The sequence below is a fragment of the Pantherophis guttatus genome, chromosome 11 (assembly GCF_059756535.1).
Source record: "Pantherophis guttatus breed Tessera chromosome 11, ASM5975653v1, whole genome shotgun sequence".
Classification (NCBI taxonomy): Eukaryota; Metazoa; Chordata; class Lepidosauria; order Squamata; family Colubridae; genus Pantherophis; species Pantherophis guttatus.
In genome coordinates this window covers 12,683,274-12,971,631 of record NC_142073.1, presented here as the reverse complement: position 1 = coordinate 12,971,631, position 288,358 = coordinate 12,683,274, and the positions used below count along the sequence as shown (strand labels likewise).

Sequence of the window (288,358 nt, the reverse complement as noted above, 5' to 3'; positions counted from 1 at the left end):
ATAATAATACAGTATAGTTAAAACAATGTCCTGAGATAGAACTGAGAGAATATATATTCACAATAATTTAAAATGTGTCAACCTGGGATGGGGTCAGTCATATAAAACTAGAATGAAGTAACCTAATTCTCCGCTAGCCCCAATCATCATCTGCTTTTAACAACCCCAAAATCCCTCGCTGTGGAGTCTGGGCAGCTGAATGGAGCTGAGTGTTTACTTGCTGGATGCCCTTCCTGTCGCCAATGTGGAGTTTTGTTCAGCAGATATATTCTCATTGTGCCAAGAAAGAAAAATATCTGCCTCTACTTAGGATCGAACTCACAGCCTCCTGATTGTGAGGCGAGAGTGCCACCTCTAGGCCACCGCACCACTCTCCACTAGCCCCAATAAACTAAAAATAATAAAATAAACTCCTTAAAACTCTTTTAAAAACCCAAAAAATTTCCACAGAGATAAAGGGAACTGCATGTGTTTTTAATGGTCTAACACATTTTATTTTTTAATGTTTTTGATTATTTCAATGGTTATTTGGGGGTGAGGGTGTTATTTATTTATTATTCGAATTTCTATACCGCCCTTCTCCTTTCGGACTCAGGGCGGTGAACAGCCAAAATAAAAAACATTTATACATAAGTACGATTAAAAATAAATTTAAAATAATTAAATTTGGCCCATAGTTTAAAATTTATCAATTTAAAATCCATATCAAAATTTAAAACCAACCATAAAATCATAAAATCAAGAGAGACCGGCTAACTGAAAGAGATGAGTTTTTAGGGCCCGACGAAAGGTCCGGAGGTCGGAGATCACTCGTATCTCTGGGGGTAGATTGTTCCAAAGGGTAGGTGCCACCACAGAGAAGGCTCTCCTCCTGGGGGTCGCCAGCCGGCATTGTCTAGCTGACGGCACCCTGAGGAGGCCCTCTCTGTGGGAGCGAACTGGCCGGTGGGAGGCTATTGGTGGCAGAAGGCGGTCCTGTAAGTACCCCGGCCCTAAGCCATGGAGCGCTTTAAAGGTGATCACCAACACCTTGAAGCGCACCCAGAAGTCCACCGGAAGCCAATGCAGCTCGCGCAGGAGAGGAGTCACATGGGAGCGCCCAGTCGCTCCCATAATCCCCCGCGCGGCCGCATTCTGCACCAGTTGGAGCCTCCGGGTGTACCCCAAGGGGAGCCCCATGTAGAGAGCGTTACAATAGTCCAGACGAGAGGTGACGAGTGCTTGAGTGACTGTGCGTAGGGAGTCCCGATCCAGAAAGGGGCACAACTGGTGTATCAGGCAAACCTGATAAAAAGCCCCCCTGGCCACGGCCGTCATATGCCCTTCTAAAGACAGCCGTGCGTCCAGGAGGATGCCCAAGTTGCGGGCCCTTTCCGTGGGGGCCAATGATTCACCCCCAATAACCAGCGATGGCGTCAGCTGGCTATACCGGGACGCTGGCAGCCACAGCCACTCGGTCTTGGAAGGGTTGAGTCGAAGCCTGTTATATTGTGCTTTGTATTTTTAACCTGGCCAATTAATAAAAATAAGTGGATCAGATTGGGATAAATTATAGGGTTGACACAGAAACCTGGCTTGCATTTTCTTTTAGTTTATGCCTCTTACTCCATTTTTGTAACACATGACCTTATTATTGTTCTGTATTTTGAATTCTGCAGTTCTTTTCACTAACTGCGCAATGTGTAAATCATAGGAATGCAAATGATAGACTGCATCAGAAGTTTTCATTTCCTAATAACATTGGCTGGTTAGAAGGATAACAAGAATGTTAACTGCTAATTAGGTTACAGAGTGGATATAATAACAACAAAGAAGATGTTGAAGTGTGCATGGATTCTACACAGTCCTTTGATACCTATTACTTAAATTAGCTATGGTCACTCGTATCCCAAATTAGCTAATAAATCACAGCTTATTTGCAGCCTGCAAAGCATATACAATTACAAAACACTTTTGGTTTTACAGCATATATATACTAGAGCTGAGCAGTAAAACAAAGCCAGCCAGACAGCCACTGTCTGTGAGGGCAGTGTACAGTAAATTCCTGCTTCATTTGGCTTTATAACTTCCCACATTTTATCCATGCTGAAAAAAACTTCCTCCATGGGAGCAGACATTGTGTCCACAAAATATAGGATTTTCTGCACACAAAGCTAGGCTTCTGTCAGTGATTATGGCTTCTCCCCACCCATAAATTCATTTTACAGAAGAAGGCAACCAAATATGACTTTGCCTTTGACAACTGAAGAACCCTTCACAGAAAATCAAGACAAAGCTTTATAGCTTCTGCTGACTGAAGCAGTCACTTTGTTCAACCTTACAGTACCAGTAGTCCAGTCTGGATCATATAGTCCATTGGAAGCACCCAAACAACTCTCCAAGAAGTATAGTATGTAGCATCTTAACAGATAAACACACTTAACAGATTAACAGAGTTGGAAGGGATCTTATAGGTCATCTAGTCCAACCCCCCGCTCAAGCAGGAGACCCTACACCATTTCTGACAAATGGCAGTCCAATCGTTTCTTGAAAGTCTCAAGTGATGAAGCTCCCACAACTTCCGAAGGCAACTTCTGTTCCATGGGTTGATTATTCTCACTGTCAGAAAGTTCCTCCTCATTTCTAGGTTGGATCTCTCCTTGGTCAGTTTTCATCCGTTATTCCTTGTCTGGCCTTCAGGTGCTTTGGAAAACAGCTTGACCCCCTCCTGTCTGTGGCAGCCCCTCAAGTATTGGAAGACTGCTATCATGGTCCTTCTCTTCACTAGACTAGCCATGCCCAGTTCCTGCAACCATTCTTCATATGTTTTAGTCTCCAGTCCCCTAATCATCCTGGTTGCTCTCCTCTGTACTTTTTCTAGAGTCTCAACATCTTTTTTCATAGTGTGGTGACCAAAACTGGATGCAGTACTCTAGGTGTGGTCTTACTAGGGCTTTATAGAGTGGCATTAGTACCTCACTTGATCTAGATTGTATCCCTCTGTTAATGCAATTTAGGATTGCGTTGGCTTTTTTAGCTGCCACTGGCTCATATTTAGCTGATTGTCCACTAAGACTCCAAGATCCCTCTCACAGTCACTGCTATTAAGCCTGGTTTCCCCCAGTTTATATGTGTGCTTTTGGTTTTTCTTACCTAAGTGTAAGACTTTACTTTTCTCTACATTGAATTTCATTTTGTTAGATAGGTAACCCAATGGTGGGTTGCCCCCGGTTCGGACTGGTTCACAAGAACCAGTAGTAAAACCAGTGGGAGGCTCCACCCACTGACCCGGACATCATCAGGAAGCTTCTGCGCAGAAGCGTGGGCATACACGTCTGAGCGAAGCGAGCTCGCGTGCAGCCCCATTGCGAACCTGTAGTAAAGGTAAGTAGAACCCACTCCTGGATAGGGCCCAGTGTTCAAGTCTGTCAAGATCCATCTGGATCTTGAGCCTATCTTCTAGGGTGTTGGCTATTCCTGCCAACTTAGTATCATCTGTAAATTTGGTGAGTTCCCCATCTATTCCCTCATCTAAGTCATTTATGAAGATATTGAAGAGTACTGGGCATAAAATGGAACCTTGTGGCACCCTAATCTCTGCCCCTAAAGACATGAAGGTAGGTGCTAGATGGCATAATTGTTTCTTGGTTAAAGGATTTTTTTTTCCCCTTGTGTGCCAAAATCAGGGTTAATATTATACAGACAAAATGAAGGTTATGTTTAGTTAAAACATCTGTATGCAGGAAAGTAAAAATATTGTATATAAAGGGCAGAAATGCTAGGACACTTGGCTACTGCTGGCGCTGCATTTGTGCAGGGTGGACTGAAAATATTGTGTGTCCAAGGAACAGGTGGAGAAGGAATCTGCAGCTGAAGACTCAGCAGGAACACACGGGGCCTAAGGGAAGGATCTGCTGAGCAGACGGGCTGGTGAAAAAGACTTTTTGCAGCATTTGGAGGACAGATCAGACATCAGTGAGGATAGGTTGACAAAAATGCTGTAATCCAAGAAGCTCCGGAAATAATTATTTCCCCCTCTTTCTCTTCATCTCCACGGGCTAAAAAACAATCTCAGAAGGGTAAGTGTGAGCTAGGGAAGGAGAGGGTGACACTGTTAAGAAGGACTCTTTTGGGGATTGTCTGTATAAAACGATCTGCATGTAGAATGTGAAATTAAATCCATTCTATTTATTGGAAATATACACAATTTATTAACCTAAAAGCACTGAAACAATAAACGTTACTGTTCTGCCCTTCACTCAAAAGAAAGGAAAAGAATATTTTGTTTGTTTGTTTTCCAACTCTTCGTATCCTGAGTGTGGTACAATGGTTCAGTTGTTCAAACAGGACCACGTAAGGTCTCCTAAATTGTAACTACTCTTGGTAAATGGCTAGTCTAGTGAAGAGAAGGACCGGGGAGACATAATAGCAGTGTTCCAATATTTGAGGGGCTGCTACAGAGAGGAGGGGGTTTTCCAAAGCACCTGAAGGCCAGACAAGGAATAATGGATGGAAACTGACTGAGGAAAGATTCAACCTAGAAATAAGGAGAAATTTTCTGACAGTGAGAACGATCAACCAATAGTGTCTCCTGCTTGGGCCTACAAGGTCCCTTCCAACTCTGTTCATCTATTAAATCTATTAAATTTCACTGAAGCCTCTTGGAAGATTTGTGAATGACGCTTTGTCCTTCACTGCGAGAGATCTTGAACCTCTGCTTCTAAATTTGATACCGAAGTCTCCGAAGTGAACAAACCCATCACTACCACCACCATCTCCTGCAACCTCTGACAGGAAGCTAGCCTATGCTAAGTATGTTCTGACTTGTCTGACACAAGAAACCATTTAAAAGCATTGGTACACAATGCAGATTTGCTTCAGGGCTTCTCTGAATTAGAAATGCTATCATCCATAGAAGTAGGCAATTTATTTTAGAAAAGTGCCAGGGTATCTATCGGGCTATGATGTTATTACCGGTGGTTGCCGATACTTCTGGGACCAGCGCTCTCTCTCTCTCTCCATTGCTGTGATCCCTTTTTAGAGGAAATTCATCGCAATGGCAGGAGAGGACTAGCTTATGCAAGAACCCTGAATGAAACCGTAATTCTATTTACCAGATATTACTTACCCTCCGAGAACAATTGACTGTGATCATTGAAAGGGCCCATAGGGATTACTAGGAGACATTTCCTAGGACGCTTTTATTGCATTTTCCTTAGGCATCTTTATTGAGCCAAGGAAAGTGACAATAAAACTGGATTATGTTTTTATTTTCTATTTCCGTATAGAGTTATAAAGTTAAATATTAATAGTTCTTCCTCACAGGCCTTAAAATATCTAATTATCACTAAGCAACATTAATCAGATTGGAATAGGATTATCTGATTTTGCTTTCTTTTTATGGTTAACATTTAAAAGCAAAAATCCACGCACCTATCATCACAGAACTAGTATGTTCTGCGATTCTTAGTTATGTATACTTGTGATTCCAATGGTGTTCATCCCTAACTTTTGTTGTCTGGCATATTTAGACAGCTCTTACAGCTCCCTTGACCCTACAGGATGCTTTGGGAACCAATTAAAAGCATTTCTGTTGCTGAAAAGTGAACTGTACCATTTTAATTTCCTTCATCCCCCCCAATGTATTGTCACTCCGGGGCACTATGGGAGATTTAAATAGGGACTCCTTTTCCTCCCTACAAAATGGATATGCCACCCCAATCATAATAGACACTGTCAGATGTAAATGCCTTATTCCCTAATGTGTAAATAATGTATATATGGGATATCAGGGGTTAACTTATTCTTTGTTTCTTAATGTATTCATAATTCACCACTCCTACTCTTGGCTCCACCCTTTGTATATATAAGGAGCCACCTTCGCCATTTTCCTTGCTTCTATCTGTGAATATTCAGTGAATATAGAATGCCTACTATAATTAAAGAGAAATATATTTGAATCTCTAACTCTAAATATTATTATTGAGTCTGATCCTAAAAATATTGCAACAATCTGGTAGCAGAGGATGGTTAATTGACTCAATAAATAACTAAAAATGTCTAAGAAAGATAGGCCCAACACCAGGGCCTACAGCAAAGAAATAGAAACTGAACAAGAAATAATCAACGAATCCACAAACGCGATTTCGAGAGAATCCGAAGAATACACCACTGAAGAAGAAGAACTAATAAATGAAAATGATGGCCAGGAAGAAATCGAAATAGAAAATAACGAACTCAGGTCAGAGATACTAAAGATTTTAAAAAGCCAGAAGAATGATGAAAGCCTCATCGCGAACCTCCAAGAAATGCTGAAGAACAGCGGAGCAGCGAGAGAGAAAAACATCGCTAAAGAGAAACCCAAAGACCAAAAAACTGTGAGTGATGTGACTACAGAGAAAGTCGGTATGAAAAAGAAAAGATGTGATCCCGCGCGAAATTTTGAATGGCAGCCATCTTGGTTTCAACAAGCCTCCAAAGTGAGCGAAGCAGAGCCAATCAAAATGCTCAGTTCAAAATTTCTGGCGCCAAAAACGTTATCAGACAACGAAAGTGAAAAGGAGGATTCAAACTCTTCGGAAGAGCCAGAATCAGAAAATGAAAACGACTTAACGAAATCACAAGTAAAGTCAGCAATGAAGACGCTTTTTGCCGCATTCGGGCCAAAATTAAAAATTTCCAAAGCGCCAACGAAGAAGCAAGCGAACAAGCCGATGCTTCAAGACCTGCACGCTCCCATCCTGACTTCGAGAACGACGACGCCCGAGCCCAGAGAGCCATGTCGATTCCGCCCTACACCGCAGACCGAAGCAAGTGCCAACGCACCCAAAAGAAAGAAAAGAACAGCCGCCGCCATCAGAACTCCTAAGACCGAGCCAGAGACCGACTCGTCTGAAGAGGAACGGAGCGAGCGAGCTGCAATGGAGAGAACCTTCCACGACGACGTCAAAGAAGAAATGAACAACGCGCATGTGCGAAACTACGTAGACGGTCCGGAAAGACTTGAACTGGCCAGAGAACCGCGCAGACTCGTTGCGAGCATTCCCATGCCGTTTTGCAATTTTCTACACTTGCGAGACCACGGACTGCCTCAGGTTGTAAGTAATGGACAAAATAATGTGGGTAACTTACCCAGTGACTTCCCAAAACTTAGAGTTGATGGCATTAATTTACAAGAATGGTATCAACAGCTCCAGGTTGTCTTTATGAAAGAAAATTTACTATTCTTTATCACTAGTCCCCCAAGAAGACCTTGGACTTTAAAAATAGATTGTTTACACCATAAGGCATTTTTCTTAATAATATCTAGCGTGTCTCCTGCAATGTATCATAGCATCAAACCAAACCTAACTGTTTCAGAAATAATTCAATGCATGTTTAATTTGTTTCACAGTGATAGTGTAGCTACCACCACAAGAATGTCTAAGGACTTCTTTTCTTCCAGAGTAAAACCAGGGGTTTCCATAAGTGAGCATTTAATATCTTTAAACAAAATAAGAGCTGAGTTGCATTTGAGGGGGGAAGTGATTTCAGATCAAACAATGAAAAGTGTTATTATCAACTCACTTGATTCATCATGGGATAGTTTTATGTCACACTTAGACACCATCAATCTAGGATATTTGTCAATAGAAAGTCTATCTAACAAATTGATAGCAGAAGACAATTCAAGAAAAAATCGTTATAGCAATCACACAGAACACAAACCTTTTAGGAAGGTAGCTTTCCAAGAAAAATATAATGAAACCTTTAAATGCCACAATTGTGGGTCCAGAGAACACAATAGAAGAGATTGCCCCAAAATCTCAAAAGAAAGACATAGGTCAGAATATAGGAATAAATACAATTATAGACAGTCTTCCACAGACAGACATAAATATAGAAGCCCACCAAATTACAGAGAAAATAGAGGGGGCAGAGAAAATTCAAAAGAGAGAAAATCTGGTTCACTGAATGGACTAAATAAACAAGATAGCACCAAAACGCAACCAAATGAGAACAATAATTGGCTTATTGATTCTGGAGCAACTAATCACACCACTAATAACAAAAATATATTGTCTTCATTTACAGAAGATAAGTTTGTAATAAAAGTAGCTAACCAAGAAAAAGTTCAAGTACTAGGCAGAGGGAATGTGACCTTGCCTGGTCTAGGAAAAATAGAGGGGGTATTGTTAATACCAGAAATACCTCATAACATACTAAGTGTCATAAAATTAAGCAGAGATTCTGACATCAATATAGTTTTCTCAAAGGGAAAAGCAACTTTAGAGAAGAATAAAACTAATGTAGGCACTGTGATGATTAAAGGAGGCCTACCCTATCTGATAACAAAAGAAAGATGGTTACATAACATTGATTCAAATATGGAAGATTGCATTGAGGCAGATGATGAAAATATTAGTAACAGTGACAATGATGAATGTAAAATATCTCATGATCACACAGATACACACAATGAGAAGAAACCAAAAATAGGTAAACCAATACATGACGAGTGTGCTCATATCTTACATAGGAAGTTAGGACATGCAAGTTTTCCTGTAGTACAAAAAATGATTGAACACGCAGAAGGTGTCAAAATAAAAAATTGTGAAAATTATTTGGAATGCTCAGTATGTAAATCTACTAAATTAAAAACTAGTCCCAGGCCAAAAAAATCCACCAGATCAACTAACAAAATTTTTGACTTAGTACACATGGACTTAGTTGGTCCATTAACTCCATCAATCACTTATAGAAAACGTTACTTCCTAACAATAGTAGACGATTATAGTCGCTATGGTTTTGTTTACACATTAAAACACAAGGATGAAACCTTTCAAAAATTTAAGGAATTTTATAAACGCATAGAAACACAACATAATATCAGAATAAAACAAATTATGACAGATAGGGGATGTGAATTCATGTCTAAGGAATTCTCCCAATGGTTAAAGGATAGAGGAATGTTACATTACACATCTAGTCCATTTTCTGCGTTCCAAAATGGGATTGCAGAGAGAAAGAATTCCACATTACAAACCATGATTAGATGCACATTAGAGGATGCTGGTTTAGGCAAACAATTTTGGTCAGAAGCCCTACATTATTCAAATTACACTCAAAATAGAACCTGGTCCAGTATTGTGAATAAGACACCATATGAGGTGATGTATAATAGGAAACCAAAATTAGCACACATGCACATATTTGGGGTCACTGCAGACGTACACATACCCAAACAATTGAGGAGAAAGGGAGAAAACGTATCCAGAAGATTAAGATTTATGGGATATGAAACTGGCACCAAAGGGTACAGATTCATTGATAATAATAATAAATTTATAGTTTCCAGAACAGCTGTGTTCCATGAACAGGCCAACTGGTCTAAATTACATCTTAATGAAATATTTCCGAATAAGTGCAAGGATACCAAATCTCGTGAGGAAGGGACGATAGAAAATCAAAATATTAACAGAAGCAAAAACAAAACCAAAACATGGACAAATAGTAAACACAAAATAAAGACAGACACATTAACAAAAAAGGAAGCAAGATATTTGCATGACTACCATAGCAAACCAGAAAGAACTATTAGGAACAACAGAAATCAAATACCAAATAAATACAAAGATTACATAATGCATATGGATGGTGAACAAATAACACCTAATACATATGAGGAAGTATTAAAACTACCTCGTGAAGAAAAAGAAAAATGGGAACTAGCTATGAAAAAAGAGATGGAGAGCTTACAAGGATTAAATGTATTCACACCTGCGATTGCACCCAAAGATAAAACAATTATTGGTACCAGGTGGATTTATAAAATTAAGAATCTAGAAGGAGGCAATACCTTATACAAAGCTAGATTGGTTGCACAAGGTTATGCACAAAAATATCCGGAGGACTATACTGACACATACTCCCCCACAGTAAGAACAGAGAGTGTTAAAACAGCTCTAGTAGTAGCATCCACACTCAATCTTGATGTATTCCAATATGACATACAGACTGCGTACCTACACGCAAAACTAGATAAGGAGATATACGTAAGAGCACCTCACAGTCAATACACTAATAAAAATGAAATTTGGCTATTGAACAAGAGCTTATACGGATTAAAGCAATCTGGCAAAAGATGGTACGATTGCTTGGTAAAAGTACTTAAAACCATGGATTTCAACGCTACCACTGCTGATAACTGTTTCTTTGTCAAAAAGAGTGATGATCACGTTGAGTTTGTATTAATTTACGTAGATGATATTTTATATATAGGAAAACACAGAGAGAGAAGAGAAATCTTTGTAAACAAGTTAAATGAACATTTCTCGTTGAAATCTCTAGGTAAAATAAACAAATACCTTGGTGTACAAATTAACAAAACTAGAAAGGGTTTCAAACTTACTCAGAAAGATAAGATTATTGAACTTCTAAACAAATGTAATTTAAACAATGCCAAACCCTGTGACACTCCTATGCAAACTGATTTCCTTAGAAATACTGATGAATCTTCCCCTGAATTCAAGGATAATACATTCTATAGATCAGTAATAGGTTCACTTCTTTATATATCTAATTGGACCAGACCAGATATTGCATTACCACTCAATTTATTATCAAGGCACGTTAGTAAACCAACAATGTATCACTGGGAAGCTGTCAAAAGAATTTTAAGATATCTGAAAAGTACATTGGACTTTTGTCTAGTATTAGAACCTAGTGATAACAAAGAACCAAGACTTACATGTTACGCAGATGCGGATTGGGCTGGAGATACATCATGCAGAAAAAGTACCTCTGGTTATATTTTTCTGTTAAATGACTGTCCAGTTTACTGGTACACTGGTAAACAAGAATTGGTAGCCACTTCAACCACAGAAGCGGAGTATGTTTGTTTATCCAAAGCTGCAAATAACCTTGTATGGTTTAATGATTTAATTTCAGATGTTTGGAAAAAACCTGCTTTGCCTTTTGTTATGCATGAAGACAATAAAGCGGCCATTGAAATATCTAGATCCGATGCCATTGGACAAAGATCCAGGCATATAGATATAAAATTTAAGCATGTGAGACAATTGTCCCAAGATGGATTTATCAAAGCAGTACATTGCGATACCTCTGAACAATTGGCTGACATATTGACGAAGCCTTTACCTTCTAAACAGCACAAATACTTAACTTCCAGATTGTATGTATTATATTGTCCTGAATCTGAATGTAATTGGTGTTGTATAGCGAACCGGCATTTAGAGGGGGATTTGTCAGATGTAAATGCCTTATTCCCTAATGTGTAAATAATGTATATATGGGATATCAGGGGTTAACTTATTCTTTGTTTCTTAATGTATTCATAATTCACCACTCCTACTCTTGGCTCCACCCTTTGTATATATAAGGAGCCACCTTCGCCATTTTCCTTGCTTCTATCTGTGAATATTCAGTGAATATAGAATGCCTACTATAATTAAAGAGAAATATATTTGAATCTCTAACTCTAAATATTATTATTGAGTCTGATCCTAAAAATATTGCAACAGACACAGTACAACATAAAACTTGAAAACATAGCATTCCCAGATAAAACCATTCATTTGAGTCAACTTTGGCCTTGCTCTTCATTTTTTTTTTTTAAAGGAAACTTTGAGATTGCTATAATATTGTATATTCGCCTAAATACAAAGAGGAGAAAATGCACTTAGCTCTCGCAGTCTACATTCCGGTTGGCCCCAAGAGAAGCATTACCAGTTGTCTTGAATGAGGGTACAGATCCCAACAGGATCCAGATTCTAAATAGTGATAGCCTTCAACTTCACATGGATCTGCCTCAGTAGTGGGTTTCACTTACCTCCGCTACAGTAGAGACCTTCAAATTTCTAGGTTCTACTATATCGCAAGATCTAAAATGGACAGCTAACATCAAAAACGTCATCAAAAAAGCACAACAAAGAATGTTCTTTCTGCGCTAACTCAGAAAGCTCAAACTGCCCAAGGAGCTGCTGATCCAGTTCTACAGAGGAATTATGGAGTCTGTCATCTGCACCTCTATAACTGTCTGGTTTGGCTCTGCAAGCCAACAAGACAGACACAGACTTCAGAGGATAATTAGAACTGCAGAAAAAACAGTTACTACCAACCCTGCCTTCCATTGAGGACCTATATACTGCACGAGTCAAAAAAAGGGCTGTGAAAATATTTACAGAGTCCTCGCATCCTGGACATAAACTGTTTCAACTCCTACCCTCAAAACGACGCTATAGAGCACTGCACACCAGAACAACTAGACACAAGAGCAGTTTTTTCCCGAATGCCATCACTCTGCTAAACAAATAATTCCCTCAACACTGTCAAACTATTTACTAAGTCTGCACTACTATTAATCTTCTCATCGTTCCCACCACCCATCTCCTTCCACTTATGACTATATGACTGTAATTTTGTTGCTTGTATCCTTACGATTTGATATTGTTTCGTGATTGCTTATTTGTACCCTATGACTATCATTAAGTGTTGTACCTTATGATTCTTGACAAATGTATCTTTTCTTTTATGTACACTGTGAGCATATGCACCAAAGACAAATTCCTTGTGTGTCCAATCACACTTGGCCAATAAAGAATTGAATTGAATTGAATTGAATTGAATTGAACTGAACTGAACTGAACTGAACTGTATTGCATTGCATTGCATTGCATTGCATTGCATTGCATTGAATTGTACTGTACTCTACTCTACTCTACTCTACTCTACTCTACTCTACTCTACTCTACTCTACTCTACTCTACTCTACTCTACTCTATTCTTGACCAACCATTTATTTAACGACTACTACAGAAATTGAAAATATTCTATTCTATTCTATTGGTTTGGAACTCTAAGCGCGCGCATGCACAAGCAAAGTGATGACATCCGGGCGGGTGGGTGGAGCTTCCCGCTGCCACCGCTATCAGTTCGCCCGAACTGGGGCAAACCAATAGAAACCCACCACTGATCTGCATTCTGCCGCATTAAACTATGGACTATCGGGCACAACAGATGTTGAAATAGCAGAATGGCTATTCACTTTCACCTGCTTCCCTTGTCCAAAAGACTTCCTTTGAATCCTCTATGTAACATATACAATATGGCACCAATAGAAGAGAATATTTGTAGCTCAGGATTAAACTGTGGGCTCCTTGATGCTCTCTAGGTTTGGTGGTTTCCTTGCAGATGTTTTGTTATCCAACTAGGTAACCAATCAAGGAACTACCAACTCAGACAAACAATCCAACGGTAAACAATCTAACCAAGAAGAAAACAATATTCCAGCCAGCACTGATAGGGCAAGGCACTTATATATAAACAAGATAGCAAGCCCTGTTCCCTTCTAGCACTAATCATGTTGCCTATTTGGTTAACAAGAACACAAGTTTAGAGAGCACCAAGGACCCCACCCAGAGGTGGGTTTCAGCAGGTTCTGACCAATTCTGGAGAACCGGTAGCAGAAATTTTGAGTAGTTCGGAGAACCGGTAAATACCAACTCTGACTGGCCTCCCGAGTCCCAGCTGCTCAGGAGGAAATGGGGATTTTGCAGTATCCTTCCCCTGCCACGCCCACCATGCCACGCCCACCAAGCCATGCCACGCCCACCAAGCCACACCCACAGAACCGGTAGTAAAAAAATTTGAAACCCACCACTGACCCCACTTGTACCTTATGGGCTGTAGTGATTCCCCTCAACGATTTTGTCACTTCTTCCCTCTTTCTGATCATTAATATTTTTCTTTCCCATCTCCAACCTGTGTGATTTAGGTTCTCACCTGCCTTACTTACATGCTAAGCTCGCTCCAGATGATGCCGGCTCTTTTTTTATCCGCAATAGACTCTAGTCTTTTCTATAATCAAATTCTTTGCCAAACAAAGCTTGCCTTTATTATCTTTCACGCAAGCACCAACCCCAAGAATACTCTGACAAAAGCTGTACTCCTAATTTAGTATTTCTCTCTCCATGCATTCTTTCCACAATATAAAAAGTACTACCTGCTATTCAATACAGAGCAGAAGGACTATACCGACTGCTGCAGTTATGTTGAAATAAATCCATGCAGATCTTCCACCTCAAGTGTGCAACCTGAAAAGAAGTGGGAACAGGGCTAAATGTGTGCTCTTGCACCTCTTCCTCTGGAGTCAGTCAACACCTAAAGAGACTGCCTGACTTCCTGAATTCTTGCAAATCATAATTTGCCTAATTAGCAAGTGTCTCATGGCAACATCCGCCACTTCACCTGAAGGTAGCGTGTTAGTCAAACAGATGCAAGGTAGGGCTTTTCTGCATGCAGAAATCTGACATAGAACAAACGAGAAAAGCAAAGAGCAGCGCAGGAAGAGAGAGACACTGCTGTCATCACCAGCTCCAATATCGGCTTGGCTGTTTAATGGGAGGACTTGCAGCTGACTACAGAGTCATCAGTAAATTATTTAAATTAAACACACATGCAGAAGGATCCCTCAGCCCTAGAGATAAATGAGCATGAAAACATTTAATGCAATCTAATTTGCTACCTATAACGTATGCTGCGCGACTGGAATCAATAATTTAAAAATCTAATTGCAATGTTATATTATGGGGAGGTGCAGGGGTGAAATCCAGCAGGTTCTGACAGGTTCTGGAGAACTGGTAGCGGAAATTTTGAGTAGTTTGGAGAAAAAAAAATTGAATTTCACCACTGGGGAGGTGTTTCCCCACGTGTGTGTACAGAACACCAGGCTTGAATTTTCCAAGCAAATTACTCACTAGAAGCAAATGTGATGTGCATCTATATACCAGGGCATCAGACAGTTCTTCCCTAGGCTGCTGCTAGGGAAGAACTACCTCCATTTCTTCCCCAGCTATTTGCCAAAGCTATGGCAAATCTAGAGAGCATACTAAAAAGCAGAGACATCACCCTGCCAACAAAAGTGTGCAGTCAAGGCTATGGTTTTCCCAGTTGCAATGTATGGCTGTGAAAGTTGGGCCATAAGGCTAAAGAATTGAGGCCTTTGAACTATGGTACTGGAGAAGATTCCTGTGAGTCCCTTGGACTGCAAGGTGATCAAACCAGTCAGTCCTAGAGGATATTGACTCTGTTTGCTGTTTAGAAGGCCAGATCCTGAAGATGAAACTCAAATAGTGCCGCGTGACTTGTCCCAGCTTCTGCCAATCTAGCAGTTCAAAAGCACGTAAAAAATGCAAGTAGAAAAATAGGGACCACCTTTGGTGGGAAGGGAACAGCGTTCCGTGCACCTTTGGCATTGAGTCATGCCAGCCACATGACTACGGAGACGTCTTCGGACAGTGCTGGCTCTTTGGCTTTGAAACAGAGATGAGCACCGCCCCCTAGAGTCAGGAACGACTAGCACATATGTGCGAGGGGAATCTTTACCTTTATACAAGATTATTTCCATTGTTGTGGTTAACATCCATCCTCTCCTGTGCCTCATGGGGGTTTTTTATGTTGTTTTTTTTAATAATGACTGTTTTTATATATTTGTAGTTTGAATTGTTATATGCTGCCCAGAGTAACTTTGTGATATAGGCAGTCATATTAGACAGACAGACTGACTTCCCTTTCAAAACATTCAAAATTGCATGTGTGAGCCAGTGCTGGTTTATGGCCACAGATTAGACACCCTATAATCGGGAAGAATCAGGTGACCTAAGGGATCAATAAATTCACACCAGAGGGTGTCAAACATTTGATTATAGCCTGACTCTTCACCATGAACAAAGAAATGGGCTGCTCTTTTTAAAAGTCTGCTGTCAAAAAAACCAGGGAAAGGTTAAACATTCTGTTTCATTTCTGTTACAGGGCAGAAATTTGCGTTCCCTTTAGCTCAGCTCCTTTCTTGATTTTGCTTTCAAAGACCATATCTTTGCTCCATGAAAGTTTCACACACTTAACTACAATTGACTTCGTCTTTACCAAGGATCCCAGTGCAGATACTTTCCAAAACTATAAATATATTCCGAACGAATACGGCTGAATTAAGTCTCCATCTATCATTTTTAATTACAATTTTATTACAGCGGTACACGAGCTGCCAAAATTGGCATATGCATATTCATTGTCTCTAGGTGCCAAGGATATATTACATCTGTGCTGTAGGCCCTGTGTTGGCTGCCAGTGGATTTCCAGGTTTCATTTAAAATACTGGTTTTAACACATAAGCTCCTATATGGCTTGGCACTGAGATATTTCCAGAATCTCTTTCCCCAACCAGAATTCATCATCTCATACATATGTCCCAAGGAATCTTGCAGGTGGTCCTTGATTTCCATGAGGTTGGGTGCCTTGATACCATAGCCCCTGAATTTGGGGATAGGCTTCCAATAGAAATTAGACTTGTCCCAATGTTGATTATAGTCAAGGCTATGGTGTTCCCAGTTGCAATGTATGGCTGTGAAAGTTGGATCATAAGGAAGGCTGAGCGTCAAAGAATTGAGGCCTTTGAACTATGGTGCTGGAGAAGACTCCTGCGAGTCCCTTGGACTTCAAGGTGATCCAACCGGTCAGTCCTAGAGGAGACTGACTGCTCTTTAGAAGGCCAGATCCTGAAGAGGAAACTCAAATACTTTGGCCACCTAATGAGAAGGAAGGACTCCGTGGAGAAGAGCCTAATGCTGGGAAGGATTGAGGGCAAAAGAAGAAAGGGATGGCAGAGAACAAGGTGGCTGGATGGAGTCACTGAAGCAGTCGGCATGAGCTTAAAAGGACTCCAGGGGACGGTAGAGGACAGGAAGGCCTGGAGGAACATTGTCCATGGGGTCGCGATGGATCGGACACGACTTCGCAACTAACAACAACGTTGATTGCCTTCTGGAAGTTGGCGAATTAGAGATATTTTGAAGAGCTTTTTTTTTAATTTAATGGGATGATACTACCACATTGTTAGATTGTGATATGTCATTCTGATTATTTCAGAATGGATACAGCTTTTAGTTACTTAATGTTTACCATTGATGTTGCATATGGCTGAGGGTATTTTGATTATGCTGTTGTAAAAATTCAATAAATGAATAAGTTTCTGCTTCAGTTATTGTGACATTTTCCTTTCTATAGCCACTCTGTCAGAAACATTAGAGGCCATTATCTGAAGTGTGAGAGGTTCAAAGATAAAGAACTAGAAAAATCAGGAAAACACTTAGAATCCAATAGGATTGAGATACTAGGAGGGAGGGAAGGTGGAAGGAAGGAAGGAAGGAAGGAAGGAAGGAAGGAAGGAAGGAAGGAAGGAAGGAAGGTAGGTTGTTTTTCTGGAAAATAGATAGTGAACTGCCAGCTCATCTGTGACCTTAAATGAATGGTGTAATTTCCAGGCTGCATCACTAATTATCAATTAACCCATGTATTTTTATGCAAATATCTGCCCCGTTTAGTCCTTGTTTTAGATATGTGTCCTGTTTGTTTAATTGATGAGGGAGGGATAATGCAGCTAATTATTAGAAAGTATTTGAAAGAACAGCAGGCAGGTCTATAATTTTGAGCATGGCCACCTACCAAGTTGAATGCTCTTTTTATTACCAAAGCCATTTTCTTTTTTATTTTCCCTACAAAGGGACAGTGAGGCTGAAGCTGGATTTTTGTTTTTTGTTTTTTTCTTTCCTTCAGGGAATGAGTTCTCCGGTGATCTTTTTTAGAAATCAAAAGAAAATTGCTGCAACAGATCTCTTTTCTGCTCTTCAAGCAGAGTTTTGAATTCCCAACACAATTGGTCACCTTGCCGTTAGATTAACAGCTTTCGTGAGAGAGGAAAGCAAGATAGATAGAGTGTGCCAAGCCAAGACGTGTAAGAAAGGCACACCATTGTGTAACGTTCTCTCAAATACTGGCAAGAGCAAAGGATCCAAGGCTGGGACCAGACCAGTTCAGTTACCAAGGCAACAAGGGGCATCACTGATGGAGAATTGGCTGGCTCACCTGCTCTGAATCCATTCAGGAACTGCACGCCAGCAGTAGCCAAGGCTCATGAGAAAGAGGAGCTGACCAAAGACAGGTTCCATTAGGACAGGGGTGGGCAAATGTGGCCCTTTTACAACCTGTGGACTTCAACTCCCAGAATTCCTGAGACAGACCACGTGGAGACTCCTGGGAGGGGAGGGGTGGCATGGGCAGGGCCAGCCAAAAATTAGCTGGCCAGTACGTGCATGCATGCTGGAGCTGAACTAGGACAATGGCTCACGTGCCCGAAGATATGGCTCTGCCATAGGTGTGCCATAGGTTCGCCATCGCAGTCTTAGGTTATTTTCAGAACCTTCTTTGCTATTCAAGGAAGAAATGGTTCTAATGGGCACCATTTTAGCCTCCCTGAAAGTAATGGACCTCAGAGATACCCAGAATAGGAACTCATTAAAAAAGGTTCAAATCATTTCTCAAAGTCATATCCCTATATCAACATGAGCAATAATAAAGAATGGAATGGATTTTTTTTATTGGCCAAGTGTGATCGGACACACAAGGAATTTGTCTCTGATGCATTTTGAAAAGTTGAGAGCTACGACTCAGTTTTCTGACATTCTGAAGAACCGCAAAATATATAACTGAAAGGGTTACAGCTAAAAATCAGGAGTGGGAGTCCCATTTCCATCTTAAGTTCATCCAAAGATCAGAACTACAGGTATTGCTTGAAATCACATTACCAATATTTACGGTAATCATTTTGATTGAATTTCAGGGATGGGATCCCAGGCTGCTTGGAAAGACCTGTTCTATCTCCTATCCATGATGAAGGTGGTGATTGTGATAATATTTTACACCATCTTTCCATTCTGAAGGCGTCCAGAAGGATGTACAAAGAAATCAATAAATGCTATCTTCTATAGAGGTAGTTTGATAAAAGCAATCAAGAAATAGACATAAATTGTGGTTTTCATATCAGAACTGCAGCAAATAAGGTAGTAGGACTATAGAGACAGGATAGGATAATAGAATAGAATAGAATAGAATTTTTTATTGGCCAAGTGTGATTGGACACACAAGGAATTTGTCTTTGGTACACATGCTCTCAGTGTACAAAAAAGAAAAGATACGTTCATCAAGAATCATAAGGTACAATACTTAATGATAGTCATAGGGTACAAATAAGCAATCAGGGACAAAATCAATCTATAAATAAACTATAAATAAATATAAAATATAAATAAACTATATTTCTTCATTAACAATCCCTAAATGGATGCATACAACTTCAAAATGTCATCTTTTAAGAATAAGCATTGAGAGGCCAACTTACCTTTACGTTTTAAAATATTTTTCATTGAAAACATTACACTATCAATATTGTTTTTGTTTGTTTTTGTTTTTATTAAATTTATATACCGCCCTACTCCCGAAGGACTCAGGGCAGTGAACAGGCACAAAATAAAATACATAGATACAAAAGTTAGAAACATAATTAAAACCAGATTAAATAATTTAGCCCGAGACAATTAAAAATCCCAATAATTTAAAACAGATTAAAATTTCGATTTAAAAGAATTTTAAAACAGGGGAGAAAATTAGGCCAGGCTGGCTTGCTGGAATAGGAGGGTCTTAAGAGCACGGCGGAAAGTGCGCAGATCCGGGATCTGTGCACATGCAGTTCTACTTCAATATTGAAGTAGAACTGCATTTCACTTAAGCCGTTATTGGGGAAATGAACATCAGGTGCATTAAAACGCAAACTAAGTTAATTACTTCTTTATCCTTATCCTTGTCAAAGGCTACAAAGGTCTTCAGTCTTTTTTTTTTTCTCAACACAACTGCTGCTCCAAATGAAAGCATTACAATTTTGAACTTGTATTTTAAATAGCTTCAGGAGTCTAGTACGTTAAGGGATATTTGGGATTAATCATCCTCCTTGACCTTTTCATTTTCCATTTTCTGGACAGGCTGTTGTGATTATTAATTACACAGAGAAAAGTTATTTATCAGCTCAGCAGTCGACACTTCTGTTCATATTTTGGCCACGTTCACTAACTTTTATAGTCCCTAGCATTCCATACACCCAGTTAAATTTTGCTTTCTCCATACCGTCCATCGTGTCATTGAGCAATTGGGTTGGATTTGGAATTCTGAGAGCCCACAAAATTTTACAACATAGAATATTAGAGTTGGAAGGAACCTTGGAAGTCTTCTAGTCCAATCCCCTGCTCAAGCAGGAGACCCTATACCCATGATGGCAAACCTATGGCACACGTGCCAAGGTGGCATGCAGAGCCCTCTCTGTGGGCACGCACGCAGTCACCAGCTGGTCTTCTGGTTTCTGGAGTGCACATGCGCACCGGCCTGCTGATCTTCACATATGCTGGAGCCCCAGAAACCCAATGTCAAGTTTCCGAAAAATGCCCTAATTAATTCATGAGCCATGATCCAAACTTCGAAGGAAATATAGTCATTTATTAGGAGCAACATTCCGGCAATACTCGGATGCAGTTAGGACTCATCCTACGTAGATTTATGTTCCCCTATGACCCTGTCTCTCCCCTCCTCTCTGGCCATGTCATAAATCACATTCTCCAATTAACCACTTTGGCTGGCTGTGAAACCTAACACCCTCCTTCTGATTGTGGTCAGGAAGAATGTATGGAATGCACTTCAGTTCTCCCTCCCTCCTGCTCATGGCAACTTGAAAGCTTTGCAAGTTGACACCCAAAGATCAGCTGGCTGGTGCACATGCGTGTGCAAGCCACCTGATCCTCTGGTTTACAGCACTCCAGCATGTGTGAAGGCTAGCTAGCCAGCGTGCATGCATGCACCAGAAACCCAAAGACCAGATGGCTGGCGCATGCATGCATGTCAGCCAGCTGGTCTTCACGTTTCTGGGACTGCGGCACACACACCTTCCGATTTGGGCACTTGGTGCTGAAAAGGTTCGCCATCCCCATTTCAGACAAAAAAAATTCCAGTCTGCTTCCCTGAAGACTCCACAGTATGTCTACAAAAGGTAAATTTTGTGAATGGGTTTCTCAGTGTGGGACTGATCTCTCAAAATGCAAGAAATCAAATTCTGGTTTCAATATCCATGGAGATCTTGTCTAGATGGACAGAGATATCCAACCCATAGAAGAGTTTATTTTTTAAAACAAATTCTCTGTCTGCACAAAGTTTGGAGACACAAAGCCTTGTCAGAAACTATATATATATATATATATATACACATACAATTGTCTGCAAGTGGCCCTTCTCATAGACTTGAGATGGATTCTATCTACCCAATGTAGTCATCTTGTGAACAAGTAATTAATTGTTCTAATCCTGACAGCAAGAACAATTAATCAGTGGAACAACTTGCCTCCAGAAGTTGTGGATGCTCCAAGACTGGAAGTTTTTAAGAAGATGTTGGATAACTATTTGTCTGAAGTGATGTACAGTTTCCTGCCTAAGCAGAGAGTTGGACTAGAAGACCTCCAAGGTCCCTTCCAACTCTGTTATTCTATTCTATTCTTATATCAGAAAATAACTTCTATTTAAGCTAACAAACTCTGTGATGCTGAAATCTTATTCCCAACCATGTCATACTTCTGATACATCTGAAGGTTATCAAGGTTGGAAAAGCTGGATTCCAAAATATGCAGGATTTCTTCTAACGTTATTATCATTTTGAATTTGAAGAGCCTTGGTAGTACAAGGGTTTAAGGCACCCTGTTATTAAGCTGCTTAAGACCAGATGCCTGCAATTACTGCAGGGTTCGAATCTCGCCAAGGCTCAAGGTTGACTCAGCCTTCCATCCTTTCTAAGGTAGGTGAAATGAGGACCCAGTTTGTGGGGGCAATAAGCTGACTTTGTATAAATATACAAAAGGATGAAGGCTATTGCTGAGCACATTGTAAGCCGCCCTGAGTCTTCGGAGAAGGGCGGCATATAAATCAAATTAAAAAAAAATTGATAGGTAGGGAAAAGCAAAACAGGTGCAACAGATAACACATGAATCCTGATCTTCCACCACCAACACACTATTGCTATACTTCCTACTCTACTGCTTCAAACTGCAATCCACTGTCTAAAGAAAACCACATAGTGGGAACAGAAATGTCAATGAACCAGGGACAAAAATAAACTCTTGGGCAATTCAAGAGATGTTCCTACTCGCTCTTCATAGACAGACATAAAGAGATGTCTTTCAGTGCTTTTCACAAACTGTACTTTGTTCTCCCCCACATGTTCCATGTTTTTTTTCTGTCCTTAGAAAAGGTACACATATGCACCAGCAGGCTATCTTGACGTTGTTATGGAAACCATATGTCTTCCTAGCCATATGTTTGTTCTTAAATTTGTTCAAAACGCTACCTGTCCAGGTTGGGTTCATCTGCTGTTTTGAGCAAACCATCTAAAATTAAACTCTCTTTATGATGGGTCAAGATGACAATAGAACTGAGTCCTGGGTTGCAACATTCAAAAAGTGCTAAAAGCCCATACCCCCTCCACCTTAGCCAAAATGACATAGAAGAGGCACAGTTTCATTGAAACTGGCAAAGGTCAAATTCCTGAGGAGTTGGTTCAGCTGAGGCAGAAGTGTTTGTTCCCTTTTGTAAATGGTCCACAAGAAGCTCGGTGGTCGGGCTCATGTGTTCTACACAAATGCTTCCAGATTGTATCTCTGCTTTAATATAGAACAGACTACTCTCCATTGTGACTTAAAGGAGAGTGTGATCCAACAGCTCTTTTATACTTGGGTTTTCAAACTGCCGTTGACAAATTCAACAACCATGGAGTAAAAGGACAAGGGCTCACATGAACTTACCTGAAAAGTAAGAATGAGTGATTTTTGGAATTGTGCAGAGGTACACAACTGGGTCCTCTCAAAGACTGGATATTTTTTGTATTACTTTATAAGCAATCCAAGGGACGTGGTGGCTCAGTGGCTAAGACACTGAGCTTGTCGATCGAAAGGTCGGCAGTTCAGCGGTTCGAATCCATAGTGCCGCATAACAGGGTGAGCTCCCGTGACTTGTCCCAGCTTCTGCCAACCTAGCAGTTCGAAAGCACTTTAAAAATGCAAGTAGAAAAATAGGGACCACCTTTGGTGGGAAAGTAACAGCATTCCATGCGCCTTTGGCGTTTAATCATGCTGGCCACATGACCACGGAGACGTCTTTGGACAGCGCTGGTTCTTCAGCTTTGAAACAGAGATGAGCACCACCCCCTAGAGTCAAGAACAACTAGCACATATGTGCAAGAGGAACCTTTACTTTTATCTTTATATAAGCAATCTGAATTCATAGATGAGCATGTTTGTAGACGACAGCAAACTTTCAGGGAACTGAAAGTAAAAGAGCAGTGACAATCTCTCTAAACTGGATGAATGACATTAACGTAACGTTCACTACAAAGAAGTGCAAAGGGACGCATTAAAAAATCCAGACTTCATACATAACTTGATGGGAACTGAGCTGGCAATGATTCATCAGCTTGAGAGTCCTTCTGGATTCATGGTTCCTGCTCAAAGTGCAGTGGTTGCTATGGCTTTTATCTGCCCATTGATAAAAGGCAGGAAAGCCTCACAATGACTCATGCCTTAGTCAAGTCCCACTTCGATGACTGGAAAGTAGAGTTGCCTTTGAAGAGCATTTGGAAGCTGTAGCTGATCCAGAACCTGTCCACAGAGCCTCCAGGAACCAAGCTTGACTCAAGGGAATCTTTCCCCTTTTTTTAGAAAGTTGCATTTGTTTTTCCAAAATGCAAAGGTCCTCTCATCAGGGCCTGCGGGCATGTCAAAATGAAGAGTTTGAGGCTGTTTAGCCGTCCTATAGATATAGGTTTTTTTTTTTATGGCAAATTCTGGAAAAAAAGGACTTGGAGGAACACAGAAATAATTTTTTTTAAAAAAGACAAATGTCTTTGCTTACAAGGTGCAAAAGGGATGAGGAGTTAAAATCGCAATGACCTCTTGTAATCCTGTTCTCTTACAACGAGAAGAGAGGGAGTAAGGAAGGCCAAGTCATCATTTATCAATAACTTTATACCCGACAGAAAAGCGTGGGAAGAAAGCCTCCCAAGCACTTAAGACATGACAGTTTAAGTAAGTGTGCTGGGTGACACCTCCATCATAAAACTGTTTTTTAAAAAGACATTTGGCAAGAGGATTCTTTCTCTTCCAAAGTCGTATGTATGATCAGTTCATCTCTCTCTCTCTTCCCTCCCCCCACTCCCCAATAAACTATTGATTACCATTTCATTTATCAATAGTTTGCTTTGGTGTGGTAGAAGAAAAATCCTTCTGGATTCAGTTCCAAGTGGGGAAAAAGACACTAGATTCATGGAAGTTGCTTGGAAAAGAGGTTTGTTGATGAACAGGATCACCTGACTTGAGATCCTGAGCAGGATCACATGGCTTCCTGAGTCCTGAGGTCCTGAGCAGAAAAGAGCAGAGACGGTTTTATGCCCTCTCTGGGCCCCAGCCTAGAGTTTCCCGTTCCTGTGTAAGAAATGCATCCTGATTGGTTGTCAGATTCTTAGCTAACTTTGTAGGCTGTCTCCCAGGCTTGGTTGGAGCTTGCTGGCTGATGTAATCTTCCCAGGTGCCATGTGGTGAGTTCTGTTCCTAGATGGGTAAAGGGCTAATCCAGGGGTGAAATCCAGCAGGTTCTGACAGGTTCTGGAGAACCGGTAGCGGAAATTTTGAGCAGTTCGGAGAACCGGTAGCGGAAATTTTGAGCAGTTCGGAGAACCGGTAGCGGATATTTTGAGTAGTTCAGAGAACTGGCAAATACTACCTCTGGCTGGCCCCAGAATGGGGTGGGAATGGAGTTTTTGCAATATCCTTCCCCCAGAAGTGTGGAGGGAATGGGGATTTTGCAGTATCCTTCCTCTGGAGTGGGGTGGAAATGGAGATTCTGCAGTATCCTTCCCCTGCCACGCCCACCAAGCCACGCCCACCACACCACATCACACCCACCACACGCCAAGCCTACAGAACTGGTAGTAAAAGAATTTGGATTTCACCACTGAGCTAATCCTATCTTTGTTATGTAGAATGGACTGTCTCAGGCCTTAATGTGGGGGGGGCTGAGTTCCTGCCTCCCATTTTGGGGAAATATTCTGCCTTTTTAATATTTACTAAAATATTTCATTTTTCTAGCAGAGGGGTGGGTGCTAACCTCCTATAGGTAGTTAACAGACACTCTAAAATCCAAAGTGGTTCATCAAAAATGAAAACCAAGAACAAAGTAAAATCCATCAATAGCAAAACAACCAATACCAACCATAACGATTAAAAAGTAACATCTCTGAACTAAAGGCATACACAGTTTCAGGCTAGTTGTCTTGTATTATCTGAGCTACTGCATGTTTTTCTGCCACCAAAGATATGTTGCATTGTGGGCCACCTAGAACATTTACAGTTCCTTGGACTGTTTGGGATACAGTTCTAAACTCCACCCCAACAAAAGATTTGCTGCAATTCTGTAAATGTCAACAATAATACATTGTTCTCTCTTAAAATTTATTTTAAAGTTAAGAGTATGTGAAGTGCTAGTACCACTTTATACTGCACTGGTAATGCCACACGTGGAATATTGCATCCAGTTTTGGTCACCACGTTACAAAAAGGATGTTGAAACTCTAGAAAGAGTGCAGAGAAGAGAAACAAAGAAGATTAGGGACTGGAGGCTAAACCATACAATGAATGGTTGCTGGAACTAAGCATGTCTACCGTGTTTCCCCGGAAATAAGACCCTGTCTTATATTTTTTTGAACCCTGAAATAAGCGCTTGTCCTTATTGCCATGCGCTCAAAAGCCTGATTGGGCTTATTATCAGGGGATGTCTTATTTGGGGGAAAACAGGGTAGTCCAATGAAGAGAAGGACTAGAGCGTGACATGACAGCAGTCTTGAGGGACTGTCACAAGAAGAGGAGGTCAACTTATTCTTCAAAGCACCTGAGGGCAAGACAAGAAGTAATAGATGGAAACTAACTAAGGAGAGAAGCAATCTAGAACTAAGGATAAATTTCCTAACAATGAGAACAATTGACCAATGGAACAGCTTGCCTCCAGGGGTACTCCAACACTGAAGGTTTTTAAGAAGAGATTGGACAACCATTTGTCAAAAATGTTATAGAATCTCCTGCTTAAGCAGGGGATTGGACTAGAAGACTTTCAATGTCCCTTCCAACTCTGTTATTCTGTATTTGAATGTTGGAAGAATTTATTTTAATTATAGAAGAACTATAAAGCAAATTTGGGTCTGATTACTAAGGAATTTCAAGGCTGTAGACTAGATTAGACATCGAACTGCAGCCTGAAAGCAAACTGAGTCCATATTTTTATCACACCGTGTCCCACCTCTACATGGACAAGTCTGAAACCACCCCAACATCTTTACCTTTTATCTGTGTTAAGACTGCCACTTTGTCTTAAACTTCACTAAATGTTGAGATTACATGTACGCACACGCACTCCCTGTTCAAAGTTATCTTCATCTGTTGAGATCAGTGCTTTCCATTTTGAAAATAGCATGATGGAGCTCAGTCTAAGCCTCTATCAAGATATGAATCTCTCTCATATTTTTAAATCTCTATATATGTACATCTAGTTCTTTTGCTTAATCAAGCATCTTTCCCATTAGTGTATTCCACATGCATTGGGACTACAGCCAACATGATTAACATATACTGGTTAGGAATTTTAAAAGTTCACCTGTCCACGGAGCACCTATTGTAGGTCACCACATTCAAAAATACATTATTTTATCAAGGCACTAGAAATTATTCCAAAGAAAAGCAACTGAATACATCTTGAACCTACATCTTTTTGTCTTCTTTGCCCAGACTTTAGTTTTCAATGACTTCTAAAAAGCTTTTTGTGCACCAAATGCAGCCTACTGTTCTCTCCTAAAGAAACTCCTTCTGTTTGCCCCCTCCACATGCACACAAAATTAATCTTTCTAAAGTTGTTCTCCATTCAGGTATATGTTTTAGAAGCCTTCTTTGGATTGGAAGGACTCTGAACAAATGTACACTTTGGAAGGTTTTGTGTCTTGTCCCACATCCACTAATTCCCACAATGCTCTTTGTGCATTTGACAATTATAGCTTTGTGTCGCCAAGGGTGGCTGTGATTTAGAGAAAATGATCTGATTTAATAAAGGTGAATTACAAGATAAAAGCTCTTTAGGTAACCAAGGCATAACTCAAGAACGGCTCTTTTCTTTGAATGTGCAATCCTTTCTTCTCCAGAACACGCTGTCATTTTATCTTACTGCCTGTAAAATGTGCTCCCGTATCGCACAGAATATCATTTCTCTCTTCCATACTCTCATAGATTTTTTTTTTTTAGAAAGGGAACAAAATTTTTATAACCTCACAAATTACTACAAATGCATGGGTGGGGGAAAGAAGTAGGAAATATGGTATGCTAGTATGCGGAGGAGTCCGTTGCGGCAAGATACTGAGTCTTTTCGAACTGATCAGCATCTAGAGCCGTGAGGGTGAACCTATGGCACATGTGCCACAGGTGGCATGCAAAGCCCTCTCTGAGGGCACACCAGCTGTCAGCCCTGATAATTGCAAAGAATATAAATTCTTCCATTCCCCCTGTTAAGGATATTGTTGTTGTGTTACCAACCACCAGAGTGTAGAGCACAGAGAAAGGTTGCTGAGAGCAATGAATAAGAGATGTGCAAACTCTAAAAAAAATCTCATAGTCTTTAAATCAATCCAAGTCTTTGCCAGTTAAATCAGTCCGAAGTTACAGATATCTTCTTACCACACAAACAGTAGTTGGTTAGAATAACAAACTCACTCTGGTTCACAAACCACGATGGTAGCAGATCCATCCAACAATGATAGCACAATGATAGCAACTCCTCACACAATGGTAGCATATCATCAACTGAATACGTTACAGTACCTTTCTTAAATACGTTCACAACTAATTACAGCATGACTCAGCATTACAATGAATCAGCAGTAAAACTTTAAAGTCACACAATACATATTCATATTAAAGTCACAGAACACATATATTGCCTGGACAACTTGTTAGGCTCAAACCATATCCTAACACCACCACCACCACCCCAGTCAGAACTGAAGAAGCTTCTTGGATGAGAAGTGAAACATTTTCGTAGGAAAGAAAAAACAAAAGTCCAGTTGCCTTTTGAAAAGCACCTTTGGGATATTCAAATGACTACCATATTTTTCAGAGTATAAGAATGCACCAGAGTATAAGATGCAGCTTAGTTTTTGGGGAGGAAAATGGGGGGGGGAATCTTCCTACCAGGTATTCATCCGGCTAGCATCCTTAGTCTGGTCAGCTTCAGCATATTAGTTTGCTGGTTTTTTTATCCCATTTGGAGATAAAAAACAGCTTCTAAGGCACAGCTGAGAGGAAGCAGCAATGAGAAAAGCAGGCAAAGCATGGGATGGAGAGACCGTTTCACTCTGCTAGCACCTAGTTAGGGCTGAAAAAAAGCTTCTAAAGAACAGGTGAGAGTCGGAGCAAAGCATGGAGATCGCTTCACTGACTAGCGCCTCCTTAAAGCACAGCGGAGAGTCGAAGGAGCAGGCAAAACTGGGAAGATCGCTTAACTCGCTAGCACCTCGTTAGCGCCTCGTTAGGGCTGAAAGAAAGCTTCGAAAAAGCTACATTCGGAGTATAAGACGCACTCAAATTTTCAGCCTCTTTTGTGGGGGGGGAAGATAGTTTGATCAACGTTCAAACGTTGATCAACGGGCCTGGTAGCTCAGCAGACTAAAAGCATTGTGATTAACACCAGCTGTCTGCAATTACTGTAAGTTCGAATCTCACCAGGTTCAAGGTTGACTCAGCCTTCCATCCTTTCTAAGGTAGATTAAATGAGGACCCAGTTTGTGGGGGCAATAAGCTGACTTTGTATAAATATACAAAAGTATGAAGGCTAGTGCTTAACGCATTGTAAGCCGCCCTGAGTCTCCGGAGAAGGGCGGCATATAAATCAAATTAAAAAAAAAAAAAAAACCCTTCATCTGATTTGATCATCCTGTGATTTAGTTCAGTGTCAGGGTCATATTTAGACAAAGTCTGCCTATAAGAGCAATATCCATTGTCCAAAATTGGGACACGTTTCTCCCCAAACCACAGACGCCTCTTACAAAACTATGCGCCCATTTACCAGTGTTTTTTACACCAATGCTCACCTTTTTCTGAGCATAGAGAACAGCATTCTATTCTAGCCATGAAACCAGTGGGCCTGAACTTAAAACAAAGTCCCAAAATAATGCCAGTAAAATTCCTGTGATTTAAACAATTGTTAATATACCAAAATAGCAATTGTATAAAACAGTCTGGAAACAAATCCCAAAGTGCTAAAAAAAAAAAAAAATAATGCATCATGTTTGTCCAATCTGCCTGGCATTTTCATGAAGACAGCTAAGATTTATGCAAGGTGAAATTATCTACGAAAGAGCAAGTTAAATAGGAACCTTGCTGGCTCTGCTTCTCTTATTTTAAATGGACAAAGACATTTCCTGGTTTATGATGTAAGATCTTTCATGGACCTTTCCAAAATAGATAAATATGTGCCAATTACTGGACATGTTCCCGAACTGACTCTATTTCCTACCAAAGTCTGAAAAGAGCAATAGGTAATAAGCATGGCATTTCAGAGCCCGCTTAAAATTATGAGTTGGCTTAAGACGTTGGCTTTGATTGCTCTGAACTGTGCTTGAGTGAAGTGATAACTCAAATAGGGATGGTGCGATGGTAATGGAAAGCAGGCAGTACAGTCTTAGATGGCGTGACAGGCTTTTTTGTTGGAGGAAGTGGCTGAGAAATGTCTTAATTCTTTTAGGTAAAGGTAAAGGTTCCCCTCACACATATGTGTTAATCGTTCACGACTCTAGGGGGAGGTGCTCATCTCCGTTTCTAAGCCAAAGAACCAGCGCTGTCCGAAGACGTCTCCGTGGTCATGTAGCCAGCATGACTAAACACCAAAGGTGCACGGAACGCTGTTACCTTCCCACCAAAGGTGGTCCCTATTTTTCTGCTTGCATTTTTTTACATGCTTTCGAACTGCTAGCTGGAACAAATAATGGGAGCTCACCCCGTTATGCGGCACTAGGGATTCGAACCGCTGAACTGCCAACCTTCCGATCGACAAGCTCAGCGACATAGGCTAATGCTACAGTTTCCATCTGTCTCCCAACGTAGAGTGATCGAAAACTGTGCTTCCAATTTTCAACAATTCTAGCTGGGAAGAGAGGTGGCCACAAAATAGGAGAATGGGTATCACTTAAAAGCCTTGAGGTACCCTCTGTGAGTTAGTGGAATCTGCTATTCTAGATAAGAAATCTATAGATAAAGAAGAAGGTGGAAGTTTTTGTTTCTATCTCCAATCTGCACTTCTTATTTCGTAGTAGTTCAGGGGTGTCAAACTCACAGCGCCACGGGGGTGTCACGTGACATATTGGGACTTTTTTCCCCTTTGCTAAACCAGGTGTGGGCGTGGCCAGCATGTGACGCATCCGGCCCATAGGCCAGGAGTTTAACAGCCCTGTAGTAGCTGAATGGGACTTGCGTTGGGATGCACTTTCCAGAATTCCAAATTAGAAGAGACTGGAGCAGTGGTGAAATCTAACATTTGTTACTACCGGTTCTGTGGGCGGGGCTTGGTGGGGGGATAATGTGACTAGGTGGGCGTGGCCTTTTTTTTTTTTTTTTTTACTTTTAAAAGCATTTTTTCGGCTGAAGAGGTTGTAGAAAAAATGCTTTTAAAAGTAAAAAAAAAGCCTCTGATAATTGTGCGGCTCAGCTGGGCATGGGGGGGAGGGGCAGGGATTTTTGCTACCGGTTCTCCGAACCACCCACCTCCATCGCTACCGGATCAGGCGATCTGGTCTGAACCGAAAACATTTCACCCCTGGACTGGAGGCCATGCTGTCCAAAATTACTCCATCCAACACTGACAAAGTTATCTGGTTTGGGTAATGAAACATCTGCAATTAAACAATCAAGTTCAGAGAGCACCAAGCATCTCCTCGTTTCAACCCTGAACAATAAATATTATCTTGAACATATGATTGCTGCATATTTTTATGGAGCAAATCAGATTATGAAAGACTGGCTTATTAAAGCTACCTACATCTGAAATGGTTGGCTTTAAACACATGGAGTCAAGAGGATAATTTCATGACCGTAATGTCTGAGAATAAAAGCAATGGTGCAGTGTTTCCCAAACTTGACCCTTTGAAGATGTATGGACTTCAACTCCCAGAATTCCTCAACCAGGCATACTGGTTGGGGAATTCTGGGAATTGAAGTCCATGCATCTTAAAATAGCCAAGTTTGGGAAATACTGGTCTAAGGCATCCATTATATAAAATACTGATTTTTCTTTCCCTAGAGGGTCATCTAATATGGCTTCCTCTGCAATACTAGAGTTTTTCAAAAAGAGAACAATTCAAAAAGAAAAGGGGGAAAAAAACCCTAAACTTAAAGTTGACTGCATTTAACCAAAACCCCTTCGCTCCACACCATTTATCAACGAAAGCATTCTTTCTCTGCTACACAGCATGTAACCAATGCCACTTTTCTGGTGTTTAAAGTTTCAAGGCGTGAGGGCTGCCAAAAAAAATGACCACATTGCCCAGTTCTTTCCTCCATGTCATTAGCAGATTTTCCAAGTGGGGAAAAAAAAAAACCCACACACCCTTGAACACAGGGTGGGATTGAAATAATAATGGCCGTCAAAAGCTAAAAAATAAAAAGGCCCAGAAGGATTTGCTTAGAGACATTGCAGATGAAAACACCAACATGTTCTGCCAAAAAAAACCCTCCACAAGTAATCTTTAGAAAAGAAAAAGGTTTTGAAACACTCCAACTTGCTCTGCAGGGATGCAAGGACAGAGGTGGGTTTCAGCAGGTTCTGACCAGTTCTGGAGAACCGGTAGCGGAAATTTTGAGTAGTTCGGAGAACTGGTAATAAAAATTCTGACTGGCCCCGCTCCCATCTGTTCTCTGCCTCCCAAGTCCCAGCTGATTGGGAGGAAATGGGGAGTTTGTAGTAACCTTCCCCTGCCACGCCCACCAAGCCACGCCCACCAAGCCACACCCACAGAACCGGTAGTAAAAAAGTTTGAAACCCATCATTGTGCAAGAAGTTCTCATATCTAGCAGGAGAAAAGCAATATCCATGTGCCTCCCATAATCAGGAGAGTTCGGAGTAGGTCCGTGGGGAGACTTAAGAGCTCTCCTTTTTTTAAAAAAATATATAGTCAATATAGTAGTCCTTTGTTTGAAAGAATGCTCCAGTATTTTACATTATTGAACCAAAACCACAGTGAGCTAAACTGCAGCTCAGCCTTATGGTGAAGAAAGGAAGCGTGGGTGGGGAGGTGGCCGAACTCTAATCTATTTATTTATTTTTATTTATTTATTTGTCAGACATGTATAAGATAACAGATATAAGTATAAATATGATTATGAATACAGGAAATGGGTACGAATAAATGGGGACAGTAGGACAGGGATGGTAGGCACATTAGTGCACTTATGCACGCCCTTTACAGACCTCTTAGGAATGGAGCAGGGGTGGGTTCTTCTTACCTTTACTACCAGTTTGCAACTGGATTGCGCACACACGCTTGCTTCCCTCGCGCTCGCCTTGCTTCTGCGCATGCGCAGATCGCTGATGATGACATCCGGGGCGGTGGGCAGGACCTCCCACCAGTTTTACTACCGGTTCTTGCAAACCAGTCCAAACCGGGGGCAACCTGGTTTGGAGCCTGGATAGCTCAGCAGACTAATGCATTGTAATTTAACTCCAGCTGTCTGCAATTAGTAAGTTCGAATCTTGCCAGGCTCAAGGTTGACTCAGCCTTCCATCCTTTCTAAGGTAGGTAAATTGAGGACCCAGTTTGTGGGGGCAATAAGCTGACTTTGTATAAATATACAAAAGAATGAAGGCTATTGCTTAACGCATTGTAAACCGCCCTGAGTCTCCGGAGAAGGGCGGCATATAAATCAAATTTAAAAAAATAAAAATAAATTTTTTTTAAAAAAACCCACCACTGGAATGGGGTGAGGTCAACAGCAGACAGTCTAAGGTTAAAGTTATGGTGGGTTGATGATGTAAGTACAGAGTCAGGTAGTGCATTCCAGGCATTGACCACTCTGTTGCTGAAGTCGTATTTCCTGCAATCGAGTTGGGAGCGGCTTACCTTGAGTTTGTATCAATTGTTTGCCTCTGTATTATTGAGGTTGAAGCTGAAGTCGTCATTGACAGGTAGGACGTTGTAGCAGACAATTTTATGAGCTACGCTTAGGTCAGACCGAAGGCAGCATAGTTCTAAGTTTTCTAAGCCCAAAATTTCAAGCCTGGTGGCATAAGGTATCCTGTTGTGAGCAGAGGAGTGGAGTATCTACGGCTTCTCACTCCTCAAAGAAAAAAAACATGTCACCTTCTTTTCCGCATCCCACATGAATTACCGGGTAGAAAGAAATGACTCGCTCCTTTAAAAAAAAGAGGGTGGGAAAAATGTGAAATAATCACCTCCTTTGTCCCAGGCCTTCTGCACTGTTCGTATTAACCCACTCAGAGGGAGGAAAGGAGATCTGTTTTTAGACTGACATTGATGAGGATTGCTTACCAAAAAAAGGTCTCCGTGACTTTTTTAAGACTTTCCTTCATGCACAGAAGTAAATTGGGCTTCTAGGCATATTCAAAAAAAAAAAATCCTAGTAGAAAATAAAGGTGAGCAGATGTTTGATGTGAGCAGACCATACTTTGGAAGAAAATAAGATTTGCAATGACTGTGATAGGGTCATACATATAGGCAGGTCAAGATTTTCTATTTATTTAAGCCAGGAGTCTGCAATATTATTTCAGAGTAGTAGTCTGGCTGCCTAAGATTGCTAGTTTGTTCAGTTCACACTTGTGCGCTATATAGGGTGCACCATAGGGAGTGAAGTAGCTCTGCATGCAAAGCAGCTAATGGCGTTATACATGAGAGTCAGAATAAGAGAGTTGGAAGGGATATTGGAGGTCTTCGAGTCTAACCCCTTGCTCAAGCAGGAAATCCTATACCATTTCAGAGAAATAGTTCTCCAACTTCTTCTTAAATACCTCCAGTGTTGAGACTTCTGGAGGCAAGTTGTTCCACTGATTGTTTTCACTGTCAGGAAATTTCTTCTTATCTCTAGGTTGCTTCTCTCCTTGATTAGTTTCAGTGGTGGGATTCAGCCAGTTCGCACCACTTCGGGAGAACCAGTTGTTAACTTTCTGAGCAATTTGTTTAACTGGTTGTTGGAAGAAATCATTAGTGCAGAGAACCGTAAACTCACAGAGAAGTGAGATACGTAGAACAATCCTTGTTGTCATAAGGCTGCATCTTATCATAATTCTACTTATGCTTTCAGGCAGGCTCCTCTGATCCTTTAATACAGGAACACACAATAACCTTTCATTCAGGATGATATTGTGAAACCTAAAGCAGCATCATAAAAGTAGTTTTCAAAATCTCCTTAAGATACAATGGATATTTTTCTAATATGGACTCTCTCTCTCTCTCTCTCTCTCTCTCTCTCTCTCTCGCTCTCTCTCTCCCTCTCTCTCTCTCTCTCTCTCTCTCTCTCTCTCTCCTTTCTAGTTACACCATTGTGTTTCAGACTACTAGCGTTTCTTATCATCTATTTTCACTTCTACTGGAATAATAGAAACCCTTTGGGGTCATCTGTTGATTACTGGGAGACTTCTTCATATTCCTAATTTTGCCAAGATGACCCATCATCTAAGAACAGTGGTACTGTGTTTCCCCGAAAATAAGACCCTGTCTTATATTTTTTTGAACCCCGAAATAAGTGCTTGGCCTTATTTTCGGGGAAGTCTTATTATTTTGGGGCACATGGAGGAAACCAGAGGAAATGGCGGGGACCGGCTGCCCATGTGTTTATTTTTGGGGAAAGGGGCTTATTTTAGCACATGTGCTCAAGAGCCTGATTGGGCTTATTATCAGGGGATGTCTTATTTTGGGGGAAACAGGGTACTTAAGTGTTCACCCTAGATCAACACTACATAAACAAACTGATTGTTTATTCTACAATGGCAGGGTCCTGAAAGGCACAGATGCACCCGCATTCTTACATGCAGAATACATCATTCAGACATTTTCATTGTCCCTAAAAAAAATATTCATTCATTTATGAATCTGATCCTCAACACAGCATCCTATGCTCTCCAGGGCATGGTGGCTCATGGGATTAGGTCATTGGGCTGACAACCAGCAGGCTTGCATTTGAGACCCGGTTACTGCTGCAGATGGAGTGAGCTCCCGCCATTGGCTCCAGCTTCTGCCTACCCAGCACTTCAAAAGCAGATGAAGACGAGTAGATAAATGGGTTCAGTGGGCAACTTAATGGGGACATGACAGCTGCATCAATTGAATCTTCACAATAAAGGAGAATATATGTAGCTCAGGGTTGAAGTGAAGGGTCCTTGGTGCTCTCTGAACTTGGTTGTTTTCTTGCAGATGTTTCATTACTCAAACTAGATAACATCACCAGTGTATTTACCCAATCAATATTATGTTTCCAAGACCCTTGGTCCCGATCCTGAATCCCTGGACTACTACTACTACATTCATAGTCAGGAGTTGTTCTGCCCCAGCTTCAGATTCCCAGAGAATGTGACACACACCAAGCTTTGCAAACACTGTTTAATTCCAAACAAACCCCTTTCAAGAATGCAGGCTTCCCGTGCAAAGGGTCCTTATCAAAGTTATTAAGAACAAAGTCCGACAAAGGTTGGCAACCAGCCCAGAAAACCAGATATGAGAAGTTGCTCGCTCTCCAAGATGTTCTGTAGTAATGAGACATTGTTTCTAGCAAGAAAGCACTAGCTGCGTGCGACTTAAATAGGCTAAGGAAGTGGCCAATTATCCTCAAGCCCTACTCTCGAGTAGACCTCTTCCTCCTGAGTAGCCACTCCTGCCTTTTGGCAGCCCTGCGTGCCCGAGCATTGAGGAAAGGCTCCTCCACTTCACTCTCTCCACTGGAAGGAGCCTCTGGAGGTTCTGAAGGCCCTGGCTGAGTCTCTGCCTCTGGCATCACATCCTCTTCAGCCTTCTCGCTGTCCGACACAAGTGCTGGCTGTGCAGGCTGCTGGCGTGACACCACACCAACCTCCTCTTCATTGGGATCAGCCACGATCCATGCAGGCCGCTGGCGGGCCACAACAGGAGTGCTAAACCGCTTCTGGGTTAGAAGGATTGAATGGTGACATCACCGTTGCCCAGTTGGGGGTTCCTGTTTTATAGTCAAGCTGGACATTACAAGTGCATTTGTTCTGATCCATTTGACAGAGACACTCAAGTGATAGAATTGAAAATCATTTACACACATACACATGCCATGAGATAAATAGACAAATCAATATCAGGGAGGATCCTGCTGTCCCCCTTCTCATCCCAATTTAAATCTATATCAGTTTAGTCCTTCTCTGCATCTGACAAAGCGAGCTGTAGTTCATGAAATGTTATATCTTTTAATAACATTTGTTAGTGCACCCAGACTCCTCCTGATTTTGGGCTGTCATAGACTAACACAATGTCCTCCTCCAATGTCAACACCCATGCAACACTCTTTTTAGACTGAAAGTACACGATGACTCATAAGCAGTTGTTAAAAATGCATATATGTACGCCTTTTCATTTGGTGTCAAACAGGAATATAGTTATCGTGCTCGAATGTGCCCTGTCATAAATTAATCCATTGTAGTATAAATAAAATGATTACTCATCTGTGAAAACTTAAGGTGATGATGCTGTAGCATTTTATGGAGGTAAAAATTTTGAGATGGAGACATATGGGGAATTTGAAGAGCAGGTGCTGAATGCATCACAACAAGGCAACCATGAATACTTATTTACAATGTATATGCTATGCTCAGCCAGTCCAGTCACAAATCATAATTGTCTTCCAGTTTAGTGGGATTTTTGTGTAACCAGGAACATGACTGCAAATAAATACAACTCTAGAAACTGGTGATTGTTTTGCAAAGCAGAAAGCTTCCTTTTTCAACATAGCTTGTCCTTGATTTATAACCATAACAGAGCCTGCCCATCCCAGTCTTAAGTTGTGACAGTCGTAAATAGAATCACCCACATGACAAACCGAATTTTTCAACTTCTGTAGTAGTCGTTAAATAAATGCTGTGGTCAAGAATAGAGTAGAGTAGAGTAGAGTAGAGTAGAATAGAGTACAGTACAGTACAGTACAGTACAGTACAGTACAGTACAGTTGTATTGTATTGTATTGTATTGTATTGTATTGTATTGTATTGTATTGTATTGTACTGTACAGTACAATACAATACAATACAATACAATACAATACAATACAATACAATACAATACAATACAATACAATACAATACAATACAATACAATTCTTTACTGGCCAAGTGTGATTGGACACACAAGGAATTTGTCTTGGTGCATATGCTCTCGGAGTACATAAAAGAAAAGATACATTCATCAAGAATCATAAGCTACAACATTTAATGATAGTTTTAGGGAAACAGTCAATATAAATCTTAAGGATACCAGCAACAACATTATAGTCATACAGTCATAAGTGGGAGGAGATGGGTGATAGGAACGATGAGAAGATTAATAGTAATGCATTCTTAATAACTAGTTTGACAGTGTTGAGGGAATTATTTGTTTAGCAGAGTGATGGCGTTTGGGGAAAAACTGTTCTTGTGTCTAGTTGTTCTGTTGCGTAGTGCTCTATAGCATCGTTTTGAGGGTAGGAGTTGAAACAGTTTATGTCCAGGATGCGAGGGGTCTGTAAATATTTTCACAGCCCTCTTTTTGACTCATGCAGTATACAGGTCCTCAATGGAAGGCAGGTTGGTAGTAATTGTTTTTTCTGTAGTTCTAATTATCCTCTGAAGTCTCTAAAGCGGCTCTTTTCAGAGCAAAATCCTTCATTTCAGTTTATAATACAAAATAATATGTTCTGAAGTTTGACACCTGCTTTGCAGGTCACTGTGAATGTTAGTGATGATTGCTCCTATCGGCTTTCTTCTTTTTTTTTCCTTTTTAATATTCTAAGTTAAATTTAATGGTTTTTAAAAGCTACCATTACATTCTTTTGTTTTCTGCTAAGTATTCATTTTTAAAATGCAGTGAGCGCTCACCCCCTTTTTTTAAATAATGTCAGGTTTAGAAACAAAGGAAACGCAGCTGAACAGATAGATCATTTACATGCAAGATATTTAAATATATATCTGTCTAAATCTACAAGTGTTTTATATTCTTTGAAGGGTAGGGCTTTGTCAAGACCCCAAGTGCTGAAGTTCATTCACTGCAAAGAAGAAAATATCGCTTTTAGAGCTTGGGAGTATTAAACTGCTATTCAAGGTTATTTAATCTCAGGCAGCCTACCTGTTTTCCAACTGTTTTTTATCACTTAGGAAGGAGAGATATTACCTACTTTAATGTAACTTGGCCAATTTCACCCAACCACATTTAAGTAAACAACACATTTTAATTCAGAAACTGTGATCAGGGGAGAGGTTGGCTGATTCAGAGACTGGGGATCCATTTAATTAGTTCTAAAGTAACAAAAAAAAAGTAAAAAAAAGTAAAGTAAAAAAAAGGGACACGGTAGTTCAGTGGCTAAGATACTGAGCTCGTCGATCGAAAGGTCGGCAGTTCAGTGGTTCGAATCCTTAGTGCGGCATAATGGGGTGAGCTCCCGTTACTTGTCCCAGCTTCTGCCAACCTAGCAGTTCGAAAGCATGTAAAAAATGCAAGTAGAAAAATAGAGACCACCTTTGGTGGGAAGGTAACAGCATTCCGTGCGCCTTTGGCATTGAGTCATGCCGGCCACATGACCACGGAGATGTCTTCAGACAGCACTGGCTCTTCAGCTTTGAAACAGAGATGAGCACCGCCCCCTAGAGTTGGGAACGACTAGCACATATGTGAGAGGGGAACCCTCAAAACGACACTATAGAGCACTACACACCAAAACACCTAGACACAAGAAGAGTTTTTTCCCGAACACCATCACTCTGCTAAACAAAAAACTCCCTCAACACTTCAAACTATTCACTAAGTCTGCATTACTATTACTATTAGTCTTCTCACCATTCCTATCACCCATCTCCTCCCACTTATGACTGTATGACTGTAACGTTGTTGCTTGGATCCTTACGATTTATACTGATATTGTTTCCTAGTATGATTTAATTGCTTATTTGTACCCTATGACTATCAATAAGTGTTGTACCTTATGATTCTTGATGAATGTATCTTGTCTTTTTATGTACACTGAAAGCATCTGCACCAAAGACAAATTCCTTGTGTGTCCAATCACACTTGGCCAATAAAGAATTCTATATTCTATTCTATTCTATTCTATTCTATTCTATTCTATTCTATTCTATTCTATTCTATTCTATTCTATTCTATTCTATTCTATTGAAAGCTTTGAACCTTGGAGACTTAGTCAGGAAAGGACTATGACTAGAGTGTTTTGGTTCTGTCTTAAACATATTCCTTTTGATGACATTGTTTACATTATACCCCACAGTGAGCGGGCCCATAACATTTCTGGAATATGTATATTTTGTTGCTCTCATTGGAGCTGAAGAAGTCAAGCATTCAACCACCAAGACCGCCTTCCAATTCTTAAAATTTGTTCCTTTTTATAGAAAGTCATCAGACGAAATCTTTCTCTCTCTGCTTTCATAGGTGTAGCAAAGGAGTGGCTGCATTAGAGGATGACCATTCAATATAAATTTATGTTCTTCTGTTGTATTAAAAATAAGGACATGAAAGCCTCCTTATTAGGAAAGGAACAAAAAAAAAACACCACCCTATTTGGCACTGGCATACATCTGCAAGTAAAAATTGACATTTGCCAATCTAATGTTCCTTTTTTCCAGTATGGCATGAGCAGTTACTTCTGAGAACATTGTGTTGTAATTGTGTTTAAATACTGACAGTTTTAATAGTGACCAGCATGTAACCATTCTACCCATTATATCATTAGGGTTGGCATGGAGCCATTTAGACTTCAACAGCCATTTTGCCATGCAGGTTTTTTTTTGTTTCTGGATGGGCAGACAGTAAACTGTAAACACATTTCAGCAATGCTGTCTTAACACAATTACAGCCTTGATTGACTGCACAGGATGAGGAAAACAGTGTTATTTGTTGAAAGCAGAAAAGAAATAACCCTGAATCTTAGGCGGTGACAGATACAAGCCAAAACAAGTAAAAAAAAAAAAAATGAACTATCCATGGGGAATTGAAAATTAATGGTAAGGAGCTTTCTGTTCACATTCTCCCTCTCTTTTTTAAGGAGAAATTACAACAGTTTAGTGCCCACACATCCTCCAATAGAGGCTGATTTCCATTCAGTGTGAATTCCAAGAGAACAGAAACAGCTTGCCCACCAATTTGACATCTATCGTGAAGTGAGAAGGTTTATGACTACAGCGATTCAAGTACAAGGAAATTGGTTCCTCATCATCAATGTTCATGTTTCAGAGATTTTGAACATTGTAATGCTGTACCTCTTTTACATACCTCACTACTGTATAGCCATAGGGTTTTGTGTCTATCTCTAACAGAGGCATAATAAAGGGACCGTCCCTACGCATGGTCACTCAAGCACTCGTCACTTCCCGCCTGGACTACTGCAATGCTCTCTACATGGGGCTCACCTTGGGGTGCACCCGGAGGCTGCAGTTAGTCCAGAATGCGGCCGCGCGGGGGATTATGGGAGCGATGGGGCAGTCACATATGACACCTCTCCTGCACGAGCTGCACTGGCTTTCTGTGGTCTTCCGGGTGCACTTCAAGATGTTGGTGACCACCTTTAAAGCGCTCCAAGGCTTAGGGCCGGGGTATCTGCGAGACCGCCTTCTGCCAATAGCCTCCCATCGACTGGTTCACTCGCACAGAGAGGGCCTCCTCAGGGTGCCGTCGGCCAGACAGTGCTGGCTGGCGACCCCCAGGGGAAGAGTCTTCTCTGTGGCGGCACCTGCCCTCTGGAATGACCTACCCCCTGAGATACGCACAATATCAGACCTCCGGATTTTTCGTCGGGACCTGAAAACACACTTATTCCATCTAGCCGGGCTGGCTTGATCCCATCCTCTCAGTTTTAATTGAATTCGGTTTTAATTGGGTTGTTTTAAATTTTGGGCCGAAATTATTTAATTGTTTTTTAAACTGTTTTTAAATTTTATATGCTATGTTTTATCTCGGCTGTACACCGCCCTGAGTCCCGCAGGAGAAGGGCGGTATAGAAATAAAATAAAAATAAAAATAAAAATAAAAATAAAAATAAAAATAAAAATAAAAATAAAAATAAAAATAAAAATAAAATAATAAAATAAAATAAAATAAAATAAAATAAAATAAAATAAAATAAAATAAAATAAAATAATAATAAAATAAAATAATAAAATAAAATAAAATAAAATAAAATAAAATAATAAAATAAAATAAAATAAAATAAAATAAAATAAAATAAAATAAAATAAAATAAAATAAAATAAATAAATAACCCCAATCTTCAATTACAACAGAGGGACGAGGCTGTAGTACCAGTGATGGTGAATCTTTACCACACCGACTTTTGATTCATCATGAAATTTCCTGTGATTTGCTCTCCACTATGAATCAAAAACCCTGGCTGCAGGAAAAAAATCCAGGCTGAAACTTACAAGAAAGTATATTGAATAACAAATTTATGGAATGATACAGTTGGCCAAGTCCATTCTTCACCCTGCTTGTTATCTAATGACTGACTCCCATTGATAGTGGGCAGCAAGCTATTTCTCAATGACATAAAGAGTTGCGCGGAGCTTGCTTGTTTTATATCATGTTCTCCCTTCCTGCTTTTCTTTCAAAGCGGAGCTGGCTTGCTTCTAAAGTGTGCATTCATTTTAAGACAAATGGAAATGGAACTGCGTGGTACCCATTTGGTTCCATTTTCATTCATCTTGCAACAAACAGGCATGAATAGGAGGCTCTTTGGGATTCCATTCATGCTGTCCATTATCTAAAGGAGAGGGATGGGGAAGAAGGCTGTGTTTTAAACAGGTGAATCAGATTGCCTTCCCATTCAACCACAGGGCTCCTTTGATCTGAACCATGGATTTCAAAAGCCACCTTCCCCAATTGTGTTGATACTATATTGTGGCTTATTTGGGGGCAGAAACCTGCATTTGGCAAGTATAAGAGCTGGTAGAGAGCTAAATTGTGACTTAGATGTTTGACCATGAAATGCGGATCAGATCAGTGAGTTCCAGAACACGCAAATATCTAATCATCAAATATACCAAATTCCATTCATCTATTGCCAGGTAGAGAATTTAAGAGTCATTACTGGAATTCTCCTCTTCTACATTGGTGCTGGACACCAGGATGACTCAGTGACGTCCCCTGAATCAAAAATGAAAATATTTCACAAAAGAATACTAGAAGTTGGGGAAGGGGTGTTTCATTATTTTAAATATATATTAGAAAGATTTGTTAATGACGTCTAGAGCAAGGTTTGAGCTGTTGGATTCTATGACCAAACACGTGCACTTCTACCACTTGCCGTATCAATGGAGGACAAGTATATGCAATACCCCAGCCATCAAAATCATTGCTCATTTTTTGTTGGACTGCCAAGTATGTATGTCTGTATGTCATTCATCATTCTCTATTGCAAGGGTGTCAAATTCAATTTCATTGAGAGCTGGGTCAGGGTCCTCAGGGGGCCGGAGTGGGTGTGGCCAGGGTGGGTGTGGCCATCTCAACATTTCTTATGTTGGGGGTGCCTGTGGTGGTGTTCTGCCCCAGCTACAGACCCCAAAGAATGCAGCACACACAAAGTCCGTTCAAACCTTAGTTTACTAAATAAACCCGTTTTTTACAACAACGGCTGTTAATTAACTGCATTAACAGCTGCCAAGAATTCAAAGAACAATACTGAAAGCTTACTGTGGTTGACAGAATGCCCAGAAGCAATTTGCAGGAAGCTGATAAGATAAGCAAGACAAGACATGAAGGTATGCGAACAAAGTTGTTCCCTGCAAATTGCTTCAGTCGGCGTTCTTCCTTAATCAGTTAATCAGTTACTGTTACCCTGAGGTTAAGGGAACACATTGATCTGATGGGCGACTCCTTGCATTACCACCAGTGGTGGGATTCAGCCAGTTCGCACCACTTTGGGAGAACCAGTTGTTAACTTTCTGAGCAGTTTGGTGAACTGGTTGTTGGAAGAAATCATTAGGGCAGAGAACTGGTTGTTAAATTACTTGAATCCCACCACTGATTACCACCATGTATTTATTTTATCACTGTATTTCCTTTTATCTATTTTACCCTGGAATCAGATGGCGTATTTTATTTTTATTTTATTTTATTGGTAAGGTCGTAAGACTAATCAGTTAATAAAACTATTCCATTCATTTCTCTTATAGAATTTTGAAGAAGAATTTTTAAGAGCTTTCTTTGGGCAAAAATGAAAAGCTAGTCATCATTTATTACCCCATCATCCTTCAAGAGCGTATACAATATTAGATTTTTTTTTAGCTTCTAATGTGTCATGAGCCTTTTTACAGTTGTTCAGTGATGCTGATAAACACATAACTTTTTAAATAGGGCAATTTGCTGCAATCACAGCAAAGCAGGCCATATTTCTGTGCGTAAGAATATACAAAAGTGATAAGTAGAATAACAAAGCTATCTTTATTTTGTTTTAATATTTTACCCTTTTATCTCCATATTAGGCTACTGTTATTATATGTAATTAAGAGTAGCTACTCTTCCCCCAGGATTGCATTTATTTATTCACTTTATGCCATTTTCTTCCTACTCTGGAATGTACTTGAAGCAGCTAACAGCATTTAAAAGAGAAAAACAGAATAAAGTTTTAAAAATACACATTATCATTAACACAAAACTAATACTAGAACTCAGTTAACAATAAAAAGCCTGATGAAAGAAATTTGCTTTTATGGATTTTCTGAACCTCAAAAGAATGAAAGCCAATTCAACCCAAAGGATATGTATTTTATAACCAGGAAGAAAACTTTCTCTTCTGAATCAAAAAGACTCTCTGACAAGAATCCTGACAACAAATTTTCAAAAAACTGCTCTGTGCACATCTTAACCACCAGAAAAGCTCTCTGGATTAGCTTACATTGAGCCAATCTGTTTCCCATTTAATACAGAAATAATTCTGCTTAATCAAAGCCCATCAGCTGGTTGAAGACAGAGCAAAACTCCCCAAAAAAATAACCTTTTTTTTTCTTTTAACAACCCTTTAATCCCTTTCATCAGGGTGAAGTCGGGGCGACTCAAAAGAGCTCGAGAGTTTTCTGGCCGGATGCCCTTCCTGATGTCTACATGGAGTTCACAGCAGACAATTACTCATTGTGCCCAGAGAAAGAAATATCTGCCGCTACCTAGGATTGAACTCAAAGCCTCCTGATTATGAGGCAAAAACCTCCACCTCTAGGCCAGAGGTGGTATTCAGCAGGTTCTGACCAGTTCTGGAGAACCGGTAGCGGACATTTTGAGTAGTTCAGAGAACCGGTAAATATCACCTCTGATTGGCCCCGCCCCCATCTATCCTCTGCCTCCCGAGTCCCAGCTGATCGGGAGGAAATAGGGATGCTGCAGTAACCTTCCCCCGGAGTGCAGTGGGAATGGAGATTTTACAGTATCCTTTCCCTGGAGTGGGGTGGGAATGGAGATTTTACAGTATCCTTTCCCTTCCACGCCCACCAAGCCACGCCCATAGTACCGGTAGTAAAAAGATTTGAATCCCACCACTGCTCTAGGCCACCATGCAGCCTCCCCCCCACAAAAAAATCTAACAAATAAATACTAAAAAGCAGTGGTGAAATCCAAATTATTTGGATTTACTACCAGTTCTGTGGGATTGGCTTGGTGGGCCTGGCTTGGTGGGCGTGGCAGGGGAAGGATACTGGAAAATCCCCATTCCCTCCCCACTCCTGGGGGAAGGATAATGCAAAATCTCCATTCCCACTCCGCTCTGGGGCCAGCCAGAGGTGGCATTTGCCGGTTCTCCGAACTACTCAAAATTTCTGCTACCGGTTCTCCAGAACCTGTCAGAACCTGCTGAATTTCACTCCTACTAAAAAGTATACTTAATCCTATTGCACCAGGCTTTTTGTTCTTAATTTCGGGTTAATGTTAACCACATTGTGTGCCTGTCAGAGTAGAAAGGCAATATATAAATCCAAGAAATATACAAATCACAGACAAAGCACACTTCACTTAGCAGCTTGCGTTTCTCTGTTCCAGAAATTGGGCTTATTTAAGTCTCGTCAGCATTCCATGGATTTTTTTTTTATTTTGTTTTCTAGAGCTCATTGACATTGACCCTGCCCCAAATTGAAATGCCAAGCAGCAAGAGAACTATAAAACCCCATGAGATTTCTCCTGCATTTAACTGAGGCTATTGGTATTCAGCTTCAATGCTTTAAATGTAACAAACACAATGGGCTGTGGCAGCTAAACCAAACTCGTAGGCCAAGCATCCATCATGTCTCTTTTATATTTCTTTGAGCATTCACCTTTTTTTTTTTTTTTTTTTTTTTTTTGCCCAGTAGATTTCCTAGCCAACTTCCACTAGCCACTAGCTGAAAATCACATTTCAAAGGTCATGGTTTTTATTTTTTTAGACCCTGTCTTATATTTTTTTTTGAACCCTGAAATAAGCACTTGGACTTATTTTCGGGGAGGTCTTATTATTTTGGGGCGCATGGAGCAAGACGGGGCTCCTCTTGCCATGCTACCTGATTTCCAGCTCTGCATTTAAATATTTTCAGGGAGGGCTTATTATTTGGAGTGCATGGAGGAAGATGGGGCTCCTCTTGCTGTGTTACCTGATTTCCAGCTCTGCATTTAAATATTTTTGGGGAGGGCTTATTTTCAGGGGGGAAGCTTATTTTTAGAGCATGCACTCAAAAGCCCGATTGGGTTTATTATCAGGGGATGTCTTATTTTCAGGAAACAGAGTAGATCAAGATCTCTTTCAGAACTGCGTCACCAAATGATCCTTGGCAAAGCTGTCCAATGGTTCTGCTTTGCAAGGATTGTTCCTTATTTGGAAGGTCCATGCATTGTTTCCTTTCAAGTTAATAAGGACATTAATTTGTTATTTATCTTTTTTTTCCTTTTTCTTTTTTTACAATTTAGGCACCACAAACCTAAAGAAGCAATTAACAATACCATCTCCCTCAGGTGACAGATTATTCAGTTCTGTTTTGTAGAAACAAAATGCTACATCACAAAATTATTTTGCTTTTTTATATACATTGTATAAGATAACACAGAGACTATATATTGCTCCTACAGAAGTAAGGAGACCACTGAAATCAGTGAAACCATTAGCCGTGGTGACGAACTTCGGTCTCATTAACTGCAGTGGAATTGACTATGCAATATAGTAGTAAGCAAACATTTGTTAAAGTGTTACTGTCTTTGGTATGGAAAACCTGCATAGAGTAGAACAATATTTCTCATCTTCCATCGAAAACCTTAAGATGGCCTCAACAACACCTTATGGTGAAAACCCAAATTTATTCTACCGGGGACAATAAATTGTTTCTCTTACTCCAGTGAAACTAGTCTTCAGTGCGCTGTCTAAAATTGTTCCCAGCATCAACAGCCAAACTCGAGTGAGAGCTAGTGACTGGGCTCGAGTCACTCAATAAATGTCCAGGCTCAAGAAATCCTAAATTGCCATCTTTCCAGTCCTGATCCATCACTTTGACCATGATTTTACACAACTAACCTAAGCAAAACACAAGCTCACACATTTCTTTAAAAAAGCAGCCTTGTATTTTAATTAAAGAAATTCAATCCATCCCAGAATAATTTAATTGCTTGCCACTTAGTCTACTTTTTTTAAACAGCCTGGCCTATGATAAGCAAAATACTTCTGCACAACCACTGACTTAAAACTATGCATCCTTTTTTCTTGGTTTCCTGGCAAATCTGCCCCAAGATTAATCCTCTGCAGCCCAGTTGGCATAAATAGCTTCATCCTGCATTTTCTACAAAGGTATCCTGAAGCAAAAGGGAACAAGGCCCACTTTTGAGCCTGAGGTTTTAAATTAAAAGAGCTAAGAATCCATTTCTGTCCAAGTGCCAGAATGACCCTTGGGCTATGCAACCAAACAAACTCACTAATCCTTGTGGCCATTCTTTCCTTCTAGTAATTCATTTATGTAGCTGGAAGTTGGTCTTGTTTATCCTTCTGGAAGAAAGATTTGTGGAATTACACTCATTTCGGGGCATCCACAGCCCAATAAATCTGCTTTTTTCACTGCCAAGCTGGATCCCTCCCTGCTTCATTTGGTGTCAATAAGACAGACAATAATATAGTATTTAAGCTTGCCTGAAACAAAAACTGACAACATGCTGTACAGCAATTGCCTAGCCTGATCTCTTTTTCTAACAACTTGTGCAGGCTTCCACACTTCAATTTAGAGGCACTATAAAACCTGTCAGAGTTGATAAGGAGTGCCACAAAGCTGCAGTATCAGCAAGTCATATCATCAATTGGAGTGCCAGCAAATCTACTGTGGAACACCTTAACTGTCAAAATATGAGTTGATTTTTTCCCTGTTTTGGCTGATTTATTGTCAAGTATTTTCCAGTTATGCGTATCTATGTGTGTTTAAGACTTCTGAAGAAAACAGGAAGCATCTGCCTGCTCCTATTCATTTTCGTTTTGTCTTCTGCTTTCTTCTGGCATAATGAGAAGATATCGATGGACAACAGAGAACAAGCATCTGTCTCCTCGAATTGAAGGCAGAAAAATGACTAGGCCCCCCTCTTCCTGGAGTCTCCGTTGTAGACAATGCTACTGGGTTTAGACATTCAAAGCAAGCTCAAAGTCCTTACTTCAATTTAAGGTCAAATAATTCATAACTCCCCTATGAAACTCCTAGACTCCATAGAAACTCCTATGACTTTCTTATGATTTATTTACTGATATTTACCTTTCTCTCTGAGTGTCCATAATGCTTAACCTAAAGAGCCCTGGTGGCGCACTGGTTAAAGTACATTATTGCAGGCAAACTCTGCCCACAGCCTGGAGTTCGATCCTAACAGGGCTCAAAATTGATTCAGCCTTCCATCCTTCAGAGGTTGGTAAAATGAGGACCCAGATCGTTGGGGGCAATATACAAATAAGGCTTCTACCTTGTAAACCACCCAGAGAATGCTATAAATCACTACGGGGTCGTATATAAGCCTAAATGCTATTGCTATTTTTTTCTTTGCAAAAATCCTGTAAAGTCTGAGAGACCATGACTGGCCCAAAGTCATCCACTGATCTCAGGAGTTGAGTGAAGACTCGAATTTAGTGGTGGGAATAGCAGGCAGTATACCAATCATTGGACAATACAATCCTTGGCACCATCCTGAATGCAAATTACTATAATCCACCTCAAAATCGGAGTCATATGTTAAGATCCAGAAGATCCAGATCTTCTTGACTGAAGACTGTTCGAATTACAGTGGGTAGGGAAAGCTTAATCCTTAATCCAGCTGTAGTTATGACAAAAAATTGCTCTCAGACATACAAATAAGACACAAGCATTATTGAAGCAAGACGAGTCATTGAATTGACGAAATACTTGAATAAGAATAATAGATATATCTGAATCACATTCATATTGATTCTTGAACTTGAAGGGCTTTTTAAAATCTTATGAAAGTCTCCCCTGCCTTTAGGGATACCTGCAAAGATAAACACTTCACTTCTTTTCTCATTGACTTCTGATCCAATGAAGTTTAACCCTAGTTCTTCGTAATAATTCACGCAACCAAATAAAGGAGATCCAGTAGTTGAGTACAGCAGTTGGTTGGCTGTTTTTATTAGGTTTTTGTTTCTTGGATTCAATCTGCTTTTGCAAATTTCAGCCAAAAACCAGTTTAAGGATAGACTGAAAACACAGTCAATTACTGTATCCATAATTTCTCTGTACCTCAAAGGTACTAGTGCTTCATTACGATATAATATTCTACCTCTTACAGTGTAACTAACAGTATTCATTTCCATCCATTCCCCCAAACTGTCTTAAACTAGCCATATTTGGCAACCATATTTCCTCCAACTGGTCTTAATTTAATCTTTTTGCAAAAAGAATTGCTGAGGGGATTAAACATTCTTGTTACTAGCCATACTCTTAATTCCTGGCCTTGGAGAGTTTCCATCACACAGAGGGACAATTGACTTAGCAAAGCCCTGCAAGAGTTCTCATTAAAAAAAAATAGCATAATTGATTTGTAATTATCATCAGGGATGCAAAACTACTGCTAACCTAATTGTAAAATATATTGTTCCTTTCAAGTCTTAATGTATTGCCTCAAGTGATCTCCATTTAAGCACCAACAGACTACAGTAAATAGAATGACAGCAGGAAGTCTGAGAAATAAGAATTCTCCTGACTTCTCTGTGCAATAAAAGATGTTTTCTTTTTGACTATTGTTCAGTCCATTAGTGTAAAGCCAGGGATGTTTTTCTCACAGTGTGATGCAGACCAGGTGTCGGGGCTTCAAAGCAAGACCATATTTTGCAATAAAACCCAACTTTCTGTAAATTTTCCACCATCTGTTCATCTGGGCAAGGAAGAAAATTGCCGTCTAATCTTCAGTCTTCTCAGCGTCTCTCATCCCAAAGTTTAAGAACAGATCATCCCAAGCCAACCATATACACAGCTCCTGCAGATATAGATTGCCTACTGTCTAGACCTATGAGAATTTTCAATGCTATTTTATTTTCTTTTTAAAAAGGGGAGGCCTGCGTAAATTGAAATTGTACTTTGCAATATGTGTCAGTATTAAAAGGAAGACTCCGGTCGAGCTTCTTTCCTGGTGACACACATCTATGTAGCTTTTTTTCTGGGTAACAATAGATAAATGCTTTGGCTTTGACTTTTATCTGTTTTTTTTGGTGGGGAGTGGTTATTTCCCAGTTTAGCCTACAAATGTAGGATTTACAAAATACAGGCTTGGAAGGGATCTTGGAGGTCTTCTAGTCCAGCCCTCTGCTCAAGCAGGAGATCCTATACTATTTCAGACAAATGGCTGTCCAATCTCTTCTTAAAAACCTCCAGTGATGGGGCACTCACAACTTCTGAAGGCAAATTGTTTCACTGGTTAATTGTTCTCACTGTTAGGAAGTTTCTCTTTAGTTCTAAGTTGATTAGTTTCCATCCATTGTTTCTTGTCTTGCCTTCTGTTCAGTGGTGGGTTTCAAAAATTTTTACTACCGGTTCTGTGGGTGAGCTTGGTGGGTGTGGCATGGTGTGGTGGGCGTGGCAGGGGAAGGATATTATAAAATCTCCATTCCCACCATTCCCACCCCAGTCCAGGGGAAGGATACTGTAAAATCTCCTCTCCCTCCCCAATCTAGGGGAAGGTTACTGCAAAATCCCCATTTTCTCCGGATCAGTTGGGACTTGGGAGGCAGAGAATAGATGGGGGCAGGGCCAGTCAGAATCTTTACTACCAGTTCTCTGAACTACTCAAATTTTCCGCTACCGGTTCTCCAAAACTGGTCAGAACCTGCTGAAACCCACCTCTGCTTCTGTTGCTTTAGAAAATATTTCTGCCCCTTCTTCTTTGTGGCAGCCCCTCCAATACTGGAACACTGCTATCATATTTCACCTAGTCTTTCTTTTCACTAGATTAGACATCCCCAATTCCTGCAACCATTCTTTGTACATTTTAGCCTCTAACTCCTTAATCATCTTTGTCGGTCTTCTCTGTACTCTTTCCAGAGTCTCAACATCTTTTTTTATATTGTGGTGGCCAAAACTGGATGCAATAGTCCAAGTGTGGCCATACTAGTGGTGGGTTGCCCCCAGTTCAGACCGGTTCGCAAGAACTGGTAGTAAAACTGGCGGGAGGCCCCACCCTCCGCCCCAGATATCATGATCGTCGATCTGCACATGTGCAGAAGCTTTTGTGAATGTGCATGCACAGAAGCAAGGCGCGTGCGTGAGCCAATCAAGCACAAGCGCGCAATCCCATTGTGAACCGGTAGTAAAGGAAGTAGAACCCACCCCTGGGCCATACTAAGGTTTTATAAAGCGGTACTAATACTTCACATGACTCTATAGGAGATAACTGTTCTTTTGCAGCCACCTTTCGGATTAATCTCTAATTTAATTTAATTTCGTAATTTAATTTAATTTAAACTCTGGACGACAAGGGCACTGTTATTTTTAGAGATTCAGTTGAGTCACACTTATCATTTTAGAAGGCACGCTGCTTTAATAGCTGCGTTTTTATTCATGAGATTCACCTCCTGAACTTTTCTTCGTGAGTTCGGCACATCATATACAATATTCCATGTTCCAAGTTTAATTCTCTCACGCAAGATAGCTTGAGTCAGTCACCTGCTGAACTTCCTACCTGAAGGTGGGCCTTGAATTTGGACTTGTTATCTCTTAACTTCATCCAGCGGTCTGTCTGCTCAGCTGATGAGAGGATCACCTTGATATTGTTAATGAATGAGCGTATTTATTATGGCTAGAACATTTAATTAATTGCTTCTATTGAACCAATCAATGAAATGCTGTGGCAATGAACATCAGAAAAGAACAACACAAGCACAAAGCAAGAATGCAACCTCTCCCCTTTATGTCTAGCAGACTAATTTGCCATCAAACTGTATCTCTGGTCTTTTTCACCAAGATGTTGTTTTCTGAAGAGGGGGTGGGAAAAAATACGCTATACAGTAATGAATATTTATTGTTCAGAGTTGTTGCCTGTGTTGTTTAAAGTAACAATGTAATGAAATGTGAAAGGACAGCCAAGTGCCTCTCATTTTAACTTTGGGACTCTATCCTACTTCACTGTCATTGTGCATCCTATACGATGATCCTCGGGACAAATGCATTCAAGATGATTGCATCATAAAGGCTTCCTCCCCCACCCCAAAGACCGGCGATCGTAAGTTATTCTTTAGTTTAAAATTTCAGTACTGCTGTTATTTTCTAAACTGTATTTGAAAGGAAACACCTTACTCAATGTAATGCTTCCAGAGTTCATCTTACATCCTCTCAGTCTCTGGGATGGAAGTCAAATAGAAGAATAGAATAGAATAGAATAGAATAGAATAGAATAGAATAGAATAGAATAGAATAGAATAGAATAGGGTAGGGTAGGGTAGGGTAGGGTAGGGTAGGGTAGGGTAGGGTAGGGTAGGGTAGGGTAGAATAGAATAGAATAGAATAGAATAGAATAGAATAGAATAGAATAGAATAGAATAGAATAGGAGTAGGGTAGGGTAGGGTAGAGTAGAGTAGAGTAGAGTAGAGTAGGGTAGGGTAGGGTAGGGTAGGGTAGGGTAGGGTAGGGTAGGGTAGGGTAGAATAGAATAGAATAGAATAGAATAGAATAGAATAGAATAGAATAGAATAGAATAGAATAGAATAGAGTAGAGTAGGGTAGGGTAGGGTAGGGTAGGGTAGGGTAGGGTAGGGTAGGGTAGGGTAGGGTAGGGTAGGGTAGGGTAGGGTAGAATAGAATAGAATAGAATAGAATAGAATAGAATAGAATAGAATAGAATAGAATAGAATAGGAGTAGGGTAGGGTAGGGTAGGGTAGAGTAGAGTAGAGTAGAGTAGAGTAGAGTAGAGTAGGGTAGGGTAGGGTAGGGTAGGGTAGGGTAGGGTAGGGTAGAATAGAATAGAATAGAATAGAATAGAATAGAATAGAATAGAATAGAATAGAATAGAATAGAATAGAATAGAATAGAATAGAATAGAATAGAATAGAATAGAATTTTTATTGGCCAAGTGTGATTGGACACACAAGGACGCTTGAATCAAAGCCACACCACTGGGCCGCCTGCCTCCTCATTCTGCAGAGCCGAAATGCCCACCCATGAAAACATCAGAGTGTCTTCAAATTACAAAGAAAATTAAAATACCCAGGCCGCTTAAAGCGGAAAAACAAAAATGAATGATTTACAGGATAAACGAGTCATGTTGAAGGTAAACAAGAAGACCTCACACCACAAACCACTGAAGTATCATTAAGGTGTGTACATTATACCTACACATCAATTGTGTGGGGCCCTCCCCTTACCCAACCACTTCCTGACCAAAACAGCTGTAATTATGCTTCCCAAAGAAAATGCTGGGCTACACAATCCAAGCAAATGTCGAACTGTACAAACTGTATTTAAAGGAAAGCCTTTATCCAGTTACATAACGACTGATGAGAGCCAACTCGGAACTTCCCTCCGTTTTTGTGTGTGGCGTTTTTTTCCCCCCCAACAGGAAGATCTGGCTAATAAATAGATTGTATACACAAACTAGTTTATAGAGTGTTAGAGGGACGTGGTGGCTCAGTGGCTAAGATGCTGAGCTTGTCGATCGAAGGTCGGCAGTTCTGCGGTTCGAATCCCGAGTGCCGCGTAACAGGGTGAGCTCCCATTACTTGTCCCAGCTTCTGCCAACCTAGCAGAAACCTAGTTTGAAACCATATAAAAAATGCAAGTAGAAACATAGGGACCACCTTTGGTGGGAAGGTAACAGCATTCCGTGCGCCTTTGGCGTTTAGTCATGCCGGCCACATGACCACGGAGACGTCTTTGGACAGCACTGGCTCTTCGGCTTTGAAACGGAGATGAGCACCACCCCCTAGAGTCAGGAACGACTAGCACATATATGCGAGGGGAACCTTTACCTTTACCTATACACAAACTGAGTAACTATTATGCAAATTTCAAATGAACATACGTCCTGGGCACCCATCCTGACTTCAAACAGATTTCTTCAACAAGACGCACCAGGTTGCTACAGCTCGGTGCTCCTTAATCTTTAATGAATGGCCACCCGCGGGGTCTATAATATTACCCTAGGATACATTTCCAAGCCACCAATGTGAAAATTAGAATATAAAAAGAGTAGTTTGGACAGGCACAATATGTGTGTGAGGGAGGAAGGGATGCATGTTGACACCGCACAGAAATTCACCTTCCTCCTGTTATCTAATTCTTTCAGATATGTTGGACCACACTTCCCAGTGTTGCTGGCTGAAAATTATGGAAGAATATTTGAAGGGCCTCCAGTTGGGATGCCATACAAAATCAATAGTCAGAAACTCCTCCTTAAGGGCCAGTTGCCAACTGTCTTTTTTTGTTTGAGCACAAGTGATATATTTTCTCTTCAGATATTTTTTCCCCCTAAGAATCTCCTCTCTGAGGGGCCAATAGCATTGTGGGAAATATAGGCTATGCCTGAGGCCAATGCTTTGCTGCATGCCAGTTTCCTGTGCATTATTTTTGTGATTAAAATAATTTTTACTATTCTTCCTCTAGGTATCAGGTGGGCAGGGCCATAATCTCCAAGACTATGTCCATTATGTCCACGGCACAATTCTTTGCCTACATTTAAGCTACAAAGCTCCCAAATATTAAAATATTTCTTCTTATGGAAGCTATCCAGCCTGTAATCATTTACGGTGTAAATCCCGTAAATCCCGTTTTCAACAACACCTGGATTGGGATATATAGAGCCGACTGAACCAGAGGTAGTATTGACTTACCTTCGCTACCGGTTCGCAAATGTGAGCGCACTCGCACATGACACCTCTGCGCATGCTCAGAACCTTCTGCACATGCACAGAGCATCAAAAACGGGACGTGATGACATCCGGGTGGGTGGGCGGAGCCTCTCGCAGCCGCTGCTATCGATTTACCCGAACCGGATAGAACCGACTGAATAGCACCACTGTACTGAACTCATTGGCCCGTCCATCTTTGAAGAGCTCCTGTTAACAAGGAGAAGGGAAATATATAAACCATACATAGAATTAAATATTATAATCCCCCCTATAAAAAAAAAAATCCTGTCCTGCCCTATGCATAATGATTCCTATTTGAGTCGACTCTAAAGAAGAGGGATGGATATTGATAGAAGATTCCCACCAGCCTCAAAGTCAATATATTCCACAAGAGTGTGCAGCTAAGAGTCTACCGAGACAAAAAAACAAAAATCAGTAGGGATAACCTGGGTAGAGAGAGATGGTTTTTAAAAGCAAAAATCTTTATTTCCCTTTTTTTATGTTAGCAGTAGGGATAAAGAAAAAGGGTAATAAAGACTTTTTTAAAAAAAAAAAATCCTCTCTTCTTACTCAGGCTTTCCCTGCTGAATTTTTTTTTTTTATTTTCAGTTGATGGAATGTCAAACTTCATGTTCCTACACAGATGATCACATCGCTACTTGCAAAGATGCTATTCTGCAGCACAAGAATCACAGACTACAAATAGAACCTCAAGCCTGCACCAGAGAGAGAGAGAGAGAGCACACAAGACCAACGCAACAAATTGTGTTGCAAAGCTCTTCTCCCAGACCAACTAGGGAGGCTTCAGAACCTAAAGTCATCATCTGCCATTCATGAATATTTTATTATGTATAGATCTCTGACAATATTTTATTGCGGCTCTATTCCAAGTAACATAGTGTGCAGTTAATGGGAAGGAAGGAAGGAAGGAAGGAAGGAAGGAAGGAAGGAAGGAAGGAAGGAAGGAAGGAAGGAAGGAGTTGCCACAAAGAAGGAGTCCTGAGGGCAGGACAAGAAGCAACGGATGGAAACTAATCAAGGAGAGAAGCAACCTAGAACCAAGGAGAAATTTCCTGAAAGTTAGAACAATTAATCAGTAGAACTTGCTTCCAGAAGTCGAAAGTGCTCCAACATTAGAAGTTTTTAAGAGATTGGACAACCATTTGTCTGAAATGATATAGGATTTCCTGTCTGAGCAGAGGGTTGGGGTAGAAGACCTCCAAGGCAGGGGTTAAATTCAGCAGGTTCTGACAGGTTCTGGAGAACCAGTAGTGGTAATTTTGAGTAGTTCGGAGAACCGGCAAATACCACCTCTGCCTGGCCCTAGACTGGGGTGGGAATGGGGATTTTGCAGTATCCTTCCCCTGGAGTGGGGTGGGAATGGAGATTTTGCAGTATCCTTCCCCTGCCATGCCGACCAAGTCACGTCCAACAAGCCACACCATTGCCCAACAAGTCATACCCACAGAACCAGTAGTAAAAGAAAATTGGATTCCACCACTTCTCCAAGGTCCCTTCTAACTCTATTATACTGTATTCTGGAAAGAAGGAAGGAGGATAGCAGGACACGTCACCACCTCTCTAACAGACTCGGTTATCTGCATGCTAAATTCTGCAAAGCATTGTGGCAGAGATCTAAGGCAGCAGAATAAGTACCAAGATAATTTTTATACTTATTGGACTCATTTGTACAAAGTAGAAGACACCAAATTTCCTACAGAAAGTAACATGGAACAATAAGAGTTGAAATTAATGCTGGGCAGTTTTATTATCTTCCATTTCTTTGCTAAAAAAGAATTCTCATTCAATTCAGTGAAAGAGAATTTGTTTCAAGATTTCTTTCAAAAGAGAATAGAACATCGGTATAATCCCCATGAATTGAGTGTAGTGTTTTTTAGCATTTATTTAATGATGAGGAAGTGTCAAAGAGTGAGAAAGAATGTCATTTCTTTCCTGACAGATCCATTTCTTCAGAATTCTGGAGCCTTTTTGGCTTCTCACCTCTCAGTTAATCCCAAGAGAAAACCCACAAGGAAGAAATTTCTCTCGTGGGGCCTTTTAGCAATACTGCCACAACTAGAATAGAATTATGCCCTTGAGAAATTACCGAACTCCCAGGAAACTAGAGAAATTCTCATTGCCCTGGGAGAGATTCAAAGAAGTTATCCAACCAAATTTTGAAAGACCATTTGTGTTAAAGTTGAAGTCTTTGTGTCTTAGTTTCTCCATGCTCAACTGAACATTCTCAATGAGAAGAGTCCTCCACTCCTCTGCTCGCAACAGAATACCGTATGCCACCAGTCATGAAATTTTGGGCTTAGACAATTTAGAACTACCCCGCCTTCGGTCTGACGTAAGCATAGTACATAAAATTATCTGCTACAACGTTCTACCAGCCAATAAATACTTCAACTTCAACCACAATAATACACGAGCACACAATAGATACAAACTTAAGGTAAACTGCTCCAAACTCAATATGACTTCAGCAACAGAGTGGTCAATGCCTGGAATGCACTACCTGACTCTGTGGTTTCTTCCCCAAACTCCCCAAACTTTAACCTTAGACTGTCTACTGTTGACCTCACCCCATTCCTAAGAGGTCTGTTCATATTCATTTCATGTATTCATAATCATGTTTATATTTTATCTGTAATCTTATATACAAGTATCCTTGACAAAAATAATAAATAAATAATCTGCCCTAGAAAATTTTTCCTCATGTTCGATCAGCCACAGCAACCTTCTCTTAGCCCACCCAAAACTCTACTTTACTTTACTTTAGGTGGAGGGGGGGGGAATCAAGGAGAAGAGGTGGAAGTTGTTAGCTGCTTTCATACCTTTTTTGAGGTTAAGTAGACCTTCTGTCCACGGCTCTTTCAGCATTAAGATTGCTTGGAAAAGAGATCAGTGGTCCATGTGTACAAGCATCCACATCCTCTATGTCATTATCAATAAGGAAACAGCTACTTACAATATGTAGCACTGATAGCAATTCCACTTTCTCCTGACAACCTTCTGAAGAATGCTGTTTGCCAACTGGATTAAATTATTTAACTGGATTAAATAAGAAGGAAGTAGAGATCCCCAGGTGGAGCCAACAGAAAGGAAAGAAATACTGTATCCAAGGACTATAATTCACAATCCCATAATTTATTCACAGGTAACCTTCCACTTACAACGTTTCAAATTGTAAGAGCTCTAGAGGTGCAATGGTTAGATTGCAGTATTGCAGGCTATCTCTGCCCACAGCCTAGAGTTCGATCCTGACCAGTTCAAGGTGTCAGCTTTGGAAGCCATATTAAGCCGGAAGCTTCCATGCTGCCACCTTCTCATGTGTGGGAATGTCATTTATCAAATCCTTTGTTCAATAAGGGAACCTTACAGTGGGCCATCCATCACTCAAATGTCTTCCAATAACACCTTCTCCAGGCAATCTATCTAATGGTCAAATAGCTTTGACTGTTAGACGTTTCTCCAGTTAATTTAGCCCAAAATCTGCTTTCCTGCAATTTCAACTCATTTGGTTTTCCTTTTTTCTCTCCAATGGAGGAAACCCCAAGGAAATCATGGAAGCTTAGGAGATAATTCCTAGTCTGCTGGTAGAGGCAATTTCCCCAGGACTCCTAAGAGAGATCAGAGGCATTGCAAGCTGCCATAGTTCTTGCTCTCAAGATACAAAATCTGCAGTTCTACTTGGAAGTAATGCCAAGGAACTCAATGGGGCTTTCCTCCCCACCCCACCCCCCAAAAAAATAAGCACGAAGAGAGTTAGCCTGCAGGCCTTCCATTTGCCTGTACTTGTTGTGGTCCGCCAGCAGCCTGTGGAGCTGGCAGCGGAGTCAGACAGTGAGGAGGCTGGGGAGGACAATGGGCTAGTCCTGGAGTCAGGGGAAGGCCCAGATGAGGGCTCTGCATCGGAGGCAGAGATGGGGCCAGGGCCATCTGGGAGTGATGCGCAGACTCCGGAGCCTCCAGAGGCAGACAGCAGAGGGGCAGAGGAACAGGAGGAGCCTGCTCCTAGTGCACACGTGCTAAGAACTGCCAGAAGGCAAGAGCAGCTGAAGCAAAAAGGACAACTCAGGAGTAAGGCCAGAAGATGATTGGCCCCTCCCAGAAGGCTTAAAAGAGCAGCAACGAGCCAGGGTTCTTTGTAGAAAAGCAACGTTAATTCCACTGCTTCTTGTCAGGGTTTCTTGAACTTTGTGGGGTTTTTGCCAAGAAAAGCCTTTGGCAGGTAGCTAAAGATATCAAAGGTTGGTGATAAGGCCGAGGGATTGGTTATGAAGAATTTGTTTTGGACTAAGTTGAGAATGAATTAATTCTCAGCTGTTTTAATAAAATAAGTTTGGTAACTGAATTGTGTTTGGTGATCACTACTTGGGCCTCGGTCACAACAGTACTTTCACCCAGCCACTAAATTGTTAGTATTTTAAATAGCTTTTTTCCAAGACATTAAAAAACAACAAGGCGGCCGCCAATCTGTATGCCATATCCTTGTCTGAGCAACCTTAAACTCAACGTGTTCTTAATAAAAAAAAACAAGATAGAAATGTAATTGTTTTGCCAGTTACAACTCACTCAGGCACCATAGTTTGAGGTATTTTTTTAATATCCTGCAGAACACATGCAGCGAGGTAAGAAATCAGGTGAGAGAAATACATCCGTAAAGTGATTTTTCTTTATGATAGTTATTAATTGGAAGCTCACAGTGGATGCTCTGGTTATCTTACGTATTATCAGCAGTCTCCTTCCTGCATTTCTTTATCTACCCTCTATTTATTTCTTTTCTGCTGTCAGAAAATGGCCACATTGCCGGACTCTATAACTTAGTGCTGTCCATCCATAAAGGGAATGGAGTTGCAATCAAAAGCATCATTTACCCACACAGCCTTAATCTCATCGGCACTCTGAATCCTCCCTCCTTACCATTATCACTTCATTTATGCATTAACAGGGTGATAGATCCTTTCAAATGCTAGCATCGTTCTGCTGCAGCTGAAAAGGACAAAAAAAAAAAACCCAACATCAAAATACTTCCATATCGGAGGCCAAGAAAACAACATGTTTTATACCACTGCTTTCCAGGATCTTCTTTCATCTTCCTCATCTTGGTGGCTTACCAATTAAATACCACCCATATTCAACCTTACTTAGCTTCAGCCAGGTGCTGCCTTTAGTTGCGAATGCATCACTTTAGCACACTATTCACTAAGGTAGTTTTCCCCGATCTAGTATTGTATTGTGAGAGACTTCAATAGCCCACATTCATTTACAGGTAGCCCTCGACCTGAGACCACAGTTGAGCCCAGAATTTTATGTTGCTAAGTGAGAAATTTGTTAGGTGAGTTTTGTCCCCATTTTACGACTTTTCTTGCCGCATTTGTTAAGCGAATCACTGCAGTCGTTAACTTAGTAACACGGTTGTTAAGTGAATTTATTTATTTATTAATTAAATTTATATGCCACCCCTCTCTGGAGACTCAGGGGATCTGGCTTCCCCATTGACTTTGCTTGTCAGAAAGTCACAAAAATGGATCACATGACCCTGGAAAACTGCAACCGTCATATATGAACCTGTTGTCCAGGTTCATCCAAATGTAAACCACATGACCATGGGGATGATGCAGCGGTCATAAGTGTGAAAAGTGGTCAAAAGTCATTTTTTTTCAGTGCCATTTGTAACTTTGAATGGTCACTAAATGAACTATCGTAAGTCGAGGAATAGCTGTATTGATAGATGATGATGATAGATAGATAGATAGATAGATAGATAGATAGATAGATAGATAGATAGATAGAAGATAGATAGATGATAGATAGATAGATAGATAGATAGATAGATAGATAGATAGATAGATAGATAGAAGATAATTCAAAGCTGACTTTGGGGTGGAAAAAACAAGCATCGGGAGGAAGAGTTAAGCACACAAACATATTCAATAGCCGCTTTCCAACCTCAAAGCTGTTTGAGATTAAAAGGGGTTGTGGAGAGGGGAGGGAGAGGCTGCAGGACTAATATTTCACTCATCTGCATGTGGCATTTCTCTTGGCGCTTGGAATAAAGGCAAGGCCAGAAGATGGAATTTCAAAGCAGAGATAAGGCCTTCATGTTTAGCATCTGCAGTCAAAGGCACCATGTCAGAAAGAAGAGGAGTGGATCTGAGATCCCACAATATTTACAGATCGTATCTACAGGAATTTGCAAAAGACCTGTCCCCCCACAAAAAAAACCCTATTCAGTATTCATTTTTTGGTTGATGTTCCTCTTTTGCTGGAGATTTTCTCTCCATCCAAGCAAACTGTACTTGAGTCTCTCTTTCAGCTTCTGGGCCTCTCGAGAGCAAGTTTTGTGCACCACCCATCCTGACAGAAAACACACATGATTTTGCTTCACAGGACCTCGCATGCAAGTATCGCATTTCAATAAAAACAGACAATGCATTCTTGCTTCAAGACAGATTGCAACTGCCAGGAAGAGGGGAGGAAAGAAATTCAGCAATGCTTTCTTTTTTCCATAATTTTCAGCTTGTGTGTATTTTTTTTTTTAAACAACCAATCCTAGGCTGATCGCCTTTTTCACGGCACAAAATGGATGGTGTCGGCCATAAGCCTTTAAAACTCTTGATGTCTTCCAGTCGATTAGTTTTTATGGCTGAATTTATGCTATATTGCAAAAAGATCTGCTAAATAGCCTGAAACGGCAGATTGGACAAACCATCCAAAAATGCTCTGAAAGGGACATTTAAACAAAAAACAAAAAAAAAACCCCAACAACAACACAATACTGACCAGCTTACAGGTAACTACATCATTTTGCCATCAGCATCTCTATTTTTTAAAAAAATCTTCTTTTTAAATGCTGGTAAAACATCTTAAGAGCAACAGATGCCAAATCACCCATTGTGGTACATGTTTAAAGAACTATTGATTCTAATGGAGAGCAAAGATATCTGAGTGATAATGATGCACTCCAGTCTCGCCCATCAATCAAAGAAACGCCTCCTTTTAGATGCTACGCAATGAGTATTTCAACAAAGTTGACTTCACTGGCTCCAAATGAGCAATAGATGAAGGAGCAAAATGGCCTCTGCCTAAATGCTTTTCACATGTCAACAGCAGCTAGGAGAAAAGTCATTTATCTTTTTCCCCCCCCCCCCCCGTTGTCTCCTTTTCCCTTATAAATCAAACTGTAAAAGGCAACTTGTATTCACACATGATATAAAAGTACAAAAGTTGATTTTCAAAGGAAAATGGGAGAGGAACGTATTTACTTATTCAGTGGATGACCAGCAAGGTAAAATAACAAAAAGAGAATAAAAGACAACAATTACAATCAGGATCTATACGGAAAAATGGGTGTAATTTATATACTGACACTTATAAAATAAATCAAATATGATATATTCTGAACCCCTATTACAATAATTTACCTAACACTAATAAATCTAATAAAGTTATACATCAAAATATATATTAAAAAGAATCGGATTGCGGATTTTTTATTCGGTTGGTCATTGCTGACTATAGAGGACACTGCTCATCTCCATTTCAAGGACATTAAACCAGCGTTGTCCAAAGCCATTTCTGTGATCATATGGCCAGCATAATGTCACAGAGCACTGTTAACTTCCCACTGAAGTAGTACCTATTTATCTACTTGCAATTACATGCTTTCAAGCTAGCTTGGCAAGAGCTAGGGCGAGGATGGAAGCTCATCCCTTCGCATGGCACTTGGGTCTCAATCCTGGGCTGCTGACTTTCCAGCCAACAAGCCCAGTGTCTTAACTGCTGACCCACCATGCTGCTCCCACTAAAATATACTGCTCAAAAAAATAAAGGGAACACAAGCAGAAGACATCCGAGATCTGAATGAATGAAATAGCCTTATTAAATACTTTGTTCTTTACATACAGTAGTTTATACACTGCTCAAACAACTAAAGGGAACACAAAACTACTGTATGTAACGAACAAAGTATTTAATAAGGCTATTTCATTCATTCAGATCTCGGATGTCTTCTGCTTGTGTACCCTTTATTTTTTTGAGCAGTCTATATATCCTCTGAAAATTATTGAAAATAACTAAGCAAGGTGCTGATTAAAAAAATGAGAGGTCTTTAGTTCTTTAACCTGTTTTGTCTTATTATCATTGCAGTAGCATAAAATTTGGCCATTGCATGAGTGGTGGCTGGATTTGAGTCCTGGAGAAGATGGTTTACATAGAAGTTATCTGGTTTCCCTAGAAATCTATGTAATAGAGGGAGGATCTACATTGATCTGGTGCAGAGGTGGGTTTCAGCAGGTTCTGACCAGTTCTGGAGAACCGGTAGCAGAAATTTTGAGTAGTTCAGAGAACCGGTATTAAAAATTCTGACTGGTTCCACCCCCATCTATTCTCTGCCTCCCGAGCCCCAGCTGATCAGGAGGAAATGGGGATTTTGTAGTAACCTTCCCCTGGAGTGGGGTGGGAATGGAGATTTTGCAGTATCCTTCCCCTGGAGTGGGGTGGGAATGGGATTTTGCAGTATCCTTCCCCTGGAGTGGGGTGGGAATGGGGATTTTGCAGTATCCTTCCCCTGGAGTGGGGAGGGAATGGAGATTTTACAGTATCCTTCCCCTGGAGTGGGGTGGGAATGGGGATTTTGCAGTATCCTTCCCCTGGAGTGGGGAGGGAATGGATTTTGTAGTATTTTTCCCCTGCCATGCCGACCAAGCCACACCCACCATGCCATGCCACCAAGCCACACCCACAGAACCGGTAGTAAAAAAATTTGAAACCCACCAATGATCTGGTGTCCCTGTAGAACTTGCAGTGTAATAAGACATATGAAATGTTTCAAGATCCAATTTAGGTCAGTCACCAGGACCAGAAGTTTAGTCTTCCGAGCTTTCGGTCTCGTGCTGAGGAGGGGCTCCAGCACCAGTCTGAAAACTCAGAAGACCAGACCTGTGGTCACGGTGACCGACCTGGATTGGATCCTGCAACATTATCTTGGGACACGAATATTTGCCTTCATTTGTGTAAGATGTCTTCAACGTCTCCATTTCCATTAGCTCAACTATTGGGATTTTATCATACGTGCCCTGCAAGAGTGCTGTGGGAAGGAGAACGGGAGAGGAGAAAATAGAAAAAGTAAAAAAAAAGGAACCCAAGGCAATCAGATATAAAGTATTATTACTTAAAGAAAAAGCAGGGAGCATAATGAATCCCCTTCTGTTATTCTGGGTTTCAAATATAGAAAAGATTAGGATGTCTCTCACATCGCTCATATAAAACTGAGAACAGGAGAATATGACTTCCTGAAGTAATTGTAAAAGTGAAACAAGATGTAATCTAGAGATGAAACACGGGAACTTAAAGTCTGGTACAAAGTGGCTGCAACTTTGATCGTTCTGTATTTTCCGGAAAAGACAGATTCAGATCTATCAGTTGCCGAGTTAGCAGGAGTATCTCTCAGTATGTGGCAGGTATATTCATTTATTTGCAGCTTAGAAGTATAGCTGTAATTTCTCAAAAGGTATCTCCCCTAGCCTGAAATTTGCTTTTCTTAGACTGTCCTTCTGAAATGATAATTTTGCTTGATCCTCCACTAAGGTTGTAGACAGCATTCTAGTTCAATTATTAGACTATGATTCTCCAGGGAATACAGGAGTAAAATTTCTAGAAATCCACTCAATTTCTATTGAACAACTATAATACCAAAGGTCAGGGGTGGGTTCTAAATTTTTTTACTACCGGTTCTGTGGGCGTGGCTTATTTTGTGGGTGTGGCTTGATGGTCATGTGACAATTCTTTAGGATTTAGCAGAGGTACTGGTCTATCAGGCTTTTAACTGCTTGCAGAGCTGTACCAGTCTACCCATTTGTTTTTGGAGGCACCGGTCTACTCATTTGTTTTTGGAGATACCGGTCTACTCATTTGTTTTTGGAGCACACTGGTTTAACACCACACTGCCTTTTAACACTGATCAGCTGTAGGGCAGCCCTTTGAAGCCCCGCAGCAAGAGTTTACACAGTTTTTTTCCTTCTAGCCGATCAGCTGGGACTCGGGAGGCAGCAATAGATTGAGGGCGGGGCCAAATAAAAGATAAGAATAACACGGGGGCGGGGGCGGGGGGCGGAGGGTGGGAGGGCCCAGTTCCTGATCAACAAAGGTTGATTCAGCCTTCCATCCTTTCGAGGTAGGTAAAATGAGGACCCAGATTGTGGGGGCAATAAGCTGACTTTGTATAAAAAAGAACACCGCTTGGGGGGGGGGGCAAAAAGCCCTACTAAGCAGGTATATACAAAAGTATGAAGGCTATTGCTTAAAGCATTGTAAGCCACCCTGAGTCTCCGGAGAAAGGGCGGCATATAAATTGAACCAATAAATAAATAAATAAAATTCGCTTAACAAATGCCTCGCTTAGCAACAGAAATTTCGGGCTCAATTATGGTCATAAATCAAGGACTACCTATATTAGAGATCAGTCATTAGAGATACCTGTTTGGAGATGTGTTAAATCTGGACTTTCTACGCGAGACTGGGGATGAAGTTAGAAAGTCCTAAAGGAACCTTCAACTCTGTGATTCTGACATTCTTAAATGCCTAAATGGCCAGACAGAAAGATTTATTCTTTTTCAGTCACAAGAATTTGCATTTTCAGTCACATTCCCAGTTGGGAAACCACTGGCGATGATCTGCAAAGGACAATGAAATATTGTAATCCAGAGTGCAGATTAACTAAAAAGGTCTCAGTGGAGTAAATGGGGTGGGGGTGGGGAGAAAATGAAGCAGACAAAGCTGCACAGTTGCAGCAACCAGACAAAATTGCATATTCATTCATCTTTCTTAAGATGCACATTTTGACCATGTCATAAACTATTTTCAGCAACTTCATGCGGGGAATGTTCCAATTCACTTCCAATTCAGCCTAGACAGGGTCAAGAAAATAGACTTTTAACAAGTAGCAAATTAAAATGTCAAGACTGATCATACCCGTGTCTTGTTTGCATGAGGGTTGTTATTTTTGGTTTGTAAAAGGTCTAAGAAGTTTTGCTTTCCAGGAATTAAGCAGTAGCCGTTATCGCATAAAGAAACTGCCCCAGTAGCACTCGGTGGCTTTCTGACATCTCAATTTAAATTGCAATCTTCCTCAGCCAGGCCACCGAGCTTCCCAATTCGGAAGCCTTTCAGAATCAATTTCAATAAAAAATGCGCGGCTCAGAGCTGCAGACAAAGCAGAGGCCTGGGTTTCTTCCTAACAGATATTTATTTCTTTGGGCTGACTGATGAGAAGGGAAGGGGGGGCAGGAAGGGGACACACACACACAGAGAGAGAGAGAGAGAGAGAGATGACCTTCAAATTCTGCTTTTGGTACAAGAGGCAGCAACCTCTTCAATCACTTCTCACTTAACCAAGAAAATGTTGAGTCTCCATAGCCTCTGCTGCTTCTCAGCTTCTTAGAACAGCCATTTCTGCTTTTGGGGTGTGTGTGTGTGTGTGTGTGTGTGTGTGTGTGTGTGTGTGTGTGTGTAAGAGGGAACAAACCACATGGAGTGAGCAGGCATTTCAATTTTTGGTACTAGCTGAGAAGGAGGGATAAAACATCCCCCCCTCCCTTAATTGGAGAGTAAAGTCCTCACTTTACCACCAGAATTGCACCCAGATTTACGGCCATCAATTATTGCAGTCTTAAATCGAGGCATCACATGACCAGATGCAAATTTTTTTTTTTTGCCTGGGTCATTAAACAAATGCCATGGTCATTTGTTTAATAAGCAAATACCGAAGTCATTAAGTGAACGCCACGGATTCCCCTCAGCGGTAATCTTCAATCCTTGGAGCTTCAAGACAGAGAAAGAAATTTATAGATTAAATAAGAATGGGAATAGAATAGTTGCAAACTTATAGTAATAGGGAGATAGAATAAGTTAGGAGTTTAATTTTGTCCAGTGAAACAGTTTTGTGTGGGAAAATCAACGGCAGTTTTGTGTCTGTGTTCTGTACCGTATTCAGAACCTTTCAATAGGTTCTTGTGATTTCTCGGAAGCTTTATTCTCCAACAACAACAATAAGTTTCTGTTCCTCTACTTCAGGGGTGTCCAACTAGCAGCCTGCCGGCTGGATGCGTCACACACAGGCCACGCCCACCTCAGTTCCACGAAGGGGGAAAACATCACGATACGTCACGTGACGGCAATGTGACGCCGTGAGTTTGACACCTGTGCTCTACTTGATTTCTCAGAAATCAGAATCTGTTCTAGAAATAAGGAGAAATTTCCTGACAGAACCATTAATCAGCTTGCCACCGGAAGTTATGGGTGCTCCATCCCTGGAAGTTTTCAAGAAGAAAGTGGACAACCATTTGTCTGAAACGATATAAGGTCTTTCTGCTTGAGAAGGGGGTTGAACTAGAAGGCCTCTAATGTCCTTTCCAACTCTGCTATTCTGCTATTTTCTTATTCTTGTCTTGTTTGTTAGAAGAGGAAGAAGATGTAACTCCTTGAGCTGTTGGTTTCCTGTGGCACATCCTTCCATTTTCTTTACATTTTCCTGACTGTCCCTAACTGGAAAGGCCCAGAGGAGGATTCACATTTTAACACCTTTGGTGACTGAATGGAGGCCAAGGAGGCTACAAATTGCAGTATTCAATCTAAATCATATGTAACCTCATTATATTAATTCAGAACAAGAACGTCACATTCAGAGGTGGTATTAAGCTGGTTCGTACCAGTTCAGGCGAACTGGTAGCGGTGACTGCGGGTGGGCCTGCCCACCTGCCCCAGCGTAATGCCGTCCTATTTAGCCACGTTTTTCAGGCCGGGTGCATGCATGGAAGGCGTGCGTGCAAGCAAAGTTGGGTGCATGCGCGGAAGGAGGCCGTGGCGAAAGCATATTTGCGTGGCGAACTGGTGGTAAGAATATGTGAAGCACACCGCTGGTCCCATTGATCCTTCAGAAGAAAACTTGGAAACAAATTTTCCTCCATTAAATTGAATGAGACCTCTAGAAACAACACGGGAAGTGTTTCCTTCCCAACTTCATGTTTAAAATTTTTTTATTTCAGTCTTTCCAAATCTGGTCCACTTTGAAATCCAGTTCTTCTTCATTTCCTAGCCAACATGATCAACATATTCTCACCCTTATATATTTGCTGGAGGGCACAAGTCTACATAAGGTATGTTATAATATGTTTGTCAAGTTTCCGAAAGATGCCCTAATTAATTCATGAGCCATGATCCAAACTTCAAAGGAAATATAGTCATTTATTAGGAGCAACATTCCGGCAATACTCGGATGCAGTTAGGACTGCTCCTACGTAGATTTGCGTTCCCCTATGACCCTGTCTCTCCCCTCCTCTCTGGCCATGTCATAAATCACATTCTCCAATTAACCACTTTGGCTGGCTGTGAAACCTAACACCCTCCTTCTGATTGCGGTCAGGAAGAATGTATGGAATGCACTTCAGTTCTCCCTCCCTCCTGCTCATGGCAACTTGAAAGCTTTGCAAGTTGTCAATGTTATTTATAGCATCAAGCAAACTCAGAATTAATTCTGCGAATTAAAGCAGAAGGTTTATTCATGTCTTGTTCAATTTGCCTTCCAGTATTAATTGTGAGGCTGGGAACTTTCAAAGTTCCCTATTCCTCCTCATTATCAATTTTGGAACTGGACAAGAAGTAGGCAGTTATAATAACCTGGGACGTAAATTTACGTGGCACATAAATTTAATATATCACTATCGTCAACAACAATAATAACAACCCATAATGTAGCCTCATTGTGCAGTTTCTTACCATTCCATATCGTCCAATTCTATTGCAAAGTAATTTTTTTTATACAGTCATGCTTTCAATTATTTATTTATTTTTTCAAAACAGTAATGAAAGACAATCGTATGACACCTTTTAAGACTCAGCTGGTTTTGGATTGTGACGGCGACCAGTAAAGTGAAAATTACAATGCACTTCAATAATAAACAGATTGTGATCATCACCAATGCCAATAAGCATCTTCAATAAAGACCTGTACAGCAATGGAAAAATGTACCATGAGATACAGCGGGGGGGAGGCTGGTTATGAGGAATTGGTCTTTGAAAAGCTTCTGAAAGAATGAGATTCTAATAACCTGCATTTGGGTGGGTAAAATGACCATTAAATAGGGCTTATTTTGTAACATGCAATCCATTGGGTATTCTCCTTTGCACAAAGAAATAGGTGTTATCATTTTACAGGAAGAAAAGAGTGTACACTGGAAAATTAAAGGAAGGAAATAGCTAGATCATGTAGTGTTGGGCTTTATTATGAAATTGAAATGATTCTTGTCATCTCACTTCCTCGGAGACTCAACATGTAAAGAAGTAATACATTCCAGTGAATCTAAACTCAGTTGTTAATCATAATTGGACCACATTAAAACCATTTATTCCAAGCCAACCCCAATTATTGCATAAACCTCTACTCAATCACTCGCACAGCAAAGAGTCAGCAGCCAATTCATATAAAACAAAATATTACATTATTTCTTTTGGGCTAGTCTGTTGATCCTCCTGCCAGGGAAAGGGGCCACACGCCCAAAAGACAACCTATATTTCATTTATGATAACTTGAAATAAATTAAATACAGTGGATATGGCACCCTCTCTTCCTTTAATAATTTTCTCTGCTTTGGAAGAGGTTCCAAGAGCTATACTAAGGATTCACAGGTAGCCCTTTCCCCTCTAAAGGGACACAGTGGCTCAGTGACTAAGATGCTAAGCTTGTTGATTGAAAGGTCGGCAGTTCAGCAGTTCAAATCCCTAGTGCCGCATAACGGGGTGAGCTCCCATTATTTGTCCCAGCTTCTGTTGCTTGTAGCTTTCAATTTATATTGTTTTATTTGTTTCCTAGTATGATTTGGTAGCTTATTAGTAACCCTGACTATCACTAAGTGTTGTATCTTTTTATTCTTGATGAATATATCAAGGCCTGGGGGCCATTGATCTCGCTCTTGCGATCCGGCGAGATCCGGCCATGAATGCTGTGAATGAGTTTTAATGTTTTTAATGTTTTTAATTCTTAAATGTTTTTTATAATGATTTTAAATGCATTGTGAGCCACCCTGAGTCTTCGGAGAGGGGCGGCATACAAATTGAATTAATAAATAAATAATAAATAAATAAATATATTTTATTGTCCTTATGTACACTGAGAGCATATACACCAAAGACAAATTCCTTGTGTGTCCAATCACACTTGGCCAATAAAGAATTCTATTCTATTCAGAAAGGATTTTCTTAAGCCAATTTGGAGTCCAACTGACATGGAAGGAGGAGGGGAGTGGCTTAAATGTTGAGAGCAAATATGCCTGGTGGCTCAGCAGACTGATAGCATTGTGATTAACACCAGCTGTCTGCAATTACTGTAAGTTCGAATCTCACCAGGCTCAAGGTTGACTCAGCCTTCCATCCTTTCTAAGGTAGGTAAATTGAGGACCCAGTTTGTCGGGGCAATAAGCTGACTTTGTATAAATATACAAAAGGATGAAGGCTATTGCTTAATGCATCGTAAGCTGCCCTGAGTCTCTGGAGAAGGGCGGCATATAAATCAAATTAAAAAAAAAAAAACCACCAGCACTTATGTTATTACTATTATTATTTCTTCTACTTATGAATTAATTTCATTGTTCAAGTTTTGCTTCAGAGTCAACCAATTTGAAAAGCTGTCAAAACTCAAAATCTAATAATACATTAACAAACCAATAGGAAGGTAGCACGATTCTTGTAAAGAAAGGAGAAAGTCTAGGGCCATTGTAAAAATTCCAGTTTAAAACAATTAGTAATAATGATTACAACTTAGTTACTGAATACATTCCCAACCACACAGCCAGGAGCACAAATTTAAAGCCAAATTCAACTGGGTGTAACACTACGAAGTAATTCAAAAAAATAAGCTTTTATCTAGATGTCAGGTATCTCCACATTGCACTGTAGGATGCTGATGGATTTCTAGTTATAGATTTTAAAAAGAAAAAAAAAGTACACCTGGTCAAAATTCAAAGGAACCGCTTAATAATGATCAAAGCGTACTTAAAACTGTAATAAATTCTTTTAAATGTCTAAAATCTGCGGGGTTGCTTAACAGTGTACCAAACATAAAAAAGACCCATACAAAAATACGTCCTGTGGGTCTTTTCTAAAGCTAGCTATGGGGACCATTAAAATATTGCATTAACTATTTCTCCAGGCAAAAGAATTAAGGCTGAAAGATGGTTGACAAATGTTATTCTCTTCCTGGGAAGCCACAGGAATACTCAAGAATCCAAAATAAGTTCTGACACAAGAGTTCTCCATTTTGGTATTGCAAACCAGGAGAGTTTATGAGGATTTAAAGTGCTCTCTGACGCCATATTTATACAGAAAATATTTCAGGTAATCCTTGACTTACAATCACAATTGAGCCCAAAATTTCTGTTGCTAAGCAAGACAGTTGATAACTGAGTGTTGTCCTATTTTACAACCTTTTTTGCCATTGTTGTGAATAGAATAGAATAGAATAGAATAGAATAGAATAGAATAGAATAGAATAGAATAGAATAGAATAGAATAGAATAGAATAGAATAGAATTCTTTTATTGATCAAGTGTGATTGGACACACAAGAAATTTGTCTTGGTGCATATGCTCTCAGTGTACATAACAGAAAAGATGCATTCGTCAAGAATCATCAAGAATAGAATAGCATAGAATTCTTTTATTGGCCAAGTGTGATTGGACACACAAGGAATTTGTCTTGGTGCATACGTTCTCAGTGTACATAAAAAGAAAAGATACATTCGTCAAGAATCATAAGGTACAACACTTAATGATAGTCATAGGGAACAAATAAGCAATCAAATCATATGAGGAAACAGTCAGTATAAATCTTAAGGATACCAGCAACAAGGTTACAGTCATACAGTCATAAGTGGAAGGAGATGGGTGATAGGAACGATGAGAAGATTAATAGTAGTGCAGACTTAGTGAATAGTTTGACAGTCTTGAGGGAATTATTTGTTTAGCAGAGTGATGGCGTTCGGGGAAAAACTGTTCTTGTGTCTAGTTGTTCTGGTGTGCAGAACAACTAGACAACAACAATCATTTTGAGGTTAGGAGTTGAAACAATTTATGTCCAGGATGCGAGGAGTCTGTAAATATTTTCACAGCCCTCTTTTTGACTCCTGCAGTATACAGGTCCTCAATGGAAGGCAGGTTGGCAGCCATTGTTTTTTTCTGCAGTTCTAATTAGCCTCTGAAGTCTGTGTCTGTCTTGTTGGGTTGTAGAGCCAAACCAGAATCACTGCAGCTGTTAAGTTAGTAACCCAGTTGTTAAATGAATCTGGTTTCCCCATTGACTTTGCTTGTCAGAAGGTCACAAAAGATAATCACATGACCCTAGGACACTGAACCGTCATAACTATGAGTCAGTTGCCAAGCATCTGAATTTTGATCATGTGACCATGGAGATTACGCAATGGTTGTAGGAGTGAAAAATAGTTGAAAGTCACTTTTTTTCAGTGCTCTTGTAACTTTAAACAGTCACTAAATGAGCTGTTGTAAGTTGAGGACTATTTGTATGCTATGAATGATGCATCAAAAAAAAAAAAGGAGTGGAGTTTCAGGCTTATGGCCACAGCTTCCATCTTGATATTTTTACGACTGCTATTTTCTTTCAGATACTCCTTCTTTTTGAATTAAGCACAGCATCTAGTATATTCTGTCCAAAAAGGTAGATGATGATCAATTAGAGAAGAAGAAGGAGACAAAAAGGAGGTGGCTGCATAAGCAAAGGAGCATAATATACTATTTCTTCAGGTTAATAATACACTTTGCGATATTGATCTTCCAGGAAACTCAGTTATAAAACTGTCACACTTTTTGTGCCAGAAAAACAAAAAAGAAAAACAGAAGCCTGCTAGGTCATTTTACTAAAAAAATGTGAAGACAAGCCCTTGGTCTCTTGGATTCCACCTGATTCAAATGCTGAAGAATAGAATAGAATAACAGAATTGGAAGGGACCTTGGAGGTCTTCCAGTGTTGGAACTCAATTTATTTTATTTATTTATTTATTTATTTTATTTTGAATTTGTATACCGCCCTTCTCCCTGAGGACTCAGGGCGGTGAACAGCCAAGTAAAAACATCAAATACAAATATTAAAATACAATTAAATATATATATATATATATAAATTTGGCTCCATTAATTAAAAACGATAAACAAAACAATTAAAAACATTTAAAAAATTAGGCCAGCCCGGCTTGCTGGAAAAGGAAGGTTTTAAGGGCACGGCGGAAGGCAGTGAGGTCTTGGATTCTCCTTATCTCTGGGGGCAACTGATTCCAGAGGGTAGGTGCCCCCACAGAGAAGGCCCTCCCCCTGGGGGTCACCAGCCTGCACTGTTTGGCTGATGGCACCCCGAGGAGGCCCTCTCTGTGGGAGCGCACAGGTCGATGGGAGGTCGTCGGTGGCAGCAGGTGATCTCGAAGATAGCTAGGCCCTATGCCATGGAGCGCTTTAAAGGTAATAACCAACACCTTGAAGCGCACCCGGAAGACCACCGGGAGCCAGTGCAGCTCACGCAGGAGCGGTGTTACATGGGAGCGCCATGCTGCTCCCGTCACTACCCGCACTGCTGCATTCTGGACGCAGTGAAGGACCCCGTGGAATTCATTTTCCCGTAAGACTTTTTCAGAACAGAAAACGTGAGCAGTGAGAAGGGCTTCCGAAGGATGATAGAAAAATATCTGAGACGTTGAGTCTTCAACGATGCAATAAGCTCAAAGACACTGACATGTTTTTCTTTTAAAATTATCAAGAATCTGGGAATAAGAGAGAATTCTGAATCTCTCCTTTTTCAAGGAAAAGAAACCTTTAAGAAAAATGGCACGGCACGGAGTTGGTAGGCATCACTCATGTCTAACATTTTGAATGAATGAATCCCGGTTCCAAACAGAAGAGCTAATCAGTCAAGACTCACTAACCTTGTGAAATAATCCCGTTACCAAAGCAGGCCGCCACCATTTCCACCCTAGTTTAATGAGATTTCACATCTCCTTCTCCTCCTCATTTATATATAGTGTATGTGCCCACCGAGGTAAAATGAGGTATAGCACATAATCTATGTTCATTATGAACTGGATCCCATATTCCCTGTACAATCAAGATTTCTATTGATTTCCAAAAGAAGATGTACCACAGGATCAGGCCTCTAGCCGACAGGCATTAATCAAATCAGGATCTTTTCCACAAGTTCTATTAATCAACTCCTGAACCATCACCTGCATGACCTGTCTCCCAAGGAATGCTACAGAGCACAACTTATTAAGGGGGAAAAGCTAAACGTTACACTATTAATTTTCTTTTTGTTGGCAGGATATGACCTTCGCTGGGTGCATCTTTCATTCCCTTCCCTCTCCCCAAAGGACAGACCAATAAGCATTTCAACCCCGTTGTCCTTTCCAATTGAGATCTCAGACACTTGGAATCTAAATAACGACGGTCTGCAAATATATTGCAGAGGTCTGCGCTTGAGTGAAGGAGAGGAAGTCTCTTGAACCAACAAATCAGTCAACAGCAACAAGAAAGCTTGAGTGGTTTTTCTCTCCCTCTATTACTTAGGCAATTCTATTCAGCTCAGTCAGTCCCAAAGTTATTATCACATTTTAGACTTCTTTTCCCGTATAGATGAAGAGACTTTCTTTAACTTAACTAAAAATAGAAGAAAGATATTCAAATGTAGGGGACAAAGTTTATACCAAAAGGAGTTGAAGAATAATGAGAGCTGGAAAAATAATTCACTTCTGCTCAGGGGTGAAATTCAGCAGGTTCTGACTAGGGCTGGGTTTCAAAACCCGTCACTACTGGGGGCGTGCGTGCTCACACGTGCATGCGCAGAAGCGTCCGAGTGGGTGGGCGGAGCCTCCCGCTGCTGCTACTGGTTCGCCTGATCCAGAGCGAACTGGTAGCAACCCATCACTGTTTCTGACAGGTTCTGCAGAACCGTAGTGGAAATTTTGAGTAGTTCAGAGAACCGGCAAATACCACTTCTGGCTGGCCCCAGAGTGGGGTGGGAATGGAGATTTTGCAATATCCTTCCCCTGGAGTGGGGCGGGAATGGAGATTTTGCAGTATCCTTCTCCTGCCATGCCCACCAAGCCACACCCACCAAGCCACACCATGCCACCAAGCCACGCCCACAGAACCAGTAGTAAAAAAAAATTGAATTCCACCACTGCTCCTTCTTCTATCAAGTTGTGTTTCTCCCAGCAGTCCTCTAACGCCGGGGTCTCCAACCTTGGCAATATTAAGACTTGTGGACTTCAATTCCCAGAATTCCTCAGCCAGCTGGCTGAGGAATTCTGGGAGTTGAAGTCCACAAGTCTTAAAGTTGCCAAGGTTGGAGACCCCTGCTCCAGAAGATGACAGCCTATAGAAGAGTTTGACACACTAAAAACTCATTATGGTTGATTGCCAGAGAAACTGAATTTGATAAAGTATTCCAGGAGCTTCTAAATCACCAGAGATAAAGAGCAAAGCAAGGTTGGAAATAGCACTGAAGAAGAGTTGGTTTTAAAGAAACCCGTCCTTCAGAATGTGACATTTCTGAAAAATAACCGTCAGAGCTTCCACCTCCGTTGTTCAGAATTGTTCTGGAAAGTTCATTTCTGAGGAATCAATACAATAGCAATTCTCAAAAATTACATGGGTTGTAAGGGAACAATTAAACAACTCGTCTTATTCTCAGCAGGAAACTGGAAACTCAGCAAACACCGAATTAACATTTTTAATATTGTGAAGGGGAATTAATAAGCATGAATCTCAAAGGAGAAATGTCAGGGATTAGAACTGTTAGCAACAAGTATCTTGCTGTGACTTGGAAGGGAGAAGAAACATCCCCCAGCCAAAATAGGTAGAATCAGATTTGGAGGGGAAAGGAAAAAAAAGAAATCCTGTTTTCGAAAAACACCAGCCAAATTTTAGGCCTCTCCAACTGCCACCCATTCCATTACGTTACTTCAACTGAATCCCAGAAAGTTGTGACCAGTTTTGTAACTTTAAGAACTCATGTTTGACTTTAGAATAGAATAGAATAGAATAGAATAGAATAGAATAGAATAGAATAGAATAGAATAGAATAGAATAGAATAGAATAGAATAACAGAGTTGGAAGGGACCTTGGAGGTCTTCTAGTCCAACCTCCTGCCTAGGTAGGAAATCCTACACCACTTCAGACAAATGGTTATCCAACATCTTCTTAAAAACTTCCAGTGTTGAAGCATTCACAACTTCTGGAGGCAAGTTGTTCCACTGATTAATTGTTCTAACTGTCAGGAAATTTCTCTTTAGTTCTAGGTTGCTTCCCTCCTTGATTAGTTTCCACCCATTGCTTCTTGTCCTGCCCTCAGGTGCTTTGGAGAATAGCTTGACTCCCTCTTCTTTGTGCAACCCCTGAGATATTGGAACACTGCTATCATGTCTCCCCTAGTCCTTCTTTTCATTAAACTAGAGATACCCAGGTACTGCAACCGTTCTTCATATGTTTTAGCCTCCAGTCCCCTAATCATCTTTGTTGCTCTTCTCTGCACTCTTTCTTGAGTCTCAATATCTTTTTTTGCATTGTGGAGACCAAAACTGGATGCAATATTCCAAGTGTGGCCTTACCAAGGCATTATAAAGTGGTATTAATACCTCACATGATCTTGATGCTATCCCTCTGTTTATGCAGCCTAGAACTGTGTTGGCTTTTTTGGCAGCTGCTGCACATGGCTGGCTCATATTTAAATGGTTGTCCACTTATCCTCCTTCTCCCTCCCCCATCCCCATTAACTCTCCTTCTGTGTTAGACGTTTTAAGATTGCAATCCTAAAAATAAGAATTATTTTACAACAGATAATTGTAACCAAGGACGTAGGATTGGAGGGGGGGGGCTGAAATCCTAGAGGGCATTAAAAGACCAGGACACATACTTCCTATCTTCATTCATATTCACCTATGCCTACATGCCCAAGCACTCCTCTACTGCAATAGGTCAAGCTGGGAATTCTGGGAGTTGTAATAAAAGTATCTGGGAGTCATGAGGTCATAAAGGGATTTGAAATCAATCAAAGAATCCTGCTCTGTACTCCACCAGCCTGATTATTATATCCAAATTTGGGATTTGCTTCCAAATAAGATGGATTCTAGGGGACGCGATGGCTCAGTGGCTAAGACGCTGAGCTTATCGATTGAAAGGTCAGCACTTCAGCGGTTCGAATCCCTAGTGCCATGTAACAGGATGAGCTCCCGTTACTTGTCCCAGCTTCTGCCAACCTAGCAGTTCAAAAGCAGGTAAAAAATGCAAGTAGGAAAATAGGGACCACCTTTGGTGGGAAGGTAACAGCGTTCTGTGCACCTGTGGCGTTGAGTCATGCCAGCCACATGACCACGGAGATGTTTTCGGACAGCGCTGGCTCTTCGGCTTTGAAACAGAGATGAGCACTGCCCCCTAGAGTTGGGAACGACTAGCACATATGTGCGAGGGGAACCTTTACCTTAAGGTGGATTCTGCAACCTACTTTACAGAGGATAATAAGAAAAGCTATCCAAGGGATCATCATTTTATATTTGAACATGATTTTCTCTTCTGGTTGAATAGGTAAGCTCACAAGGTGGAAAGCTGGAGGTCTCAGGTTCTTCTTACAGTCTTCCCACTTTGCTGCTGCTTTTACTTTTGGATAGCAGTGTGGTGGCTCTTGTTGCTTCCATCTTTCTTTCAGGGCTTTGCATATCCTCTTCCCCCCCCCCCCCCAACTGCAGTCTGTGAGATGAATAGGGGGCTCACAACTCTGGCTCTTTTCAGCATTAAAGAGTAATTAATGAAAACCTGATGCCACAGGAACTACAACAATTCTGCTGTATGGTTATACTGTATAATAACAAGTCTCATAAGCCTGTCAGATTTTGATTTTGATTTTTTTTTTTGCCTTCCTTCTTTGATCAAAGAGAATCAAGGCAAGGCAATATTGAGTTTCTTCCTCACCCCTTCTTGTCTTTGCTGGGTTAAGAAGATCATGTTTTCATAATGGTGGTTGTATTCCTTCTTCAAAGTCATCTCCGTACTTAGAATTACAGAGACATTACAGAAACATTATAGCTACAGGAAGCTATAACGCTTTTACCTTGTTCTGTAGACTAAAAAGATGAGAGATCTCGGCTCGATGCAATAAAACAGACATTAAACCTGAAGCAAGATTCCTAGCTAAAGATTTTTTACTTAGCTTTTTTTTTATTTATCCAGAGAGAGCAGTTTCCCCAAACAGAACTTCTCTGGAATCTCTTGTTATTCCTGGGCCTCTTGATTCCTGAGATTCTAATCCATTAATTCTTAGTCCTTTTCCCAATGCCGGCATCTAATTTCTTGATTCTTCTCCAGTTTTGCCCATTGAATTTTCCCTCTTAATTTTAAGAAGGACTCAAACTTTCTATCTCCAAGGTGGAACTGAACTCTCTCTCTCTGTCTCCTCTATGTGGCAAACAGTCCTTGTAGAGATATTGATTCCATGTCTCTGTACCTATCTGGCAGGTAGATTGGCCGGTTGTGAATGTCCTCTGTTGCAGACTTGCATAACCTTCTGCTGGCCAGGATCCAATCTCTGGAGAGAATATTGAGGGTTTTAGTGGCCAGGCCAGACAATATAGAAGAAGCAAAATTTGAGAGAATGAAGGGCTCTATTTTTTTCCCTTTATTCAGTGGTGGAATCCTGCCGGTTTAGTGATCGCGTGCTTCACGTGAGTGCATGTGCTCCGTGTGCACACGTGCCTGATGTGCGGTGCGCACGTGTGCTCAGTTTTACAAACCTTCCACATTACTGCTGGGGAGTGTTGTGACCCAGGCCCAAGTAGTTAGTATTAAATACAAACAGTTCAAAAACAAACAGACTTTATTAGAACAGCTGAGAATTAACTCATTCTCAGCGTAGTCCAAACTAAATGAAAGCAAATTCTTCAAAACACCTTTCCTCAGTTTATCACCGACCTTGGGATAATTAGGCAAACTGCCAAAGGCTTCTCTTGGCAACAGTTCAGAAGCAGAAGACGCCAACAAGAAATAAATGCAGCAAGACAAGAAACAAATCTCTCAACGGTTGTTTTCCGGCAAAGAGGCCAAGAGCCGTTGCTGGTCTTTTAAGCCTTATGGGAGGGGCCAATCATCTCTTGGCCCTACTCCCGAGTCGTCCTCTCTGCTTTAGCTGCTCCTGCCTTCTGGCAGCTCTTCTCATACGTGCACTAGGAACAGGCTCCTCCTGTTCCTCTGCCTCTCTACTGTCAACCTCTGGAGGCTCCGAAGTCCGCACCTCACTCCCCGATGGCCCTGGCCCCATCTCTGCCTCCGACGCAGAGCCCTCATCTGGACCTTCCCCAGCCTCCAGGACTGGCCCATGTTCTTCCTCAGCCTCATCGCTGTCCGACTCCGCTGCCAGCTCCGCAGGCTGCTGGCGGACCACAACACGGAGTAACACAGCTGAGGCGCGGCAATCCGCTCTGCTGCGCGAATCAGCTAAGAAAATATAGGTCAATAAAGCGCAGGGGTGGATGGGTGGGCAGGCCCACCTGATCATCAAAGCGAACCAGTTCGCCTGAACCGGTCCAAACTGGTAGAATCCCAGCCCTGTCTTTATTTAAAGTGACATCAAGCCTACTCTAACTCTTACTCTATCATTTCCACATTTTTCCTGATTCAACATGCTTTACTTCTGTGTGTATATTGTGTTGCCAGGCATCCTGCAAAAGAAGAGCTTCTTTTTATCCTCGTGTCTAGCACATAACAACTATATTATTGCTAGCACATGTTCTTGAAAACCAAACATTTATTGGGAAAAAAAAACATTGCAATTGAAAAGCCAGTTTTTCCAATTCTGGAAAAAGTAACTTCATATGCTGTATAAAAAGAAAAGAGCCATGGTGGCTCTGTGGTTAGTATGCAGTATTGCAGGCTAACCTTGCTCACATTGCCAGGAGTTCGATTCCTTCAATCCTGACCGGCTCAAGGTTGACTCAGCCTTCCATCCCACCAAGGTCGGTAAAAGGAGGACCAAATTGTTGGGAGCAATATGTTGACTCTGTAAACTGCTTAGAGCTGTAAAGCACTGTGAATCAGTATATAAGTCTAAGTGCTATTGCTATTTAATATAGGCATAGCTAAAAAGGTAAAGGTTCCCCTCACACCAATGTGCTAGTCGTTCCCGACTCTAGGGGGCAGTGCTCATCTCCGTTTCAAAGCCGAAGAGCCAGCGCTGTCCGAAGACGTCTCCATGGTCATGTGGCCGGCATGACTCAATGCCAAAGGCCCACAAAATGCTGTTCCCTTCCCAACAAAGGTGGTCCCTATTTTTCTACTTGCATTTTTTTACTTGCTTTCGAACTGCTAGGTTGGCAGAAGCTGCAACAAGTAACGGGAGCTCACCCCGTTACGCGGCACCAGGGATTCGAACCACTGAACTGCCGACCTTTCGATCGACAAGCTCAGTGTCTTAGCCACTGAGCCACCGCATCCCTTAATATAGGCATAAGTACTTTCTAATGATTAATTGACATTCTAATGAGCTTAAAATGCATTGGTATGTCTGAAGCTGGGAGTTACATGGTCCTCTGCCTTGATCAGAGAGTTGGACTAGAAGAGCTCTGAGGTTTCTTCCAGCCAGTGGTGGATTTCAAACATTTTTACTACCGGGGCTGTGGGTGTGGCTTGGTGAGCATGGCATGGCTTGGTGGGCATGGCTTGGTGGGCGTGGCAGGAGAAGGTTACTGCAAAATCTCCATTCCCACCTCACTCTGGGGTCAGCCAGAGGTGGCATTTGCCAGTTCTCCAAACTACTCAAAATTTCCGCTACCAGTTCTCCAGAACCCGTCAGAACCTGCTGGATTTCACCCCTGGTTTTCAGTCATGATTTCTGAGCTTGCATCTAAAAAACATAGATGATGATAAAGATTATCTCAAGCTCTCCACTATCACCATCCTTGGTCCAACAGAAGATGCTATTTATTGTCCCAAGATATCCATACTGCTAAGATCCTTGCTGATGCTGTCTTCCATTTTAATTTTCCAACAAACTTCTAAGGGAAATAAAACAACCTGCCTTGATGAAAGAAATCAACTCTGACATTAAAACAACTATGGCATTCATTGCGTTCACTTCATTTTTATGGCAACTAGATAGACATAGTTGCAAAGTAGGCCTGACATTCAATTAAGGCCTGTCTGCTCAAAATTATATCCTTCTTTTTTTCCATCTTTGATAGGTTTATGTTCTCATCAGTAGGCAGTGCTACAAATATTGTTACAAGCCACCCAGAGTTGCTTAGAAGAGATGGGCAGCCGTACAAATCGAATCAACCGGAATGTCATAGGTGGATAAAAAAGCCAAATCCAGTCTTAAGACATCTGGCTGTGTGCAAATAATCATAATAATAATCAGATGTTTGCTACATAGATTTATGCAACAAGCTTGAAGTGTATTAAAACAACCTGAATAATCTTGAAATGGCACTAGGGAATTGAATCTTTAAAAGTCTTAGAGGGGGAAAAAAATTCCTAAAATTAATTAATTCCTTAATTAAAGCTTAATCAAAATCCCACAAAGGTAAGCTTTGAGGGGCCAATTTAAAGAAAGCAGACTTATGACAAAACGCGATGTTTTTCATTGCTTTCAAGAAATGTTAATTACAACCGAAGTGAGGTGAGGAATATAGCTAGCAAGGTTGTTCCTTTTAAGGAAGATGACGGCAGTATCCTAACAAACCATGCACTTCTATTAGTGTTAAGAATTATATCTGTATATTAGATTGTTGTTGTTAGTTGCGAAGTCATGTCCAACCCATCGCGACCTCATGGACAACGTTCCTCCAGGCCTTCCTGTCCTCTACCATCCTCTGGAGTCCATTTAAGCTCACGCCTACTGCTTCAGGGACTCCATCCAGCCACCTCATTCTCTGTCGTCCCCTTCTTCTTTTGCCCTCAATCGTTCCCAGCATTGGGCTCTTCTCCAGTGAGTCCTTCCTTCTCATTAGGTGGCCAAAGTCTTTCAGTTTCCTCTTCAGGATCTGGCCTTCTAAAGAGCAGTCAGGGTTGATCTCCCTAGGACCGACCAGTTTGATCGCCTTGCAGTCCAAGGGACTTGCAGGAGTCTTCTCCAGCACCAGAGTTCAAAGGCCTCAATTCTTTGGCGCTCAGCCTTCCTTATGGTCCAACTTTCACAACCATACATTGCAAATCCATAGTCTTGACTATACGCACTTTTGTTGGCAGGGTGATGTCTCTGCTTTTTAGTAAGCTATCTAGATTTGCCTAAATTTAAATTTAAATTTAAATTTAGATTTGTCTAAATTTAATACATTATTATTGTTTCTCTTGCCTTATATACTCTTTGGAGTAGTTATGGACTTACTCTAGAATGTAGTGTATATAAGTACACGCATCAATTTTCCTAGCAGGTTTTATGTTACTGGTTATTTCTTTTAAGCAATTATCATCCCTTTGAAATGTGTTCCTCCAAATGGCTTACATGTTAATAGCAACAGTTCAGATGCCAGCTAAGTTTATTTCTCTGTACTTCTTGGTTGGCCTTCATTGCTATAAAAAAACCCCTACTGCATATGTATTCCTATAAAACAACTACTGTAAAGTCATAAAGGGCAATGACCTATCATTATCCTGTATGCCACTGTTAACAAAGACTGTGCATCTTTAGCTGCAATTGTCACAGCCTGAATGAGCTCCAGGCAACAGCTATTTTCTCCACGACCAATTCTTCAGTACCTCAGTCCTTATCTAACCTTCTTTACATAACATGAGGAACCAATCCATTCCCTGCAGATAAAAAGTAGACGTAAGATATTAAATGAGGAGAGGAGAGGAGAGGAGAGGAGAGGAGAGGAGAGGAGAGGAGAGGAGAGGAGAGGAGAGGAGAGAAGAGAAGAGAAGAGAAGAGAAGAGAAGAGAAGAGAAGAGAAGAGAAGAGAAGAGAAGAGAAGAGAAGAGAAGAGAAGAGAAGAGAAGAGGTTGTTCTCAGCCTTGGTTGACCAGAGAATTCTGGGAATTGAACTCCACACATCTTAAAGTTCCCAAGGTTGAGAACTTTAGTCCTCTTCAGCTTCTCCAACCAAATGGTTCAAAATCAGTTAGACTTCCACTCCCATGTCCAATAGCTGGTTGGTTCCGAATTACAGGAAGTCATCCAACACATCTGGGAGTGACCGTGTTGAGGAGGGCTACCCTAATTTTAGTCCTCCTTCTGCTCCATGTCAATTACTGTGTTTGCCATGATCCACTGCAATCAATATTAGGATAATTTAAATATTTCCTCAGTCTAGCAACATCTACTTTTCTTCGACATAAATCACAGGTCCAGGATCAGGCCAGTCAAAGGAGCAATAAAAGACAAAAATGGACCGCATCAACTCAAGGTCACCTGTGTTCCCGGAAGCTATATCTGTGTCCCACAGCTGCATTGAATTGTCCCTCCTTTTTTCCCCAGATCCGACCTTCCAGATACGAAATTTCTCTGTGGGTAAAGCACACTGCAGCGAAAATCACCAAAGCCTGATGCATAAACCTACCTTGCTAAAAAACACAGCAATGTATGCTGTTCCACAGAGCAAGAAATGATTGCATAGATTTGCTACACTCTCCAGGTGATAAGCAAGTTTCTTCCAAACTGGCACATTGCAAAAACAAAACCGCCGATTTGTTTTTTTGTTTTTTTTTACACAACAAGAACTATTCTCTCTGTTAGATGTTAGAATGGAGAACCCCAAGCGTGCATGTCAGCGTGAGCGGAGGATCAAATCTGTCAAATAATCAGGTCATTGGTATTCTTGGAGTAATATATTGCCCACCATTGCTGGGTACTTTTCTACTGAATTCCAGCAGGGAACAAAGCAACAGTGAATAGTTGGATGAATGAACTCCACCAGAAAACAGAGCTCTGGATGTAAAGACAATAAGGGACGGAGCCATAGGAACATCTATATATGTGTATTTTCCAGCATGGCTGAATGATATTATTTGTTTGTTTGTTTTACTGGGAAATTTACTCTCCGGAGGCAGGAAACAGCCTGTTTCCCTACTTCTCGTGGGGCCAGAAGGCCCGAAAATCAGCTGAGCTCGCGTGCCAACCACAGGTGGCATGCATGCCATAGGTTCACCATCATGGCCCTACATCATTTCTGACAGAGGGCAGTCCAGTCTTTTCTTGAAAGCTTCCAGTGATGGAGCTCCCACAACTTCTGAAGGCAAGATGTTCCATTGGTTGATTGCTCCCACTGTCAGAAAAAATTCTCCTTATTTCTAGGTTGAATCTCTCCTTGATCAGTTTCTATCCATTATTCCTTGTCTGGCCTTCAGGACAAGTAGTGTCCAATGCTAATTCAAACAGATCCTGACTGATTGTCATAATAAGGTCAACCAAAGCTAAGAAAACTCCCCAATGGCTTAGCTTATTGTGTGTTCCCAGTCAATGGAAACTTCTCCAGCAAATCCACAGTACTAAATTTAAGGAAACCATCATAGCTTGGTAGAAATAAGCCTGCTTAGCACACAAACGTCCAATAGTTGGTACTCGGCATCCAAATGGCTCCTTCAGATAAGAAGAGAGGTCTCAAAACTTTAATCGTTGATAGCTAACCAGGTAAATTAGGTATTATAATCCTATGATGATTTTCAGAGAAAAAAGATTGGGTGTATCTACAGATGTCAAGTGATGTCAACTGAATATTTTGTGTTTTCTCCATTGCCCAAATGTTGCTTCAGTCCTGCACAACAATATCCAACTTAGTATTCAATTGAGCATTCAATTAAATGGCAACAATTATGGGGACGGAATTACAAATTAACAACGTCCACTGCATATAAAGAAAATCAATATAAAATGTTTTACAGATGGCATATGCCACCTGAAAAACTGGCAAAATGTTTAAAGATAAATCAGTTAAATGCTGGAAATGTGATCATCAGATACCAGGATCGTATTATCATATGTGGTGGACATGTCCAGAAGCAAAAAAAACTATTGGATTAAAGTTAAAACATGGTTGGAAGAAATGATACAACAACATATAGATTTAAAACCTGAACTGTTCCTATTGGGAATCCTACCAGAGAAACTTAGTAAAGAAAATACATATTTGATTATTCACATAATAACTGCAGCGAGGATAGTTATTTGCACAAAGATGGAAAGCAGAGAAAATCCCTACAGAGGGTGAAGTAATTAAGAAAATATTGGATTGTGCAGAAATGAATAGATTGACTTTGACAATCAAAGAAAGAGAGGAATCTGAATGTTTTAAGATATGGAGACAATTTTACCATTGGTTAGAGAAGAAATATATATAGGGTAATGTTGTAATGAAACATGGGAAGAGGAGAGAGAAGATAACTGTATTAATAGCAAAGTAAGAAATGTGGGAGAAATGTTATAATAAATGAAATGATGATATTATGAAATGATTAACACTGGAGAACAAAAAGAAGTCACAAAAGATGTACTCAGATGAAGCACTGAACGATTGATTGATTATGTATTGTATGTTTGTTTGTTTATAAAATAAAATAAAAATTCAAACACAACAATATCCAACTTAATTACTAGAACAAGTCAGTGTGTGTGTGTGTGTGTGTGTGTGTGTATGTATGTATGTATGTATGTATGTATGTATGTATGTATGTATGTATATATATATATATATATATATATATATATATATATGTAGGTCTTTGGTTATTCGGGTTTTCTCCCGCGTAAAATTGGAGGTTTCTTGGCCAAGAAACCTCTAATTTTACGCGGGAGAAAACCCGAATAACCAAAGACCTACATACAAACACCCGCGAAAACCTCAGAAAACATATATATATATATATATATATATATATATATATATATATATATATATATATATATAGTCTTCTTAAGTTTTCGCGGGTGTGCATATGCAAAACCCACATGAAAAACATGAAAAACTTTAAAAGTTTTTCTTAGAGCAACGTTTCGACAGGCTCACAACCCTGTCATCTTCAGGCTCTGTTTCATGTAGAAGCTATGGGTTCATGTAGAAGCTATGACTTTAAAAACTTTTAAAGTCACTGGTAGGATTTTAGCTGAGGTTTTAAAGGACCTTGCAGAGTGCTCTGTAAGGAATTTTAGAAGATTTTAAGCTGGGATTTTAACCAGGATTTTAAATATTTTAACCAACTTATTTATAATGACGCGGGAAAACACCCGAGATTATAATTTTTTGCATATATATATATATATATATATATATATATATATATATATATATATATATATATATATGTTTTCTGACCAACCAACCGAAGACCTACATATATATATATATATATATATATATATATATATATATATATATATATATATATATATATATATATATATATATATATATATATATATATATATATTCTACACCACACCCTTCTACCTAATTTATCAGAAAGTACATTGTAAAACCTCCACCCCCTGTTCCACCAGGTTCACTGCAGTTGAATTCTTAACTTATCTTTGCTATTGCTGCTTTTCTTTTTTTCCCCCCAACGTTAATATAAATCATACATTCAATCAGCCAGGAACCAAATGACCAGCAGTCATATTTGATCTCACTTAAAAGCAGCCTCAGCATATAAAAACTCTCCAGGTATCAGAGGATGATCAAATAAGCACACTCCAGAAAGCTGTAATTAAAACGAGGAACATGATCCAACTCAGAAAGCCTTACAGCTATCAAAGTGGGGAGGGGGGTAGGAGTACACACGAGTGAAGAAATCAGAAAAGAATTTTTTTTCCCAGCTGCAGACCGGCGAAAAGGCCTTTTGGGTCCTCAACCTCCCTGTAATCTGAAATCGTAACCAAAAGGGTGGTTGAAAAATAAGCAATTCCCATTTGAATGCAGGCGTTGAATGAACACGGAAAATGCAGGCAGCCCACCAAACAGAATGGACAGGTTGTGCAACTTAGTAATCGCATAACAGTTGGTTTTGGGATCACTTCAATCACTCTAGAGCAGGGTTCTCCAACCTTGGCAACTTTAAGCTTGGAGGACTTCAACTCCTCCAAGCTTTGCTGGCTGGGGAATTCTGGGAGTTGAAGTCCTCCAGGTTTAAAGTTGCCAAGGTTGGAGAACCCTGCTTTAGGTGGCTGGGGCGAGGGGGAACCTTCTTCTCCTTAGATCAGGGGTCTACAACTCGCGGCTCTGGAGCCGCATGTGGCTCTTTCATCCCTCTGTTGCGGCTCTCCGTCACTCAAAATATGCATCACAACCTCCAATGTGCGACATTCGCTGGCACGTGAATTATTGAGCTTTTTGACCCATCTTTTTTTTTCAGAGTTCAAATTGTTTTTGTTGCATGCATGCAAAAATAAAAATTTGTTTTCTCTGTAGCAGTTCATTGATTTCATAAATGCAACATGCTAGTATAAAGGTTAAAAAAAATGATATATGCAGTGTTATTTTCATTTTAGATGTCAAAGGGGTTTTGTGGCTCCCGGTGTTTTTTTTTTCTGTGGTAAATGGGTCCAAATGGCTCTTTGAGTGTTTTAGGTTGCCGACCCCTGCCGTAGATGTTGTGAGCCTCTATAGTCTTTTTTTATGTTCTACATACACACCGGTTTTCTTTCTAAACCTTCAGAAAAGGCAAGATTGTTTTCCTTCACCAATCAACGCGTTCCGCGCCATTTGCACGGTAGCCAAGATGCCCAAGAAACACTGAGAATCAAGCATTCCATTACGATAAATCCTACTCAAAGGGCATAAAACAATTTATCTGTCATTTTAGATCACACGCTACAGGCATACTTTTTTTTTTGTTGTTTTTCCTGACTGAAAATCTCTGTATGTATACACTACCTAAATCAAAACACACCAAAGTAGATTCAGAAACATTTTGTCGGAGGGGGGGAGATATATCTGTCGGCAAGCATTTTGGTGACAGGGTAGGGGTGGGGTGAAAATCAGATTGTTAAACTGTATTTTGTTCCCATTTATAAAACACTACAGTTTGACACTGTCATATGTTTGGAAATTTGAAGGCTGATAAATTGAAGAAAAGATTCCCAAGACTTTTTTGGCTTTTCAATATTTTCCCAGCTAGTGTGGCAACAATAAAATGTGAAGTCTAGAACTCTACTGCCCTCTGCTGGTTATTTTCCTGCTTTAGCACTTCTGCAAATTATTTTTCTTAATTCCCATGACTGGCTTTTCTCATCCCAGCACGTGAGATGGGAGAGGGAGGGGGGGGAAGAAGCATCCAAATGAAAATCAAAATGAAAGCTTATTTACAAAAATATACCAACATGCTCTTAGCCGCTGGCCTTTAAGTAGTGAGAAATATTCAGAGGTAGATCTGAATGCCACTTTGCAGAATGGGAACCTTGCAACGATGAAAAATTCAAAACCATATGCATTATTTCATGGCGCAAGTTGGCTTGGAAATGGAATCGACTTCCATTTGATTTCAATCCTAATATTATTTGTAACTTATCAATTAAATTTTACAGCATACCTTCTATCTTAATACCCTGTTTCCCCGAAAATAACCAGAAAATAAGTCCTAATGCGTCTTTTGGAGCAAAAATTAATATAAGACCCGGTCTTATTTTGGGGGAAACACAGTATAAGAGTTTCTGTTTAAATCTTGTGCAAAGACCCAGATCCCTTAAGAAGTTCATCATGCTGTCAAAGATAGAAAGAAATACAGAGTCATTTTTTGGTCTCTGGTTGTTTCTTTGCAGAGGTTTCGTTACCCAGCTAGGTAACATCATCAATGCTAGAAGGGAGAATAGGATTTGCTCTTGTTGGCTTGCCCTGTCAGTGTTGGTGGGAGTGGCCTTGGTGGTTCCTTAGTGTTGTGGCCAATCAGCGGCCTGTGCAACTAGTAGCTGATTCAGACAGTGAGGAGGCTGGTGTGGTGCTGCACTCGAGCTGCACTGGGCAGCTGGCACTCGAGTCAGACAATGAGGAGGCTGGAGAAGATGTGGTGCCAGAGGCGGGGATTAATAACTGCAGTGATTCACTTAACAACCATTAAGTGATTCACTTAACAAAAAACAAGTCGTAAAATCGGGTGTGATTCACAGTTCACCATCATCTTGCGTAGCAGTGGAAATCGTGGTGCCAATTGTGGTCGCAAGCTACACATAGGTTCAGTGGTGAAATCTGAACCGGTTTGCCACCGGTTCGCTGCCGTGCATGGGTGGTGTGTGCCAAGCACGTGCTGCATGCATGCACATGTGTGGTGCACACCAAATGTGTGCTACACGCACATGCACAGTGCATACACAGTGCATGCCAAATGCACACTACATGCGCGTGCATGCCCAATACGTGCCCAACAGTGGAAAAAGGAGACTTGGGAAGGTAAGTAGAACAGTGCGGGGAGGATCAGCTGTGCCGCATGATTCAGATTCACTAGAAAGCAGAATTTCCTGCTTTCTAGCGATTTTAAATCGTGCGGCACAGCTGATCGTCGGAAATACCGGTACGGAGGAACCAGTAGCTTTTTTTTACTACCGATTCACCCAAACCGGTAGTTTTTATCACTACCGGTTTGCCCAAACCGGTGCGAACCAGTAGCATTTCACCACTGCATAGGTTGTGTTCACTCATGATTGATATATTTATTCCCCATCTTCTTCTAGGACAGTGGTGGCGAACCTTTTACTTACCGAGTGCCGAACAGGAACGTGCTTCATGCGCTACGTGCACTCGCATGCCACCCACGGTAACGTGTGCTCCTTATGCGCTGCGTGCACAACCGCACCATCTGTGTACACACACAGCTTTCTCATGCACAGGAGAGCTCCAAAGACCAGCTGGGTCCCCTGAATTGCGTGCATGCGCACCAGAGGCCTGAACACCAGCTGGGGCACGCACGCATGCGCAGTTTCAGGTGAGCTTAGCGACGGCTTGTGTGCCTGGAAAAATGGCTCTGCGTGCCACTTCCGGCACGCATGCCATAGGTTTGCCAACACGGTTCTAGGATCTCAGGGCCACCTCCATTGAACTCTCTCCTTTAATTTTCCCCATCACAACCCAGGTGAAGTAGGTTGGGCTGAGAGTGATTGTCCAGCAGAAATATATATAACTCAACAGAAACATTCAGGATAAGTTCTCAGAACATGCTAGGCTAAAGTAGGATTCGTTGGTCCATCTCCCATTGTGCCGTGCGAATAAAACCTCGGCGAGCAACATTAATTCATTCATCCCGATTTCTACATTCTATTTTCTTTTTTTTTTTTTTCCCTCCCCCAAACTTCCAGTTTGAAAGTAAATGTGGCAGGCTTTTTCTCCCACACATATTAGCACAATAGGGACAGCACTGTCAAACCGCAGGAACCGTTTTTAAAAGGTGACACTTCAAATTAATGCCTGCAAATGTGCAGAGCGCTTTGAGAAAAAATTAGCAACCTAGCCATCATCCAAAAAGTGGCTGCAGTTGAAGGAGGTGCCACAACACTCTTAAAATAAAAGTGTTGGGCTTATTTGTGGGTTGTTGTTTTTTTATTATTATTAACTATTTATTAATCATTCAAAGCACAGCCTCCGCTTACCCTCTTAGCAAGATGCCACCAGATTAAACCTGACCTCTGCTGACTGTATGGACAATGCAGGCACTAATTCAGCCTGATGCAATAGTGATAATCAATAGCTCTTCCAAGTAAGTTTCCCCGAGCCCATCCATCTATCTTACCCATTGTCTTCCTCTTCTTCTGCTTCCTTCAATCTTGTCACGCGTAGCCATTTTTTTTTTTTTGCTAGTCCATCAGCTGTTTACATCATATGCCCACAGTGTATGGGTTGCAGGCTGTGGATCATCTCAAGGGAGCAATTAATCTTTATTTGATCCAGAATGGATTGAGTGGCTCTTTTCCAGTTCACGGCACTCTAAGTAACTGTCTCCAAATCCATGATTCAAAAGGCATCTATCTTCTTTTTCCTCACTGTCCAGGTTTTTATACTTGAAGATTACCACTGGGGGGGAAAAAACAACAACATTGTTTTAACTGCTCTGAACTTTCCTGGCGTATAAATATCCTTATCCTTCACAATCTTGCCTAGTTTTATCATTGCTTTCCATCCTAAAAAGTAATGGCTTCTTCCTCAGCGTATTTTTGTGCCGCTCTACAGGTAGTCCTCGACTTACGACCGTGATCGAGCCCAACATTTCTGTCGTTAAGTGAAACCTTTGTTAAGTGAATTTGTCCCATTTTACGGCCTTTCTTGATACAGTTGTTAAGTGAACCACTGCAGTTGTTAAGTTAATAATAGTTGTTAAATGAACCTTGATTTCTCCCTTGCTTATAAGATCACCTGATCCCAGGACACTGCAACTGTCATAACTATGAGTCAATTGCCAAGTGTCTGCCTGTTGGGGATGCTGCTATGGTGTGAAAAGAGCCTTGGTAGTACAGTGGTCTAAAGCACCCTGTTATTAAGACCAGCTGCCTGCAATTACTGCAGGTTCGAATCTCTCCAGGCTCAAGGTTGACTCAGCCTTCCATCCTTTCTAAGGTAGGTAAATTGAGGACCCAGTTGTGGGGGCAATAAAATGACTTTGTATAAATATACAAAAGGATGAAGGCTATTGCTGAGCACATTGTAAGCCGCCCTGAGTCTCCGGAGAAGGGCGGCATATAAATCAATTTTTTTTAAAAAATGGTCATAAGTCACTTTTTCCAGTGCCGTTGTAACTTAAGTGAACTGTTGTAAGTCAAGGATCACCTGTACTATCTAGAGTAGTTACTTCACAACTGCACTCCAAAATGTCCATGTTTAATTCAGATCTATCATAAGGTTTTTATATGCATGTGATTTTTCCATACACCAATTTTTTCCTCTTTCAACTGCATTTGGGAAAGCCGGAAAATTAATTCAAGCAGCTTCACTGCAACATAACATAAACTTTCAAAGCACTTTTTACGCGAATAACATCTCTCTGTGTGCATAGGCAACAATGATTAATGTCAACACATATCTAAGAACTGGGTTTGTTAATTAACTGCCACCGCACAGCCACTAGGCAGAGTACAAAACATGGTGCTTCGAACAGTTATTGTCTCCTCCTTTTAGAAATCCAGCGTTTCCTGACAGTTTTATAAGTCCTACAGATTGTTTTGTTTTAATCACTATCTCTGCACATTTCTCTGTTATTCAGGGGCTCGTCTCATAAATGTAGAACGAAAAAGGGTTGTGAAAGAAAGGATGCTCACAAGGATGCTTAGGAAGAGACATGAGATGACGGGCGCTAAACAACAATGTATCTATTTATATATTCATTTAATGTTATTACTTGATGCAACTTGCAATAGTTTCGTTATTGGCACATATATATTTCACAACCTGTAAGTTACCTGGAGTCTGCAAGAATTGAGGCCGCGGATAAATTACGTAAACAAATATAGCCTGTTTAATTTGGCCTTACTGTGTCCTGTGAACTGAAGTTAGTAAAAGGTGCAATGCAGGGATGCTATTCATGCAGATTCTGACAGGTTTTGGAGAACCGGTAGCGGAAATTTTGAGTAGTTCAGAGAACCGGCAAATACCACCTCTGGTAGGTTCCTCGGGGTAGGAATGGGGATCTTGCAGTATCCTTCCCCTGGAGTGGGGTGGGAATGGAGATTTTGCAATATCCTTCCCCCAGGCGTGAGGAGGGAATGGGGATTTTGCAGTATCCTTCCCCTGGAGAGGGATCAGAATGGAGATTTTGCAATATCCTTCCCCCAGGAGTGGGGTGGGAATGGAGATTTTGCAACATACTTCCCCCCAGGAGTGGGATGGGAATGGAGATTTTGCAATATCCCTCCCCCAGGAGTGGGGAGGGAATGGAGATTTTGCAGTATCCTTCCCCTGGAGTGGGGAGAGAATGGGGATTTTGCAGTATCCTTCCCCTGCCACACCCACCAAGCCACGCCCACAGAACCAGTAATTCAAACAACTGAATTCCACCACTGGTGCAATGTAAATGTGTGAATGAGATTAACATAGGTGGTTCAGCAAATTATGAGTATAGAAATATACACGCCCTTCGTGCTATTCCCTTCTGAGTTAAGTCACATTATGCAAAGCGTGGTAAAAAGACGGACAAGGAGCAGGGAAAAAGAAACTAAAGTGTAACAAAAAGAAACACGGCTAAAAATGGTTCTAGCTCAGTGGTGAAATGTAAAATTTGTTACTACCTGTTCTGTGGGCGTGGCTTGGTTGGGGAGGGGTAATGTGACTGGGTGGGCGTGGCCAACTTTTTTTTTTTTAACTTTAAAAAGCATTTTTTCTACAACCTCTTCAGCCGAAGAGGTTGTTAAAAAAAATGCTTTTAAAAGCCTCTGACGATCCCAGCTGAGTTGCCTGATCGTCAGAGGCTTTTTTTTTTTTTACTTTTAAAAGCATTATTTCGTCCAGGGAGCCGCAGCAGAGGGATGAAAGAGCCACATGCGGCTCCAAAGCTGCAGGTTGCTGACTCCTGCTCTATACCATTCTGGACAAATGGCTGTCCAATATTTTCTTGGAAACCTCTAGTTTCCTTAAAAGTCAAACAACATATCATACAGCTTTTACCTTAAGGAAGAGCCTCAATCTTACCAAGAGTGCTACACAATTCTTAGCCCTAATGACAACAACAATGTACGCTCACGTTCAATCATAAAGCCAAATTTTAATCATAAAAGTATTGTTAAACTTCCCTCTAAGGTAGAGGTCTTCAAACTTGGCAGCTTTAAGACGTGTGGACTTCATAGCTGGCTGGAGAATTCTGGGAGTTGAAGTCCACACGTCTTAAAGCTGCCAAGTTTGAGGACCTCTGCTCTAAGGAATCTGAGGGAACACAAATTCAATAGTTTCTGAGGAATTCTGTAAGGATATGAGGGAAAATCTGGAACCTATATTCATATTTTCTTTAAAAAACTAAAAACCTTTGGGAAAAAATCATGAGCTCAATACAACAGCCAGCAATAATAGATTCCTTCAGCCAAGGCTCCGCTGACAATTACAGAAAAATAGAGTATACAAAATTCAGTTCTCCTTCAGATCTGTGTCCTAATCTGTAATGAGAGGGGAGGAAAAAACACCTTGGTGCAAAGAAATGCACACTCACAAAAGCCCCTGTGGACACTCCTTTTCCTGCCTGCCTTAGAAAGCAGCAGCGTTAATTTATTCCTAAACTTTATGGTCCAGTTCTTCCTTTGAGGAATGAACGGATCAATCTTTATTGATTGGAACATTGTGCATTTAAAAATTCTGTTTAAAACACATCATTCAAATATGATCTGATGTAATGACTTGCCTCTCAACACAGGATAAGTGATGATATATTTTATTTTTTATTAAAAAAAATGTTTTAAAATGATTTTTAGCAGTAGGCCAAGATCGGTGAGAACAGCAGTGTGATGTCACAGCCTCCAATGTCCCAAGTTAAGATCTCAGATGACCAATCTTGATCTTCTTTCAGGACAGAGAATCTCCCAATAGGTGGCAGATTGTACCGGTTGGGTGATGTAAGGACTAAGATAAAGACATTTTTTTTTTCTTGCATGGTTTCCTAATAACTTCTTGCAGCCTGCAGAGCTGGCAGCGGAGTCAGACAGTGAGGAGGCTGGGGAGGACAATGGCCAGTCCTGGAGTCAGGGGAAGGCCCGGACGAGGGCTCTGCATCGGAGGCAGAGATGGGGCCAAGGCCATCTGGGAGTGATGCGCAGACACCAGAGCCTCCAGAGGCAGACAGCAGAAAGGCAGAGGAACAGGAGGAGCCTGTTCCTAGTGCGCATGCGCAGAGCTGTCAGAAGGCACAAACAGTTAAAACAAAAGGGACGACTCGGGAGTAAGGCTTGGAGATGATTGGCCCTTCCCATAAGGCTTAAAAGAGCAGCAACGAGCCGTTGGGTTCTTTGTAGAAAAGCAACGTTGATTCCAATGCTTCTTATCAGCATCTCTTGAACTTTGTGGGGTTTTTGCCAAGAAAAGCCTTTGGCAAGTTGCCAAAGACATCAAAGGTTGGTGATAAGGCCGAAGAATTTGTTTTGGACTAAAGCTGAGAATGAATGAATTCTCAGCTGTTTTAATAAAATAAGTTTGTTCAGGACTGAATTGTGTTTGGTAATCATTATGTGGGCCTCGATCGCAACAAGTTCTCATTCTGTTTCCCAAAAACAGAATTTTCAGGCAATGAAAGATGTTGTGGACTTCTGCACTAAGAAGTGCAGAGAAGAATCTCCTGGTTTTCAGTGTAGAGGTTCATCACCGATGAGCTGAAGGAACGCAAGTATGAAGCATTACTTCAACCTTCTCCATTGAAAACAAGATGAAACTGCTGAAGACATTATTGAAGTTCTGAGATTCATCCTCTTGAAAGAGTTTCTTAGATGGTTCACAGAGAGGAAAGATGTGGAGCCCTGATGCTTGACTACCTGGAGAGTATCTCAGACAAATGATTATCCAATCTTTTCTTGAAATCCTCCAATGATGGAGACTCAGAACTCGAGCTGTTCACTGCTTAATAACTCTCAATGTCAAGAAGATTAGGTTGGATCTTCTTCTGATAAGCTTCCACCCATTGCTTCTTGTCCTACCTTCAGATGCTATGAGCATGTTTCTCCAGGAATGTTTCTCTATGGAGAAAGAAGTGGTGGACAAATGTCTATGGAGATTCTCAGTCATCCAGGTCATGATTGTCCCAAAGACTTTTCAAGAGGAAACTGAACTTCCTTTGTTTTTTGCTTGCTCATACAAGAAGCTTCTTCAGTTCTGACTGAATGGTGGAGAATGGAAAGATTTATATTTTTTGCAGTCATCTGGTCAACACCGCCCATCTCCTGTTTACCACACAGCCCTTTCAACAGTTCCAAGAAGGTTCCACCCCTATTTGCACCGTTCAGATGACCCCAAGGCCACAGGTAAACCTCCAAGTGGCCTCAACGACTCTCAGAGGGAGTGCTAACAACCAGATGACTGCAAGGAATATAAATCCTTCCATTCTTTACCATTCAATCAGAACTGAAGAAGCTTCTTGGAAGAGAAGCGAAATGTCTTCATGGAAAACAAAGAAAATCCAGTTGCCTCTTGAAAAAGCACCTTTGGGACAAGTGGGGGACAACTTTCTCCAATATTCAGTGCAAGAAACATTGATCCTGACGGTTACTATAGCAATGGAGGAAGCAATAAGACAAATTCTACAACAAACAGCTCCGGATGCTGCTGCCCTTAATATTTGCATTCATTGTTTTAGTTTAATAGTTTAGATTAATAATTAGATTAGAAAAGTTTCCATGCATTTGTCTCCTTGATAATGTAATTATTTTACCACTAATCTATCTTATATTGTACATTATGTTTCCCCTCCATTTAATTTATAGTCTTAATATTAAGAACATGTATATTTAGATCTTAGTATTTTAAAATTATATTATAAAATTATATTGTGGAGTAACACTAGCTTTTAGATATGTTTATAGGTTTCCCTGAAATAGTGGTAATTCTTACTAATGTCATTTTATGCTCTTCTATGACCAAAATAAAGATTAAAAAAAAGAGAGAGATCAGCCAAGTGTTACCATCCTCTGCAGTTCATAAAGTAGCAAAATTACACCACGTTTCATGACTGATTGGTTCTACTTTGCTCGCTTCCTTAATAAGATGCCAAGTTATGCTAAATCTCTTAGCATTCTACCTTTTTCAATTATCATGGGGAAAACAGTTAAGGCAGAGAAAAGATCGCCTTCATTCTTCATAATAATTACACAGGGCATTGTAGAAACTGCTTGACGGGATTTAAAAGATGGTATGTGTTTAAACAGCTACCTGGATAAAGGTATTGAACCAGATCCAAGCATACTCTATAAGGGCTAACAAAACAAACCCACCCAACATCGGTTACAGAAAAGCTAATATTATGCTGTTTTTATTAAGTAGCAGGCCTGAAAACAAATACTTTTAAGATTTTTACTTGTTCCCCCATCCTGTTTCTGCTGTGCAAATGGATTTTCACTTTGATCAGTGTATTCCAATTTTTAACAGCAATATGTACCAGAGACATCACCCTGCCAACAAAAGTGTGTATAGTCAAGGCGATGGTTTTCCCAGTTGCAACGGATGGCTGTGAGAGTTGGACCATAAGGAAGGCTGAGAAGGCCAAAGAATTGAGGCCTTTGAATTCTGGTGCTGGAAAAGACTCCTGCAAGTCCCTTGGACTGCAAGGCGATCAAACAGGTCAGTCCTAGAGGAGATCAACCCCGACTGCTCTTTAGAAGCCCAGATCCTGAAGAGGAAACTCAAAGACTCTGGCCACCTAATGAGAAGGAAGGACTCACTGGAGAAGAGCCTAATGCTGGGAAAGATTGAGGGCAAAAGAAGAAAGGAACGACAGAGAATGAGGTGGCTGGGTGGAGTCACTAAAGCAGTAAGGATGAGCTTAAATGGGATCTGGGAGATGGTAGAGGACAGGAAGGCCTGGAGGAACGTTGTCCATGGGGTCGTGATGGGTCGGACACGACTTCGCAACTAACAACAACAAATGTACTAGTTGTGGATAACTAAGGTTCATCATGATACCTAACAGCATTATCCAAAGATCAGGGGCCTTTTCTTTGCCATATATTACATACATCATAATTTAAGGCTTAATTTAAATTAAGCTTGTGTTTAAGTCCTCTTCGATTCTCTTAACTCTTATCTAGCACCAATTTATTGCTGACTATTAGTTGACTACATTCTTGTGTACGGGGCATGAGCAATAAATCAGTTTAATTGGAACTTGTTATGTGGTCCTGATTCAATAGCTGAACAATCCACAGCCTGATATTGTCCAGATGTTTATAGAGTTTTAATTTGCAATCTTTTGTCATTAACCATTGCAGATAGTGCTGATAGCAGCTCAAATGCAAAAAATGTTTGAATGGCATCTGTCACCTACCCTCCCAATAGCCTCAGGGGCTCTACATTAATACAAACAATGCTTTTGGAAGCTTGTAGTATATTTTCAGTCAGCAGATGGGGCTAAAATAGGTAATGGTGAGTTTTCTACAGCATTAAGAGTGTTGCAAGTTGGATACTGTACAGTAATGGGAAGAAAATGCAGTCTCCAAAGCAAGTGATTGCAAGCTTTCAAAGGATGCATTGCAAGACGAGCTATCTTTTAATTTTGCATGAATCTTTTATGAACAAGAAACATTCATATACATACAGTTTGTATGTTCAGCTCATAATATTCAAGTGTTGCATGATTATTTATTTTTAGACAAGAGTTAGCACAAAGGATCTCTTTTTTCCACAAACTTTTCCCATTAAATTGCACTTACTTTAGCCCAAAACAATAACAAAAAAAACCTAAATTGCTAACTATAGTCCTCCATCCACACCAGGGGTCGGCAACCTTAAACACTCAAAGAGTCGAAAAGCTCAATAAATCACGTGCCGGCAGATGTCGCACATTGGCGGTTGTGGTGCATATTTTGAGCGACAGGGAGCTGCAGCAGAGGGATGAAAGAGCCACATGTGGCTCCAGAGCCACCCCTTCAAATATAGTAAACCCTATGTTTCCTGAAGGAAAGAAGACAAGCAAATCACTACAAATATGCCTCTTATGATTGTGGTTGAGGGCTCTGTATATTTAATGAGATCTGGAGAGACTAAAATGATACTGAAGGTCCAAAGATGCCACAGGTATCTTGGAACCCACCAGAATTCTTACTGTGGGATCCTTAGTGCTCTCTGAGCTTCATTGTTTCCTTGCAAACAATACCTTACCCAACAGGGTAACATCATCAGTTGTAACAGCATTAATGATGTTTAACTCGTTGGGTAATGAAACATCTGCAAGAAAACAACCAAGCTCAGAGATCACCAAGGACTCAACTCTGAGATACAAATATGCTCTTTATTAGAGATCCTTGCTCCCTATTCAGCTTTAATCTTTTAATCAGGGGTGAAATCCAGCAAGTTCTAACAGGTTCTGGAGAACCAGTAGCGGAAATTTTGAGCAGTTCGGAGAACTGGCAAATGCCACCTCTGGCTGGCCCCAGAGTGGGGTGGGAATGGAGATTTTTGCAATATCCTTCCCCTGGAGTGGGGTGGGAATGGAGATTTTGCATCCTTCCCCTGCCATGCTCACCAAGCCACGCCCAGCAAGCCACACCACGCCCACCACAGAACCGGTAGTAAAAAAATTTGGATTTCACCACTGCTTTTAATCTATGGGTTGGTGACTCATTTTCATTAATCAGACTGCAGCTCCAAGGTCTGACACTCGAGAGACACATGTGATGCATTGCCAAAAATTGGAGACCTAATTTCCTACCATTTTGAGAACAGTTCTCTGTTTTGGGAAACACTTCTCATATGTAGGATGAACTTCGAAAGAGGCTTAAGATGGCACCTTCTGCCATAGCAATTGCTTTATGTTGGCAAAAACTAGCGATTTCAGTCCACCCTTAAAATACCTTTGGTACTGAACATAGAACATAAAATAACAGGGTTGAAGAGACCTTGGAACATCTTCTAGTCCAACCTCCTGCTGAAACAGAAGACCTTATATCAGGAGGTCAGATGCTTCACGTGCCGCCATGCCCACCCCAGCTCTGTGAAGGGGGAAAATGTCATGAAACACGATGACAACGTGATGCCAAAAGTTTGACACTCATGCCCTATATGATTTCAGACAAATGGTTGTCCAGTCTCTTCTTAAAAGCACCCACAACTTCTTAAAGGCAAGTCGTTCTACTGGTTAATTATTCTCACTGTCAGGAAATTTCACCTTAGTTCTAGGTTACTTCTCTTCTTGATTAGTTTCCATCCATCCATCCTTCTTGCCCTGCCTTCTGGTGTTTTGGAAAACAGGTTGACTCGGTCTTGTTTGTGGTAGCCCTTCAAATATTGGAACACTGTTATTATGTCTCCCCTAATCCCAAGCCTTGCTTAGACTTTCATCTTTACCTCACAGATGGAGGAGAAAGAGGCTAAGATAAAATTAAATCAGTTTGCCTCAAGCAACCTCACAAGAATTAGGGGCAAGAAGATTATGTCCTAATTTACAATTCAACCACTCAGTCATACGGAAAGCTTTAAGATATAGAATTGGTGTAATTTCATTTCCTCAGGCCTTGCAACTTTACAAAACCTGTTGTTGAAATACATCCTCAGTTTCAAGATATTTATAATTTCTGCAGATTTCAGCCAATTTACTCCTAACTAAACCACTTTCTAAACTAATTAAGCAGATTCTGATTCCGTGGAAATAAAATTAATCCACTCAAGCAAACAGACCTGTTCAGCCATTTTCTTCCAAGAGCCACAATTTGGATATTTAAAAATAAATATATACAGTCAAAGCCTGCTGACACTTTGGATGTCAGCAATCAAAAATGTATTTCTTTCAAATGAAGGAACAATGGTACATCTGCAGTTAGAGAGAAAAAGCAAACAACAGGAAAGGATTTCCAGAAAATTGCTTTCCATCTGTGCTTTGAAGACACAACTTTTTAAAAAAAGATGACACCTTTAAGGTCTACAACATAAAAACTTCATTATTTTGAATTAGCATCTTGGGACTTTCCATGTGTTTCTTTTAAATCTTCATCATAGCCTTCCAAAGCCAAATCTGTGTTGAATATATCCGGTTACATAAACAATCAAAAATTCATAACCATCTATAAATTACAATCATACTAAATGATTAAAGTCTTTGACAGAACAGAGCTTTGAACAATACATGATGCTGTGTAGATTCATCCAAAGCGGTTTAAAGCTGTGACAGCAATTCCTAAAGTCTTAATAGACCATTAAAACGGCAGTGATTGAAAAGCAGCTGAAGGCTCTGCAGCTGTTAACTGAACTAAAAACAAGTAGATTGAGCTAAGAATTGCAAGATCTAGAACTGCGCTCCCCAACCTTAGCAACTTTAAAGATGTGTAGACTTCAACTCCCAGAATTCTCCAGCCAGCATGGAATTCTGGGAGTTGAAATCTACACATCTTCAAGTTGCCACGGTTGAGAAATATTGACGTAGAATAAATCAAACCACTCCCACATGCTAAAATGACTTCTCTGCTCCTCTTTCTAGAACTTTCCCATTGGTACCAATTGTTTTGAAATTGCTGCCAATTTGGCCCTCTCACCGTGTGATTTTATTTCCCCATATTTCCATTACTAAATTTATTATGTCAGCAGTGTTCCAATATCTTAGGGGATGCCATAAAGAAGAGGGGTTCAGTCTATTCTCCAAAGCATCTGAAGGCAGAACAAGAAACAATGGATGGAAACTAAACAAGGAGAAAACCAACCTAGAACACTAAGGAGAAATTTCCCGGTAGTTCGAACAATTAATCTCTGGAACAAGTTGCTTCCAGTAGTTGTCAGTGTTCCATCATCATCATCATCATCATCATCATCATCATCATCATCATCATCATTATTATTATTATTATTATTATTATTATTATTATCATCCTCCTCCTCCTCCTCCCCCTCCCCCTTATTTCTTCTTCTTCTGTCATATCCGTCATCCGACGTTGGCGATCATGTTGGTGATCCTATTTTTATCAACAGCCGCACAAAAAAAGTGCTGCTGAGTTTTGTCCAAACTAGTCCCTTAGATTTTGAAGCCATAATATTCTTCTTCTGCCTGGACCTTGTCTGCCTTCAATCTTTCCCTGGAGGATTAAGGAGGACTCTGGGCAGAGTCACCTTGAGGTAAAGTTCAACAAAACTGAAGCCAGGCCTCTCTCCCCGATGCTCTAGTTGAGATTTTAAGGTCCTAGAAACTGCACATTATTTCAGTCAAAATCCTTCAGCTTGCTCCAAAGAAAGGAAATGATTTAATTTTTTCATTATCGTGCACCAAATATGGATTGCAAAGAGCCAGTTTCCGTTTGTCATTTAAAGATAAGCTCTGCCCCGCTTGCTATGGTTGTTCTTAACAATGTTTCATTCTTACTTGATGAAAGCAATGTTATTATTACAGTCTACCACGATTCTTTATTTTTTTTAATTATTAAACATTTTTTAAAAAACAAACAGAAAGCTTCAACACTTTTTCTGTTTCAACAGTTTCGCACCTGACAAAAATTTCATAGTTATACATTTTTCCCTCCCTTATTTCTACTATATCATTTATACATATACTTCTAAACTTTGTTTATTTACATATATACATAACAATAACCGTGTACCCACTTTCATTTCTACAATTTTTGTTTCCTCATATTAACAATTATACTTCAACTCCTATTTCTGCCATTATTTAATTTTTCCCACCACGCTTCTTTTTTTTTTTTTAATTGAGTATTTGGTGTTGGTCTTACAATTCATAGAAGACAATATGGATGAATACATAGCAGTACATTCATCTCACATTTTTTTCTAACAGCCCAAATGTCAGCTTTTCTGAGGAGACACAAAGTCCAACAAACCAATTTCAGGAATAAAATAGCCACTTACAGCAGGTTCAAAGTCCAGTCTGGGGTCAAAACAGTTGAGGCAGTTCAAAAATCCAGAAGAAAGTAAGTAAGTAAGTAAATACATACATACAAACAAAGGCCAACATTCAGACAGCACAAGAAGAACCTAAATTAACAGGTGAAACTTGCTGGCTTGAAGCAGTTAGCTTCCACTCAAACTCAGCTGGCGCTATTTAGTCAATCAAGTAAAATATTCCACTCAAAAGAAATCCTTAACTCCTGAGTTATCACTCTAACATAGCTCAGTCTTGAAGGCTTTTACACTATATTGCAGCAAATGCACTTCATGCCAATTCTTTTTTTTTTTTTCTTCTTAAATGCAAGGCTCAAAAAGCATATTTTTTTTTAAAAAAAGGCACACTTTTTCTGGAACAGAGTCTGAGGCGGAGTCCATCTTGGAAGGATTGTGCCTGCCATGTATTTCCGGTCATTTGTAGCCAGCCTGAAGCTTTGTACACAACAGACTTCCTTCCCAGAGATTGAAGAATTCCTCTGAGTTTCTAACTGAAATGCTTTACAGAGGAAACAAGACATTCCTTTTGTTTCTGAAGCTGGGGTATCTGAAGAGTGAGATTTTTTTAAGAAAAAAAAATGGTGGCCATTATGGTGTGATTAAAGCTTTGTCCGTTTTTGTGTGTGTGCACCTTATGTTCACCACCTATAGAAAATTGGCAGAAATAGAATGGCAGAGTCATGACTGCCATCTTAACTTTTTTTTACTGCAGTCTGCTGACAGTAGTTCTTGATGTAGATGCAGGCAAGGCCATTATAGTGATTTGCTTTCAAAACTAAGGGATTAAGCATTTGCTTAGATCAACCTTCACAGCTTTAAGATGAGGGGATATCAACTCCTAGAATTTCCGAGCCGTAGCTGTTGAATCCCAGTGGTGGGATTCAAATTTTTTTACTACCGGTTCTGTGGGCGTGGCTTGGTGGGTTTGGCTTGGTGGGCATGGCAGGGGAAGGATACTGTAAAATCTCCATTCCCACCCCACTCCAGGGGAAGGATACTATAAAAGTTCCATTCCCTCCCCACTCCAGGGGAAGGTTACTGCAAAATCGCCATTTCCTCCCAATCAGCTGGGATTCAGGAGGCAGAGAATAGATGGATAGATGGATAGTCAGAGGTGGTATTTACCGGTTCTCTGAACTACTCAAAATTTCCGCTACCAGTTCTCCAGAACTGGTCAAAACCTGCTGAATACCCTATGGAACATTCTCCCTCCAGAGATTAAGATGGCCCCAGTTCCACTGCACTTTTGTAAAGCCCTAAAAACTTGACTTTGTGCTTGTCCGTGAAGGGCCCTGTTTCCTACCTGTATGAGCAACATTGGTTTTCTGGATTGCTGTGTATTTTAATTTTTATTGTTTGCAATCCAGAGTCATTCTCTGTATAGATTGATTGATTAAAGAAAGAAAGAAAATACGCATTATGATTTTTCTGTCATTCTCTGTGACTAAAGACTTCCCCCCTGAGGACTTGTGGTTGGTTCAAAAATAGCTATGAGTTTCTGTGACCACATGAAGCCTTCTATGTTCAAGATTTATTTCTCACTTAGCTGAATTCTCTTTGAAACCACAATAAGGTAAAGGTAAAGGTTCCCCCACACATGCATGCTAGTCATTTTAGGCTCTAGGGCGCGGTGCTCATTTCCGTTTCAAAGCCAAAGAGCCAGCGCTGTCTGAAGACATCTCTGTGGTCATGTGGCCGGCATGACTCAACGCCAAAGGCGCATGAAACATTGTTACCTTCCCACCAAAGGGTGGGTATTTTTCTACTTGCATTTTTTACGTGCTTTCAAACTGCTAGGTTGGCAGAAGCTGGGACAAGTAACAGGAGCTCACCCCGTTACGTGGCACTAGGGATTCGAACCGCTGAACTGCCAACCTTCTGATCGACAAGCTCAGCATCTTAGCCACTGAGCCACCGTGTCCCTGCAACCACAATAGAACTGGCCATTTCTTTGAAATTTATAGTCCTAGACTCCTCTGTACATCTTGGAGCACTGTCACATCTCTGCTCCTGGAGTTCGGTTGTCCTTCAACAAGAAACGTGATGCAATGTCTTTGTAGATTCCCATCACAAAACTTCCTGGATTCTCTTGACTGTAATGAAACTAACACACACTACATGATGCAAGAATAAAAATAAAAGTTCTGATTTTCTGTTCGCCTGGAACAGGGAACGAGAGGATTTTTGCTACTCCATAATCTGGTGAAGTGGCATGAGGAATAAATGATGTTCTCATATCCCTCTTATCAGCATTTCCATGTCAGCAGGAGTGAAGATATTCGTGGATCATCATCAAACTGCTTTTGAGGAACAAGGAAGAGTAAAGGATGGTAGTGTAGAGTACATCTAGATATGCTTAAACACTGTTCCATTTTTAGGCATTTGTATGCATATATGGGGATGCGGTGACTCAGTGGCTAAGACCCTGAGCTTGTTGATCAGAAAGATTGGCAGTTCGGCGGTTCGAATCCCTAGCGCCTCTTAACGGAGTGAGCTCCCATTACTTGCCCCAGCTTCTACCAACCTAGCCGATCAAAGCATGTAAAAATGCAAGTAGAAAAATAGGGACCACCTTGGTGGGAAGGTAACAGCATTCTGTGTGCCTTCATCATTTAGTCATGCTGGTCACATGACCACGGAGACGTCTTCGGACAGTGCTGGCTCTTCGGCTTTGAAACAGAGATGAGCACCGCCCCCTAGAGTCGGGAGCAACTAGCACGTATGTGCGAGGGGAACCTTTACCTTCATGCATAGATGAATGAATGGATCACCCTAAGTCAGAAATGGGCCACCAATGACCCACTTGTCTTGAATTCCAGTTTCCATCAGTTCAAGATAATATCTCCAATGACCAGGAAATTGGAGTCCAGTATCTGGAAGGTCACTAGTCTCCCCCCCCCCACATTCGATCCTTCCAAACAAAAACCAAACACATTTAATTTTTCATGTTAATTTTATGACATGATTTCTATTAACTGAACATATAACTGTTCTGCATCTTTGCAAAAGATGGCCCATGCACAGTGCACAGAGGCACAGTGGCCCCCTGTGTGCTGCTGTGCTATTTCTCCTAACTTGCCTCGCTGTTAGGGCTCATAAAAATTAGACTTCAGCAACTTCTTAATGGAATTTAGAGCATAAACCTCCAAAATATACCAAAACCTGGCAGTAAGCAGTTTGCAAAGCAGAAGAGCGTTTATATAGGATGATTGGTGTGTCAATTTTACTGCCAGTAAAAATCCATCTGAGTCAATTTAAGTTTCATTCGAGCTTCAGAAATCGCGCAGAAAGGAAAGTTTATCAAGATGCAAACAATAAATTGCATTCCAGCACAAGAATGGAAATCAACCACAGGTATCGTTCTAAGCTAATGAAGTCCTCATGATGTTCTCCAGGGACTTCTGATTTGCAGGTCGCCAAGGATGCCACGAATGCTCCTTCAAATCTCAAAACCTCCATCAATGTAGAGCAGGGGTGTCAAACTCAATTTCATTGACGGCTGCATCAGGGTTGTGTTTCACTTTGGAGAGCTGGGAGTGGGGGTGTAGGCCAGGGGTGTGGCCATGGTGGGGTTGATATAGGACTTGTGTCGGGGGCACCTGTGGTGGCCAAGTGCTAAGGCAAGACTTCCCTGAGGCCCTCCCTCACTCTCATTAAAAGGTAAAGGTAAAGGTTCCCCTCGCACATATGTGCTAGTCATTCCCAACTCTAGTGGGCGGTGCTCACCTCCGTTTCAAAGCCAAAGAGCCAGCGCTGTCCAAAAATGTCTCTGTGGTCATGTGGATGGCATGACTAAATGCCAAAGGCGCACGGAACGCTGTTACCTTCCCACCAAAGGTGGTCCCTATTTTTCTACTTGCATTTTTTACCTGCTTTCGAACTGCTAGGTTGGCAGAAGCTGGGACAAGTAACAGGAGCTCACCCTGTTACGCAACACTAGGGATTCAAACCGCTGAACTGCCAACCTTCTGATCGACAAGCTCAGCGTCACTCTCATTATAATCTCCTAATTTACTTACTTCCTTCCTTTCTTCCTTCCCCTCTTTTTCATTCCCTCTTCATTCTCCTTTCTTTTTCCTTCCTTTTTCTTCTTTTTCTTTCCTCTTTCCCTTTCTCCTTTCCTATCCCTTCTTGCATGCTCAAATGCAAAAGGGGAAACACTTCTCCTTTTGTTTTGTTTTTAGTTTGTTTTGATAGCCCACTGCCAGCGAAAACAGAGCCCACGGGGCCGCCTGCACACACATCCCCAAGCTCCATTTTCACTGGCAGAGAGCTGCAGGAGGTCATTGTGGCTGAAAATGGGATGCAGGGGGTCACATGTGCCCCCCCCCGAGCTTAGTTTTCATTAGCAGAGGCACCGTGGGCCAGTCCTTTGCTGTTTCCAGGCTGGCCCTGCAGGGCAGATCTAAGCACCATGCGGACTGGATCTGGCCCCTGGACCTTGAGTTTGACACCCCTAATGTAGAGGAATTACAGGGATGATGGCAATGTGTTTCCTGCATCTCTTTTGTATTGCCATCAATGGAATTGGAATGCAATCAACGGAAAGCTAACGTCAGGGCAAAAAGATGCAATGTAGATTCGAGCAAGAGTGTGAGTCAGATTGCTTTACTTCTCTAACACCCACTACAGGGACTTAAATCGAGTTGAATTCCTATTTTCTTGGAAAATTGTCAACTGTAGGAAAATGATTTAAGCATTTGACCCCAAGCGTTCGTTAGAAGAGCTACAGTGGCAAGGTCGCTTGCTTGCCCACAGAACACACTTCACGATACAGTAAACTCATTCACTGTCATTTTCTTTTGTGTAGCAATTCTCATTACAGGAAACTGAAGTCAGGCTTACTCGAGGATAAAATTCACCATGAAAAAGGGAAACTGGAAGTGACTCATGGAAGTGCACAGTGGACATTCATGTTCCTGGCAAGCACGACTATATTTGCATTTTTTTTCTCTCTCTTTCTCCTCTGCCTTACCTTTTGCAAAGCATTGTTCTTTTTTCTTGCTTTTTTTCCTTTCTGTCTCTGTCACAAAAATCAAACAAACAAACCCAGCTTGCGTTTCAATACCAGGACACTGCTGTGGCAGAGATCCCTGAAGACGGAGAGGCAAGGAGCTGACTAAGAAGTTGGAGAAAGCAAATCCTGGAAGCAGCAGGTTATTGCCTCCAATTTGTTGAGCATTCTGGGATAGAGTTTTTGAAGACAAAAAAAACACTCTTTGGAGACTAAGGGACTCCAAGCTAAAAACTCAAAATAATGTCCAAAATAAAATGCCCAATGAAAGAAGTAAACTATTTAAGTAGCAAATCTCTATGGAGATTCACAGTCATCCAGGTCAAAAGGCAGCTTTGTTTTCCCTTGAAGACATTTTGCTTCTCATCCAAGAAACTTTTTTAGGTAGGGTAGGGTAGGGTAGGGTAGGGTAGGGTAGGGTAGAATAGAATAGAATAGAATAGAATAGAATAGAATAGAATAGAATAGAATAGAATAGAATAGAATAGAATAGAATAGAATAGAATAGAATAGAATAGAATAGAATAACAGAGTTGGAAGGGACCTTGGAGGTCTTCTAGTCCAACCTCCTGCTTAGGCAGGAAACCCTACACCACTTCAGACAAATGGTTATCCAATCTCTTCGTAAAAACCTCCAGTGTTGGAGCATTCACAATTTCTGGGGGCAAGTTGTTCCACTGATTAATTGTTCTCACTGTCAGGAAATTTCTCCTTAGTTCTAAGTTGCTTCTCTCCTTGATTAGTTTCCATCCGTTGCTTCTTGTCCTGCCTTCAGGTGCTTTGGAGAATAGTTTGACTCTCTCTTCTTTGTGGTAGCCCCTGAGATATTGGAACACTGCTGTCATGTCTCCCCTAGTCCTTCTTTTCATTAAATTAGACATACCCAGTTCCCAGAAGCACCTTTGGGATAAGTAGGTAGCAGCAGTTTGAAGCTTGCTCTCCTGCTCTCCCACCAACAGTCTTGATAATCTTCTAGCTTCAACTGAGGGTTGTTAGGCAGCTGTTTCCTTAGATAGCCTCTGACTTTACAGCTTGATCATTCAGCTTTCTTCTCTGCTTGGACAATAAGTTCCATCAAAGCCAAGCAGCATAAAAGGGAAAAGATTTGTTTGTACAAACAAAAGATAAATCAGCAGATGCCTTCTTTCTAGATTCCTCTTTGTTGACCTCAAGCATCTTCTCCTTCAGCCAACTAGCCTTTATCCTCAGCAAGCACTGAGTCTGCAAATTCAGTATTTCTTGCTGATGTGGCTTACTCTCAAAGAGTCTGGAGTTTTCCCTTCACCACAATTGCCAGAAAACATAAAACCTACATTTTAAAAAGGGTAACCACAAACATAGTATATCAGTAATAAAAGTTAAAAAAAATGTTACAGGGGTATTTTTAGTATTTATTTTAAATATTTAATCCCATGCTTCTATAAAATGCACTCAAAGAAAATTAAGAAAACCAATTTAAATACATTTTTAAAATATAATTGTGAGAATCAAGAATTTACAAGATACAATATATGCTTTTAAACCATAGTGGCTTCTATAACCTTGAAATTAATCACAGTGGATTTTTGCTCCTGGTAAGGTCACATCATCATCCATCAGGACCCCAGGAATGCATCTTCTCAATAGTAGCACCTGCCCCTTGGATTAAGGCTCCAGATTAAAAACATAAGACCAGAGGTCTTCAAACTTGGCAGCTTTAAGACTTGTGGACTTCAACTCCCAGAATTCTCCAGCCAGCTATGCTGGGAGTTGAAGTCCACAAGTCTTAAAGCTGCCAAGTTTGAAGACCTCTGCATAAGACTAATGCAAAGAACCAGTTTAGTATGTTTAATTTGTGAGAAACAGAAACTAAGGAATTATGGGAAAAGATAAGGGACTTGGTGCAAAGTCTTAAAGAAGTCCATAAGATTTCTCAGCCAAGAAAACACAAAAATACACACACACACACACACACACACACACACACACACACACACACACAAAGTTGAATTCCACTCTTTCTAAATTTTCACAATCCCCATTCTCAGCCTCTGGCTTGAGTTGTGTTTTTGTTAACAAAAGGCAAAGAGTCCTGCCATCCTGTTCTCTACCTCTTACTTGTTGGGAAGGTGATTAAGGGAATGACCCCAAGCGTTATCTCCTTCCTCCACTCTTCTCTTTGTAACATTAATAATATCAGAACAATAACAGGATGTACAGACTCAACAGAGGGGAAGGGCTGATCTCCCAGCTGTAGACCCATTGGCAACACAAGGAAGCTGATCACTCCCTGACTTGCTTCATGCAGTCAAATAACTGATTTTACTTTATCCAATACACTCCCCCCATGACTTGATCTAGAGGGTGCTTAGAGAAGATCGCAATCACCAGAATCTTTTCGAATTGCGATTAAAGAGGAAGCCAGGTAAGAAACACAAGATTTGAGATTATTTTTAGATTTTTTTAAAATCCCGTAATTGACAGCTGTGTTGCTTGTTTGCCAATGTTAGGTGACCCAGAGTCTCTCCTTAAGGATATTTTGTAGGCCTGTTGTCCACCAACTTTCTGGATATTTTACTTGGGATCAAGTTACCTTATCAGTGCCACCTTAACTGTCACTGGAGATTTTCCAATTGAAAAACAGTAGGAAGATAATAGAAGATTTTGTGGTTTAAGATAAGAAATTTGAGGGCTAGTTGTTACGTGAAAACCCAAACTGTTGCATTCAAAAAATTCAAATAAAAATTTAGGAAAACCTCTTAGGTTTTCTCAGGTTTTCATGTTTTCATGAAAACGGATGCTTTGTTTTCTAGAAATAAACCAACTTCACACAGGGTGAATATTAGGAGTGGATTTTAATTTTTTTTATTGTTGTTGTTATCTCCAAAATATGTGGCATAGGGAGGGTAGTAATAACACTTGCCTTACACAGTATCATTTATATTCCTTCCCTTACTTTTCTCCACTCAATATTCCCATTTATGGAGGGGAAAGTGTAGAAAATTAGAAAAAAAATCTCTCAACAGCCATTTTAGGATGGTGATTCACCTGTGGAAGGCCATGCTGACTCTTTGTGTTACAAAAACCTTACAAAGCCTTATATTTTTAAAATAGTTAGCCATTCTCTTAGGATACTTTGATCGGGATTCCTTCACTAAACTGGAAATTTAATTCAGTTCTAAGCCAGCTCTAGAATTCTGTTATTTTTAATTCATGTGATTCTGTGAGCTGAGCTGGGTATTTTAGTCAATGAGCAAAAAGTGCATTTATTGGTTCTATAAGATTATGGATTTGGATTATATTCTTAAAAACCACCAAAGAATTGTCATGATGTCTTTGCCATCTGCCAATGTCTAAGCATTTCTGAATGGGAGAATAATTTGTACTCAGCAATTCATGAAAGCTATTCCTTGTTCTTATGAGAAGAATAATCCATTTTCCATGTTTGAACTCTACGTATGAGATTTGCAAGAACTATTCTTCAGTTTATGTGTCGTACACATTTCTTTACTGCAACTGATCTTGCTTAACAAAAAAAAAAAATCAGAAGTTTGATAACGTATTTTCTGCCTAACACATTTTATTAAAAGACATAACCTTTTCTGAGTTAAACGTCTATGGAGATTCTCAGTCATCCAGGTCATGGTTTTCCCAGAGGTGGTTTTTTTTCCCCAAAACCAACTGAACTTCAAAGAAAGTCCAGTTGCCTTTTGAAAAAGCACCTTTGGGACTTTTGTGAATTGCCACTCATCTCAGAAAGCTTTCTGGTAAGTGAAAAATAATCGTCAAAAAGTTGTACCTTCCAAATCAACTGTTCCTCATTTTCAGACTTTTTCCCTCTTTCTTTTCTCCTTCCACTCCAATCTTTTCATGAGGTAAAAAAAAGAAACACTACAATCTGATTTAGACAACACTAAACCGTAATGTGCTTTATTTGTCTTTGGTTACATGCCATGTCTAGATACGGTATTAACATTTGGGAGTAAATCATGATGAATGAATATATGTATTTGTGAAGTATCGCATATTCAGGAAGGAAAGTTTGATGAAATGGGTGAAGCCATTCCAAATGTTGCCTGACCATGATAGTCTATTATGAGAAGAGAAGGAAGATGAAAAGAAAAGGAAAAATGACTTCATGTTGTACCCTGTTTCCCCGAAAATAAGACCCAACCGGAAAATAAGGCCTTGCATGTTTTTTCAGGATGCTCGTAATATAAGCCCTACCCAAAAATAAGCCCCAGTTAAGATCGTCAGCAGACGGAGGCATTTAGTACTATATTTCCCCCCAAATAAGACCTAATGGGAAAATAAGTCATAATGCATCTTTTGGCGCAAAAATTAATATAAACCCAGTCTTATTTTGGGGAAAACACAGTAGACTTCATATTGTAGCACCGTATTGCCAATCCTTCTTATTTTGTTTTATTTATTTGCTGTATGTTTCATTTGGTTTGCCTCAGCTCGGTTGCCTTTGTTCAGTAGACAAAACACAAATTACTTAATGACATTTTAGTCTAGTCTGTTATGCAAATCCATCTTGAATTATCAGTTTACGGTTCATGGAAATGATGATAAATACTTTTTGAGGACTCTAAAATAACTGCCAAGACCTTGGTTGTTATCATGCGTCATTTTTAATGAACTGTGGACAAAATACACAGGTTTGTGAAAAAAATAGCTTGACTCCACCTGCTCAGATATAGGGCTAAACCCAGGAAGTGTGAGACTGATGCATACCATCATCCATTGAAGCTAACTTTAGCCTGGTTACTTTCTCTCTCACAGGCTAACCTGAGATTATTGTTGTTTGGGGAAGAAGAAAATATAAATCTAAAACAGGCATCAATATTGAAAGGCCCTCTTCAATGAAACGATTAAAGGTCCAGGAGCTTTATTTTCCTCCACATCTGGTTAAGCTGCAGCAGATAAAATAAAAGTCGGACTCAGGGGAAATTCACCTAAACAATTAACAGCTTTGGAGGGATTTGCCAAACTGGATAACCTGTTCTCATATCCTGCTTTTGTTGAAGCAAGTTATTGTAATGGAAAACAGGATATACATATATATATATGGATTTGTATAGTCCTTTCACCTTTAGAAGCCCTCTGTGATTGATTGCCTTTGCCGAATTGTAAGAACATCAGATATTGGTTTGAAAAGAGGGGGGGAGCTCTTCTCTAGCTTCACACCCCCAAATGAAAAAAAAAAGGGCATAAATTGCTTAAGTTAATAAATGCAATGCCCTTGCTAGCTTTCTTCTCTGAGAACAAAGGGAAGGATGTTGGCTTGTAGCTGTAGATTCTTCTCAAAGCAGTTCTCTCTGGAGCAGATCCCTGGACACTGAGGTGAGAAAGGTTTTAGGAAAATTAAAGTTGCCAAGTTGTTTGTTTATTCTTTTTCCCCCCACACACAAATATCATAACTGAATGAAAAACCAATCTGTAGGAGGCAACGCCCCTTCCTTTTTGAGCCCCAACACTATCAGAAGGCACAGGAGAAAGCACCCTGGCTAAGCTTAAGCAGGATCTAAGCAGACCTGAAATGAATCTGTGAGGGACTGAGAAAAAAATCGTCCCATCACAACCATTATACAGATTGACTACATTATCCGCTCCAGAAGATTATAGAAGAGCTAGAATGAACTTGCAAGGCCAGCTGTTTGGTTTAGCAGCATGGGTCAGAAATCAACAATTGGGCTTGGAGCAGTGGTGGGATTCAAATAATTTAACAACCGGTTCTCTGCCCTAATGACTGGATGGGTGGGTGTGGCCATGGGGGACGTGGCCAGGGGATGTGACAGGCAGCACTCGGCCTCCTGCACCACCCTGGGAGCAAAAATGGGTCGTGTGGGGGTGTACCCCCCTGCCCCCATTTTGGGCCTAGTAGGCCTCTCTGCAGCCTCCTGAGAGCCAAAATGGGCCTCAGGGGGACTCCAGGAAGGGGCGTGGCCAGCCAGTAATTTAATAACCAGTTTACCCGAACCGGCCTGAACCGGTTGAATCCCACCACTGGCTTGGAGTTTTGATCATAACTGGTTACAATCATTAAGTGCAGCAGTTGTAACTTTGAGGATGGGATGTAACTACATTTTTTGGAGTCCATTCTAATTGTGAATAGTCGTTAAGCAAGGACTCCCCATACAAGTAAGAGTAGAATGCACACCCCTTATTTTAAAGGAAAATAGCTTGCCACCAATGGGGTTTGCTTGCAAAGGTGCACAGAAAAATAGATCCATTACCAGAATGGCTGTCAAGAAAATGCATATAATTTTCCACACACTCTTCTACGCCTCTTCTTTTTTTGGCTAAGTTCACAGGATTGTATAAATGAGCTGTAAAGGACCTACACAGGCAGGAGAATGAAAAATGAAGTGTGTATAAAATGGGCAGATTCTAGTACAGAGAGAGAGGGAGAGAATGATACACTAGTCAGAAAGTGATTGAATATTCTGCATTCCATGAAGACAAAATGTTGTGCTCCACATTATAAATGGAGCCTGTGGCAGAAATCCTCCAAAGCCACACCCTTCAAGCAATTTTTGTTTCCTTTCCCCTTTTTATGGAAAGGCAAAAGACGGTCCCTTCAAACTATGGCCAGAATTCATCAGGATTTTATTTCAGTTCTGGTTTAGGGTAGCTGGAGAGATGCCACATATGCCTAAAAGAAGGGAAATGCATTTTCCAGTTTCCCAGCAATGACTCCCAGCCCTCCTGTGCCTCAGCTTTTCACAATTTAGTGTGAGCCCTTTGGGCAGGCTTTTTTTTTTTCCTCCCTCCAATAGTACATTTTTTGCAAAGGTTTTGTGAATTGCAGACTTCAGCACAAAATTCTGAAAAGTGCAGGTTTTGGGCAGCACGTGCCTTCCTGTTTGCCTATGCTAGGGAAAATATCCTGTTTGGGCACCCTCCGAGCTCCTCCCAACGGCATTACGGAGGCCAGTCTCAATTGTCATGAGAAACAGGATCACAAGAATGTAGATCAAGCTAAATAGGAAACAGGTTAAATTCAATTTAAAAGAAAAAAAAGGAAGAACTGCAATGTCTACGAAGCCAAAAGAAACCAAACCAACTTTCTTAGTCCAGACACGTTCAAACTGTTTATGGAGATTCTCAATCATCCAGGTCATGGTTGTCCCAAAGGTGCTTTTTCAAAAACCCAACTGGATTTCCTTTTTTCCTTGAAAAGAAGCTTCTTGGATGAGAAGCTAAACGTTGCCAAGGGGGAAAAAAAAAACCAAGGAAGTCCAATTGCCTTTTGGAAAAGCACCTTTGAAATATGCCTCCACAGGCTTACAGTAGTGGCCAAAATTATGGAAACCTTTTGGGAAAAGTGTATTTTTGAGGTTTGATGGCTAATAATACCATTTTTTTTTCTTTTTTGGAGTTTCAAGATAATCCTATTCCACTGCTGGAATGGCCTGGGAATAGCCCAGACCTTAACCCAATTGAAAATCTATGGAGCCGACTAAAGACACTTGTTAGTCAGAAGCAACCCAGCAATAAAACCCAGTTAATAGAAGCCATCATTCCATCTTGGTTTCACATTATTACAGCTGAAGAACTAAAAGACTTGGTTCACTCCATGGGAAGATGTTGTAAGGCCGTGATTCATCCTAAAGGTTACCCAACTAAGTATTAACTGACACGGTGATCATTTTTGTATATCTCATTTTTTTCTACGTGTTTCACTTTTCTTCTTTATGCTGTAACTGTTCTTCTAATAGCAAATCCTTCATAAAACTTATTGCATTACATTCTTGATTAAATTATCTTTCCATTAATATATAATTTTATGGTACTACTCCCCCCAAAAAGGAGTGTTATTAGCTAGTTTTAGAAAATACACTTTTCTCAAAAGGTTTGCACAATTTTGGCCACTACTGTAGTATCGATACAACCACCAAGTTGGGTTTTGATTTCTCACACCTATTAAATAGGCCTCCTGACCGCTGAATGTATGCTTACAAATTAGACAAGAGTGAACGGACTGAAATTGTACCATGGCTCAGAAGTTTTGCATTCTCATACCACCCCGAACTGGCATTAATCCATCACGGGAGGGTGATTGAGTAACAACAGCGATGGTTTCATAATACAGGGAAAGATAAATGAATTAAGCCGGTTGGATTCTCATAGCACACCAAGCCACAAAAATGTAACCAAGGCTAAAACTAACTGAGTTAGCAAACACAACAAAGGTAGAAACTAGAATTTCCACAGGACTCCAGCTAATTAACAGTTTCTCCATAGCTGTGCATGTTTTTAGAGCTCTGGCCTCAACCGTTATCATTTATTCTTCTATGTAAGGGAGTAGGTAGGATGTGTTGCTATGATGGATTTTCTACGTATTTTTAAAACCTTGCCATTTTGAACCTTACAAGGGAATTCCCATCTTACAAAAGGGGGTGAAGGAAGGAAGTTTTATTACTTTGAAAAGCTGGGCATCCAATTAATGGTCACCATTTCTCAGATTCCTTTTCTATCAAACTTTCAGAAGGCAGGGAAGAACAAGGAAGGGAAAAACAAGAGAAAGACAGAAAGAGGAAGGAAGGAAGGAAGGAAGGAAGGAAGGAAGGAAGGAAGGAAGGAAGGAAGAAAGAAAGAAAGAAAGAAAGAAAGAAAGAAAGAAAGAAAGAAAGAAAGAAAGAAAGAAAGAAAGAAAATGTTAAACTTTTAAAAGCTTTAAGGTAGAAAGTATTTAAGAGAACCATGTGCTAACAACAAAAGATTTAGCATATTAGCATTAAATAATGCAATAACAAAAAATTCAAATATTCCTATTGTGCCTATTATATCTAATCATTACAGATTCCTGCTTTTAATGGAGATTCCAACTCCATTAAATTGGAGAGTAGGAAAGAAGCCAAATTATTCCCCAGCAGAAGATATCCTAACCAATAAGCCTAAAATTTATATCAGAGATGGGCAAATTGAGAGCCAGGGATTCCTGTGGCCTCTGAGTCTTTCTCTTTATTTACTTAGCAAAGTGCACTTAATGCACTTAAAAATGCACTTTAAATGCACTTAAAAGCACTTTTTAGTGCACTTAAAAGCATTCAGTAATGCATTCAGTGATGCAGGAATGCATTCAGCATTCAGTAACGCACTTAAAAGCATTCAGTATCTGACTGGAGAGTAATTGTATATTTTAAATGTTCATTCAATTGAAATGTAAACAAAATGGATTCTAATTACATTTGGGTTCTTAAGGCGTTTTGGAATATACGATCCTTTACTCAAGTCTGATTGTCAGCTCAGGGAGAAAAAAATGGGCATTGATTTAATTTCTTATAGATTTTATTACACGATTTTCAGTTTTTTTCATAGAAACATCATAAACAATGCAATCTATTCCATTATTGTTTATTAATCAACTTTTCCAAAATAGAATTCTAAAGACTTTCCTTTGTGTTTTTAAATGTACTTGGGTTGGGTGGGGGAAACCTTCTGGGAACTATTTCTATCTCTGCCCAGTTCAGTTTCTTGGAATTGTAGGAAACCTGAAGCTCTGGTAGAAATTCAGGTCTTTGCCCAGATCTCATGACTGCATCATTTCTCTCCTGCAGTAGGAAGAAGGGGGTGTCTAAAGATTTCCCTTGATATCCTTAGGAGTCACTTGCTCTAGTCAAGCTTTTGCCATCTGGAGGAAGTCAGCCATGTGGTCATTCTCTTCTCCTTCCTTTAATCTCTAAGCAACACATGTCACGGAAATCTTGAATGCTATGAAGCTTTCTTTAAACTGCAACTCACATCAGCAGCCCTGGAATTCAGAATCCAGGTCCCACCCCATTTCCTCTGAAGGAATCTTGGCACATCTGGGAAGCAGTTGGAGCGCAAATGCATGACTGATGCTTCTATTTTCTTCAGAACATCGTAGAACTGCTGACCACATTGAACAAACTTCTTTAGCCATGTTGTCATCTAAACAAGAACACCATTGAAAGGGTGACAAAACCAGAGACTCTTCATTAAAGTCCAGAAGCATGGCTTATTTTATTTCAAGTGTGGACCCACTTGTTCTCCAAGTCCAGACTCACAGCGAGGGTATGATTAAGCAATCATCAGTCTATTCAGGAAAACAAGGTAGAGTTCAAGAAGGAGGAGAAACAGAATAAATGTTGCACTGGGGATTCTTCTGTTCCACTTAACTTTTCATCCATTATGACCATTTGGAGATAGAACAGTGGGAAGAACTAAACTATTCTTCTTCACAATTCAAGAACAGCAGTTCAACCACAGTTCTTCAGTGTAATTATTTAGTTTTATATAATTGCATTACATACAATTATATAAAGCTAGTAGCTCAGGATGTCAGCCAAGGAGCACGTCTAGCAAACTGTTGACAGCAGGTTTTTGGCAGGGGTGTCAAACTCAAGGCTTGGGGGCCAAATCTGGCCCGTGTGGTGTTTAGATGTGGCCCACAGGGCCGCCCTGGAGATAACAAAGGTACCTCTGCCATTCGTGGCAGCTCCATTTGTGCTGGCAGAGGTTACAGAAGGCCATTGCAGCCGAAAATGAAGCTTGGGAGCCCATTTTCACTGGCAGAGCACTGGGCCACCAAAGGTGCCTCCAACATGAGTGATGTTGAGCTGGCCCTGGCTCCCTGAGGTCAGACACAACTCTGATGCAGCCTTCAATGAAAGCAAGTTTGACACCCTTGATCTACGGCAATGTTAACCTTAGCAAGTTTAAGATGTGTGGACTTCAACTCCAAAGAATTCCCCAGCAAACCTGTTGGTTCAGGAATTCTTGGAGTTGAAGTACAAACATCTTAAACGGGATAAGGTTGAGAAACAACAATCGAAGGACTACACAAATGAGTGGAAAGTTATTTTTGAAGGTATCTATTCCAAGATACACTTTACAGATTTACAGAGTTGGAAGGGACCTTGTAGGTCATCTGGTCCAACCCCCTGCCCAAGCAGGAGACCCTACACCATTTCTGACAAATGGCAGTCCAGTCTCTTCTTGAAAGCCTCCACAGATGAAGCTCCCACAACTTCTGAAGGCAACTTCTGTTCCACTGGTTGATTGTTCTCACGGTCAGGAAATTCCTCCTTATTTCGAGGTTGAACCTCTCCTTGTTCAGTTTCCATCCATTATTCCTTGTCTGGCCTTTGGGTGCCTTGGAGAATAGCTTGACCCCCTCCTCTCTGTGGCAGCCCCTCAAATATTGGATGTATGTGATGGGGCCAGGGCAATGGACTGGATCCATCCCTTGTTAATATAGGTCAAAGGAAGGAGAAATCACTATTTCCTGAGATAGTAAATCTGATATTTGCAATATTAGAACAGTCTTTCCCAATATGATGTTCTCCAGATGTGTAGGACTTCAAGGACAAGAATTCCCAATCTCCATAGTCAGCCATATTGACTGGAAAGTATAGAATTTGAAGACCAATGTTATTTGGAGGACAATAGCATCAGCAGTGACAGTCACAGACTTTGAAATTTTGGGTGTGACATGGAGATTAGAGCTCTGCTTTTTTTTTATTTGTGTGCAATGTATACAACACATGTTAAAAATAGGCAGGACTTTGATCACCTGGTGGTGGCATCTTTTGGAGTCAGTGGAAGTCGTTGAAGGCATCAAGCTGGGGAAAGCTGTGTTAGAAGATATTCTCAAAGATCAATCAACGTTTATTTCCCAGCAACTTCTATCCATCATTCCTAGTGCTGCTTTTTGTTTTAATTATTTTTCTATAACAATTGCAAACTTTATTTTCTAGCTGAAATGCAATTTGTGGTATACAGAGACTCTTTTGGCCAAAGTAACCTCAGAGTTGGTCGAGATGCAAAATCATTTGATCTCAGGAACAAGCTAACAAGTTGCCCACAATTATTACAAACCATAAAAACTGCATATTTTGTGCATATTCACTCCTCCAGAGCAATTATCTAGGCCAAGAGCTCCGATTCAGAAAGCCATCTATTATTTAGCTAAATGTTTTAAAAGATGTTTTCTTTTAAATACTTAAAATTATCAGCCAGTATGTATGATTTGGCAAGAAATTGACATTCATATTTACTAACACAGTTCCCTTGAGAGAGAAGAGTAATAGAGATGTTAAGTGTCTTTTTAAAATGTATTAACTTTTCCTTGGGAATTGTGATTCTGCAAATTAGCAGAAATCTTGGGTGGAATTGCTGTCCAGGTATAATTCCCAAGATTCTTTGGAGACAGGGCCATGAAGAAAAAGCCTCCATCTTTGAGAATGAATACATGACCACTTTTTTAAAAAAAATCTTGGAAAATTAATTCAAACAGAGATAGTACTGTAGATCAAGTTGGGTATAAACCAGGGGTGAAGAGCAGTTCCACTGGTTAATTGTTCTCACTGTCAGGAAGTTTCTTCTTAGTTTTAGGTTGCTTCTCTGTTTCTTCAGTTTCCATCCATTGCTTCTTGTTTTGCCTTCTGGTGCTTTGGAAAATACATTGCCCCCCCCCTTTCTTTCTGGCAGCCCCTTAAAAGCCTGTTGCCTATCACACTCTTGGGCAAAGCATGTGAGCCATTTCCTCCTTTCAGTGGTCCATGAAAGTACATCTATATTATGTAGATAATAAAGTTGAAAAAAGGTGAACAACATTTTTACAGAACTATAGATATGTTGATGCTGGGTGTGACAAGGAATGGCTGGGAGGGGAGGGGCCAGGAGAGGCACCCCTTGAAGTGAGTGACATTGAGTTGGCCATGCCTACCCAGTCACATGACCACCAAGCCACATCCACCAAGCCACGCCCACAGAAAATTTTTAGATTTCATCACTGGTATAAACAGTTTCTATCCCGTGGTTTGGGTGGGGACCATTCCATCGTTACTGTTGCTGTTTATATCATTTGTCTGCTTTCCCAAAGGATTGAGGTAGCCCATATCCTAAATGTCAGTTTAGCTTGCAGGAAAAATAATGCAGTCGTCAATTTTGGACCTGCTGATTTGCGACTCAGAAAATGCCAGGGATGAAATCCTTCCAGTTGTTCACCTTAAGCAAAGGAACATTAATAGCCTTCTGGGTGGAGTTGCATATGCAGTTCTAAAACAGGGATGTCAAACTCACAGCCAGCAGGCCAGATGCGTCACACACTGGCCACGCCCACCCCCCGGTTTAGCGAAGGGGGGAAGTTGCGATACGTCACGTGACAACAACATGTCGTCGTGAGTTTGATACCCCTGCTCTAAAAGGTAGTCTGCTTCCTTGTTATTTTTTTTTTTTAATCACACACCACTGCTAGGTGAAACTGATACCTCATTGTTTCTAAACCAGCTTCTTTTCTAGCAGTATCTGGTTAAAAGAAAAAACATAGCTCCTGAATGAACACATGGAAATCTCAAAAATATTAATATTAATTATTATGAAATATGAATTATATATAAATATTAATTATATAAATAGTATTAATTATATATAACTATTAATTATATAAAAATATTAATTATTATGAAATATCTTCTCTGGTAATATTGTATTGCAAACTAGGACATACAAAACCTTTGCTAGACCAATTCTTGAATACAGCTCATCTGTCTGGAACCCGCACTGCATATCGGACATTAATACAATTGAGCAAGTCCAGAGATATTTCACGAGAAGTGTCCTCCACTCCTCTGCTCACAACAAAATCCCTTATGCCATCAGGCTTGAAATTTTGGGCTTAGACAATTTAGAACTACGCCGCCTTCGGTCTGACCTAAGCATAGTACACAAAATTATCTGCTACAATGTCCTACCTGTCAACGACTACTTCAGCTTCAACCACAATAATACACGAGCACACAATAGATACAAACTCAAGGTAAACTGCTCTAAACTTCATTGCAGAAAATACGACTTCAGCAACAGAGTGGTCAATGCCTGGAATGCACTACCTGACTTTGTGGTTTCATCCCCAAACCCCCAAAACTTTAACCTTAGACTGTCTACTGTTGACCTCACCCCATTCCTAAGAGGTCCGTAAAGGGGGCGTGCATAAGTGCACAAACGTGCCTACCGTCCCTGTCCTACTGTCCCCATTTATTTGTATCCATTTCCTATATTCATAATCATGTTTAAAATTATATCTGTTATCTTATACATGCTTGATAAATAAATAAATAAATAAATAAATAAATAAATAAATAAATAAATATTAGAATTGGGGGATCTCAAAAAGAGAGACATTATTTAGAGAAAAGGCTAACCCTCCAGTTTTGAACTGAGAGACAACTTTATCTGGTGACACAAAGTCTACTCAAAAACTAGCCAGAGGAAGTGAGAATTGGGTGTTGGGGAACATGAAAATAGAGAGAAAGTTCAAATCATTTACAAAGAAAACAGAAGCACACTCTGATCTGGATTACATTTTTATGCCATATATATTGATGATGAAGGCTTGCCAGAAACAAAACTGGGAATTTGAACCAATAAATTAAGAATCTTACGAAGTCAGCATAGATCACGGTTCTCTGGCTTATCAAACAAGCTTCTCCTCAGAACTGAAGAAGCTTCTTGGATGAGAAGAGAAACGTCCTCAAGGAAAATAAAGTGCCAGTTGCCTTTTGAAAAAAAAAAAACACTTTTGAGACAACCATGACCTGGATGACTGAGAATCTCCATAGACATGTGGAATAAAGGATTAGGTTTAGTTTGGTTTTCAAAAAGAGCATTCGGTTTCAGGGATCTGCGTGTCTAAAAACGACAGCAAAAATTCACTATTAACTTTTAATTCACTAATTAAACCTTGAATTTCATTTTTTTTTAACCTGCTATTAGAAAACAGCTGGTGAGTAACAGCCCTAAGTGCCTGAAAACATTCTTATATGAAAACACCAACTAAATGTCTAATGAATCATCTGCCTTATACTATAGGGCAGTGATGGCTAACCTTTTTGCCATCGCGTGCCAAAAGCGGGGGGAAAGCGGGAGGTGGTCGCACACATGTGTGCCCATGCCCATAATTCTATGGACCCGGCCCCCTTGCATGCGCACGCGGCCCCCCCCATGCTCCCCCCACTTTTGGCACGCGAATGCATGGTGGGCCCAGTAGGGCCGTTTTTTGCTCTCCCCAGGCTCCAGAGCCTCTCTAGGCCTCCAGAGGGCCTCCAGGGGGTGGGGAAGGCCGTTTTCACCCTCCCCAGGCTCTTAGAGAGGCTCTGGAGCCTGGGGAGAACAAAAAACGGGCCTTCCCCACCCCCCCAGGCCCTCTGGAGGCAGGAAACAGCCTGTTTCCCTACTTCCGATGGGCCCAGAAGGCCCGAAAATCAGCTGAGTTCGTGTGCCCACCAATATGGCTCCACGTGCCAACTGTGGCATGCATGCCATAGGTTCGCCATCATGGCTATAGGGTTTTCTTTTCAGCAGGTAGAGTGTCTAACCTTCTCTGCTAAGTAAGATTGGACCTGGTTAACATTGGGATGACAGACCATCAAAGAATTCCAAGACTACAGGCTATACTGGGAAGTTCAAAAAAACAAACAAACCCCAGCCTTTAACAAATCTTTTGTGTTAATGTTGTGCCCATGTAGTTCACCAGATGGTTTTTGACTTCTTCAAACGCAGGAGTTTCCAAGATCGTTGAACGACGAAGATGGCGAGCTGCTCTTACTTCCTCCTCCTCCTCGTTTTCTTGATCCCGACGTCTTCTGGTGTGCATGGAGATCATTCCTCAAAGTCAAACACAAACGATAACTTGCATAAGCGAATGAAAAGAGAATGGATCTGGAATAAAATGCATATTCCTGAAGAGCAGAATGGGACTTTGCCTCATCATGTTGGAAAGGTATGCATAGATTTGGTCATGGTCAATTAGTAGTCATCCACCCAAGAGGTACCACAAGCAAATTCCTTGCATGGAGAAGGACTTTCGCTTTCCACTTGCCCAGCAAAGCCCATTAGGCAGAGATGCAATAGTACCTATCTACCTTTTGCATAATTGAATGCTGGCTTCCATTTCCTGATGTTCTGAGATGCAGGCAGCAAATCTTTGGGAGCATGGTTATCATGAAATCTGATGTCCCACGAGACATCTGGAAGGCCCATTTCAATCATCACCATTGTCAGGGAAAAGCAGATTTTTAGTGTGGGGTGTCCATGTTCTTCTTTGCAATTGGAACGCCATGACCCCTTTATTCAGGGGTGGGATTCAAAAATTTTAGCAACCAGTTCTCTGCCTGGTGGTTGGGTAGGCGTGGCCATGGTGGGCGTGGCCTACTCGGCCTCCTGCATCATGGCAGAGGGGGTGTTTTCGCCCTCCCCAAGCTCCGGAGGCTTTCCTCAAGCCTCCAGGAGAGCGAAAATGGCCTCTCTTGGGCTCTGGAGGCCCTCCAGAGGCCGGAAATGAGCCCATTTCCAGACTTCTGGAACTTGCCTGTTTTTTGCCCTCTCAAAGCTTCCATGCAGGCCCTGGCATCCAAAACGGTCCATGTGGAGACTCCTGGGTGGGCGGGGCAGGGCAGGGCGGGGCCAGCTAGTCCTTGCAACTACCGGTTCGGTGAACCAGCTGGAAAATTAGCATCCGAACCGGCTGAATCCCACCCCTGCCTTTATTGAAAAGAACTAAGTGGTGGATAATGGGGTAGGAGAAAAACTCCTCTTTCAAAAGATCCTGTGAAACTCCTGCCAATCCAATTAGATGACACTGGGATACATGGTTGAATTATCTGGTGGGCAAGGAGTCTTAATAATTTTAAGTATGCTTTCTTTCTGCTAGAAACTTCTCTAAGCAAGCATTCTTGTTCAAGCCATGAACACTCCTCTTTTTTTATATACTTTTTCCAGTTTTGTAACATGTGACATTTTCGCCTCATGAATGGCCTCTTAGTAAATTCTGAATGCACTCAGTTCTGAGAACCCATCAAAAAAAAAAAATGCTGAGACATTAGATATAAGAGCCTTTCTTGGACATTAGATACAAAAGCCTTTCTTGGAAGATTTGATAACAAAAGTACCCTCCAAAAAAGGCACTTGGAAGAAGAGGAAAGGAATTCACAGCAGCCTACACAGCTGACTTAACTTAGCTGATAGCACTTATTCCAAGAGCCCATCTAGGCAATACTTTTGACCTCAAAAGATCTCGCCTCTTTGTCACGGCAATCTGATTTATCCCACAAAAAGCAGAAAGAAAGAAAAACATGCACGCGGCCATTAAAAACCAGCTAAACAAAACCTTTTGCTAGCTAGGATGATTTGCAGGGCACGGAGTAAGTCTCAAAAGCTCCATTCTAAAGTAGATATTTCTGCATGACTCAAGTCTCATAGGGACCTCGAGGGGAGATGCATTTTCAAGATAAATCTAATAAGATGATGTTATTAATTTTGGATCAAGATTTGAATATACTATTTATATTGTATTCAACCAATTTTATATTAACCTTTTTGTACAAAACTTTATAAGCTTTATAGAACTATATAGGAGTAGTAACAGTAATGTTATGTACAAGGGTGGGCTTCAAAAATTTTAGCAAGGGATTCTCTGCCCGGTTGCTGGGTGGGCGTGGCCATGATGGGCGTGGCCTAGTCGGTCTCCTGCACCATGGCGCAGGGGGCGTTATTGCCCTCCCCAGGCTCTGGAGGCTTTTTCAAGCCTCCGGGAGGGTGAAAACGACTTCCCTGTGCTCCAGAGGCCCTCTGGAGGCCTTATCAAACTTCCGATAGGCCTGGTTTTTGCCCTCCCCAGACTCTGGAGGTTTTTTCGAGCCTCCGGGAGGGTGAAAACAACCTCCCCATGCTCCAGAGACCCTCTGGAGGCCTTACCAAACTTCCGATAGGCCTGGTTTTTGCCCTCCCCGAGCCTCCATGCGTGTCCTGCATTTACCTGCATCCAAAACGGGTCACTTGGGGACTCCTGGGAGGGGCGGGGTGGGATGGGCAGGGCCAGCCAGGAGTGGGATTTGGGGCTTCTCCGAACTGCATAGAATCTTAGCTAGAGGTTCTCCTGAACACCAGTGAATCCCCAACAGCCCACCTTTGGTTATGCATTATTTGCTGATTATATAGTTACAACTAAGCACAATACAGATGTAGAAGAAATTAGTATATTTTATTTCCGTTCATCATACCTTTAAACTAAAAGATCCATAATTTATAATAATAATCCCCAAACATTTAAATGAATTTACCTTTTTGCATGAAAAAGAAGCATTTTGGTGCTTTTTAAAGCTTTGTAAAAATTTCTTTTTGAATTCAAACTGTGGTTTTGAACTTTACGAACCTTTGTGAATCACCAATGTTTCTGCAGAAATATGACCTAAAATATGATGTGTTCTTCACACAAGTCCAAAAGCAAGATAAAGGGAATCCAATGACACCAATGATTCCAAAACATTAAATTTGTTCATTGACTTATTGAGGAAAAATTATCCGCATTTGGGCCTACAGCTAAGAATTTTCTGGAAAACAGAGAAAAGTTAGGTAGAACATAGATGCCAGAAATGGCAGAGGAATAGCTCTAGAAACTCAAAATCAAAAAAGTATACATAAAACTGAGATGCTGTAACCTGAGGTGGAACCAGGGGTGAAATTCAGCAGGTTCTGACAGGTTCTGAAGAACCGGGAGTGGAGATTTTGAGAAGTTTGGAGAACTGGCAAATACCACTTCTGGCTGGCCCTAGAGTGGGGTGAAAATGGAGATTTTGCAATATCCTTCCCCCAGGAGTGGGGTGGGAATGGAGATTTTGCAGTATCCTTCCCCTGCCACACCCACCAAGCCACACCATGCCCACCAAGCCACGCCCACAGAACCGGTAGTAAAAAAAATTTGAATTCCACCACTGGGTGGAACTATAAAATTTTCAGACCGTGAGATGGGCGTCAAATAAATTTAATAAAAATAATGAAATGTTAAAGAATAACAATGGTGATCCTGATTTTTTTTTATCCTCTCACATCTTTTAGAAGTGATTTTCTCACATACCTATGTGTTCTAGATCACCTCAACGATCAAGAATCCCAATGCCAAATATGTCCTTGAAGGGGAAGGTGCTGGGACGTTGTTCAGAGTTAATGAATTTACTGGAGATGTCTCTGTGACGGAAACGCTGGACCGAGAGAAGAAAGCTGAATATGAACTCACAGCTCTGATTTACAATCGTCTTACCAATCAACAATTGGAGGACCCCTCCAAATTCCGCATCATTGTTCATGACATTAATGACAACGCCCCAGTATTTGTTCAAAAGGTGTTTAATGGTTCGGTGGTAGAAATGTCGCCACTAGGTAAGCTTTTTACTCCTCATTTTGGAGCCAGATTGTCTAAAACAGGGGTCTGCAACCTTAAGCACTCAAAGAACCATTTGGACCCGTTTCCCACAGAAAAGAAAACATCGGGAGCCACAAAAGCTGGGTGGGTGTGGCCAACCCGATGTCACTCACTTCCACAAGTCACATGACACCCCCCCCTAGCCACGCCTATCCAGCCGGTCATTAGGGCAGAGAACAAGTTGTTAAAAAACACCGGGAACCACAAAACCCTTTTGACATATCTCTCTCTCTCCTCCCTCCCTCTCTGTATCTCTCTATGTCTCTCTCTCGCTCTTCCCCTCTCTCTGTATCTCTCTGTCTCTGCCCTGGCCACTTCTCCATCCCCCACCGTCACCCTTACCTTCTCAGGCCAGGCTAGGAGTGACTGGGAGGGAAGGGTGAGGGGTGGGGCCAGCCAGTGATGGGACAGGGAGCCACATCAGAGGCCCCAAAGAGCCGCATGTGGCTCCGGAGCCGCAGGTCGCTGACCCCTGGTCTAAAATGTCATATCACGTCGCTGAATTAATCCTTCAGTTAGAAAACAATCTGAAACCCTTGCTTTGCTTCTTAATGCTCAATACAGATACAAGTGAAAGCTTTTTGTTTGGATTTGTTTCTGGACCACGGCAAAATACATGGGAAAATCCCATTGTGTCAGCTTTGGAAGCCATATTAATGGCTTCAATCAATGGACACATTGCCAATGAAAACTAAATGAGCGTTAGGGTTAGGAACAAGGTTAGTTAAGGTTAGGTTGTCTTACAGGAAATTCAGAGAGCAAAATGGAGATTGCCATATTAAAAGTCTCTAATATATTCATGCCATGATCTAGAATAGGGGGAGAAGAGCTGAGGGAAATGTCTCTCATCATTGTATTTCTATTTTCACGGCTAATTTCCTCAGCCCTCTGTTGACACAAGATGTTTCAAACCATTCAAATATACTTGTTATTTTTCATTCTCTCTCTCTCTCGCTCTCTTTCTCCTTTTAGGAACATCTGTCACCAAAGTGACAGCTGTGGATGCTGATGACCCAACCCTTCATGGTCATGCAGATGTTTTCTACGAAGTTACTGATGGCAAAAACTACTTCAGAATAGACAACTCAGGTACAGGATCTACCGTATAAATAAAAATTTGTACAAGAACAAGCAAACGTAACTGTCTATTTTCTGCCTGATCAAAGAACAAAATGACATCTATTCTCTTTTCCATGTAGAAGAGATTGCTTAGTAAGCCTGTGATTATTTTAAATTATTAATTAACTCACTTAATTCACTCAATTATTAATAGCAGGCTGAGGTACACTTCAGATCTGACTGAGGAGGTATATTCCTTGTCATATCTGAAGTGACTAGCCATACTTGCTGTCAGGGTTCTGACGGATGCCCTAATTAAATCATGAGCCTCGAGCCAAGCTCCAAAAAAATCCAGTTATTTATTAGGAGCTTCATGTCGGCACTTCCCAAGTGAAGCCAGCTCTGACTCTACATAATTTATGCCCCAATTATGACATACCCCAGGATGTGTCATCAATCACATTCACCACCGGAGCAATTTCGTGGGTTGTACAGGTCACTCCCCTCCGGCTGCTGTAGGTAACCCTGGGATACAGCCTTGAGAGAAGCATGAAATGTGCATCTGTCTTTGGCTGATGTGCCATTTCACTGGTTTAAATTGGCTGTACACCGCCCTGAGTCCTTCGGGAGAAGGGCGGTATAGAAATAAAATTATTATTATTATTATTATTATTATTATTATTATTATTATTATTATTATTATTATTATTATTATTATTAGAGAGATGAGAGAGAGAAGGAGAGATGAGAGAGAAAGAGAGATGAGAGAGAGCGATATGACAGATGAGAGAGAGATGACAGATGAGAGAGGGATGAGAGATGAGAGAGAGGGATGAGAGAGAGATGAGATAGAGATAGATGAGAGAGCGATATGAGAGATGAAAGATGAAAGATGAGAGAGAGAGATGAGAGAGAGAAGGAGAGATGAGAGAGAGAGATGAGAGAGATGAGAGAGAGATGGCAGATGAGAGAGGGATGAGAGATGAGAGAGAGGGATGAGAGAGAGATGAGATAGAGATAGATGAGAGAGCGATATGAGAGATGAAAGATGAAAGATGAGAGAGAGAGATGAGAGAGAGAAGGAGAGATGAGAGAGAGAGATGAGAGAGAGCGATATGAGAGATGAGAGAGAGATGGCAGATGAGAGAGGGATGAGAGATGAGAGATGGGTGAGAGGGATGAGAGAGATGAGAGAGAGATGAGATAGAGATAGATGAGAAAGCGATATGAGAGACGAGAGATGAAAGATGAGGGAGAAGGAGAGAGAGATGAGATAGAGAGAGAGCGAGATGAGAGTGAGAAATATGAGAGATGAAAGAGAGATGAGAGATGAGAGAGATGAGAGATGAGAGAGAGAGATGAGAGAGAGAGAGAGATGAGAGATGAGAGAGAGATGAGAGATGAGAGATGAGAGAGAGAGAGATGAGAGAGGGATGAGAGATGAGAGAGAGATGAGAGAGAGAGAGAGAGATAAGAGAGAGAGAGAGAGAGAGACTGTATATTTCTATCCAGTTTCATCCAAGTCCAACTTTCACATTTATAGAACATCACAGGAACAACCATTGCCTGAAGAATTTCAATCTTTGTGCTTTGTTATTTTAATCACCAGCACTCAAAATTAAACCCTGTTGGGGGGAAAAACCAGTGGAAGTGACAATATAAACTAACGTTTGTGTTTTCTTTTTATGTTAAAGGAACCATTTACACAGCTGTGCCTGACTTGGATAGAGAACAAAAGGCTACTTATACCATCCGGGTGAAAGCGAGGGACGGCATGGGTCTACATGCTGAAGAATTTGGCATTGCTACTGTCATCATTAAATTAATTGACATCAATGACAATTTCCCAACATTTAAGCAAAGTGAGTTTTGCAAAGTCAAAGGGCTGAATCTAAACACACTCTATCTTTATTTCTGCAGGCTCCAATTAACATATCATATAAAAATGCAATGCTTTGTTATTGCTGAGGGACTTAACTTTTGGCATGTTTTCTTTGCGATAGTATCGTCAGACACTGTAAAAGTGTGGATTGGAAAAATGCAAGTCCCTCTCATTACATTTATCTCTTCTTCATCATTGAAAACTTTATCTGAAATACCTGGGGGTTTTGGGGAACATCTTTTTCAGAAAATTTCACTTTCGAAGTCCCTGAAAATGTCAGTTTGACCGGTGAAGTCGGTAGATTAAAAGTAGAGGACATCGATGAACCACAAAACAGGGATACCAAGTATAGCTTTCGCCAAGGGAATTACCAAGACACCTTTAAAATTATACCAAATCGCTACACAAATGAAGGAGTAATTCAACCAACAAAGGTATTGTTTTTGAACCTCAATTGATTTTGCGTCTTGGGCTATTTATACGTTGCCAGTTAGAACTAGGTCTACCTGAAATAGTAAAGTGAAGAAAGCATATTATGGAATACATGATATGTGGAATGCATGTTATAGGGAAGGGGGAAAAGTAACATTCAAACATTATTACTATTATTATTAATGCTGTTTAGCTGTTACAGCATTAGTACAGGGGTGAAATGCTCCCGGTTCAGACCGGATCGCCCGATCCGGTAGCGATGGAGGCAAGTGGTTCAGAAAACCGGAGCAAAAATCCCTGGCCCTCCCCCATGCCCAGCTGAGCCGCGCGATCATCAGAGGCTTTTTTTTTTTAAATGCCTCTGACGATCCAAGCTGAGTTGCCTGATCAGCAGAGGCTTTTTAAAAAAGGCATTTATGCCTCTGATGATCCAAGCTGAGTTGCCTGATCGGCAGAGGCATTTAAAAGAAAAAAAGTCTCTGACGATCAGGCAACTCAACTGGGATCGTCAGAGTCTTTTGAAAGCATTTTTTTATAACCTCTTCGCCGAAGTGGTTGTAGAAAAAATGGTTTTAAAAGTTTTAAAAAAAATTGGCCACGTCCACTCAGTCACATTATCCCCCACCACCAAGCCACGCCCACAGAACAGGTAGTAACAAATTTTAGATTTCACTACTGCATTAGTAAATATGCAAGTGGGATGGGTGGCTATATCAATTTAATAAATAAATGAGACTAAAAATAATCTCGATATATTACTAAAACTCTTGTTGTCATGACCTTTAACTGGGTGAAACGGTGCATTACAGGACAATAATTTTTGAACCAAAATATCTTAAATGGGCTAACTTACAGAATGCATCCAAACTTCCTGAGGGAATGAAACTTGGAGAGGTTGTGGCTGCATCAGTGGTACTGCCGGCTGCTGCACTGCTGCTGCAGTCACATGATTCACATTTTCAATGTTCTATGACAATTTTCCAGATAATCTCACAACTTTTTATGCTGTCCTTCATCCAGCAGGCCCTTTCCTGCCTGCAGGGCACAGCAAGGCAAGGGTAAGGGATAGGAAGGGAGGGAGGGAAGGAGGAAGGAAAGGAAGGAAGGAAGGAAGGAAGGAAGGAAGGAAGGAAGGAAGGAAGGAAGGAAGGAAGGAAGGAAGGAAGGAAGGATTTGCAATCCTGGCTCCCTGCCAGATTCTAACAAAAAACTCAATGGGGAAGGCCGCAGGAAATTAGAAGTCATTCCTGCTCCCACTGCTTTTTTTAATCTGCCCTTGGTGATTCTGTTTCTCCAAATGAAATATCTATGAAATCATTAGTTAACTAGGGCACAAGTCGTCTAGTATCAATTAAAACCCACTCGAAGCAGAGAGCTCTTTAGTACAAAGTAGATAATTGCAAGATAATCTCTTGCAAGGGAGTTCCAAATAATATAGACCACTACACCAAGGTAGAAGTGTTCAGTTACAGTAGTGGCCAAAATTGTGGAAAGCTTTTGGGAAAAGTGTATTTTTGATGTTTGATGGCTAATAACATCACTTTTTTTGGAGTTTCAAGATAATCCTATTCCACTGCTGGAAAGGCCTGGGAATAGCCCAGACCTTAACCCAATTGAAAATCTATGGAGCCGACTAAAGACACTTGTTAGTCAGAAGTGACCCAGCAATAAAATCCAGTTAATAGAAGCAGCCATTCAATCTTGGTTTCACATTATAACAGCTGCAGAACTAAAAGACTTGGTTCACTCCATAGGAAGACGTTGTAAGGCCGTAATTCATGCTAAAGGTTACCCAACTAAGTATTAACTGACGTGATCATTTTTGTATATCTCATTTTTTTCTACGTGTTTCACTTTTCTCCTTTATATTGTAACTGCTATTCTAATAGAAAATCCTTCGTAAAAGTTATTGCATGACATTCTTGATTAAATTATCTTTCCATTAATATATACTTTTATGGTACTACTCCAAAAAAGAAGTGGTGTGATTAGCTAGTTTTAGAAAATACACTTTTCCCAAAAGGTTTCCACCATTTTGGCCACTACTGTATATTTGTATATTTTCAATCCAAATTTCAGTTAAAAATGAATTTAATTTAACTTTTGATCCGATGTCACATGCTTTGAGGAGCGTAACTCAAAAGTCTCATCTCAAAAAAGTTGTCCCCCACCCCAATAAAAAAAGCAATACTAGGAAATCAGTTTCTATTGCCTTTGTGAACTGAACATGTCTCCTTCTTCATTTAGCCCTTGGACTTTGAAAAGATACCTGAATACAGGTTTGTGGTTGAAGCCACGGATGCCAATATCAACTATGCCTATGCTACACGGAAGGGTCTGGAGAACCTTGCAAGAGTAATTATCAAAGTTATCGATGTTGATGAACCCCCAGTTTTCAGCCGGTCTTCCTATACATTCACCGTCCAAGAAGAAGGTGCAACGAAGATATCCATTGGATGTGTTTCTGCAAGTGATCCTGATAAAGCCAGACGGAAAATAAGGTAATGGAAAGTTAACTGACCGTATCCTAAAAGTATCTTCTGAATATATATATTAAAAATATAAGCATAGAGATTCATTGCCCTAATGTGGCATTAAAGTGCATTTAACATGCTTCTGTTTTTATTTAATGCAAAAACCAGCTCCTGTAACCTTGCCAATTGTCAAGGTTAGAAGGAAGTTTGGAGAAGAAAATGTATTGTTTTCTCCCTTCCTGCTTTATTCCTAAGGAGGCCCACTACCCTGATGACTCAATTTGCACTTAGAAAAGAATTCTATTCCATTGCCTCCAAACCAAAGTTACAAAGAGGCGGCTTTGTGTGGGAGAACAGCAGGGAGAGGCAGGAGGCAGAGTTAAGTGCATCATCAGCTTAAAGTCATTATGATCCCACAAACCTTCTAAGTCCAACCCTTCTTGAATTTCGTTGACCATTACCTGGTGCAAATTTACTAAAATAGAATAGAATTCTTTATTGGCCAAGTGTGATTGGACACACAAGGAATTTGTCTTGGTGCATATGCTCTCAGGGTCCATAAAAGAAAAGATACATTTGTGAAGAATCATAAAGTACAACACTTAATGACAGTCATAGGATACAAATAAGTACTGAACTTTAGTTGACTAAATTCTAATATATGGGCTTGAGCAATAAATCTTATAAATTGCAACTTAAGGTAGGGTCCTGATCCTTTGTGCCTGACTTAATGTCAACTAAAGTTCAATACCAAATTAGTGCCAGATAAGAGTCAACAGAATTTTAGAAGGGTTGGATTCAGACTATTTGTGGGATCGTAATAACTCTAAGCTGATGGTGCATTTAACTCCACCCTCCATCTCTCCCTGCTCTTCTCCTACACTTTGGTAGATCCGCCATTGATACATCTAACCATCAGGAACCAAAACCAACAACTCCTGATTGTCATCCAATTAAATTGGGTGATATGGAGAGGGACATACATTAGAACACCTCAAGTGGCTAGTCTGATTGTTGCTTCTTGTATCGGGATTTTATTCTTCTCAGCCACCCGGAGTCCCTGGGAATGAGTTGGGTGGCCATGTATTAAACTTAATTTTATACATACATACATATGTATGTATGTATACGCAGCAGCGCGTGTAGTGACGGGAGCAGCATGGCGCTCCCATGTAACACCGCTCCTGCGTGAGCTGCACTGGCTCCCGGTGGTCTTCCGGGTGCGCTTCAAGGTGTTGGTTATCACCTTTAAAGCGCTCCATGGCATAGGGCCTAGCTATCTTAGAGACCGCCTGCTGCCACCGACGACCTCCCATCAACCCGTGCGCTCCCACAGAGAGGGCCTCCTCGGGGTGCCATCAGCCAAACAGTGCAGGCTGGTGATCCCCAGGGGGAGGGCCTTCTCTGTGGGGGCACCCACCCTCTGGAATCAGCTGCCCCCAGAGATAAGGAGAATCCAAGACCTCAGTGCCTTCCGCCATGTCCTTAAAACCTTCTTTTTCCAGCAAGCTGGGCTGGCCTAATTTTTTAAGTGTTTTTAATTGTTTTGTTTATCGTTTTTAATTAATGGGGCCAAATTTATATATATCTTTTAATTGTATTTTAATATTTGTATTTGATGTTTTTACTTGGCTGTTCACCGCCCTGAGTCCTCAGGGAGAAGGCGGTATACAAATTCAAAATAAAATAAAAATAAAAATAAAATATGTATATATATGTGTGTGTGTGTGTTGTACGTGTGTACGTTTGTGTGTGTGTGTGTGTGTGTGTGTGTGTGTGTGTGTGTGTGTGTGTAGTGTTTTTCTATCGAAGAATTTGTCTACCCAGTGGTGGGATTCAAGTAATTTAACAACCGGTTCTCTGCCCTAAGGATTTATTTCAACAACCAGTTTGCCAAACAACCCCATTTTTATGAGGCTCAGTAATACTAAGTTGACTTTTTCTTCTACCCACTATAGTTACCATATCTTAAGATCCACTTCTTTTGAAATAAGTACCAGTGGGTGCATTTTCGCCACAAAGCGTCTGGACAGGGAAGAAAACAGTTGGCATAATATAACTGTCGCAGCCAATGAGCTGGATCAAAATAGTAAGTATTTCCCTGTATCACCTACATGTTGATTAGTGGTGCGGTGGCCTAGAGGTGGAACTCTCACCTCACTGTGAGGTGACTGTGAGTTTGATCCTAGGTAGAGGTGGGTATTTCTCTCTCTGGGCGCAATGAGAATATATCTGTCAAACAAACCTCCGCATTGGTGACAGGAAGGGCATCTGGCCATTAAACACTCTGCTAGCTCCCTTCAGTTGCCCAGACTCCACCCCACAAGGGATTATGGGGTTAAAAGATGATGATGATCCACATGTTGATTAGTGCATCACTCCTACTGTTTTTCAGGTCCTTTCAGTTACAAATGGAGTAAATAAATATCAATAAACAATAGGATTGTTCAGCACTTTGGATTTGAAAAAGCAAATGTGCTTTTGGCAGCATTGTAGTGCTCATTAAGCAGCTATTCCTTAAAGCAGACACACCTTTTCCTGGTACATCTGGTACAAAGCAGATATCCAACCATCTGGAACAAGATCCCATTGAAGGAACTACAAACAGATGTTACATGACCACATGATCTTTAAAAACATTTTCCGCCTTTGAATCTGAAGCGCTGCAGAGCCCTAATAAATAGCTACCAACTCTAAACCTTGCAGCTAATTGCCTGTAATTTGCAATAAACAGGAAAGCCCAACACTCGTTGAACCACTTCTGAAGTAACTTTTAAATCAACTATAAGCCTATAAATATAAATAAGCTTTTAAATCAGCTATAACAGGGGGGTCATACTCGATTTCATTGAGGGCCGCATCAGGGTTGTGTTTGATCTCAGGGGACTGGGGAGGGGTGTGGCCAGGGTGGGCGTGGCCAGTTCGACATCACTCGTGTCAGGGGTGCCTGTGGTGGCCTGAGCACTCTACCAGTGAAAATGGACTGCCAAGCCCCTTTTTAGCTGCAACGGCCTCCTGCAACCCTCTCCAGCAAAAGCGGCCTCCTGAGCTCCGTTTTCAGTTGCAACGGCCTCCTGCAACCCTCTCCAGCGAAAATGGCCTCCTGAGCTCCTTTTTCAGTTGCAACGGCCTCCTGCAACCCTCCGCCAGCAAAAATGGCCTCCTGAGCTCCTTTTTCAGCTTCAACGGCCTCCTGCAACCCTCCACCAGCAAAAACAGCCTCCTGAGCTCTGTTTTCGGTTGCAACGTCCGCCTGCAACCCTCCGCCAGCGAAAACAGAGCTTGTGAGGACCGTACGCAGCCCTTCCGAGCTCCGTTTTCACTGGCAGATGCACCACAGGCCGGTCCTTCACTGTTTCCAGGGCGACACTGTGGGCCAGATCTAAGTACCCCGTGGGCCTGATTCGGCCCCCGGGCCTTGAGTTTGACACCCCTGAGCTATAACATAGTCTTAAGCAAGCTCAGTAGAAAGGTTTGCTTCATGACAATTGAATAATGGGGAACACCAATAGGAGGTTTAAGAACTCATTTTAAATTGAATCAGATGGTTTTGCTTGATATTATCAATAATGATCTGCAGTAACTCTCCAGGGGTTTGAACCAAGAGTCATTCCTAGCCCCATCTGGAAATATTAGGTAGAGAATTTGGAATCTGGGGATCTTCCCACAAGTTTCCCTCCTTCACTGTACTTTTCATAATAATATGGTCTGGATGTGTTTACTCTAATTGGTTTCAGGATGATAACCAGTTAATATTTTTTTTTCCTTTTTCAGAAAAGAGAATCCCCAGATTAGAAACCCACGTACCAGTTTATATTAAAATTAAGGATATAAATGACAATGCCCCAGAATTCGCTTTTCCATATGATCCACGTGTGTGTGAAAATGCTGCACCTGGACAGGTAAAGTTTCTTGCCTTGCCAGCTTCATTTCCTGGCACAGTGAGATATAAGTGTAAAAGAGTTAAGCCCGTAGAGAAGATTCCCTCAAGTCTAGCTTGTCTTCTGGTGTCTGTATATCCATGTAGGTGTTCTTGGCAATGATATGGAAGAAGTTTGTCACTGCCTTCTTCTAGGATACTTCTTCCAGTTCCTAGTGTGACCTACAGTTCTGGGATTTTCTGCTGGTCTCCCATTTAAGTCATAACCCTACTCACTTTTCTAACATCAGCCAATGCTGATGGCGGTGTCATGCGTATGGTGTAGTGTCTCCTTAACCCAGGTAGTCCTCGAGTTACGACCACAATTGAGCCCAACATTTATGTGGCTAAGTGAAACATTTGTTAGGTGAGTTTGCCCCATTTCATGACCTTTCTTGCCCCTGTTGTTAAGTGAATCATTGCTGCTGTTAAGTTACTAACAGGGTTGTTAAGTGAATCTGGTTTCCCCGTTGACTTTGCTTGTCAGAAGGTCGTGAAACGGGATCACATGACCCCAGGACCTGGCAACCGTCATAAATGTGAGCCAGTTGCCAAGCAACTGAATTTTGATCAAATGGCCCTAGGGATGCTTCAATGGGCGTAAAGTGTGAAAAACGGTCATAAGTCCCTTTTTTCAGTGCCGTTGTAACTTTGAACGGTCCCTAAAGGAACTGTTGTAAGTTGAGGACTAAATAGTCAGTCTGTGCAAAGGCTTCATGAAATGCTAGCTAGGTATCATTGAGTTTCCTGGTGTAAAAATACTTCATTACAGCTGAATTCATCAACCCTAATGGGTTTATTTTATTTCGCTTTCATTTAAACGTATTGCCTGAATTCAGTCAGTGGTGATTTGTAAATACAATATATCGCACCATAAATCATGCAAACCGTGTGATTTGTGGTGTGATGTATTGGGTGGCTTCAGCCAATTACGGTTTATTAAACAAATCATGGTAAATGTATTATGCATATTTAGTTTACAGGCTAGATTTCCCCTTTGATGTTCTACTGCTATATTTCTCTTCATGGAACACGTCACAGGACTCATTTTCTGCCATCAGCGCCAATGGTGGGTTCCTCCCAGTTCAGCCCGGTTCAGCCGAGCCGGTAGTGGTGACGATATGACGTCACCAAACCGGTTCTCTTTGTCTGGGAGCTGGGCCCTCCCGCCCGCCCCCGCGTTATTCCTACCTTTTATTTCTATATTTTAAACCCAGCTGATAGGTGCGGCAGAGTGGATTGCCGCACGTCATCTGGGCATATTCCTAATGCGCTTGCGCGGAGCGCAAGTTTGGCACGCATGCGAGCGAAATGACAACATCTTGGGGTTCTCCAGATACTTGGGGGGAGGCAAACTGCCTACCCCTGCCTTAATGCATTAGAAATGCAAAATCTTCCTTCTACTTTGAGGCTGTTGAACTTCTGTAGAGGGGTTGGAATAAAATATGGAGATTACCAGGATGATAGGGCTAAAATCAGGGGTGCTATTCAGTGAAGCGTGTGCATGAAGAGAACCGGTAGTAAAGCCGGTTAAAACCCACCACTGATCAGCGCACAGGTAGCTTGCAAGACATGTTACTCAGAGCAGAATTGTTCAAAGGGGTTATTTGCGGTTTTTGCTAACAAAATCAAACCATGCCCTTTGATTGAGGGCAGTGCATTTGTTCTATAATCCCCAAGGATTTGTTGAAAATAATCAGACAATATCACATTTTTCTACTCATAAAGGTGATCACAAGAATTTCGGCTGTGGACAAGGATGAAACGCCACCAGATGTGAAATTCAAGTATTTCCTGACTTCTGAAGATAGCAACTTTACCCTCATTGACAATCGTGGTGCGTGTCTGTGGAATATGTGCAATAAAAATAGGAACTATGGCTTTTTAAGATTGTTTGCTGCTTAGCAGAAATAAACAATGAAACAGATCTGGGGAACTCCAAAGTTCCACTAACATAGCTTACTGTCTTTAAAAAAAAAGGGTAGAACAAACATTTTAGCCAGTGGTGGAATTCAAAATTCAGTTCTGGGGGCATGGCTTGGTGGGTGTGGTATGGCTTGGTGGGCGTGGCTTGGTGGGCATGGCAGGGGAAGGATACTGCAAAATCTCCATTCCCTCCCCACTCCAGGGGAAGGATACTGCAAAATCTCCATTCCCATTCCATTCCGGGGGGAAGGATACTGCAAAATCCCCATTCCCACCCTACTCCAGGGGGAAGGATATTGCAAAATCTCCATTCCCACCCCACTCTGGGGCCAGCCAGAGGTGGTATTTGCTGGTTCTCCGAACTACTCAAAATTTCCGCTACTGGTTCTCCAGAACCTGTCAGAACCTGCTGAATAGCACCCCGATTTTAGCCCTATCATCCTGGTAATCTCCATATTTTATTCCAACCCCTCTACAGAAGTTCAACCCCCTCAAAGTGGAAGGAAGATTTTGCATTTCTAATGCATTAAGGCATTAGAAATGCAAAATCTTCCTTCCACTTTGAGGGGGTTGAACTTCTGTAGAGGGGTTGGAATAAAATAGCAGTTTGCTTCCCCCCAAGTATCTAGAGAACTCCCGTTACTTGTCCCAGCTTCTGCCAACCTAGCAGTTCAAAAGCACGTAAAAAATGCAAGTAGAAAAATAGGGACCACCTTTGGTGGGAAGGTAACAGCATTCCGTGCGCCTTTGGCATTTAGTCATGCCGGCCAAATGACCACGGAGACATCTTCAGACAGCGCTGGCTCTTCAGCTTTGAAACAGAGATGAGGACCGTCCCCCTAGAGTCTGGAATGACTAGCACATAGGTGCGAGGGGAACCTTTACCTTTACCTTACCTAGAATGGGAATGCTGTCTCCTTCTACCCATCAGTTGGGTTCCATAAACTGGAGGCCGCTATTACGTGTGGTAGCTGGAAACCCTTTTGAAACCATCACTTTTTGATCATTCAACTGCACGCTATTGCATTTTCCAGATAACACAGCAAACATCACCGTCAAGTTTGGACAGTTCAACCGAGAGCTACTCAAAACTCATTTCTTGCCTATCATCATCTCCGACAATGGGGCACCATCACAGACCAGCACGAACACTCTTACCATCCGGATTTGCCAGTGCGACAAGGAAGGGGAATTCACTCTTTGCGAAGAGCAAGCGAAGCAAGTGGGAGTCGGCATCCAAGTGTTGGTGACCATCTTAGTCTGTATTTTCACCATCATTGGTAAATCGATCTTGGCTTCTCCCTTTCTGCTTTGAACAGGGCAGGGGGTGGAAGGGAACTTAATACAAGTAGCAACCCATGTGATGGTGGTTTTTAAAAAGATAGGATGGGATGGGATGGGATGGGATGGGATGGGATGGGATGGGATGGGATGGGATGGGATGGGATGATGGGATGGGATGGGATGGGATGGGATGGGATGGGATGGGATGGGATGGGATGGGACAGGACAGAATAACAGAGTTGGAAGGGACTTTGGAGGTCTTCTAATCTAGGCAGGAAACCTTATACCACTTCAGACAAATGGTTGTCCAATCTCTTCAAAACCTCCAGTGTTGGAGCATTTACAACTTCTGGAGGCAAGTTGTTCCACTGATTAATTGTTCTCACTGTTAGGAATTTTCTCCTTAGTTCTAAGTTGCTTCTCTCCTTGATGAGTTTCCACCCATTGCTTCTTGTCCTGCCTTCAGGTGCGAATAGCTTGACTCCCTCTTCTTTGTGGCAGCCCCAGAGATATCAGAACACTGCTATCATGTCTCCCCTGGTCCTTCTTTTCATTAAAGGAGACATACCCAATTCCAGCATCCATTCTTGATGTCTTTTAGCCTCCAGTCCCCTAATCATCTTTGTTTTCCTCCTCTCAGAATCAATTGGGCCTTGCAGAATTCATAAAATAACCGTCACAGAACAAAACAAAAAAACCAGCAAGAGGGTTTTTTTAAAAAAATAATAATAAAATTAAATTTTCCTGTTACCAGAGGCAATGCAGCTAATATAAACTGAGCAAATATATAATGCTTTAACATGGATTTGGAAAGTTAACCAAGATGACACTGAAGGCCTGTTGTACTTAGTAATGCTGTTCTTCAGACGACTTGGTGATTTCTTAGATTTTTCCTCCCCTTCGAAAAAAAAAGTGGGGGGGAGGACTTCTGCTTTTCCCCTTATTGTCAGGTTACCTAAGGATTCCTTTAGAATTTCTCCAGCTTTCTGAGTCTTTGAAGGGGGTAGAAGAACCTGGTGGTTCTGCCTCTACTTCTTCCTGCTCTTTGAAACTTCCTTGACAGTCCTCACTTCCCAAGCTGAAAGGGGTTGGAGTTTGACTGAAGCCTGTGAACCTGGGGGAGGGCCCTGCAGATCACAAGAAAGAGACCGTGCCATGATAGATCATCTGTGCACAGAAACTCCTTGGCAAGAACGTTGCGTTACATTCACACGAACATCCCCATTCCCTCCTCTTCGGGAAGAAATGTCAGAATAAATTCTCTTTCATCAGAGTGAAAGGAGCACCAGTGGAAAAATTGCAGGAGTGTTAAAAGCTTTTTTTTTTAATAGAACAAAACTCCTGTAATGGTATGTGAGAATGACCTTGAGGGACAAGGGAAGAGATGCTGTCTAGGAAACGATCAGACAAGAGAGGTGGGGGAGTCCCCAGTGGCTTAACTCTTGGGGGGGAGACTAGAAAAGACCAGTCCTAATGGATCAACTGGTTAAAAGTGGCAGAGATTTGTACCTTCAGATTTGCAAGCTTGACATCAGCCCTCCCAAATAAACCAGACGGGAACCATGAGCTAATTCTACTTTCTTGTAAGGCTACATTAACAGAATCTTGCAGAAGGCAGAAACTTCCCACGACCACTTTTTACTGCTTGATTCATTAAGGTGGGTCCAGGGGTGGGATTGAAAAATTTCAGCAACAGGTTCTCTGCCCGGTTGCTGGGTGGGCGTGGCCATGGGGGCATGGCCTACTCGGCCTCCTGCACCACGGCGGTGGTGGGGGAGTCTTCGCCCTCCCCAGGCTCTGGAGGCTTTTCTCAAGCCTCCAGGAGGGCAAAAACGGCCTCACCTGGGCTCCGGAGACCCTCCGGAGGCTGGAAACAAGCCCGTTTTCGGACTTCTGGTACTTCCAGTAGGCCCATTTTTCACCCTCCCAGAGCCTCCGTGCACGCCCTGCACTTACCTAGCATCCAAAACGGGCCACATGGAGACTCCTGGGAGAGGCGGGATGGGTGGGGTCAGCCAGTCCTTGGAACAACCGGTTCGGCGAACCACATTAAAATTAACATCCGGTTCACCCGAACTGGTCTGAACTGGCTGATTCCCACCCCTGGGCAGCTCCTTCCTAAATTTCTTCCTCTCTTTGTTAAGCCACTGGGGGCTCCTCCACCCCTCTTTTGTCTGATCATTTCTGGGCAGCATCTCTTCCCCTCAGTCCTCAAGGTCATTCTCACACACCATTAAAACGCCATAGAGAGGTTGAACCAGAGGCAACACACTTAAGTCACCTTAAAATGGCTCATGTGCTATCTTGGACCAGTGCCTGTGGTTTTCAAGATGTTGTTGAGGGCTAGCAGGGTTGGGGGCCATTCAAATCTCAAAGGGGATACCATGAGACAGGTCAGGTGTAGTGACAGAGAAGATGGAACAACTTGCCTCCAGAAGTTGTGAACTCTCTAACACTGGAAGTTTTGAAGAAGAGATTGGACAACCTTTGTCTGAAATGGCATAGGGTTTCCTGCCTGAGCAGAAGTCCTCCAAGGTCCCTTCCAACTATTCTATTCTATTCTATTCTATTCTATTCTATTCTATTCTATTCTAGTCTAGTCTAGTCTAGTCTAGTCTAGTCTAGTCTAGTCTAGTCTAGTCTAGTCTAGTCTACTCCATTCCTATTCCTATTCCTATTCCTATTCCTATTCCTATTCCTATTCCATTCCAATTCCTATTCTATTCTATTCTATTCTATTCTATTCTATTCTATTCTATTCTATTCTATTCTATTCTATTCTATTCTATTCCATTCCATTCCAATTCCAATTCCAATTCTACTCTACTCTACTCTACTCTACTCTATTCCTATTCCTATTCCTATTCCTATTCCTATTCCTATTCCTATTCCTATTCTATAGATATGCCTCCCTATCAAATGAAAACGATAAACAGTTGTAATCAAACCCAACTATTTCATTCAAAAGTAGGCAACACCCTTGAACTCAGCTAGGTGGAAGGTATTTAATTCTCATCAAAGTGAAAAGGTCTGGTAAAGAATCAAGGAATCAAAGTCACAGTCAACATCATATGAATATGTTTTGTTGGCTACTCATCGCTTTCCCCCATATATTTTTTTACAGCATTAACGATGCTGCTGATAGTCTGGAGGAGGCGGCACAAGAAAGATCTCGGTGTTCTCAAGAAGAACGTCGAAGAGATCCATGAGCAGCTGGTGGCCTACGACGAAGAAGGCGGCGGTGAAATGGACACCACCAGTTATGATGTCTCGGTCCTGAATTCAGCCCGCCAGAGAGGGATACTATGCCCCAGAATGCCTTTGGAGGATTCACCTTGCAAATATTCCCGCGAACAAAAGATCCCCGAGAATGGACTTTCAGGCATTGGAGAAATGGGCATCATGATTGAGATGAAAAAAGATGAAGCTGATAATGATGGGGATATCTTGCCCTATGACACCCTCCACATATTTGGCTATGAAGGGGGCGAGTCTATTGCGGAATCTCTAAGCTCCCTGGGTTCAGGGTCCTCAGACTTGGATATTGATTATGATTTCCTCAATGATTGGGGTCCCAGATTCAAGATGCTGGCAGACCTTTATGGTCTGGAACCTAGTGTAGATCTGATCTACTGAGCGTAGTCAGAGGCAGATCATCCCAAGCAGTGGTGAAATCCAATTTTTTTTTACAAACCGGTTCTGTGGGCATGGCTTGGTGGGCATGGTGTGGCTTGGTGGGCGTGGCAGGGGAAGGATACTGCAGAATCTCCATTCCCACCCCACTCCAGGAGAAGGATATTGCAAAATCCCCATTCCCTCCCCACTTGTGGGGGAAGGATATTGCAAAATCCCCATTCCCTCCCCACTCCTGGGGGAAGGATATTGCAAAATCCCCATTTGCACCCCACTCTGGGACCAGCCATAGGTGGCCTTTGCCGGTTCTACAAACTCATTTCATTTCATTTATTTCATTTATTGAACTTCTATACCGCCCTTCTCCCAAAGGACTCAGGGCGGTGTACAGCCATATTAAAACACATATAAACCACAACATTTAAGAACAACTTAAAAACAAATATATAAAATTTGGCCCACAAAATTTAAAAACTAACAAACACCCAATTTAAAAATCCCTATTAGGCCAGCCCGGCTTGTTGGAATAAAAGAGTCTTCAGGACGCGGCGAAAGGTACGCAGGTCGGGAATCATATGGACCTCTAGGGGCAGATCATTCCAGAGAGCTGGTGCCCCCACAGAGAAGGCTCTCACCCTGGGTGTCGCCAGTCGACATTGTCTGGCCGACGGCACCCTGAGGAGCCCCCCCCCCCCCCCGTGGGAGCATATTGGCCGGTGGGAGGCTATCGGTGGCAGAAGGCGATCTCATATATACCCTAGTCCTAAGCCATGGAGCGCTTTAAAGGTGGTAACCAACACCTTGAATCGCACCCGGAAGACCACCGGGAGCCAGTGCAGCTCGCGCAGGAGAGGTGTTACATGGATATGCCATGTCGCCCCCAAAATCACCCGCGCGGCCGCATTCTGGACCAGTTGGAGCCTCCGGGTGCTCCTCAAGGGGAGCCCCATGTAGAGAGCATTACAGTACTCCAAATTTTCGCTACTGGTTCTCCGAACTGCTCAAAATTTCCACTACCGGTTCTCCAGAACCTGTCAAAACCTGCTGGATTTCACCCTGATCCCAACCCAGTCCATAAACAGTAAAACTGAAAGACTGTTCGATTCTTTGTGCATTCCTCATACAAAAGAAAATCAGATTTTCTTTTTTACACATTTTCAGAGCAGACTGGGATAACCTAAGGGAAACAAGCTTTAAACAAAATCAGGTCTGTAGATATATATATATATATTTCCTAAATATTTCCTAAATGGGAATGCCATTGTACTGAGGGATTAGAAATGTTTCTCCTTATATAGAAATCCAATGTTTAAATGCTTTTAAAGCACTGTGGTTCTTTTGCCTGTTAAAAGAAAGCTTAGATTCAATTCAAAACCTTTATTGTCATTGTACATCATGTATACAACGAAATTGGTTTAGCCTCTACTGGTGCAGTCCATACGAAAATACAAGACAACATGAATAATATAAAGAATAATCCTTATACAGAGGGATGCGGTGGCTCAGTGGCTAAGAGGCTGAGCTTGTCAATCGAAAGGTCGGCGGTTCGAATCCCTAGTGCCATGTAACGGGGTGAGCTCCCGTTACTTGTCCCAGCTTCTGCTAACCTAGCAGTTCGAAAGCACATAAAAAATGCAAGCAGAAAAATAGGGACCACCTTTGGTGGGAAGGTAACAGCGTTCTGTGCGCCTTTGGCGTTGAGTCATGCCGGCCACATGACCACGGAGACATCTTCGGACAGCGCTGGCTCTTCAGCTTTGAAACAGAGATGAGTACCGACCCCTAGAATCGGGAATGACTAGCACATATGTGCGAGGGGAACCTTTACCTTTACCTTAATCCTTATACAAGTAGTTAGGAAAAAACTAGTCATACGTTTCTATATGTAATTCATATTCTGTGCAACATGTATATTACTCTGGTGTATGATCTTATATCATGGTATATACATATTACACACTTCACTGGCACCAGTGAAATTCGATATGAATCATCAGTTGAAAGACGATGTCTCGTTTGTCCTGATTGTTGCAGCTATTCTAATTAAATGTGTTTTTAGTTACAAGCTTTTATTGAATGAATTATCTCAATGTCCCTGTGACACTTTTACATATTTGTTACTGGTGGTAGTGAACAACTAGTGAAGGACTGGCATCTGAACTCATGTCAAAGATTCAGGTCCCATATCAAAACCTCTACTAAAGCTACCAGAAGATCAGAAAACCATGGTCTATAATGGACCACGAGCATTTGAAATCAGAGCAGGCGTGGATAGAAAAACAAGGAAAGCAAAAATCCCTCACTAACATGGATGCCGTCCAAACCTATCCACTGTTTTAGATGTGGGGCAGTGGTGGGATTCAATTTTTTTTTACTACCGGTTCTGTGGGTGTGGCTTGGTGGGCATGGTGTGGCTTGGTGAGCGTGGCTTGGTGGGCGTGGCAGGGGAAGGATACTGTAAAATCTCCATTCCCACCCATGCAAGGGGAAGGATACTGAAAAATCTCCATTCCCACTCCACGGGGAAGGATACTGCAAAATCCCCATTCCCACCCCACTCCTGGGCGAAGGAAATTGCAAAATCTCCATTCCCATGGGGAAGGATATTGCAAAATCCCCATTCCCACCCCACTCCTGGGGGAAGGATATTGCAAAATCTCCATTCCCACCCCACTCTGGAGCCAGCCAGAGGTAGTATTTGCTGGTTCTCCAAACTTCTCAAAATTTCCACTACCGGTTCTCCAGAACCTCTCAGAACCTGCTGATTTTCACCCCCGATGTGGGGTCATCGATGCTCTCTGAGCTTGATGGTTTTCTTGCAAATGTTTCATTACCAAACTAAATAACATCGCCAGTGCTAGAAGGGAGCAGGTTCTGGGTAATGAAACATCTGCGAGAAAACCATCAACTTGAGAGAACACCAAAAACTCCAGAGTTAACCCTGAGCTACAAATAGTCTCTTCCGTTGTTTTCGATCTCACATATTCACTTTAACCCCATTACATGGTTTTTATCCAGGCACCCATTTTTACTCATTTAAAAAAAAAAAAAGCTACATTTTCAAACGCATCTAAAGCATTTCAGCTGCTGCCGGAAACTACCCAAAGTGAACAGCCTCATTAACGGTGAAACTACCTTAAGTTATTTTCTTCTTCCAAATTACTTTTTCTTTACAGGGACTGTAAAATGGGGTATTTTCTCATGACGGTGTTGGCACTTGCAAATGTAAATAGCAGGTACATTTCAGATCTGATGGTTCCAAAGGGAGAATACACCTTTCCCTAATAATGGGCTTTTTTTTTTAACTTTCGAGTCTGCTGAATAAGCCCCATGGCTTCACTTGTAAATGTTGCTAATTCATCATGGGACACCATAGGAGTTCTTCCAGGGGTGAAATGCTACCAGTTCGTACCGGTTTGGGCGAACACCAGTAGCGATAAAAACCAACGGGCTATTGGTTCGTCCGAACCAGTATTTCCGACAATCAGCTGTGCCGCACGGTTTATATTCGCTAGAAAGCAAGAAATCCTGCTTTGTAGTGAAGCTAAATCATGCAGCACAGCTGTTTCCCCCCCTCTTACTGTTCTACTTACCTTCCCAAGCCTCCTTTTTCCACGCGAAGTGCGTGTTTGGCGTGCACTGCACAAGCGTTCGCAGCGTGCTTTTGGTGTGCATTGTGCATGTGCACGCAGCATGCTTTTGGCATGCAACACGCATGCACACCATGCATTTGGCGCACACCGCACATGCGCAGGCGGCGAAGTGGTAGCAATCCGCAGAGGATTTCACCACTGGGTTGTTCCTTCTACTTCAGATATCTGAGAATTGCAATTCTACGAGTATTGGAAACTCCTAAGCTAATTACTAGGAGTAAAAAGCCCCAAGGCATGTACTGAGGTTCATGTCAAAGCAGGAAGAAATTTCTGATTCTGCTCAGAATATCTATCAGAAAGCGCCAGTGTCAGCACTTCAAGCTGCATTTACTCTAGTGCTGACATAAGAAGGAGAAGCGGAGGCGTCTGGAAAGGGACGTTTGACTTTTCACCTACTTATTTTCCCTGGAGATAATATCCCCTAGGAGATGGGATGGGAGGGGGGAAATTCCTTTGAGCTGGAGCAGTAGATTAGGGGTAGAGTGACTTGGAAGATGGCCAATGAGTGCAGAGGAGTGGGGAAAGGAAAGGGAGGGTTTTGGGTCAGGAAGTCAGTGTTGGCTACGATGGAGTCGGAGTTAGAATGTCGTGCTTAATAAATGGGAGTTTTTCATCAAAGACTTTGTTTGAAATGCAATTTATTTGAGACGACCTCAAAACCTGACAGCCAGGTTTGTAAGTAGTCAATGGGGGGGAAAAAAACAGAAAAATGTCCTAGAAGAAGGCACATCCACATTGCAGCAACTAAACAGTCCCAAATCAAGGTTGACTTGAGAGAATCTTGTGTTTTCTTACGCAATAATTGTTGACATCTGGCATCTTAGATAAGGTAGATCAGATAAGCAGCAGCAGATTAAGCTTCACTTGGAACACCTTCTAAAATAATCATTAGGTGGCTTGACCTAGTTTCGGAGAATGCTGAAAGTCATCTCCCCTCTAAAAATGCAAGACAAAATTTAAACACAGAGAGAGAGGGAGGGAGGGAGGGAGGGAGGGAGGAAGAGGGGAAGGGGGAGAGAGGGAGAGGAAGGGAGAGAGGGAGAGGGAAGGGAGAGGAAGAGGGGGGAAGGAAGAGAGAGGGCGTTGGAGAGAGGGGGGAAGGTAGAAATAGTCCCTCATGTAATCCAATCCCAAGCCAAGAAAGGCTTTCAAGAAAACAACGAGCATCTTGAATGGCGCTCAAGAACACAATGGCAGCCAATGCAGCTCATGGAGAAATGGTGTCACAAGCGCTGAATAACCAACACCATTTACTAGTCATGCTGTCACATTCTGCATGAGTTGAAGCTTCTGAACATTCTTCACGGGCAGCCCCACGCGGAGCGCATTGCAGTAGTCCAGACAGGAAATCACAAGGGCACGAGTGATAGTGAGAAAGCAAACTATTGAGTCAAACAAGCCATGATTTAGAATGGAATGGAATGGAATGGAATGGAGTGGAGTGGAGTGGAGTGGAGTGGAGTGGAGTGGAGTGGAGTGGAGTGGAGTGGAGTGGAGTGGAGTGGAGTGGAGTGGAGTAGAGTAGAGTAGAGTAGAGTAGAGTAGAGTAGAATAGAATAGAATAGAATAGAATAGAATAGAATAGAATAGAATAGAATAGAATAGAATAGAATAGAATAGAATACAGAGTTGGAAGGGACCTTGGAGGTCTTCTAGTCCAAACTCCTGCTTAGGCAGGAAACCCTACACCACTTCAGACAAATGGTTATCCAACGTCTTCTTAAAAACTTCCAGTGTTGGAGCATTCACAACTTCTGGAGGCAAGTTGTTCCATTGATTAATTGTTCTCACTGTCAGGAAATTTCTCCTTAGTTCTAAGTTGCTTCTCTCCTTGATTAGTTTCCACCCATTGCTTCTTGTCCTGCCTTCAGATGCTTTGGAGAATAGCTTGACTCCCTCTTCTTTGTGGCAGCCTTTCAAATATTGGAACACTGCTATCATGTCTCCCCTAGTCCTTCTTTTCATCAAACTAGACATTCCCAACTCCTGCAACCGTTCTTCATATGTTTAGTCCCCTAATTATCTTTGTTTCTTTACCTTCAAGACGGGATTGATGATATTTATGGTCATTGACCATAATAGCGCTTAGAACGCTTAATGTTTCCATTTAAAAATATTTTGATATCGCTACCTACCTACCTTTAAACATGACCGCCTTGTTTTGCAAGACATTGTCCTTTTTTTGGTCAGATATCCTCTTGTCTAGAGTCCCGTGCTAAAAAGCAGCTTATAAAAAAAAAAAACACCTTTTGAGCATCACTTGTTCTACTTAATCCTCCCCTGCTCCATTACTTGAACATAAATCATAAAGTTCAACATCATCAATTCCCTGCGTAATCCATCAAAAATGGCCTTTTTATGTGAGCCTTCAGAGCTGTCAGCATTTTTGCAAGGATAATGAAACTGAACACCAGATGGGGCTCAGCTCCAGAAACGACGTGAGGAAAGGAACTGCCTTCAACGCCTGCCTGCTTCTTCCTTTTCCGTAACTGGAATAGACAGCATTCTATTGTTCACCCAATCCAGATGTGTTGGGTTCCACGTTTCAGACTTTTGCAGCCTCTGTAGATTTTAGACAGCTGCAGCTGCAAACCGGCATTCTCTGAGAGCCTCGGCTTCCTGATACAGTAAAAAGCACACAATGAGTCCCAAAAACCCTCTTTTTATTTCAACGGCTGTGAATTCTGCTCATTCAGAGCCTGTTCATTCTGTTCATCTGTTCATTCACAGTTGAGTCCCAAATAGTTTGTAAAGAGTCCAACAGAAGTCTGCCACAGTCCTTCGGGATAAGGCTGATAAGCACCCACCTTTATCTCCCTTGGCACACTGCCAAGACCTAATTGGCAATTAACTTTGCAAGGCCACACGGAGCACAGAGTCAACACGGAGCTGCAGCCTTGAAACTGGCCAGCACGAACAACAGTTGCTTCCTGCAAAGGCCCAGGTGCCTTTGCTCCTCCTTTATTTTATTTTATTTTATTTTATTTATTAAATTTCTATACCGCCCTTCTCCCGAAGGACTCAGGGCGGTGAACAGCCACAAGATAAAACACATAAATACAAAAATTTAAAATAGATTAAAACGAATTAAATAATTTGGCTGAATTTAAAATACCCCATACTTTAAAACAAATTAAAATTTATATTTAAAAGGGGAGAAGATTTAGGCCAGGCCAGCTTGATGAAATAAAAAAGTCTTAAGCGCGTGACGGAAGGTGCGCAGATCCGGGATCCTCCGTATCTCCGGGGGGAGCTCGTTCCAGATCGTAGGTGCCCCCACAGAGAAGGCTCTCCCCCTAGGGGCCACCAGTTGACATTGTTTGCCTTTTTATGTCTTATGCTTTATGTTTGCATTTATGTCTTATGGGAGGGGCCAATCATCTCCAAGCCCTACTCCTGAGTTGACCTTTTTGTTTTGTTTTGTTTTAACTGTTCTTGCCTTCTGGCAGCTCTGCACATGCGCGCACTGGGAACAGGCTCCCCCTGTTCCTCTGCCTCGCTTATGTCCGACTCTGGTGGCTCTGGTGTCCGCACATAACTCCCAGATGGCCCTGGCCCCATCTCTGCCTCCAGCACAGAGCCCGGACAACAACAAGTGGCATCCAGCTAGCCATGCCCACCCAGTTGGCCACACCCACCCAGTCAGCCGTGCCCACACACACACACACACACACACACACACCGAGGTCAACCACAACCCTGATGAACCACGGCCCCCAATGAAATTGAGTTTGACACCCCTGAATTAAGTGAGTGACTTAAGATGGACCACAGAAAGAATAAGAGAATTTTTTTTCTGCATTCCTGCATCTGGGTGGGGAAAAGCTGGAGGAAGGCAGCAGATTTGCCCCCTGAGAGATATTAGTGCAAATTACAAATTGAACTAGAATAATTCTTCCTCGTGTGATAGTTTTTCTACTTTCAGGAATTTTTTTAAAAAATGAAATTGTTTGAAAACAGCACTAAACCTACTGTATAGAATATGTAGACGTAGACTTAACCTTGGGAGCTTTATGGAACATAATTGTTTGTTATAAACCCCCATTTTACATCCCTTATTGTTTCTGAAACGATTTATTTATTTATTTATTTATTTATTTATTTATTTATTTATTTATTTATTTGTTTGTTTGTTTGTTTGTTTAAATTTCTATCCCGCCCTTCTCCAAATAGGACTCAGGGCGGTGCACAGCCTAAGTAAAAACAAAGCATACAAAATTTAAAAAACAGTATTAAAATAATTAAATATTCTGGCCGTAAATTAAAACAACCCAATTTAAAATCAATTTAAAATTTAGCTCAAGCCAGCCCATTGCATGTTCTGGTCTATAAACAAGTGTAGCTTGCTGGAGGAAAGGATAAAAATCAAAAGAGTTACAGTTAGAAGAAAAAAAGGGAATGCAAGATGGAAAGATTCATCACCACCCTCAATGGAGGAATAGTTGGTGAAGATGATGGAACTTGCTGAGAATGACTAAATTGCTGAGAATGGCTAAATCTTTGAATTGCAAACAGACAATTATCTACATTTCTTGTTGTCAGAAGCTCCTTCCAGACTTTGTGTGTGAAAGAAGGAAAAAAATGAACTTGGGGATTTAGGATGAAAGTGAAAAGTAAGAGCCGAGGTGGCGCAGTGGTTAGAGTGCAGTACTGCAGCTACTTCAGCTGACTGCTAGTTCAGCAGATCAGCGGATCAAATCTCACCGGCTCAAGGTTGACTCAGCCTTCCATCCTTCCGAGGTGGGTAAAATGAGGACCCAGATTGTTGGGGACAATATGCTATTTAGTATACTGTCTTTGGTGTAAGCCGCTCGGAGTGGGCGACATAGAAATATGAATAATAAAATAAATTAAATAATAAAATCCAGGCCCTAGTGGGAGACTAACAGGCTCCTGCTTTAAAATATGCTTAGAATGTCAGGTTAATAAGAGCTTAGGATGATCTCCAGCAAGATAAACCCAAGTTTATTTCAATTCAAGGAGCGGATGACACAGCTGATGGTTTACATGTAAGAAGATGTGGTCCATCTTGTCCGTTCATCACACATGGGCTTGGAACTGTCGAAGCACTGGATGAAAACAAGCAAATTTGGAGATGTGTCTACCAACAGCAAGATAAGCACATGCTAGATGGCTTTATCCCATTAAGTATTACACAGCGCTGCAATCAATCAGTTGCTCTTTGTGGAAAAGATGGACAGCTTATGGCTCTTGAGCGAATCCCCAAAGTGCTTCGTATGAGATCAATTCAAACATCTGCCAAGGATGATCTGTGCCTTCCCAGCAGAAACCTTGCAAGAAGTGGAAAGGAGATGAGAGAGAGAGAGAGAGAGACGGAGAGAAAAGACATAGCAAGAAAGGAGATAGAAGTTAGAATCATAAGGACTTGGGAAGTTTCAAATGGTTTGTCTATTTTTGAAAACCTCCAGTGATGGAGCACCCACAGCTCCAGAAGGCAAGCTATATCATTGACGGTTCTCCATGTCAGAAACTTTTCCTTACTTCTAGGTTGGAGGTCTCTTTTAACAAGCTTCCACTCATTACTTCTTGTCCTGCCCTCAGGGGCTTTGGAGAAGAAACAATTCTCTCTTCTCTGTGTCATCTCAAGTACTGAAAGACTTCATGTCCCCACCACAATCCTTCTCCAATCTTTGGGGACAATCCTCGTCTACAATCCTTCTCTACAATAGACAAAGTCCTGCCTCGTGATCTATTATCCGCTGTGGAATCAGGTTCTTTCCCCACTCCTATTTTAAGGTATCACAAGACTCTATAATTCTCCTTGCAGCAACTGACACAGTTTATTAATACCTGATTTTCGCGTTTCCGCTATCGTAACTTTTTAACTCTTTAAAACTCTTTTTTTTTCCCCAACCAGGTTCATCTGTCACTAAGCAGGTAACGTATAGGATTCCCTAAAGCTGTAGTTTACAGACTAACAATGGTTGAGACCACCATTTCGCAGATCCTGGTTTGAGGGACCCTGCAGGCAAATAAATAAATAAATATTGAAACGAAGCTTAATGGATTTAATGAATAATTAATGGATGGATTTCATGAATAATCCATTGAGGTTTTGCTTGCTATGTCTCCTCCTGAACTGGAAAAGAGAACAAAAGGGCTCCTTCAATAAGGGAGAGCCATGGCTGGGTTCATACAATGCATTTAACCCAGTGAATTGAAAACGCGGCCTGATGGGATTAGCACCAAATGGGCCCTGTTTGGTTAGGAGTAACCAGGGTTAACCACTGGTGTATTAGATATGAATATTATATGAATATTATTATTATTAAGAGCCTTGGTGGCGCAGCAGACTAAAGCGCTGTTAAGTAACACCAGCTGCCTGCAATTACTGCAAGTTCAAATCTCACCAGGCTCAAGGTTGACTCAGCCTTCCATCCTTTCGAGGTAGGTAAAATGAGGACCCGGTTTGTGTGGGCAATAAGCTGACTTTGTATAAAAAAGAACACTGCTTGGGGGGGGCGAAAGCCCTACTAAGCAGGTATATACAAAAGTATGAAGGCTATTGCTTAACCTTAACGCACTGTATGCTGTCCTGAGTCTCCGGAAAAGGGCGGCATATAAATCGAACCAATCAATCAATATGATGATGATGATGATGATGGCCAGGACTATGATTCTGAGCAAGGTCTACAGGGGAACGAGCTCCCCCCAGAGATACGGAGGATCCCGGATCTGCGTACCTTCCGTCGCGCGCTCAAGACTTTCTTATTTCATCAAGCTGGCCTGACCTAAGTTTTTCCCCTTTTTAAATTGCAATTTTAAATTTAGTTTTAAATTATTGGGGTTTTAAATTTGTTCCGCCAAATTATTTAATTCGTTTTATTCTATTTTAAATGTTGTATTTATATGTTTTATTCTATGGCTGTTCACCGCCCTGAGTCCTTCGGGAGTAGGGCGGTATACAAATTCAATAAAATAAATAAAATAAATACAGTACACGGACATCGGTGTCCAATCCACAGGGCAGCTGGGCATTTCCCATCAGATCCCGATTGGATCTTCATCTTCTTTTTTTTTTTTTTAATTTGATTTATATGCCGCCCTTCTCCGAAGACTCAGGGCGGCTTACAATGTGCTCAGCAATAGCCTTCATCCTTTTGTATATTTATACAAAGTCAGCTTATTGCCCCCACAAACTGGGTCCTCATTTCACCTACCTTAGAAAGGATGGAAGGCTGAGTCAACCTTGAGCCTGGCGAGATTTGAACTTGCAGTAATTGCAGGCAGCTGGTCTTAATAAGCTTAATAACAGGGTGCCTTAAACCCCTGTACTACCAAGGCTCTTTCTTTCCCCCACCCCTCCCTTCCAGGAGTAACAGTCAGTACCCAAATTGAGCCGGACCTAAAATAGTGCAAACAAAAACAACCCTTCCCATCCTGCATTCCATCTCCATCCCCTTAACCCCCCCCCAAAAAAAGCGGTCCAACTTGAGTTGCCAACCCAACCCAACCCATCTCTTTCCAAAGCTTCGGATGCGCCCTAGTCTCGCTCGGGGGAAAAAGGGGAAGCGATGGGGGCGCTTTTCCTTTTGTTCCTCCAGCCTCGGCAAAAAGGGTTGGGGAGAAGGGGTGGGTGGGAGGTGTGCAGCGCGGGGCTGGGTTTGCTTGGGACGCAACCGAGCCCCCCTCCCCTCCCGTTGCCTGCCTTCCCCCCTCCCCACCCCTCCCCATGGCTCTCCGCGTCTCCCGCCGCTGCATCACGGCTGGCCGTCCCAGGAGCATCTTTTCCGGGCGTCCGCTCTCTCTGCTTGGGAGCCACCGCCGCTGCCGCCGCCCTGGAGAAGTCGTCGAGGAGCCTTATGCGCCATCGTCGCCCTGTTCTCCGCTGCTCCGGTTCGCGACCCAGGAGGAGGAGGAGGAAGAGGAGGAAGAGGAGGAAGAGGAGGAGGCGCTGGGCGAGCCCGCATGGAGAGGCAGGACTCTTGCTGGATGCGCTCCGAGAAGGGGAAGGGGAGGAGGAGAGAGGAGGAGGAGGTGGGCGAGGGAAGGGCTCACCGGGTGGCTGCTTCGCTCCCCCCCTCCCCTCCTTTCTTTCCCACCCCCCCTTCTCCCCTCCCCGGCTGCTGCTCCCTGATTGGGGCGCTGGAGGGCGACTCCTGGGTAGGAGACAACGGGTTTTGGGGGGGGGTTTAGGATGTAGCCCCGCCTGGGGAGGGACAGGGGCTTCCCACCCTCCCCGATCGCTTCGCTCCTGCTGGTGGAGTTAAATCAAGGGCTTGGCTTCCCCAAGGGGGCTTTTTCCCTTTGGGGACTTCCTTCCCCAAGTCAAGTCTTTTAAAGAGAAGCAAAAGCAGATTTTGTCCCACCTGAGCTGGGAGGGGGGAAAGAGTGGGGAGGGGGCTCGGAAAGCTTTAAGCTCTGCTCCCCCTGCCACAAAAGCGGAGAAGTCCTTAGGGCGGGGTGAGCCATTGTCTGGGCTGGGAAGTGGGGAGGAGGGGCTCAACTGCACGAGGGGATCCGGAGAATGGATGGGTGGGTGGGCGCGCGGTAGGTCGGGAGCGCGCCTTCTCTCCCCCCCCCCTTCCACCTTCCTCCCCCCCTTCCTCTCCCCGCGTGTGCTGTGTAGCCTGCAGCGGTTCCGGTTAATTGGCTTGCGGTCCTCTCCGTGGAAACATCTGGGGGCGGGTGGGGGAGGGGCAGGGAAGAGGAAGGAGGGAGGGGAAGAAAAAAAAAAACCCCACTCCGGGCAAAAGTCTGCTGGACTCAACATGCCTCCGGCGGTCCTGCGGGAAAAGCCGTCTCGTCGCCCCGAGAAAGTCCGCAGCAGGGGGGAAAACTTCGGGATCATGGAGAAGAGCCCATCGCACGTATGTATGCAGAGGTGGATGGAGGCGGATGGGGATGGGGCGGCGTTTGGGGGTGGAGGGGGGGGTAGAGAGGTTGCCTTTCCACTCTCTCCTGTCTTCTCCATCCTTGGAAGGATGGAGACAATGCAGCCAAGGACCAAGCCGGATTTCACTCCCTTCGGTTTTCACTTTCTAGGATGGGGAGAAAGTAAAGGGCTGAAGTTGAAGAGGCAAGGAACCGGGGAGTGGTGCGATCGGGCGGCCATTCTCTGAACAATGGAGCCAGGTGCCTTCCAGTCTCATTTTCCGCCCATGCCTCTCCGTCCCAACAATGGGAGGTGGGGTGGGAAGCTTAATTCCTGAAGCTTGTGCATCAAGAAAATCTAGGTGCCTGTATGGGCTTCTGGTCTACAGAAGAAAAAAAAAAAATCAGCCTCTTTTTAAGAACCTGGAAGGCTTGAAGTTTCTGTTGCTGTCCCTTTCTGAAGGCATGGAGTTTCTGGAAGAGGGAAGCTCTAGTTTAGTTTGAGGTCTGACCATCAGCAAAAGAAAGGCTGGGGTTAATATTAATATATATTAATTATATTATATATATTAATTATATTATATATATTATTTTTATTTTATATCAAATTTATTTACATCCTTTCTAAGGTAGGTAAATTGAGGACCCAGTTGTGGGGGCAATAAGCTGACTTTGTATAAATATACAAAAGGATGAAGGCTATTGCTTAGCACATTGTAAACCGCCCTGAGTCTCCGGAGAAGGGCGGCATATAAATCAAATTAAATATATATATATATATACCGCCCTTCTCCCTGAGGACTCAGGGCAGTGTACAGCCAAATAAAAACATAAGCTACAAACATTAAAATACTACTAAAAAGATATATATAAATTTAGCCCCGTAATTAAAAAACAATGACAAACCAGTTAAAAATATTTAAAAGTGTTAAGCCAGCCCGGCTTGCTGAAAAAAGAAAGTTTTAAGGGCACGGCGAAAGGCACTGAGGTCAAATTTTAAATTTGATTTATATGCCGCCCTTCTCTGGAGACTCAGGGCGGCTTACAATGCGTTAAGCAATAGCCTTCATACTTTTGTATATTTTATACAAAGTCAGCTTATTGCCCCCATAATTTGGGTCCTCATATTTGCATGTGAATCCCCTCTCTGGTGTTTGGATTCCAGCAGAACAGAAACCAGAAGGCAAAACAGAATGAACTAACTTTGGCCTAAAATGAATAGGGTGGGTGGGTGAGAAAGGTTTTTGTTTGGGAGTGCTGACTTCCTGGCCAAATCCAAGACAAGCCCATCAAGATTCAGAATGCCAAACCTTGGGATCAAATTAGTGCTAGTGTAATCACTTTTTGAAGCTGGCTGGTGCTTAGTCTGCAATTTCTACCTTTTGGTAGAAATGGCTAAACTGAACGAAAAGATTTCAAAGAAAAGAGTTGGAGGACAGCCAAACCCAGGCTCAGTTTCTCATATTCCTAATCTCCATTTGGTTTCCTGGTCAGTTTGGAAATTTGGAGAGGGGAGAGTTGAACGGGTTTTTTGCCCACTTCTTCCAATGGTTGTGCGTTGCACTCTTCCCTGAATGCTTTGTTTCAAAATATGCACTGGTGTGGCACTTTTCATTAATATTATTCTACTTTAAAAAGGGGGGGGTTGAATATGAGCGCATGTCTTAATTCTTTTTTTGCCTGTGGATTTTGGTGTGTGCAAATTGGATAAATTCATGCAAACGTGTTGTTTTTTTTCTGAACTGCAAAAGATTTTTTTACCTTGAGGCCAAACCAGCGATCCATCTCAACTCAAGTGTTCCTAATCTGATTGCTGGGCATTGTCCAGAGTTTCAAATCAGAGTCTTTTTTTTATTAGTCATATCTGGGCCTACCTGAACCTTTCTGTCTGCAAAGCAAGATGGGGTGCTTCTCTTTCAAGGTTTCTAGAGATCAGAAACCTTGTATGTTTCTTACTGACCAAGGAATCTTTCCGGGATGGGGGAGGAGGAGGGAAGGAATCCTTTTGTTGAAATAGCTGGATTTGATGTCACTTGGCTGGAGATGTTTATAATGAATTTCCAAAATTTGGCTAGTAAATTCAGCGGGGGTACTTTCACAATGTTATGTATCACTAGTTAATATCTGCTACATCAGTGATGGCTAACCTTTTCCGGAACGAATGCCCAAAGTGCCCGCGTGCGCCCACAAATGCAAGCACATGCGCCCCAATCGCCAAAATGTAATGCACACGCAGCCCCGCGCATGCACCCCGCATCCCGCCCATGCACACGCGCCCCCCAGCACACGTGCAGCCCCTTGTGCATGCACATGTGGTTCCCCCACATGCACCCTGCCCCAGGGGTGACAGGTTCTGACAGGTTCTGGAGAACCGGTAGCGGAAATTTTGAGTAGTTCAGAGAACTGGCAAATACCACCTTTGGCTGGCCCCAGGGTGGAGTGAGAATGGAGATTTTGCAATTCTTCCCCCAGGAGTGGGGAGGGAATGTGGATTTTGCAGTATCCTTACCCTGCCACACCCACCAAGCCACACCACGCCCACCAAGCCACGCCCACAGAACTGGTAGTAAAACAATTTGGATTTTACCACTGCCCCCCCCGTGCCTGCACCCTGTCCCTACGCATGCACACCCAGCCCCCCCAGCACACGTAATCCCCCACATGCACCCTGCCCCCCCCGTGCATACGCGCACAGTCCCCATGCATGCACGGCAGAGACCTGAAGACCAGCTGGCCGGCGGGAGGCATGTATGCATATGCAACAGAACTGAACTGGGGCAACGGCTCACGTGCCATCAGAGAGGGCACTGTATGCCATCTCTGGCACATGTGCCATCGGTTCGCAATCACGGTGCTACACAAACGAAGGCGAAGTATTAAACTCTCTTCTCTTTCTCTTTTTCTCCTTAGTTCTTTTCTTCCACTTTTCTCTGCTTCTGGGAAGTAATGTCCAAATTAGAACCAGTGGCAGTTATTTCAGTCTCTAAGTAACATGCCAAGGTTGAAGAGTTTATGTGGTGGAATATAGTAGGCCAGACTATAATAGGAGGACTCGAGAGGACAGTTCAGTACAGATAATTTGTGTGAGTGAACGAGGGTGAAGGCAGCTCCTCCCTAACAGTTCTGAGTATGTGCTTGATGTAGATCAGGCGTGTCCAATGTGCAGGCCGCAAGCCACGTGTGGCCCTGGACAGCTAGCAATGCGGCCTCCCACAAGATTCTAAACTTTTAACATTGTTATACAATTTATGTATCTTAACTATATTATAGATTTTCATACGCCATCCAAGACAATTCCTCTTCACTCAATGTAGGCCCAGACAAGCCAAAAGGTTGGATACCCATGATGTAGATAGTAGACTGCTTTAGTTTGGCAAGATTCTGTCTATCGGAGTGAAACAATGTGAAATCCGCTTGGAAGAATCACCCTATTCGAAAGTAATTTTCTTGAGCTGAGAATAAATCTTCCTTGTGCAGGTTTTGTTAGAAGGGCAAAAATTCAACCGCTCTGTAGTGCCTCTTTCTGTCACACAATTAGAGTGCCAGGGTCACTTTGTTTACAAGATGATCCTGTGACCACTGATAGCAGCTGAAGCCAAAAGTGGCAGAGGTTGCAGAAATATTAAGGTTACCTCCATTCAAAGCTTGATCACAACATGGCAGAACCCACTGCAGATGAGATAAGGCAGATATGATTCTTTCCTCTCAATCTGATTTACCCAGTCCCATGTGGATACAGCCATGGATCTGTTCTCTTTGAAGTTAGCCAGATCTCATTTCTATAGTTATTTGATTTATTTATTTATAACCTGCTTTATTACGATTACAAATAACTCGCCTTTCTCCTATTTTCCCCCACAACAACCCTATGACTTGAGCTGGGCTGAGAGAGATCATCCAGCTGGCTTTCATACCTAAGGCAGGATTCGAATTCACAGTCTCTTGTTTTCTAGCCTGGTGCCTTTTAATATTTTCTAGCCTGGTGCCTTTTAATATTTTAAAAATATTAAAAAGCCAAAGGTTTAAAAATGGGCAGTTTGATGGAAGGGCACCATGTTGATTGAAAGTTCTACTTCTTCTTCTTCTTCTTGTATCATGTCCGTCATCGGACGTTGGCGATCATGTTGGCAATCCTATTTTTGTCAACAGCCGCATGAAAAGGTGCTGCTGAGTTTTGTCCAAACCAATCCCTTAAGTTTTGAAGCCATGATCATCTTCTTCTGCCTGGACCTCGTTTGCCTTCAATCTTTTCTCTGGAGAATTAAGTTGAAGGATGCTGTATTTTTCCGGGTGTCGCATCACCTGTCCAAAATATTCTAACTTTCGCTTTCGAATAGCTTTGATGATTTCCCTTGGCTTTCCCAGGTGGCTTATCACCTCCTCATTTGTGATTTTTGTTAACCCAGCTTATACGTAATAGCCGTCTGTAAATCCACATTTCAAATGCTTTTAGTTTCTTCAAGTGGATTTTTTTTTGTCAAGAGACCAACTCTACCCCATATAAAGAGCCTTGGTGGTGCAGTGGACTAAACTGCTGCTGTTAGAGTAGTACTTAGCTGTCAGCTGCCTGCAATTACTGCGAGTTCAATTCTCACCAGGCTCAAGGTTGACTCAGGCTTCCATCCTTTCGAGGTAGGTAAAATGAGGAGCCGGTGTGGGGGCAATAAGCTGACTTTGTATAAAATAGAACACCGCTCGGGGGGGCCAAAAAGCCCTACTAAGCAGGTATATACAAAAGTATGAAGGCTATTGCTTAATGCATTGTAAGCCGCCTTGAGTCTCCGGAGAAGGGAGGCATATATAAATCAATCAATCAATCAAACAAACAAACAAACAAACCAACAAACAAACAAACAAACAAATATCTAGAGAGCCTGGATAGCTCAGCAGACTAATGCATTGTAATTTAACTCCAGCTGTCTGCAATTAGTAAGTTTGAATCTTGCCAGGCTCAAGGTTGACTCAGCCTTGCATCCTTTCTAAGGTAGGTAAATTGAGGACCCAGTTTGTGGGCGCAATAAGCTGACTTTGTATAAAATATACAAAAGTATGAAGGCTATTGCTTAACGCACTGTAAGCTACCCTGAGTCTCCGGAGAAGGGCAGCATATAAATCAAATTATAAATAAATAAATAAATACATACATACATACATACATACATACATACATACATACATACATACATACATACTCCGTAGAGCAGGATAGAAAAGATGTAACATCTGACAAGCCTGATTTACAGTCTTAGTCTTATGTCGTGATTGCAGAAGACCTTTTTCATTTTTTTTTTCATTTCTACTTACTATCTAATATTTGCAAATGCATCTCCCATCTTGGTGCTCCAAGTCCTGAGCAGCCTATTCTTTCACATGTTTTCTTGACCTCCTGTACTAGCCAGTCCCTTTCATCCGATGCCCTACTTTTTCAGTTGTTTCCTGCTACAGGAACTAACTAGCAAGGTTCTCTAGGGACATTCCTATGACAACTTTCAAAGCCTTAGACATAAAAAGGTGGAATGCAGAAACTGGCCCTTTCTTCCAAATGTACAAATAAGACTTTAGTCACCCAATATACTAAACTGCTGGTTTGAGTGTCTCTTACACTGACATTTCAATTATGCAAGTTGGAAATGAACCGTTAACGCATGGATAGTCTTTTATCTGTGCGAATCAAGAAATTAAAACATGATTTCCCCATTCAAGATACGTCTCATGGAATGACTCGGGAAGACATAAGTAATAATTTTTGATTATTTGTCGGAAAAGAAATTGCATCTAGGTTTTGTGTCCAAAGAAAAAATATCTTGTTTGGTGAAATTCTCACAAATGGGACAGATGCTTTACTTACAAAGTTAGCAAAGGAAGTTTCGCCTATCTTTCATTGTCCATTGTTAAGTGCTGGGAATTTTACTTCTTTATTAGATTTAAAGGCCACCTAACTCCAAAATAATTCTGGACGGCTGAAACTGGAAAAAAAAAATACTAAACCAGAAGAATATAAATGTTGAAAGACACACATTCAAGACACTTTACAGTATGCCCCAAAGAGTGAGAAAAGAGCCATATTTTTTAAAGACTTCTAGAACATATTAGGGTGGAAGCTACATGGATTTCTGGGGGAATGCTATTCCAGAATGCCAATATCACAACAGAGAAGGTCCTGTTTGAAGGTTCCAAGGTCCTGTTAGATGGCATTGTTTGATAGACATTGGGAGAGAAATGGCCCTCAAATAATCAGGCTCCAGACCATGAATCTAGTAGATGGTGGTAAAGGTAAAGGTAAAAGTTCCCCTTGCACATATGTGCTAGTTGTTCCTGACTCTAGGGGGCGGTGCTCATCTCCATTTCAAAGCCGATGAGCCAGCACTATCCGAAGACGTCTCCGTGGTCATGTGGCCGGCATGACTAAACGCCAAAGGCGCATGGAATGCTGTTATCTTCCCACCAAAGGTGGTCCCTATTTTTCTACTTATGTTTTTTACATGCTTTCGAACTGCTAAGTTGGCAAAAGCTGGGACAAGTAACGGGAGCTCACCCCATTACGCAGCACTAGGGATTCAAACCTCTGAACTGCCGACCTTTCGATCAACTAACTCAGCATCTTAGCCATTGAGCCACTGCATCAGTAAAGACGTATAAAATTGCACAGTCATATTGATATCGATAGATTATCGAAAATCGATAAATTTTCGACTAGAAGCCTTCTGGACACAGTTCAAAGTATTGGTTATCTATTATGAAACTCTTCATGGCTTTGTGTCTAAAGGACTGTCTGTCTTCCTTTAGAGCAAACTTCTATAGTTCAGAATAACAGAATTGGAAGGGACTTCGGAGGTCTTCTAAATCTACTCCAACCCCATGCTCAAGCAGGAAACTATTGACTTCCAGACAAATGGTTGTCCAATTTCTTCCTAAAAACCTCCAGTTTTGGAGAATCCACAACTTCTGGAGGAGAGTCGTTCCACTGATTAATTGTTTTAACTGTCAGGAAATTTCTCCTTAGTTCTAGGTTGCTTCCCTCCTTGATTAGTTTCCACCCATTGCTTCTTGTCCTGCCCTCAGACGCTTTGGAGAATAGCTTGACTCCCTCTTCTTTGTGGCAACCCCTGAGATATTGGAACACTGCTATCGTGTCTCCCCTAATCCTTCTTTTCATTAAACTAGACATACCCAGTTCCTGCAACCGTTCTTCATATGTTTTAGTCTCCAGTCCCCTAATCATCTTTGTTGCTCTTCTCTGCACTCTTTCTTGAGTCTCAATATCTTTTTTTGCATTGTGGCAACCAAAACTCAGTTGATCAGAATTGGCCTAGTCTCTTCTATTCAGCAGCCTCATCTGACAGTACCCAGGAAGCATGGCCTTCTCTGTTACAGCACCTGCTCTCTGGAACACCTTAAGATTTGCCTGGTCCCCACCTTAACCATGTTTGAAAGAGACCTGAACATTTGGCTTTTCCCACAGGCCTTGGGGTTAAAATAGGTCCTACATATTGTACCATTTTAGAATAGATGTTTTTTTTCTCCTCCAGACAGTTGGGGTGTTTCATCCGTATTTTCATAATGCCTTGACTGTATGCCAGCCAGAGTGACGGTGGAGTTGGACAGCAACATCAATTTAACAAATATATAAATAAAGGCCTCTCTCTTCAGCCGCTTCTCTGGCAACTCATGCTTCGACACTAAATCTCCAGGGAAATTCCTCCCAGAGGCTGTTCCACCTTTTCATCATTCTGCAGGAAGAAACAGCATCTTAACCCTTGCTTGGCTCTATGCGAGACGTTTGCTTCTAAAAGCTTCCAGCAGAAATTGGCACCTGAGGGAATAAGCAAACCCATATCCCATTATGTAATGCTTAGGCAGATCTGAAAGAAGCCAATTGAAGCCATCTCTTCAGTGGCAGATATTTCTCTCAGGAGAAATAGGATCTTTTGAGAAAGCAGACCAAGTTTTCTGTTCTTCACAGGAAATATCTTTACCACTTTTTTTTTTTTTTTTTTGCAGTTGTAGCCTAAAGGAACTAGGAATATTTTGTGGTTTTATATCAAATTGGGGAGGAAAACAAGAACACAAAAAATCTGCCTCTGCCTTCCAGCCCCAGCACGTGGCTCGTCAGGGCTCCGCTCCATTGAGCCCACCACTTGTCAGCTGAGCGACAGCTGGATCTCGGCCTCCCGTAGGCCCGCCAATCAGTGGGCTGGCCAACCAGAAATGGCACTATTGCTGCTTCCTCTGTGTCTGCTGCCTCCGCTGGGGAACACTGGAGCCTTCGCCAGCGTTCCCCGGCTATCGCCGCTTCCCACCGCCGCCTATCACCACCACTTGCCGCCATTGTTCACCACCGCTGCCTATCGCTGATTGGATCAACCTCCTGGAATGCCGCCGATCGGCTATTCCAGGCAGTGGGAATCGCCACTGCCTATCTCCGCTACCACCTGTTGCCACCGCCACTGTTCGCCAGTGAGTGGTGGCAGTGGCAACAGCAGTGGTTGGCAGCTATCCCCACCGCCTGGAACAGCTGATCAGTGATATTCTGGGAGGCTAATTCAACCGTCGATAGGTGAATGGCGAGCGGCAAGTGGCGGCGATGGCGAATGGCGGTGGCAGCAATAGGCAATATTCGCTCCATAAGACGCACAGATATTTCCATCCACTTTTTGGGGGGCAGGAAAGTGTGTCTTATAGTGCAAAAAAATACGGTAGTTATTGGATGGCACCAATGACATCATCCAGGATGTGGTGCTCCATTCTCCGTGCAAAAGTGAAGTTCTGGGCTTGTGCTCAAAATCTTTTTCCCTGTACATTTTGTTTTAATTTAGTTCTCTCTGAAGTTGTAATTCACGTTTGGCCTACCCCCAAAACATGATCAGCCGAAAGTGACCTGGTTTTGCCTTCTCTGCAGCTAAACTCGCCTGCTAAAAATATAGTGGATTGTTATTTGCAAAACGAAAACAAAAATGATGTTGGTTATTGTAATCTTACAGGGTTTTTTTCCCCTGAAAATATATCTGCGAGCCGACAAGATACCATTTACAATTTAGGCACCAGACACTATGTCATCTCACACTTTCCTTCCCCCTCCAACAAAATTAAAAATGGCCTGGAGTTTTGCAAAATTGATTTGCAACAATCTTGTGGCATCTCACCGGGGAAGGCTGAGCTCTTGCAAGGTGTTTGATTCTCACTTTAATTCAGTGAGACATTCTCCAGATTTAGTGCTGGTCTGTCTGTCTTTCTTTCTTTCTTTCTTTCTTTCTTTCTTTCTTTCTTTCTTTCTTTCTTTCTTTCTTTCTTTCTTTCTTTCTTCCTTCCTTCCTTCCTTCCTTCCTTCCTTCCTTCCTTCCTTCCTTTCTCTTTCTTTCCTCTTTGTTTTCTTTTTTCTCTTTCTCTTTCTTTCTTCTTTCTCTTTCTTCTTTCCTTCCTTCCTTCCTTTTCTTTCTCTTCTGCCTTTTTACACTAAGAATTGTGTTTGGATCAATGTTCCCTGTCACCTTTGCAAATAGAACGCAAGATTGGATCCTCCAAATCTTTCTTGTGTACTGTTGCAGTGGATTACACTTCTCCAGTTTCGTGGTAGTTTTATGGATCACATCTAGGGAAGCCATTTGTGACGAGATCTTTTCTGAAGGCATTATTTTCTATTCTGCCTTTGTTGCATTAAAAAAAACTCTGCACTATGTTTGTGGACAGAAAATTTAAGGTAATGCAAATCCCATTCTGCCTTTGTAATTGCACATGTCTTCTTTGTAAGAAAGACTATGATTGATACCTGTATGTAGAAAGGGTGATTGGAGAAAAGTGCTAACGAATCAAAGAGCTGGGGTAGATAAGTTGTAGAAAAGGAAGCAAGAGGATGTTTGTATTGTATACAGCAATAGCAATAGCACTTAGACTTATATACCACTTCAAAGTGCTTTACAGCCCTCTCTAAGCGGTTTACAGAGTCAGCATATTGCCCCCAAACAATCAGGTTCCTCATTGTACCGACCTCGGAAAGATGGAAGGCTGAGTCAACCTTGAGCTGGTGAGAATCGAACTGCTGACAGTCGGCAGAATTAGCCTGCAATACTGCATTCTAACCACTACGCCATCATGTTTCGCGATAAGATTTCTGAAATGTAATTCAGATATAAAAAGAGGTTGAGATTCCAGAAAGAGTGCAGAAAAAAGATCAACTAAGATGATCAGGAAGAACAGTTATAGGAATTGGGTATGTCTCGTTTAATAAATTTCCCAGTTGCAATGTATGGCTGTGAAAGTTGGACCATAAGAAAGGCTGACCACCAAAGAATTGAGACCTTTGAACTCTGGTGCTGGAGAAGACTCCTGCGAGTCCCTTGGACTGCAAGGCAATCAAACCGGTCAGTCCTAGAGGAGATCAACGCTGACTGCTCTTCAAAAGGCCAGATCCTGAAGATGAAACTCAAAAGACTTTGGCCACCTAATGAGAAGGAAGGACTCACTGGAGAAGAGCCTAATGCTGGGAACGATTGAGGGAATAAGAAGAAGGGGATGACAAAGAATGAGGTGGCTGGATGGAGTCACTGAAGCAGTCGGCATCAGTTTAAATGGACTCCAGTGGATGGTAGAGGACAGGAAGGCCTGGAGGAACGTTGTCCATGAGGTCGTGATGGGTCGGACACTTCGCAACTAACAACAACAACAACATTTAATAAAAAGGACATGGGTAGCAGTGTTCCAATATCTAAGGGGCTGCCACAGAGAAGAAGGGAGGGGGTCAACTTATTCTTGAAAGCATCTGAAGGCAGAGCAAAGAAGCGATGGATGGAAATTAGTCAAGGAGAAAAACCAGCCTAGAACTAAGGAGTCGTTTCCTGACTGCGAGATGTAGTATAATGCTCTTTCAGGATTAGCTAGGTGTTTATTTGTCTCCTAGTCAACCTGTATTCCATGCAAGCCTCCAGATTGAGTAGGTGGGAAGTGAATTGAGACCGAAGCGCACTGCTGTTCCTAAAACAGCATCAGCCCCCCTCCCAAGCATTAGCTTTCATACCTCTCCAACAATGCTTTTGCAGCCCACTTCCAAACTGTTTCTCTCTCTCTCTCTCCCTCTCCCTCTCCCTCCCTTGATTAAAAACCCTTACAGGATGGGAGATTAGGGTTTGAGGGACATAGAAAGGAGAGGCATGGAAACCCCCTGGCACCTGAATCGTCTCAGAAATGTTTAAATGTCCTTTTGCACCTGTGTTATGAGGGTCAGTTCGGTGCAGTAGCTAAGACATCAAGATAGGAGTGTTTTTTCAAGCTTAGCAATTTGTAGATATGTGGGACTGATCCAAGGTCACCCTTCTGGCTTCATGCCTAAGGCAGGACTAGATTTCACCGTCTCCCAGATTCTTTTTTTCAATCTTAGGCGACTTTCAGATAGGTGAACTTCAACTCTCAGAATTACCCAGCCAGAATCCTGGAGTTGAACTTCACACGTGAACTGTTCATCCTTGCTGGCAGGGGAATTCTGGGAGTTGATGTCCACCTCTCTGTCAAAGTTCAAGAAATATTGACCTAGAAACTGGGAGACCATGAGTTCTACTCCTGCCTTAGATACAAAGTCACTAGGATGACCTTGATGAGTTCAGTGGTGAAATCCAAATTTTTTTACTACCAGTTCTGTGGGTGTGGCTTGGTGGGCATGGCAAGGGAAGGATACTGCAAAATCTCCATTCCAACCTCACTCCAGGGGAAGGATACTACAAAATCCTCATTCCCTCCCCACTCCTGGGGGAAGGATATTGTAAAATCTCCATTCCCATCCCACTCTGGGGCCAGCCAGAGGTGGTATTTTGCCGGTTCTCTGAACTACTTAAAATTTCCGCTACCGGTTCTCTAGAACCTATCAGAACCTGCTGAATTTCACCCCTGGATCAGTCCCTCTCTCTCGCTCTCTAAGCCCTAGGAAGCAGTCAATGGCAAAACGTTTCCAAAATCCTACCAAGAAAACTACAGGGATTTTTCTAGGCAATCACAAGGAGTCGGCAATGACTCAAAAAAAATAATAAAAGGAAAGAAGTAGCTAATTACTTAGCAGGGAGAGGGTTTCGTGCTAGTAAAGGAAATGTCCCCGTTACTGAAATTAAACTTTTAGTTGGGCAGCTAATGATTTAGATTCTCCAAGAACATTATCCCCTGCATGCTAAAAGCACAAAAAATTATTTCATTGCGGGTCTTACGCAAATCTGTGCTGCCAGGCATGTACATGCTTATGGCTTTCTGAGAGGCATGTGCCGTCAGAGTGGGTGATACAGAGAAATGTAAGGGAGAGCGTAGTAAGCATTTTCTGCTGGAGCAGCAGCATAAGAAAAATGATAAATCATGAACAATTATGCTGATTAGCATGGGCCTTTGGCTATCAAAAGAATGACACCAAAACATCAAATTAAACATGTTTTGAGATGGTTAATCTAAGAAACCCCTCTTTTGCAAATCAGGATACAGGTTGGACTTTCCTTTTTCTTCCTGCCTGACTTTGTAGAAGAATAGATAAAGGTAAAGGGTTCCCTCGCACATATGTGCTAGTCGTTCCCGACTCTAGGGGGCAGTGCTCATCTTCTTTTCAAAGCCGAAGAGCCAGCGCTGTCCGAAGACGTCTCCATGGTCATGTGGCCGGCATGATTCAACGCCGAAGGCGCACGGAACGCTGTTACCTTCCCACCAAAGTGGGAAGAATAGCCTTCCATTAATTCAAGTTGAAAGCAGTGGTGGGTTTCAAAAATTTTTACTACCGGTTCTGTGGGTGTGGCTTAGTGGGCGTGGCGTGGCTTGGTGGGCATGGCAGGGGAATGATACTGTAAAATCTCCATTCCACCCCACTCCAGGGGAAGGTTACTGCAACATCCCCATTTCCTCCCAATCAGCTGGGACTTGGGGGTCAGAGAATAGATGGGGCGGGGCGAGTCAGAACTTTTACTACCGGTTCTCCAAACTATTCAAAATTTCCACTACCAGTTCTCCAGAACTGGTCAGAACCTGCTGAAACCCACCACTGTTTGAAAGGGTTATTTTCACAATATTTGATGGATGAAGGGATGGACAGATGGATGGACAGATGGCTAGCTTTCTTCTTTAAATCCCGTTGTGTTTAACACAACTCCGATACAGTTGTGTAGTCCCAAAGCTTATATTTAATGCTACAAAGTAATAGCATTGTTTTTCATTTTTTTCAAAAGGAGTTATTTGTAATGTGTTTAAAGTTTAATGTATACTTCCTTTAAAAAAAATAAAAGAACTGTGGTTTGTTATAGAGGATAAGACTTAGCCTCAACATTCAACATTGAGTCAACATTCAAAGTTTAGGAGGAGGCACTCCATCTAAATAAAAGAGAGCAGGATTATGCTGAATTATGCTCAAAGCCACTGCATCAGTCTGTTTGTATTATCGTGCAGTGCATATGTATACATTTCCTTGGATTCAAGCGATGCCATGATAACAGATAATAGAGGCAACGCATGTGTCCTCTCTTTGCTGCCTTTATAGCAAAATAAACTGTAAGCTCCTGTCAGACCTCCCAAGCTGAGGCTGCTGAAGGCTCTTTAAGCGTGCTGCCTTCCGAACCACAAGAACCATTAGCAAGACCGGGCAAGCGTCTCTTGGAGACCACCAGAGCTGGGAGCAAAGTAGATTGCTGGCATATTTTCAACCTGGGCCTTAAGGGAATTAGCTAGGCAGTACACAAAGCAAAGATTTGTGTATATTCTGGCCCTAATCTTATATCAAAGCCCAGGAATCTGTAGAGATGTGAGAAGATCTTTCCACTTGCAAGTTAGAGTAATGTTTCCCAACCTTGGCGACTTGTAAGTGTGGGCTTCAACTCCCAGAATTCCCCAGCCAGCATAAGCATTGTGTTCTATCCCGGCTGCCAAACATGGCAAACCCTTTATAGTTAAATAAATGTTCCCTTTATTAGGAGCGCCAGCAGCCCTGGCAAAAAGTGTCTCTCACACACAGCAGGCTAACCAGTCTGTCTGGCAGGGAGATGAATAGTTGTCTGCCACACCTATTCATTTTATTTATTTTATTTTTATTTATTTTTATATGCCGCCCTTCTCCGGAGACTCAGGGCGGCTTACAATGCGTTAAGCAATAGCCTTCATACTTTTGTATATTTTATACAAAGTCAGCTTATTACCCCCACAAAACGGGTCCTCATTTTACCCACCTTAGAAAGGATGGAAGGCTGAGTCGACCTTGAGCCTGGTGAGAATTGAACTCGCAGTAATTGCAGGCAGCTGGATGTTAAATGCTGCCTTAGTAGGAGGCATTAGCCTCCTACGCCACTCAGGCTCCTTCATCTCCACCCTCTGCCTTTTATCCCCTGAGCTAGGGTGGGGCTTTGCTAGCAGTGGTGGCTCTTCCGTCCCAAGGATCGGCCCATAGATTTCCCCTGCTCTCCTCTCCCCTGCCTTCTGTGCATCTACGTGTCAGGCACAGGACCCAGCTGTTCCTCCTCTTCCTCATCAGCCACCTCCAGACCTGAGGGCTGTTGACTCTCCATCTGAGGGCTGACGGACGGCCCTCTCTCTCTCTCTCTCTCTCTCTCTCTCTCTCTCTTTCTCTCTCAGCTCCATTCTCTCTCTCAGGTTGCCTTGATGATGGCTCTGACTCCCACACCTCCTCCTCCTCCTCTGGTTCGGCTGCTGGAGGGGCCGGCGGCCAACAGGCCACAACACATAGCTGCTTGGCTGGGGAATTCTGGGAGTTGAAGTCTACTCACCTTAAAGTCGCCAAAGTTGAGGAACATTAGTTTAGGAGATCATCAGGAAAAAGGGGGTCAGCCTCAAAACTAGCACACCTTTGTTTCAGGCATATATTTTGCCACCAACATCTCACTACATGTGGAAGGTACTAGGTTGGGGAAGGCTGATGCAGCAGGAGTTTGAAATACTTTGAATGTCTCAAAGATGCTTTTCCAAAAGACAAGTGGACATTCTTGGGGTTTTTTTTCCCTTGAAAATGTTTCACTTCTCATCCAAAAAGCGTCTTCAGTTCAAGGGGAAAAAAATTAAGAAAGTCCAGTTCCCTTTTGGAAAAGCGTTTTTGGGACAACCATAACCTGGATGATTGAGAATCTCCCTAGACATTCAAGCTTGAATGGTTTACTCTTACCACGAACAATACAATGAATGTCACAGGATGATTTGGCCATCATAAAGTCCCTTCATAGCATTCCTTCTTGGCCATTCTTAACAGACGTCCATACAGCAGTGAAAGAGAATAGGGGAGAGATCGGGGGAAAGAAATAGACATCATTTAAATGAACATAATTTCAATGTTGACTTCCAGACTTGATTAGCTCCCATCCACTGAGAAAGGAAGAATAAACCCGTTTATTTATTGCTCTTGGATACCATAAAAAAAACCCCAAGCATTAAGTTTGCAAGAAATCTGGGTTCTTCCTAATGCACATGTTGCTCTGCTTGCTGTTGACTTATTTTTTTTTTAATCTCTCTTTCCCTCCTCTTCTTTTTTTTTTCTTTTTTTTAGATGAGAAGAATTTCCTGCCTTGCAGAAAAGAAAGACTTCAATGTGGGGATAGCTTCTGCTTGATGAATTGACCGCTTTTGCTACTACAGGAAGGACTGTGGCAAAGATAAAGTCTCCATCCCAGTGACATGTTCAGGTGAATTTGATCCACTTGGGTGCATCAAGCGTGGTGGTTCACACAGAGCCATTCAGCTGAGATTTCTGCTACTTATCACAGGATGGAGTTGCGTTGGGCTATCAGGTGGCTAGGCTTAAAATGATGTCAACCTTTAGTGAGCTGTTCCTTGAATATTTTGTTGAGAAGAACATTAAGAAGAAGCAGAGCCGACTTCCAGAACATTGAAGAGGGTTCATATTCTATTCCAGGGGTCTCCAACCTTGGCAACTTTAAGACTTTTTTTTTTTAATTTGATTTATATGCCGCCCTTCTCCGGAGACTCAGGGCGGCTTACAATGCATTAAGCAATAGCCTTCATACTTTTGTATATTTATACAAAGTCAACTTATTGCCCCCACAAACTGGGTCCTCATTTCACCTACCTTAGAAAGGATGGAAGGCTGAGTCAACCTTGAGCCTGGTAAGAGTCGAACCTGCAGTAATTGCAGACAGCTATGTTAATAACAAGGTGCCTTAGACCACTGTACTACCAAGACTTGTGAACTTCAACTCCCAGAATTTTCTCAGCCAGCAAAGCTGGAAGTTGAAGTCTACAAGTCTTAAAGCTTTGCTGGCTGAGGAATTCTGGAAGTTGAAGTCCACAAGTCTTAAAGTTGCCAAGGTTGAAGACTCCTGTTCTATTCCATATCAAAAGCCCTCTGCATAAGGAAAACTGGGCACCTTAGGAAGGTTAGATGAGGTTAGGTTAACCTTATCTTTCTCAAAACATGCTAGCTGTCTGTGAGCAGAGATGTTCAGATTAAAAACACCCATCAGATCTCATCAGTAGCAAAACATCCGAATGAAGCTACATCTGGTGGGTTTTCAAACCATTAAGAGTATTTTAAAAATGCATAAAGAACAGTGTCTTTGCAAGAAGGCAAGTCAAGGAGGTTAAACAGTTGGGAGTGCTTTTGCAAATGAGGCATATTAAGTGTATACTCAAGGTTACTTAATGCAAATTAATTACCTTTTAATGGTATTTAATTATTCCGCCTTACTTGCAGTTAAGGGTAGCAGAATTTTAAACGAGGGCTTCTTGGTCAAGGGAAATGATATGTTAGCAACGGTGAAGTTACAAATGCAGTGTGTCGTGTCTTCTGTACTTTGTAATGTAGAAAACAGAATTGTGACCTTGGGTAAGAGCATTTTTTCCTCTATAAAGCACATAGACATGAAACAATGTGGGAGACAGAGTAGCAACACGGTCCATTCGAATGTCGGTCACAAAAGATTTGATTTGTTGAGTGTTGGGATAGATTTCCTTGAGAAGAAACCACAACTTCGACAACCTTCATTGTAGGTTGCTGGTTGATAGTGTTGATCTAAAGAAAGTAATCCAGTGGTGGGTTCCTCCCGGTGCGGCCAAGCCGGTAGCGGTGATGATATGACATCACCGAACCGGTTCTCCCTCCCCACCCCCCCATGTTATTCTTACCTTTTATTTGGTCCCACCCCCAATCTATTGCTGCCTCCTGAGTCCCAGCTGATGACTAGAGGGAAAAAAACTGTTTAAACTCTTGCCGCGGGGCTTCAAAGGGCCATCCTACAGCTGATCAGTGTTAAAAGCAAACAAATGAGTCAGGTCGTAAGTGCGAGGACTGGTCGTAAGTGCAAGGACCTTCCAGAAATGACTCTGACCAGCTAGCCACGCCCACCTAGTCACATGACCTCCAAGCCACACCCACAAAATAAGCCACGCCCACAGAACCGGTAGTAAACGTTTAGGAAAAGTATCTTAGGTAAAAGATGGGATCCTTCTTCTGTACAGGTTTTTTGTGGGTTTTTTTTTTTTTTTTTTTTTTTGACAGTCTGTGTGTCATGGTCAAGGTATAGATTCAGTTTTTCCTTGTTGTTATTTTTTAAAAAAATGCATTTATCCATTTATATCCTTTCTTCTCAAACTGAACAATAAAGTATGAATGGAATTCATCACTTCATCCACTTTCAGCTAGAGGAGAAATACGGTGGATCGCAGCATTCCGCAAATGAGAAAGACCGTTTAGGTCAAAAGTAGCCCATAGCACACTTCAGGAAATCCAAATTAAAGCATCTTCAACTAGTCTCTGTTCAGCCTTTACTTGAGCATGGCAGCTGCAGTAGTAAAAGGAAGATAATTGGTTACAATGTCACTCTGCAGTTACCATTGAGAAACCTGAACTAGAGAAAGGCACATAATTGGCTATACTGTCAATCTGCTGTTACTATTAAAATTCTTCCAGACTCTGCCTGCTGAGAATTTATTCTGCATCTTGCATTATGGGACTGCAGAGACACAGTCTCCACTTTTTTTCTATATGACAAGCTGTCTAGCATTTGAATGATGATGAGGAATAGAATAGAATAACAGAGTTGGAAGGGACCTTAGAGGTCTTCTAGTCCAACCACTGCCCAGGCAGGAAATCCTACACCACTTCAGACAAATGGTTATCCAACATCTTCTTAAAAACTTTCAGTGTTGGAGCATTCACAGTTTCTGGAGGCAAGTCGTTCCACTTATTAATTGTTCTAACTTTCAGGAAATTTCTCCTTAGTTCTAAGTTGCTTCTCTCCTTGATGAGTTTCCACCCATTGCTTCTTGTCCTGCCTTCAGATGCTTTGGAGAATAGCTTCACTCCCTCTTATTTGTGGCAGCCTCTGAGATATTGGAAGACTGCTATCATGTCTCCCCCAGTCCTTCTCTTCATTAAACTAGACATACAGAGTTCCTGCAACTGTTCTTCATATGTTTTAGCCTCCAGTCCCCTCATCATCTTTGTTGATCTTCTCTGCACTCTTTCTAGAGCCTCCACATCTTTTTTACATCGTGGCGACCAAAACTGGATGCAATAGTCCAAGTGTGGCCTTACCATGGCATGATAAAGTGGTATTAACACTTCACGTGATCTTGATTCTATCCCTCTGTTTATGCAGCCCAGAACTGTGTTGGATGATGTTGTTATCCATTTAGCCGTGTCTGACTCTTGGCATTTCTATGGTCCAAATCTTTCCACATCTTCCGATCTTGAGCTACTTCTTTGAGTTTTTCTATGCTCTGGCTGGTCTCAGCTTTGATGGCGTCCAACCACCATATTCTTTGGTGGCCTGGTTTCCTTTTAGCGCTAACTCTTCCAAAGATAATTGCTTTCTCCAGTGAATTCCCCCGCATGACACAGTCAAAGTAAACAAGACACAGTTTCATAATTTTGCCTTCTAGTGACATAGCAATAGCACTTAGACTTATATACTGCTTCCTAGTGTTTTATAGCCCACTCTAAGTGGTTTACAGAGTCAGCATATTGCCCCCAATAATCTGAGTCCCCATTTGACCGACCTTGGAAGGATGGAAGGCTGAATCCACCTTGAGCTGATCAGGATCGAACTCCTGGGAGTGAGCAGTGAGTTAGCCTGCAATACTGCATTCTAACCACTGTGCTACCACGGTTCATCTTTGATGTTAACCACTCCAGTGCTTGCTTGTTGGTTACCTTTGCTGTCCAAAGAATAAGCAGGAGCACCACAACTCAAAACACATCAATTTTCTTCCCGTCTTGCTTTTTTGTAAGGTCCAACAAACCCCTCTTCCTTTTCTGTTCAAGGCTTTCTCTTCAATATCCAGTTGCTCCTAAAAGGTTTCCCCAGCACTTAATTCCTTGTCCTTTGATTGTTTTCATTGCTTTTCCCTTGAACTGGGTTGAGTTTCTCTCAATAGTTGCTGAAATTTAGTCCCCAAGATTAGTCAAGGTGAATTGATTAATTTAGTATTTGGAAGCGCTCCTTCTGTTGATGCAGCTTGAAATTGCATTTTCTGTCTGTCTGTCTGTCTGTCTGTCTGTCTGTCTGTCTGTCTATCTATCTATCTATCTATCTATCTATCTATCTATCTATCTATCTATCTATCTCTTCTATCTATCTATCTCGGCAGTCATTTCTCATTGCTGACTCTACAATTCCAGGATCCTTTCCATGTCTGGTAATTACCGAGCGAGGCATTTCTCATCCTCTACTCGGATCTTCTGATTTCTTTTTCTTAAGTGGAGAATTTGGAAAAATACTCAGCATTACACATGCACGCACACAAGTATGTATAAATAATGTGATAGCGCAGAGTTTACAAGCAGAGCTTTATCCAAATAGTGTGGTTGCCAAGGGATTTTGTCATCCCTGCTAGAAGCACTGCATAATGAGAAGTGACTTCCAGCCAAACATTCAATAATGAGAAGCAGCTCCAGGCCAGATAACATGCATTTATAAATGTTAACTTATAAAGAGAGAGGAAGGAAAAGACAAAAGTATTCAACCATTGCAATGCTAAGCAGACTCTCAGAAACTATAATGCACAATAGCAAAGAGAAATACAATTCTAGGAAAACATTTCAGGATCTGCGAGTGCTTTTCCTGGTCCATATTTACTAAAGGCTATTGTGTGATAAGGATGGATTATTTGGGTGAAAATGCCTGTTTTTGGGGAAATTGGGATGTGGTGGCTCAGTGGCTAAGACGCTGAGCTTGTCGATCGAAAGGTCAGCAGTTCAGAGGTTTGAATCCCTAGTGCCGCGTAATGGGGTGAGCTCCCGTTCCTTGTCCCAGCTTCTGCCAACCTAGCAGTTCTAAAGCAAGTAAAAAATGCAAGTAGAAAAATAGGGACCACCTTTGGTGGGAAGGTAACAGCGTTCCGTGCGCCTTTGGCATTTAGTCATGCCGGCCACATGACCACAGAGACATCTTTGGACAGCATTGGTTCTTTGGCTTTGAAACGGAGATGAGCACCGCCCCCTAGAGCCGGGAATGACTAGCACGCATGTTCGGGCAAACCTTTACCTATTGTGTGATAAGGATGGATTATTTGGGTGGAAAGGCCTGTTTTTTCAGAAGTTGCCAAGCTTGTTTGCTGTGTGTTTCCAATATGGGTGCACAATCATCTTTGCTCCTTGCACACTCCTTCTCAGCAATGTATCTTCCTTGTTGATGATCTTGAGGGCCTTGGTCTACTTGGAAGTCTCATGCGGTTTCAAATGGTCTTGCAAAGAAAGTGTTGGGTTACGGCAGTGACCCTAAACAGAAACTCCACTATCTAAAAGCGATTTGTTTCAGAAGATCAGCTAATAACAGAGGTCTTCTAACTTGGCAGCTTTAAGACTTGTGGACTTCAACTGGCTGGCTGGAGAATTCTGGGAGTTGAAGTCCACAAGTGGAATTCTGGGAGTCCTTCAACTCTCAGAATTCCACAAGAATTCTGGGAGTTGAAGTCCACAAGTCTTAAAGCTGCCAAGTTTGAAGACCTCTGGCTAATAAAGACCACCAACCAGGAAAGTCTACCGTGCTTTGACTTCATCTAATGAAATCCTAAGTCTGGTGTGATTGACTAGTGTCGGATGCTGAACCTTAGCCCGAACGTGATTTAGGCTGCCAATCTTATCTTCATCTTCTGTAGTGCAATTGGCATTTTCAAGGCTTAAACCAATTTCAATTGCCTGCGCTATAAAAGAGGCTTCTCAACCTTTTATCCTGAACCCATTCCTTTTAAGACAGAACATTTTATACTCGGATAATGCCAGACCTGATAAGGCAGGAGTCCATGTCTTTTCAGAAAGTCTGACAGCAGGTCAATAGGCACTCTGGTAAAGGAGATTTCTACATTCACAGCATGGTTATTGCACAGGCTCAGGTCATCCCGTGTTATCCTTCAGAATGCTTTTAAATACACTGGATCAATTTACGTGTTGTAAAAAAAAATAAAAATAAACCTTGGACAATGGACCTGCTTGCAAACAAAGCTGGCTGAAATCACCGGTTATTTAAATTTTCTAAAGATGCTAACAGGTATTCCTTGACTTATAACCATTCATTTAGTGACTGTTCAAAGTCACTTCTGACTTCGTTTTCACATAACCATTGTCACATCCCCATGGTCCAGGGGTGAAATCCAGCAGGTTCTGACAGGTTCTGGAGAACCGGTAGCAGAAATTTTGAGTAGTTCAGAGAACCAGCAAGATTTTGCAATATCCTTCCCCTGGAGTGGGGAGGGAATGGAGATGTTGCAATATCCTTCCCCTGCCACGCCCACCAAGCCATACCATGCCCACCAAGCCACGCCCACAGAACCAGTAGTAAAAAAAACCTTGAATTTCACCACTGCCATGGTCCCTTGATCAAAATTTGGATGCTTGGCAACTGGCATGTATTTATGACTGTTGTAGTGTCCCGGGGTCATGGGATCCTCTTTTGCGACCTTCTGACAAGCAAAGTCAATAGGGGGGAGCCCGATTCACTTAACAACCATGTTACTAACTTTTAACAACTGCAGTGACTCACTTAACAACGGTGGCAAGGAAGAGCGCAAAATGGGACAAAACACATTTAACTTGCTCAGCGGTGGAAATTTTGGACTCCATTGTGGTCATTAAGTCAAGGACTACCTATATTTTCATTACTAGAAGTAAGAAACAGTGACGTACAAGGGCATTGTGCTCTGCAGAATGTCAGCTTCCTAATTATGGGGGGATTTTTAATACTTTTTAAAAGTGTGGTGGGCAGGCATCCTATCAGGTAGTAAGAGAGAACTGCAAGGGATATACGCGGTGCTCCCTGACATCATTTTCAAGACTCTAGAAATAATGTTCTCAGTACAGCCAGTTTGGGTTGTAAGGGCTTATAGCAATAGCACTTAGACTTATATACCGCTTCATAGTGTTTTTACAGCTCTCTCTAAGCGGTTTTCAGAGTCAGCCTATGGCCCCCAATAATCTGGGTCCTCATTTTACCCACCTCGGAAGGATGGAAGGCTGAGTCAACCTTGGGCCTGAACTGCCAAATTGCAGGCACCCGGCAGGCAGCAGAAGTAGCCTGCAGTACTGCATTCTAACCACTGCGCCACCGTGGCTAAATGTTATTCTAAGGGTAAAATGCTGGTAAAAGCAGGATTTATTCAGTGTTAGAGCTGTGTTAATCATGCTGTCCCTGGTTAGCTTTACTGATGTGGTTCCCTGTATGTGTGCCTGTTTGACTTAAAAGGTTTCAATATATTTGGAAGAATTATAGTGGGTGAAGTCAGAAACAAAGCCCCTGGCTCATTTCAATAAAGGCACCTGGGTGTCAAGCAGTTCCTCATCCAGTATTACATAAAAGTAAGTGTCAGACTTCGATGCTATCTCAAAATAAATAAATTTCCAAACTGCCAATCTTTGGAGCTGGCAGTAAGAGGAAGAGACATAATCTGGATTTGGAGCATGTAGGTAGGTAGATAGGATGGCTTGAGTTATAAAGTTTATAGCTTTTCTTGCATTTGCGCCCTTGAATTTCAGGCTCTGAGCCTTCTAGTTCAGCTACCAGTCAAGATGAAATATAATAGCTGTTCCTTTGAGTACCATTTGGTTCAGTGTCCTGTGCAGACTCAGAAAATGGACTAATTCAGTAACCATTATTCATGTTGATCTCAATGGGTGGTCTCTTCCTGCTGGTGGTCTCCATTTGGGGAGAGGAAAAGCCAAGTTAAGCTTAGTCTATGAGCCTTAATGTATATGGAAGCAGAAAACTAGCTGAAAGGCTTTGAACAAATGGGCAATTTATTAGTGGGATTTTAAATCTATAGAGTAGGCATACAACATGTGTAATAACGTTAAAAATAGAGGAAGCCATCAACATCCAATCAATGACAAAGCCAATGTTTTGACTGTGATAACATCAGATGAGAGTTATGGTACGTTTTGGATATGGCAGCCAGAAGGAAGAGTGAAATAAGTTGGTTAAATGCAGTAGGTACGGAATTAAGTCAGTTCAGCACCTCGGACAGTACATTTACCTATAACCTGCAAATCTATGGAGATTCTCAGTCATCCAGGTCTAGGGAGCCTGGATAGCTCAACAGACAGAGCTCTGTAATTTAACACCAGCTGTCTGCAATTAAAGTAAGATCGAATCTCGCCAGGCTCAAGGTTGACTCAGCCTTCCATCCTTTCTAAGGTAGGTGAAATGAGGACCCAGTTTGTGGGGGCAATAAAATGACTTTGTATAAATATACAAAAGTATGAAGGCTATTGCTTAACGCATTGTAAGCCGCCCTGAGTCTCCGGAGAAGGGCGGCATATAAATCAAATTAAAAATTAAAAAAAAAATTAAATCCAGGTCATGGTTGTCCCAAAGGTGCTTTTTCAGGAGGCAACTGGACTTTTCTTGTTGTTGTTGTTTTGAAGACGTTTCGCTTCTCATCCAGGAAGCTTCTTCAGCTCTGACTGGATGGTGGGGAATGGAAGGATTTATACTCTTTGGAGACAGCTGGTCATTTGCAAGAAGGCTCCACACCTATTTGCACTACTCAGGTGACCCTGAGGACACAGATAAACCTCCAAGTGGCCTTAATGACTCTCTAAAGAGAATGCAAATGACCAGCTGTAGTTGAGGCACTTGGAGGTTGAAGCATCTGGATGACTGAGAATCTCCATAGACTTTTAGCCATGCACCCTTCGAATGGTGTGGGAATATGAACAGATTTCCAGAGAAAAATTGTTGACTAAAGGAACACTTGCACTACTCAAGTGACCCTGAGGACACAGATAAACCTCCAAGTGTCTCAACGACTCTCTAAAAGGATGCAAAAGACCAGCTGCCTGCAAGGACTATAAATCCTTCCATTCCCCACCATCCACTCAGAAAAGCTGAAGCAGCTTCTTCTTTGATAAGAAGCAAAACATCTTCAAAGAAAAAGCAAGAAAAGCCCAGTTGTCTCCTGAAAAAGCACTGTTGAAACTATAACCTTGGTAGTACAGTGGTCTAAAGCACCCTGTTATTAAGACCAGCTGCCTGCAATTACTGCAGGTTCGAATCTCGCCAGGCTCAAGGTTGACTCAGCCTTCCATCCTTTCTAAGGTAGGTGAAATGAGGACCCAGATTGTGGGGGCAATAAGCTGACTTTGTATAAATATACAAAAGTATGAAGGCTATTGCTTAGCGCATTGTAAGCCGCCCTGAGTCTCCGGAGAAGGGCGGCATATAAATCAAATTTAAAAAAAAAAAAAAACCTGCAAGTTGAACCATTCAACATTTCAGCAGGCCAACTTTGGCTGTGCTCACAAACTCAGCTTAGTATCTATTTGGATGGGAGATTACCAGATCTGTAAGATAAAGGGAGAAATTAAAAAAAAAAAATCCCAGAGGAAGGTCATGCTAAACCACTTCAGTGATATTGCCAGAAAAGTTTAGTGCACCAATTCATGAAATTAACTAGGAGCCTCCATTTTCTTGTGATCTCCATTTTTTCCCCTCTGTTAATATCTATCTCTCTTTCACACACATCTCTTTATCCCTCATATTTGTAATTATGGGGAGATTTACCTATCACTATTACCTATTTCACTTCACAGTCTTTAACTATTCTAAGGTCTTCATTCATGAATGAATGAAATGAAGACTTCCACATGTAGCTTCTAGGAACTGAGTCCCAGCACATCTGGAAGAAGCCAACTTGAGAAGAAAGTTCTAGCATAGATTCTCTGCAATTTTCTTATTTATAAAGAGGCTGGTGGCATAGGAGCTCATTTAAGAAAATTTAATTATCTTAATTTACAGGCCATATCATGCCTCATTTTCTTGTGCTGGCGTTGTATCTCCAAATTTGGGAAATTATACTGTGACAAATCTGATTTTCGAAGAATTCTAAATGTTCTATCCTATAATTTGGCATAAAATGTCTGTTTTTCTCTGGAAGAAATTATCCCTCCTCTCCCTGGTTATTTCAAGAAGAACCCTAACAGCAGTATTTCCTGGAATAGTCTCCTTTGAACCGCTGCTAATGAGAGTAGAACCTTTTTTTTTTTCCCTTCCATTTCTGCTGGCCATCTGCACCTTGACCACGCTTATCTTTTCATTAAGCAGTTGATTGAAAAGCTGAGGATGAAAATTGTATTTCAACCAGGAACAGATTGATATGAAGGAAATGTGAAGGCAGACCTCAGAAGGATCCTGGCACCAGCAGCAGAGGGAGTTGGGGGTCATTAGAACTGTCAGGTTGCATTGGGTCCAGGAAGTATTATAAGCATGTCTGTAAAGCTGGGCCACCGTGTGATAATTTGCTTGTGCTTGTTTATTTAACTGATGCCCTGCCAGTTCATCCAAGGATGGCACTTGAGATAGCCTGCAGTAAGGTTTACTTTAATTCTTTATCATTCAGTTATAATATGCATAACTCTCCAAGCAGTTAACTGGCTTGTTTGCTTGCTTGCCTGATTTGTTTATTATTTCATTTCATTTATATACCTGTCCATCTCAATCAATGACTCTGGCTGCCTTCCAATGCCAAATTTCTTTATTGTTGCAATTTTACTTTCTCTCCAAACCCATTCAGTATCTTGGCCAACGATTAAGTAACATGGAGCCCCTAAGCACCCGGCACGCTGCCTTCCCCACCTGACTGTTCTTTTTTAAAGATACTTTCAATTTCAAAATTAAATAAAACATTGAAAGACTCCAGCATCATGTTTATTTTGTCCCATTGCCTTTGATTGTCCGAAAAGTCTCGCTGGCAAGGAGATAGTTTGTCTTTATGAACTTAGATGTTGAATGTGTCTGGCTGTACTTACCATAGGCATTTCTTTTTGAACAGGTGTGTATGTGTGTCTTTGGTTGTGTGTTGTGCGCAAGTGCATGCCTTCAACTTATTGACTCCTGGCAATTGCGTGGACTAGTCCCCGAAGTTTTCTTGATAGAACTTTCATAGCAGTTTGACATTGCTTCCTTCCTAGGGCTGAGAGAAAGTGACTGGCCCAACTGTCTTTGTACCTAAGGTGGGACTAGAACTCGCAGTCTCTCAGTTTCTAGCTCGGTGCCTTAACTACTACACCAAACTGGCCTTCCGTGAGACAATTAAAGCTCCTATAATAGCCATGTTGCGAATATGCCAACTAAATGCTTTCAATGTTTGAAATAAGTTTCTTATCTCTTCCCTAACCACTAGACCAGGTGTCTGCAACTTGCGGCTCCGGAGCCGCATGTGGTTCTTTGGGCCCTCTGCTGTGGCTCCCTGTTGGATGATCCCACCACTGGCTGGCCCCACCCCTCGCCCTCCCCTCCCAGTCACTCCTCACCTGGCCTGAGAAGGTAAGGGCGACGGCAGGGGATGGAGAAGTGGCCGGGGCAGAGACAGAGAGATACAGAGAGAGGGGGAGAGAGAGGGAGGGGGAGGGAGAGAGAGAGAGAGAGAGATGTCAAAAGGGTTTTGTGGTTCCCGTTGTTTTTTAACAACAGGTTCTCTGCCCTAATGACCAGCTGGGTAGGCGTGGCTAGGGGGGGGTCATGTGACTGGTGAAAGTGAGTGACGTCGAGTTGGCCACACCCACCCAGGTTTTCTGGCTCCCGGTGTTTTCTTTTCTGTGGGAAACGGGTCCAAATGGCTCTTTGAGTGTTTAAGGTTGCAGACCCCTGCACTAGACTCTTTATTTGCCCATTTCCTTCTGCCTGCCAAACATTCCATTTTACTAGTGTGGTGCTAAGAGACAGCTTGAGTCGAAAACCTATTTTTGTCTCTCTCTCTAATGCACTCTCGGTGCAGCATTTTTTTTCAAATATAACTTTCTTCTTCTCTTATGCTATACTGTTTTCTTTAAAATCTAGCCCAAAGTAGATTTTCAAAAATGTAGCTTTAGCCACAATAGAATAGAATAGAATTCTTTCTTGGCCAAGTGTGATTGGACACACGAGGAATTTGTCTTAGGTGTACATGCTCTCAGTGTACATAAGGAGGATAAAATACATTCATCAAGAATAAAAAGATACAACAATACAAGATTATTGCAAGAATGCAATACTGAACTCCTGCAAACTCCACTTCCCTTTCGTTCCTCTTTTATTCCCTCTAGGAGGGGCCATTCATCGTCCACCTGTGGCCTTACTCCCAAGTTGACCCTTGTTCTTTAGCTGTTCCCTTCATCTGGCAACTCTGCACATATGCACCCTGGGAACAGGCTCCAGCTGTTCATCTGCCTCACTGATGTCTGACTCTGAAGGCAGCTGATAGCTGGCATACGGCCCTGGCCCCCTCTCTGCCTCCGACGCAGAGCCCTCATCAGAGTCTTCCCCAGACTCCAGGACTGGCCCATGTTCCTCCTCAACCTCCTCACTCTCCGAATCTGCTGCCAGATTCGCTGGCGGGCCACAACACAATAAAGTAGAATAATCTTTTCAAAGGTTATAATCGATTAATAAATGCTTCCCATTCCCTCCCCCCCTAAGACCAGTTCCTGCCTTGCCATGCAGGTTGCTTGGCCAGTCTACCAGTAAGAAAGAGGCATGGTTTTATTTAAAGCTGATGAATCAAACAAATGTATTTCTTGCCCGATTAGGGTTGGCTTGGTAACATCACCTGTAATAAGAGCCAGCTGTATGTATTTTTATATATATATTTGAAAGAAGTAGAGCAGGTTGTTAAAAAATTTGGCCGGCTTATATTGGGCTCATTTATTTTTAGAACGAATTAAAGATGTTAAAGGGAAAAACAGCAGCCACCGTGAGCTGGGATAATGTTTCAGCCTCACAAATAGTATCCACTTCCAAGACAATGATGGGGAAAAAAATCAACTTTGACTGAATTCACACTCTGTACAAAGATGTGCTGTGGTTGTCGTGGCAGCATGGCTTCACATGTACGAACTCACACACTTGTCGTTTGTTCAGATGACCAAGGTGCAGAATTTAGCACAATGTGAAGAATCCATGCAGTGGTTGTGTTTAGCTGAAAGGTTAATCTATAACATGGTATAAAGTGCTGTGTTTATTTTCACGGCTGGTGTGAGTATAGCTATTGTGATTTCTGAACCAGTTTGTGGATTAGAGATTGGTGCAAATGCACCAACCAATCTCTGCACAGCTAATCAGCCTTGATTCAACCAAGCCAATCTGGTCTGCAAACTCAATCTGACCATAAAATTTGGATCCAGGCCACTATTCTTACTAGGACATCCTCATCAAACATTCTATATTATTTTTTGGATCCTGTAGAAATATACCCAGATCATTAGCGAAGGCCCTCCATTTATAAACTTCTTTCTTAATATTTATACCCCTTATTTTGTCATCTTGTCTGATACCTCTATTCAAAACTTCCAAAACCGAAATAAACAGCAGAGGGGACAAAAGGCATCCTTGTCTTGTGCCCTTTTGAATTTCACACGAGTTAATTAAATCACCATTTATAACCATTTTTGCATCCTTTGACGTGTAAGTCACTTTAATTCCTGGGGTAAAATTCACTCCAAAGTCCATTTCTTCCAGCACCTTAAACATAAAGCCCCAATTCAGGTTGTCAAAGGCCTTCTCTGCATCTAAAAAATGGTAGTAAACCAGTTCAGATTTTAGCACTGCTTACAACCGGTTTTCACACTCACAACCGTTGCAGCATCCCTATGGTCATGTGATCAAAACTCAAGACACGTGGCAACTGGCATGTGCTTATGATGGATGCAGTGTCCCGGGGTTTTGTGAATGCCTTCTGACAAGCAAAGTCAACGGGGAAGCCAGATTCGCTGAACAACAGCAATAAGAAAGGTTGTAAAATGGAGCGAAACTCACTTAACAACCGTCTTGCTTACCAGTTGAAATTTTGGGGCTAGATTGTGGTCGTAAGTCGAGTACACAATCCGCTTCCTGGGACGGCTGAGAATCCTGAAGCCTTCGTCCCAGTTAACGCGATAGCCGGTGACATGCATGTCAATGCTTGCTTCCCACCCAAGCAATTTCATTCACTCCAGTGGGATTTTATCATGTTGATCAAACAGGTTGGTGGTGTGAAGAATAGGAAGGCTGTATGTGTTTACCTGCTAATTTGAAACGGCACATTTACAAGTGGCTGTGACATCCACGCCGTGCCCTAAAGGCACAAATATCTGAAACAATTTATTTCTCACCCTCTTTTTTCCTGGCACATAACTCTTCGCTTCTGACATTCTGAGTGTGCAGGTCAGTAGTGATCCAATCTGATTCCTTCGGATTCTTTAATAAGATTGTCAGCGCACAACGGCGGAGGCTGTTATCAGGTAGCTGCAGCAAAAAAATAAAAATAAAAGGCAATGTCAGCTGTTGGGAAAAAGAACAGGCAGGCCAGCATTTTGCGTTGAAGGAGAAGCGTTCGCAAATCCTAGCAGATTTGGCCTCTGTTAGCCCATTTAATATGCCTGAATGTACCAAACCAATCTTGGTTATTCTTGGCCCAATACTAGAGGATTTTAAGAAGAAATTGGACAATTGTTTTGTCTGAAATGGTCTAGGCTTTTTTTCTGAAGCTCTGTTTGGAGGCTTTTTTTCTGAAGCTCTATTTGGAGGCTTTTTTTCTGAAGCTTCATTTCTGGTGCTTTTTTCAGCCTCTGAAACCTCCGTTTGAGAAGCTGGGCGGGGCTACATTCAGAGCAGAAGAAGCATCCAGATTTTCACCCTCTTTTTTGGGAGAAAAAGGTGCGTCTTATACTCTGAAAAATATGGCATATTGTCGTGGGCTGAAATTTAGCATAATGTGTGAATCCACCATTGTGGCTTGCAAAATTGCTGATGCCCAAAGCCAGCCATTGTGATGTATAAACTGAAGTATTTGGGTTAATGTGATGCGCGAACCTGTCAATTGTCTCTTAGCCTAAATCAAGGAAGTAGCTGAATCCTCTTCCTGCAGATGAGTGGGAAGTTCATGCTTAACAATTAGGCAACTAAAAAAAAAACTAAAGAGAACTCAACCCAAGTCCTGATGGGAACCAGGGATTTCATCATAAAGTCCAGATGTTATTGGACTTTAACTCCTGCCAATTCCCACCAATATAACCCCGTGATCAAGGATGGAGAGAGTTGCAACAATCCAGCAATACTGTAGTCCTGATGGTTGTGTTGATTGAAGCTGATGGCGTGTTGTCCATTCATGTCAAGCACAGGAAATCAAGGGTCTGCGCAGTTCAAATGAATATACAGGTTTATTGCATGCTAAAGCTCTTTACAAGAATCCGAATTACTAAAATTGGCGGTAAAGAGTCAAAGGAATTCAAGGTGGGCTGGATTTAAGATCTCTTGTGGGCATGAAGGTACTCGAGACTGATGACACATTTGACGCCTCCCTCAGGCTGAGCCTGCTCATCTCCTACAATTCACCTATAAACCCCAAAGATTTATCTGGCAATATACATTTAATAAATAAATAAATAATAAATAATGTTATTGTCATTGCACGTGTATACACAGTATACCTACACAACGAAATTCACTTAACACCCAAAGACCAGGTCCAACACACATAATAATACCCAAACACACTCCCACCCACCACAATTCTCCACCCCTAAACCACCCAAACATTCACACAACAGACCAAGTAATACTGTCCAACAGCTCACTGATGGTGGCCCTTTAGTTCATTGTTGAGTGCAATTATAGCTCTGGGATAAAAATGATTCAGAAAACATGTGGTTCGAGTTTTAATTGTTCTGTATCTTCTGCCAGAAGGCAACAGTCCAAAAAGATTGTAAGCAGGATGGGAAGAGTCTCTGAGAATGTTATGCAACTTTCTCAAACAGCGAGATTCGAAGATGTCGTCCAGGGCTGGTAGCTGGAGTCCGATGATATTCTGGGCAGTTTTAATGGTTCTCTGTAGAGCTTTTTTGTCCACTACAGAGCTACTCCCATACCATGCAAGAATGCCGTATGTCAGGACAGTCTCAATGGTGCTGCGATAGTAGGACAGAAGTAGATGCTGAGATAGATTTATCTTCCTGAGCATTCTCAGGAAGTGCAGCCTCTTCTGTGCCTTCTTCACAAGCATGTTAGCATTCATAGTCCATGAGAGGTCCTCCGAGATATAAGTGCCCAGAAATTTAAAACTACCCACCCTCTCCACCTCCTCACCATTTATGTACAGTGGTAGATATGCATCTCTCTTCCTCCTGAAGTCAATTATAACTTCTTTAGTTTTTGTGGTGTTAAGGGTGAGACGGGCTGTTTTGTAAGATCTCTTCAACCGGGTCCGTTTCTGTCTCATTGCTACATAGAAATCCAGCTGAACCGTAGCAACTTCATCAGCGAGATTACTCATTACACAGAAACCAGCCGAGGCACTATTATGCTGGATTCGTCAGTGCTTGTGGCTGGGGTAGTCATTGGAGTGGTCCTCTTTCTATCCTGCGTGGCCATCCTGATTGGCAGCCTGCGAAAAAATCAGTGCTTTCGACATCTCCAGCTGTGGAGCGATGCCAGCTACAGTAAGAGCGTCTTCTATATTTTCTTCTCTTTTTTTCTTTCTTTCTAACGGTACCCTCAAAATTAGGAATTGGATAAAGGTAGTCCTTGACTTGCCGCCAATTTGTTTAGTGATTGTTTAAAGTTACAATGGTGCTGAAAAAAGTGACTTATGACCGGTTTTCACCCTTAATGACCGTTGCAGCATCTCCATGGTCACATGATCCAAATCCGGATGCTTGGCAACGGACTCGTATTTGTGACGGTTGCCATGAGCTTGGGTTTGTGACCTTCTGACAAGCAAAGTCAATGGGCAAGACAGATTCCCTTAACGACCATGTTACCAACTTAACAGCTGCAGTGACTGACTGACTTAACAACCAACGTGGCAAGGAAGATCATAAAATGGGACAAAACTCCCTGAACAACTGTCTTGCTTAACAATGAAAATTTGGGGGAGGGGGGGTCAATTGTAGTTGTAAGTCAAGGATTATCTCGTACATAGTTGATAGTCGACTATCTAATACATCTTGTATTAGAGATGTAAATATTTCCGACCTTCCTTTCCGTAGCCCTCACTTTATTTTATTTATTTATTTTATTCAATTTATATCCCGCCCTTCTCCAAGTGGATTCAGGGCGGTGCACAGCCAGACTAAAACACATATCAATACAAAATTTAAAATTATTAAAAGAATTAAATAACTGTGGCCCAAAAATTTAAAACATTGAAACTAAAACCCCTTTGACAATTTAAAAAGCTAAAAACTAAAAAGGGGAGGGGTTTTCACACCAGCCCTGCTTGATAGAAAAGAAAAGTTTTTAGGGCATCATCAACTTCATCCTAACAGTTGCATTCCTGTTGTGGCCCGTCATTGGCCTGTGCAGCTGGTAGCTGATTCTGACAGCGAGGAGGCTGGTGTGGTGTTGCACCTGTGCAGCTGGCACTCGAGTCAGACAATGAGGATGCTGGAGAAGATGTGGTGCCAGAGGCGGGGATTCAGCCAGGGCCTTCAGAACCTCCAGAAGCTCCTATAAGTGAAGAGGAAGAAGAGGAGGAGCCTCTTCTCAATGCACGAGCGCGCAGAGCTGTTAAAAGGCAGGAGTGGCTCCTCAGGAGGAGGTCTCCTTGAGAGTAAGGCTTGGGGCTAATTGGCCACTCCCTTAGCCTATTTAAGGAAGGAGGACGACTGAAGCAATTTGCAGGGAACAACTTTGTTCACTCTCCTTCACGTCCTGATCTTAGTTCTCTTATCAGTTTCCTGCAAATTGCTTCTGGGCTTTCTGCCAACCATAGTAAGATTACGATTATTTATTCTTTGGATTCTTGTAGGCTGTTAAGAAAGTTAATTAACAGCCTTTGTTTGAAAAAGACTGATTTAATTTAGTAAACTAAGGTTTGTACAGACTTTGTGTGTGCTGCGTTCTTTGGGGTCCATAGCTGGGGCAGAACAATTCCTGGCTACGTCCTAACTATTTGTCATTTAGAATTTCCAAGGTTCTTTGTCTGAACGACCCTTGTTTAATCCACCTTTTGGAACTGTGCCAATATTATTTTTCTTTTCCCTAGCTCCAGACTGTTTTTCCTACGGTGGCTCCGTCGGAGAGCTAAGATCCAGCTGCGCTGAAGAATTCCCACCAACATTTTACTATAGCTCTTACATGGAGGCACTTTCCCAGGCCAACATCATACACCCAGACTCACCACCACGGTAAATTTCTTTTTAATTGTTTTAATTATTATTTCAAAAACAGTTTTAAAAACGTCAAGCTTTCCCCTGCCTAGTCACAATCAGACTCTAGGGCAGTGATGGCAAACCTTTTTGGCACCAAGTGCCCAAACCAGAACATATGTGTATGTGCATGCATATGCAGGGGTGGGTTCTAATTATTTTTACTACCGGTTCTGTGGGCGTGGCTTATTTTGTGGGTGTGGCTTGGAGGTCATGTGACTAGGTGGGCGTGGCTAGTTGGTCAGAGTCATTTCTGGAAGGTCCTCGTACTTACGACCAGTCCTCGCACTTACGACCCGACTCATTTGTTTTCTTTTAACACTGATCAGCTGTAGGGCGGCCCTTTGAAGCCCCGCAGCAAGAGTTTAAACAGTTTTTTTTCCCTCTAGTCATCAGCTGGGACTCAGGAGGCAGCAATAGATTGGGGGTGGGACCAAATAAAAGGTAGGAATAACGTGGGGGGGTGGGAGGGCGGGGGAGAGAACCAGTTCGGTGACATCATATCGTCACCTCTACTGGCTCAGCCGAACCGGACTGAACCAGGAGGAACCCACCACTGTGCATATGCATGCGGCGGAGCACTAGAACCCCGAAGACCAGCTGGACGGCATGTGCATGCCTGATTTTTAGCCGTTTTTCAGGCCATTTTCAGGCCGTTTTTAAGCTGTTTTTTTGGGCCTGGTTTTGGGCTGTTTTCAGGCCGTTTTCCAGCACCCACGAAAATCAGCTGGCCGTGCACACTGGAAACCAGAAAAGCAGCTGACAATGGCACACATGCCGACAGAGAGGGCTCTGCGTGCCATCTCTGGCACCAGTGCCATAGGTTCACCATCACAGTTCTGGGGGGGGGGGTTCATCTCTGTTTCTTTGTTGAGGGAGCTAGCATTGTCTGAAGACAGTTGCGTGGTCATATGGCCAGCATGGATATACGCCGAGGCACATGAAACAGTCTTACCTTCCCATTAAAGCGGTATCTGTTTAATCCACTTACATTTGCATGCTTTCGAACAGCTAAGTTCCTATTCATTGCTGATGATCAATTTAACTCTAACTCTGACTCTTAAATTCATGTCGTAACATTTGTTTTAACAATTACTCAGAGTTTGACAATGGCTATTAACTCCATTTGCAAATCCCATCTTAACTTGGTTATTTAATTAAGCCATCTTCTGGGTTCCCACAGTACACTGAATTATCCATTAGCCAAACCATAGATTCACACAACTATGCTGCTTGAAAAGAAAGATCAAACCTAATCCATACTTGTAAACTGTACAAAAGCAGTTATTAGATATTTGACTGAAACTGTAAAATGGAATTATCAGGCATCATTGCAAACAATCAACTGAAGCTTCTTGATTCAAAGAATGACATAGGAACAGCCGTATGCTAAAACCATTGGCCAATATATCTCAAGCGCCTTTTGATCTCTGAACTCTTTTTGCTGCTATTGTTGTGTGCCTTCTCTGAACAGTTTCACCAAAAATTATAAGAAGTGTCCAAGAACCAGCAGCTTGATTTCCTATCAATTTCCAGATGTAACACATACATACTAAAATGATGAATAAAAAGTGTAGACACATATTGTAAGTTGCCAAGAGCTACTACCATGATATAGATCAGGGATCACCAACCTTTCGGACCTCAGGGACCACTAAATTCATAATTTTAAATCCCGTGGACCACTAATATGAATTTTTAAAAAAGATAAATAACATTTAATGCAATATAAAAAATGCAAATAATTTATCTGTGGACCACCAAAATTTTCTCATGGACCACCAGTAGTCCATGGACCACTGATATAGATGACTATACTAATCAAATAAATAAACACCGCATACTTCATCTACTACTTTGATGACTTTTTGTGATCCTTCCACATTTCTGAGCTTCTAAGACACAAAAGACCATCAGCTGGTCAGAGATGGAGAGTGTAAGACTTAACTTATCACAGCAGAGAAAAACAATTTGCAAACCCTGTTTCCAAAACAAGAAATGGATGGATATTTGGTTTCTCATTTATAAAAGAGGGATCTTTTGCAGCACAAGCATAAGAACAACTCCCTAAGTGATTGCAACAAGTTTCCACAAGTAGGATTTGATTGTGCAAAAGCACAACATTGGGAATGGAGCTGAGATGTTGGGTGAGATTGTCTGTCTGTCTATATCTATCCATCCATGTATCATCTGTATGTATATATGTATGTATGTATGTATGTATGTATGTATGTGTCTGTCTGTCTGTCTATCTATCTATCTATCTATCTATCTATCTATCTATCTATCTATCTATCTATCTATTTATCTATCTATCTATCTATCTATCTATCTATCATCTATCTATCTATCTATCTATCTATCTATCTATCTATATCTATCTATCTATATCTATCTATATCTATCTATCTATCTATCTATCTCTATCTATCTCTATCTATCTATCTATATCTATCTATCTATCTATCTATCTATCTATCTATCTATCTATCTATCTATCTATCTATCTATCTATCTCTATCTATCTATCTATCTATCTATCTATCTATCTATCTATCTTCTCTTCTTGGATTCTTAAGACTTGGCTTCATTAGATCCAGCCCTGCCTGCAGCTTGAAGGCTGCCAGAAGGAGCTTGGTCAATCTTCCTTTCTCTTCATATTCCCTGGTGTAGAGGTGAAGGCCTTGTCTCTTCTCAAGTAATTTTCATTTAAGCAGGACTTCATTCCAGTCATTTGCAGAGTCTTACTACACTCCGTTCTCAAGGGGTGAAAACATACAGATTTTCTCCCACTGACTTAATTACAGGAAGCAAATTCAACTCCTGGCAAGAGGCCCAATAAATCAGGGCTTTTTACAACCTTTCCATTCTCTTCCTGCAGCCTAAGTGGGAAGCTGCCCATCTGCTTAACTGATAAGAGTATCTAGAAAGTACAGCTTTTGTTTCCACCAGCTGTCATTTTTTGTCCTCCAGGCAAGGTTGCCAACTGCCAGCTCCAGTAATCTTCCAGGTTTCAGCCTCTCTCACCCTCTTCTCCCAGACCTCCTCCTTCTTTCCTTCCCCCGTTCATTGTAGGGCAGTGATGAGTCCTTGGCTTTGCACTCACCTTTTCCAGTTGCTAAGCATTCCGTGTTGTGTTACTGAAAGTTTAGCACCTCCCTTTCATTGCAGTGTTTTCCCTCCTCTGTAACAGATCCAATGCCGATGTATTGAATACTTTGATATATTGCAGTTCTCTAGCGCTTCAGCCTGGACTTCTTCAAACCAGCGGTAAATAGAATAGAATAGAATAGAATAGAATAGAATAGAATAGAATAGAATAGAATAGAATAGAATAGAATAGAATAGAATAGAATAGAATAGAATAGAATAACAGAGTTGGAAGGGACCTTGGAGGTCTTCTAGTCCAACCCCCTGGTTAGGCAGGAAACCCTACACCACTTCAGACAAATGGTTATCCAACATCTTCTTAAAAACTTCCAGTGTTGGAGCATTCACAACTTCTGGAGGCAAGTTGTTCCACTGATTAATTGTTCTAACTGTCAGGAAATTTCTCCTTATTTCTAAGTTGCTTCTCTCCTTGATTAGTTTCCACCCATTGCTTCTTGTCCTACCCACAGGTGCTTTGGAGAATAGCTTGACCCCCTCTTCTTTGTGGCAGCCCCTGAGATATCGGAACACTGCTATCATGTCTCCCCTAGTCCTTCTTTTCAGTAAACTTGACATAGCCAGTTCCTGCAGCCATTTTTTACACCGTGGCAACCAAAACTGAATGCAGTATTCCAAGTGTGACCTTATCAAGTCTTGGAGATCTTTGAGATAAAACCTGCTATCTGTGGTGGGAAATTGAATCAACCGGTTCTCTTCAAATCCCCCTGCATTTACTTTGATATCTTACATGCTGTAGGGGACACAATGGTTCAGTGATTAAAGACGCTGAGCTTGTCAGTTGAAAAGCTGACAGCTTGGGTTTGAGACCTGGGCGCCATGTAGAACAGAATAACAAGGTTGGAAGGGGCCTTGGAGGTCTTCTAGTCCAACCCCCTTCTTAGGCAGGAAGTCCTATACCATTTCAGGCACGTGGTTGTCCAATCTCTTCTTTAAAACTTCCAGTGTTGGAGCATTCATAACTTCTGGAGGCAAGTGGTTCCACTGATTAATTGTTCTAACTGTCAGGAAATTTCTCCTTAGTTCTAAGTTGCTTCTCTCCTTGATTAGTTTCCATCCGTTGCTTCTTGCGCGTGCCTTCAGGGGCTTTGGAGAATAGCTCGACTTCCTCTTCTTTGTGGCAACCCCTGAGATATTGGAACGCTAATGGATATTGGAACAGGCAATGGAGTGAGCTCCCATTACTTGCCCCAGCTCCTATCCAACTAGCAGTTCCAAAGCATGAAAATGAGAGTAGATAAAGAAGTACCACTTTGGTGGGAAGGTAACGGTATTCTGTGTGCCTTTGGTGTATAACCATGCTGGCCACATGACTACAGAAATATTTTTGGAACAATGCTGGCTCCCTTAGCTAAGAAACAGAGATGACCATCTCCCGTTAGAGTCAGATATAACTGGACAGGGGAAACCTGTACCTTTACCTTTATCCTAATCAGTGGTAGGACGCTGCCAACTGGTTCAGTGAGTGCGTGCTTCATGTGCACACACACTTTGTGTGTGTGCGTTCTTAAAGCACTTGAGTGGATAGGAGCATGGAGCATTTAGAAGCTCACCTTCCAAGTCAGCAACGGTAAATAGAACACCGAGGGGGGGGGGGAAATCAGCTGTGCCACGTGATTGAGATGAGCTAGAAAGCAGGAAATAAAGGACAGGATAGGGCGTGAGCAGGTGGGCGGGGCTAGCTGATTGTCGGAGCTACTGGTTCACCGGTCCAAACCACCTCTGATCCTAATTCCTACAGGCTGAGCTGATGTCAATGCAGAAGTAAATCCCACTGAGATCCAAGAGACTTACTCCAAGGCAGGGGTGAAATGTAAAATTTGTTACTACCGGTTCTGTGAGCGTAGCTTGGTGTGTGTGGGGGTTAATGTGACTGGGTGGGCTTGGCCAACTTTTTTTTTTTTTTAACTTTTCAAAGCATTTTTTCTAATGCTTTGAAAAGCCTCTGAGGATCCCAGCTGAGCCGTGCGATCATCAGAGATTTTTTTTTTACTTTTAAAAGCATTTTTTCGTCGGAAGAGGTTGTAGAAAAAATGCTTTTAAAAGTAAAAAAAAAAAAAGCCTCTGATGATCGTGCGGCTCAGCTGGGCATGGGGTGGGGGGGGGGCACAGGGATTTTTGTTACCAGTTGTCCGAACCACCTGCAGCCATCGCTACCGGATCGGGCAATCCAGTCCGAACTGGGAGCATTTCACCCCTGCTCCAAGGTCATGGGTTACAAAACCATATGACTGAATGAGTTACATTATGACCCCTTTACGGCTTGCAGAAGTCTGAAGGAGGCTCCCTATGATAGATGCCAGATTGTTGTTTTTTTCCTCTGGGTAACCATGTAAGGATAGCAAATGTTCTCATTTGTTTTGCTCTGTCATAGCCCCAGGTTAAGGAGTGTGAAAAACATAAATTTTATAGAATACAGTCGAGAATCGGTATAAAGAATCACTGAGGACAAACTCAATGTTATTCTACTGTTTTGCTCCTTTCCAGAGAGTTAAAAGGTGGCCAACCATCATAAAATACAAAAATTCCACTTGTTAGGCACATTTAACAAATATAAAGCCATGTTTTTCAACATTGGCCATTTTAAGATGTGTGGACTTCAACTCCCAGAATCCCTCAGCCAGCCAGGTGTAATGGGAGTTCTAAGAGAATGATTTTTTTTAAGACAGACTTCTGTTGCATCTGAGATTTTTGATGCCATTGCAAGGTTGTTGGGTTTTTTCGCTCCACTGAACTATGACCAGTACTTGAAAAGAAACTGTATGTAATGGGGAGATGGAAAGCGTATGTAGATTTTTAAATGATGGTTTGTCTATCAAACCATAATCAACCATCAATCAAATACCAACCAGGGGTCTTGCCCTGAGCCATACATGTTGTTGTGATCTAGGCTCAATTAGGCATTACCAGACACAATTAGTCTTAAACAAACCTATTTTATTATAACATCTGGGAATTACGTTCATTCCCAGCTTAGTCCAAATTAATTCCAAAACAAGTCCTTCAGAAAAAGTCCTTCGGCTTATCACAAACTTTTATCTTCTTTGGAACCCTGCCAAAGGCCTTTCTTGGCAAAGCCCCACAAAGTTCAGAAACAAGAGACGCCGACTGCAAACAGATTTAGCAATGTTGCTTTCCTACAAAGAGCCCAAGAGCCTTTGTTGCTCTTTTAAGCCTTATGGGAGGGGCCAATCATCTCCTGGCCTTATTCCCGAATCATCCCTTTTGTTTTAGCTGCTCTTGCATTCTGGCAGCTCTGGGCATGTGTGCACTAGAAACAGGCTCCTACTGTTCCTCTGCCTCTCTGCTGTCCGACTCTGGAGGCTCCGGAATCCGCACATCACTCCCAGATGGCCCTGGCCCCATCTCTGCCTCGGATGCAGAGCCCTTGTCTGGGCCTTCCCCAGACTCCAGGACTGGCCCATGGGTCTCCCCAGCCTCCTCACTGTCCGACTCTGCTGCTAGCTCCGCAGGCTGCTGGTGGACCACAACACATGTCCAATAAAGTTTGTATCAGGTGAAAGGGGCTTTCAGGAATTCTGGGATTCTGGGATTCCCAAACTGGAGGGCACCAGTTTGGGAAAAGATCATAGGAGTCAAACGAGGCAACCATTACAGCTGAACACAACATCAACACCTGGGACCAAATCTTCTGAGAATCGATTAACTCGCACTGCTGACCAATGAAGCAAAGCCAAGTCCCATTTCTTTTGGTGGGTGGCTGTTCTTCATTTTAAATTTTGAAGGGCAGAAAAACTATTTATATACAATTCTAATTAGGACATTAATTTATGAAAGATGCCTTCGGGATGTTAATAATTTAATTGCTTTGATGTACGAGCTACAGAAATCTCATTTGCGATTAAATGTGATTATCTCTCTAAATGTATCCCTAATCGGTTCTCATACGAGTCTACAGATTTCATTTGGGATTATTTTGCTTTCTTTCTCTTCCTGCTTCCCTTAATCAGGATCCTGCCAAAGCATTCAGATGGAACCACTCTAGTCTATTTTTCTTGAAAGGGTACATCAAAAGTAATATCCATAAATATCCCTCTCTTAATGGGTTTCCTGGGGACCCAAATTCACTGGAAACATGTCAGATCTATTTTAGAGTTAGTATTTTAGAAAGAGCAGATACAGAGGTTTTTTTTAAAAAAAAATAGGCAGGCAGACTCTATTTGGCTGCTCTGTGTAATGACTCAGGCTTGTTTGTTTATCTGTGTATTTATTTAATAAACATATAGATCATCCATTTCCTCTGGATGGCTCACAATTAAATAATTAAAATGAAATAAAAATAGAAGAATAGAATATTAAAACATTTATAAATTATCTAAATAAAGAAGGAAAAACTATTGTAAATGGAATAAAAACAGAGTTAAAAACAAAAAAAAATAGCTAAGAAGACTCACAATCACAAAACAGCAATGCTATTTATTTATTACGGATAAAGGAGAATATTTGTAACTCTGGGTTGAAATGAAGGGTCCTTGGTGCTCTCTGAGCTTGCTTGTTTTCTTCCGAATGTTTTATTACCAAAATAGGTCACATCGCGTCAGTGCTCAATCTATTTATTTATTATTTCAGTTAATATAATTAATGGTCGATGGGGGTTTGGATTTAATTAGCAGCCCTCTGTCCTTTACGGTAAGCATGGCAATTTCCTTTTAAAACTTCTTGTTCCTTGAAAAAGAATCATCCAGTTCAGTGGTGGGATTCAAAAAAATTTTTTACTACCGGTTCTGTGGGCGTGGCTTGGTGGGCGTGGCAGGGGAAGGATACTGTAAAATCTCCATTCCCTCCCCACTCCAGGGGAAGGATACTACAAAATCCCCATTTCCTCCCAATCAGCTGGAACTGGGGAGGCAGAGAATAGACAGGTGGGGCCCGTCAGAGGTGGTATTTACCGGTTCTCCAAACTATTCAAAATTTCCGCTACCGGTTCTCCGAACTACTCAAAATTTCCGCTACCGGTTCTCCAGAATTGGTTAGAACCTGCTGAACACCACCTCTGATCCAGTTCAGGAAAGAGTAAAACATATTTAACTTTGTGCTTCATCTGCTACATTCAATTCTATTATCTCTGACTTCCCTTCCGAATGGAGATCTGTATGTTATTGTTTTGAATGGATGGATTGGCCTGAAATTATGCAGGAACTACACAGTGGCTGTTATTTTCTTTCAGGTACGATGAGTGTGTTGGGCCCGGAGCAGCGCAAATCTACCTTCCAACAGAAGATCCTCCACCTTATTCTCTGATAGACCCTTGTCAGCATAATGATGTGTCTATAAACAATCCCTTGGAAGAAAGGGGATCTACCAGTACAACAATGGGACGGGATTCTGAGGGCTTGGTTAGGATACAGGACCTGCATCAACCTTCCACGGCCTTGTCGTCATCCTTCCCAACCGAAACCGCTCCTCCGTACGAGGCTGTTATGCGTGAACAGAACGTTCCTCTCCCACAAGCCTCACTCGCCCTGCTGAAAGGTTCAGCAGATTATCATCGGACACTTTTTGACAGAGTAGCTTAAACGAATTACGCCGCGGGCACATCAGAAACGAAGCCTTCGAGGCGAAGACGTGTGGAAAGATGAGCTGATCGCTCACCCATCGGTGGACGCGCATCAAAACTTTTTCTCTTTTTCTACTTTGAACAGGGCTAGGCTGGGCTGCTTTTTGGAGACACGGGTTTTCTTTTCTTTCTTTAGTGGTAGAACGTCTCTGGAAAGCTGGCTTATCGATGTCTTTTGCACTGTTTCCTCTCCCATTTTGAAAATGGTAAAACACCAAAAGCAATGCTAAGGAAGGTGGACATCTCCATTTTTAAAATGTCTCCTGCTCACCCAGGGGCGTATGGAACTGTCAGTTCTTGTTGGATCTTCCCTGGTTCGGGAGGAAAAGTTGCCCGAAATCAACTTTGGTGAGATGGGCAACTCGATAAATTCGATTAATAAATAAAAGGCATATTTCTTAAAAAGTACAACCAATATTTTAAGCACTGCTTATAAGCCGGTAGAGATACATAACAAGAGGAAGGGATTCTTTGTAAGGAAAATGTGGGTTGGGTTTTACAAAACCGCACTAGGCTAAAATATGGGCTGGCTATGTTTGCACCTCAGTGTGGTCTGGGAAAATAGCCATCCTGAAGCCAACCGGTCTGCCTATCAACACGACCTACCTCGCAGGAGAGTTGGGAAGCTAATAAAATAGGGAGAACGCCATCCATGTTGCTCTGAGGTCTACGGAGTATGTTCATAATGACGATGATTCAATGTTTGTACCAAAATATGATTCTCCCAACTAATAATTGACTACAGATTTCTTGAAGCATCTCAGATCATTCATTTGTTTACGGGAATCTGATTTTTTTTCTGAGCTGTAGCTCTGAATTCTAGAAAGTAGTTTACTGGTCTCCTTCCATGGTTTTTGCAAGCGGGGAGCAAAAGAATTATTTTGCTGAGACTCTTAAGGATTTTAAATCTCTGCTTAGGTTCTTGATGGCTTGCTGCTATATTCTTGTTGTACTGCGGCTGTTGTTTCTGTCCTACAAAACATCTAACATCGTTAGAGAATTTTAACCTGAAGTATTGTATCTTTTTTTTACAAAATCATATTCTTGCTCTTTGGAAAAAGTGGAGGTTCTCCACTTTCTCACAGCTGTTGTTCCTTTGATCTCTCCCACTCAGACTAAATTCAGTTCCTTAAGGCAGGGCTGTCCAGCAAAGTCCACTTGCCTTGGAAAATGCTGGCCGTAGACAGGGGTGGGCTTCAAAAATTTTAGCAAGGGGTTCTCTGCCCGGTTGCTGGGTGGGCGTGGCCATGGTGGGTGTGGCCTAGTTGACCTCTTGCATCACGGCAGGGGGGGTTGCCCTCCCCGGGTTCCGGAGGCTTTCCTTGAGCCTCCGGGAGGGTGAAAACCGCTTCTCCAAGCTTTGGAGGAAACGGGCCCGTTTCCAGCCTTCTCGAACTTCCAGTAGGCCGGTTTTTCGCCCTCCCTGAGCCTCCACATGTAACCTGCACTTACTTGCATCCAAAACAAGCAGCATGGGGACTCCTGGGAGGGGCAGGGAGGGATGAGCGGGGCCATCCAGGAGTGGGATTTGGGGGTTCTCCGAACTGCACAGAATCTTAGCTGGAGGTTCTCCCGAACCCCTGCAAACGCCCAGCAGCCCACCCTTGGCCGTAGCTCCAGAAATCTCCAAACTTTCTGTCCAAAATTTGTATTTCCATGGGTGCATTTTAATTTGATACAAGGGAGAAATGTGGCACATGGGGGGAGGGGGAATGACCATGAACTTGAGATCAAGTGAACTTTCATTTTGGTCCTTCCTCATTTATTTTTGGAAGTGTAATCTCAAAAGGAAGTGGGCCTCTGACAAAGGACATTCACTTCTAGCTAGAACGCCCATGCCTAACATCTCTATGATTTCCCCCTTGTGACCAGCTGAATTTTGATCACATGAGCATGGGAAATGCTGAAGTGGTCGTAAGTGTGGAAAAATGGTCATAAACTACTTTTTTCAGTGCCGTTGTAACTTTGAACAGTCACTAAACAAACTTTTGTAAATCAAGGACAACCTGTGTTGTATTTAACTTGTAGAAAGTCTACAACAGCTTCTTATCGAGCACAAATCACAAATCTTTGATCCATCCAGGATCAAATATCCTTGCTTGGTTCTGAATAATAAAACTTTTCCTTAAGATTTTGATTTGGACCTTTCCCAACAATTGCATCTCTTCCCCAGAACCATACCAGAAGTCTTAATGTTGCCAAGTTGAGAAACAACCATGGTGCTTCATTATCCATGGATGTCCCATTCTTCCTCTGCAGATAAACCTCGACTTACGACCACAATTGAGAGCAGAATTCATGTTGCTAAGCAAGATGGTTGGAAATGAGTCGTGCCTGATTTTATGACTTTATTTCCCAATGAGTGGCTAAGCAAATCACGGCAGTTATTAAGCAAATCACAAGGCCATTAAAAGCAAATCCGGTTTGCCCCTGTCGACTTTGCTTGTCAGAAGCTGGCTGGAAAGGTCGCACATGGCAATCATATGATCCTGGAACGTGACAGCCATCATAAATACATGCCAGTTGCCAAGCAATTGAATTTTGATGATGTGATCGATGCACCATTTGTAAGAGTGAGGACCGGTCATAAGTTTCCTTGTAACTTTGAACAGTCGGTAAATGAATGGTTATAAGTTGAGGACTATCTGTACATTGTAGCGAGAATAGAATATGGCTTGTTTTGCTCTGTTTGTTTGTCTTTTAGCAATCTTTAGAAATGTAGCAGCAAAAAAGGTGGCATTTGCCTCTGGATATAGAAGACTAAGTATTGTAAAGCATGGGATTCCATTAACAATTAAATGCGAAAACAAAAAGACCCATCTGTGATGATTGCTTTACGTAGCATAATAGAAAGAGAATTGTATTTCTCCCTGCTGCTAATTAAACGATGGATATTTGTATAATGATTCCAAAGAGAAGAGCAATAAAAAAAATACATGGAAAGCTTTTACAACATGCATTAAGCCAGCCTTTTTGGAGTTAGAAATATTCTAACAATTTAAATTTACCTGGGATAATTCTTTCGCCAAATCTTAAAATACTTGCGTGATTCAAAAGCTTGCTCTATATTTATTAGATATGAATAGGTGGTCCAAAATATTCCAAAATGCAAACCTTGGTTTGTATCCAAGTTACATGATCTAAGACAGGGGTATCAAACTCAAGGCCCAGGGCTAGATTTGGCCTTCGGGGTGTTTAGATCTGGCCCGTAGCGCCACTCTGGAAACATTGACGAACTAGCCCGCAGTGCTTCTGCCAGTGAAAACAGAGCTCGCGAGGGCTGCAGACAGCATTCCCAACTCAGGGCTAGGTGACGATGTTGTGGCAAGTGGGCGGAGCCTCCCACCGCCATTACTACCAGTTTGCAAGAACCGGACCGAACCGGTAGTAACCCACCACTGTCCCAACTCCATTTTCATCAGCAGAGGGTTGCAGGAGGCCGTCACAGCCGAAAATGGAGCTCGGGAGCCCATTTTCGTTGGCCAAGCGCTCAGGCCACCACAGGCGCCTCCGACACAGTGATGTCGAGCTGGCCATGCCCATCCCGGCCCTCCAGATCAAACACAACCCTGACGCAGCCCTCAGTGAAATCGAGTTTGACACCCCTGATCTAAGATTATAAACAGCCTCCTGACCCAAAGACATACTTCGGGGAAACTGAATCTGCAGGATGTTTCAATCTCATTAATTTGAAGTAATTGTTTATCTGTAATGTTTTGATTTTTTTGAAAACCTTTCCACACCTTATCAAGGTGCCAGCAGGTCAGGGAAAAATTCAGCAGCACTTTTTGATGTTGTGGGTCACAACCAAGTTATGGGAAGTGGTATCTTCAGAGGTCTCATGAGAATAACTGTTTTTACTTACAAAGTTCACAACATCTATGAGTTTAGGAAGAATATGCCGGATCCACCAAGGGCTCAACTACTCTCAACATTCTACGTTCCAGAATGGCCGATAGTGATAACCTCCCCAGATATTGGGCCCGGGGTTGCGTTTAAACTGGTTGACTTGACCATAATGACGCTATAATGATTATAAAGATTGAAAGAAAATGCTTGCTTTACCTGAACACCCTTCCAATGGTCCTGTGCCAGATGTGGCCTTCAGGGCAAGCAGTCCCAGGTTTAATCTACTGCACCTGACATAAAACAAAATATTCATTAAATGATATCTCAGGTTTATGTTTACAAATAACTTCAAAGTGGCAACATATTCAACACACTTTCCTCCTCCTATTTGCCCCACAACAAACACCCCTGTGAGGTGGTTGCAGTGGTGGGTTTCAACCGGTGTTACCACCGGTTCGCTTCATGCACGCGCTTCACACATGCCAAACTAGCGCTCCACGAAAGCGCAGTGTATTATGGAACAGCTGAGATGCGACTATCCGCTCTGCCGCACCTTTCAGCTGGGCTAAAAATAACCAAATATAAGGTATGTATTATGCAGGGGCGGGCAGGAGGGCCAACCTAACCGTCAAAAGAGAACTGGTTTGCTTTCAGCTCACCATCGTCATTAACAGCTCGCCCGAACCGGGCTGAACCAGTAGAAACCCACCATTGGTGGGTTGGGCTGAGAGAATGAGTGACTGGCCCAAAGTCACCCACCTGGCTTCCATGGCTAAGACGGGACTTGAACTCAACAGTCTATAAAATACAGGTAGTTCTCAACTTATGACCACAACTGAGCCCAAAATTTATGTGGCTAAGTGAGAAATTCGTTAAGGGAGTTTTGCCCTATCTTGCGACTTCTTGCCATGTTTGTTAAATGAATCATTGCAGTTGTTAACCTAGTAAGATGGTTAAGTGAATCTGGTTTCCCCATTGACTTTGCTTGTCCGAAGGTCGCCCAAGGGGATCACATGACCCCAGGACGGCTGCATAACCGTCATAAATGTGAATTGGTTGTCAAGCATCCGAATATAAATCATATGACCATGGGGATACTGCAACGGTTATAAATGTGAAAAATGGTCCGAAGTCAGTTTTCAGCGCCTTTAACTTCGGTCACTAAATGAACCGTTGTAAATCAAGGACTACCTGTAATAACAACCATCACCCATGGTGGCACTTCTAGAACAAACTGAGTGGTCAATGCCTGGAATGCTCTACCTGACTCCTTGTTACATCCTCAAATCCCCACAGTTTCAACTTCAAACTCTTTACTGTGGACCTACTCCCTTCTTAAGAGGTCCATAAAGGGGGCGTGCATAAGCACACTAGCATGCCTACCGTCCCTGTCTTACTGTCCCCATTTATTTACTTCCTTTGTTTATAGAATAGAATAAGGAGTAGAGTAGAGTAGAGTAGAGTAGAGTAGAGTAGAGTAGAGTAGAGTAGAATAGAATAGAATAGAATAGAATAGAATAGAATAGAATAGAATAGAATAGAATAGAATAGAATAGAATAGAATAGAATAGAATAGAATTCTTTATTGGCCAAGTGTGATCGGACACCCAAGGAATTTGTCTTTGGTGTGTAGGAAGTTAGCACCCACCCCTTTCCTAGAAGAATGAAATATTTTAGGAAATATTAAAAAGGCAAAATATTATGTTTCCCTGGATGAGAAATGGAGAAGCATGTTTTAAAGACAAAGCAGCTCCCACCTTCCTGCCCTCACCCTTTTGTTAATGGGCCAGAGGCAGAAACTCAATCTTTGTCAACGGACCATCTTCTGCAACATAATGGGACCCATTTAGCAACAGAAACTCACCACATGGCACTTGGGAAGATTACATCAGCCAGCAAGGCTAGCTAAAACCCCCACCCCCTGGGAGTCTGACAACCAATCAGGATACTCTTTCTGGACCCCAGGAAGTTCAAAGCCAGAGAGGGCATAAAACCCGGGGACTCGCTGTATCTCGCCCCTTTTCTGTTCAGGAACTCAAGCCAGGTGAGCCTGTCCATCATTAAACCATCTTTCCAAGCAGTCTCCATGTTTCAAGTGTCTTTTTCCCCCACTTGGAGCTGAACCCAAAAGGATATTTCTTCCTACAGGTGCCTATTCTCTCCGTGTACATAAGGAGAATAAAACACATTCTTCAAGAATAAAAAGATACAACACTTAAATGATAGTCAAGGTTATTAACAAGCTATCAAATCGTACTAGGAAACAAGTAAAAACAATATAAATTGAAAGATACGAGCACATGGTTATAGTCATAAGTGGGAATAAGTTTATGTTCATACCTAGTTATCTGTCCATGTTTGACAAACATACATATATAACTAACTAACTAGTTAGTTAGGCTCAAGGTTGACTCAGCCTTCCATCCTTTCTAAGGTGGGTAAATTGAGGACCCAGTTTGGGGGGGGGGGGCAATAAGGTGACTTTGTAAAAAAATATACAAAAAAGTATGAAGGCTCTTGCTTAACGCATTGTAAGCCACCCTGAGTCTCCGGAGAAGGGCGGCATATAAATCTAATTAAAAAAAAAAAAAAAACTAACTGAACCCCGGAGAGAGCCAGCCAATCCCCTCCAGCCTGCCTTTGAACGGCGGATAACCCAAAGCAAAGAACTCAAGTCCCCTTCTCCCTTCGGTTTCACTTTCGCTTTGCAGCCCCGCCCACTTCCCCGCCTCCTGGCCAGCCCGAAATGAAAAACTACGACCGCTCTGTCTTGAGCGACAGCAGGGGCGGCCACTGGCACGGCGGGCAAAGCCACGGCTGAGCCAATGGCAGCCTCAAAGAGCCTCCCTCTCTCTCCGCCCAGCGAGCCCAAACGAAGCCACAGGTGGGAAGAATCCTCCGCTTCCGCGTTCTGCGGAGGAAAGCGCGGCTGGCCGTCGGGCTTTCCGCCGCCGAAATTTTGTCCCTGTAGACAGCGGCAAGAGGGCAGCCAAGTCCCCGGAGGGGCTTCGGGCACCAGGATGAGGAGCTGCCCGTCTCTGGCCGCCCCGCGCGAAGTTTTGCAAGACTACCTGGCTTTCTACCGCGCCACCTGGGCGGAAGGCAAACTAAGCCTTTGCAACGAAGCGCCGCTGAAGAGCCGCGCCGGGTTCCAGGCGGGCAAGTTGGACGTGGGCGCGATCGCCCAGAGCTGCTGGACTAGGATGCGGGGCCGGCGGGAGGCCGGCGCCGTCTTCCTCCGCAAACTGAGCCAGGCCTTCGGCTACCTGGAGCTGCTGTGCGTCAACCTTTGCCTCTCGCCTTGGAGGAAGGAGATCAAGTCGCTGAAGGTAACAAGTTACAGTAAAAGAGAGTTAGGAGGGACCTTGGAGGTCATCTAGCCCAACCCAAGGTAGCCTGGGGGTGGGGGGAAGGAAGGATGCAAGGCAGGAAAGGAAAGGAAAGGAAAGAAGGGAAAGGTGGAAAGGAGAGGAGAGGAGGCGAAGGTCCCCAGTGGGTTTGGCCACTTCTTGTCTTTGATAGAGAGGGGGGATCTGTGGGGGAAGGCTTTGCTCCAGGAACCCGAGGTAGAGGTTAAAAACAAAAATCCTCCGATTTTACACCCTGACCTAATCTCCTATGCCTGGCATGGTCTCCAACCTTGGCAACTTTGTGGACTTCCAACTCCCAGAATTCCTCAGCCAGCTTTGCTTAGCCAGCTTTGGAAGTTCATACTTTTGCCCTCACTTCTACATTTGGCTATCAATTCTGCCTTTCGGTTTATAGCATCCAAAGGTGGTCAACTTCAACTTCCAATTTAATTTACCCAATAGCAACACCATCTGGTGCCCTCCAAATTTGTTAGATTGGAATACTGGTATAGAATAGAATAGAATTCTTTATTGGCCAAGGGTGATTGGACACACAAGGAATTTGTCTTTGGTGCATACGCTCTCGGTGTACATAAAAGAAAAGATACATTTGTCAAGAATCATAAGGTACTTAATGATAGTCATAGGGAACAAATGAGCAATCGAATCATACTAGGAAACAATCAATATAAATTGTAAGGATACAAGTAACAAAGTTACATTCATGCAGTCATAAGCGGGAGGAGATGGGTGATAGGAATGGTGAGAAGACTAATAGTAATAGTAATGCAGCCTAATGTGAATAGTTTGAGAGTGTTGAGGGAATTATTTGTTTAGCAGAGTGATGGCATTCAGGAAAAAATGTCTAGTTGTTCTGGTGTGCAGTGCTCTATAGCATCGTTTTGAGGGTAGGAGTTGAACCAATTTATGTGCAGGATGTGAGGAGTCTGTAAATATTTTCACATCCCTCTTTTTGACTCTTGCTGTATACAGGTCCTCAATGGAAGGCAGGTTGGTAGCCATTCTTTTTTCTGCAGTTCTAATTATCCTCTGAAATCTCTGTCTTGTTGGGTTGCAGAGCCAAACCAAACAGTTATAGAGGTGCAGATGACAAACTCAATAATTCCTCTGTAGAACTGGATCAGTAATCTCATATAAATGCCCAGAAAGCCAGAATATTGCCTTGGTTCCACTAAACCTATTGAGATACTGTGCCATATCTTTTAGAGATGCTAGGATGCTCATCCTTTTGCCAGATTCCTGTCCAATGATCGATATCCCAAAGGCCAGATTTAGCTAACCACATCTCAGGTAAAGAGATAACAGAGGAGCATACAATGCAGTTTCAGCAGGAAGGAAGATTTCTAAAGGTAGCCTGATCCTTTGGGGTCAGTCAGGACGAGTCCTTATCCTGTTGCTTGACGTCTGAATTCTTCTGTTGATCGTATCCACAAGGAAGATCTTCAACCCATAATTTCACAGAATAGTAATAATTTCTCCATGCTGATGTCTCCTAATGTTATTTTTCTCGTTCTCTTTAGACTTTTACAGGCAACTTTGTCTACCATGTAAAGTCCATCCTTCCAGAAAGTGTAGTACAACAACTGCTGTCTGAAATGGGCTACGTTGCCACCTCTGCTACCGAATATTCCCTGGTCAGAAAACTAAGCGAGGAAGAAGCGGAGAACACTGCATTTGAAATGTTCCTTGCAAGAATTGAATGCGAAAACCTTCTTGAAGTTGCAGGGGACATGAAAGACGGTGACCTCGCTGACATCCTACAGAAGAGGGCCCAGAAACCTTGTCTTCCTTGTGTTGGCTTAGCTAAAAAGCAGGAACACTCACAAACAAAAGAGGATGTGGCCATTGGAGAAAGCAACGGGGCACCAAATCCTGCATTGGCCTACTTGAGTCATAGCCAGAGTGCCTTCAAAGAGCAGGACAAGATTGAGCATGGCAACAGCTTTGGTCTCCAATCCATTACAACGGAGACTCGGCCAGCAGCTTCCAAACAGACACCTGAGCAGGACAGGAACCAAAACCAAACGGAGGAAACCTCGACACATTCCTGCATCAGAAGCACGGACAGTGAGGACTTTCTGATTAAATACAGCGACATTGTCATTGGACAACAGCCTCTCCACTTCTCTACCTCTTCATCGAGAGCAACCAATGAGGAGGCCTGGCTTACTGAAACAAGGCTGGGCCTACCAACCCGTGGGGAAGAAACCCTCCCTCATCTGCCTTCTGAGGAAAGTGGCCCTCAGGCCCTAGCTATCCTCAACGATTCTACGGTGGTAAGCAAAACTCCTTATGATTACCAGACTCGGCAAACGATGAAGGAATCCAAAATCTGTGATGCCATGAAACGTCTGGGCATTCCTGGGTCGGATACAATTGACGAACCCAAAGAACTGAAAGGTAGCATGGCACGGCAGTCACCTAACTCCTCCAGTGACTTGGCCTTGATGGTAGATGAGCCGAAGAACAAGGAAGACTACGTAGAGAAGTTGATGTATCCTGTGGAAGAAACGGCACAACCAGAGTCTGCAAGGAGCCACCGAGTCCCTGAAGAACGTTATCATCCCGAGATGAAATCTGCCAACCTCTCCTGTGGAGACAATGACAACATAGACCTCTATTCATCAGATCACTTCAGTCATATCGCCGGGTGCAGCTATCCCACGCCAGGTCCGAGTTATAGCAGACATCTAGATGTCCCAATTTTGACCTGTCCCATTCCCACCGAGGATCAATACTGTGGTGACATTCCAGCAGGTATTCGGCATAGGCGAGAAAGATACCCCCTTCATTCCTCTTTGGCGGACTTCGATACTCGTGGGGTGCATGGAAACGAACCTAGCCTAGACGGTTATGTTGTTATTAAGAAAGATAATTAAAAAATAGGTCCCTCAAAGCTCTGGGACCAGCAAGTCAGGATTTACTGAGTTGTGACGAGATTGGTGATACAGTCTCTTAAGAGCATTGGGGTGTTTACATGTTTCTCATCCACTGGTAAAATCTTGCAAGAGAGGATCATGGGATATTTCATAGGACTTCAAATATGCTCAGCTAAGACCTCATGAGAGGTTTAGCACCATCTTACTGTGAGATCATTGAAAGAACATTATACTTTTAAGGGAAAAATCACCACTCCTTCAATTTCCAAGGAAGGAATTTTCATCCACTTATGTAGCTCCAACGTCTCCTCTGAATTTCCCTCTCTGTGCTCATGGCTTAAGGGTTGGCAGGCCTGCTAGAGAAGGGTACTGTTAGGGTTCCAAGTAACACCCCCAACGAAATCAAACTCTTGAGGCTTGAGTTTCCTCAAAGCTAATTTTTATTAGAGATGTCATATTGGCACAACTGGGAAAACCCGAATCTGAGAGCTTATGGGTTTTTCTCGCCCAAAAGAAAGTTCAGGTCCTTGCTCTTCACCCACATGTCCATCACACGAACCAATCAGGTACCCTCCAGAACAGAAGATACCTCATTCTTCTCAACACAGCTGCAGGGCACAACAGCCTTGACTTTCTAGAAAGAATGTTATTTTGACTACATATTATCTTCACTCCATACAATCCTCCCTCCCATTTTCCCACAGTAGAATTTGTGGGAGGCCTGAAGTCTCAAAAGGTGAAAAGATGGCTTCCAGGTCCGACAGGTACACACATTTGGGGGAGAACACTGGTGCTGCCCGTTTCTTCCTCTTTTATGCAGTTCCCAAGTGCCTGAAAACTGTGCAGGATAAAGAACTAGGACTAAGAAACTGTACAAATCAGGAATGCTTTGGTGAAGCTTCTCTTGAGCGTTTTCTGTTCTTCCCAACCAGTTCGGATTTAATGGAAGAAATGTTAATCGTGAACTTTAAAACACAAATTACAGGTAGTCCTCATTTAGCAACGAGAATTGGAGCCAGCAACTTGGTTGTTAAGCAGTCATCCAAAGAAACCACCAATCTTTATGATCTTACTTCAGTTTTCCTTTGCTTTTACAGGCCTGTGAAGTTCATGTTTTCACCTCTGTGAATGGTCGCTGCCTTAGACAGTCGCTAAACAAGAACTACCTCTAAGAAAATGTTATTGAATTATCTGGATCCTGATGTCAGGTCATAGTAGGCTGTTTCATACATACACAAATCATGTTAAATGTTAAATACGATTGCTGTTAATGTAGGAAATATATCCGGAAACATGGAATATCAAATGGTTTGGATTGCTCCAAATTTGCTCAATTGGTTCAATTGTTATATCTTTCTGTTAAGATTCTATGCAATATTAGCAGGTTGATCAGACAAGATGAAAGATAATGTAAGCTGCTTCTATACTGAAATACGACCAAAAATAATTGGATAGAAAACAATTCAAGAATGTTATGACTTTTTTTTTAAAGAAAAAGCATATTGGACTCCACAGGAAATTAGAGGAGGGAAGCATTTAAATTCTAGTATGGTCTAGCAACAGGGATGCGGTGGCTCAGTGGGTAAGACGCTGAGCTTGTCGATCGAAAGGTCGGCAGTTCAGCGGTTCGAATCCCTAGTGCCGCATAATGGGGTGAGCTCCCGTTACTTGTCCCAGCTTCTGCCAACCTAGCAGTTCAAAAGCACGTTAAAAAAATGCAAATAGAAAAATAGGGACCACCTTTGGCGGGAAGGTAACAGCGTTCCGTGCGCCTTTGGCATTGAGTCATGTCCACATGACCATGGAGACATCTTCGGACAGTGCTGGCTCTTCGGCTTTGAAACGGAGCTGAACATTTCCCCCTAGAGTCAGGAACAACTAGCACATATGTGCAAGGGGAACCTTTACCTTTACGGTGTAGCAAAAGAAAAAAAAAGATAAAAATGAGGGGAAGAATAATTTCTTCTGAATCGCCCGTGGAAAAGCCATTTGGATCCCAAATATGTTGGGCGGTGCTAAATTTCTTCTATCTCCTTTTGGTTTTCTTCTCTCGTTTGTTTGGGTTCTTCAGGGCTTGTGGATAAACATTTTGTCCCGTCCACGGTCAGACAACTAGAAGAAGTCTGTCCAAAAATGTCTTGTAATAATGAACCAGCAGCCAACATGCTATGCATACCAAAGTACCAATATAATCAATAGCCGGTCAAGCAAGTTTCATTGAAAATACTTTCAACGTTTAGCGAAGGAAAGCATGTGAAAACCTTCAATCATTTCTCACCAGATACGGGTAGTCCTCAACTTACAACTACAATTTACGTTGCTAAGTGAAACGGGCTGTTGAGTGAGCTTTGCCCCAATTTACGACTTCTCTTGCCATTGCCGTTAAGTGAATCACCGGTCCTTAAGTCAGTCGCACAGTTGTTAAGCGAAATCTGGCTTCCCTATTGACTTTGCTTGTCAGAAGGTCGCAAAAGTTTTATCACTTGACCCTGGGACGCTGCGGCCGTCATAAATATGAACCAGTTGCCAAGCACCGGAATTTTGATCAGGGGGTGCTGCAACAGTCATTAAGTGTGAAAAATGGTCATGTTGCTTTTTCCAGTGCCATTGTAACTTCAAACAGACTGTTATAAATTAAGGATTACCTGTATTTTGATTCCCTTTCTTGGTTATTTCTAATCATGTTACTCCATTTTGTGCTTCTTTGCCAGTACGGCTGAGGAATTTGTTGGACTTGAGTTTTCCTCCGCTTCAGCTGATAAGACCAATATTCAGGGAACATGAGCCTTGGGCTCTTTCAGTTGAAGAGGTGCCGGTTTCTTATCTCTGCAAGTTTATAAAATGCACAATTCTGAAACTGAACAATTAGCCATTCACTCATTGCCACAAGCAACTGAAATTCAAGGCTCAGAACATGGGATGCTTATAAGTAATGCTTTAAAAAGCCAAGATAGAATTCCTGTGAAATATTATTTTATTTCTTCTTGAAAATTACTCCTCCTGGAATTAAACAAAAAAAAAATATTCTTGATGTCTTCATTTTATAACATTATCCTACCGTCGCATTCCAAATGGTAAGCTATCCTTTCTTGGGGCTGCTTAAATAAAGCGAGCCAGTTTGGTGTAATGGTGTAAGGCAGGGGTGAAATCCAGCAGGTTCTGGTGAACCGGTAGTGGAAATTTTGAGTTCAGAGAACCGGTAGAGGAAATTTTGAGTAGTTCAGAGAACTGGCAAATACCACCTCTGGCTGACCCCCAAGTGGAATGGGAATGGAGATTTTACAATATCCTTCCCCCAGGAGTGGGGTGGGAATGAAGATTTTGCAATATCCTTCCCCTGCCACGCCCAAGCCACACCATGCCTACCAAGCTACGCCCACAGAACTGGTAGTAAAAGAATTTGGATTTCATCACTGCTACAACCTTGGCAACTTTAAGGCTGGCGGACATCAATTCCCAGAATTGTGGGAGTTGACATCCGCCAGCCTTAAAGTTGCCAAGGTTGGAGACCCCCAGTTTAAGGCACCAGGCTAGAAACCTGAGAGCGGGAGTTCTAGTCCAGTCTCCGGCATGTCTTGGGCCAGCCACTCTATCTTAGCCCTAGAAAGGAAGCAATGGCAAATAATTTCTGAAAAACTTTGCCAGGAAAACTGCAGGGACTAATCCAGCACTCAACGTTGACTTGAGGGCATGTACAAAGATGTACAGACACACAACACCCTGTAGGAATAGCATAGTTTTCTGTTTCGGTGTTCGGACTGAACATAACAATATCAAAATCTTTCTGGAGGCTTGTGTGAAGAGTCCATTGCCAAGTGCATTTTTTTTTCTATCCAGGCCTGAAAAAGAACTCTACAAAATCATTTGTGAATCTTAAAAAGTTGTTTCAAAATCGCTTGCGCTTTCATAACCCGACTGCGGCCAATTATGGAGACTGAAAAGATTTTATGATCACCGCATTTAATATTAGGTGGGAAAACAGATAAAATTGCAGCGTTCCCATTTGTATCTCAACATAGATCATATCACTTGACAATAACTTAATATATTAAATATTTTTAATATGTGCTTATATTTTTCTTTACATCTTTCTGCGGCTCAATTAAGAGAATAACTGAATCAGAGTTAGTTTTCTACCAATAACAGTAAAATTTAAATAAAAGACGTAACCAACACTTCCATCTTAGAATTCTGTATCTCAGGGAGAATAAGCTAAATTAACAGGTTGGCAATTGTTCTCTTTATTTGGACTAAGAATGTGAGACAATAACACATTTTGGACACATTTTTAATGAAGGAGGAAAGGAATGATAAATATGGAATCACATTTGCTGTTCTGGCAAAGCGTAACCAAGAGTTTCTAAATCATGCCGAATAGAAAATTCTACACTCATTTAATATACCATATGCCTGTGCTCCATCATTTATCTATATCCACTCACATAAAGTCACTGGTCCAACATAACTGTTCCTTGAACCCAACTCTTAATATCAAATACAAAACTCTATAAAAGAAATAATTCCAAAAGAACTGACTTGCAGGGAAAAGTAAAATAGTTAAAAGTAAAAGACTGAGGGTTGGACCATATTCACTCTCATCCTGCCCAGATGCAAGAGTGAAATCCAGCTGGTTCTGACAGGTTCTGAAGAACCGGTAGCGGAAATGTTGAGCAGTTCAGAGAACCGGTAGCGGAAATGTTGAGTTCGGAGAACCGGTAGCGGAAATTTTGAGTAGTTCGGAGAACCGGCAAATACCACCTCTGGCTGGCCCCAGAGTGGGATGGGAATGGAGATTTTACAATATCCTTCCCCCAGGAGTGGGGAGGGAATGGGGATTTTGCAGTATCCTTCCCCTGGAGTGGGGTGGGAATGGAGATTTTTCAGTATCCTTCCCCTGCCACACTCACCAAGCCACACCCACAGAACCAGCAATAAAAAAACTTGGATTTCACCACTGCCCAGATGTGGCCATGGAGGGAATTTAGGCACTGGGGTCATTCTTAATAGTTTTTGTGTTCACCTGGCTTGAACTGCCCAAAAGTTCAATGTGAAGACCCCCGGGATTTATCTGCCCCTGAAAGACAGGAAGAATGAGAGGCAAAAGGATCTGCATCTGGGTTGGGTTGGGTTGTCTTACCTGGTGCTCAAGAGTGGGTCGGGGACATCCAAAGTGGGCCCCTGGAATGAATTCTGACAACCACTCAGTCCATCTCCGTTTGCTACTTTACCTGTTTCATATAATTTATACAATTTATGTATTCGTGGATAGAAAATAACTCGACTATTCCATATTGCAGTGATCCCCAAGCCCCGGGGATCGGGGCCATGTCACGGACAGGTATCATGCTGCAGCTCATTGAGAATAGGGCTGTGCAAATAAGAGGATGAGCACACAAAGCTCCCTTGGCGCATGTGCGGGATTAGGTTGTGCACACAAAACTATTCCTCACCCACCCACCCCCAACACTGACGCCGCCAGCCAACACCCAAGACTACCAGTCCGCGAAGCTGGAAAGGCTGGGGGCCACAGCCATATTGTATACACTTTTTAGTATACTTAAAATATTAACACAAATGCAATAAGCACGTACTAGTAATAAGCCCGGCCGGTTATTTTCTTTGTCCCCTTCCATTAAAATTCTTTTTTGGGAAAAATAAAACAAGATTTAAATGCGATTGCATTTGAGCTGCACGTTTGCTAGCTCCAAACAGCAGCATCTGTTGGCAGCAGGAGGAATTAAGTCATAGCTATGCATTTCATTCATATTTCTCCATCATTTGTGAGTCTCTCGGGTCTCACCAGCAGCGTAAGTGCAAGCTGAAAAAAGTAGATGGGCTGCTGCGAAAGAGAAGAATTAGCCACAACTTATATGTATGTATTTACTCTTCAAGGGTACAGTCCAAAAACAGAGAAAAGGCTGAGGGTGGGAGGCAGGGAAGAGTGCCGAATCCATTCTGGCTCTGGGTGGGTCATCCTGCATGGACATGGTGGACCTTCTCAGCCCTTGGACCATTCTGCAAAGCTTCTCCGAATGCCTTCAAGTTTACAAGCCCACCACTTCAAGCTGCTTGCAGGAACCAAGCCTACAGCTCTCTCTTTGTACTTAGGCTACACCACCTGTGTACTTGTTCTTTTGGGCAACAAAGTCTTGTCCATAGTAAGACAGCTAATTCTACAGACGCCGTTGGGTGTTGTCCAGCATCAAGATTTGGTCCTGATTCTCTTCGTATTTCTCCATCATTTCCTGCAGGTCATCGTCAGCCTGAATCACCTTAAAAAGACTCAAAATGGTCAAATGCTGAAGCACATCTCTGGAAAAAAAATCTACAGAATCCAAGTCTGAAATTGAGACTGTGTGTTAAACAAGCCAACATTCATGAACTTGTGCTAAATTGTCCTTGGCTTACAAAACCCTGGCTTGTTTGGCATAAGTATTCCTGGCATTCTTTGTTTCGATGGCATGCAAATGTATTCCTTTCCTTCAAGCAACAGGCCACCTGCATTAACAGACAACTCATTCACACTGTGGTTGAGTCCATCAGGAGTGATGGCTTAAAAACGTTGCTTGGTTTTAGCATGACATGTAAACGCAACCAGTTATAGTTTATATCATAAGTTGTTAAAAATCCATCATACGTGATCTCCTCAATTAATAGTATTTTTGTAGTATTGTTCTATGAGCATAAATAATTGCATAAATATGTGTGCACGTCCATTTTACCCTTCTGTCTAACCGTATTTCCTACAAGGAACCAAGTTGCCCAAAATTAAGCTGATGTCTGTCACAATGCTATTAAAACGTCTTCCCCTCTTGTGGAAAGTTTATAATAAGTCGAAGAAGCCTTTGAAGATACCCTGTTTCCCTGAAAATAAGACATCCCCTGATAATAAGCCCAATCGGGCTTTTGAGCACATGAGCTAAAATAAGCATCCCCCTGAAAATAAGCCCTCCCCAAAAATATTTAAACGCAGAGCTGGAAATCAGGTAAGATGGCAAGAGGAGCCCCATCTTGCTCCATGCGCCCCAAAGTAATAAGACCTCCCTGAAAATAAGGCCAAGCGTTTATTTGGGGGTTCAAAAAAATGTAAGACAGGGTCTTATTTTCGGGGAAACACAGTAGTTAATATTGAGACATGACAGGAGAGCAAGACAATTTTTTTTACAAACATAATAAAAAGTTATGCATTAATTCAGATACCTTTTTCCTGTTTTGGCCAAACTACTGTGTTTCCCCGAAAATAAGACCCTGTCTTATATTTTTTGAACCCTGAAATAAGCGCTTGGCCTTATTGCCATGCGCTCAAAAGCCTGATTGGGCTTATTATCAGGGGATGTCATATTTTGGGGGAAACAGGTATCTTTCAATACTTACAAGCACCGGAGAAGGGACTTTGAACAATGTTTGTTTAATGAGCCAGTCTTCATAAAGCTGATGAATAGCTTCTAAATATTCCTGTCCAGAGGAGGAGGAAAAAGAAGGATGATCAGGTGGTTTTTTTTTTTTAACAGATACAAAAATACTTTGGTTAATTATGATTTGTGTTCTGTAGAAGCAAAAGGTAGGATAGTTGCAATTAGAGCCAAGCATATGATGTAAGTTGCACAGGACCACCAGATTTGGGAAGGGAGCTGGCTAGTGAATCTGGATCTCGTTTATCTAGAACAGTTGTTTTCCCGTCTCAGTTAACTGAACATTCAACACTTCCCCAGTCAAAGATACAACTGGGATCTTTTAATTGAGCAGGGAATTCAAATCAACAGCCTGAAGTTGTGTTTCTCAACCTCAGCATCTTTGAAGATGTCTGGATTTCAATTCCCAGAATTCCCTAGCCAGCATGGAAAGGGCACTTCCTGTTCTGTCACGTGCTCTCCATAGGCAGGGAACATCACCCCCAAACCACAGGGACAACTTTAGCACAGAAATCTACTTTCTGCTAATCACAGAATGCAACATTTTCAGCAATATTACAGATTAACAGAGTTGGAAAGGACCTTGTAGGTCATCTAGTCCAACCCCTCGCCCAAACAGGAGACCCTACACCATTTCTGACAGGTGGCAGTCCAGTCTCTTCTTGAAAGCCTCCAGGGATGAAGCTCCCACAACTTCCGAAGGCAACTTCTGTTCCATTGGTAGATTGTTCTCACTTTCAGAAAATTTCTTATTTCTAGGTTGAATCTCTCCTTGGTCAGTTTCCATCCATTATTCCTTGACTGGCCTTCAGGTGCCTTGGAAAATAGCTTGACCCCTTCCTCTCTGTGGCAGCTCCTTAAATATTGGAACACTGCTATCCTGTCTCCCCTGGTCCTCCTCTTCACTAGACTACCCATGCCCAGTTCCTGTAACCGTTCATCCCCTAATCATCCTGGTTGCTCTTCTCTGCACTCTTTCTAGAGTCTCAACATATTTTTTATAGTGTGGTGACGATAACTGGATGCAGTATTCTAGGTGTGGTCTTACTAAGGCTTTATAGAGTGGTGTTTGTACCTCACTTGATCTTGAATATCCAAAAGAGACCAACCATGACCTCAAAATGATGGTTACATGGATCAGGGTATCATTGCACAAATGCCACACTTCCACCATGATGTCTGGTGGAAGAACTAAAGTTGCGTCATCTCTGTGATGACATCGTCCATACGTTGACATTTGACCCCCTGCCCCAGTGGATGTTTATGACCGTCTTGTTAGGAGACTGAAGACTTTTGATCCTTCTTCCAACCAACCAAGTTGTAACGCTCCAAAAAATTGAAAGATCTTCTCCTTACCATGGGAATCACCTTCTCCTCTTCCCTGCACCTCTGCTTGAGTCTCTGGTAACACATGCCAGGAGAGGTCTGTAGATAAACTGCATCAAACCATTATAGTTTTAAACTGTTAAAGGATGCAAGGGCTATTTCAATCATTTCAGATGTGTTTTAACTCAGAAGCAGGGTTGATTCGGCCCTGAAAGAATTCCAAAATGGTTACGGCAATTGTAACCACAGCTACCCATTTGAAACCCAGCATTTCCCATTCAAAATGCTTGGCGTACTAAAATAAATCGAATATTCTTGAAGGGCCATCCAGTTTTTGAAAGCTCAGACCTCACTGGCAACAGCCAGATTTTTTTTAACTATGGTTATAAAACCATGGATTTTAGTAACAAATCAATGAATTGGGGTTTTAAGTCTATGATGTAACGTGTATTAAATATTTTACTTGTTAAACTGTTTTATTTAATGCCGAATTTAGATTATATTTGTAGCTTGCATTGGGGCTTTTTGGCCGTAAATAAAATTGAATACAAAGCTCAGAGGAAAATTATAACTATAGGAATCTGTTTGCTTCTCAGGAAAAAAAAAATCCCCAAATGATAAATATTTCAAGTTTTAAAAGTACAATACATTCATGTAAATCACCTATTAAGTATGCAATGCAGAAACTACTGAAGCCTTTTAATGCCAACTTAGACTAAAGATGAACATTCTTGATTTTAAACTATCCAAAGAAAAAAAATAATTTAGAGCTAAAAAGTTAGTCTACTCTACACACACAAATGGGCAAACACTAAAATTTCTGTATTAAAAAAAAAAGAAACAGCACAGGTTTTACATATGATTTCCCTCACCTAATTCGCCTCATATATGTTGAAGTTCAACTCCCTTAAATTCACAGTGATTAAAGAATTATGCATATTGAAATACAGGCTATCTGATTGGCATCGTGTTAAGACTCAAATTACTAAAGTTATCCTTAATGTTCGCTAGCCACCAAACCTCCCCACTCCTGAAGAATCAATAGAGGTGTTTACCGATCAGATCAACTGACACGTTCATATTCTTGAGGATCCAGTCAAACCATTCAGTCAGGATGACGTAATCTACTTCTGGCATTTTCCCACTGCAACAACAAATATAGGAGAGAACTCAAATAAAAAAGATGATCAACAGTTCAGTCATTCATCTTCGTACTATCAACCGGCAACTGCTAATCTTTTTCCTCCTCCTCCTCATCACCACAAAATGATGTATACTAAGGGTGTCAAACTCAAGGCCTGCGGGCCGCATCCGGCCTGCGGAGTGCTTAGATCTGGCCTGCAGAGCCGCCCTGGAAACAGTGAAGGTCTGGCCCGCGGTGCATCTGCCAGTGAAAACGGAGCTCGGGAGGGCCATACACGGCCCTCGCAAGCTCCATTTTCGGCCACCGTGGCCTCCTGCAGCCCTCTGCTAGCAAAGAGCTCGGGGGGGGTCCTTTTTTCCTGGCAGAGGGCTGCAGGAGGTAGTCATGGGCAAAAACAGTTTGTGAGGGCTGCATGTGCCCCCCCCCCGAGCTCCATTTTCGCTGGCAGAGGGCTGCAGGAGGCCGTCGCAGCCGAAAACAGAGCTCAGGAGCCCATTTTTGCTGACCGAGCACTCGGCCAAGGCGCCCCCACAACACGAATGACATCAAGCTGGCCACAGCCACCCCAGTCCCCCAAGGTCAAACACAACCCTGATGCAACCCTCAATGAAATCAAGTTTGACACCCCTGATGTACAGTCTCAAGAGTGATTCGCTCTTTCACCTAGTTACTTCTTCACTCTCAGCTTGACAACAATCGGGGGGTGGGGGTGGGGTGGAATGTCGGGGTGGGAAAGGAATGCCAAGACTTCACCTGCAGATCACGAGACCCTGCTGCCACCCCCAAAGTCACACCGCGCCAGTGTTGAACGATCTGGGCCTCTCTCATAACAAAAGAAGTGGATGGAATTGGACAATGCAATGAACTGAGGGGGACAGCCAGAGGGAACAAGCAAGTTTAACTATGTGGGCTTTCGTGCGGGAAACCCAGAGCTGGTTTTGCTTTGTCTGTGCCAATGTGGTGTATTCAATAAAGTCTTACTTTTGGGAAGTACAATACCCCAGGAGTTCTCTTTTTGGATTCGCTGACACACTGGCCCAATCTTCCTCTAAATGTAATCACCAAGATCTCATACCTGATTTGTCAAAATGTCAGCCTGTCTATGGCTCTGCAGGTGCCTTACAGGTAGTCCTCATTTAAAGATATTAACAGGGACCAGCAACTCCATAACTGTGCAGTGTGATCATAAAGTGTGATGTCTCATGCTTGCATCACCTTGTGACAAAAGCTGGGGCGGTCCCAACTGCCATTGTTAGGTGAATCCTGCACAATCACAGCATCTTATGGCCACATGGCTGCCATCTGCAATCTCCTGCTGGCTTCCCCACTGACTTTGCTTAAAGTTTCCTTTGTCCTAGGATTCTTTTTGTTGTTGTTGTTGTTTCCCAGCCTAGACCACCACTCTGGAATTTTCTTCTCCAGGGACTAAGCAGGTGCAACCTTACTCAGCTTTTTTTCAGATCAGCCAACATCTGCTACGTTCTACCACCTCCGGAAGAGAACTATTGTCTCCCTTAAGTCAAGTTCCACTCCTGATGCCTTCATATAGGTACATTCTTATCTTTTATTTCACAAAAGTACAGAAGCAATTCACCACTTCCTTCTTCTGGGTATGTTCACAATTTCTCAGTCCAGCCAACAATTCTGTATTTTCTAGTTGTCTTCATCCAAGTTGAAGGACTGCCCAATTTTACTTATCTTTGAGAATCAGTGAATATATTTCCCTTCACTTCTGTATATTTCTACCTCAACCGCTCCATTTTTACGACCCTGCAATCCCATAATTTAGAGTAGAATTGGGGTGAATTCTCTGGCAATGTTGTACTACTAACTAGAGCATACAAAACATTTGCTAGACCAATTCTTGAATACAGCTCATCTGTCTGGAACCTGCACTGCATATTGGACATAAATACAATCGAGAGAGTCCAGAGATATTTTACAAGAAGAGTCCTCCATTCCTCTAACCGCAATAAAATTCCTTATGCCACCAGACTTCAAATTTTGGTCTTAGACAACTTAGAACTACGCCAACTTCAGTCTGACCTAAGCATAGTACATAAAATTAACTGCCGCAATGTACTTCCTGTCAATGACTACTTCAGCTTCAACCACAACAATACACGAGCAAATAATAGATACGAACTCAAGATAAACCGTTCCAAACTTGATTGCAGAAAATTCGACTTCAGCAACAGAGTGGTCAATGCCTGGAATGCACTACCTGACTCTGTGGTTTCTTCCCCAAACCCCCAAAACTTTAACCTTAAACTGTCTACTGTTGACCTCACCCCATTCCTAAGAGGTCTGTAAGGGGCATATTTAAGTGCACCAGCCTACAGTCCCTGTTCTAATATTCCTTTTTACTTTTTACTTACTCTTTTCATGTATTCAAATTATGTTTATACTTTTACCTGTTATATATGCTTGACAAAATAAACTTATGACCTATGACAGAATGGAGTTGAGTATTTACTGGCCGGATGCCCTTCCTAATGTCTATGTGGAGTTCACAGCAGATTTTGTTTTCTTTCCGCCCTAGGAAAGAAACATCTGCCGTTACCTAGGATTGAGAACTCTCAATCTTCCGAGTGGGAGATGAGTGTCTTCACCACTAGGCCACCACATCGCTATATTTCTACCTCAACGACAATCGAGCCAAAATATTTTAATGTAATGTATCTAATCTGTTTTCAGTAATCATTCACTGGAACAATTTCAACATTCGTATGAATCAGTTCAGTGTTGCCTGGTTACCACACATAACCAAGGACTGTTATGAGGGAGAGCACATGGAGCACATGAAGGTAAGTCATGTGCTTTCACTAGCCTTCTCCTCCATAGCTAACCTGAGCATATAAGCTCATGGTTTGCTTATTATAGTTCAGATTTAAGTGATACAAAAGCATGAAATTAATTTCATAAAATTAGTGTATAGCTTCCACCCAATCCAACATTATCAAAGCTTTTACCATGTTTCCCCAAAAATAAGACCTCCCTGGATAATAAGCGCTCCCCCAAAAATATTTAACTGTGTGCGCAACCGGTCCCCGCCATTTCTTCTGGTTAGTTAGGGAAACAGCTGGAAATCAGGTAAGATGGCACGTGCCCCAAAATAATAAGACCTTCCCAAAATTAAGGCCAAGCGCTTATTTAAGGGTTCAAAAAAATATAACACCTGGTCTTATTTTCGGGGAAACACGGGAAAGTGTATCCAATATGCACATGCAAAAAAAGGCAGTAATTTCTTCAAATACACAAAGAGCAATCAGACAGATACAGTAATCACTACATCATATTACTTCAGCAATTGGGATAAAAGAGAACCCAAAGGTATTTTCGTAGCATCGCATCTGCACCTTTGCTCAAGAGACACTGTAGCAGAGATGCCACCTTGTGGATTTACAAATTGCTTCTCCTTTCCCTCACGCATTTCAGAACGGAAATCTCGTTTGGCTGTAAAATGTTTATTCAGAGTGGAAAAAATAATGGCAAGACCAATCGAAAATATACTGCAAGATGAACAGCAGCCACCGGCGTGCCTTAGTCAGTTGATGTGCAACTGACAATTTGATGGCAATTTGGCTCTGTTCCTGGGCTATTTCAGAATGAATAAAATATGAAGCCGCTCTCTTAAAAGCACGCTCTGTACCGTACCTGCGATATAGGTTCTCCACAAAAATGTATTTTGCGCTGTGAATTGACCTCTCCATCATTCTTATGGGAGAAATCTGCAAATTAAATGTCAAAAGCCATTTAGAAGGATGGATAGGTGGGTGGACGGACAGACACACAGATTGCTAGCTATTCAAGGGGAGGGGGAGATTAGCTGTTCTGCAGTATCCACTGGAGTACAGATTCCTTGAGGAAAAGGGGATTTGTTCCCTTTATTTATTCCCTTGAAGTTTATTTAACTTCGGCAAGGCCTTTGTGAAACCAGCAACCTTGTTAGATTTCAAGAACTTTCGTTCAAGAATTCAAACTATAATTCTCTCTCTTCCGGTTTTCCCCATATTGACAAGCCAAAGAAGTAGGCTGAAATGAAGGCGACGGATCCAAAATTACCCATTTAGAATCCATGGCAGAGACTGGATTTGAACCAGGGTCTCCCTATTACCTTTCCAGAATCTTAACTATTATGGCACACTGGCTCTTAATACAGGTAGTCTTCAACTTATAACCATTCATTTACTGACTGTTCAAAGTTACAACCACACTTTTAACAGTAAAATTCAGATGATTATGCTGGGATTGACGGCAAAAATAAAAATGATTATACTGGGTTTAAACAGTAAAAATAAGGATGATTTTGCTGGGAACAACAGTAAAAATAAATGATTGTGCTGGGATTAAAAGTAAAAAATGAGGATTAAGATGAAGATGATGTGTTGTGATAAATAATTAAAAATGATTATGTTGTGACTTGTAAATTAGGATGATTATGTTGAGATAAATAGTAATGAAGAGGATTTGCTGTGAGTGATAGTTAAGATATTGTTTATGATAATAGTAATGATTTATATTTTTAAGATACACTCATTTAAATAAAAAGAAAAGATAATGAAATGATATTGAGTTAGGGTTTAAAGACTTAAGTAACGGGTTCTTGGATAATGGTATTATAAAATAGATAGAAATTAGGGAAACAATTGTGTAAAACATTAAGTTGTGTTATTTGGAAATTAAGATTTGAGGTGAAATAATAGAAAGGTAATTGTTTTGAGCAAGTTATTGTGTTTTTTTTCTCTCTGTTTTATTTTTTTTTTATTATTTTTATAAGATGATGATTAGTGGAGATGAGTCATTGTTAAAGATGAATTTGTGATTGTACCAATTTATGACCAGATCAATGCTTCGTTCTAAAAAGATGTATTTTATGTTTATGTTTTAAAAAATAAAAAAACTTTTTACAAAAAAAAAGTTACAACCACACTCATAAAAGTCTTTGGCCAGTTTTCACGACCATTGCAGCATTCCCATGGTCACGTCATCAAAATTGAGACACCTGGCAACTGGCATGTATTTATGACGGTTGCCACGTCCCAGGGTTGTGTGATCACCTTTTGCAACCTCCTGACAAGCAAAGTCAATGGGAAAGTCAGATTCGCTTAACGACTGCAAGGATTCACTTACCAACTGTGACAAGAAAGGTCGTAAAATGGGGGCAAAATGAACTTAACAACTACGGAAAAATTTAGCTGCAGAAATGTTGAGTTCAGTTGTGGTCGTAAGTTGAGGACTACCTGCGTTAGGATTCTAGTTACTACCTTATAAAACATACCATTGGCTTTGTATGCTGGTCCAACATAGTCAACTGCACGTAAGTCTGTAATGTCATCCCCCACCGGGTTGCATCTTGATACATTAAGCCCTGCCATTGGGGAGAAAACAATAAGACTATATTCAAGGGAGTGGAGTGGAGTGGAGTAGGAGTGGAGTGGAAGAAGCATGGAGTGGAGTGGAAGAGGAGTGGAGTGGAATGGAGTGGAAGAGGAGGGGACGGGAGGGGAGGAGAAAGAAGGGAAGGGAAGGGAAGGGAAGGGAAGGGAAGGGAAGGGAAGGGAAGGGAAGGGAAGGGAAGGGAGAAGAGAAGAGAAGAGAAGAGAAGAGAAGAGAAGAGAAGAGAAGAGAAGAGAAGAGAAGAGAAGAGAAGAGAAGAGAAGAGAAGAGAAGAGAAGAGAAGAGGAGTTGAGTTGAGTTGAGTTGAGTTGAGCTGTTGCAATATTAGGTACATGAGCACATATGGTTCCAAATCCTCCAGTATTTATTTAATTTCTTCTCCCCGATGGGAAGGACTTACTAAGCATATTCAGTTCTCAACGGGACACTGGCCACCAAGGAAAATTTGTGACTCATTATCTTCCTTTGGGCCTAAATGTATTTTGGCTGCAAAAGAACCAGCACTTAAAACTGAGACCAACTATTTTTTTAAAAAAAAGGCTTGAAAATCATTACCAAATTACAAAGAGGAAGTATAGCATATGCTGTCTTGGTGAATCATATTAGCCACTTTATTAGAAAAAAATCTACTCAATAACGACGTTTGAATTTAGACAGAGAATCAGTATATTTTCTGGTGTTAAGATAAGGGTAGTGCGGTTTTACTTTCTCACTATAATTCAAGGGCTTTCAAGCAGTTAAACCAATGAATGCAGAAAATAAGTCCAGGAGCTTCATTCTAGCAACTTACCAGAGGATTGTGACCATGGACATTCCTCCATTTAGATACTGGTTCCGTCAACACCTGGGTTGAAAGTTTTAAAAAAATAATCAGTGCAATGCAGAAAATTTCAGTTTACTTCTCTCAAGCTACCCTAAAGATACAACCAAGAAATGTGGAAGATTAGCAGCTGCTACCCTCAGAAAGTATGCAACGTATGTAAACTTCTATATGACTGACTCCTTTGTCAAAGACCAATTTTGCCCTTGGAAACATTCTCTTACGAACCTCTTATGCTCTTTCATTACTATGTGAAACCACTAATCAATGAATTGTGTATATTAGTGGTTATCAACCTGTGGTCTACAGATCTTGGGGGGGGGGGGGTGACATGACATTCAAAGGAACTGTGTTGAAAAAAAAAATTCATAGGGCAGGAATTTCACTAAACATGTGAACCGCAATCCTGATTCTTATTTGTTTTCAACCACATGAAGCCCACTTAGAATATGAAGGAACTCAAGAAACCACAATGCTGCATCACCTCAATGCCGGTGTTTTTAGCAAAATAATCCAGGCAGGTTGTTTTCCCACTAGCAATGTTCCCCTCGATGCAGATCTGGTGAAAACAGAAAGAAAGATGAAACGACAGCAGGTGAGCAAAGCTCAATGGCGATGCTCAAATTCAGCAGAAAGTTAGAACTCTTTCGATTTGAAAAATCTAGAGGGCTTTGTTTTCTCTCTGCATAAATTAAAAACCCACCCAAATCCACATTGTAAATCACCGCGTAATCGTGCTCCATAGTTTAAGCCATTTTATAGGTGTTGTTATATATACCCTGAAAGAATATCGTTTGCTGAAAGAATATCATTTTCTACCAAACTGTAGAACCTTTCGGACCTCAGAAACCACTAAATTCATAATTTTAAATCCCGCGGACCACTAATATGATCTGCCTAATGACCAGCTGGGTGGGCATGGCTAGGTGGTCATGTGACTGAGTAGGCGTGGCCAACTCAATGTCACTCACGTCGAGGGGCGCCTCACCAGCCTCTACTCGCCCCTCCCCTCCCAGTCACTCCTTGTCTCCCCGCCCAGGCTCCTTAGGGCCCCAATAGGAAGCAGTTGTTGGGGCTAAGCAGCCACCATGAGAAAGAGTTGGCAAAACAGCTCAGTTCAAATTGGATCTGACCGAGAAGGAGGCTCAGTAGAAGCACCTCATTGAGGACTAGGAGCATAGGCTTTTGAAGCAGAGGGAAGACCTGAAGGACTGCAAGACCAGGTACCGGCACCTGGAGGCTCAGCGGGCTGAGATGGTCAGCCAGTTCCAGGCCATGATGCAGTCCCACTGGAACGAGGCCCTCCAGCTCTTTGCCACCAGCGGCACTTCCCTCCAGCCTTCGCCCAAAGTCCTGCACCAGGAGGCTGAAGCAGGCCCCAAGTTGGAATTTCTGTCCCCCTCCGACCCACACAAAAGACCCCGAAGGGGGAGATTCTCTACAGCAACACAAACGTTCATTGCACGCATCTGTCCCAGGGGCCGTAGTTTTGAGTGCAAATATTTTATATTGAGTGCAATATAAAAAGTGCAAATAATTTTTCTGCGGACCACCAAAATTTTCTCACGGACCACCAGTGGTCCACGGAACACCAGTTGGTGACCGCTGCTGTAGAGAGCCATGGAATGGTCTTGAAGGAAATACTCAAAAGTTCTTACAGAAACAAGGGCAGACCCATTCCTTAAGCCTTGGGAAAGAAGTATTAGGAAGAGATTCAGGCTAGTTCCTTCCTGACACTCTGAGGTATAAGAAGGAGAAGTAAAATTCAACCTAACTTGTTACTTATAGCCTATTGATTCACAACAATCCGATTCTGTTACTATAGCCTACAACAGGGGTTTCAAACTCAAGGCCCAGGGGCCAAATCCGCCCCGTGTGGTACTTAGATCTGGCCCATGGGGCCACCCCGGAAATAGCGAAGGACTGGCCCGCAGTGCTTCTGCCAGTGAAAACGGAGCTCAGGAAGGCCGTTTGCGGCCCTTCTGAGCTCCGTTTTCGTTGGCAGAGGGTTGCAGGAGGCCATGGCAGCCAAAAAGAGCTCAGGAGCCCGTTTTCACTGGCAGAGCACTTGGGCCACCACAGGCGCCCTCGACATGAGTGATGTTGAGTTGGCCATGCCCACCCTGGCTACACCACCACCCCTGGCCCCCCAAGATCAAACTCAACCCTGATGCGGCCCTCAATGAAATCGAGTTTGACACCCCCGACTTACAATATTTCAATACAGCTTTGTTCTACCCTTTTTGTGGAGCCAAGTTTCCCAGTCTGGATAGGTTCAAAAAGCCGATACATCAAATATCAAATAAAAAGGGTGGCACAAAGTCCATGCAATCATGTTATCAATCGAGCGAGCGAGCATGAACTATCACTTTCCAGTCATTTCAATTATGGTTTCAATCTTCACATATTCTTCCCATCTTGCAGACTGTATGCCCCAAGTCTTTTTAAAACATACTACATAATATATTGTTATTATTCTCCTTTGTGGTATCCAACAAAAAGATTTGCAAGTCTACATTCAGAAATGCATAGGGATTGTTTTCATTACTGTCTCATTAATGCAGAATATCGGAGGTTCATACTTACAACTGTCTTCCTTCCTTCTCCGTTTGCCAGGTGCTTATCTTTAAAAGAAAATAAAGGCATTCAGTTGAAAGAGTAACTGGTGCTGGTAATAAGTTGAAATACTAGTAGTGCTACAAAGGAAAGGGCAATAGAGGCTATTTTATGCACAAATATGGAAGACTATAGAAACAGCAATCATGGAGGAATGGGTTGTGAAGATAGCAGAAATGGCTAAATTAACTTGTTTTAATTAATTAAGTTAATTCTGACAGTCCAAAGTTGAATCTAGACACTGAAGAACTTGTTTAAGGAGAAAACTACAATTACTTTTTTTTAAAAAAAAAAACTGGAAACCACTTATGGACTTTTTGCTGCATATGAATAAAAATGAATTGGTGATTTCTGGATGTATTGATTAGAATGATTTGTCTATGGGAAGAAAGGAACTATGACATGCAATATGAGAGGGAGGGAATGATAATCATTATGTTTGCAACTGCTACAAAGAACCAGATTTGCTTAAATATCTTTTTTTTTCTTGCTATTCTTCTGTTTTCCTTTTACCCGCTTTGCTATTTCTTCTTCTATTTTTCAACAGTTTTTTTTAAACCTTTGCGAAATCTTCTTTTAATATCAATTATTTAAAAGATGATGATGATCAAGGATAGGAGGTCGAATAGCCTTGCTAGAATCCTAATCAACATTACCACTCATGGCGGAATTCAATTGCAGGACGTGCCATCAATGTCACTTAATTTGTTCCTTGCAAGTTTCACACGTCACGCTAAGCCATGAGGTGGCTCAGTTGGTAAATATGTGAAACCCCAACCAATGCAAGCTAGAATTAAAAGGTTGTTTTAGCACAACGTGTGAAAGAAAAAGTCAAACATCTTTGCCGTTGCTGGATAGAGACGAAAAAGAAGGTAAAGGCAGGACAGGGGTAGTGTGAATGCAGCTGCCACAAACACACCTGCACAGCACTCATCCTCATCACACCGGATGCAGACGCAAGAGGTACAGGAAGGATGTAGGAAAGGGCAAGGCTGTGTAACAGGACCGGGAGTCTCTTGCATCAAAGCAAAGCCTTCTAGGGCCAACTGACATACCGTGTTTCCCCGAAAATAAGACCCTGCCTTATATTTTTTTGAACCCAGAAAGACGCGCTTGGCCTTATTGCCATGCGCTCAAAAGCCCGATTGGGCTTATTATCAAGGGATGTCTTATTTTGCGGGAAACAGAGTATTTACCCAGGAAACAAGAATAGCTAAGATCACAGACTAGACTCAATTCAACTGTTACAGACTTTGTCAGATGTTGGCATCTTGTCTGCCATTCAACTCTTATTTCACAGGCCCGATTTCATGCTGGATCCTCATTAAGCCCAGACTTGTGAGACTTTCCAGATAAATATATTTACCGTGACATAAGCTTTTGTGCATCATAAGCCACTTCAACAAAGTCATCACACACACACACACACACCAAAAATAAGCAGAAACAGTAAAGAAACGTCCCCAGACTCTTCTTGGACAATAGTTAAGACATTTCAGCTTTCATATAAGAGCTGAATAAAAAATTTCAGCGTGCCTAAGAGCCCCCGCGTGCCTACCGTCCCTGTCCTAATGTTCGCTTTAATTGTATTCATTTTGATGTATTCAATTCATGCTTATTCTTATATATACTGCCCCCCAAAAATAAAGGGAACACAAGCAGAAGATATCCGAGATCTGAATGACTGAAATAGCCTTATTAAATACTGTTCGTTACATACAGTAGTTTTGTGTTCCCTTTAGTTGTTTGAGCAGTGTCTTCTGCTTGTGTTCCCTTTATTTTTTTGAGCAGTGTATATTATCTAATATGTACTCGACAAAAATAAATATAATATAATAAATAATATAATGCTGACTGACGACCCCCAGGGGGAGGGCCTTCTCTGTGGGGGCACCCACCCTCTGGAACGAGCTACCCCCAGGAATACGACTAATCCCGGACCTCCGGACCTTCCGTCGAGCTTTGAAGACCTTCCTATTCCAGCAAGCTGGGCTGGCTTAAAATTTTTAAAAGGTTTTTAAGGGGTAATGGGTTTTAAATACTTCGGGAAGCCAATTGGATTTAATTCTGTTTTAAATTATTTTAAATTTTGTATTGTATGGATTTTAATTTGGCTGTGCACCGCCCTGAGTCCTTCGGGAGAAGGGCGGTATACAAATTTAAATATAATAATAATAATAATAATAATAATAATAATAATAATAATAATAATAATAATAATAATAATAATAATAATAATAATAAATATATATTATATAATGTAAAGTAAAGTAAAGTAAAGTAAAGTAAAGTAAAGTAAAATTCAAGGGGTCCTGAAACACTATTCGTTCATTTCATGAATTAAATAAAACCCAGGCAATTCACGATTCTATTTCCAGCTGGTTTTAGCGTTTTTCCAAGCCACGTTTTCAACACCAAACCCAGGCGAGTCTCGGGAGGGGACCGTTGACTGGGGGCCGTTTGCGCCTTCCGATGGGCAGCAGCCCAGAAACCTGGCCAGCCCCGCGCGACCCACCCACGCGCTCTCCCATCCCGGGAAGGAGCCAAGCCAAGCCAAGCCAAGCCAAGCCAAGCCGGACCTACAAGAGGCGTGCTGGGAAGACCCGGCCATGGAGCAGCGTTGCTCCCTCGGCGACGCAGGGCGACGAAGCTCCGAGAAGCCGGCTTTGCAGCGGCAGGAACCCGAGGCAGCCCCAGCCGCCCAGAGCTGCAAGCCAGGCAGCCAGAGCCGGTGGCGGAGCGATTGCATCCGCCCCATCGCCCATGTCCGGTCGTCCCGCAGGAACCGGGAGGGCGGCCGCGTTGCAAAAGGCAAAGGAAGAGCAGCTGGAGCAGCTGCCCGGGCCGACGAGCCGCTTCCTTCCGCTGCTCGCAGACGCCGCGAGTCCAGCAGCTGCGCTTTGCAACGGAGGGGAGGAGAGACGCTCAGCTGCGATCCGCGCGTCAGCCGGTTGCAGCTTCCCCAGATTGGGCAGTTGGGTGCTGGGAGTTGTAGTTCAAGCCTTTCGGGCTGGTGGACTAAGAAAGGGTTTGCAAGCTGAGGAGTTTTTCCTTTTGATCAGCTGCAGGCAGGCGGGCGGGTGCCAGTTACAGTAACAGAGTTAGAAGGGACCTTGGAGGTCATCTAGTCCAACCCAAGGTAGCCTGGAGTGGGGGGGTGGAAGGGAAGGAGGCAAGTAAGGTTGCCAGGTGTCCACTATTTGAGCGGACAGTCCACATTATGTTCACTATTTTTTTTTCACAAAATAGTGGACATTTTTTTTATTCAAAAGCTTTATGATTGTATATTTTTTTAATATTTCTCAACGTTGTACTGAAATTAAAGAATTATTCCTTAAACACAAAGAATTGATCAAAGCTGCGCAGTCAAATAAAAAATGCACACGACAGCAAAGTAAAATGTAATTTAATATTTTACATATTATTATACTATATTTGATGTTTTGAATTTTAAGTAAAGTTTTGAAGTGATTATTTTAATACGTGTTAAAATGTTTGTAAGAAAATATATAATTTAATTGTAAAAATATTTTTAATTTTTTTTACTACTTAACCACCCCACCCCACCCCACCCCGCTTGTCCACTATTTTTTGGAAGCAGACCTGGCAACCCTAGAGGCAAAGGCAGGGCAGGAAAGAGGGGAGGGGGGATTCAGTTCGAAACTTTTGCCTCTAGCGTATTTCGCACCATAGGCTAAGCATGGGCGAGCTCAGCCCACCTAAACATCCAATGATTCTGGGTATAATAGAAGCTCTAACTCGCATACAAGGCAACGGCCAAACTACTACAGGCAGTCCTCAGTTTACGACCACAATTGAGCCCAAAAGTTATGTTGCTATGTGAGAAATTTGTTAAGTGAGTTTTGCTGCATTTTACGACTTTTCTTGCCACATTTTTTAAGTGAATCACTGCAGTTGTTAAATTACCAATGCAATTGTTAAATGAATTTGGCTTCCCCTTTGACTTTTCTTGTCAGAAGCTTGCAAAAGCTGATCGCATGACCCCCTGGACACTGCAAACGTCACAGATATGAACCAGTTGCCAAGAATCCAAATGCAGATCATGTGACCACGGGGATGCTGCAATGGTCATAACTGTGAAACTTGGTAATAAGTCACTTTTTTTCAGTGCCATTGTAACTTTGAATTGTCACTAAGTGAACTGTTGTAAGTCGAATTATATACCTGCAATGGATCCTACCCACAATTGTATCCTACCCACAATTGTACAGTTTTTGATTAAAAACTGTACAGGAATAATAGTAAAGTAAAAAATGAAATTGGAAATGAAGACGTATGAAAATAGAAATCAGGTCTGCTCGAATACCATCTCAGATTGAATTAAAAAAGGAAACAACAAAGGAATGGAAAAGAGGAGAGGAGTAGACAGGGGAAAGTATGGGAATTGGGAGGTGAGAAGAAGAGAAAAGAAGAATGGGAAAAGAAGAGGAAGAAGGAAGAAGGAAGGGGAAAGAAGAGCAGGAGAGAGGGTAAGAAGGGGAGGAAGAAGAGAGGAGAGGGGAAAGAGGAAAGGAAGCAGGAAAGGAAAGGAGAGGAGGAATGAGGAAAGAAGAAAGAAAGGAGGAGAAAGAAGGGAAGGGAAAAAGGAAAGGTTGTAGTAAAACAAAAGAAGGAAATGGTAAAAGAGCAGACCCGAACAAATAATTAATTAATTACCTAATGGAAGTTAAAGAAGAAGATGAATGAACAATGGATAAGGATGGATAAAAGACTGTACATTTAAACATGTTGATGAAAAATAAAAATAAAAAACTTTTTTCAAAAAAAAATTGTAGGAGAATGCCATTTTGCAGTCGCTACACTGGGACGTCCCCTCCAGGACTAATTAAAACTACAACAATGATCAAAACACTCCAAAATGGGTCTACAAAGTCTGAAGCCTGCCAAGCAGCTTCGTGCAGTCCATTAGCATTTTTTGAAAACCGATTCATTGCCATCAAATGTCACCACGGGCTAACTTTTCAAAGCCACTTCTGCCCCAAAAGACATGCTGCAAAGTACCTCAAGGCCTCACCCGGGATGCCAGCTCCATCACTGCCTCTTCCTTGCTAGCTGCCAAACAGCTGATTGGCATGCCAGGTCTCCCTCTGTGGCCTGCAATTAATTCTCATGCGTCAACGTGGCCTTTTCACTCTTATGAGTGGTCCCAGCCTGCCCTCCAGCAACACATTATATTAGGATTTTGTCATCCTCCAGGAGCATTGGGAGGGGGACTTGCATAATTGCCCACTCTTCCATTGCCATGGAAACCACACGAGAAATAATGGATATAAATTACAGAGGTTAAGAAATGATGGCGGGAACAGTAAGAAGAGTGGAACAGTCAGTCTATGGAAGAGAAATAGTTCTGGAGATTTGGACAAAGACTAGACAGCCTTTTCTCAAGATAATGGATTTGGTTTTCCTCTGCAGTGCAGAGGGTTGAGCTAGATGACCTCATGGACGCTTCCAGCTACACAATTCAACGATTATGAGAGACGAAAGGGAGTGGAAGACAGATTTTCTCAGCAGCTGCTCCAGCATTGTGGGACACGCTACCTACCAAATCAAACTTACCCCTTTCCTCTTGGCATTCGGGAAAACCCTGAAAACCCCCTTCCGCTGCCATTTTATCTGACGGATAGGGACTACTAGGCAGCCATTTTTGCCTACACAACGTTGAATTTCACTATAAATTGTTCTTTTGCTTTCCTGTTATTCTTCCCTAATCAAGATTAGATACAGTAGTGTAATCATTGTGTAAATAAATCATTGGAACAAATATCTACAAAATATCTAAGTCCTGCAAAAACAATTCCAGGTGGAAGATTGAAACAAATGTTCAACCGCTAATAATAACAGTCAAGAAGCACAATAAATATTTGAGTCAAAGAAGCAAAGAAGAATCAACATCCTGGTAGCTTTAAAGAGCTACTTTTATCTCAGAGCTGCAAGTAAGAAGGTTCTTGCTAAACTATTTCCTGTTACAATGCCGGAATTCCTTTAGCAAAACTAATCGTAGTTTTGGAGCAGAAAGACTGGTGAAGTTATATTGGTACAAGCCATGATGGCGACATTAATCATGGCTTGAAAGCCACTTCAAATGGGTTCATATGCAACACTTTTGAAGCTTGAACTAAAACACTACCTTATGTTTTAGCATAACCCCCGAACCTAGCCAGTGTAATCTGCAAGTCGCATTTGATATTTAATGCAGGAATGAGGCTCCGGCCTAGGATTATTTGTTATTCAATAAATTGTAAGCCACCCAGAATGATGTATGTGAGACTGCATAAATGGATTAACTAAATAACTGAAAAACCATTTGTCAACTCATATCTCCAGCATCTGTGCAGAAGACACCTTTGTCGCCTGAAGCTCTTCCATTGTACAGTATAGCCTTTATTGCAGGGGTGAAATCCAGCAGGTTCTGACAGGTTCTGGAGAACCGGTAGCGGAAATTTTGAGTAATTTGGAGAACCGGCAAATACCACCTCTGGCTGGCCCCAGAGTGGGGTGGGAATGGAGGTTTTACAATATCCCTTCCCAGGAGTGGGGAGGGAATGGGGATTTTGCAGTATCCTTCCCCTGGAGTGGGGAGGGAATGGGGATTTTGCAATATCCTTCCCCTGCCACATTCACTAAGTCACATGATGCCCACCAAGCCACGCCCACAGAACCAGTAGTAAAAAAAATTGGATTTCACCGCTGCTTTATTGTCATTGTACATCATGTAGACAACAAAATTGCCTCACTGGTGCAATTGATGACAAAAAATACAAATAAAATAGAATAAAGAATATTCCATATGCAAGTAATTAGTGGGGGGGGGAGAAAAAGAAAGAAAAAGAATAAAGTTTTCAAAATATACCTTTGAGAATATATCATCCTTGCTCATTATTTAAGCAAGGACACCTTTTTATTTTTATTTTTTTTTAATTTTTATTAAACAATTTTTAAAAAACAAAAAAACAAAAACAAAAACAGATATTTACATCTTCTTTTCAACATCTTCGCATCAGTAATCCATATTTATACATTTTCTCTTTCTTATCTTAATATATCTTTTATACATATAGTTCTAGTATATCATATATTAAAAAGGTGTCCTTGCATTTAACATAAATATGTATATATGTATATATATATATATATGTATGTATGTATGTGTGTATATATATGTGCGTGTGTGTGTGTATGTATATATATATATATGTAGGTCTTTGGTTATTCGGGTCTTCTCCCACGTAAAATTGGAAGTGTCTTGGCGACGTTTCGACGAAGTCTCATTCGTCATCTTCAGGCTGGTGTTCTCGGCTTCGTGCTTCCAGGAGCAATTGCTCCTGGAAGCACGAAGCCGAGAACACCAGCCTGAAGATGACGAATGAGACTTCGTCGAAACGTCGCCAAGACACTTCCAATTTTACGTGGGAGAAGACCCGAATAACCAAAGACCTACATACATACATACATACATACATACATACATACATACATACATACATATATATATATATATATATATATATATATATATATATATATATATCGTTGCCAAGACACCTCCAATTTTACGTGGGAGAAAACCCGAATAACCAAAGACCTAACCAAAGACATGTATGTATGTATGTATGTATGTATGTATGTATGTATATATATATATATATCTTAAATGCAAGGATACCTTTTTAATGGAGCCCAAAATCCCTTACTAATCTGATACTAATCGATGTAATCAATACGATTACAATTTAATCTAAAAATAAGAACAAATAACAGCATCTCAAATTAAACATCCATAAAGTTTCCCTGCAGCTCTGCGTTACTTATTTATACTTTTCATCGATTATAAGTCAATCCTGACAGCGGTCCAAGCAGGGGCTCAAAGGGCCTTTCCAAGCCTCCATTTCCCAAAGCCCTGCCTATCCAGGATTAAACTAACCATGGTTTATTCAACTCCTCAGGCTTTCCAAGTTTATAAACTATGGGGGAAACCTGAAACTGGACCAAAAGGTTCTTTTTTTTTTTTTCCACATGGGGCCCAAAAAGTGGGCTAGTTTGTGGCTTCCTTCTCACGAGCCCCCTGCAAGGTAGACCCATCTATGGAGACAGAAAAGAGATGCTCAAATCCGCTTTGGGGGGGCATTTCTCTTCCCCCTTTTCTTTCCCCCCCCCCCAGCCCGCTCACCTTTCTCCTCACAACAGCCCTGTGAGGTAGGCCGTCCTGGAAGGAGAGGGAGGAGGAGGGAAGGAGGGGGCTGCTCATCTCCTCCCCCTCCCCACCAGCCCGAAGGGATCCCAACAGTCCGGCCGGGTAGGGCGGCCAAACCGCCCCGAGGAGGCGTGGAGGAAGAGCGCGACGCCCTCGCCCTCAGCCCGTCAACCGGCGACCCTTCCGGCACCGCCCGCCGCCTCACAGCGCCGCCATGGCGAAGGTAGAGGTGGACCGGCGCTTCCCGCGCACCACGGGCGGCGTCCTCAAGGCGGCCCGCATGGTACGTTGAGGCCGGGAGTGGGGGGGGTCTCTGAGCATGTGCAGAGCGCCTCTCTCGTCAGGCCCCGCGGCCTCTCAAGGGCCGGATAGGCGCGCTGAGGGTCTCCTCTTTTTCTCCTCCATTGGTTCTTCCTTCTCCTTTCCTTTCTTTCTCCTCTTTCTCCCTTCTTAGCTCCTTTTCCCCCCTTTTTTCTCCTCGGTTCTTTCTTCTCCTTTCCTTTCTTCTCTCCTCTCTCCACCTTTCTCGTTTTTTTTCTCCCTCTCAGCTCTTCCCCTTTTTCTCTTCCATTCTTCTTTCCTTTCTTCTCTCCTCTCTCCACCTTTCCCTCCCTCTCAGCTCTTCCCCTTTTTCTCTTCTATCCTCCATTCTTCTTTCCTTTCTTCTCTCCTGTCTCATCCTTTCCCTTTTTTCTTCTTTCTCTCTCTCAGCTCCTCTTCCCTTTTTCTCCTTCATCCTTTCTTCTCCTTTCTTCTCTTCTCTCTCCTCCTTTCTTTTCTCCTTCTCAGCTCTTCCCCTTTTTCTCCTCCATCCTTTCTTTTCTTCTCTCCTGTCTCCTCCTTTCCCTTCTTTCTTCTTTCTCCCCTCAGCTCCTCTTCCCTTTTTCTCCTTCATCCTTTCTTCTCCTTTCTTCTCTCCTCCTTTCCCTTCTTTCTTCTTTCTCCCTCTCAGCTCTTCCCCTTTTTCTCCTCCATCCTCCATTCTTCTTTCCTTTCTTCTCTCCTGTCTCCTCCTTTCCCTTCTTTCTTCTTTCTCCCTCTCAGCTCCTCTTCCCTTTTTCTCCTTCATCCTTTCTTCTCCCCTCCTTTCCCTCCTTTCTTCTTTCTCCCTCTCAGCTCTTCCCCTTTTTCTCCTCCATCCTCCATTCTTCTTTCTTTTTTCTCCTGTCTCCTCTTTTCCCTTTCTTTTCTCCATCTCTTCCCTTTCCCCTCCATTCTTCTTTCATTTCTTCTCTCCTGTCTCCTCCTTCCCCTTCTTTCTTCTTTCTCCCTCAGCTCCCTCAGCTCCTTTTCTCTTTTTCCCCTCCATCCTTCTTTCTTCTCCTTTCCTTTCTCTCCTGTCTTCCTTCTCTTCCTTTTTCTGCTCTTTCTTCATCTTTTTTCTTTTCCTCTTCTTCGTCTGCTTTCTTCTTTCTCCTCCTGTCTCTGTTGTCATCTTACTTCTTCTTTCTCCATCTCCTTTTTCCCCTTCACCTTCTCTGTCTCCTATTCTTTCTTCTCCTGCCTTCTTTCCTTCTTTCTCCTTTCCCCTCTTCCTGGTCTTTTTTCTCCTCCTTTCTCATTTTCTCTGTTCCTCTTTCTCTTTTCCCTTCTTTTTCTTTTCTATTTCCTTTTCTTTTTCTCCTCTATCTTCTTCTCTCCTTTTCCTTTTCTTCCACCTTCTTCCTTCTATATATCCTAGACCTAGACATTAAAGCCCTCCCAAATAACTTTTAGAGTCACATCAGGGCAATGTCTGTCTTTGCATAACATCTGGAACACAGTAACTGAATTAAACTGCTTTCCTCTGCACATTATTACTGTATATGTGAAAAATATATATGAAGTGTATAATATGCAGGGATATGAAATAATACAAACAAAATGCAGTTAGTCCCAGTGTTAAACAGTGGGCTCAGGAAATGCGTAATCTTACTGTTTTTTGAAAAAGCAATTGCCTTTGTTTCCCTTTTTTATTGTTGTCTTTTTGGCTTTTGTACATCTTGTTATGAAATAAAATATAAAAAGTAAACAGAACAGCGGTTAACCTAATAATGATGGAAAACTGAAAGAAAAGGTAAAAAGGTTCATACAATATTAATATGTTAGGTTGTACGCTACCCAGAGTCACATTTAGTGAGATGAGTGGCCGTATAAATTGACTAAATAAATGAAATAAATATAGAATGAGCTCATTCACTTAACATATTCATACATCTAGACTTTACAGAAACATATTGCTCCATTTATTCTTTATAAGACATTTTTAAAAATTCAGTGTCTGACTTTCAGGGCAATGAACTATTCATATTTTTTCCTAACCTCTGGGTTCACACATCAGCTCTACCCCAGAAAGAAACTAACCAAGATCCAACAAACCATATTGCTTGGTTTGTAACTGAGTAGGCATCTTGTATGAATACTTGTCATCTCCCTTGATCCATACAGTGGTTGTTCAGGGCCATCCAGGAGGCATTTTAAATCTACCTTCCCCAACCAGAAATCTTCTAGGTTCATTGGACTACAGCAGCCATCCTCCTTAGCCCCAAGAAAAAGAAAAAGATTATCATAACACATCAGGATAAAGGAGGCTAAGATTTTATCCAAGTATTTTCTGTGGTTCCTACTGTGATGTGAAATGATGATTTCAAAGCCCACATTTTTCCTTTTTCATGCTGTAACTTAGTTCTTTTTCGGTTCTTTAAAGTCTGTTTCTCTCTCCATAAATGTAAATTCACACCCACTATAGACTTAACAGTTCCATTTTTCACATTTTAAATTCTAACCTTGGCTGGTTTGTGTGTATATTAGTATATGTTGTGCAAATCCAGTTTATTCTTTATGATTCACTGATCATGCAAACAAGAAAGTGAATTAATTCAATAACCAAATAAAGAGTGAAATGCAAACCCAGCCACTATTTCATAATACCTCTCAGCAAACTTAACTTCTGTTTCAGCCTTGTTTTGGCTGTTTGTTTTGATCAACAAAGGGACGCGGTGGCTAAGACGCTAAGCTTGTCAATCGAAAGGTCGGCAGTTCAGCAGTTCGAATCCCTAGTGCCGTGTAACAGGTTCATCTCCCATTGCTTGTCCCAGCTTCTGCCAACCTAGCAGTTTGAAAGCATGTAAAAAAAATGCAAGTAGAAAAATAGGGACCACCTTTGGTGGGAAAGTAACAGCGTTCCGTGCGCCTTTGGCGTTGAGTCATGCCAGCCACATGACCACGGAGACGTCTTTGGAGAGCGCTGGCTCTTCGGCTTTGAAACAGAGATGAGTACCGCCCCCTAGAGTCGGGAACGACTAGAACATAGGTGCGAGGGGAACCTTTACCTTTACCTTTGATCAACAAAATGAAAGTTCCAAACTCTTGGGTTATACTTGCGGCTACCATTTAAGTGTGTTTCATATGAAAACTTGTGTGCAAGACATTCTGTCCTTGTGACATCCTTGGTCTGTTTTAGCTAGAATGCCAAAGAAACATGTAGCATTTCTTTTTGTGAAATTTCTTAGCTTTGTGTTTTATTATTTTAACCTGTCAAATAGAAAGTTTAGCAGTCTGGTGTCTTTGCAGGATGTCTTGTAAATTACTTATTTCTTCCTTGCAGCTTGTAGCTTTTATGGCGATCATCACTTTTGCTGTTAAAAGATCTCACGAGGCCTTCTTAGCTCTTGTGATCATGGAACTTGTCATTACCTTTTTATTCTATTTACTCTATCTACTGAAGTTGGATGAAAAGCTAAAATTCATGTTTTGGCCTTTGGCTGTAAGTATAATTTTTAAAAAAATAACTGTTTTGTGTACACATTCTGTAACTAATGCAAAAGATAGATGTCAGATTGGTACTTAATGTACCCAATCATATTCCTGGAAAAATAGGTTAATTATAGAAAGACTTCCACTGTTTTGTATAACTTGCTCTCTGGATGTAGGGCTGATTCATTTGTGTGTGTGTGTGTGTGTGTGTATTTGTTTTCGTAGATTTTCACGGGTACAGGTATGCAAGTCTTGGCGTATACGGGTCTTTTCCCATGTAAGATTGAGAGTATCATGGCGACGTTTCGACAAGGTCCAATTCGTCATCTTCAGGCTGGTGTCTTCGGCTTCGTGCCTGTGCGAGCAAAGCACAGTTTCTGTTTCAGAGAAACAGAGTATATATATACTCTGTTTCCCCGAAAATAAGACATCCCCTGATAATAAGCCCAATCGGGCTTTTGAGTGCATGCACTAAAATAAGTCCCCCCTCGAAAATAAGCCCTCCCGGAAAATATTTAACTGCATGCGCAGCCGGTCCCGGCCATTTCCTCTGGTTAGGGTTAGGGAGGCAGAGCTGGAAATCAGGTAAGACGGCAAGAGGAGCCCCGTCTTGCTCCACGCGCCCCAAAGTAATAAGACCTCTCCGAAAATAAGGCCAAATGCTTATTTCTGGGTTCAAAAAAATATAAGACAGGGTCTTATTTTGGGGAAAACACGGTATTCTTTTATTCATTCATTCTAAACTTGCTTCTGATGATTATGCTTCATTTAACATTGTGAAATTACTGGTGTTAGATCTGCTTATGAATTGTGTACCTAATGTTGACCCCATGGACAACATTCCTCCAGGCCTTCCTGTCCTCTACCATCCTCTGGAGTCTATTTAAATTCATGATAATTTTTAGGATTATATTTAGCTGACTAGTTTCATTGAATGAAAAGCATTAATCCACCAGACCATTTCAGATTATCATTCTTCTACTCTTCTGTCTTTACAAACCAACTTATTTTATTTTCTAAGTAAGAAGTACTTACTTAGTAAGAAGTAAAAGAAGTCAGAAGTAAAAGTAAAAACACAGGATAAAGTAGTACTATATTGAAAAATGTGAACATACTCGATATGGAAAACAGGAGCTTAAATTCCATGAATGATTTAGGGCAATGCTGAAATCTGGTCGTTCTTCAAAATACATCTACTTGTCACCACATGTGATATTATATTTAAGATGCTTTAGATATACTTTAAATATATTGGCTATCATTTTTATTAACTGCAATGATACAGATTTTGTTCAATAAAAAGCATCTCAGTCTTAAAACACTGCTTATCTTCTGATTGAGGCACTATTTATAAAATGTTACTGGGTGTTACTGTATTAAGCATTTGGTTACTCATCCTTCACTTTTTTAATGATCTCAAGATGACTCAAAATCAGTTTTCCATGAAGCTTTAACTTCTGCCCATTACAAAAATAATTCCTTTTCAGCAGTTATATTGAAGGTTAGCCAACAAAGCTTCACATTATAGACTTTTATAAGCATTCTTTTTCTTGGCTGTTGCTTTTGTTTTACAAAGCAAAAGAATATTGATGCAATATAAACATTTTTATCAGATATCAGGAGGCTGCGAGTTCAATCCTGGGTAGAGGCAGATATTTCTCTCTCTGGGCACAATGAGAATATATCTGCTGAAACAATCTCCGCATTGGCACAGGAAGGGCATCCAGCCAGTAAACATTCTGCTAGCTCCATTCAATTGCCCAGACTCCACCCTGCAAGGGATTATGGGGTCTTTTAAAAGAAGAAGATGATGATGATAAACATTTTCATCAGATATGCATATCTGGGATCTGAGCATTCACATTTCAGCTAGCTCCTCCAGCAGCTGATTTAAGATACTGTATTGTAAATGAGCTCTAACTAGTTTAATTATTGTAGGATTGTTGACACTTGCATCTGCATTTTATTTCTGACAAGACTTTGTGAGGTTTGCTAGGTATCGCTTGGTTGACTCCAGCGAAGAGCCACTCGCATTGTTCCTTACCAGACAGCAAAAATGTCTTGGATCTGGAGACAGTATTCTCTGCTTTGTTTTTCAGGATGCTTTCAATTCCTTGGTGGCAGCGCTATTTCTCCTCATTGTGGGCCTGTGTGCAACAATCATAAAGACCATCAAGGAAACATTAATTGGAGGTGTAAGTAAGACATCTGTACCGGTGGTGAAATGTAAAATTTGTTACTACCAGTTCCATGGGCGTGGCGGGGTGGGTGGGTGGGTAATGTGACTGGGTGGGCGTGGCCAACTTTTTTTTTTTACTTTTAAAAGCATTTTTTTCTACAACCTCTTCGCAATAAGTTTTCAGGCAGTTTTTACCTTTTAATAAAATCTGTTAGTTGGGGAAGGCATTACCAAACTTGATTTTTGTTACCATAAATTAATGTGACTCTCTTCCAACAGTAACAATTTACCAGGATCTCCCCCATATATTGCAATTTTACTTAATTCACATTTCATATTTGAAAGCGAACGCTATATATTGCTAGGCCATTAGCAAGTACCACTTCTCAAAATCTGCCAAAAATACAGTTACTTCCTTTACTTGAACGGAAAATGTTTTTTCTCCTCGGTTTACCTTTAAAATGGGAAGTTTGTTTTACATTTGCTGAGAACACAATAAAAGGAAGCAAGTTTCCTAGAATATGAGGTACAAACATTTTTCCAGATTTCTTACCTATTGCATATATTTTAGAACAGTCACAAAACCAAATTCTGATCTATATACTAGCCTTTAGATGTTAATAGTGATTCTGTATTTTTCATTTTTGTGTGGAATCTGAACCATTTTTTTTCTTTTTTTTTTTACAGGTATTCTGTTTGATACTCTGCGTTCTTTGTATAATAGATGCTACTTCAATCCTGAAAAAAGTTTCTTTTAATAGGTCGTAGTAAGAAGGGATGGTATCCAAAAATAAAATGGCCAACTGAGCCAAATAAATTATATAAAACAGCCATTCCTAATACAGCTTTATACAAATATGTTGGACTAAAGCTCCCATCATCCACAACCAATGCATAAAGCACTTTATTGTGTGTAGCTGGGACAAAATACCAGCAGGTCATCAGATTGGGAAAGCTGTTATAATCCATTTTAAAAGCCTGCTTTGCTGTAGGCTCTTTTGTCACACTTTCTCTGTATTTCCTGAAAGCTTTAGATTCCAGTTGAGTCAGTCAAGCTTTATTAAATCCTATTGATTTCAAAAAGGCAAAATTAAGCACATGTTTTAACCCTATCAAATTACATGTGATTTAAAATCCTTTACTTGATGGGGGATTTTTATGCCTTTAGTTTAACTGCATCTAGAATTTGACTTACTGCCTACGTTGTCAAATTAGTTCCTTTATTTAACAGCATAAAACCACCGTTGATAAAAATATCTTGTGTTTTATAAAACAGCTGGTTTTTTTTACCATATAACATTAGAAATGATTATGGGGTATATTTTCTTGAACTGGTTTGTATTAAATCTTAAATGTTTTTAATTAAAATGGTTTTACCTGTGATAATATTAGAGCTCCTAGTATTTATTGTGTGTATTTGACCTCAGATTTTTTTAAAAAAACGTTAATCTTTTAACAAAATTCCATTTTAAGAAGCCACCACCATTGACTTTGCTGTTTGTAATAGCAGAATACTGAGTTCAGCCAATGTGCCGGGGCTAATATGGGGGTGGTTTACTGACCCACAAGTCCTTCCAGTTAAAAATTCAGCCTCTGGCCATTAGTTAGCATGTTGCGTAAATGCAGACACACACTCACAACTTGGCAAATCTTAGCAGAGCACTCAAAAAGAGGAAGTCAGTCAGAAAAACCTTTTAGACGATTGTCTTGACAGTACAGAGTGGAGATGTAGCAATAACTAACATTATTATTTATTTGTATCCCCGCCCTTTATTGTTTTTACAAACAACTCAAGCCAGAGTACCCATCCAACGTATCTTTCGCCTCGTATTTTCCTCACAACAACCACCCTGTGAGGTGAGAGGAACTGGCCCAAGTCACTCAGTTGGCTTTCATGGCTAAGGTGGGACTAGAACTCACGGCCTCCTGCTTTCTAACCTCTGGCGCCTTAATCATTAGAACCAAACTGACTCTTTTGGAATAACATTACATTTTCCCACCTCTTAATAAAATTAATCAAGTTCATTGAGTAATTTCTTTAGGGCAACACCCCCCCCCCCACACACACACACAATATTTATTGTTTTGGGTCCTAATTCTAACCCAACTTTTGGGTAGCTCATGATGTAAAAAAGCAGATTCCCCATTCTTAGCGATAATATTGCAATTACGTTTTTGCAGGAGGGGAGAATACCACATTCAGACATGAAGCTCAACTGTTGAGTGTGCCAAACAAGCCTTAAGACTTGCTTGTCGTTTTCATTCCACACCACACTGAGAAGATCTGAAGATTTTGGCTGAAATTGTACATGGCTTTTTGTGCACCAGGATAAACCAAATAAGATTATCCTATAGTTTCTGATCCTGACTTAAGATAAACCAGAAATGAGGAATTGTTGACTTAAAGGTTTCAATCAACCCACCAAATCTTCATCTGTGTAAATTCTTCCAATGAACCAGTCTTCTCTCTTCCTCTACATGCCAATAGTCCCCAACTCTGTGAACCAGGGGTGAAATGCTCCTGGTTCAGACCAGATCAGCAGATCCGGTAGCAATGGCGGGTGGTGGTTCGGAGAACCGATAGCAAAAATCCCTGCCCATGCCCACCCAATCGCCTGGTCGCCCACTTGCCGCTGTCAAGTTTCCGAAAGATGCCCTAATTAATTCATGAGCCATGATCCAAACTTCAAAGGAAATATAGTGATTTATTAGGAGCAACATTCCTGCAATACTCAGATGCAGTCAGGACTGATCCCACGTAGATTTACGTTCCCCTATGACCCTGTCTCTCCCCTCCCTCCTGCTCATGTCATAAATCACATTCTCCAATTAACCACTTTGGCTGGCTGTGAAACCTAACACCCTCCTTCTGATTGCAGTCAGAAAAATGTATAGAATTCAATTCAGTTCTCCCTCCCTCCTGTTCATGACAACTTGAAAGCTGCAAGTTGACAGCCGCTTCTTTTAAAAACTGCTTTTAAAAGGTAAAATAAAAGCTCTGACGATCCCAGCTGAGCCGCATGATCGTCAGAGCCTTTTCTTTTTCCTTTAAAAAGCATTTCTTTTGCAACCTATTGGGCTGAATAGGTTGTAAAAAAAATGCTTTTAAAAGTAAAAAAACAGATTGCGCGCCACAGCTGATCACCCCCCCCCCCCGTGTGCTGTTCTCCTTACCCCATGCCTCCTTTTGGTGTGCGCTGCGCATGTGTGCACTTCGCATTTGGTGCATGGTGCGCACTGTGCGCAGCCAGCAAACCGGTAGTAAACCAGTTCAGATTTCACCACTGCTGTGAACTCGTGAGAAATAAAAAAAAAAAATAGGAAAAAATTATTTAAAGCCATTTATCAATTTGTTAAAATGAAAACACCGAACTATGTCCTTGTATTTGTTTTTAACTAATACTTAGAACAATTAGGGTGTGGTAGCATAAATGTTTTGAAATACAGTATATGGAAAACTGAAAATAATATGTCAAAGTAGAGTTTCTTTCCACATCAGCAAACTTAAGGCTTTCAAAGAGCAGGTGGATAGTTTTATAAAAATCAGAAATAGAAACTGCCCATGGTGATAATATTTCAGAAAAAGAAAGACGAAACATTTTATGGCAAAATGTCAATTTCTGAATCTTAATCACCTTTCTGAAAGTTTCATACAGTAGGAGCAAAAACCAGGACGTAAAACTTGATGGATTCTTTCTGCTTTTTTTTTTTTTTTGCTTGTCCAAACAGGCAACATGAAGACAAACCACATTCCTTCAAGCTTACAGCTCCATTTGCTACAAACAATAAAAACCTCTAAAGTAGAATTAAATATATTCCATGTTATACATCAAACAAGCAAAGGAGTGTGTTATTCGTGCTTATAAAATCATGGATCATTTTATATCTATAAAGGTTGTTAAACATTGGTTTTCTGCTGAAATTAGATAACGACTCCCCAAATTCCAGGTAAATTTGGGTAGGATTTTGGGAGATCCTATAGCATCCTCTTATTGATAGTTAAATTATCTCACCTCCCTGGCTTAACCATCCAAAAATTAAGAAAAAGCATTGTGGTCCAGCTTTTTGACACCACTGATCCTCAGTAGTCTTCTGAAGTCTTTCTCTTGACACTTCAGTCTATTGATTTTGCCTAAATTAATTATCCTCCATAATTAAGATATTTGTTGTTAGTTGCGAAGTCGTGTCTGACCCATCGCGACCCCATGGACAATGTTTCTCCAGGCCTTCCTGTCCTCTCCCATCCTCTGGAGTCCATTGAAGCTCATGCCAACTGCTTCAGTGACTCCATCCAGCCACCTCGTTCTCTGTCGTCCCCTTCTTCTTTTGCCCTCAATCTTTCACAGCATTAGGCTCTTCTCCAGTGAGTCCTTCCTTCTCATTAGGTGGCAAAAGTATTTAAGTTTCATCGTCAGGATCTGGACTTCTAAAGAGCAGTCAGGGTTGATCTCCTCTAGGACTGACCTCCTCTAGGTTTGATCGCCTTGCAGTCCAAGGGACTCGCAGGAGTCTTCTCCAGCACCAGAGTTCAAAGGCCTCAATTCTTTGACGCTCAGCCTTCCTTATGGTCCAACTTTCACAGCCATACATTGCAACTGAGAAAACCATAGCCTTGACAATTAAGGTATACATAAAACCAAAAGTACATTTGCATACATCTTCTAAATCATGATTATTTTGCATTACTTGCAAAAAAGACTCAACATTTTTCATTCCTTATGTCATTCCTGCTTGGTTCCCCTTATCAATGAGGCACCTCACCTGTCAAGGTGACCTTCTACAAACCCTACACACTCGGGCTTGTCCATTTGTCCAAAGGTGGAATGGTCTCTCAAACTATCAAGGGGGAGCCAAATCTGCTTTAAACCCAACAGCCCTACCAAGGGCAATAGATGGAAACTAATCAAGGAGAGAAGTTTCCTAGAACTAAGAAGAAACTTCCTGGCAGCACAGTTAATCAGTGGAATGACTTGCCTTCAGAAGTTATGGGTGCTCCAATACTGGAGGCTTTTAAGAAGAGAGAGGACAGCCACTTGTCTGAAATGGTATGGGGTCTCCTGTTTGAACTGAGGGTTGGACTAAACCTCCAAGTTCCCTTCCAACTTGATTTTCTGGACAATCAAGTTAGCACAGAGATGGCCAACCTCACCAACTTTTAAGACTTGGGCCAATGGAGATGCCCAATTTCATGTCATGGTTCTCCCAAAGATGCTTTTCCAAATGGCAACTGGACTTCCTTGGTTTTTTTCCTTGAAGACATTTCTCATCCAAATACTCCCCTTTTACAACTATCATCCCGTAAGTAATTGGGGTAGAGTCGGGGCGACTGGATGGAGCTGAGCGTTTACCGTCCGAATGCCCTTCCTGACTCCACGTTGAGTTCACAGCAGATTTTTTTTCTTTTTTCTTTGCTCCGGGGAGAGAAGGTTCTTCTTAAACCTTCGGGTTTAAGACTTGTGAACTTCTCAGAATTCTGGGAGTCAAAAGTCCACAGGTCTAAAGAGTTACCCAGGTTGGGTACCTCTTGATTTAACGAAACAAACCTGCCTTTCCGTGCATTCAGCGATTTGCACGTTAAGAGTAGAGTAGAGTAGAGTAGAGTAGAGTAGAGTAGAGTAGAGTAGAGTAGAGTAGAGTAGAATAGAATAGAATAGAATAGAATAGAACAGAACAGAACAGAACAGAACAGAACAGAACAGAACAGAACAGAACAGAATAGAATAGAATAGAATAGAATAGAATAGAATAGAATAGATTTTTTTTATTGGCCAAGTGTGATTGGACACACAAGGAATTTGTCTTGGTGCATACGCTCTCAGTGTACATAAAAGAAAAGATACATTGGTCAAGAATCGTAAGGTACAACACTTAATGATAGCCATAGGGAACAAATAAGCAATCAAATCATATGAGGAAACAGTCAATATAAATCGGGAATAGAGTAGAGTAGAGTAGAGTAGAATAGAATACAATTCTTTATTGGCCAAGTGTGATTGGACACACAAGGAATTTGTCTTGGTGCATACGCTCTCAGTGTACATAAAAGAAAAGATACATTCGTCAAGAATCATAAGGTACAACTCCTAATGATAGTCATAGGGGTACAAATAAGCAATCAGAAAACAATATCAATATAAGTCGTAAGGATACAAGCAACAAAGTTACAGTCCTACAGTCATAAGTGGGAGGAGATGGGCGATAGGAACAATGAGAAGATGAATAGTAATGCAGACTTAGTGATGAGCATTGGGCTCATTCATTCATTCATTCAATTCTGGCGCCGGAGGAAGGAAGAAGAGGAGGAGGAGGAGGAGGAGGAGGAGGAGCCGAGACGGTGCGGCCCCCTCCTTTCCCTCCCTCCCTCCCTGCCTCTCCCCCAGCCCCGACCCGGATTGGTGGCCGCTCGCAAAAGATTGTGCGGGTTTGCCCGATTTCCGTCCCGTTTCCGTTTGCCTCCTCCGGAGACCCAGACCCGAAAAGACCAAAATAAATCCCAACCTCCCCCCCCCCCCACCCGAGGTTGCATCGACTTCTTTGCAAAGTCCGCCGGCGGGAGTCGCTTTCCTTCCTCTTGCAAGCGAAGCGATCGGAAAGCATGGAGCGCTGCGAAGGAGAAGACCCCGAGCCGGCCGAGGCGCCCCCGGGGGCTCGCCTGTTGCTGGCTTTCAAGGGGTTCCTGAGCTCCCGCAAAGGGCTGCTGCTCCTGGCCCAGGCGGTAAGAGTTGGGTGGGGTGGGAGTGGGTGGGGTGGGGGGCAAAGGGACTGCTCTCTCTCTCCCCGTTGCAAAGTTCAGATACGGGGTGGGGAAAAGGCAGGCCGAAGATGTGGGATGAGCTCATCTCTGGCAAAGGAAATTAAGTAAGTAAGTAAGTAAGTAAGTAAGTAAGTAAGTAAGTAAGTAATTTTATTTCTATACCGCCCTTCTCCCGAAGGACTCAGGGCGGTGTACAGCCTATTAAAAAACACAAAGACCAACATCAGTTAAAAATAATTAAAATTATTACACAATGGCTGAAATTTAAAACCCCCCAAATTTAAAGGACAAGCCCTGGCCAGGTGTTGCGTTACCGTTCAGACCAGGGGTCTCCAACTTGGGAAACTTTTGAGACTTGTGGACTTCAACTCCCAGAGTTCCTCAGCCAGCAAATTCTGGGAGTTTTTTTTTATTTTTTTTTATTTTTTTATTTAATTTGATTTATATGCCGCCCTTCTCCGGAGACTCAGGGCGGCTTACAGTGCGTTAAGCCAATAGCCTTCCTACTTTTGTATATTTTTATACAAAGTCAGCTTATTGCCCCCACAATCTGGGTCCTCGTTTTACCTACCTTAGAAAGGATGGAAGGCTGAGTCGACCTTTGAGCCTGGCGAGATTCGAACTTGCAGTAATTGCAGGCAGCAGATGGAAGTGGATGTTAATAATAGTGCTTTAGTCTGCTGAGCCACCAGAGCTTCACAAGTCTTCCAAGTTGCCAAGGTTGGAGACCCCTGGTTTAAATGCTTGGAAGAAGGTTGGGGTGGGGGTGGGGGAGTCCCTATTCAAAGTTCCTGTTTCTTCAGGGTGGTTATTCGGGGGGGGGGAGGGTTAAAATGAAAGGAGAGACCCCTCAGCCATCAAATTAGAGCGCTGCCTTTCAATCTTAGCAACTTTTAAGCCTGGCGGACTTCAACTCCCAGAATTCCCCCAATGAAAAACCATGGAATAGATCAGGGGTCTCCAACCTTGGCAAAGCTGGCTGGGGAACTCTGGGAGTTGAAGTCCACAAGTCTTCAAGTTGCCCAAGTTGGAGACCCCTGGTTCAGACGACTCCTGCTGCAACAAACGTGCCTCGAGGGCAGGGGTGAAATCCAGCAGGTTCTGGAGAACAGGTAGCAGAAATTTTGAGCAGTTTGGAGAAATGGCAAATACCACCTCTGGCTGAGTGGGCTGGGGTGGGAATGGGGATTTTGCAGTATCCTTCCCCCAGGAGTGGGGAGGGAATGGGGATTTTGCAGTATCCTTTCTCTGGAGTGGGATGGGAATGGGGATTTTGCAGTATCCTGCCCCTGCCATGCCCACCAAGCCATGCCCACAGAACCGGTAGTTTAAAAAATTTGGATTTCACCACTGCTCTAGGGGGGAGCTTGTGACCCACTCCGGATGATGCCCGAGATGTGTCTTTGCCAAAGCGGGAATGATTTGCAAACGGGTCGCTTCCTTGGAGAAGCTTCCCTCAAAAGATAGACCTGTCATGCTTTCCCCCTCCCCCAGCAGAGCCCCCTTACATGTTATATAGACCCGGGAGAGAAGGCGAAGACAGCATTCGCACGACACATTGAGCTGCCGTTCTAGAAGCAACAGATTTATGCCTGATCCTGGATTAATCAGGATTTACTGATTAAATATTTTTTTCCGATTTCATTTTAGATCGTATTTTATTCTAATTGCATTTTTAATCGTGCGTTATTCCAATTTCATTTAAATTGTTTTACCAAACTTTTGTAATGATTTGTTTCTGGAACTCTGCACTTGGATATGGCCCAAGGGCTAATCAATCAATAAATAAATTCAAATAAATTCACTGAATAAAAGCACCCCCAAGGAGGTATATTTCTCAAGATACTTTGTGTAGGGGAAGCAGAAACATCTGGACACTGCAGTGGTACCCAGCTGAGCTCCGGAGGAGCAAGATGATGGGCTAAATCAGTCCATGAAAGAGGGTGAACCATGACCTCAACCTAATACGCTGAGAAAAACTACAGGAAAAAAAATCATTTTTCTAGTGTGATCACAGAAGTTTCAGAAACTTTTACTGTACTAATTTTACATTTTCCTAAACCATAGTTTGCTTGACTATAGTTCATTGGAAAAAGTCCACTGGCTGAGTTTGCATGACAGACAAAGCAAAACACATGATGCCAAGTATGACATAATTGGTGTCAGTTCTAAGTAATGTAAGATTTCTGCAGCTTGCCCTAAAACTCTTTGGGCGTGACAACCAACAAAGTTATGAATGTGGCTTGCTAAAGCAAAACACAGTTAACATTAACCATAGGTTTCTCAAAGGTGCTTTTCTGAAAACTTTCTTTGTTTTTATTTGAAGGCATTTCGCTTCTCATCTAAGAAGCTTTATCGGTTCTGGTCAAAAGCTTCTTGATTAAGGAGCAAAACGTCTTCAAATAAAAACAAAGGAAGTCCAGTTGCCTTTTGAAAAAGCACCTTTGAGACAACCATCACCAGAATGATGGAGAATCTCCATAGACATTAACCACAGATTAAAGTTCTGACCTTAATTCAGGGACGTGGTGGCTCAGGGGCTAAGAAGCTGAGCTTGTCGATCGAAAGGTCAGCAATTCGGCGGTTCAAATCCCTAGTGCCGCGTAACGGGGTTGAGCTCCCGTTCCTTGTCCCAGCTTCTGCCAACCTAGCAGTTTGAAAGAATGTAAAAAAATGCAAGTAGAAAAATAGGGACCACCTTTGGTGGGAAGGTAACAGCATTCTGTGCACCTTTGGCGTTGAGTCATGCCGGCCACATGACCACGGAGACATCTTTGGACAGCGCTGGCTCTTCGGCTTTGAAACAGAGATGAGCACCGCCCCCTAGAGTCGGGAACGACTAGCACATATGTGTGAGGGGAACCTTTACCTTTACCTTAAGGTTCTGACACCATGCTAAACAGCTGAATCTAGCTATATTGGTATGGCAAAAAATGATGGGATTAACAAGAGCACAGATTTTAACCTCCTATCAACCTTAAGTGTCCTTGGACAATCAGGAATATCTCTACGAGGAACAATGCTAAGTAAATCAATCAATCAAAGTCACTGGCCCTTCCCATCTAGCCTAGGAAAATTAACCTTTATCCTTCTGTGCCAGATTCTAAGATTCTGAGCTGATTAGGACAGGGAATCCTTGATTTACAATTGCAATTCAGATCAGAGTTTAGTTGCTAAGCGCGGCAGTTTTTTAAGTGACTTGCGCCCGATTTTATGACCTTTTTTGCCATGGTTGTTCAGCGAATCACTGCAGATGTTAAGTGAACCACATGCTGTTAAGCGAATCCAGCTTTCCCCCATTGACTTTGCTTGTCAGAAGCTGGCTGGGGAGGCCAGAAACAGTGATCACATCACACTTGCAATCATTGTAAATACATGTCAGTTTGCCAAGCGCTTAAATTTTGATCTCGGGGCCATGAGGATGTTGCTAGGTGCAAGGATGAGTCGTGTCATTTTTTTTTCACTTGTAACTTCGAATGGTCGCTAAACGAATGGTACCTGGATTTGCCAAAATCCGACAAATTCCCATTAGCACTTACCACCAATGTTTTGTCTTTTTTATCCTGCTTTTTCTCTACGAGTTGAAGGAGGTGTACATGGTAGGAATCCTCACATTTTATAAGCGTCGCAGCCACCATGAATTGGAAGCAGTGGTGAAATCCAATTTTTTTTTACTACCGGTTCTGTGGGCGTGGTGTGGCATGGTAGGCGTGGCTTGATGGGCGTGGCAGGGGAAGGATAGTGGAAAATCTCACTCCTGGGGGAAGGATATTGCAAAATCTCCATTCCCACCCCACTCTGGGACGAGCCAGAGGTGGTATTTGCCGGTTCTCCAAACTGCTCAAAATTTCTGCTGGAATTCACCCCTGATCGGAAGTCAGACTGGGAGAACTCGAACTCCTACCCAAGCCTGAAACTGTTCAATGGCTACATAATAGGGAACCTCTTTCTCCAGGAGCTGTGAATCTCCTCTTTTTTTCCCTCTCTTGTTTGCTCAGTCCTCTTTGTAGCAACTCATCAGTAGAAACTCCTCCCACCTAGGAGGAAAGGAAAAAGTTAAATAAGAATTTTCAGGGAGGACTATTTTCCATCACTAGGTAATCTATTTAGATTCTCAGTCATCCAGGTCATGATTTCCCCAAAGGTGGCTTTTTCAAACGGCAATTGGACTTCCTTGGTTTTTCCTTTGAAAATGTTTCGCTTTTCATCCAAAGAAGCTTCTTCGGTTCTCAGACCTAGCTAACCTGAGCATTCTTCGTTTGCTCCCTAGCAGGAACGAAGTCTGTCTTTGAGTCAAACATGCTAGAGAAGAAACCATTTGCAAAATCCAGGCCTTGGGAGTATCCTCAGTGGGATAACCAAGAAACTTACATTGGCCGGGCATTTTGGAGTTGTGTTTCCCCATTTCCATTAGATGAAGCCTGGGGAAGATTCCTGTATGGCATGGCCACAATCAGACCTTGAATCTTGTTTTTAAGGGTTGTTAGCATAGTAGAAGAACTGGACGAATGGGTTTGAGCAGATGGAAAAATTTGGAAGAGACAGAGTGGAGTCTTTTGAAGACACTGCCCAAAGTCAGGGAGATTGCAGAGAAAAAAGAAAAGAAAAGGGGAAAACACATATTTTCCAGACTCTTGTTCAGCAGGGGGTAATGCACGGTGATTTTTAAATCCAGTGACTGTACGTCCTTTATTATAGAAAACTGTTACTTAGATTTAGATACAGAATATGTGGTACCTTGCTCAATAGTAGTAACTGTGAGAGGGATCTTGGAGTCCTAGTGGACAACCATTTAAATATGAGCCAGCAGTGTCCAGCAGCTGCCAAAAAAGCCAACACAGTCCTAGGCTGCATAAACAGATGGACAGAATCAAGATCATGTGAAATGTTAATATCACTTTATAATGCCTTGCTAAGGCCACACTTAGAATACTGCATCCAGTTTTGGTCGCCACGATGTAAAAAAGATGTTGAGACTCTAGAAAGAGTGCAGAGAAGAGCAACAAAGATGATTAGGGGACTGGAGATTAAAACATATAAAGAATGGTTGCAGGAACTGGGTATGTCTAGTTTAATGAAAAGAAGGACTAGGGGAGACACGATAGCAGTCTTCCAATATCTCTGAGGCTGCCACAAAGAAGAGGGAGTCAAACTATTCTCCAAAGCACCTGAGGGTAAAGCAAGAAGCAGTGGGTGGAAACTAATCAAGGAGAGAAATAACTTAGAACTAAGGAGAAATTTCCTGACAGTGAGAACAATTAATCAGTGGAACACTCACAGAAGTTGTGAGTACTCCAACACTGGGAGTTTTTAAGAAGAGATTGGATAATCACCTGTCTGAAGTTGTGTAGGGTTTCCTGCCTAGGCAGGGAGTTGGACTAGAAGACCTCCAAGGTCCCTTCCAACTCTGTTGTTCTATTCTAAGTTGGGCTTCACTTCAGGGTTATCAGCAGGCCCTTCAAGCTTTCCCTAAAGATAAATCTCTGCCAAAAAAAGGTGTGTGTGTGTGTGTGTGTGTGTACTCATGTACATTTTAAATAGGCAGCTCTTGGTTGAAGTTTACCATCCTCCATTTTTAGTGGTTTATACTACTTACTAGCAAAGACTTCCTGGATTCAAAAAAACGATACAGGAACTGCTGGGTTTCTTGGAAATTGTTCTGCCTTTTCAAGTTCTTATTTCACAGCTGGCTGAAATTTGCAATAGTTTGCATCAGCTCCTTTTGCAGAAGCTAAAGGAATAGGAAGTGGTGTCCACCAGCCCCCAGACAGAGCTTGAGATTAATTTTTTAAAAGAGTCTTTTAATTTAAAGAAACATTAAACAAAGCTGGCAGGCAGCAAAGCACAATGCAACTTCCTGCACTGTCTTTTCTGTCCATGAATGTGTCTGGACCCTTGGGATTGCAAATAAAGTCTTTTTAACCGGTAAAAACAATCTGGGTGGAGGTCCATAGTTTGTTAGAAAGGGGTCTGTCTCCTGTCCCCCAAAGGTAAAATTAATCAAATACAGGTAGTCCTCGACTTACAACAGTCCATTTAGTGACCCTTTGAAGTTACAACACTCAAAAAAGTGACTTATGACCATGTTTCACACTTATGACCATTGCAGCATCCCCATGCTGCAATTACCTACCTTAGAAAGGATGGAAGGCTGAGTCAACCTTGAGCCTGGTGAGATTCGAACTTACAGTAATTGCAGACAGCTGGTGTTAATCACAATACTTCTAGTCTGCTGAGCCACCAGGCCCTTTATTAACTAAACCTCCTTTTAAAAAAAAAATTGAAGAGCCATTTTTATTTATTTATTTAGTTTGTCAAACATGTAAAAGATAACGGGTATAAGTATAAACATAAATATGAACATAGTAAATGGGGACGAATAAATGGAGTCAGTAGGACGGGGACGGTAGGCGCATTGGTGCGCTTATGCACACTCCTTTCAGACCTCTTAGGAATGGGGTGAGGTCCACAGTAGACAGTTTAAGTTATGGGGGGGGGTTTGAGGATGTAACAACAGTCAGGTAGTGCATTCCAGGCGTTGACCACTCTGTTGCTGAAGTCGTATTTTCTGCAATCGAGTTTGGAGTGGTTTACCTTCAGTTTGTATCTATTGTGTGCTCATCTATTATTGTGGTTGAAGCTGAAGTAGTCATTGACAGGTAGAACATTGTAGAAGATAATTTTGTATACTACACTTAGGTCAGACCGTACGCGGCGTAATTCTAGGTTGTCCAAGCCCAAAATTTCAAGCCTGGTTGCATAAGGTATTCTGTTGCGAGTAGAGGAGTGGAGGACTCTTCTTGTAAAATACCTCTGGACTCTCTCAATTGTATTAATGTCCTATATACAGTGTGGATTCCAGGCAGACGAGCTGTATTCGAGAATTGGTCTAGCAAAGGTTTTGTATGCCCCATTCAAGAAAATTCTGATGCTGCAAGCAAACCCGATGTCAGCGTTCCAAATTAGGCTCTTTTCCAGCGCTGACATGATTGGAATGAATGAAAGAGAAGAAGCGTTGATTTATTGCTGAGATGAACTTTTACCTAGTTTTCTGCATACAGCAGATAGTGTTACCTGGGTGATGGAGGGAGGGGGGCAAATTCCTGTGAAAGAACGTGCTGGGACGAAGAGATGGATCTGCATGATGGCCAATGGGACATTGGGGTTGGAGAGCGGAAGGGGAGGGTGTTGGAAGGAGGGGCCAGTTTGGCTGCAAAAGAGTTCAGAAATGTCGTTCTCTATCCTTAAATAAAAAAAAAAAGATTCATTAGAGACTTTGCGTTTGAAAATGAAGTTTATTTAAGATAGCAACGAAACCTGACACCCGATACCTGTTGGTGTGTAGGGAGAGATGAGATCGCATCTGCAGGAATACCGGGCCGAGTGGACTCCCAACAGATCTTCTGCAGCTCATGGGTAACCACCACGCTCTCCCATTTGTGTCCTTCAGACCCTCTCCTTTATCATCTTCATCTGCTACATCGCTTCGACAGCTGCGCCCTTCATGATGGTGCCGTTACTGACATTTCTGGTCGCTTTGGGCTTTTTCCTTTCCTATTCCCTGAAGCTGAATGAGAAGTTCCGAGGCATCTATTGGCTTTTGGGGGTAAGTAGCTGAATGGGGGGGGGGGGTTGACTGGTGCTTATGATGTAGTTAGCAGGTGGGCTGGTAGGTTGGTTTCGCAGGGAAGGAGGAGAAGGGAGGTTGAATGGTATCATTTCCAAACATGTTGAGGTTGTGTTTCCATCAACTCCAGACAACCTGATGATGGGTAGGGAGAAGGAAGAACGGGTACTTTTTTTTTTTTAATTTGATTTATATGCCGCCCTTCTCCGGAGACTCAGGGTGGCTTACAATGCGTTAAGCAATAGCCTCCATACTTTTGTATATTTTTACAAAGTCAGCTTATTGCCCCCACAAACCGGGTCCTCATTTTACCTACCTTAGAAAGGATGGAAGGCTGAGTCGACCTTGAGCCTGGCAAGATTTGAACTTACTAATTGCAGACAGCTGGAGTTAAATTACAATGCATTAGTCTGCTGAGCTATATTTGTGTTGTTACTACCTTGAGAGTTACTTCTGGAACTTGACACCCAGAACACAAAGTGGCATCAGATGCAGGCGGTCCTTGACTTATAACTGAGCCCAGAATTACAGTCCTAAGTTGTGATGGTCATTAAGCAGGTCACTATGTGACCATGCCCGATATTACATTGTTTTTTGCAGCTATTATTAAATGACTCCCCACACCCCATGAAGTGAACATCATGGCCATTAAGCAAATTCATTCTCCGCAATGGGTGTTTTTTGCAAGAAATAAACAGGAACTAGCAATAGCACTTAGAATTATATACCACTTCATGGTGCTTTACAGCCTTCTCTAAGCGGTTTACAGAGTCAGCCTATTGCCCCCAACAATCTGGGTCCTCATTTACCTACCTCGGAAGGATGGAAAGGCTGAGTCAACCTTGAGCCAGTCGGTCAAGTTCGAACTCCTGGCAGTGGGCAGAGTTAGCCTGCAACACTACATTCTAATTACAGGGAGGGAGGGAGGGAGGGAGGGAGGGAGGGAAGGAAAGAAGGAAGGAAGGAAGGAAGGAAGGAAGGAAGGAAGGAAGGAAGGAAGGAAGGAAGGAAGGAACATAGCAATAGCCCTTAGACTTATATATCGCTTCACAGTGCTTTACAGCCCTAAGCGATTTACAGTGTCAGCATATCGCCTCCAAAAATCTGAGTCCTCATTTTACAAATTTCAGAAGGATGGAAGGCTGAGTCATCCTTGAGCTGGTCAGAAATCATAAATCAAGGTTAGGTGATCATGGGACACTGCAAATGGCTGTAAATGTGAGCCAGTTGCCAACCCCAATATGATTCCGTGATTGTGGTGGAGAGAGTGACCAATGGAACTTCAAATCCAGTTCGTAAATAGCCTTGGGGAGTCCATCATAACTTTAAACAAGCCATTAAGCATCCAGACATAAGTCGAGAACTATCTGTATTCAATTGCATTCCACCTGTGGCTTTTGAGCAAGCTACCTTTGAAATCTGAATGACAGGGCAGCCTGGCCTGATGGTGAAGCTGGTTGTGATATTGCAGCCCGGTCAGATTTTGAGGAAAACAATTGTTTAAGAAGTCCTTTGTTCTCCACAGTGACCACCAGGGGATGCTGGCTTTCCAGGAAGACTTAACTTTGCAAAGCAAAACGGGATAGGGAGGACGGATCGGGACGGGACATACAGCACTGCCATTGAGTTTTGTTCCACCCGATTTGTTCATTATTTTCCATCAGCCATCTAATTTACAGTCAAAGACTGCAGTGCTATAACCCAGATATATAATAATAACTGAGATGTGAACCCAGCTGAGCTCTGTAATTCAAATGCCAGCGGTCGTCATCTCCACTAGAAAAAAAGGAAGCAGATTTTTCTGCGGGCTGTATACGTTTGCCCGTCTTCCTTGTGCAAGGAAAAGAAGAAGAGAATTAAATGCAGGCGTGCTGCAAATATGGAGATTGTATTAACATATTTCGGTGATCTTTTTCTGGCCCTCAAAATCTCTGCAGCTCCCCGATGACAAATCTGATTCCTGTCGGTTCAAGGAATGGATGATTTTATGCTGTGCCCCAGCATGAAAACATTGCTGCACCATCTCGTAACTGCTGGGCACATAACGCTCAACAATTAAAGGAACCTCTTATAAAATTTCTCCCAACAAGGATCAAGGATCTTCACCAGATCCTGCTGGCTGATAGGGTTTGTCAGGAGTTGTGATCTTGAGACATCTAAAGTGCAACAGGTTGGAAAAGGCTGGCCAGGAGCAGAATTGGGGTCGTTGAGCTGTGGACCTCCAAATATGACTGAACAGCTGCCAGGATCCCTAATATTTTGACCACTACTGGTTCGGTCTGGTGAAAACTGTAGTTCAAGCCAACAAGTGAAGGACTATAAATTTCCTTCTGAAATTATCTCCTAAAAGGCAACCCTGCATATATACCTTTTTCATTTACCTTCTTAATAATCTTCTCTTTCTGACGACATTGGTTTTGCAGGATTTTTTGTGTGGAATTATTGCTGCTATTATATATTTTGCCATCTCCATTGCTGCCGTTTCGAAATATACGGACACTGCCTCGAAAGCAGCGGGGGTAAGTTTCTGTTTCTGAACAGAACATGTACGCCATATTTTCTCTCTCCAGCAGTTAATTTCACAAGCCTCTTTGTGTTTTCTTTTATGCAATTGTAATTCCGTCTAAACCTATCTATGGTTGCTCTTCACATTTCATTGCTCAACTTGGGTTTGCTCAATTTTGGGGAGAAAAGAGTTCATAAACTCCTTACGCTATGATTTTCCCCATACATTCTTACGGAATAGCTCTTTTTAAAACCTTCCATTAATATCAGTGGAAGCTTTTTTTTTTTAAAAGAAGTACTTTTTTTTCCAACTCATTGGTACATGAAGGAATATGGGAAGAGAATTGGGAGATTGTTTCTTCTCTAATCATATGCCTCTTTTCCAAAAGTTCTCCCAGCATTGCATTGCAAAAAGTTTCCATTAACGCCAATGAAGCTTTCTTTAAAAATCCAAATATTTCAGAAAGCTGGAATTACAAATGCAAAAGAGCTCACAAAGAAGGATAAATGTCTATGACAATAACATGTTTGAAAAAACAGCATATTTTCCCTTTATTTTCTAATCTATTTTATATGCATTTATCCGATTGATACCCCTTTTCTCCTCTAGGGCCTTATTCTCAAGATTGTTCTTAGTCTAGGGATCCAACCTTCATTTGACCAGATGTAGTTAAAAAAGATTGTCAGATACTCTCAAGTTGGCGCTACTTCCATAGGAAAGCCGTAAACCACTGAATGTATTAATGATAATAATAATAACGAAAAGAAGGACTAGCAGAGATATGACAGCAGTATTCCAGTATTTGATCAGCTGCCATAAAGAAGAGAGGGAGGGGTCAACTTATTTTCCAAAGCACCAGAAGACAGGGAACAATGGGTGGAAACTAATCAAGGAGAGAAGCAACCTAGAACTAAGGAGGAAGTTCTTGACAGTTAGAACAATTAATCAGTTGAAGAACGTGCCTCCAGAGGTTGTGGATGCTCCAAGACTCGGGGTTTTAAGAAGAGATTGGCCAACTACTCATCTGAAATGATATAGGGTTTGCTGCCTAAGCAGGGAGTTGGACTAGAAGACCTCCAAGATCCCGTATTCTGCAGTCAAGACTAAAAATGGAGACACGGGATATGGGTTGAATTCTGTTATTTCTACCCATGATAGCTCTTTTCCTCTTCCCCCCACCCTCCATATTTTAAAAACTCATGTTTTCTGTATTTCCTCTATCTTGATCTTCAGGTATTTGGGTTTATTACCACCATCGTCTATTGTGTCTATGTCTATTTCACCTTTAATGACCTGGCAACATTTCTAAAACAGGAAGATTCCTCCGACGCCCCCAAATCACAGAAGTCAGAAAGTAGGTTTGAACCGTTCTTTCATTGCTATCCAACCACACTTGCTGTTTAGAGTTTCAATGCAATCTTGCTACCTAATGATTTGGTGCAGGGAAATTCTGGGAGGGTTTTTTTGTTTTATTTTTTTGATTTGATTTATATGCCGCCCTTCTCCGAAGACTCAGGGCGGCTTACAATGCGTTAAGCAATAGCCTTCATCCTTTTGTATATTTTATACAAAGTCAGCCTATTGCCCCCAGAATCTGGGTCCTCATTTTACCTACCTTAGAAAGGATGGAAGGCTGAGTCAACCTTGAGCCTGGCGAGATTTGAACTTGCAGTAATTGCAGACAGCTGATGTTAATAACAGTGCTTTAGTCTGCTGCGCTACCAGAGCTCCTGGTAGTTGGAGTTGAAGTCCACACATCTTAAAGTTGCCAAGTTTGAAAAATACCGCTCTAGTTTAAGGTAATTAAAAAACTAGTTAATAACCTCCCAGTTTGTGGGGGCAATAAACTGACTTTGTATAAATATTCAAAAGTATGAAGGCTATTGCTTAACGCATTGTAAGCTGCCCTGAGTCTCTGGAGAAGGGCGGCATAAATCAAATTTTTATATATATATATATATATATATATATATATATATATATATATATATATATATATATATATATATATATATATATATATATATATAGTTACTATATATATATAAGTAACTATATATATAGTTACTTCCCATTTATCAGTTTCCTCTACTATAGTATTTTTAAAAAGCCCAATTCCCTATTTTTAGTATGAAAGTTATTCTTTACGTCCATTTTTTTTTTCAGACGACTCCGATTCAGATTCCGACTGATATAACAGTATCTTTGATGAATGGCAGAACCTCGATGGAAAATGAGGAAGACGTAAAGAGGAAAAGAAAAAGGGAAGAGAGAAAAAGCAGAAGAGAAATGAATGTTTTGAGTATTTTAACCTTTTTTCAGTGAACTTGGATATTTTAACCTTTTTCAGTGAACAGTAAACTGCAACTGGGATCACCAAAATCATGCTGGGAATATTATTGTGTATAATTTACACAAGAAAACTTGACCTGCTGCTGTCTGAAGCTCATTCAGCATTGCAGTAGATTTTTCCAGCCAAACCTTTTACGAACAGACTCCTTATGTTATCCGGGGTGTATAAAGAAGTCATTAACATCTTGCAACATGGAGTTTCTTCAGTAGTAGACATAATACCCAGATCAAGCTTATAAACTGTAATATCTCTTTCTTTCTTTTTTCTACTTATACCAAGGTTTTTGTTCTTGACTTCAGAAGACAGTAGCTTATTTGTTAGAACGGGGCTTGATTTTAAAACTTAGATTGAATTTAAACTCAGGACAAAATTCAGCAATAATGAAAATAAATTTAAACCCCTAATGAATAAAGCCAAAGTAAGATGATTCCTTAAAATCATCTCTCGTATTCAGTAATTACACGCCTAGACATACCAAGCCCCACGTTAATAGATCATTCCTCAAGAAAGAAATGTGATGAACATGCTTCTCACAATTTTTGTGATTGCCTGCCTGGTAGCCACACCAGCCAATCAAATCTTTATTACAGTCATATACCAGCATAAAAAGGGTGAAATATAAAAAATAATTTGATAGATAATAGATGAGAGAGAGATAACACACTTTTAAAAATTAACTAAAATATTTTATATATATTTAGCTTTTTAAAACTCTGTTAACTTTATAAATTATTGATTGCATTCTGGCCTAGGACCATAATAAATATTTGATTCGATTGGTTGATTGATAGCTCCACCAATAATTATGAGGAATCGTGAGCTATAGAAAACTACGCAAGATACAGTGCATAGTTTCTCTGCGATGTACATGCTCCCTTGATCCAAAACTAGAATTACCAAAAAGAATCTCAGGATAATGTGTACCAGGAATGCAATTCCTCCAGCTTCTGATTTTTTTTCTTCTCCCATATACCAGTCCTTGCTTAAGGACTGCCCTGTTTAGTAACAGTTCTCAGTTACGACCATGCTGAAAAAGTACCTTTACAACTGGTCCTGACAGGTGATGACCGTGGCAGAATCCTTTTCTGGCAATCACAAAAACAATCACAGTTTTTGTGATTGCCATTTCCATGCTTTGCATTATGACCATGGCAGTGTCCTGCAGCCAACATAATCATTTGTGCCCTTCACCACCAGCTGCTGACAAGCAGAGTCCCATGGAGAAGCTGCCAGTCAAAACCCAAATCATGGTCACTTGAAGTCTCGCTTAACGACCTGGGGTGTCTCAATAACCACAGCAGAAGTGAGGGCACGTAAGGCTGTTTTAGCCACGTGACGTCTCCCTTAACAACTGCATTCCTTAGCAAGAGTTGCCAGTCCAAATAGTATTAACTAAACAAAGACTTACCTATAATGAAGGAAACTATGATGCAATATATCATTACACAATATTTAATATGCTTGGTACCGATTTGTATTAGTTTTGTAGGGCAGTTATCAAGACAAAGCAAACACATGTCTTTCCTTTTGATAAACTCCACAGGCAGGTCCTGGCAATAAGAGAAGGAAGGACCCAGCAGACTGGCTTCTGAACTGGGTTATCACAACAGTTTAGCTATGTTCCGGTTTGTGCTTCTCTGGAATTCCCCCGAGGACCATTTTACCGTCTTTGCTTCTTTTTATATAGTCATTTGCATGTGGTTTAATCTGTGATTTTTGTTTTTGTTTTTCAATGAAAGGAAACCTAGCGTGCATGTCAAATGGAACAAGGAACACATTTTGGAACTGTAGACGGAGTAAATCTATGTCAATATTTCATTTGAAGGTGTTCACTAGCTTTTGTATTATTTCAATATCTGCACTATCTGGAAAGATTTCGGTATTTCAGATATGAGAACAATCATAATGGCCTATTCTTATCTTACCTTAATAACTTTTCTGTTAATCATCCCCTACAGGGAAACCATTAGTTTTTTTTTCTTGTTTGAAATAATCTTTGCATTACAGATTTCAGACAAATTTTGGCCTGTAATTCAGATGCCTTAGTAACAACAGGATTCAAAACCTGAATAATATGCAAAAACGCAGAGCAAAAATATTTTAGATCAGCTGATCAAAAACAATATCCAAGAACAAATGTTTGATTATAAAATTTGAACTTTCCAGAAATGGATAGAGAAAGGGTATGCAGTGTTTCACTGGCAAGCATGTAACGTTAGTGTACCTGTGGAAATCATTGCTAAAAGAATTGTAACAATTAAGGCTATGAATTTATTTATCTGTTTTTTAAATAACATCTCTGGAATAGAATTTTGCCTGTACAAATTTAATTCCGGAATTTGTACACTGGTACGGATGCTTGAATTAAGATTAGGGCAATCTCAGGTTATGCCTAAAATAACAAATTTAAAACAGCCTTAAATTATAGGTATCTAGAAGTCACTTCAGTTACAGTATACAAAATGAGCTCAGTTCCATTGTATTAACTTGCATGAGTTAGACAGACATGCTGCTGTTTATAACCGGATTGAGAAATGGGTTTATGATTTGATTATGTGAATCTTATGTTATCCGAATTTTGTAATCTTTTGATATTATGTTAGCCCGTTTTTACTGTAAGTGTATTTTATAAAAAGAAAGGTACTTTTGCCTTGAGTAATTACTTACACATGCAATTGAATTCTCAAGGTAGCCGCATCAAAGGAAGTTTGATGGGTGTCTGTAATTGGCAAAGTAATGTCTTAGCTTTTTTTATTTTTTAAAAGTTCATATTAGGCACTTTTTAAATACAGAAAAAATGCTAACACTAAAAAGGGTTGCAGTAAACAATTATTTATACATTAGGGCTGAGAAATTCATTCAGAGGATACTCCTCTCAACCTTCGGCTTGGAACATCAAAGTCTCCTTTGACCAAGGTAAATGATACAGGTAATCCGACCAAGATTTATGACGCAGCCCAGGAATGAAATCCAGCAGGTTCTGACAGGTTCTGGAGAACCGATAGCGGAAATTTTGAGTAGTTCGGAGAACCGGCAAATGCCACCTCTGGCTGGCCCCAGAGTGGGGTGGGAATGGAGAATTTGCAATATCCTTCCCCCAGGAGTGGGGTGGGAATGGAGATTTTGCAGTATCCAGGAATGGGGAGGGAATGGGGATTTTGCAGTATCCTTCCCCTGGAGTGGGCTGGGAATGGAGATTTTGCAATATCCTTCCCCTGGAGTTGGGTGGGAATGGAGATTTCGTAGTATCCTTCCCCTGGCACGCCCACCAAGCCACACTACGCCCCTCAAGCCACACCCACAGAACCGGTAGTAAAAAAAATTTGGATTTCACCACTGACACAGCCCCTAAAAGGTACTTGTAACCTACTTCCAAAGTTACAATGGACACACATAACTCCCCACAATCGTGTGAATACCTTTCAGGTGCTTGCCATTGGTCGGCATTTATATCTGTTTGTGGCACCCCGTGGTCATATAACCATGGTTTACATTTTTGCTGAATCTGGTTTTTACTTCTGGTTTTCAGCAAAAGCACCCCGTAGCAAAGAATAGGAATAGATTAGCAGCAGAAAAGTCATAAAATCAGGTTGGTCTTGGTGATGCCTTTTTAGGTAAGTCAAAGAGGAGCAGTAGCATAAGAGCTTTTCCTAGTTATCTGAACATGCACATTGAAACACATTAAGGCTCTCTGAGCAACTAAATGCTTGGTTTCCCAAAGAATGACAAATTCAAGTCCTTGTTAGAAATATCGGGCAGTTTTCTTAGATGGAGTGAAACAATTGGGTATGTAAGTCACCCAAGACGCAAATGGTCAACAAGTGAAGAGATTTATTCCTACCCATTTATTAAATCCTTTACAATGATTCCATATGAGATTAGTACTCCGAAAGCTTATGATTTTGTCCTACATACAAAAATACAGGTTTTTAAAAAAACACACCATGAAAATAGACAAGTACCATGAGAATTTGATAGAATCCGATATCCTGGTGCGTCCCCCAAAAAAGTATAGATCAAAAGGCAGGAGGATACTCATAGTCAATTTTACATTACCCAGAATAAACCATGCCAATATACAAAAATACACCACATAGGAATAAATTTAAAAACCAGAACTGACCAAGCAGCAATTTGGTGATTGCCTTCAGTTTTAAGTAAAAAAAAAAAAAATCATTACAATCCTTCATCTTGGAAGTTTATAAATGCAGAGTAATATTGGAAATTAAAAGTGCATGGCATACAACTGCTATTTGTCTTCATGAAACTTTGGAATGGATATACGTCTTATTCACACAACAGATAGAAATCCTCAGATATGGAATGTCAAAGAGTATCTTTATGCAGGAAGAAACTTTCTGCGCTCAAGTTTTTTTTTTTCTTGGTACTAAAGCAAAAGGCCGTACAGATAAGTCTTGAAACCACAGGAACTTTGTGGAATATGATTAACTTTGCTCCGGAAGGACAAATGCAGGGTTTTTCAACCTCAACAACTTTTAAGATGTGTGGACTTCAACTCTCAAGAGTTCCTCAGCCAGCTTAAAGTTGCGGAAGTTGATAAAACACTAACGGGTTACTACAGACTGCGCTGTTTTCCACCCATGTTTTACTATGCTGGTGGTGTTATGTTCGAAATGAAAACAACTAGATTCCTGCATTGGCCAAGCCAATGATCAATATTTAGACTACGCAGATGCAAGATCACCAGATTTCTTCCTGTGTTCTTGAAGTCGCCCGATAGCAGTTTCTGAACCATTTGTAGTAACAGAAGGTTATGAAGCCTCCTGTTGTAGTCCCAGGCCATTGAAATGATATTTTGACCAAGTCTCCGTGGACCGTATTGGAAAATATGTTCCCCAAACTGCAGAGCTCAGAAGGGCATGTCAATCTAAACGGCAAAGGATTCAGATGGGAAATTATATCTGCTGACCACACAATCTTGAAAGCAGATTTTTCTCTCTGAAAAGATGTGATTTTCTGCTAGATAAAACTTAGAAAACAAACTATTCTATCTGATACAATGTAGGTCACATTCATTGATAGTATTCAAATAATTTAACAACCGCTTCTCAGGCCTAATGATCAGCTGGGTGGGTGTGGCCATGATGGGCGTGGCCAGGGGGTGTGACAGGCAGCACTTGGCCTCCCTGCAGCCTCCTGGGAGCAAGAACAGGCGGTGAGGGGGACGGGCCAGGGGGCCCCCCCGTGCCCCATTTTGGGCCTGGTAGGTCTCCCTGCACTTACTTGGGAGCCAAAATGGGGCGCATGTTGTTTCCTGGAAAGGGGGGGGGGGACAGCCAGCAATTTAACAATCAGTTCGCCCAAACTCGCCTGAACCGGCTGAATCCCATCATCAGTTGAAAACTGATTCAGCTCACCAGCAAACCAGGTTTGTAACTGAAACCATATTCAAACTTTAGATCTAATTATATTTACCGTAACTTAAATCCACAGCATTAAACAATTTCTTGCCTTTTTTTTTTTTTTTGCTTACAAACTGCTGGTATGGTAACTAGGCATACTTTTGCAATAGTTGTTGTTTTTTTAAAAAAAAATTAAGTCCCTGGGACTTGACTTCAATAGTGTTTCATGCTATATAATCAAGCTTTTCTAAGCCTTTCTTAGTAGGAGGAATGTTTATTTCACAATAGCCAATAACTTAAGACGTGATACTTTAAATATGGTTTCACCCTGGAAGGAAAGGATCAAATTGAAATCACCTGTCTTTTATTAGCTTGTTGATAATCTTATTTAGGTAATATTTTTGGTCACAAAAGTTTGATTTCTGAAAAAGTCTAGAACACAGTGTTAGTGCCTTGGAGCGGGTATTGAAACAATCCAATACTTCGTTTTTCAAAAGACTCCTCTAAAACAAATCAAGTGCAACTTACCATATATTTGAAAACATTTTAAATTAGGAGAAAACATCTCTCTTTACCTACTGGTGCCCCTCGTTTCATAATAGCACTTGTGCTACCCCAGGAATTGTGTTACCTGCTTTAACTTGGTCCCTTGTCAACCAAAATCCACATTTTTTTACACACTTTCTCTAGACCTACCAAAAGGTTTGCATCGCACGTTAAACAACATTAGAGTTTGCCCATGGCAATGCAATGGCATTTTTCAACTTCTGCCCAGGGAAGCAGAGGCTTTAAAAAAGGCTGAGGAATCCATTAAGGCTGGTGTTTTAACAGAACTAAAAAATAAAAGTTGTCGTTTAGCAATTTGCGATTATAAAAATAGCGTTTGTTTGGAAGGATCTCCGAGAAGGGTTCATGCCATTCACACACAAAGGATATTCGTACAAAAAAGGCACTCTAGCCAAACTGGGACAATAACAGTGAACAATAAATATACAGTTTACCATCTCATCATCGTATCATATCTCAATTCATAAACCTCAATATATACAAATAGGTTCCATCCACAATAATGCAGAAGAGAAGTATCCGCATAAGACGATTTAAGTGCATCTTTTATTCTAGGTTGAGGAAGTGTAAGTGGGGTTTACCAGAGTCACTGAAACAGGTGTCCGAATCAAGATGCCCACTTCCTAACACGAGTTTCGCTTTTTCATCTCAAGATGCTTTAACAACAATGTATAGAGGTCCAAGAGCACCTATATATATATGTGGAATATATATATATATTCCAGTCCCAAATATGAACAGTGGACAGAGATCATACATAATGGAATGTAAAAGATGTACAATCTGAGTTATTCTACCTCTGAACAGGCTCTGTTTACAGTACTTTTACTTAGGGTTCTTAAAATGCCACAACAGAAGACTTCTTGATAGCCAGAAATAAGCTAGGACTCACAATGCCCTCTTAGATATCCCAAAAGGCAACTGGACTTTGATTTTTTTTTTCCTTGAAAACGTTTCGCTTCTCCTCCAAGAAGCTTCTGCAGTTCTGACTGAATGGTGGGGAACAGAAGTGGTATTCAGTCGGTTTGGGGCGAACCGGCCCGAACCGGCTCTATGCCATCCTATTTAGGCACGTTTTTGAAGCCGGGCGCATGTGCGGAAGGCAGGCGTGTGCATAAACCAGGCATGCACGCATGAAGCAAGTGTGTGTGCACGGCGAACCAGTAGTAACGTAATGTGAAACCCACCACTGGTGGGGAACAGAAGGATTGAAGTGAATTGATTGAACTGATAGAAAGGATTGAACTGATAGAACCGAGGAAGCTTCTTGGAGGAGAAACAAAATGTTTTCAAGGGAAAAAAAAAACCAGGGAAGTCCAGTTGCCTTTTGAAAAGCACCTTTGGAATAACCATGACCTGGTGGGTTGAGAATCTCCGTAGATGTTTTGCCCTCTTCAATGCTTTTATCGGATTTTATCCCAAATTAAACACCACCAAATTCACACAAGTTAGCTACACCCAACTTTCCCTACCTTGCAGTCTTGACCACGCTGGCTGAATATTGTGGAATTGTTCTCGACACATGCAAATGGTCCTCAATTTGGAAAGAAGGTTTTTTTAGAAGGGACGGGAGCTTAAGAAAAATGAATGATTTTCTGGCGGAACTGCACATTCGTATCTTGTGCATAGGGCCAGGCAGATTAAGAAGGGAAATCGTTTTCTAGTCAAGGGAAACCAGACACGGATTCTGTTTTTGTTTGCACTCCTTCTAGTATCAAATCAATATTGTAAATAAGGCAAGACAAACTCCAAAACATTAGTTTACTAGAAATATTACAAATAGTGGGTTTTTTTTTAAAAAAAAACAGTATTCCTTTTTCTTCCTATTTATTTCTGGGGCTCATAAGCCATCTGAATTAAATTATTCCAGAAAGTGAGCTGATTTTCCAAAATCAATCGCAGCTGTCAAGAGGAAGGAATAGGAATAGTTTCACTCCAGCTTCTTAGTTTTCATCTATGGATATTAGCATAGCTGTAAAGACAAGCCTTAGCTAAATACCGCAAGCCACAACTGTAACAATCTGGATGGTGTATTGGGTCTTTACATCTTCACAATTAACTACAAAATAAAACCTGACCACAGCCGTTCAAATACACTGAGCACCTTTTTTCATGAAAAACATAAGATAACTAACACCGAAAAGGCAGTGTTCTTATCTCATAAAAATAAAACTGTCTCATAAAAAGAGTACTATGCAAAGCCTTTTTTCCTAGCTAAAAGCCGAATATTCTTAAAATGGAAGTCATTGCTAAAAAGTATATAGCTTCTAGGACATTACTTTAATCATGTTTTTATAAACATTACTTGATATTACAAGACTTAGGCTAGGTAAATAATTTCCAACACTCATCCAAAATGTGATATATAAATGTATTTAGTCATTAGAAGCTTTAGAAAACCAATAAGGCTATGAATCAAAGCTCTGATTGGGTACATTCCTAATGCATTGAGTTGAATGGTTGATCACATGGAAATATAAAATAATAATTACTACGCTAGGATATACAAACATTACTTCTTCCCCCGTATTTTCTTTTGTAATATTGTTGGACAAAGGATTTCCAGATGACTGGTTTTCTAGATCAGTGTTTCTCAACCTTGGCTTGAAGGTTGAAAGTGGGTGGACTTCAGCTCCCAGAATTCTAGGAGATAAAGTCCACCCATCTTCAAGCTGTCAAGGTTGAGAAAGTGTTTTAGATGGTCTTCTTCATTATCTGTGGATTATGGACTTTTGCCCTCGTGGACTAAGACGGCTATAATAGGTTTTTATATACTCATACCCAGACTTCCAATGCTTATCATTTCTGACAATATCAAGCACAAATTTGGTTAAGTTTCTCAAGGCAATTTAATGTACCGTACCTCTGTTCTACACGATAATGTTAAAATGTCTATTTTTTTAGCTAAGTGTCACTCTTGTAACACACAATAATCATATTCCCAAACACAGCTGCAATGCATGTTACGGAGGGTGGGTTCTTACTTAAATTACAAGTCTTGAATGAAAAGTAATGCCTTCAGCAGTATATGTTACTGCCTACATATTAGAAACATATTGTTTACCATCTGTTTTTTCCCCCACTTCAATTGGTAGAAAATTTTACGAAGAGAAAAAAAAAACTGTCTTGCTATTATTGTTTGCGAAATAGAAACTTGCAAATGGGAACTCATCCGTGCTCTTTAGGCAACGTACTGATTGAATGTTCGACTGCCGATGGAATCCCACTAAACTAAAATTCACTGCCGAACGAGCCAACAAAAATTGTGAAGTTGTAAATGCAAAGATGATGAATTGGGAAGAGTTGATTTGTCTGAGGCAAGGCCGAAGTGCGCAATTCGTGAGAGAGCAAGAGTTCACGGAAGAAAAGTTGATGAACCGATTTAAGAACGATCAGCGGATCAAAGTGAAATGGCTGTCAACCTTGGTGTTCCAGAGAATCACGGATAGCAGATCACCTTATGGATGTTCTCCTGCATCAGAAGGTTTGAGCATGATGGGTGTCTTGCAGAATGATGGCAGAAACGGAACCTTCAAAACTTGACAGCTGGTTGTCGCACCAAGAGAAGGAACTTCTTCACAGCATTGTGACAGCTGATGAAAACTAGGTTCATCACTGTCACCCAGAAACTAAGCATCGCTATCTATGGAACATCATCACAAAGTATAAAAGAGCAGAGAGATTACATTGGAAAAGTATGGGGTAGCTGTTAGTAGAGTTTAGCCTAGGAAAACAAGAAACAATGGGGAAGGAATTAAAAATTGCCCTGCCTTGATTTTCTTTGATTTAAGAGGAAAGGAAGGGGAAACGCCTGTGGTCTTTAACACAAATAAGACCAAGGAGCTTATAGTGGACTGTAGAAGGAATAGATCAGACATCCAGCCCTTGCTTATCAAAGGAGCAAGTGGCCAGTTTTAAGTTTCTGGGTGTTATCATAAAAGAGGACCTGACCTGGGGCGCTCACATTGCAGCACTGGTCAAAAGGACCGAGCAGAGATTATACTACCTGAGATTTCTCAGCAAACAACAACTGAATGGAAAACTGCTGGTGGCCTTTTACCGCTGCGCCGTAGAGAGTATTTTAACTTACTGCGCCTGTGTATGGTTTGCCAATTGCACAGTGGCAGATAGGACAGCGCTCCAGAGGGTCAACATCATTGCCCAGAGGATCATTGGTTGCCCTCTCCCCTCTTTGGAAGAGCTTTATAGCTCCCGCTGCCTTATGAAAGTTCAAAACATTCTTAAAGATCCATCTCATCCTGGACACTCTTTTTTTTTTTTTGAACTATTACCATCTGGCAGACGGTACAGGATAATAAAAACAAGGATAAATAGGATGAAAAACAGCTTCTATCCCAGGGCAATAACCATATTGAATTCTACGGTACAGTGCAATATCGGGTTTTCAATTTTCAATTATATAGAATGTAAAGGATGTATGTTTGTGTTTTGTTTTGTTTTTTAATTTGATTTATATGCCGCCCTTCTCCGGAGACTCAGGGCGGCTTACAATGTGTGCTCAGCAATAGCCTTCATCCTTTTGTATATTTATACAAAGTCAGCTTATTGCCCCCACAACTGGGTCCTCAATTTACCTACCTTAGAAAGGATGGAAGGCTGAGTCGACCTTGAGCCTTGGCGAGATTCGAACCTGCAGTAATTGCAGGCAGCTGGTCTTAATAACCAGCTTAATAACAGGGTGCCTTAGACCACTGTACTACCAAGATTTTTATTATTATAGTTATAATGTACACTGAAGATGGCATTTAATTTCGTCGTATCATGTGCAATGACAATAAAATAAAGGAAACTAAACTAAACTATAGCTTCTATGAATAAAACAGAATTCTAGCATTTCTTGTCGTATGATTCCTTCCAAGCCTACCTTGGTGGAGGAGGCAATAACGTTGAGTCATTACTTTTCATACAATCCTCATATATTTAGTGGCAGAACCAAAGAGAAAGGGCCAAATCAGTTTTTCTCTCTAAGTAATTGAGCTGAACTAAGATGAATTCTAAAGGCTTCTAAGTACACATCCTGCCTTGCGTTGCCGTTTTCTATCATAAAGCTCATTTACAGTACAGAATTTTACTGGCAGGACGAAAGGGGAATTCAGGTGATATTTTTGCAGTGAAACTTCCCTGTATTTTCTCACCATTGTTTATTTTACTTATCATCTACTGACAGGGGGGGAAAAATGAAATTGCTATACGGCATCACATGTTTTGCTAACTTTTTGGAATAGCAATTGCTCCCCCAGCAGGTCATAATTTAAGCTGCTTTTAGAACTTCTCTTCCAAAAGTAATTTTGAATGCAGCTTGAATCGGTACCAAAGATTAAAAAAAAACAAAAACATTTGGGATTATGTACATGACGCTTAAAATCCTGCCCTTTTTATCTGAACTGATGTCTTTCCCAAAAAGTCATTTAAAAACAAAGTATTTTTCGGAGTATAAGACACACCTACCTTTTTTGGTGAGGAAAAGAAGAAAAAGAAATCTGCCTCTGCCTCCCAGCAATTTTGCCTCATTGCAGCAAACAGCAAACAGCCTCCTTTACTTTCATTTTCGTTTTCAGCATAACTTGATTAGCACAAAAAAAAAAAATCTGCTCCAGCAATTTACCTCCTTGCAGCAAGCAGCAGAGGCCTGTGCAAAACAGCTGAGAGCAAAACAGCTGAGAGTCAGAAGCCGATCCAATCAACTTGTCCTAATTAGGCTGTGCTGAAGCTGAAAGAAGCTGTTTCTTCTTGCTGCTTGCTGCAAGGAGGTAACTGCTGGGACGCAGAGGCCAAAGGGTGGGGGCCACTGGGTAGGCGGGGCTACATTTGGTGTATAAGACGCACCTAAATTTTCACCCCCTTTTAGGGGGGGGGAATGGGTGCATCTTATACTCCAAAAAATACGGTACATAGAGTACTGCATTAATTTTGTGATCACCATTACACAACGGATACAAGAGAGACAAATCTAATCGCTGGTTCTACATTCCCGACTCGCAGAATGTATTGTTCTCCTTTTTCAAACAAAGGTGGAAGGAAAATTGGAGTTACTATATTGTATGAATATAAACTAAACAAACCACATAATTGACTATGTTCACTGGCCAAAATAAGTCTTAATCTGCAGACATACTTCAAACATGCCTGATCTGACATCCAGAAAGTTACCGTTTAAGGGCCTCCAACTACTCTGTTTCCCCCAAAATAAGACATCCCCAATCGGGCTTTTGAGCACATGGCAATAAGGCCAAGCGCTTATTTCAGGGTTCAAAAAAAAATATAAGACAGGGTCTTATTTTGGGGGAAACACAATAAGTCAGCCTCATCAGGTAGACTAGACAGGAATCACAACCAGATTCTAACTTTATTTTTTAACAGAATCTAACAAACCAAAGTTGGGTCTCTTCTGAACTTCTTTATACATTCTAGAACCATTATCCAGCTTCCAACTCTGCTGTTGTTTTTTTTCTGACCGTTTCCCTGGAAAGCATCTCTTCACTCTGTCTCCCAAAGTCTTTCCCACATTCCATTACAATAACAGCTTAACTCAGAAATACATTTCACCCCGAATTTGGACAATAGAAATTAGCAGCCAAACCAATTAAGTTCTCAGGACAGTTGCACAGTTTCAGAAACACAGCGATCCGTGGATGCAAAACAAATGTTATTAAGCCCTGACCACAATGAGACTTTCCTGTTGCTCAGGGGTCCCCAAACTTGGCAGCTTTAAGACTCGTGGACGTCAAATGCCAGAATTCTCCAGCCAGCTATGCTATTCTGGGAATTGAAGTCTAAGAGTCTTAAAGCTGCCAAGTTTGAAGACCTCTGCTGTAGCTGAACATAAAAGGGAGAGAAAGAAAAACATTGTCTATACATGTTTACACAAACAACTCCAATATCTACTTTGTGTTTCTTTCAAAGTAAAACAAAAAGAGAACGAATGTAACAGGTGATAGGATTCAATATCAGGTCGTACCTAACTTGTAACCACAGAGGGAGTGGCGCTTGGTGTTTTCTTTTGCAGTCAAAATCGTTAAGTTACTGTAGTATTACCTGATCCTCCAGCTAAAAGTCTAATATAGCTGGCTGCTTGTTGCAGTGACACAGAGAAAGTGTAGGAGTGTGAGATCGAAAAGTAACCTGGCAAACCTGTTGGAAAATGTTATGTAGCAGTTTCGTAATCCAATAGCCAATTTATATTCTTGCTATCTTTCATCTCAGTGCATGATGCCAAACATCAAAATTATGTTTCAAAAATACAATCTATTGCTAGAATTAATTCTACTTTTTTTTTTTTTTTTTGGTCTGGATGTTATGCATCCCTTTCTCCACTCTTGATGTATCTCCATCCTCCATTATTTACGGGCAAAAAAAAATATATGCAATTGTCATTATAGCCTTCATATAATTGCTTCTTAATCCACCTCCTTCTCTTTGAACATGCTCTTGGCCATCACGTTCTCCTTTACTGCCTGTAAAAAATTATCGTCGGCATCTTCTTTGCTTTAAAACATAGGTCCACAGGCTTTTTTTTTTTTTTTTTAAATCTTTTTCAGGAAGTTCCCGTTTTCACCCTTCCAGACGTTGAATCTCTGGACGGTTATCTACTTCTCTGGATTCTGTCCGAGCACGTATATAGTCACTGGTCTGTCGCGTGTTTTGCTGTCTGTTGGTGTTTCTCCAATTTTTAACTGCTAAAAATAAATTCACAGCATAGGCTGCGGTTGCCAAAAACCCGAATATCTAAAAAGAGAAAGAGAACATTTGTTTGAAGAAATAGCAGGTAACATTTAACAGAATACGAATTACCGTATTTTTCGGAATATAAGACGTTCCGGACTATAAGACGCACCTTCCTTTTTTGGTGAGGAAAACAAGAAAAAGAAATCTGCCTCTGCCTCCCAGCAATTTTGCCCCGTCGCAGCAAACAGCCTGCTTTGCTTTCATTTTTGTTTGCTTTCATCATAGCTTGAAAAATCTGCTCCCAGCAATTTACCTCCTTGCAGCAAACAGCAGAGGCCTGCGCAAAACAGCTGAGAACAAAACAACTGAGAGTTGGGAGGCCAACAGACAATCAACTTGTGCTAATTAGGCTGTGCTGAAGCTGAAATGGGCGGTTTCTTCTTGATGTTTGCTGCAAGGAGGTAAATTACTGGGAGGCAGAGGCCAAAGGGTGTGGGCCAATGGGTGGGCGGGGCTACATTCGGTATATAAGGCGCACCTAAATTTTCACCCCCTTTTAGGGGGGGGAAAGGTGCGTCTTATACTCCGAAAAATACAGTATGTGCGCGCTGTTGCTACCTTCAGATAAAAAGGTAGCTGCCTTTTACTGTCTTTAATACTGGTGTCCTGTTTGAAGGACAAGTTATAATCCTTATCACACAGATAAAGCTTCATAAAACTCCTTTGAACACAAACCAGAGATAATAAGCCTGCACTTTCAATTAAGTGAATACTGGTACTTAATTGTATATTTTGGGGGGTGGGTGAGTGGGAAATTTTACACTGTTGGTGTCTTTGATATGAAATCAATAAGCATGTGTAAATATAGCATCCACATATCCCAAATATTTTCAAGTAATGCTGCAGGATAGCCATTTATCCATCCATGTGATTTTTGAGCTAAAGCCCAGCTCCATTAAAAAGAAAAATAACTTAAGTAACTTAAACATATGATGACACTGATTATTTCTTTATTCCATTAAAATTTCCTGGAATTCTGCAGGCAAAAATTATGGAATTGTTAACTCTGAAAGGAGTCGATTAGCTTATACCATAACATTGCAAAATCCTTTTGCGAAACAGAACTGCTCATTAACTAAAGCATCAATACACCATCTGCAAATCCAGTGCCCACATGAGACTTTAACGGAGTGTTGGCTTGCAGCCCCTTCCTGAACCCCCTCCAAGGATTCTTGCTGAATCATGCTTTTTAATATATACCACAAAGGAGCAATTATTAAATACACGGAAAGTGATTATTAACTTTCAACCGTGTGGTATCTGGCATTATCACTCAAAGGCAAAGTGCAGCCTTACATACACACAAGGCTGCAAACCCCTGATCTACTCAGAAAAAAGCTCGCCACGATTTTCCCTTTGTGGCAGTTTAAAAAGCTTTGTTATTAAGCTGAATGTTTAAAACAAAGCCAAATGAGATGGATCGTTTATATATCAATAACCTAAAACGGTGAAATATATCGGCATTGCCATGATGGTAATAGCCAACATAAAGACAACCAATTTTGTTTCTTGATGTTTTCGATGTTTTGACCTCAAACAAAATTGGTTGTTTAGGCTGATTGCTATGTGAAAAGAGAGAGCCTAAATTGAAATTCTAACCAGCAATCAATCAATCAGAACAGAGCTATGGAAGGGACCTTGGAGGTCTTCTAGTCCAACCCCGTCGGTCAAGCAGCATAAATTAATCTGGGTGGCAGTTTGCTGTTGACAGTGGATTGACAGAGGGCACAAATATTTCATCTTTTCGACAAGAGAATGCAAATAAATCAATGTTTTCTTACCACAGCTGCAATTTCTGCACCTTTTTTATGGTTTAAAGCTGCAAGTACTATCGACGCAATGAAGAAGAAAAAAGTGCAGATTCCAGTATTGACCAAATCCTATAAAAACAAAATTATAGATATTATATCTTAGAATATTAGAATAGAACCGAATATTCTTTATTGGCCAAGTGTGATTGGACGCACGAGGAATTTGTCTCCGGTGCAGAAGCTCTTGGTGTACATACAATAACAAAGTAATATAAACATCAGACACAGATAGAGTGTGGAGAAGGCAGTGGAACAGATGAGAAGGATAATAATAGTACAGCTCTACTACAGGAGTAAATATCCTTAGACGTAAGACAGTGCTGTGGGGATTAGGACTTTGTCCAGAGTGATGGCACAAAGCAAAACAAAACAAAACAAAAAAAAAAAAAACCCTGTCTTTGTGTCTAACTGTTTTGGCATTCAATGCCCTGTAGCGGAGTCCCAAGGGGAGCAATCCAGGATGTGACGGGTTGGTAGATATTTTCTCAGCCCTCTTTTTGACTCCTCAATGGAAGGCAGGTTAATTGCAATTGTTTTTTCTGCAGTCTTAATTATCAGTCAAAGTCTGTCATACTGTCTGTCTGTCTGTCATAATATCAACTGAGTTGATGAAGCAGGATAGTTTGCATGCAATTACCGGTAATTACTTTATGTCAAATTGCAACTCCACAGAAAAATACACATTATACACCCGGTGAACAATTCCTGCATTATAGTCAAGAAAAAGAATTACTTAATAAAACAAGGGCAATTTCTTCTTTTCTTTATTCCAATACTACCAAACCCACAAAATATTCTTCCAGCCACAAGAATATTTTATAACTTAGCTACTGATATATAAATAGATTCCTAGCTCTGTCAAATCTAGAAAACTATCTGTATGCCTGCCACACATCTCTTACAGTATTACATGTTGCAGGATCTCTGTAAAATGCTAATTCTGTTTGTGTGACATAGTTTTAGCATAAAGGAACATTTCTCTAAGTCCTGGAGAATCTTTTCAAGTATTCTTTATTCCTGAAACAACAAATCATTCAGTAACTTCTGCAATTCAGTTTCACAGACTTCCTGTTTAGCAATGGAGCTCAAATGATTTTAATCTCATTGAATTCCCAGCTGTATAATTGGCATGCTGTTATGCACATTTATCATAATTCTAAGGAATTAGAGCGAGTTCTTGTTAGAACTTTGTTAGATGCTTTACAGGCTTACCAATACACTCAAAAAGAAAAGAGAGAGAGAGAGAAATGCAGATCATCCAGTTAATTTTACCATATATTTCACAGGTTATAGACAAAAGCTTAGCTAATATACCTGATGTTCCAATAAAGGAGTAGTGGGGATTCATTGTGTACATTTATTACAGAAATATGCCAAGATCACTTGGCTTTTAGTCCATCTTCCCTTCCAGTTTCAATTTTTAGGGTTTTGAGGAAATAAAATCCAGAGTTTTCCAAACAGAACTGATTAGGTAGGTAGGTAGGTACCCTGTTTCTCCTAAAATAAGACATCCCCTGATAATAAGTCCAATTGGGCTTTTGAGTGCATGCACTAAAATAAGCCCCCCCTGAAAATAAGCCCTCCCCAAAAATATTTAAACGCATGTGCAGCTGGTCCCTGCCATTTCCTCTGGTTTCCTCCACACTCCTCAAAATAATAAGACCTCCCTGAAAATAAGGCCAAGAGCTTATTTCGGGGTTCAAAAAAATATAAGGGTCTTATTTTTGGGGAAACACGATAGATAGATAGATAGATAGATAGATAGATAGATAGATAGATAGATAGATAAATAGACAGACAGACAGACAGACAGACAGACAGACAGACAGACAGACAGACAGACAGATATGCAGGCAGGCAGGCAGACAGATAGACAGACAGATCCAATTTAAGATTGCTAACATGAGCTCAAGTCAGCTTTTCAAAGGGTAGATTTCTTTCTATGGCCAGTAAGTTTTGATGCGGGAAATATTTACATACACAATCTATTTACATTAATTTATGTTTACCGGTATATATTAAACGGATATATCCAACTATCACATAGAGAAAGCTCTGTTCAATAGATAACTACAGATATTTCAGACAGCTAACAGTAGCCATCTATATAATCATGAAAGCATTCATTGGATTAATGTGGAGCAGAAAAGAAAAAGAATATGTTAGTATATATTGTTAAGAAGTTCATCAGTTTCAATTGCTGAGTTTTTAAAAAGTGACTTAAAAAGTAGGGGGTTTCACCACAGAGATGTTGGGTTATATTTGCACCTGTCAACAGTTCTTCAGCTCTTCAAGCCACAATCTGCTGCTTTAAAATTTACCCGCACCAAGTCAAGGCATCGTAGTTATCTCGACTTACTACTGTTGTAGTAAATTCAAAGCAATTTCTGGGAGGCAGTCAGGTGGCTTATTTGAAACCAGGGAACTTGTTTAATTATAGTTGATCACAGCTTTCTCCAACCTGGCATTGTCTGGATAATAAAGGGACAGAAACGTTTACAATTTCTAGCCAGCATAGAAGCAGAATGGGATTACTCGCTGCAGTCAACTTGCCATGGCCAACCTGGTATGGGACAATTCAACAATTCAATTTCATTATTTAAAACAATTAAACGTTTATTTTAATTTTTGTCATTCACATTTGGTTTTGCGACCTCTCCTTTTGCATCCTTCCTTTAATTATTCTGTTCCATCATTTCTTCAATATTAGTGTAACTCATCCTGCAGCGAGTTGTCTCGAGGCGAGTTGACCGCAGCAAGATGGCTGCAATGAGTTGGCCACAGTGAGTTGGTCAAGGCGAGTTGTCCTAGACCAGTGTTTCTCAACCTTGGAAGCTTGAAGATGGGTGGACTTCAACTCCCAGAATCCCCCAGCCAGCAGTGCTGGCTGGGGGATTCTGGGAGTTGAAGTCCACCCATCTTCAAGCTTCCAAGGTTGAGAAACACTGTCCTAGACCCACATAGAAGTTGCATGTTAATTTGTCTGATAAAGCTTGTTGGGGGAGACCTAGCATACAATACACAGCAACTCCTAAATGACCTAATTTGAATTTTTGCTTGCTATTTCAGATTATCGGGCAAGGACCATATTTGAAGTCTGTTTGGGACATATGTTAGTTTCTTTATCTTCCATATGCAGATTCTTTCCTGCAACGTCATTTGCTCAAAGTGTATAATAGCACTTCTGGCACACCACTTTGCCTTCCCTTCTAAATCTTCTTTTTGATTTCCAACGTATTTGTGTTTTAGTTATCATCTCTTTGATGCACTCTTATACCAAGCGTTGCCAAGTTGGAAAGTCGTAACATTAACTGGTCTTTCAAGTCCTAAATACACAAAACGCTTAAATAGCTGAGGTTGCAGACAAAATGGGTTCCTCTTTTTCTAAATGTGTGAAGAAAAGAAAATGTCCTGTCCTCATTTCACACATAAAATGAAGGAAAGGAGAAATCTGAAAAACAAGCCATTTTCTCTTTCATCAACCCTGCAATTTGGAGATGTAAAGAAAAGGTATTGGGTTACCCCGGTTTCATACACACACACACACACACACACACACACAGAGAGAGAGAGAGAGAGGGAGGGAGGGAGAGAGGGAGGGAGGGAGGGAGAGAGGGAGGGAGGGAGAGAGAGAGGGAGTTCAGTATTTGCTATAAGGGCATTCATATAATTTATCTCAATATTAATTATTCAAAGGATAGCAAAGGATAATAATGCAAAGGATTTGGGAGGAGAGAGATGGACTAAGCTGATTGTGCAATTCACAAAATATTTTAAAATTCAACAGACTGTCTGAATTTTTTTTTTTTTTTTTTTTGTACGCTAGGCAATTATGGGTCTCGTGTTTTTCTTAGATACAAGCCAAGAGCAAGCAGATTTAGCCAAAACCAGAGTATAATGGCCGAAGTTTCTACTTGGTACTATCCTTTATATTCCCCTACACAAAAGATATTTGAAGTTCTACTGGGGGAGACAAAGAAGCGTTCAGTAAATCAATTGTAATAAAGAGGTTAGATGTGGAAAATTGACAACTGCTACCTTTCAACATCTTTTGCATTTGAGATGGCCCGTCCCAATCCATGAACCTCTAAGAACTGAAACAGGCAAGGAAGGCATCAGCATTGCTCAAAGCAGACAGAACCACTCTGTAGCTACACAGCAGGTGCCTTCCAGGCTCAAGGCTGGGAAAACAACAGCCAAAAAGCAAAGGATAGATGGATAGATGGATGGATGGATGGATAAATGGACGGATGGACGGACAGACGGACGGACAGAGTGGTGCAGTGGCCTAGGGTGGAGTTCTTGCCTCAGAATCAGGAGTCTGTGAGTTTGATCCTAGGTAGAAGCAGATATTTCTCTCTCTGGGCACACTGAGAATATATCTGCTGAACAAAACTCCGCATTGGCAACAAGAAAGGCATCCAGCCATTAAAACACTCTGTTAGCTCCATTCAATTGCCCAGACTCCACCTCACAAGGGATTATGGGGTCATTAAATGAAGAGGATAGATAGATAGATAGATAGATAGATAGATAGATAGATAGATAGATAGATAGATAGATAGATAGATAGATAGATGAGAGGGAGGGAGGGAGGGAGGGAGGGAGGGAGGGAGGGAGGGAGGGAGAGAGAGAGAGAGAGAGAGAGAGAGAGAGAGAGAGAGAGAGAGAGAGAGAGAGAGAGACCTAACCTTTTTGGTGAGGAAAACAAGAAAAAGAAATCTGCCCCTGCCTCCCAGCAATTTTGCCTCATTGCAGCAAACAGCAAACAGCAAATAGCCTGCTTTACATTCATTTTTGTTTTCAGCATAGCTTGATTAGCACAAGGAAAAAAAAATCTGCTATTTTTGTAGCACACCTTGCACTAAATATCAAATTGTCACAATCATGAAAGCTATTTGTGAGGGTGAAACAGGACATTTTTCCATCCCTTTTGACCGCCCCTGCTAAGACGTAGTGCGATAACATTTAGCCAAATCTCTGCTTGTTGGAATCTCAGGAACTGTAGCATTCGTTCATCACTTCCAATTTGAAACAGATCCATTCTAACCCGTCACAAGGCAGAGAAGAAGAAAACTCTAAACCAATCGCAATTAGACTAAATATTTGGGGTATTTGCAACAGATTAAAACAAGGATTTAGGAGTGAACATAAACTCATCACAAAAACGCTTTCAGATGGCCATTACATTCCTTGATATTATTTGCATACATTCTTGCACTGTGGAGCTATATTTGTTAAGCACCACACAGGAATTTCCATTGTTGGTTTTTAACCCATTATCAGCGTTAGTCTGAAAAATGACTTGTCTGCTTATTTCCTCAATAATTCTTAGCTCTTTCCAGCATACCACAACTGAGTCGTTGGCATACTTACCTTCTAGAAGCTACTTTTTTAAAAAAATTAAATTAAAAGGTGTGTAATTTGCAATACGACAACAGAAGGATTGCTGTCAAAAACAGTATTCCACGTTTCTTTCTTGAAATATTATGTTTATCAAAAACTCCAAAATACAGTGTTGTCATTAGCGATCACCGCCACTGAACATTTCATGGCTACACAAATTATTGCAATACATAATTTTTGTTTTTCGGGAGTTCTCGGCACACCTGGAACATTGAGGGTGCCGTTTATTCTACATTGAAGGGAAAAACATTGACTGGCTTAAGGTAAAGATAAAGATTCCCCTCACACATATGTGCTAGTCTTTCCCGACTCTAGGGGGCGTTTCAAAGCCGAAGAACCAGTGCTGTCCGAAGACGTCTCCGTGGTCATGTGGCCGGCATGACTCAATGCCAAAGGCGCACGGAACACTGTTACCTTCCCACCAAAGGTGGTCCCTATTTTTCTACTTGCATTTTGTACGTGCTTTCAAACTGCTAGGTTGGCAGAAGCTGGGACAAGTCACGGGAGCTCACTCAGTTACACGGCGCTAGGGATTTGAACCGCTGAACTGCCGACCTTTCAATCGACAAGCTCAGCATCTTAGCCACTAAGCCACCACGTCCCTCCCACCGCATCCCTTTTATTGGTTTACCAGTCAATAAAAATGTGCATTCCAACCTGTCAGCGTGGGAGAGAACAAGCGAAGGAATTTTTGGACAATACAGTAAAGTTAAATCTCCTGAACGTTAGTGTACATTTCAGGCTATTTTTTTTTTAAGGACAGGAATAAGACTAAAAGGAAGATCACAACCTTACTCCTTTAAGAAGATGGGGCAGAAAATGAGTTAAAATCTACTTCCGCCCCAAGAAAAAATAGAGCAGTTCCAAAGTGTCGCTCCATTATAAATTTATATCTATTAAGAGTTATTGATTTTCAGAGCTAATTCATACAGTTTATACTCAATTCTAATACAAGTATCAATATGAAGTGACAAGGTGATTTCCTCCATCATAAGCAACTAAGAAGTTGCAATAAAGACAAACCTGGCATTTGCAAGAGGGAAAATGCAGTCAGACACAATTTCAGCTTTAGATACTTTAGCACACAATATTTCATAACACATGTTACACCAGTGGGGATCCATGCTGAATATAAAGCAGGATGTTTCTCTATTTAGTGCACAGAGTCCTAGCATATTGCTCTAATAAGATCTAAAGTTCCTGCATTGAAGCAATCAGAGCTGAAAATCTAAACTTCACATGTTTATTCAGCTATTTTTGTAAAGGTTTGGATGAGAACTTACTGTAGTGTTCCAGTTGATCTGTGGTATTCTTGAGTGGAGATTTAGGCTGAACATAAGCAATAGAACTCCAGTAACTACCGATGCGCTACAGCTGACAAATTCAAAAAAATAAAGTCCTTCACAAGGAGAGCATTCCATGATGGTCTCTATGCAGATGAAGGAAATCAAAGCCAAAACCTAAGATGTGGAAAAACAGGAAAACAGTATTGTAATATTCTGAATATAGAGTCACCAATAATCCTGAAGCATCCATTGGGAAGTGGATACTTAACAATGTGCAGTTCCCAGTAAAATTCATGATATAAACCAAACATGGCAACTTTAAGACTTGCAAACTCCCCACCCCATGGCTGGCTGGGGAGCTGAAATCCACAAGTCTTAAAATTGCCAACTTTGGAAACCCCTGATATATAAAGAATTCAACACAAGTTACACAAAAACAAGTTTGCTTCTACTGTACGGCAATCCGAGACGCATGCATCCAGAATTTACTGGATAAACGACTGTATGTATTGGAGATCTGTGAAAGAGCACAACTGAGGAGCTATGAAATGCTTCCCAATATAAATCAATGCAAACAACCTGAACCAATAATTATATTAGTGAAATGTGTTTTCTTACGGGAGTTTCCATACACCTTGATCATTTATGAAATGTAAGGAGGATGTAGACATCATAATCTCCTTCTTCTAATTTTGTGTTTACCCATTGCTTCTTTTTTATTATTATCTGTTTTATTCATTAAAAATGTGTCACAAATACCATTGACTGGTGCTAATGGTTGATACGGGTTGCTGCCAGCATCCTAGGTATCAACCAAGTATCTTCTTAAATATATGATGTTCCGGGTAGCACAGTTTTTTGCAGTTCCGCTGGTGTTATTGCAGGAAGCTGCAATTTGTTGATGTATCTTATAAAATTCTCGGACATGGTACCAAGTGCCCCGATCACAATGGGTATCACTGTTACATTTTTCATCCATAGCCATGTAGTTTTCATGGCCAGGTCGCAATATTTCGTGATTTTTTCCAGTTCTTTTTCTTCAACTTTGATGTCTCCTGATACAGCAATATCAATAAACTGTACACTTCAGCCCTCAACATCCGTGATATCTGGCGTGTTGTGTTCCAAATGACGATCCATCTGTATTCGACAGATCATCTGTATTATTATTATCTCTTTTATTCATTATTGTTGTTATTTACTTTATTCATTAAAAACATGGAACTCAGTCAACTGAACATTCCAAAATGCATCACAAATACCATTGACTGGTGCTAATGGTTGATACGGGTTGCTGCCAGCGTCCTAATATCAATTGTTGTTGTTGTTATTATTATTATTTTCATAGAAAACTTATGGAGGAAGAGTTCCCTCAAGTCTGGAAACTCCTCAGTATTCTCTTTGATTTAAAAGGTGGATAGGACAGCCTTCTTTTTTTTTTTTAATTTTTAAAAAGTTTTTTATTGATAGGACAGCCTTCTTCACTTGGTTGCAAAGATAAGGTATAATCTTTTTCATACTACAAGTACAATGGAAAATCATTCTAAGTCATCTCTAAACCTTTTGTCATCACATCTCTATTTAGTATAATATTAATAAACGTACTTCCCCTAAAAAAAACACCAAAATGAACACAAATGACTAATAAAACAATACAACGAAACTCTGAAAAGGTGGGTTTATTGCAACAACGTACTGTGTGAATAAAAGTTTCCTCACACCTCTCCTGGATTCTACCCGCATTTCCGCAAGAGAGGGACAAATCAGTTTGATTCAAATCCCAGTCATGAAAAAGTTGTACATTCTTGTTTTCGACACGATGTACCTCATTTGCTTTCATACCGCTTTCCTGTGGGAAGCAAAACTTTGCATGAATTCACCAACTCGCAGTCAAGAACCACTGGACTTTTTCTGACTCAAATAATCTTCCAATGTAAAAATGATACAGTCATATTTTCAGGGACTTCCTAAAGGCCAGAAATGTTGACACCAATCTAATTTTACTCTGTTCATGCTAATTTTCAAGGCACCTGTGCCATGCAAAGAAAGGGGCCTGTTTGTGAAACATCCCCAGGCATGTTGCAAACGAAACTGGTGGTACCAAAAAAAAAAATATATATGTGGCATTGGTTACAGATTTCCCCCAAATTGTTTTAGCTCTTCAAGAGCCAGTGAGTTCTTTTACAACTGTGCAGGATCAAAGAACAGCAGCCAAAAAGAGCTTTTCCCAAATATTTTGTCCTATTGTAAAGGACGCAGATATTTTTGCTGCCGCTTTGGGATTGGCCCAGCACGCCACCAAATCAAGTAAGAAAGAAAATGAATTGTAGCAGAACCAGATCCACTTTGGCAAATCATCTTAACTAAGTATTACTGTCAACATCTGAGAAAAATGAAGAGAATGCACTGAAGTTTAAATTTAACCTCAGCAGAAGTTTTCATAAGGAAAAAGAATGCTACCATTACATTTTCCCTATTTAGCTGGCTGCATTTTATCGGTTGTTAAATTGGGCAATAAAATGTTTTTTAAAAAACCCTTCCATCGTGACGGCTCTTTTTTTTTTTTAATAGTCTTCCTGTTTATCTGAAGGGGCCCATAAAAAGACTTATTGTATGTGGTTCAACGACATAATTACTCATGATTGTGAAAAACTACCAGATAGTGTATTTTTTTTCCCCCTACTTAAGAATATTCAGGATCTTGGGGCAAAAACGTTTAACAGGAGTTACTTTATCTTGTAATATGCTAAAGCTGATAATACATCCTAATATAGGGATGGAGAAAATGGCCTTTGGAAATCCCCAAACCTAGAAGGTGAGATGCTGAGCTTTTCGACTGGAAGGTTGGCAGTCAAGACCCATGCACTGCGTGACGGGGTGAGCTCCCGTTCTTGCCTCAGCTGCTGCCCACCTAGCAGTTTGAAAGCATGCAAATGTGAGTAGATAAATAGGTACCACTTCGGTGGGAAGGTAACAGCATTCCGTATGTCTTGGCATACAGTCATGCCGGCCACAGGAACATATGTCTTCAGACATATGTTAACCTGGCTCCCTCAGCTAAGAAACGGAGATGAGTACCGCCCCCTAGAGTCAGACACAACTGGACAGTGGAAACGTTACCGTTACCTTTTAAATATATCTCATCTCTTTTGTACTCAGGTTTAGATGTGTTATTCTGATTTAACTTAACTAGCACAAAGTGGGCCTCAACTGTCAAGGTTCCAACGGATGCCCTAATTAAATCATGAGCCTCGAACCAAGCTTCAAAAGAAATCCAGTTATTTATTAGGAATTCCATGTCGGCACATACCCAAATGAAGCCAACTCTGACCCCATGTAATTTACAGTTCTAATCATGACCCTGTTTCCCGCCTCCCCCCAGGGTGTGTCACATTCGCCAATGGAGCAATTTCGTGGGTTGTAGAGATCACTCCCCTCCGGCCGTTGTGGGTAACCCTGGGATTTAGCCTTGAGAAAGATATGTCTGGAATGTGCTCCTGTTTTTGGCTGCTGTGTTGCTTTGTCAGTTTCTCATCCCCCTTGCCTATGGCAACTTGAGAGCAAGCCAGGGATGCTTTGCGAGTTGACATCAACTCCCTAACCCACCAGGTGTTTGATCTGCAGAACTAGAAGCTTATTAGATAAAGAGTTGTCACTTCCCACTTTCCTCACGTTGTCTTTGGCTTAGTTGGGTAGATACTGCTGTCCCATGGACCAATAACCCTCAACAGCCTACCTGCCTCTAAGGGATCGGTCTATCAAAATTCACCTGCTCATCCCACTCCATCCAGATCAGGTCAAAGAAAGGGACTGACAGTTATTTTTCTCAACCACCATGATTGGGAAACAAAGCCAGGAGAATCTACCAATCACATTCCAGAAGGCCCAATTCTGAAACTTTAAGGATATTCACCAGCCTTGTGGTGTGATGTAATGCTAGAAAACTTTACTGCCAGCTCAAGGATTGGTGGGTTTGTCTGGCTGTGCTCAGAGACATACTTAGAGGACTGGAACCCTCTAAGTATTCTGAACTTCAATTCCCGCCAACTTTGACAGCAGTGACAAGAAATGGTGACGGTTCTATTAGAAACATCTGGAGGATGTGGTTAGGTTGTGTATTCCCAGTCCAAACACAACAAGCACCTCTTTGCAACCACTCAGAAGGGGAATGGGAAGCTCACTAGTCACAGATACACTGGTGTGGTTAATGATTATGGTGCTGGACTATGACCAAGGAGACTTATGATCAAGTCCACCAACTGTCACAGGAACTCCCTGAGTGCCTTCGGGGCAGGGCCAATCTACCTCTCACAGTGTTCTTAGGAGAATAAAAATACAGGATACAGAATAACAGAGTTTGAAGGAACAAAACAGAACAGAGTAACAGCATTGGAAGGGAACTTGGAGGTCTTCTTGTCTAACCGCCTAAAGCTGCCGGGGTCATCTCTATTACTGTTTCTACATTAATATTTTATGCAATTTTAATGCAGTACATGTCTCCTTTATAGTTTTGCTAATAAATACAGGTTTATGTATTTTTCTTGTAGTGTTCCTAAAGGCCATAAAAATGTTTGATTGGAGTGGCGCAGTAGACTAAAGCACTGTTATTAACATCAAGCTGTCTGCAATTACTGCAGGTTCGAATCTCGCCAGGCTCAAGATTGACTCAGCCTTCCATCCTTTCTAAGGTAGGTAAAATGAGGACCCAGTTTGTGGGGGCAATAAGCTGACTTTGTATAAATATACAAAAGTATGAAGGCTATTGCTTAACGCATTGTAAGCCGCCCTGAGTCTCCGGAGAAGGGCGGCATATAAATCAAATTAAAAAAAAAAAAAAGGTTGACACATCTCTAATAAATAGTAATGTTTAAGTTGTGTTTTAGCTTAATATCCAATTAATTAGAATAAAGAAAAATCAAGTCTCATTTTAAAGTAACAGCTTTCATTTCAAACAGCAGTTACTTAAGATTTGTTAAAGTGTTTATCCGGTATTCAATTACCAGAATGCAAGAATTTTAGTAAAGAACTAATCAGGAGCACAGTATAACCTAAAAGGAATCCACTACAAGAAGAATGTTACCACATCAAATAAAAAATATTCACAATATCAGGAATTTCAACTTTTCAATCTGCTCTCTCTCTTAGATGCCATCTTTAAAAGACAAAACAGTCTAGACATACTGGAAAAATAGAAATATAAAAAAATAAAACTGCTAGCCACAACACTAAGAATATAATGTTCTTCCAACACAAATATTGGACACATTTCATGCTTCATTAATGTTTCATCGTTTAAAAAGCACACATTAATTCCCCCACCCACCCAAAAATAAAAGTATAAACATAGGCCAGGATAGAAATTTCATAAAATTAGAAGAGTTGTTTTCTAAAAAAACCAAAATTCAATATTATCCTTGTATATTTGTTAAGTACGACAGAAGTTCAAATGAAATGCATTTTTATTTATTTATTTATTTATTTATTTATTTATTTATTTATTTATTTATTTATTTATTTATTTATTTATTTTATTGGCCATCTTACCACAAGGAAACTCTGGGCAACTTACAATCATAAACAATGCATTATATGTCATATGTGCTTTTCAATAATGTACGATACAACACTTTATACTATTCTCTTCTAAAAAGCTATACAAGAATTAGAGACTTGGCACTCTCCTAGGTTCAAAAATCATATTTAATAAGGAAAAGGTGTGAAAAAATATTTATTTTACAGAATAAACATCTACCATTATCCCATTCCCAGCAGAGACTGGAGGTAAGCAATAGAACAAAAGAATACAGTCAAAATAAACTACAACTAAATACAATAAAATTTCTATCCAAAATCATCATGGAATCCATCCAATTTTGTCCCAAGACTTTAATGGAATAAAACCACTTGAATCTGCTTGAGAAAAGCCACAATCTTTTTATTTTTCACCCAGATGGATCACTTATATAAATCGTGAATTGTTATATCTATCATTGGTTTTTCCTTTAAACTCCTTTTAAAACTTTTACCGTACTATTTGATTTTATTTTTTTTAAGCAAAGTATTCTGACGTTTGAGGAAGACAAATTTAACTTTCCCTCCTTGTCACACTGGTGCAAAACAGTGAAATCAAAGGCAATTTTTCCCTCTGAGGTTTCTCAGAGTAATTAATTCTGCTTAGTTGTAAACATGTCCTGAGGGGATTATAGGACAATGTGTCATAATTTGAAGATTCGGAGTTCGTAATTACATAGCTACCAATCTGCGGAAGCATCGCATCTCAAAAGTCAAAAGCAATAAATAATTACATCTTCTAACAAGCTCAGCTGTTGACTACACAGCATCAATTAAG

General features: G+C 41.5%; 7 protein-coding genes and 2 long non-coding RNA genes across 12 annotated transcripts in view; 6 read left to right on the top strand and 3 right to left on the bottom strand.

The window, feature by feature from the left end:
* The first annotated feature begins 109,252 nt into the window (after positions 1 to 109,252).
* Positions 109,253 to 144,919, top strand: CDH5 (cadherin 5). Its single transcript, XM_034425365.3, has 12 exons — positions 109,253 to 109,436; positions 122,549 to 122,768; positions 125,914 to 126,202; positions 127,218 to 127,334; positions 128,999 to 129,166; positions 129,433 to 129,620; positions 131,866 to 132,119; positions 134,051 to 134,181; positions 135,867 to 135,994; positions 137,740 to 137,848; positions 138,972 to 139,217; positions 142,346 to 144,919. The coding sequence occupies exons 2-12, from the start codon at positions 122,577 to 122,579 to the stop codon at positions 142,855 to 142,857; spliced, it is 2,334 nt and encodes a 777-aa protein (XP_034281256.1). The 5' UTR covers positions 109,253 to 109,436; positions 122,549 to 122,576; the 3' UTR covers positions 142,858 to 144,919.
* Positions 144,920 to 151,451: 6,532 nt separating this feature from the next.
* LOC117670314 (uncharacterized) lies at positions 151,452 to 154,910 on the bottom strand. Its single transcript, XR_004592622.3, has 2 exons — positions 154,838 to 154,910; positions 151,452 to 151,798 (listed from the first exon to the last, which is right to left on the bottom strand). It is a non-coding gene; the product is annotated as an uncharacterized LOC117670314 (long non-coding RNA).
* Positions 154,911 to 154,962: 52 nt separating this feature from the next.
* Positions 154,963 to 200,460, top strand: BEAN1 (brain expressed associated with NEDD4 1). 2 transcript variants are annotated; one of them, XM_060695067.2, is made up of 6 exons: positions 155,075 to 155,338; positions 170,839 to 170,974; positions 181,923 to 182,065; positions 186,982 to 187,191; positions 188,739 to 188,880; positions 197,258 to 200,460. In XM_060695067.2, the coding sequence occupies exons 4-6, from the start codon at positions 187,053 to 187,055 to the stop codon at positions 197,604 to 197,606; spliced, it is 630 nt and encodes a 209-aa protein (XP_060551050.1). In that variant the 5' UTR covers positions 155,075 to 155,338; positions 170,839 to 170,974; positions 181,923 to 182,065; positions 186,982 to 187,052; the 3' UTR covers positions 197,607 to 200,460. The 2 variants fall into 2 exon arrangements, with proteins under 2 accessions (XP_034281263.1, XP_060551050.1); XM_034425372.3 differs by lacking the exon at positions 181,923 to 182,065 and having other exon boundaries at positions 154,963 to 155,338.
* A 1,252-nt stretch (positions 200,461 to 201,712) lies between these two features.
* TK2 (thymidine kinase 2) lies at positions 201,713 to 229,385 on the bottom strand. Of its 3 annotated transcripts, none has more exons than XM_034425369.3 (10): positions 229,048 to 229,383; positions 226,435 to 226,472; positions 224,333 to 224,407; positions 223,819 to 223,872; positions 222,910 to 222,999; positions 221,286 to 221,359; positions 217,540 to 217,628; positions 216,515 to 216,594; positions 215,121 to 215,201; positions 201,713 to 201,786 (listed from the first exon to the last, which is right to left on the bottom strand). In XM_034425369.3, exons 1-10 carry the CDS (start codon positions 229,220 to 229,222, stop codon positions 201,778 to 201,780), a joined length of 765 nt encoding a protein of 254 aa, XP_034281260.3. In that variant the 5' UTR covers positions 229,223 to 229,383; the 3' UTR covers positions 201,713 to 201,777. The 3 variants fall into 3 exon arrangements, with proteins under 3 accessions (XP_034281260.3, XP_034281258.3, XP_034281262.2); XM_034425367.3 differs by lacking the exon at positions 201,713 to 201,786 and adding an exon at positions 211,787 to 214,018 and having other exon boundaries at positions 229,048 to 229,385; XM_034425371.3 differs by lacking the exon at positions 201,713 to 201,786 and adding an exon at positions 211,787 to 214,018 and having other exon boundaries at positions 229,044 to 229,355.
* On the top strand, positions 204,354 to 210,394 carry LOC117670310 (uncharacterized). Its single transcript, XM_034425366.3, has 2 exons — positions 204,354 to 204,825; positions 206,388 to 210,394. The coding sequence occupies exons 1-2, from the start codon at positions 204,517 to 204,519 to the stop codon at positions 207,744 to 207,746; spliced, it is 1,668 nt and encodes a 555-aa protein (XP_034281257.2). The 5' UTR covers positions 204,354 to 204,516; the 3' UTR covers positions 207,747 to 210,394.
* On the top strand, positions 218,871 to 221,141 carry LOC117670313 (uncharacterized). Its single transcript, XR_004592620.2, has 3 exons — positions 218,871 to 219,177; positions 220,326 to 220,435; positions 221,067 to 221,141. It is a non-coding gene; the product is annotated as an uncharacterized LOC117670313 (long non-coding RNA).
* A 5,348-nt stretch (positions 229,386 to 234,733) lies between the features above and the next one.
* On the top strand, positions 234,734 to 241,973 carry CKLF (chemokine like factor). The gene is made up of 4 exons (XM_034425364.3): positions 234,734 to 234,959; positions 238,263 to 238,421; positions 240,511 to 240,606; positions 241,278 to 241,973. Exons 1-4 carry the CDS (start codon positions 234,891 to 234,893, stop codon positions 241,356 to 241,358), a joined length of 405 nt encoding a protein of 134 aa, XP_034281255.1. The 5' UTR covers positions 234,734 to 234,890; the 3' UTR covers positions 241,359 to 241,973.
* Positions 241,974 to 246,906: 4,933 nt separating this feature from the next.
* On the top strand, positions 246,907 to 262,643 carry CMTM3 (CKLF like MARVEL transmembrane domain containing 3). The gene is made up of 5 exons (XM_034425363.3): positions 246,907 to 247,305; positions 254,795 to 254,950; positions 257,395 to 257,490; positions 258,711 to 258,831; positions 259,644 to 262,643. The coding sequence occupies exons 1-5, from the start codon at positions 247,186 to 247,188 to the stop codon at positions 259,667 to 259,669; spliced, it is 519 nt and encodes a 172-aa protein (XP_034281254.1). The 5' UTR covers positions 246,907 to 247,185; the 3' UTR covers positions 259,670 to 262,643.
* A 7,834-nt stretch (positions 262,644 to 270,477) lies between these two features.
* CMTM4 (CKLF like MARVEL transmembrane domain containing 4) overlaps positions 270,478 to 288,358 on the bottom strand; it is a 32,456-nt gene continuing 14,575 nt past the window's right edge. The window contains exons 2-4 of the mRNA XM_034425361.3: positions 282,007 to 282,183; positions 275,288 to 275,386; positions 270,478 to 273,506 (exon numbers count right to left, since the gene is read on the bottom strand). Coding sequence (XP_034281252.2) covers positions 273,333 to 273,506; positions 275,288 to 275,386; positions 282,007 to 282,183 — 450 coding nt within the window. The 3' untranslated portion in view covers positions 270,478 to 273,332. The remainder of the gene's footprint in view (positions 273,507 to 275,287; positions 275,387 to 282,006; positions 282,184 to 288,358) is intronic.

What these genes read in the sequence shown, in the direction of transcription:
- CDH5 (XM_034425365.3), top strand. Translation starts at nt 122,577, where the DNA reads ATGGCGAGCTGCTCTTACTTCCTCCTCCTCCTCGTTTTCTTGATCCCG. An exon ending in GAGTAATTCAACCAACAAAG is followed by an intron (nt 129,621 to 131,865) that starts GTATTGTTTTTG and finishes TTCTTCATTTAG; the next exon opens with CCCTTGGACTTTGAAAAGAT. An exon ending in AAAATGCTGCACCTGGACAG is followed by an intron (nt 135,995 to 137,739) that starts GTAAAGTTTCTT and finishes CTACTCATAAAG; the next exon opens with GTGATCACAAGAATTTCGGC.
- BEAN1 (XM_034425372.3), top strand. Translation starts at nt 187,053, where the DNA reads ATGCTGGATTCGTCAGTGCTTGTGGCTGGGGTAGTCATTGGAGTGGTC. An exon ending in GTGGAGCGATGCCAGCTACA is followed by an intron (nt 187,192 to 188,738) that starts GTAAGAGCGTCT and finishes TCTTTTCCCTAG; the next exon opens with CTCCAGACTGTTTTTCCTAC. An exon ending in CACCCAGACTCACCACCACG is followed by an intron (nt 188,881 to 197,257) that starts GTAAATTTCTTT and finishes ATTTTCTTTCAG; the next exon opens with GTACGATGAGTGTGTTGGGC.
- LOC117670310 (XM_034425366.3), top strand. Translation starts at nt 204,517, where the DNA reads ATGAGGAGCTGCCCGTCTCTGGCCGCCCCGCGCGAAGTTTTGCAAGAC. An exon ending in AGGAGATCAAGTCGCTGAAG is followed by an intron (nt 204,826 to 206,387) that starts GTAACAAGTTAC and finishes CGTTCTCTTTAG; the next exon opens with ACTTTTACAGGCAACTTTGT.
- TK2 (XM_034425367.3), bottom strand. Translation starts at nt 229,222, where the DNA reads ATGGGGCGGATGCAATCGCTCCGCCACCGGCTCTGGCTGCCTGGCTTG. An exon ending in TCCATGGTCACAATCCTCTG is followed by an intron (nt 223,000 to 223,818) that starts GTAAGTTGCTAG and finishes CCCCAATGGCAG; the next exon opens with GGCTTAATGTATCAAGATGC. An exon ending in GTGGAGAACCTATATCGCAG is followed by an intron (nt 217,629 to 221,285) that starts GTACGGTACAGA and finishes TTGTTGTTGCAG; the next exon opens with TGGGAAAATGCCAGAAGTAG.
- CKLF (XM_034425364.3), top strand. Translation starts at nt 234,891, where the DNA reads ATGGCGAAGGTAGAGGTGGACCGGCGCTTCCCGCGCACCACGGGCGGC. An exon ending in TCATGTTTTGGCCTTTGGCT is followed by an intron (nt 238,422 to 240,510) that starts GTAAGTATAATT and finishes TTTGTTTTTCAG; the next exon opens with GATGCTTTCAATTCCTTGGT. An exon ending in AGGAAACATTAATTGGAGGT is followed by an intron (nt 240,607 to 241,277) that starts GTAAGTAAGACA and finishes TTTTTTTTACAG; the next exon opens with GTATTCTGTTTGATACTCTG.
- CMTM3 (XM_034425363.3), top strand. Translation starts at nt 247,186, where the DNA reads ATGGAGCGCTGCGAAGGAGAAGACCCCGAGCCGGCCGAGGCGCCCCCG. An exon ending in TGCTGCTCCTGGCCCAGGCG is followed by an intron (nt 247,306 to 254,794) that starts GTAAGAGTTGGG and finishes TGTGTCCTTCAG; the next exon opens with ACCCTCTCCTTTATCATCTT. An exon ending in GCATCTATTGGCTTTTGGGG is followed by an intron (nt 254,951 to 257,394) that starts GTAAGTAGCTGA and finishes TTGGTTTTGCAG; the next exon opens with GATTTTTTGTGTGGAATTAT.